The sequence below is a fragment of the Myotis daubentonii genome, chromosome 11 (assembly GCF_963259705.1).
Source record: "Myotis daubentonii chromosome 11, mMyoDau2.1, whole genome shotgun sequence".
NCBI classification, from domain to species: Eukaryota; Metazoa; Chordata; class Mammalia; order Chiroptera; family Vespertilionidae; genus Myotis; species Myotis daubentonii.
In genome coordinates this window covers 76,293,601-76,567,923 of record NC_081850.1, presented here as the reverse complement: position 1 = coordinate 76,567,923, position 274,323 = coordinate 76,293,601, and the positions used below count along the sequence as shown (strand labels likewise).

Below are 274,323 nucleotides of genomic sequence, written 5' to 3'. Positions count from 1 at the left end.
CCCGAGTTGCACAGAGAGTGAGGGCTGTGCTCCCAAGACGGCTTGCCCTGAGTCCTGTTGCCCCTTGTCACAGACCTGGCAGGATGTGGGACAAGCCTTGGTCACATCCTCAAGGCCTTGTGGAGCCAGCAGGGAGCTCCTCACAGAGGCTCTGCTCAGAGGCTTGCATCAGCCAAGGAGACCTAGAGCACGCCTGCTTCTCACACAGTCTCTTCCCTCCGCCTGGAACTGTCTCCCCACTGGCTACTCCTCATTCTGCAGTTGGGTCTGAGCTTGAATGTCACCTCCCTGCAGCCAGTCACCTTCCCTAACTCCCCTCCCCCTCTCCGGGTGACAATGAGTCATCACTGTCAAATGTTGGTCTGTAAGTCCACTGCAGGGCCCAGTCCCTGCCAGGCTTTCCGGGTTCCGTGGCCTATGAACCCAGGTGTGGCTCATGGCTCTGCACTCGGACTGTCCTGGGTTTGAATCCTGCTTTGTCAGTCACTGGGGATGTGATCTGTTGTTGCCTCAGTGCCCTCAGCTGCAGAAGGGGTGGCATAGAGCCTGCCTGCCAAGGTTGCAGTGTTCAGGAGATGCACATCCTGTGCCGACCCTCCACCCTCGGGCCCCAGCCTGGCAAGTCACCCGCACTCCTCAGGTCTGGGGTGTGGCGCGGTCACTTCCTCGCTGTCTGCTGTCCGCTGGGCCACTCCTGTGAGGTGGGATGAGCCTGGAGATAATGTCTCTCCTGCCGGCCCCTCCCTTCCTGCGCACAGGTTCTGCCAGACAGGCTGTGGGGGACGCGGGGATGCTGCACAGGGGTGCAGAGCTCATCTCTTGACATGTGCCGCTGCCGCCGCCCCCAGCTCCTGCCAGGGCCCCCGCAGCAGCTGGGAGAGGCTCAGATGAGCTGCTTCCCCCAACTCCCACTCACTCCCAGGGCACAGAGCGCTTTCCTCTTAAGTGGATTCTGAATTTGGGGCTTGGTCATGCCCCCCAGGCCCGGGAAGAACTCGGGGGTTGCAAGGACAGACCCCAACTTAGTGTCAGGAGAGCTACGGGCCCCGAGTAGTGTCTTAGACCTGGGGTGGTGAGGGTTTAATGTGTGGCACCTGAGCCAGGCTGCTTGGGTTCAAGACCCTGGTCTGCTCTGCCATCTGTGGGCCTGGGGCTAGGGTCTCCGCCCCAGAGTTCTGGTTCCTTTGAATGTGGGATTGGATTAGTGCTGCCCTCTGGGAAGGGCTGGCGTGACCATGGCTGGCTGGCCCTGGTTTGTAAAGCACATGGGACGTGCTGTGGGAGCATTAGCTGCTACTGTTGTTACTGGTGGTGAGGAAGGGGACTCTGGAGCCAGGTGGGCCGGGCTTAGGGCCTGCTGCTTCCTGGCTGGGTGGTACCGGGCAGTTTACCTAGCCTCAGTCTCTTCACCTGTAAAATGGACCGGTAGTCCAGCCTGGGAACACTGCTGGGTTACTTGACATGGCCAGTGGGAGGTAATGGCAGCGGAGGAGTCACCCCAGGCCACAGAACAAGGGGGTGGGCGCACAGCGCTGGGAGCAGAGGGAGGGGGCAGCTGCCCCCAGCCTGACCTCGCCCGCCTTGTGTTTTTCCTTTTTTATGGCATATTTTTGTTTTTACAACACTTACACAAACACATTCTTGTTATGAAACTGCAGTCACTTTGTGATACAAAGTGAAAAGCGAGAGCTCCCCTTCCTTCCTCTTCCCCTCCCGTCATCGCCTCCCTAGAGGTGAGTCCGGTCCCTCCTGGTTTGCTGAGCGTTGACCTGCATCTGTGCTCACCTGTCTGTCTGGCCCGCAGGGAGGAGGTGCAGGAGAACTGCGTGCGGTGGCGGAAGCGGTTCACCTTCGTGTGTAAGATGAGCGCCAACCCGGCCACTGGCCTGCTGGACCCCTGCATCTTCCGGGTGTCGGTACGCAAGGTGAGGCTGGGCTTTGGGCCGGGGCTGGGGGTGTGGGCCACTGCTCTGGTGGCTGTAGGCCCATCCCCTGGCTTGTCCCCCTCAGAGATAATGGGTCGCTCTGCTTCTTTTCTTGTCCTCCTCCACTGGCGGTCACTTTTGGGAGGATTGGGGAACTGGGGAGACATATGAGGTCCCTTGGATTTCCTACTCACCCTGCTGCTTATGTCTGTCTCCCTGTGCAGGAGCTGAAAGGTGGGAAGACTTATTCCAAGGTGAGTGGAACTGTGTGAAGGGCTGGTGGGATGGGATGGGGGGACAGGCATGAAAGAAGCTCCCAGAAGAACCTCCAGCCCCATTTCTGCCCAAACAGGAGACACTCCGCCCTACAGGAGATGTATTGTTTTTTGGAAATGTCCTCTATTGACCGTCTTTACACTTCACAGACACACAGCATGTTTGCTGGCGTCCATAGAGTGCAAAGGCTAGTTTATGTCCCCTTCCTCTCCAGGCCCCTCCCCCATCCCAGCACTGGGATTCCTTAGGACTGTTCCAGGCCTTTTAAGAAAAAAATGTTATGAAATATATCATACACACAGAGCAGTGAGTAAAGTGTTCGATATAGTTTAGAGAACTGTAAAATGAGCACCTTACATGAGTCCTGTGTATGTGCAGGCAGTGTGGCTTTTAACTACACAAAAGGGACCTGTTTTAACTACACTAAGTGGATTCTGCAGCCTGCTGCTTTTCTCGCCAATATGTCACGGGCATGTTTTCATGTCATCACAAATTCCCTTTTGCTTTAAGAGCAGCGGTGTCCCTTTGTGTGGCTGGGGGACGGGTGACTCAGCCAGTCTCCGTGTTGCATGTGTGTAGTTGCTAGGCTCTCACTGCGCCCACAGAGAGCTCAGCCCCCACATTACAACCTTTTCCACTGGGAAAGGCAGGAGAAGACGGGTTACCTCTGGTCTTGAATAAGCTTGCTCTGCCCTTAAAGCCCCTTCCCTATGGGGACTCACAGCCCACCCTCTGGGGCTCCCCAGGGAGGTAGCATGTTGTGGGGGGAGGGGGGAGACTCAGTCAGGTCGGAGGGGAAATGCCTTTGCCTCACCTCACCCTGTGCACAGGGCGTGTTCCTTCCCACCAACCAGAGTTCAGGAAGCTCTGGGCTCTGGGCTGTGCGCTCTGCCCTGGCTGCTCGCTCATGTGCCTCTCCAGGGGCAGAGGGCAGGGTGGCCAGAACCGGCCTGTGGAAGGCATCAGAGTGGAAATTTCTCCTCCTGTTGATTCACGTGGGTGAGGACAGCTGGCCAGCCAGGAAAGAAACTACCAGCAAACAGCTGGAGCATCCTACGTCCACCCGGCAAATGTTTGTCATGTGCTAGCACGCGTCAGACCGGCCAGGCCCTTCCCTTCCTGTTCTCCCATCAGCCGTCCACACTGGCTCAGCACCTGGGCACAGAGGAGGAAACTGAGGCCCAGAGAGGTGGCAAGACGTGAGGCTGGCCAGGCCTCGTTCAGGCTGGTCGTGCTGGTTAAGCCTCCTGGGGCCCTGCCCATGTCACTTCCTCTCTGAACCCGCTTCCTTGTCTGTAAGGTGGGGGTCACGGAGGTGATGGCGGGACTGGAATTTGATTTTAGTCCTTGATTCTGGCACCCGTGCCCCAACGTCTGCAGGAGAGACTTGCACGCAGCAGGTGCTCAGTAAACACCCGCGTTGGTTTGGTTGTCCCCTAAGTTCTAATCCCAGCATCCCCTCACCTGAGCCTCTGTTGCCCCTCCAGGTCTGTCAGAATTGGCTTCCATCTAAAAGGCCTGAACTCACAGACCCTGTTCTCGTACTTTCTCCACTTCCTTCCCCATCCCTGCTCCTCTCTCTGTATCTGAGGACCCTCACTCCAGCCTCCAGGAGGGGCTCCTGCGCACCCTGCAGAGGGCCCCCACCCCCATCCCAACGCCAAGTTCCCACGGGATTTCCCTCCCCCTGCCCACTGTCCTGGCAGCTCCCACAGCGCAGCCTTGTTTCCCAGGGAACAATGTGTCTGTGTCACAGACAACAATGTCCTTTCATCTCAGGCGCTGCCCCGGTGCACTCTGGGACACAGCACAAAGGGCGCTTTGTGTGGCTCAGGGATGTGAGCTCCTGGCTCTGCCCCGGCCCCCAGCCCGGCCTCTGTCCTTGGATGCAGGTTATGCACCAGGCAGTCTGGGCTGTGGTGTGTCCCAGGGGCTTTGCCTGCCTCTCCCCCTTCGCCAAGTTAACCCTTGTGCTGCCAGCCCGGCACCCACACTCCCTGCAGCCACCCACAGTCTCCTCTCCTCTCTCCCTCCCAGCTGGGCTTTGCCGACTTGAACCTGGCTGAGTTTGCAGGCTCAGGCTCCACCGTGCGCTGCTGCCTGCTGGAGGGGTATGACACGAAGAACACCCGCCAGGACAACTCTATCCTCAAGGTACTGGCCCCACCGCCTCTTCTGTCCCCTCTCACCCTGGGACCGGGCAGCCCTGCTCCTCACCAGATTCCCTGGAGGGTTGTTAAAATACAGGTTCTTCCCCTGGACAGCAGTGAGGGAGACTGGGAGGATGTGGGTCCTGGGTCAGGAAACCACCATCCAAGGCCTGGGTCGGCCACGGCCTCAGTGTCCCCATCCATAGTCGGGGGCTAGACCCCAACAGTCTCTCTAAGGGTTCGGTGAGACCAGCCTTGCTGAGTGCTGCCACCTCTTGTCTTGTGATGCCTGACAACAGCCCGTGGGGTTCGGGGTGTATTATTAGTCCCCGTTTTGCACAGGAAGCAGTTGAGGCACAGGTGAGATCACTAGCCCGGGGTCACGGCAGAGCTGGGACTGAGACCAGTCCGGTCCTCCCATTGCCCCACATGACATGAGGCAGCCTGAGGTGAAGCATCGTGACCGGAAGGACCTGCCGCCCCTCCACCTGGCAGGCTGAGGGCGGCTGCTCCAGAGACCCACGTGCAAGTTTCCGGTGGCGGGGCAGCTCCCTCCCCCCGAGCAGCTGCCTCCTTGGCCTCTGGGGACAGAGCTATCTGGGCATCTGCCACCTGCACACCTCTCTTCCTTGTCTCCACGCCTTCCACCTGGCTGAGAAAACAGCCTTGCCCTAACTGCACCTCTGCCGGCCGACCCAGTGGGAGCATGTGGTGCCAGGGCAGAGCTGGGCCAGCAGTGGTGGGCAGAGGCTCTGGGGTCTCCCAGACCCTGTGCAGAGGGACTCGGAGGCACCGAGAAAGTATAGGCTAATTGTGGTGGGAGCTGGGAGCTTTCAGCCTCGCCCCAGTGGGCCCATGCATCTCAGGCCAGATCAAGGGCACCTGAGGGGCAGGTGGCCTTGGCTTCAAGGCCTCAGTCTGTCTCCAGGGTCTTGAGCAGTCGCATCCTCCGAGCCTGGGTCTCTTCCCTCCGCTACAACCTGGCACCGTCACCTCCTTTGTAGGCTGCTATCGTGGCCAAAAAAATAATCCATAAATTTTTTTAAAAAGCTCCTCAACCCAGTCGTCTTCTTCTTTTTGTTGGTGGTGGCTGGGATCTGAGCCTCTTTCCCACCTGTCGTTCCATCTCAGCCCAGATTTGGGAACCCAAACATTGCCTCGTTTGGGCCATTGCCAAAATCTTTGCCCAAGTGGATGTTAAATTCTTAAGTTTCTAACAGGTTTTTGCTTTATTTCACTCAAGAAACTTTCACTAAGCCCCTGCCCTCCGTGTTGGACTATGAACCCCCTTCTCACTGGCCCGGCTTCTCCAGCCTCCTTCCTTCCCGCTCCCACTCGGAGCCCTGGGCACTGAGGGTGGAGAGTGACTGTGCGGTCCTACCGTGACGGCTCCCAGTCTGGCTGTAGTTTTAAGTAGTGGTAGCTGGCTTTTGCTGCTCAGTCGCTCCCAGCCAGGTGCTAAGCCAAGTGACCCTCATCTCCCTGCATCCTCTCCTCTATCCCATGAAGCAGATGTCAGGCTCAGTTCTGCCTTCTGCATAGCTTCCCCAGGGCCAGCAGGGGGCAGAGACGGGATCAGACTCTCAGCCCTGTCTGAAGCCGGAGCAGGGAGGCCCAGGAGTCCAGGCGCCTGGGCTGAGTGAGTGGACGTGGTATGGCTGACTTCTCCTTGTCTCACAGGTCACCATCGGGATGTTCCTGCGCTCTGGAGACCCCTGCTTCAAGACGTGAGTGAGGGTGCAGGGTGGGGGGTGGGGGCTCAGCTGGCCCCAGGACTGGGGCACACAGTCATACCCCTCTCTGCCCTCCCAAGGCCGCCGTCCACTGCCAAGTCCATCTCCATCCCAGGCCAGGATTCCTCCCTGCAGCTGACGTGTAAGGGAGGCGGGACCAGCAGCAGCTGCAGCAGCACCACCAACTCCCTGACAGGGTCCAGGCCCCCCAAGATCCGGCCCACCATTCTCGGCTCAGGTACCGGTCCTTCCTGCCGCCTTACCCTGCGCCTCCCTTTACCTCCGAGGTGTCCATGCTTCCATTAGGCAGACATTGTGCAAGCCCCTCCCGTGTGCCAGCACCGTGCAGTGCCCTGGACAGAGACTGACGTGGTGTCCCTGACCCCGTGGCCCGCCCCATCTAGCAGGAGAGACGGGCGTCAATCAGACAATAACTAAGTCAAGGGCATGTCTACCTACAGAGAAAGAGCTGTGAGAGAGACACGGAAGGCATCTCTCTGGGGCCAGGGAAGTCTCCCTGAAGTGATGGCATTTGTGCTGAATCCGGGGCGTGGGGCACAGTGTTCCTGGCAGAGGGACGTGTGCTGTGAGCTTTTGTTCTCCCCTACCTGCTGCGTAACCTTGACTGGCCATGTTGCCTCTTGGGCCTCAGTGTCCTCCTGTAAAATGGGATCAGCAGTAGTAACCACATCTTGGGTTGCTTGGGGGATGAACTGAGCGAATGTGTGGCCTTGCCTGAACAGAGTATGTACTCTGTGGATGTCTACTCAGTTATCATTATTACTGATGTTATAAAATTTCAGACGAGCCTGCATTCCCAGAGGAGAGGCTTGGCGATTAGGAGAGGGAGTGCCAGCAGGAGAGGAGGCTCTGGCAAGGCGGCACGTGGTGGCCCTAGTTTGTGTCGCAAGAGCAATTAGGGCATGGTGCCCGGGTGGCTCAGCAGATGTTTGCTGGTTTCTGCCCTCGGGGGCTGGCAGCAGGGAGGGACCCCTGATCTCAACGGTCAACTCCCTCCACTCCCACTTTTCCTGGAGACCCAGCCAGTGAGCCCAGAGTGGAGAGCTGGGGTGCTTGCTGGCTCAGCCTGGGCTTGCACTTGGGAATGCAGGCTTCCTAGCATTATTACTTTCTCCAGCTTCTGGGTATGTGTCCCCAGAGCAGAGATCTGGGGAGCAGGCCACCCCAGCACAGATAAGGCTTTTGTGCAGAGTAGCAGAGATGCCTCTCCCAGGCAGCGTGGGGTATGAGCCCCAAATGCCTCTGTGGCTGGCTTTCTCTGCCCCTGACCCCCTCTGCAGAGACCCTGTTGGGGGCTTAAAAAGCCGCTTGACTTTGGGTGGGGACACAGGCCTGGGGTCCAGCTGGTGGCCTGGCTGTGCTCATCTCCAAAGAGGGGCTGGGCAAGCCCTTGCTTCCTGTGTTTACCGCAGGAGGCCTGGTGGGTGGTACCCACGGCCCTGGGTGGATCCCCCTAGCTCCCCTGCACCTCCTGCGGGGGAGTGCTGGGATGTTCGTTTCGAAGTTGGGCCTCTGGGTGACTTGGGACGGGGCTGTCAGCCAGCTCCCCCCCCCCCTGGTTTGCGTTATTTTAGCCGCATTGACCGGAGGCCCTTTGAAGCCTTATCTGCCGTGCTTCCGCCCACGCCTCCTGATGGTCTCACAGTAAGGCCACTGCCGCAGAGAAGCCCTCCCTGATCTCAGGCGGGCTCAGACCCACACTGCTCTGCACCACTCACTGAAATTGTGGGTCATGTTTGTTAAATATTCTTCCTCCCCAGGGGCCTGTGACAGACACCCTGTCTCCTGTTCACAGCACCCAGCAGAGCACCCTGCATGGAGGCGGACCCTGACAGATATTTGTAGAATGAATGACCCTGGGTTCAGATGGTGAACGGTGGCTTGGAGCAAATTGCTGCTCCTACTGACGTCAGTTTACACAGTGTCCCTCCACCCCACACCCCGGCAGACGCAGTGAGGGGATGGGCACCGCTGGTAACCCCTGCCCGCTCCCTGCCTTCCAGGGCTTCCAGAGGAGACAGACCAGAACCTGTCCAGCCCCGAGGAGGTGTTCCACTCTGGCCACTCCCGCAACTCCAGCTACGCCAGCCAGCAGTCCAAGATCTCTGGTGGGTGCCCGCCTGGCCCATGCCCCTGGCCTTCCATATTGCCCGGCTCCCTGGTAATGCACGCCCCTCCCACCCAGGCTACAGCACGGAGCACTCGCGCTCCTCCAGCCTCTCCGACCTGACGCACCGTCGCAACACGTCCACCAGCAGCAGTGCCTCTGGTGGCCTCAGCATGACGGTGGAGGGCCCTGAGGGTGGCGAGCGTGAGCACCGGCCCCCCGAGAAACCACCCCGACCTCCCCGGCCCGCACATCTGTCAGACCGCTCGTTCCGGTGAGTCTCACTGCTCAGCAGTTTGGAGAACAGACCCCGCCCGGTGGCTCCTTGAACCTTTGCTTCTTTGCCTGTAACACGGGACACTAGGGTCCCTGCCTCAGGGTTGGATGCTGATGACTCAACCAGTCGATGTTCATGAGTTAGCCCTGACCTAACTGGCGCGTGCATGCTCGTCAGCGGTGCTGTGTATGACTTAGCGTAGCTTAGGTCCCTGCTAGGCCTCTCAGAGCCGCTGCGTCCTCCTCTGTAAGACCAGGTAACGCGGCACCTGCACAGCAGGGCTGCATGCGGTTACGTGAATACCATGTGAACAAGCTTCATCCTGAGCGATGTAGGTGGCCGCTGCTGTCATCGCTGTGCCCGTTACTCCCCTGACTGTGTGGCTCTGCCCGCCCTGCTCCAGGCGGAAGAAGGACTCGGTGGAGAGCCACCCGACCTGGGTGGATGACACGCGGATCGATGCAGATGACATCGTGGAGAAGATCATGCAGAGCCAGGACTTCACCGACGGCAGCAACACTGAGGGTGAGCGGCCCACGCCGGGCGGGCTGGGGGGCCAGTGCCGCCTGCTCCAGGGGCTCCCGCCCTGCTCAGCCTCTGTCTCTCCTGTGTTCCCGCAGACAGCAACCTCCGGCTGTTTGTGAGCCGCGATGGCTCCACCACGCTGAGCGGCATCCAGCTGGCCAACAGGTAGGGATGAAGGCTCGGGTGGCCATGGGAGCGTGGTGCTGACCTGGCTTGGAATGCCTGCTCTTGCACCACAGTGTGGCCTGGGGCCAGCACCTCTCTCTGAGCCTCAGTTTCTCCATCTCTCGAATGGTGTGGACCTGGGACAATGCTCCGGGGTTGGCACTGAGGGTGTCAGAGGCAGCCTGGAAAGTGCCTCGCACAGAGCTGGGCACAGGGCGGCAGCTTAATAGTCTTTATTTTGGACCCTGCTTTCCCTTCCTCCTGGGTCTGGGAACCCCTCAACAGTGATGATGTATTGGACAGGTGTTTATTGAACACCAGGCACTGAGTGAGGTGCTGGGTATAGTCACAGATGGGGGGTGGTAGGATCAAATGTTGCCTTGAACTCTAGTTTATAGAAGGCCAGTGCCCTTTTAACCATTTATTTATAGTGCGCCTGACTCACTGAACGAACGAGTGGGTGGAGGAGATTCCCACGTGCAGGGTTGTACTGCAGGCTCTTCCCCCTGTTCCTGCGGGCAGGGTGGGAAAGTGCCCATTTAACATCCAGAGCCAGAGCTGGAGGAGAACTTGGCTGGGCTGCCCAGGGCCCCAGACCTGCCCCCTGGTGCTGCTCTGCTGACCCCTGCTGCCACGGCTCAAAATTGCACCTGCCATCTCCCCCTGGCCTCCTGGATGAACTGATCTCTCTCTTCCCACAGGGTCTCCTCTGGGGTCTACGAGCCAGTCGTGATTGAAAGCCATTGAGGAGCCGGTGTCCAGGCTGGGGAAGGGCCCTGCCTTTGCGGGTGTCCAGATCCGTGTCATTCCACGAGGGTCCTTCCCCTTTGGATCACCATCCACTCTGCATCTCATCTGTGCCTCCTCCATTTACTCCGGCCCACTCCTGCCCCAGTGCATCATTCCATTGTCCTCCCATCCCTGCTGGGACCTTCCTGGCCTAGGGCCTGGGCACCACTGTGAATATTCTTCTCTGAACCACTAGAGGGCAGGCCCATGAAGTAGGTGGGCAAGGCCAAGATGGCCAGGACGCCCTGCTGGAGCCCCATCTGGCCCCTCGATGAGGACATGCAGCTGCTCCTGCACACGCGGAGCTGCTTGTGGCCGAGGGGCCTCTTGCCCTGTGTCCCCACTCACTCTAGGAGCACCAGCTCAACCATGCCCTGGCAGGGCTCTGTTCCATTGCCCCCTTGCCCTCGGGGGCCAGTTCACCCCCAGAATCCTGCCACTGTGGCCCTCTGACTGCTTAGTGCTTCAGCTATCCCTTCCTTGTGCCCTGGGGGACCCGCTGGCGGCCTCCTCCTGGGAGCCAAGACCTCAGACCCCTCCCACACTCCAGTTTGAGACTCCCTCCCCCAACGAGTGTCCTCCTGCTGCCTGGGCAGCCTGCACTTTGCACATGCTTGTGTCCAGCACAGCCCCACCGGCCCTCGCCTGCCCTCCCTCTGATCCCTTCCCAAGGATTCCTGGGCACTGCCTGCTGTGCAGCCAGCGGCCCAGCCCTAGCAGCCCGGCTGGAACGTGGCGCCACCTATCCTCCCTCCAGTTCGCTGCCACTCAGGCCTGAGAGCCATGCTGAGAAAGGTCTGAGCCTCGAAGATGGTTCCCCTCTGCCCAGGGCTGGGCCCTGAGCAGCTGGTTTCTTGTAGAAAGCCAGGAAGGTGCCTCCCCAGCCCTTGGAGGTCTGGGGCTTGGCTGGGCTGGGCAAGCACCACCCCTTCTCTCTCCCCTCAGGATCAGCTGGCCCAGCTGAGGCCACTGCTGGAGGGGCAGATGGGCTGGGACTGGACCAGCTGGAGCTGGCTTCCTGGCCCCCAAAGCCTGAGCCCTCTGAAAGCTCCCCCTCTCTGGGCAAGGGGTCCTTTATGGGGGTCTCTGGTGGGGAGCAGTCTGGCCCTGCCCCTGCCCCTCACTGAGCCTCTGCTCTGAGCACTTTCCTCCCTGTCCTCGTTACTTGCTTGAAGGTGGTGCTGGCTGCCAGCCAGGCCCGGACAGATCCCCTGCCGCTCTTAATTTCACCCATTTTTGTATAAACCCAGCAGGCTGGTGTTTACCCTACACTTCTTTTTTTCTCTTTTCGCCCTTCCTTTTTTTGGGTTCGAAGTTAGGTATTTTTCCTCCTCCAGGTGAGGGGAGGTGGTTCTGTTCTCTGCCCCGCCCACTGGCTGGTCCCAGCAGTGCTGGTGATCTGGACGGGGGCGGGTTACTGCTGCTCCCTCTGGTAGGGGTGGGAGTGAGGGTGTCCTCCCCAGGCTGGGAGGGTCCTTGTCCTTCTGCCCCAGCTGGCAAGAGTTGGAGTCTTGGTCTTGGAACGTCCCAGCATTGGGCCAGAACATTTCTAGGATTTTGTTGTTTTTAATCACCTAACCCTTTCAGAAAATGAATGTTAGACGGTGCCTGCCGAGGCAGGATGGAGCGTTTGCTCTGGCTGGAGAAGGCTCTGGTCAGCTCTGTGGGTCCCTTCCTGTCCCGTCGACACCCGGCACTTTAAAAGGGGATTGGCTGCACTGTCTCCACATGTAGTGACCCCCAGAAGATGGGGTACCGCCCTTCCCCCCTGTGTCTGCAGGACCTCAGCCCAGTGGGAAGGTGTATTTGGTGTCTGATTCAGTTCTGGGGCTTTTGGGCATAAAACAGCTGGCTTCGGTGCTGGTGGGGAGACTCCCCAAACTAGGAACCCCAGCCTCACTCCAGATGAGGTCTGAACTTGACAGTCACCCCAGGAGACAGAGCCTGCCACATCCTCCCATGCCGGGCCTTGGGCCAGGGAAATTGGACTGCGAATTTGGCTATAACCAAATTAATGTTGGCTGGAGCTGGAGGCCTAGAGCCCTGGCCCCATCCCCACGTGGGAGCCCTCCGGTCCCCTCAAGCTCAGTGACTTCCCACTAGGCGCCCACAGCTCCTAGACTTAAAATTCTATAGAGAGAGAGAGTGAGAGAGAGAGAGGAATATATTAGAGATATTTTTGGAAAGGAATTGGTCTATGCAATGTCAGTTTGGAATCTTGGAAGACAGTTTAACGTTTTTACTGGGAGATTTAAAGAAAATAAAAATCTACAATATTTTTAGGTTATTATTTTTGGTCACCCCACAAACTGACCACATGGCATGATCTGCCAGGATGGAGAATGTCCACGTTCTTCTCTTGAGGGAGATGGGGGGGGGGGGTGTCTTTTTTTTTTTTTAATTCCCCTCTTTTCTAACAGAATGTTGCCACCACCACACCCTGATTCAGTGGGCTGTGTTTGTATCTCTGTCCCAGCTTCTACTGTAGAACATAACATTGTAAAGGGAAATCAGCCTAGTGTCAGTGTCTTGGTTTGGGGGGATAATTAAATGTTGCAGTTTTGTTTATGGCATATTGGTTCTTATTTATTTGTTTTGTCCACTTGACTTTGGGGTCAAAGACAGCATCAGATGGAAGCCAAGTGTGATGCTTTGGGGGATGGAGAAGAAGTGGCCAGGCTTCCCCAAGTCCTGGCTGAAGTCACGATTATTACCACCTTTATTACACCAGAGTGCAGGGGAGGGAACTGAAGCCCACACGTGTGGTTTCTTGCCAGTCTCAGGTCTAGTAAGTGGCACTCTGACCTCAGAGCCCAGTTCTAACCACTGCTCTACGGGCCTCCCGGCACTCGGCTGTCCTCTAGCAAGTGTGCCCGAAGACAAAAAGCTATCCGTTTCTCAGCTGCAAATGAGGTTGTGGATCAAATGAGAAAGTTGGGTGTACGGCATGACCTATGGGAGGTCCCAAGCATGTCCCCACCCTGTCTAAATTTCCAGGCCTGGGCCCCTCGCTTCCTGCCCCGGTTTAAAGTTACAGAGGAGTCTGCACAAGCCTTGAGAAAGACAAGGCATCCTGGACCTTTAATGAGCTCAGAAGTGGCAGGAAACCTCACTGGCTTTGGACAGGCCAGGAGGAACCGGACTACCAGGCCTCATCCCTGCCACTGCACTATCCCCACCCCTTCTCAGGGCTGATGCCCAGGCGTAGCCCCTGTAAGCTGATTCTCAGTCCCCTTCCTCCATTCAGTGCACACCGGGGGAAGGAAACGCTGGCGCTCAGCTGAGCCCAAAGTCTGTCCTGAGACAGAGAGGGAAGAATTGGGCTCTCGGCCAAAAAGGGTCGCTCCTTTGGAACACAGTTTGCTAAGTGAAAAATGAGATTGCTCCTGCCAGCTTTGGGGGGGCAGTCCCCGTAGTCAGAGATGGGCTCGGACAACCTAAAGAGACAGCTGCTGCTAGAAGGAACATGCCCGGTTCAGGCCATGTCTCTAGGTGCCTCACCCCCACCTCCCCGATGCTGTATTCCAAGGTCCAAACAGCCACAGAATCTTAAAGCCGGTTGGCTGATTCAAAGCTGCTTTGTGCGAAGCCCTTTTCTAGGCACTGGGGATACAGTAGTGACCACAGACTACCCTCAGGGAGCCCAGAGTCAGGGGGGCCAGATCAAGTTAATCGGATAATAAAAATGTGGTGACAGCCCTAGCCGGTTTGGCTCAGTGGGTAGAGTGTCGCCTGCGGACTGAAGGGTCCCCGGTTCGATTTCTGTCAAGGGCACATGCCTAAGTTGCGGGCTCGATCCCCAGTAGGGGGCGTACAGGAGGCAGCCGATCAATGATTCTCTCTCATTGATGTTTCTATCCCTCTCCCTTACTCTCTAAAATCAATAAAAAATATATTTTAAAAAATTTTTAAATGCGGTGACAAGAGTCATCATGGAGACGCATGGGGCTGTGGAGCACAGAGGAGGGAACGAGCCCTGTCCACCTGATGAGTGCGGAGCAGCTAGCCCCCGAGGTGTGGGAAGGCGGAGTTCCAGACCCCAGAACTGGAGGACGCCGCAAAGATCAAGGATGAGGCCCCACCTCCCCCTGCACTCGAGGAAAGGGCCTCCAAGCCTGGGCGGGGGGCTGCAGACGCTGCCGAAGATCTGTCTGGGCTGCTGCTTGGCGGTCACGACACCCAGGAGAGGCGGGCGGTGAGGAGAGGGAGGGTCACCCTGCCTCATCCCTGCAGCGAAGGGAGGATAGGGAAGCCAGGGGGCCTTGATGGGGGTTTCTGGCCGGGAGCAGTCTGGCCCGGCCCCTGCCCCTCACTAAGCCTCTACTCCGAGCACTTCCTCCCGACAGCCAATCGAAACCCTCCCCATCCTCCCGACAGCCAATCGAAACCCTCCCCATCCTCCCGACAGCCAATCGAAACCCTCCCCATCCTCCCGACAGCCAATCGAAGCCCCATCCGCGGGCTCGGGCCAGCCCTTCCTCCTCTGGGGAGTGACCGTTCTCTGTATCCTCCCTTCCACAGACTAGTTAGGGTCCCGGGACCAGGAAGTAGGGCCCTAGGTTCCGGTGTTGGCTTCGCCTCCGACTCGAACTGTGATCTCCTGCAAGACCTCGCCCCTCTCTGAGTCTCATTTTCCCCACCTGAAAAGTGAGACTTCTGCGCGCCCCCCCCTTCCATCCCGCTCAGGCCTTGGGACTTTGGGATCTTTAGAAATGGACTTTTCTTCTGGGGCGGGTTCGACAGGGCTGAGGCCACGAGTACCGGTCAGTCTGGATTCTCAATTCGGTCCCTACCTAGGAAGATTCAAGAACAACTTGTCCCACCACGCTCTTGAGAAACTACATTTCCTGACATGCAAAGGGAAGAGGCGGCGCCTGCCTTTCTTGGACATTGTGGGCCTGGGCCGGCGTAAGGACTACGATTCCCGGCATGCCATGCGGCCGAAGGCCAGAAGGGCCCGGATCCGGAACCGGATGTGGCTCGGTGCTCCGGCGTGGAGCGCGGGGCAATGGTGAGCCTGCGGTGGGATGTCGGGGTTGGGGATCCCAGGTCTGTGATGGAGACGGGGCTTGGGCCATCGAAAGCCGGATTGCTCTCCCGCCGGCCCATTGTACGGATGAAAACGCCGAGGCCCGGCACTCTGTGCCAGCGTAACAGGCTGCGACGCCCCCTCCGTTAGTACACCGAAGTGGAGTCGCTTCGTCAATTGAGCCCTTCCTTTTCTCCAGGCCACGGGGACGGACCAGGTGGTGGGACTCGGCCTCGTCGCCGTTAGCCTCATCATCTTCATCTACTACACCGCCTGGGTGATCCTCTTGGTATGTGTACTTACCGCCCCCTCTCGCCTCCATTCATGGATCTTGCAGCTATTGTGTGTCAGGAACGCCGCGAGGTGCCTTACCCGAATAGCTCATGAAATCTCCAGAGTAGCCCTACAAGGAAGGTGCTAGTGCCGTCCCCGTCTTACAGATGAGGAAGCTGAGGCCAGGGCCATGTCCTTAACTGCTACACCGATCCTGATCACTGATCCTGATTGGCTCTGCCTTTGATGGGAGGGCTAGTCCTGGTTATCCTGCTGGCGCCTGGGCATGATGGGTCCCCATGGATTTTGTGAGGGCCTTAGGATTTGGGGGGGGGGGGGTGTTACTGCTTAAGAAGGGCAGTGCGTTTGGAAGGCAAAGTCTTGCAGAACTTGGTATCCTTTGGAGAAAAATGTTAGTAAAGAAGAGCTTGGAGCCCAGGTTGGGAATCACTCCAGGCTTCCTCATGTACCCTTTTCCCCCGTTAGGCTGTGAGGGCCTGAGAGCAAGCCCTTTATCCTGTTCCCTGCCAGGTCCCCACCACTAACTTAGGGCAAGTGCCCAGTAAACAACTATTAAATAAATGAAGGAAGGAAACGACCCAAGGCACCCAAATGGCCATCGTCTTAAAGAAAAGCAAATGCTGTCCCAGTGGTTAGAGTGCGGTCAGCCCTTGAGATGGGGGAGGTGGATGGTTGGGCTTGGGGGTGCTGGGCAAGGCGGGGAATGCTCACCAGAGCTCTGCCCTGGATGCCAGCCATTCATCGACAGCCAGCATGTCATCCACAAGTATTTCCTGCCCCGAGCCTATGCTGTTGCCATCCCACTAGCTGCTGGCCTCCTGCTGCTCCTGTTTGTGGGTAAGTCATCATTCCTGTGAACAGGGCATTTGGGGGGTGGGATGGTGGGGGGGTCATGATCCTCTCCCACCCCTGACCTTGCTGGACATCTACTTAAGGCTCCTCGCCTTCACTTCACCCTGGGGGTTTTCCCGTCCATCCCTCAGGGCTACAATCACTCTTCCAGATGCCTGGGGCTCACTGGACTCTACTGGGATGTCTCCCCTTTTCCTCCTCCCTCCACTGCCACCATCATTGCACTGCTCACACCTTAATCACCTCTCACCCCCTTGTCACCCTGGCGCGTGATTCCTGCACCTCTCTTGTCTCCCCTGGTTTAGAGTTTGGGCGTGCTAGGACTGTGTCTTCATTATTACTGTGTCCTCAGCTTCTACATAGGCCATGGCACTAAGCTGGTGCTCAAGAAAGTGGTTTAGATGGGTCAACAATCACATGACTGGATGATGGAGTGGGTGGGTGAGTGGAAGCTGGATGTTGAGTGGGTAGGTGGACAGGTGGTCGCTGGTGAGAGGGAGAGTTGGGCGGATCTTGTATCCTGTAGAATCTGAAACACTAAACGCAGCCAATGGCTGGTGGTAAGCACTCAGGGATGTTTGTTGAATGAATGTGGGCGGATGTGTGGTTTGATGGATGACTAGGGAGATGACCAGGTGGCCTGGAGGGTGGTTGGGGAGGTTCTTGACCCCATGTATGGGTCACTCTGCCACGCCGTGCCCTGGATCTTACCTGGCCTTTCTGATCTGTATATTCCAGGGCTGTTCATCACCTATGTGATGCTGAAGAACCAGAAGGTGACCAAAAAGGCTCAGTGAGGGCCCGGCAAGGGTGCAGCGGCCTCCCTATGGTGCATACCAAGGGCGGGCCACACAGGACCTGTGCAGGCACTGCAGCCCCTCAGCATGGCTGCCGTGCAGACACCCTGGGGATGGAGCTGTTCAGGACTCCCCCTGACTGACCAGAACCCCCACTTCTCTTCTGCTCACTCTTCCAGAGCCAGGAGGAAGTACCTGGAACTCCCTCTCTCCCCATTCTGCCTCAGGGCCTGAGAGATACTGGTCCTCCCTACCTCACTTTCAGACCCCCTGTCACTTTTTCTTCTGGGTTCCACCCTCTTGCCTCAGTTTCCCTCCTGTCACAGGCTCATGTTGGAATTGGCACGTTTTAAGGCATCACGTGGCCTCTCCCGCCACATGTCCTTTTTCTCCGCGAAGGCAGCTTTCTCGGGTCTGACACAGCCAGGGGCTCCCCAGGACTTCTTGACCTGGAAAGCTTAGGGGGAGGACCAACAGGCCTTGGGACCACTGGGCACACGGGGTCCCCAGATCTCATAGGGTCCCAGCCCCTCAGCCCTAGCACTGGCCCACTGGGGAGAACGGAACAATAAACATTGATGGTGTGTTTTGCTCTGTGCCATCCCTGACCAGGGGAGCTGGGCCCTGGGGGCTGGAGAGGGGCTGGGAGCTGGTCACTGCATCGGTCTCAGGTCAGGAGACCCTGGTTTGTGCAATGAGTACCTCAGTGCCTCCTGGATCACCCCTGTGCTGGACACACGGTAAAGCTGGAACTGGGACAGGTGTTCCAACCCCTGCAGCTCGCAGCTGGGGAGCCGTGGAGGCATGGCCACCTGCCAGACCCCACAGCAGCCTTCAGCACACCTCCCCTGTGTCAGCCCAGCCAGCACGCACTAGTATTTTAGGGACCCTCAGCCCAGTCCCCTAAAAGCCCAAACCTATTGTCCATCTCTCGTACCAGCAGCCCAACTTAGTGTAGCGCTGAGCCAGGGTAGAGCTGGTTCCCCTGTGTTCAGGTTGATTAATCTGACACAGGCTCTGCCCTAGCTCCCCAGCAATCCCTCTGGACAGCCAGGTCTCCCAGTCACAGTGCCTAACGTAAGCCTCCATCCATCACACCCTGAATGTTCACTCTTCCTCCAGTTAGTGGTGGTGTCGTTTTCAGAACAAAGGCCAGCTGTAGGCTCACCTGTCCTGCCCTCTCCATGTCTCCCAGACCAGGAAGAGCTGCTCACCTGGCCCCTATGTACTGCACATGCACCAGCCACCCACCTAATGTAACCATCAAATGTAGTGGCACCTCAAATTCATCCTGTCATCGGAATTCTCAGACACCCAACCCCAATCTGGCTCTCCCCGCGCCCCCCCCCCCCCATGCCCTGCTCCCTCTCATGACTGTCATCCTGTGTTCCTGACCCCAGCCAGAAGCCTTGGCTTTCCTCCCTGCCTCCATCCACAAGACCCCAAATCCTGTCAATTCTAACACACACCCAGCCACCTTCTGGGTGCAAAGCCACCACTGCCCTAAATCACGGAGGGCTTCCTTGTCCTCTCTACCCCCCCCCCCCCCCAGATTGACTGAATGACAATCAGTGACCTTTTTGAGACACCTGAGCAGCCCTGGGCAGTATGGCTCATTTGGGCATCATTCCATGCACCAGAAAGTCGCCAGTTCGATTCCCAGTCAGGGCACATGCCCAGGTTGTGGGCTCAATCCCTGGTGAGGGGTATGCAGGAAGCAATTGATGTTACCCTCTCACATTGATGTTTCTCTCCCTCTCTCTCAAGATAAAAACTATTCTTAGAAAAAACAACACTAAAAATATTTGAGCATCTTTCTCACTCAATGCTTCTCCGAGCCCCCACCCCTCTCCCTACATGGCCAACAAGAACCTGCATTGCTTGCTCACTCACTCCACCCACTGCCATGCTGGCCTTTTGTTTCCTGGGACTCACCGAGGCCCTTTGCACATCCTACTCACATTGGTTCAACCTAAACTTATCAAACACCATGCCTGGCGCTGGTACCCACTTCTAGGAGGAGATTTAGTAAACAAACGAACAAGACAATCTCTGACAGAAAATAAACAAGGTCATGTGATCAAGAATGAGGAGGGGGCCCAGCCGGTGTTGCTCATTGGTTGAGGGTCACTGTTCAACTCCTGGTCAGGGCACACACCGGGTTGTGGGCTCGATTCCCAGTAGGGGGCACACATGAGGCGGCCAGACAATTATTCTGGTCATTGATGTTTCTGTCTCTCCCTCTCCCTACCTCTCTGAAATCAAATATATATATATATATATATATACATATATATATATATATATACATATAATCTCGACCAAGGTGCAGGAAGGAATACGGAAATGGAAGTCTGAGGAAAAGGATTTCAAGCAGAGGGAACAGCCCCGAGGTGTGGAAGTTTTTGGTGGCCAAGGAAGAGCGGGAATCCCTGTGGCTGTGCAGTGGGTGGAGGGAGAATATATTGGGGTGGGGCTGGAGAGTGGGCAGAAGGGCCTGGGACCACGGGGAGGGGTGATGGCTTTAAGCAAGGGAGTGACATCACCCAATTTTATGCTTTCAAACATCTCGCTGGCAGCTGTGTTCCTCTCATTCACCACTAAACCCCGGGCCTAGCACGGCTCCTGGCCCATAATGTGTGACAAAACACATGCGTTGGATAAAGGCATGCCCCAGGCTCCGTGGGTGACCCCGAGTGCTGGTAGGCATTCTCTCTCTAGGTTGATGGGAATTTCACGCCCGAGTGGGTAGGGGGACTGTATCTAGCTCACCCCCCTCCCCAAGCGGCGCCCGAGTCCTCCACCCCTGGGGAGAAGGGGGGTGTCCTCCCTCCCGGGGACCTGACACCGCGTCGCGGCCCCAACCGCCCTGCACCGCTGGCCGAAGGATGCTGCAGCTCCGGGGGCGGGACCAGCAGGCGACTGCCGGAGACTCCAGCTCCGATTGGGTGCCGCCGTGAACGGCAACGCGCGATTGGTCGATCCAGAAGCAGGGGCGGGGCCTGGCTCCTGCAGCCGGGTGGCGGGGCAGCTGGGGATGCGGCCAGAGCCCGGGAAGCTGCTGCGGGGGCCATGGCCGCCCCGAGCCCGGGGCCCCACGAGGTAGGTGCGGACCCGAGAGAGGAGAGGAGAGGGTTAGTGAGTACGAGCCGGGCCTCCCCTCTCCCGGCGGGGTGGACACACCCCCATCCAAGCTCAGGAGGGGTCCACTGGGCGGCGACCAGGACACGCCCCACGTGGGAACCGCAGGTATGAAGGGAAAGTCTGGCAGGGCTCCCCCGAGAACTTGTTCAGTTTTTTCGCAGGGAAAATGGAGACGATAGTAAAAGCTTCTCCTTCGTAGGGCTGTTAGGAGGTCAAGCTCTCAGCCGGGGCTGGTCACATGGTGGGTGCCCACTACGGACGGGTCAGCGGCTGATCTCAGCTTCGTGCTGATCTTCCGGGCTGGCCTGGAGGGGCTCAGCATCGATGAGTGGAGTACTTGGTGCTTGGCTGAATCCCGTGGCATCACGGCTCCTATCAAGGGTCCCTGTGCACAGAGCTCAAACCCAACAGTAACCGCAGCTAATATCTGCCGCGATGTTATAGTTCTCGTTCTGCAGATGAGAAACCAGGCCCGAAGGTTAGGTGACTTACCTGAGGCCACACAACTGGTGAGAGGATGTCTGGGGCCCGGTCTGGCTGCAGAACTGCCTGCTCTGACCTACGGCTAATGATAACCATCACTCTGTGTTGGATGCTGACTGCACGTCAGGGGCTGCGCGGCCCCGCATAGCACCTAGTGGGCTGGGTACCAGCATTAGCCGTGTTTTACAACCGAGGAAAGTGAGGCAGAGCGAGCTAAGAGGAGGGCTCAAAGTAGTGGAGGTGGCACTCATACCCATGTCTTTCCCCTCTGCGATGCTGCCACATGCTCAATGCTTCTTGTGCCTTCTGCCACCAGGTCCTGGCCCCCTCTCCAGAGGCGGGAGGCAAAGCCGTCACCTCGCGTTCTGGCCGCCGGGGCCTGCTCTGGCGTCTACGAGACAAGCAGCTGCGCCTCGGCCTGTTTGAGATCAGCCCGGGACATGAGCTGCACCGGCTGACGTGTATGATGCAGGCAGGGCTCTGGGCTGCCACACAGGTCTCCATGGACCACCCGCCCAGGGTGAGTGGCCAATCTGCTCTATGCACCGATGGCAAGACCGGACCGCGGCCCTGTTTTGCTACTGAAGAGTTGGGGATCGGAAAGGCTATAGGGGAGGAAATCAGGGGTTTGGTGCAGGGAGGGAGGGACAGTCTAGGCTTGGGGCTGAGGCCAGGAAGCCAGAAAGTGCAGGATGTGTTGGGGATGTGAGGAACACCCTGACCCGGGTAGTAGCTGTGTAACTCTAGGTGGGCCTCTCCTCTCTTTGGGCATCAGGTCCCCATCTGTGTAATGTATAATGACTTTGGGGGAGGGGGTTGTATGCCTTAGTCTCTGAGGCCCCCACCTCTGCCAGGGTGTATGGTTGAAAAGGGACCTCACTCCACCTCACCAGCATGGCCCGTCCTCCCCAGAGCTCAGGCTGGGGCCAGGCTGGCTCAGCAGAAAGCGTTGCCCAACTGCAAGCTCAGCAGCTGGACAGGCCCAGTGAGCATGTGTGTTGTTTGTGTGTGTGCGCACAGTGTGACACATCCCATAGGCACAGGGACCTAGAGGTCCAGGGGGAGTATAGGAGCCAGAGGGCATCTTCTAAATCTCATCCTCTGCTGAAAATCACAATCTGACCTCAGTACCTGCTGAAAATCTCCCACGGCTCCCCAATACTCATCATGGCCTCGGGATCGACTGTCCAGCCTCATTCACCCTCCATCCCTCCCTTACTCAGTTAAGCCGCCCGGGCCCTCCTTCCCTTCCTGGTGACCACCAGCGCAGTTCCCACTGCTAGGAGCACCCTCCTCCTCCTCCTCTCCACTGCCCGTCAGATTTCAGCTTGCAGGTCACCTCTCCCAGGGAGCCCTCTCTGATCCTGCCCCTCCCAGGCTGAGTCAGGCAGGCCCCTGGCCTTCAAGGCCATCACCTTTTATTCGGATGACATGCAGCTGCACTCAGCCAGGGTGTGTGTCTGGGCGAAGGTGCCAGGTGTTGGGGACCCAGCTGTGGAGGAGTCATACCCGGGACCTGCCTCAGTCACTCTCTCATCCTCCTGCAGCCTGAGAGGGTCTGCAGCCCCCACCTGCACAACTCAGGGGGGGGGGGGGCGGCTGGGACTTGCTCTGAGCCTTCTGCCCCTCCCTGCAGGGTCTGCCCACTGAGGACGACTTCTCCGAGGTCCTGACCCAGGTCCACAAGGTAGGAAGCCTCAGGCTGTGCAGGGAGGGGCGGATGCCATCTTAGTTCCCTCTCCTCAGTTCCCCCATGTATGGAGCCTCACGGCCTTCCAGAGGGTGTGGCTCCCTTGACCGTCCCGCACCAGGGCCAACTGCACACACCGGGACCCCGGTGGGCACTCTGGGGCTGCTCTTCCTCTCCTGCAGGGCTTCGAGCTGGGCACCCTGGCTGGCCCTGCCTTCGCCTGGCTGCGCCACTCCCTAGGCCTGGCCGAGGAGGACTATCAGGCCGCCCTGGGGCCCGGGGGCCCCTACCTGCAGTTCCTCAGCACCTCCAAGAGCAGCGCCAGCTTCTTCCTGTCGTGAGCGGGCAGCAGGGGTGGGGCAGGGTGGGAGTGGTGTCCCAGGGTGGAGGGTGGCATTTGGGGAGAGATGGAGGGTGAGGGCCTGGCCCTGGGGAGACAGAGCCACACACGGACAGGAGGGTCAGGGAGCCTGTGGGACCCTCCAGCCTGGCCTAGAGTGACCTCTCCCTGCCCCCGCACCAGCCACGACCAGCGCTTCTTCCTGAAGACCCAGCGGCGCAGGGAGGTGCAGGCGCTGCTCGCCCGCCTGCCCCGCTACCTGCAGCACCTGCAGCGGCACCCGCACTCGCTCCTGGCGCGGTTGCTGGGTAGGACGGGCCAGGGACCTGGCACTGGGGGGGGAGAAGGGGGGAGGCGAGGAGGGAAGGGGTTCAGGGAGTGGGGATGTTCCAGGGGTGTGGGGTACCGGAGCCTAGCCAGGTGGTTGGGCCTGGACTAGAGGCGGATCCGACTGCCCGCAGAGTTTGGTGCAAGGCGGTAGGGACAGGGAGTGGGCAGGTGGGGCGGCGGGCGGGACCCAAAGGGTGGGATTGGGGTTGGGATTGGACAGTCCTGAGCAGGGCATGTGGGCGAGGCCAAGCCAGACCCGGCATCTCTGGGGCTGAGTCTAGAGGTGGATGGAGTCCGCACCACCATCCAAGCTGAGGAAGGGGTCTGGGGGCGCAGCTGGAGGGACGGGCTCGGGATACGACGGCACTGAGGAGGCGTGGCCTGGAGCTGGGACCAGGGCCCCAGGGACCCCGGACGGCAGAGTTTGGGGCCCCTCACCTGGCGCCCTGTCCCCTTCCAGGAGTGCACAGCCTGCGGGTGGCCCGGGGCAAGAAGGTGGGTGAGGCCGAGGCAGGGGCCGGGCCGGAGGGGTGGCTGTGGGGGAGATCCTGTTCTTCCTCACTCCCTACCCCGTCCCCAGAAATACTTCATCATCATGCAGAGCGTCTTCTACCCCGCCGGCCGCATCGCCGAGAGGTGAGTTGGCCTCGCAGGCCTGGGTCCCGTCCTGCTGGGAATGTGCCACCGGAGGCACCCACACTCCCCAGGTAGATGGTGACGCCGAGGCCCAGGGAGAGAGGATGGGGTTGTGCTGCGGATCTGGACAGTCACCAGTGGAAGCTCCTGTCTTGTTATGACCTGGGAGAGTCCCCGTGTGTCCCAAGTCTGTGGAAAGCTGAATTCTATTGTGTCCCCCAAATCCTTGCCTCCAGGTATGACATCAAGGGCTGCGAGGTGAGCCGCTGGGTGGAGCCGGCCCCTGAGGGCAGCCCCCTGGTCTTGGTGCTGAAGGACCTCAACTTTCAGGGCAAGACCATTGACCTGGGTGAGCCATGGAGCCCTCACTGCCTGCTCGTCCTCCGTTCGGGGTGAAGTTGGAGGGTGTCCTTGGCACAGCCCCCTGTCCACGTTGTTAAGAACCCAGATTCGGGTTCAAATCCCGGCTCCACAATTTAGCAGCTAATTGGCCAAGGCAGATTACAGAGGAGTGTCCTCATCGGTGACATGGGGCAGTAATGACACCTACCCTTTGGGGCAGGTGGGTGTGGAGCCTCAGCACTGCCTGGCACACGCCGGGCACTCAGGCGGTGCTGATGCTCCCTCAGGGCCCCAGCGGAGCTGGCTCCTCCGGCAGATGGAGCTGGACACCGCCTTCCTCCGGGACCTCAACCTGCTGGACTACAGCCTCCTGATGGCCTCCCAGCACCTGCAGGAGGACGAGAGGGGCCCAGGCAGCAGCCTCATCTTCCGCACAGCCAGGTGGGCCCCCACAGGGACACCGGCAAGAGTGAGGTGATGGGAGATGGAGAAACAGACAGGCAGTGGGTGAGGTGGGGGACAGAATAGGCAAAGACTTGAAGACTGGGAAGTGCAGTGTGTGTGTGTGTGTGTGTGTGTGTGTGTGGAGGGTGGCGGGTGGAGAAGCCAGGCTGGCAGGTGTGATGGGCACAGGTGGACCACAGCAGGAGAAAGAACAGGTGAGGGTCAGTTGGACAAGGGCTTCAGTCTGGATTCGAAGACTTCGCCCAGTTTTCAGATTTCAGACCAATTTAATCGCCTCAGAGAGAGCGCTTAGCTCTTCACCCAGTCATTCCACTTCTAGGGGCCGAGGTCATCACCATTGGCACCACCATCATGTTGACCTTCCTTTGTAATAGTAACTGTCACTCCTTGCATGCTGACCATGGCCTCATTAAAGTGGGCTTATTGCCATTTTAGAGATGTGAAAACGGAGGCTCAGAGGAGGGAAGTGACGTAGAACGACTTCTGAGGGTTCATATTAGTAATTGGCTATTTTTTTAATTCTTTATTGTTGGAAGTATTACATATGCCCTCTTTTCCCGCCATTGACATCTCCCAGCCCGCCCCCACCCCCTAGCACAGGCCTTCACCATCCTATTGTCTGTGTCCATTGATTATGCTTATATGCGGTACTGGGCTGTGTAATTGGATTTCAATCCAAGACTCACTTCTGCGGTTGAACAGAATTATGTAGGGTTAAGACAGGCACTTTAAGGTAATAAGTTCATTGATCTGGTGGGTGGAAAAGAGGAGTGAGAAAGGACACCCACTCGTCAGCTTCTCATCCCCACCCCTTACCTTCGATGGGTGAGCTTGAGCAGAATCCAGGATAAGGGCTCCCCAGGCCCTTTGGCTGGGCTGGGCACATCTTGACAAGAGTGTGCAATTCCTGCCAGACCCCCCACCCCCCCGCCCCAAAGTCTGCCCATCCAAGCTAGATCAGCTTCTCCCTTGCCCTCTACCTCCAGCTGGTACTTAAATCCCAGCTGTATTCAACCAGTAAGTCCGAGTTTGCATATAATGGTTGTTATATTGAAACATTCTGTGCTGGCTGGTAAATAGCCATTGTCCCAGCCCCAGCCCGCCCAGTTCCCAGCTCCTCATTCAAAATACCTGCCCCCACACGGGCGTGCCGGAGGCAGATGATCAGTGATTCTCTCTCACCATTGATGTTTCCATCTCTCCCTCTCCCTTCCTTTCTTAAATCAATAAAAATATATTTTTAAAAAATACTCCTCCCCCCCCCCCCCCCCCATCTCCATCTCTCCATCATCCCTATTACCTTGGCACCGCAGAAGATAGCGGCGCCCCGACTGGGCTTCTAGACCGCTGAGTTCTGATTGGTCGATGCCTGGGCGGGACTTGCCTCTCATTGGCTTATTTCCCAAGTGGCTACTGATTGGCTAGTGCAACTCTAGCCCATTAACTACATTTTACTCAGTTGATCGGACCTCACGGGCCTGGCGCTCAGAGGTGTGAAAATGAGCAAGGGAAGCGCAGGGTTAGGGCAGAGCGCCACCCACGGGCAGCCTGGCCACGCTTACAGCGTCAGTTGGCTGGAGCCCCTGAAGGAGGTGGTGGCCTCCCCCCTCTGTCGGCCCCTAGGTCTGTGCAAGGGGTACAGAGCCTGGATGAGCCGGGAGCGCAGAACCTTCGGCTGCTGCCTGATGGCCCCAACGCCCTTCACATCTTGGACGGCCCGGAGCAACGCTATTTCCTGGGCCTTGTGGACCTCGCCACCGTCTACGGGCTCCGCAAGCGACTGGAGTACCTGTGGAAGGCGCTGCGCTACCCCAACCGGGCCTTCTCCACCGTCAGCCCGGCTCTCTACGCCCGTCGCCTCTGCCAGTGGGTGGAGGCGCACACCGAGTGACTGGCGCGGGGCCGCGCTCTCCCCATCTGGACAATGGGCACAGGCCCGGAATGCATGTGCCAGCTTGGTCGGTCGGGCTCCCCCAGCCTGCTGTTCCTCCAGCGGGCCTCCAGAGGGCAGCCTTCTCCAACTAATATGACAACCTTATTTAATGGCGATGCTGTGCCTGGCTGGTATTTTGCCAGGGACTCGCCATATTAGCTCATTTTATCCTCAAAAAAAAAAAAAAAAAAAAAAAAAAGCTATTATTCTCTTTTCACAGACCATGAGATGGAGGCTCATGGGGTGAAGGGACTGAGCAAGATCACTCAGCAGTAAATGCTGGAACCAGGACTCGACTGTGCCTTTTGGACTCAGGAGCCTGTATTCTTACCAGCTCCCACAGCCCTGTCCTCATGCTCTCAGAAAGAGGGGAGGCTGAAGGCTCCAGCCCAGGCCCTTTGTCATACAGATGGGGAAACCGAGGCCCAGAGATTTTAAGGGGCGTATGCACGGGTAAGTGGCAAGGCTAGCCCCAGAACTCCAGGCCTCCCTATCCCTTGCCCCTGGCTCAAGGAGGGCCCTTTAAGGATGTAGGTAGGAGAAGGTGGGGTATTGAGGGGCCTGCAGCTCTGGGGAGCACTATGCTGATCTTGAGTAAGTTCTGCCCTCCTCTGATAGTCACTTTCCTCATCTGAGAAATGGGGGTAGGGGTGGTGGGCAGACCAAGGGCCCTTGCCAAACAGACATCACCAGGAGCAGAGAAGCAAAGTGCCTGCATAGCCCCTGACCATTCCTTCTCCCTCCTCCAGGAGACTCCAGCCGGCCTCTGACCTCAGTCCAAGCCGACCATGCCCAAGCCGGCCTTTCCTCTAGTGCTGCTCTGGGGCCTGTGACCAGGGCAAGGTGTTAACCTTCTCTGTGCCTCAGTGGTCTAATCTGTAAGATGGAAGGATGAAAATGGACCTCATTCACGCATTAAATATTTATTGAGCATCTGCTATGTGACAGGCTGGGCTTTGGGGACCTGGGAGGGGAGCACAGATTTCACCTTCACAGAACTCACAGCCTGGGGTGGGGGTGGGAGGTGGGGACAGAAGTGGCCTGGTGTAACAAAGCCTTGTGAAGGACCATGGGGCCATGGGGCTCAGGAAGGGGCCCCCACCTCAGTAGTGGATGGGTGGGGTTGTTTCTAACCTCTAAACTGAGATGAGAAGAGTCAGCTGTCAGGCGCTGGGAGGGTCCCAGGCTAAGGGCACAGCAAAGGGCTGGGGTGAGAGAGTGCCTGACATCCTATGTAATAAAAGGGTAATATGCAAATTGACCAGGAATGATGCGGAACGACCGGTCACTATGATGCGCACTGAACACCGGGGGACAGATGCTCAATGCAGGAGCTACCCCCTGATGGTCGGTGTGCTCCCACCGATCAGCCAGAAGCCAGGATGTCCGACTGGGATATCCACGGGGAGTGGGCCTAAGCCATCAGTCAGACATCCCCCGAGCGCACCCAGGCTGCCAGAGGGATGTCTGACTGCCAGCTTAGGCCTGATCCCCTGAGGAGCAGGCCTAAGCTGGCAGGTAGACATCCTCCAAGGCAGTGGCTCTCAACCTTCTGGCCCTTTAAATACAGTTGCTCATGTTGTGACCCAACCATAAAATTATTTTCATTGCTACTTCCTAACTGTAATGTTGCTACTGTTATGAATCATAATGTAAATATCTGATATGCAGGATGGTCTTAAGCGACCCCTGTGAAAGGGTCGTTCAATCGCCAAAGGGGTCGTTTCCCACAGGTTGAGAACCGCTGCTCCAAGGGGTCCTGGACTATGAGGGGCGCAGGCTGGGCTGAGGGACACCCCGACCCCAGTGCACGAATTTTCATGCACCAGGCCTCTAGTTTGGAATAAAGAAACATTTCCCAGTGGTTGGTGTTGAGAGTGGGTGGGGACAGTATGGTGGGTGGGGAGCTGTGTGGGCCAAGAGCTGGCCCCCAGGACTGGATGACTCGGGGAAGCCGCTCAGCTACACCAAACACTGCCATTCCACTGGCCTTCCGAGAAAAGGAAGAAAAATGGCTGATGGGGGAGGAGGAGGAAAGGGAAAGCGAATGTTGCAGAACTGGAGTGTGGTTCCTGGAGGTATAGACATAGATCTAGATACAGATTCAGATATATCTAGATGTAGCTATAGATAGGTAATTGACATCCCCCCCTAGATACCTGGGTGGCCTTGGGTGACAACCTGCCTGAGCTAGCACAAGCCATGGAGAATTTCTGGTTCTGACTCAGCAGGAAGTTGAGACATTGGGTGTGTGCTGCTCATTGCCCTCCCGGGAGGTGGGCGGGTTGTGGAAACTCCTGGTGGTCGGGCAGCACAGCAGGAAACTGGGCCCACACTCCCCTGGGGTTTGTATCCACATGGCTGAGTCTGAGCCCCAGAGTCCTAGATAAGGATGGTTCAGCCCCTCACTCCCTTTGGGTCTCTGGCAACGAGCTGAAGCAGGGCCTGACGCTAGACAGGGAAATGACTTGTCCCAGATCTCTCAGGGCCCAGACTCTTGACTCCCCTAAGTTGCTCATTCAACAGACACCATAGGTGCTGGGCTCTGTGCAGGTGCTGGAAATGCCCTGAGGACCTGACTGGCCTGAGTGCTCACACAGAGCTGAGAGTATAATAAATAGGTGGGTAGACCATAAGCAAGAAAACCAGTTAACACACAGGATGATTTCAGAGTGTGCCAAGTACTTGAAAAAGATGAATCAAGGTGGGTCAGGAGGGATGGGGGTGCGGCGTTGGGTAGAGTGGTTGCCAAGGAGGCGACGTTTGAACTGAATGAGAAGGAGCTGGCCACGTGAGTAGAGCAGTCCAGGTAGAGGAACAGCAAATGCGAAGTCCCTGAGCTAGAAGAGAGCTCAGTGTGATTGGGGTTGGAAAGGTGACCGAGGTGGGTGGATGGTGATTAAGTGGGAGTCAGGAGTTCAAACTGCAGCGCCTTGGCCGGGTAAGGGGAGTAGGCTTCTGTCAAAAGCAAATTAAAGAGCTTCATCTGAAACTGAGGGACGGGATTCCCAGTGTCCGTCTGTAGATGTCGGGCCCTCACCTGCTCTGGGAGCCCAGGTCGTTTGGGCATGTCCCCGTCTCCACGTGGCCCTAGCGAGGAGGGAGTTGCCTCTTTGGGGGAGGAATTGTCACTTCACCAGCCAATGTGGGTGACGAGGGAACTTCTCACTATCGTCCCCTAGGGGTTGGGTCTATGAAAACAGAAACTGGACAGATGACGACCAGGGAGAGGCTGAAGGGCTCTGGTTTGGGGACTCGCTGTGTGCCTTGCCTTGTGTGAATGACAGGCCACAGAGAGAGACTGAACCTGGACCACTGCCCTAGAGGTGTGCCCAGGGCGAGGATGGGGAGCGACCCAGAGGCCTGGAACACCAGCTTGGAGGACTTGGCTTTGCACCCAGAGCAGGGGAGCCTTGAAAAGTTACTGAGCTGAGTGCAGATACCCAACGTGAATACCCTGGGTTGTGCCCACACCAGAACCTGGAGTTTGAAATGGGGCCAGAGCAAGAGCACAGGCTGGTGCCCAGGCCAGGCCCCGCGGAAGGTGGTGGGTATTGTGGGGATGGTAAGATGAGCTTCCAGGACCATGAAGTATTTTGTAAAAACAACACTTTAAATGGGAAGTATGCTTTCCACTTCACCACAGGCCCTATTGTCCCCTATCTGACCCCTGAAGGCACTTGGGTTTAAAATCTCTAAGGGACCCTGACTGAGCCTTCAGATGGGACACGTTTCAGCACCTGCAGGGGCCTGGACTGAGTTGTGTTGGATTCGGAGGCGCTTTGGGCAGTGAAGGTGGTGGTCAGAGCCCTGGATCTGGAGTGAGACGCCCAGGGGTGATCTGACTGCCACAGGCCGTCCTGCGCTATCTCACTAGGAGGGAGGCAAGTGCTATGACCCCACTCACAGAGCAGTCCTGAGGCTCAGGTGAAGGTCACACCATCAGAGACAGTCCACGTAGGGTTGCCACAGAAAATGCAGGACACCAGTGCCATTGGAATTTCAGATTTTTAACTATTCGTTGTTTATCTGAAATTCCAAAGAAACTGGATGTCCCATATTTTACTGACGACCCTACCAACCTGAAACGCAGGGCTGCCTGACCCCAAGCCCCTGTTTAATTTTCCTACCGACTCCCCAATTTCAGAAATGGAGAAACGCAAGTCCAGACGGCCAGGCAGCCACGATTGAGCGGTTCTGAAAGACTTTCCTCTGTGGGCCGCTCAGCCCGAGCTGGGCAGGAGCTTAGACACATGTGGCAGGACGGAAAGGATGGGGGCGGATGCTGAGCTCAGACACCACGCCGGGTGCCGAGGCCCGGCTCCCTCCCCCGAAGGCCTGGCAACTGGCAGCACAGGTCCCGCCCAAGCAGCGCTGGCCGGGCTCGTAGCCCCGCCCACTCCACCAGGCCCCGCCCCTCCACCAGGCCCCGCCCCAGTCCCCGCTCGAGATTTGCTGACCCCGCCCCCGCCGCTCTGGCCCCGCCCCGCCCCAGTCTCCGCCCAGGAGTCGCTGACCCCGCCCCCGCCGCCGGCAGCGCACTTTCGCCTTCCAGTTGCCAAAGCTGCGGCAGGGGCGCTCCCTGTGCCCCGAGGCCCGGGGTTCCAGCCCGGCTCACCCGGCCCGCGGGCCATGGAGCTCCGAGCAGCGGATCAAGAGCAGCCGGCGGGTCCCAACCTGCCCGCGCGGTTAGCGCTCGGCGGGGGGAGGGAGCGGTGGAAACGGGTAGAGGGGCGGAAATCCTCCTGTCTCTCCCCAGGCCTCTGCATGCCCCGCGGGTAGTGAGGTGGAGGGTGGGTGGGAGTCGGAGCGCCTGGCTTCTGGGTCCATCTGACCCAGATTCGATGGGTGACCTTGAGCCCGGGGTTCCCCGTCTCTGCCTCTCCTTCCTCTTTTGCACAATGGGATTTGGGTTGGTGGAAGTGTTCAGAGGACGGGGACAGCGCTGCCTGGCGTTTGGGGATTTCGATTTTCACAAGATATTTGCCTTGACCCCGGCCAGTACCCTCCCCTGCCTCAGTTTCCCTGGGAAGTTTCCTCTGAGGCCTGGGACCCAGCCCTGAGTTTCTGGGTCTTGACAGGTGCCTGGCTCCCACCCCTTCCCAGCCCTGGAGACAGCAGCCCCCGTGCTGCTGAGCGGCAGCCACAGCATGAAGGCTCGGGTAAGTGGGAAAAAGGAAAGCTCACCGGGACTTGGGGGTGGCCCTGGCACAGCAGCCTCAGTAGCCTCGCACACCCCAGGCCTGACTCACTTCTGACCCACTGAGCTGGGGAGAGGGCAGACTGGCCTCAGGGCTGTGTGGCCCAAACAGGCGGCGTTCTCTCTCTGGTTTCAGTGCCTGGCCCCTCTCCCCTGTGACATGGAGATAAGAGTACTATCTCCTGTGCGCATCCTGGAGCTCACTCAGGATGGGAGTGGGCGATGGTGTGAAAGTTCCGTTTAGCTGGTCCTGACTTGATCCAGGAGCCCCCGGGTGGGAGAGAGCCCTGGATGTTGGGGGGTCAACCAGCACTGCCTGAAAGGAGGTCTCTGGTCCCTCGTGCACAGGGCACCAGATGCCAGGCAGAGCCTGAGGACTCAGGGGCTGGACATTCCCCACCCCATCCCCCAGCTGGCCACACGGAGATTTATTTTTAGAAGCTGATATGGTTTGTGGGCAGAAAAAGTTGTGCTTCATGGAGATAGTCCTGGGGGGGCGGGGGGGGGCTGCTTTCCCACCTCTGGTTTTAAAGAGCACCAGTCAGCTGTTAGGCGATTCCTGACAGGTGGCTGAGGGACCTGGGCCTTGGCAGCCTCGGAGAGTCCAGCGAGACACAGGTGGTGACCATGGTAGCCCAGTACAGGATGGCGGCCCTGGGTCATGACCCCCCCCCCCCCCAACCAAACGGGGCAGCCCCTCCTTGAAGGCTTGGTTGGGGCTTTCACCAATTCTGATGGCAGGGCTAGCCCCCCAGTAGGGCATCTTAGTTCAAGTGGCCTTTGGTACATGGTTTCTGGAGGCAGAGCCCCTGCACAGCAGCTTTCAATTATTGAATCTTTCTTTTTTTAAAAAAAAAAATTAAATCTTTATTGTTCAGATTATTACATTTGTTCCTCTTTTTTTCCCCCCATAACTCCCCTCCACCCAGTTCCCACCCCACCCTCTGCCCTCACTCCCCACCCACTGTCCTCATCTATAGATGCACGATTTTTGTCCAGTCTCTTCCCGCATCCCCCACACCCCTTTCCCCTCCAAGAATAGTCAGTCCATTCCCTTTCTATGCCCCTGATTCTATTATAATCACCAGTTCATTCTGTTCATCAGATTATTTATTCACTTGATTCTTAGATTCACTTGTTGATAGATGCATATTTGTTGTTCATAATTTGTATCTTTACCTTTTTCTTCATCTTCCTCTTCTTAAAGGATACCTTTCAGTATTTCATATAATACTGGTTTGGTGGTGATGAACTCCTTTAGCTTTTCCTTATCTGTGAAGCTCTTTATCTGTCCTTCCGTTCTGAATGATAGCTTTGCTGGATAAAGTAATCTTGGTTGTAGGCTCTTGGCATTCATCACTTTGAATATTTCTTGCCATTCCCTTCTGGCCTGCAAAGTTTCTGTTGAGAAATCAGCTGACAGTCGTATGGGTACTCCCTTGTAGGTAACTGACTGTCTTTCTCTTGCTGCTTTTAAGATTCTCTCTTTGTCTTTTGCTCTTGGCATTTTAATTATGATGTGTCTTGGTGTGGTCCTCTTTGGATTCCTTTTGTTTGGGTTTCTCTGCACTTCCTGGACTTGTAAGTCTATTTCTTTCACCAGGTAGGGGAAGTTTTCCGTCATTATTCCTTCAAATAGGTTTTCAATATCTTGCTCTCTCTCATCTTCTGGCACCCCTATAATTCTGATGTTGGTATGCTTGAAGCTGTCCCAGAGGCTCCTTACACTATCTTCGTATTTTTGGATTCTTTTTTCATTTTGCTTTTCCAGTTGGGTGTTTTTTGCTTCTTCGTATTTCAAATCTTTGACTTGATTCTTGTGCTCCTCTGGTCTGCTGTTGGGAGTCTGTATAATATTCTTTATTTCAGTCAGTGTATGCTTAATTTCTAGTTGATTCTTTATCACAACATCGAGGGTCTCATTAGATTTCTTGAGGATCTCACTACATTTATCGGCGGTCTCACCAGTCTTTTCGAGGGCCTTATTAAATTTATCAGCGGTTTCTAGACAGTTCTTTAAAGACCTTAAAAGTGTGGTTTTGAACTCTATATCCAGTAGTTTGCTTTCCTCCATTTCTGTCATTTGTGTCCTGTTTCTTTGTCTCCACATTTTTTTATGCTTTGCTGTGTTGATAAAGTGGTTTTCTGTGCTAAGTGTCCTCTAGGGCCCAGTGGCTCAGCCTCCCCAATTACCTGAGGAGGACACTCTTGGTGCACCCCCTTGTGGTCTTTGTGCACAGTCTTGTTGTAGTTAAGCCTTGATTGTTGTAGGTATCACTGGGAGGAATTGACCTCCAGGCCAATTGGCTGTGAGAATCAGCTGTGTCTGTAGTGGGAGAGCTTCTGTGCTGGAGACACCCCTCTGGGGCAAGACTTGCTTCAGTGGGGCTTTGGTACTCATTGGGTCTGCACCCTGAGTGTGTCCTTTAAGGGTCCGAGGAGGTGCAAACTGGATGGTCCCACTCTGACCACTGGGCACACTCGCTCCAGGATCTCTAGGGCAGTGCTAATCTAGCCTTTGCCTGAGGCTACCCAGCAAAAGCCTCCCTGCAGGGCTTGGGCGGGGCGGGTCTCATGGGATCAACAGGGCGGGGCTAGCAGTTATGGCTGCTCTCAGTCCTGCCCTCAGGGGCTCTGCTTCTCAGTGTCCCGGTAATCCCTGCAAGCACCTCCGAGAGAAAGCTGCCCTCGAGTTCTGACTGATGCCAGAGAGTCCCGCTTCTCCCGTATGAGTCTGGGTCCCCAAAGACTCGCCTGGAACTGGAGCTCAGAGCCTGAGACTCCCTCCCGATTGAAAACAACAACCGCACCCTCAGCCGCCAGCCCGCTCCGCGTGCGCCTCTGTACCTTAGTATTTTATCCCACACCGCACCTCCTCTGAGTCTCAGTAAGCTTTTCTCTTTCCTTCTAGTTGTAGAATTTCCACTCAGCCAGCCTTCCTGTGGTTCTGGATGATGTCTGTTCCGTCTTTTAGTTGTATTTTTGAAGTTGTTGTGCGAGGCAGCAAACTCTGGTGTTTACCTATGCTGCCATCTTGGTTTCCTCTTCCTTCCTTCCTTCCTTCCTTCCTTCCTTCCTTCCTTCCTTCCTTCCTTCCTTCCTTTCTTTCTTTCTTTTTCTTTCTTCCTTCCTTTCTTCCTTCATTTGTCTTTCTTTCTTACTTTCTTGATTTTTAGAGAGTGATAAAGAGAGAGAGAATGAGAGAGAAACGTTGATTTTTTGTTCCACTTATTTATACATTCATTGATTGATTCTTTTTTTTATATATATATTTTATTGATTTTTTACAGAGAGGAAGGGAGAGAGATAGAGAGCTAGAAACATCGACAAGAGAGAAACATCGATCAGCTGCCTCCTGCACATCTCCCACTGGGGATATGCCCGCAACCCAGGTACATGCCCTTGACCGGAATCGAACCTGGGACCCCTCAGTCCGCAGGCCGACGCTCTATCCACTGAGCCAAACCGGCTTCGGCGATTGATTCTTTTTGTTAAAATATATTTTTATTGATTTCAGAGGGGAAGAAAGAGGGAGAGATAGAAACATCAATGATGCGACAGAATCACTGATTGGCTGCCTCCTGCATGCCCCCTACTGGGGATCGAGCCACAACCCAGGCATGTGCCCTTGACCAGAATCGAACCAGGATCCTTCAGTCCACAGGCCAATGCTCTATCCATTAAGCCAAACCGGCCAGGGCTGATTGATTATTTTTTAAAACATCAATGATGCCCTAGCTACCTTGGCTCAGTGGATAGATCATCGGCCTGTGGACTGAAAGGTCCCAGGTTCAATTCCGGGTCAAGGGCACATGCCTGGGTTGCAGGCTTGATCCCTAGTGTGTGGGGCATGCAGACGGCAGCCGATCAATGATTCTCTCTCATCATTGATGTTTCTATTTATCTCCCTTTCCCTTCCTCTTTGAAATCATATAATATATATATATATATATATATATATATATATATATATATATACATATATATATATTTTAAATCAATGATGAGAGAATTATTGATCGGCTGCCTCCTGCATGGCCCCTACTGGGGATCGAGCCCACAACCTGGGTATGTGCCTTTGACTGGAATCGAACCTGGGACCCTTCAGTCCACAAGCCAAAGCTCTATCCACTGAGCCAAACCAGAGAGGGCATTGATTGATTCTTATATGTGCCCTTTCCGGGGATCGAACCTGCAACCTTGCATATTGGATGATTCTCTAACCAACTGAGCTACCCGGCCAGGGCAACCACTTCCTGAATGACACTTCCCACACATCCCTTCTTGAGCTCCTTACTCACCTAGACTGCTGACCCAGAACATGATCATCAGCCTGGCGGACTGCTACTGCGCAGTGGGTGGAGCGGGTGGAGGATGGCCATCCTGGCAGCCACAGTCCGGGGTCTGAAGGGGGCTGGTTGCACTGCTGACGGGCACTCTCCTGTCCTCACGTGCACAGTACTTCACAGCATACAGAGCACTTCCACCGCTGGAAGTTCACACTCGCCCCTATTTTGTAGAGGCGGAAAGAGGCCCAGAGAGGTGGGGAGACGTACCCCAGGCTGCACAGTGCACCTCGGCTTCTGCTTAAGAGCATGGGCTCTGCAGCCTGGGTTTGAGGTCTCACCACGCCAGCCGTGGGCAAACTACGGCCCGCGGGCCAGATCCGGCCCATTTGAAATGAATAAAACTATTGAAAAAAAGACCGTACCCTTTTATGGAATGATGTTTACTTTGAATTTATATTAGTTCACACAAACACTCCATCCATGCTTTGGTTCCGGCCCTCCGGTCCAGTTTAAGAACCCATTGTGGCCCTCGAGTCAGAAAGTTTGCCCACCCCTGCACTACGCTGTTTTCTTGCTGTATGGATTTGAGTTACACACTTCACTCAAATCCCTTTCATCTAGAACATAAGGCTTATCTCCAGAGCCTCTTGTGCCCTGAGCCTGGCAGCCCAGAAGAAGGCCTGGTTAATGGAGACTTTAGATTCTGCTGATGTTCTAGGAGCTACTGAGCTGGAGTTTGGACCCATGAAGCTGGGTGACAGCCCCCCTATAGAAGCTTCTAGGAACCCCAGGGACCCACATCCCCACCTTATTTATTTATTTATTTAAAAATCTTTATTGTTGAGATTATTATAGATGTCCCTCTCCCCCCCCCCCCCCATTGCCCTCCTCCACCTGGTTCCCACCCCACGTCAGGCCTTCGCCACCCTGTGGTAATACATATATGCATATAAGATCTTTGTTTAATCTCTTTCCGCCCTCCCACCCACCTTCCCTCTGAGAATCCTCAGTCTGTTCCATTTTCCATGCCTCTGATTCTATTTTATTCACCAGTTTATTCTGTTCATTAGATTTCTTATTTGTTTAATTTGATTTTTAGATTCACTTGTTGATAGATATGTATTTGTTGTCACTTTGTTGTTCATAATTTTTATCTTTACATTTTTCTTCTTCTTCCTCTTCTTAAAGAATACCCTTCAACATTTCATATAATACTGGTTTGGTGGTGATGAACCCCTTTAGCTTTTCCTTATCTGTGAAGCTCTTTATCTGACCTTCAATTCTGAATGATAGCTTTGCTGGGTAGAGTAATCTTGGTTGTAGATTCTTGCTATTCATCACTTTGAATATTTCTTGCCACTCCCTTCTGGCCTGCAAAGTTTCTGTTGAGAAATCAGCTGACAGTCGTATGGGTACTCCCTTGTAGGTAACTGACTGTCTTTCTCTTGCTGCTTTTAAGATTCTCTCTTTGTCTTTTGCTCTTGGCATTTTAATTATGATGTGTCTTGGTGTGGTCCTCTTTGGGTTCCTTTTGTTTGGGGTTCTCTGCACTTCCTGGACTTGTAAGTCTATTTCTTTCACCAGGTAGGGGAAGTTTTCTGTCATTATTCCTTCAAATAGGTTTTCAATATCTTGCTCTCTCTCATCTTCTGGCACCCCTATAATTCTGATGTTGGTACGCTTGAAGCTGTCCCAGAGGCTCCTTACACTATCTTCTTATTTTTGGTTTCTTTTTTCTTTTTGCTCTTCTGGTTGGGTGTTTTTTGCTTACTCATATTTCAAATCATTGATTTGATTCTCAGAATCCTCTATGCTATTATTGAATCCTTGTATATTATTCTTTATTTCAGTCAGTGTATGCTTAAATTTTTGCTTTTTTTTTGGAAATGGAAGATATTTGAAGTTTGTAGAAGATTCTTGGATAAACTTGTAACTGTGGTTTTGAATTCTATATTCAGTATTTTGCTTTCTTCCATTTCTTTCATTCATGACATGTTTCTTTGTCTCTGCATTTTGGCTACTTCCCTGTGGTTGTTTCTATGTATTGGGTAGAACTGCTATGTCTCCTTGAGTTGAGAGTGGCTTTGTGTAGTAGGTGTCCTATAGGGCCCAGTGGCTCAGCCTCCCCAGCCACCTGAGCTGGGAGCTCTAGGTGCATCCCTTTGTGGGCTGTGAGCCCAGTCTTGGTGTAGTTGAGACTTGATTGCTGTTGGTGTCACTGGGAGGAATTGACCTCCAGGTCAACTGGCTGTGAGGACCAGCTGTAACTGTGGTGGGAGAGCTGCTATGCAGGAGACACCCCTATGGAGCAGGACTTGCTTCAGTGGGGCTTTGGTGCTGAGTCTGCCCCTTGAGTGTGTTGCTTATGGATGTGTAGAGTTGTAATCTGGTATGGGCTGACACTGACCACTGGGTACACTGGCTCTTGGGTCTCCAGGGAGGTGCAAAGTCAGCCACTGCCTGGGGCCACCCAGCAGGAGCTACAGAGAGATCTGCAGATTCCTTCTCTTTGTATCAGGTTTGGAAGCGCCTGGATGAGGCCCAGCTGTGAAGCAAGGCAGGCTGATGCTGGTGCCAGGTCTTGGGCCTTTTATTAATAAGTTTGGCGCTCCCTGACCCAGCTGCAGCTTGTTTCAGATTTTAGCCTGAACAAGGACAGGCCATTCATATGCAAAAGCTGCTGCTTTCAGCTTGGGTGGGGTTATAAATTGGATGAGACGGGGTCTTAAGGAATCACCAGGGCAGAGGAAACAGAAATGGCTGCCAGTCAGCCCTGTGACGGGGAGGTGCCAATTTAGGAACAATGATCCCTGTGAGCACCTCCGTCTGGGAGAAAGCCGCCTCTGAGTTCCTGCCCCGATGCCAGACAATCCAGTTCCTCCTCGCATGTGTCTGGTTTCCCCAAAGCCTCGCCCTGGTGCTGGAGCTCAGAGGAAGCAGGACCTTGTAAGTTCAGTATGTGTGCCAACCTCTTAAGATGAACAGCTGGGTCTCCAGTAACCTCCGTGTCACTGAGCCCCAATCCACACTGGTTTTTACAGCCCGTAGTTCTCACTGCCTGTAGGGACTTCTTTTCCCAGCTGTGGAATCCTGGGCTGGAGGGCTGGTGCGGGGTTGGGACCCCTTGCTCCTCTGGGCAGCCTCTGCTGAGACAGTCTCTCTTCCAATGAAAAAAGTGGCACACGTGGGTGCCGGACCAGCCTGTTCTGCGCCTCTGCACCTCCTACCAGTCTCAGAGTGCTTTCTTCTTTACTTCTCTAGTTGTAGGACCTCCATTCAGCCAGCTTTCCAGCGGTTCTGGATGATGGTCGTTCTGTATTTTAGTTGTAAGTTTAATGTGGTTGTGGGAGGCGGTGAGTATGGGCGTTGCCTATGCCGCCATCCTCCTACTCTGCCTATATTGCCCACATCCCCACCTATGACCGCTGTCTCCCCAGGGTCGGCTCCTGCTCGTCATCCTGTGCTCTGCGGGCTTCTCCGCTGCCTATATCCTGCTGTGCTGCTGGGCCTGCCTGCCCTTCTGCCTGGCCTCCTGCCTGGGCCCCCACCTCTCCAACTCCAGGCCCACGGCGCCAGGGCCCCTGCACTTCAGTGGATATAGCCGAGTGCCAGATGGGAAGGTGAGTCAGCCAGGCAGCATGTCGGGGGCAGGCCAAGGATGCCGGGGGTAGTGAGACCTGGGCTCCTGCCAGGGCAGCCTGGACCTGGCTGGGCGCCTCTGCTCGCCAGCTGTGTGGTGTTGAACAATCACTTCACCTCTCTGAGCCCCAATTTCTAAGAGGAATGGATTTTAAAAAATTTTTTTTAAATAATTCTTTATTGTTGTATTACATATGTCCCCCTTTTCCCCCCCTGACCACCTCCAGTACCCCCCCTCCCCCAGGCCCTCACCGCCCCATTGTCTGTGGCCATGGGCCATGCATATACACATAGAAAGTTCTTGGTTGATTACTCCCCACGCACCCACCCTCCCCCGCCTTCCCTCCGAGATTCTGCACTCTCCTCCATGCTGAGGAAATGGGTTTTTTAATTCAACACATATCACCTGGCTGCTGTCAGCTGCGTGCTGGGGGTGGCTGGCCTCCTGGAGCTCCTGTTCCAGCGGGGAGACGGCAGACAGCTCAGCGTCCTGCTGAGAGGCGCACTGTGTGCGTCTTCACATTTACCCGTGGACACACAAGCCCCTCGTTCCACAAGTGTGTATTTGGCGCCTAGAATGTGCCTTGCCTTGTGCTGGTTGCTGCTGGGGATAGAGATGCCACAGGGAGAAGTCATGACAACCCAGAGCTGTCCCTCTCACGGACAGACAGGGATGCCGGAGCCCAGGTGTCCAGGTAGCTGTGCGCCTGCCCTAACCGCACCCACCTCCCCAGGCCAGCTCTGCCGGGCGGGGTCAGAGCACTTTCCACCCCTCACCCTGACTTCAGTGCCCCACGTGGTCGGTTTCTCAAAGGCCCATTTCTGAGTTGGAGGCCCTCTCTGAGTGTTGGTCGCAGGGAGGTGCGCTCAGGGACCCCGGCTTGGAGGAGACCTGTTTTGGGTCTTCGTTTCTTTGAGTCTCAGGTGCCTCCTCATCTGTAAAAGATGGTTGTTGCAGCTTCTCTCTCTGTAGGGCTGCTGTGAAGGTTCAGCTGGGTGCCCCTGAGGTTTGGCCAGGTGGGGGAGGGGGGCAAATGCTGGGGTGGCCTGGGGGGACTCTGCCAAGGTGGTGACCAGTGTTCATTTCAGACTCTCAGAGCTCATGGGGATGTGGCCTCAGGGTGGCCAGATCCTCTGGGTTTGTTCAGAGGAGCAGGAAATCCAAGTCTTGACTGTCGAGGGGGCTGGTCTTATAAATTAGGGAATAATTAAACATTTTAAAGACTGTGTGGGACAAGCGGAACACCCCCTGGGGCTGGCTGTGACCTTGGATCTGAACAGACCCCCGCTGTCAGGAGAAGCTAAACTGAGGGCAGAAGGGAGTCTGGCTCTTTAGGGCTGGGTCTGGAAATGGCTCTACGAGTTCTTAAATCAACATGTTAGACATGAATGTCCCTGAGTGGGATATGACAGTGTGTCTTTATCCACTGGAATTAATGTTCCATAGCCTTTACTGGCCTCCGTAAACCGCCTCCCCCAGCAGGGCACGGAGGCCTGGGGCGCGGAACGAGTCCTGCTCTGGGAGACCCCAGCCCTGACCCCACGTGAGTATTTGCAGGCTGATCGGCTCAGCTTCTGCCTCTTGGGGGATAATGAGATGGGGGTTGGGCCCTCATTGTGTCCTAACTCTGTGCCATAACTCTCTAGGCCAGCGGTTCTCAACCTGTGGGTCGCGACCCCTTTGGCGGTCGAACGACCCTTTCACAGGGGTCGCCTGAGACCATCCTACATATCAGATATTTACATTACAATTCATAACAGTAGCAACATTACAGTTAGGAAATAGCAACGAAAATAATTTTATTGTTGGGTCATAACAGGAGGAACTGTATTTAAAGGGCCAGAAGGTTGAGAACCACTGCTCTAGGCTATATATAAATATATATATAATTGTTATTATTAATAATTTCAGAGAAGAAGGGAGAGGGAGAGGGAGAGAGAGATAGAAACATCAATGATGAGAGAGAATCATTGATCGGCCCTGCCCCACACTGGGGATGGAGCCTGCAACCTGGGCATGTGCCCGGACTGGGAATCGAACCGTGATCTCCTGGTTCATATGTGGCTAGTCAACCACTGAGCCATGCCGGCCGGGCTCTCCAGGCATTTTTAATTGAATCCTCAAAACCTGGTCAAGTAGATGCTATTTTTATCCTCATTTTACTGCTAAGGGAATTGAGACTCAGTGAGGCAAAATGACTCGCCTAAGGCCATGCAGCTAGGTACAGGCTGAGCCAGGATTCAGGCTCAGAACCAGAGGTTCCCAACATTGTTGTGGACAATAAAGACTGCTTTAAAAAAATTTATTTTAAATTGACTTTCAGGCAGAGGGGAAGGGAAAGGGAGAGAGAGAGAAACACCGATGTGAGAATAGAACACGAATAGGGTGCTTTCAGCATATCCCCTATGCGGGATTGACCATAACCCAGGCATGTGCCCTGGCTGGGAATCAAACCAGCAACCTTTCAGTGCCTGGGATGGCACCCAACTAACTGCGCCACACCGGCTGGGGCTAAAGACTCTGTTTTACTTACGAAACTGGACACATGAGTGAGGCTCAGCAGAGGAAGGAGTGACTAAGAATGGTTTTGAAGAGTTGGAGTTTATATTTACTTGACAAACACATATATAACACCCAGCCTGTGCCCAGCTAAGTGCTTTATAAATATTTGCTCATATAACCCTACTAACGAATTCACGATGAAGAGCTCGGTGGGGCCTCAGCAGTAGGGACAAGGGCTGTGTGTGGCTAATGAAAAGCATAGGGCTCTGAACCAGAACCTCAGCTCTGCCACTTGCTGTGGGTATGCCCTTGGGAAAATCACTCCACCTGCCCAGCCTCAGTTTCCTCATCTGTAAAATGGGTTGATAAAATAATTTGATACTTTGATACAGAGATCAAGTGAGTTCAGTGGATGTTTCTAGGGGGAGGAAGCAGAGAGTGGAGGTTATGTGCCCTCACCTCTCTCTCTCTCTCTCTCTCTCTCTCTCTCTCTCTCTCTCTCTCCCCCTCCCCCTGCAGCCACTAGTCCGAGGGCCGTGCCACAGCTGTGCCGTGGTGTCCAGCTCCGGCCAGATGCTGGGCTCAGGCCTGGGCACCCAGATCGATGGTGCTGAGTGCGTGCTACGCATGAACCAGGCGCCCACCGTGGGCTTCGAGGCGGACGTGGGCCAGCGCAGCACCCTGCGCGTGATCTCGCACACGACCGTGCCGCTGCTGCTCCGCAACTACTCGCACTACTTCCAGCAGCAGCCCCGCGACACGCTCTACGTGGTGTGGGGCCAGGGGAGGAACATGGACCGCACGCTGGGCGGCCGCACCTACCGCACGCTGCTGCAGCTCACCAAGATGTACCCGGGCCTGCAGGTGTACACCTTCACCGAGCGCATGATGGCCTACTGCGACCAGGTCTTCCAGAACGAGACGGGCAAGAACCGGTGAGCGGGGCCTGCCTGCTGGGGCCTCCGTGGTGGCCGGGGTCAGCAGTGACGGAGGCAGATGTGGCCCTGCCCTCTCAGGGGGAGCCAGGATCAGATAGACGTCATTCATCAGATTATCACACAGCTCGAGGCGGCGGAGAGGGGCACTGACCGGCGTGGGGCAGTCAGGGAGCTCTTCCCTCTCCCCTGGCCGCCTCCTCCACACATCTGCTCCTCTCCCTCAGCCCCCTCCCCAGCTCAGGAAATACAGCTGCAGCGCCCAGGTTTCCACCCAACTCCCCTCCTTCCATCACCTGCCACACACAATGGGGTCTTGAATCTCTCACAGGTGCCACCGTCCCCCCGCCCCCACGCCCTTGCAGCACCTCCTCATTGGTGTTGCTGAATCCTCCAGCCACCCCAGCGAATTCACCCCATCAGTCACCTGCCCTCTACCTCACAGCAGCTTCGATTCCCAGGGAGAATAAAGTCCAGACTCCACCTTCTCCCCTCCCCTGGCCTACGAGCCTTGTATGATTTGGCCCCTGCCTGTCCTGTTCCAGCCATACTGGCCGTCTGCGCTTCCTACGTATCCACCCTGGTTCTCGCCTTCATGCCTTTGCATACGTCGTTCCTTCTGCCTAGAATGTTCTTCCCCCAAATCTCCCATGACTAACCTCTTCCTGCCATTTAGGCCTGTGTGGAATGTCACCTCCTCGGAGAAGCCCTCCCTGATCACCCCATCTGATGATACCTCCCACCTGATACTCTTTATTCCTTTGTTGCCTTGTCTTCTCAGCTGTTCTCTCCCAGCTGCCTCCTCCTTTGAGAGGAGGGTATGGCGGAGTCCAGTTTGAGTGAATGAACCACCTCATAATGCCTCTTAGAGGTGGAGGTGAGTGGCCCTCAGATGGGAGAGAAACCAGTGCTGGTGTCTGAGTGAGTGAAGGTCTTGTTCCGAGTTAGGTGAACTAGTAAAGGCATGGGAGGGCTCCTGGGCTGACAGTGTTCCCTCCCCATAGCCACCTATAATTGTCCCCATTTCACAGATGGGTCACTGAGGCTCAGAGAGGTTCATGAGCAAACCAGACACTCCAGAGCAGGTACAGGATTTGAATCAAAGACCATTTGACTCCAGACCACCCCCTTTCCCACTTTCAACCACTGCTCTGCTGCCTCCTGCTCTCTCCCCAGGCTTCGTCCCTTAGATCCAGAGAGGATGTGGCAGGGCCCCCTCCCATCTTCCGAAGGTTGGCTCACGCCCTGTGTGGGTGGTGAGGGTTGAACAGATCTGGGTTTGTGTCCAGCTCTGCCTGTTGCCCGCTGCAGACCTCGGGCCGGCTCTGTCCCCTCCCCGGCCTCCCCCAGGACCCCTCTGTGGGGGTCAAGGTGGCCTTCAGCTGGGAGGGTAGCCAGGGCTGTGCCTGGAGAGCGCCGAGGCGAGGGCCTCCACCAGCCCCTTGTTCTGACTGAGGGGAGCGGCCGCTGACTGTGCTTTCCCTGCCAGGAGGCAGTCCGGCTCCTTCCTCAGCACCGGCTGGTTCACCATGATCCTCGCCCTGGAGCTATGCGAGGAGATCGTGGTCTATGGGATGGTCAGCGACAGCTACTGCAGGTCAGGCCGGCCAGGCCGGGGCAGGAGGGGCGCTGGGGAGGCCGGGAGGACCGCGGGCCTCGCGCTGGAGGACTGGGAGCTGTGGGGCGCAGGGTGTGTGGGCTTCCGGGTGGGTGGTGGAGGCACGGACGTCCCTGGAGCTGGTGCCCAGGGGGAAGGGGCTCGGCCCCTGGGACTGGCTCGATGCCAGTCTCCACTCTGCCCGTGTGGCCTGAGGCCAGACACGCCACCTCCCAGCACCTCCATTTCCTTATTGTGACAGAGAGAAAACAATCACACCTTCTTCAGAATGTTATGCAAACATTTACAGAGAGAATAACTTCCAGAAGTACTTATTGCAACATTGGGGCCGAGTACATGTACGTGACACATTACGTCCGAGGTTTTACGTTAGATCTCATTCTGTTTCGGTACTATTGTAACTAGCAAGTCCAGAAAAGGCCCCATGCTTTCACCCTCCCTTCTCTTTGGAACTTATTTGTTGAGCACGTGGGTGAGTTGGCAGGAGCCTGTGTGCCCTATGCTGAGGCACCTGGGCAGAACACCTGCGGGCATGATGCCAACGAGTAGGTGGGTGGGTGCCACAGGGCATGAGGGGCTCCTTACCAGGAGCCTAGCACCAGCAAGGCACTTCGTAGTCGTCAACTCTTTTAAAAATATGTTTTTATTGATTTTATTTTATTATTATTTTAAAATATATTTCAGAGAGGAAGGGAGAGGGAGAGAGAGAGATAGAAACATCAATGATGAGAGAATCATGGATCAGCTGCCTCCTGCACACCCCACACTGGGGACTGAGCCCACAACCGGGCATGTGCCCTGACTGGGAATTGAACCGTGACCTCCTGGTACATAGGTCGATGCTCAACCACTGAGCCACGCCAGCTGGGCTGTAGGCTTCGACTTTTTGACCTGTGGACTCAGCAGGCAAGGTGGATATCACCGTTCCCATTTTACAGATGGCTTATGGAGGCTTATGGGGTATGCCTCTGCCCTCTAGCCAACCAGCTTGCAAGAGGCGGAGCTGGGGATCAAACGCTGGCCGTTGGGATGCATAAGCTGCCCTGCTCCTCCGTCTGTCCCGGCCTCCCCCGGGGCAGGAATGGGACCCCGGGAGCCTAGAGTACCTGGTGAGGGTGGCTGAGGTCAGTGCGGGGTCCGGCGGGAGGCCGGAGAGCTCTGGTGCCCACGCCTGTCCCTGTTCCCCACCCACAGGGAGAAGAGCCACCCCTCAGTGCCTTACCACTACTTCGAGAAGGGCCGGCTAGACGAGTGTCAGATGTACCTGGCGCACGAGCAGGCGCCCCGCAGCGCCCACCGCTTCATCACCGAGAAGGCCGTGTTCTCCCGCTGGGCCAAGAAGAGGCCCATCGTGTTCGCCCACCCGTCCTGGCGGGCCCAGTAGCGCCGCTGCCCAGCCGGCCGCGCCGCCTTCGCCAGGCCTCCGTTCCGTTCACTCAACCAGAACCTTTAATTTATGGATCCTGCCTCTGCCACATGCCCGTGGACCGAGGTTTCCTTCCTGCCCTGCCGCGCGGGGACACCTGGAGCCGTCTGGGGCCTCCAGACTTGAAGGGGAGGAGAGGGGGCCATGGTGACCTGTGTACACTCCTCCATCCCCCTCCCTGAATAAGCTGTATCTTTTTTTATTTTTAATATATTTTTATTGATTTCAGAGAGGAAGGGAGAGGGAGAGAGAGAGAGAGAGAGAAACATCAATGATGAGAGAGAATCATTGATCAGCTGCCTCCTGCACGCCCCACACTGGGGATCGAGCCCACAACCCGGGCATAACCATGACCTCCTGGTTCATAGGCCGACGCTCATCCACTGAGCCACGCTGGCTGGGAAATAATCTGAGTCTTAACTTTGGGGTTCATCCCACCGCAGCGTCTGTCCAGTGGCCTTTGCTCCCAGGGCTGATGGCCCCCCACTCACCAGCTTGGTGACCTTCAGCCTTGTACCAGCCCGGGCCCTTCCTCTCTACACGCCCCTCCCCCACCTTTGGTGCCACACTTCCCAAGCTGGTTGCCCCGGTCAGGGCAGCCCAGAGCTTGGTGTTTGTTGGGTGAAGGGGCCTTTGAACTGTGACTTGCCAGGGCCACCTCGAGTGTACGGGTAAACGTGTTTTCTGGAACCCTGTCTGCAGTGTGGTTATGTGTCTGGGGGTAAGAAGTGGGGCTCCTCGCCCTGCCACAATCCCATAACCTGTGGACGAGGGCAGGCCCGGTCCTGGGCCCCTCCCCAAACCCACAGCTGGCTGGGCTTCTGGTTTAATCTGCCTGCGAGTTGCTTCCCCAAGAGCCCGCCCCCTCCCGGCCAGGTCAGAGAGTCTGGCCCCTGGCTGCGCTGGCGTGTTCCGACCCAGAGGCTTCCCTGGGACGCCCGCCTGCGCCCAGTGGGCAGAGGGTGGAGAGTCGGGCCTGGAAGGAATCGACTCAGGGTGGGAAGGAAATTCCTCTACCCCACGCCACGCCCCTGGTCCAGGGTCACATTCCAAGGACGTGGCCAGTTAAATTCCCTATTAACTGGGGTTGGTTACACGGCAAGAAAGGGAGGCTGGGAGGGTGGGAGGGGCAGGCCCGAGGCTTGCCTTCTCCGAGCTTCACTCCCCTCACCTGGGATGTGGCGAGAGCCTGCCCACCAGCAAACAGCTAGCAAAGGCGTGCAGCCACCTGGCAGAGGGGCCCTGGGAGCCACTTCACAGAGCAGGTGAAGCCAGGATGGAGCCCCGGGTCTGAGAACTGAGCCGGACGTCTGGGCCCTGAACCAAGGGGCTGGAAGGGGCCACAGGGCTTCACACCCCTCCCTCCTTCCCTCCCACCTTCCTTCATCGGAGACCGGGAGACTGGCTAATGGAGGACCAGCTGGGATGGAGCCCGGGCTCCAGCTTCAGTTCCAGGAGTCGCCTCCTCATGGGATGTGACCGGAGGGCCCTGCGCTGGTTTAGCTGCCGCTGCCGACCTGAAGTTCCACTGAGTTGTGTGTGTTTTTAACAAGGAGCGGCATGTTTTCGTTTGTACCGGGCCCCACAAATTCTGCAGCTGGTTGTGCGAGGGAGTGTGGGTGACCTTCTCAAGAGAGGCTGCAGGCCTGGCATCTGGCCCTTTGTGCCTGCCTCCCCCTGCCCAGTGCCCGGCAGGCCCAGAAGGCCCTGCAAGCGTGGGAGGAGGGCGGAGGGCAGAGAGCCCTGAGCTGGGGGAGAGGAGGCTCTGTGGTGGGAGGGGCAGGCTGGCAGCTGGACCACAGCTGCTGGCCTGGCAGCGGTGGGGTCTGGGCAGGTGTCGGGCAGCAGGAAGGGGGGTTGTGGCCTGGCAGGCAGGGGGCTGGTGGAGGAACTGGGCGCAGAGGGAGGCCTCTGGAGTCAGACCTACCTCATTCTGGCGCTGCTTCCCGCCGTGGGATCCTGGCGGATTAGTGCCTCTCTCTGGGCCTGTTTCCTCGTCGTACAAAAGCCGCCCTTCCCTCCCAGTATGAATTCAGGGAGGTGGCTGTCCCAGGGCTGACATTTGATATGTGGGGGTCGCCTTGCTCACCCATCGTCCTTGGTGGTGACAGATGGGTGTGAGGACCCCCCCTGCCATCAATCCCCCTGCTCACAGCCTCGTCCTTGGGCTCCAGGGCCCAGGGCCACTGGTCCTGATGGACTCAAACTGACCCCCTCCCAGGCGGTCGCCTCCTCCCACTCCCTCCCCTGGAATACACTGGCTTCACCCTCGGGTGCAGGGACAGAGGCGCCTCTGTCCTGGCTCTGCCCCCAGGCGGGTGTGTACTGCTGGGTTGGTCCAAGTAACATGTATTTCTGGGCTTTGTGACCTGGCAGGAGCCACCCCAGCTACTTCCTCCAGGAACACTTCTTCCCGGTGGCTCCTGGACAGCCTGGTGGCCGCCAGCCTGCAGAGGGCTCGCTGGGGACCCGCTTCCCTCCACTGCAGCTCCTGCAGCTTCCGGGGGTGAGTTGGGGCAGGAGCCTCCCAGCTCTGAGGAGTGTGGTGGGAGCACCCTGGTGTGCAGCCCCTCTTCGGGCCTCTGTCCACATCCTGGCTCCTTTGTCCCCTCAGCAGGCCAGCTGGGACCTCTACTTCCTCCTCCTGGGGCCAGAGGGGAAGCCAGGTGAGCCTCACAGCCTGGAGGTGTCCAGGTAGGAACTTAGGGCCAGGCCAGGAACTCTCACCAAACCTCTCGCCAGGAGCGGAAAGGGACTTGGTTCTCGCAGGTTCTGGTCCGTACCCATGTCCAGGGCACCTGGGCCAGTCTGCCGGCTCCCATCTCTGCCCCTGAAGAACCAGGCACTGCCCTAGGGCTTGGGAACAAGAGCTGTGGAGCAGCTGCTGTGTGCGGGCCCTCGCCCCGCGGCTCTCTCGCGTCTTTGGAGGGAGAGACTGCAGTCCACTGCCTCTGGGCGTCGGGTGGTCTGGGTCCATGGCCATCCTTTCCTTATCCTTCGGGCATAAGCTGAGGGCTGTCTGGAGGTTCCGTGTATGTACAGGCATTGATGCAGGACTTAAAAGCTTAAATTCCCAGTAAAGCAAGAATAGAACCATTTCCTCATACCTCAACCTACTTGATTTTAGTAAGTAAGTTAGCAACCTGAGGAGAGCGGCTCCTCCCCTGGCTCCGCCCAGAACCCAGTGGGGAGTTTGGGGCAAGTCCTGTTCCCTCCATGGGTCCTGGTTTCCGTCTGTGTAAAGTGAGAGCGAGGGTGGCAGCTGAGGTCTCTGAGGACTCTTTCCGGGACCCCGTGGGAGGGGAAAATCCTAACCGCACAGATTGCTGAGTGCCAAGAAGGGAGGTCACGCCTGGGATCCCCACCCTGAGGCAGGAAGGGCTGAAACCGAGGCCATGGGGAGCGGCTCAGGGTGGGGGCACCCCAGGAGTGACCACAGCCACCCATCCGTGAAGTCCCCGGCCTGGGCGAGGGCAGGCCTGGCGCTGCAGAGCGGAACGGCTTGTGGTTAGTCATCCCCGGACCCGTGCACACTCTGAGCCTCGCTTCTCCCGAGAGTGGTGGTACCGGCAGCGCCCAGCTCACAGGCTGCATGAAGGATTCAGGGGGTTTGTTCGCAAAGTGCTGTCACAGGGGAAAGCACGTGACGCGTGGGAGCTGATGTTTTCTGATCCTTGTCGTTATTGAAGTGGTTGTTATTGTTCTTGGGCTGCCGGGCGAACTCAAAAAGAGTTTGGAGGCTTTGGCTAGAAATAAGTGATAAGAATTGGTTATTCAAGAGCCTTAGGGCTTGCAAACTGGGAAGACAGTTAGGCCATAGCCAGAGTGTTCCGAGGAAGGAAGGAAAGCTGAGGGTCCTTCAGTAACAAGTCCACTCCGGAGAGAAAGCACTCCTGCATCTCAGGCTGGCAGTGCCAGGTGTGATCCTCTGTGGCTGGCGCTCACCATGCTGGTCTGGGTCCATGGCATCCTTTCCTTATCCTTCGGGCACAAGCAGACGGCTGTCGGGAGGTTCCGTGTATGTACAGGCATTGATGCAGGACTTAAACGCTTAAATTCCCAGTAAAAGCAAGAATAGAACCATTTCCTCATACCTCAACCTACTTGATTTCAGTAATTTAGCAGCCTGACTAGAGTGGCTCCATTTTATTTCTTCACTCTATTCCTCAAGGCCCGGGAAAGGTGAGCCAGCCCCCACCACAGAGCCTCTTGGCGCGAGCCTGGGTCCCGAGACATGGCAGGCCTGAGGGGGGAGCTCCAGGTCCGGGTTTGGTCCAGGAGCTGGGCTGCTGCACCCTCATTTCCAGAGGCCATTGGTGTGGGTCAGGGAGAAGGGCTGACCACAGGATGCCCCACCCTAGCCAGCCTCCAGCCTGCCGGGTGACCTCTGGCAAGGGGCTCCCCCTTTTCTGAGCCCCAGCAGTCGGTTCATTAGGCTTCCTGCCTGCCAGCCCTGGCCCCTGCTCTGTGGTTTTCCATGCCGGCAGGCAGCCAAGCAGGGCCAGGGATGGGCTGAGGCTCAGGAAGCAGTTGGAAGTGACACCAGAGGGACAGGAAGCCTTGAACCCTTAGCCCTCTCCTCTTGTGCCCACTGCCTAGTGGCCATGTCTCCAGAGCCTGGACTCTGGACCTTGCCCCGCCCCCTTTTGTTTTAATTAAAAACAAAGTGATATTAACTCATCAAATTAGTCCAATGCAAACGACCTGGAAGTTTATAAAGCAGAGAGTGAAGGTAGCACCCACCCATCCCACCCCGAATCCGCTCCCCAGGGGAAACTACGGCCAGTAGTCCTGCTTAGATTGTCCCAGATAGCTTCTATGTGCATTTACAAGCACATGCACATCTCCGGATGTGTTTTGTTTTTTTAAAAAAGGAATCATACTATATATGCAGTTTCTTTTTAATATATTTTTATTGATTTCAGAGAAGAAAGGAGAGGGAGAGATAGAAACATCAATGATGAGAGAGAATCATTGATTGGCTGCCTCCTGCAGGCTCTCCCAACTGGGAATGGAGCCCGCAAGCTGGGCATGTGCCCTGACCGGGAATCGAACCGTGACCTCCTGGTTCATAGGTTGATGCTCAACCCCTGAGCTATGCTGGTTGGGATGCAGTTTATTTTTTATAAATTAAAAAATAAGTTTTCAGTATAACCATTGTGTAACCATTATCTTAAAATTTTTGGAAAATATAGTTAAGCCAAAAGAGAGAGAGAGAGAAAAAAGCAGCTCCTAATCTCACCATTCCAGAAATAACTACTATTAACACCTTCATCACTGTGATAGGCAAAAGGTATTTCCCTATTTTCATTTCTCTTATCTTTCTTTTAAAATACGGCGGTGCACAATGACAGCATTTATCATACCTGTAAGTTATAAAGCATAGTATAATGAACCTCTCGAACCCATGTCCCACTTAAAGACCAGACCTTTATAGAAGTCCACCCCCCAGTGTCTCCTCCCCTCTCCCACATCTCTGCCTCCCCAGCAGACAACTGTGTTCTTGACTTTTGCTTTGAAAACTCTAATCACTCTGATAGGCAAAAGCTCTCTCCTGTCCCTGGCTATGAGGAGTGGCCTGCTGCCGGCTATACGCTCAAACAATATATCGTGGAGCTCATTTGTCTTCGGAGACGTGTCTTTTTCATTCCTTATGTCTCTCAGATTCATCCTTGTAATCGTAGCTCATTCATTTCCCCCTGCTGTTTAATATTCCACACCGTGAAAGTACCGTCAGGTAGGAAAATTCCATTCTGCTGCTGACAGCTATATGGGCTGTTTCCAGTTTAGTATCATTTCAAGCAATGCTGCTAATGAACTTTGTTGTTGACATAGGCAAGAATTTCTCCAGGATATGTTTGTACTCCGTTGTTTTCCAAAGGGGATTATAGAGATGCAGCTCTTTGACTTGCTTTCTTCACTTAAACATCTTCTGCGCATCCTGGCCAACTCTTGTCAGTACCTATTGATCCACATCACTCATTTCAGCAGGCCTGCGCCTCTATCCCATAGGCCCCTATCATGGCTCCTGGCTCTTTTTCACTGTCACGTAAAATGATGGTAATCATAGGAAGTCATCACATTTTTAATCCTGACAACACCCTCGAGGGGGTGGTTCTCCCTGTACCCCAGCGGCAGGCCGGGGAAGGGGGAGTGAAGCGCCAAGGCTAACGCAGAGAGGGCGGCAGAGCTGCACTGGAACCCAAGGTGGACCCTGAGCTCACTCAGGGTGATCACGGGGTGCAGGCCTCCCGAGGCCCTGGGTAAGCGAGCCCAGCGGGAAACGCAGCTGCTCCCAAGCGCAGCGTGCGCTGGGACTCAGTTTCCCCGTTTCGGTCGTGGTGACAATAAAGTGAGATCGCCAAGGCGGGGAGGCTATTTTTATGGCCACTACGCGGCCCGGAGGGGAAAGCGAGGCCTCGCTCGCTTGGCCCGCGCCCCAGGGTCGCCCGCCCCTCACCCTTCGCTCGGGCGCCGCCCGGAGGAGGAGCCAGACCGCCCCCTCGCGGCTCCGTGCGCCTCGCGGGCCTGAGCCGAGCGCGAGCGGCGGCGCTAGGACCCGGCGGGCGAGGCTGCGGCGGGGCCTGGGCGGCCGGAGGAGAGGGGATCCCGGACCCGGCGCTCAGCCCCGGCGCCATGTGAGGGGCTCGGGGGCCGCGGGGGGCCGGGCGCTCCCCGGGGGAGGTGAGCGGGCGCCGCGGGGGCGGGCAGCGGGAGGGGGCACGGCCTGCGCCCGGGGGGAGCCGGAGCCCCGGGGGATGGGGTGATGGTGCGGGGGCCCGGGGGGCCCGAGACCCACTCTCTAGGCACCCGTGCCCGGAGGTCCCGGTCCTGGTGCCCAAGGGCTGTGGCGGGGTTCGCGGGGCCTCCTGCCTCTGTCCACCCCCTGGAGCTCGGGGACCCGGCCGCCCACCTCCCCCAGTCGGGCCTTGGGCTCTGGACCCCCCGGAGTGCGGGAGTTGGTGGGTCAGCGCCAGGGGGTGCAGAGGATGAGTCGCCCCCACCCCAGGTGGACCCGCGGGCACGGAGCTCCCCCGACCGGGAATTAGGTGCCCCTCCCCCTTCTCCTCGGAGCCCTCCTCCCACGCTGCTCGTGGGGGCGCCCCGACCCTGGGGGAGGACTCCCCAAGCTGGGCAGGCAAAGCCCCCAAACAGAGGGCAGGGTGTGGTCCCCGCGCTCACCCTGAGGACGCAGCCCTCCTGCAGGGCCCGCCTTGGGTCTGAGTCCACGCCGGCCCGTGCCCCGGGCGGCCGTCTTCCCAGCCCAGCCAGCGCTCCCCAGCAGGCCTCCCGGTCCAGGCCGGAGCTGGGCACACACTCGGGGGCCTCTGGCCCATTCCAGCCCTGGGTATCCTTGAGGGAGACCCGTCCACCGCAGCCCTGGGCTGCTCCCTGGAGACAGCCCGGCCAGGCACTTTGCCTCTCTGAACCCCAGTCTCCTCTCTGAATTGGGGGGTGAGAGCCCCTGCCATGCAGAGTGAGTAAGTGGGTGACGCTTCGCTGGCTCCTGTATACACCCCTGTTAGAAGAGTGAAGTCGCTGGGCCCGGGGTCAGAGGAGAGGGGATGTTTTGCTGACAAACTCCGTGAGCCAGGCCTCGAACAATGAATCACCGCCGGCCGAACGGCCGCTGGCATGGACCCAGCCCCTGCCAGCCCCGTGCCTCCCTTGCCACTCGGGCTTGAATCCTCCCAACATCCCCTTGAGTTACCTGCTCTTCTGCCTCCCATTTCACAGATGAGGAAACTGAGGCTCAGAGAGGTACATGGCTTGCCCTAAGGCCTCGCAGCCTGTAAGTGGTGGAACCGGGATTCACACTTGAACCTGAGATGCTGTATTGACCATGGCCTCCTCCAGAGCAGGATTGTGACGGGGCTGACCAGGGGACCATGGTCCTGGCCGAGGGCACAGCTCAGGCAAAGGTGGGAAGATTGGGGGGGCGGGGGTGTGCGTCTGGGACCTGGAGTGCTCTAGAGTGTCTGGAGCCAGGGGCATCTGAAGGAAAGGATAGTGAGGGAGGAGGCTCAGCGCAGAGGCCATGAAGGGCCTGGAATGCCAGAGGCGACTGACTGATGGGGGCGACCCTGGAATTCTGGACTCCCACCTTTTGCTCTATCTAATGGGCTCTGAGTCGAAGGACAGGCCACTCTTCCCTTCTGATGAGCCTCCGTTTCCTGATCTGTACCTGGTGAGAGTCCCCGGCCTCCCTGACTGGCTCTGAGGGCCGGCCTGGGAGAAACCCCGAAACCTGAAACCCGGCCCGGAGGCAGGCGGGGGTGGGGGTCAGAGGGGGCGTGGCAGATCGAGGCCGGGTTAGGTCGTGGGCGGAGCCAGGGCTTAGCCAATCAGGAGCATCGTGGTGTGTTTGGCCGGAGGTTCTCTGGCTATTCCTGGTGGCGGTGTAGGAGTAAACAGCAGCTAGGTCAGGGGGCGGAGATGGTGGCGGGAGCTGGGAGGCCGTGGAAGGGAGGACGGAGCTGGGGATCCCCGAGCCCCCAGCTTCTCCCTTTGCACTCTGCCAGCCTCAGAGCCGTCTGGACTTGAATCAGCTGGAGGCGGCTGGACACAAGTACTTGTTTCCGATTGACAGGTGGGGACATTGAGATCTGGGTCCTGCAAGGAGGGGCGGGGTGCCGGCGGGGAAGCGAGGAGCAGACCTGGGCGTGTTCCCTCACAGCAGAGGCCTCTGAGGCGGGGGCAGGAAGGAAGGGCTGCCCAAGGGTGCCTTGTCCCCTGAGGATCCCACACACCCTCAGGGTGGGGCAGTGATTGTCGCCAGTTGACAGATGAGTCTGTGTCCTTAACCCCTAAGATCTTCCCGTTAATGAATGAAATCATACAGCCATCCTCTGGCACCCATCCTCTCAGGGCTCTTGGCCGCACAGCAGAGGATGTGAGTGAGGATCTGTGAGAGCTCTCAGCCTCCTGGGGCGGTGACACTAGGGGAAGTTCCCGGCCCACCTTGGGCTTGGAGGATGAGTGGGCGTGAGCAGGGTGCTGGAGGGTGTTGCAGACAGTTTATGCAAGACCTGGAAGGGTGCAGGTGCAGAGGAGTTTGGGACCCACAAGAAATGTTGCTTTATTCCAAGGCCCCGGGGACCTGAAGCAGGGTTTAGAGTAGGGGTTTCTGCTGGATGGGGGGCAGGCCCCCAGCATGGGAGCCAGCTGCCTAGGAAAGCCAGGGTAAGGAGAGGACCCTGCTGAGAGGGCAGGAAGAGAGTCAGGGTTCTGCCACCACGCGGCCCTGTGACCTCAAGCAGTTTTCTGCCCTTTGGGGCTGTAGTGTCTCCATCTGCAAAATGGATACAGCCCTGAGTCTTGAAGTCAGGGGTAGGTAGGAGAGCTGGCAGGGGTGGTAGGGAAGGTGTAGCCTTTGACCAGCTGGACCTCCGGGAGGGCACTCAGGCCATAACCCTTTCTGTGACTTGCAGGTGTGAGCCCACATCCCTGCCCCCTGGGCCACGTGCAGGACGCTGGCTCCTGCCCCTCAGCAGACGCCGGAGAGAGATGAGTAGCAACAAAGTAAGTCCGTCTTCATTTCTTACTCCATCTGAACCTCTTACTTCTCTCAGTGAGATGGGTTTCTAAGGACCAAGCCACCACAAGTCTCTCTTCCTTGCCTAGATGAGGCTGATGCCCGGGAGGCCCTGGTTTGAGCCCTGCTGGACTACTGATCTGTGTGGCTTTGGGCAAACTCCTGCCTTTCTGGGCCCAGGTCCAAGGTGACTTGGAATGCTGTGCAGGGGTCAGGGGGGAAGGTAGAGGTGAGTGGGAGTCTGGGGGAGGGGGCAGAGGTCAGTCAAAAGTGACAGAATGTTGTGAGCATCCTTCTGAGGGTGTCCCCATCATCCACGCATTCATGCTTTCCTGAGCACCTGCGATATGCCTGGTCCTGCATACCCCCTCCCGAGAATTCACTGCAGCAGAGCCTTGGCAGAGCCTGAGGGTTGGGGGCAGGGTGATGTGGGCGTATCAGTCTGGGTCCAGTCGGCAGAGAGAATCCACATAGTAATTTTAATGTAAAGAGTTATTAACTATAATCGGGCAGGAGTAATGAGGGATTGGAACTCTAAGGAATACAGGAATAGCAGGTACAAGGAGCAGCCACCAGCCCCAGGGCTGAGATCCAGGCCTCCTGGGGAGGGCACAGCTATGGGCCACTGGATAGCAGAGAACCCAGTGTGGTGCCCTACTGGTGACGTTATCACAAGTCCACCCAGGAGGCACCCAGCCTCCATACAGAACTGCTCCAGGGAGGGAGCTGCTGGTCTCTGGATGTTGCAGGTGGTTGGGTGACTGACTGAGCTCCACTCTGGAGAGGTTGTGATCACAGCAGGATCAGAACTGCCTGAGGGCAGGTACGGCAGGTTCTGGAGGAATCTGGTGGCTGCTGGCTTCCTAGCAGGCCTGCTGGTTGGCGCTGGAGATAAGCACGTGCCTAAGAAGGCAGAGCATCAGAAGCAGGAGGTCAAGGCCTTTCTTCCTGCAGTGTCTCTCCAGCGCCCTCTCCCGACAAAGCTTAACATGCAGTGAGCTGGCAAGAAAAAACCAAGAGCCCAGATCCATTCTCACAGAGCTGCCAAAAAGGGTGGGTGAACTTGGAGCTGAGAAACAATACACGATAACCAGCACAGAGGGCTCCACAGGCCCAGCGAGCCTTGCAGACCCGCACAGATGGCTTCCCGTGGGCAGTTTGGATATGACCTTCCTGCCCTGTCATCCCCACGGTGGTGCACTCTCTACCCAGGCAGCCCAGTCCCTGAGCAGATCCCCTCCACGGGTAAAGGAATGATGAACATGTATGGAGAGTTGCTGTGTGGGGAAGGCCTGGGTCCTCTCATTTGACTATCCCATCTGTCTCCCAGCATCCTCCCAGCTGGAGGAAGCCTTCTGACCCCCACATACAGTCCAATCCGGCAGACCCTCCTTCTGAGAACCTTCTATGCTCCGGTCCCCACCCTGACAGCTGGGAAGCAGTGGGGAGCGAGACTGACCCAGTCCCCGCCGCGGAACTCATGGCAGCGTGATCCGTGCTCAGGGGGCTGCGGGAGGCCTTCCTGGAGGAGGTAGTGTTTGGGGTGAGGAGCAGGCGTTAGCCAGGTGTTGCAGGTGATAATGAGGCAGGGCGCCGAGCCTGCACGGTCGCTGGGACCTCACCAGTCCTCTCCCCTCTCAGGAGCAGCGGTCAGCAGTGTTCGTGATCCTCTTTGCTCTCATCACCATCCTCATCCTCTACAGCTCCAACAGTGCCAACGAGGTCTTCCATTATGGCTCCCTGCGCGGCCGCAGTCGCAGGCCTATCAACCTCAAGAAGTGGAGCATCACCGATGGCTATGTCCCCATTCTCGGCAACAAGGTAGGGCCGCCACTTTGGGAAACTCCCCAGGAGCTGGTCCTCCCCGTTGCCTGCCACCCCTGCTCCCTCCTCCTTTTCTCTCCACTCTCGCCATCCCTCCTAAAGGAAAGGGTGGGCCCTGGGAGTCAAGGCTCTGATTCAGAGAGGACGGGAGAGGAAGAGACAGAAACAATGATGAGTGAACATCATGGACCAGCTGCCTCCTCCACACCCCCTACTGGAGATCGAACCCGCAACCTGGATATGTGCCCTGACCGGGAATCAAACCATGACCTCCTGGTTTGTGGGTGGATGCTCAACCACTGAGCCACACCATCCAGGCCAACCATGAGTTCTCGAAGGCAGGAGTGGGGTCTCTTTTGCTGGTTGCTCTGTCCTGCGTACTTGACCATTAGCCAGCTTGCTATGAATGTTTGTTCAATGAATGGGCGTCAGTTTCTCTGTCTTTAAAATGGGCATAATTATTTTGGCCTCCTGGCGGCCTGACTGTACAGAGCCCAGGGCCTGGCGCCGAGAGTGGTTGTGACAAGTGTTGACTTTCCTTGCTCCCCCCAGACACTGCCCTCCCGGTGCCACCAGTGTGTGATTGTCACCAGCTCCAGCCACCTGCTGGGCACCAAGCTGGGTCCTGAGATTGAGCGGGCTGAGTGCACAATCCGCATGAATGACGCGCCCACCACGGGCTACTCAGCAGATGTGGGCAACAAGACCACCTTCCGCGTGGTGGCCCATTCCAGTGTCTACCGTGTCCTGAAGAGGCCCCAGGAGTTTGTCAACCGGACCCCCGAAACCGTGTTCATCTTCTGGGGGCCCCCGAACAAGATGCAGAAGCCCCAGGGCAGCCTTGTGCGCATCATCCAGAGGGCAGGCCTGGTGTTCCCCAACATGGAGGCCTACGCCGTCTCTCCCGGCCGCATGCGCCAATTTGATGACCTCTTCCGGGGTGAGACAGGCAAGGACAGGTACCAGCCTTCTGCCTGCCCCCTCTGGCCAGCCCTCTGCTCTTCGTCAGCATGCTCTGTGCAGAGGGCCTGTCGCTCCCAGCAAGCGCTGCTCTGAGGCTGTGGTCACTTCTCGGCCACCTCTGGTCAGGTTTCCTGGGGGAGTTCTCTTCGTGTTTAGCACGAGTCATTTCCAACATGCTCTGCATGACCCCATCTTCCCAGGAGGGCTTTCTCCCAGCACCCACTGTTCTGAGGGAAGAAGGGTTCCCAGCATGCTCTTCTCTAAGATTGCACAGTCATTTCTAGCATCTTTCTAGGAGAGCTCCCCGGAGCGTGCCTCCTGGAAAGTATTGGCTATTCCTGGCACTTCTTGCTTTAGGCACACCGTTGCTCCCAGCATGCTCTATTCTAAATATCCATCATTTCCAGTCCTGCTTTAGGTAAGCTAGGCTAGTGCCATCCAATAGAAATATAATGCAAGCCACATACATAATTAAAATTTTTATAGTAACCACATTAAAAAGGTAAAAAGAAACAGGTGAAACTATTATTTTTTTTTTTTTGAGCCTCATCAGGATATTTTTTCCATTGATCTTTAGAGAGAGAGAGTGGAAGGGAGGGAGAAAGGGGAGAGAGAGGAAAAAACATCAATATGAGAGAGACACATTGAGTGGTTGCCTCCCACACGCGCCCTGACTGGGTCAGGGATCAAACCCGCAACCGAGATATATACCCTTGACCATGAATCAAACCCGAGACCCTTCAGTCCATGGGCCAACACTCTAACCATTGAGCAAAACCAGCTGTGGCTGAAATTATTTTCAATATATTTTATTTAACTCAATATGTCCAACATATAATATAGATCCTGTACATATTTTGTTTGATTTATACCTAAATATTTAAAATTTTGGAACTAACGTAAATGACATTTTTTAAAATGTTGGTTCCCAATGATTCTTGCTAATATTTAGAAATATGATTTTTGTGTGGTGACCTTATATCCTGTAATCCTGCTAAACTTTACTTATTGGACAGTTTTACTCCTTCCTTTCTAATCTGTGTGCCTCATTTCCTTTTCTTGCCTTATTGCACTGGCTAGGAACTTTCAGTACAACGTTGAAATGTATTGGAAGTGACAAGAGTAGACATCTTGCTTTAGTCCCAGTCTCAGAGGGAAAGCGTTTAGTCTTTCATCATTGAATATGAGGCTGGCTATGGGTTTTTGAACCTATATTCACCTCTTCCAGGGTGAGACAGGCAAGGACAGGTGCCAGCCAAGTATTAGGTTGAGGAAATTCCCTTCGCGTATTAGTTTCCTAAGAGTTTTTTTGTTGTTTTTTTTTAAATCAGTACTGGATATTGAATTTTATCAAACATTTTTCTGCATCAATTAAGACTTTTTTTTAAAAAAGACTGTATTTTTTTTAAGACTTTTAATATGGTGAATTATATTGATTGATTTTTAAATGTTGAGTTAGCCTTGGTTTCTGGAATAAACTCCAGCTGGTAGTGGTGTATTTTTACATATTGCTGGATAGGATTTGCTAATATTTTGTTGAGATTTTTGTATCTGTGTACATGAGAGATATTGGTCTGTGGTTTATTTTGTACTATTCTTTGCCTGATCTTGGTATCAGGGTAGTGCTGGCCTCATAAATGCATTGGGAAATGTTTCCTCTTCTATTTTTCAGAAAAGATGGTGTAGAATTGGTGTCATTGCTTCTTTAAATGTTTGATAGAATTTGCCAGTGAGACTATCTGGGCTTGGAGTGGTGTTTTGTTTTGTTTTTCCCCCAGAAGATTTTAAACTATGAATTCAGTTTCCTTAATAGTTATAGGATATTCAGGTTACTTATTTCATCTTCGGTGAGTTTTGGTTTGTTTTCAAGAAATCATCCCATTTCATCTAAGTCAGCAGTTCTCAACCTGTGGGTCGCAACCCCTGAAAATCCATCCTGCATATCAGATATTTATATTACGTTTCATAACAGTAGCAACATTACAGTTATGAAGAAGCAACGAAAATAATTTTATGGTTGGGGGTCACCACAACATGAGGAGCTGTATTAAAGGGTCGCGGCATTAGGAAGGTTGAGAACCACTGAAAGTTTTCACGTATGTAGTTGTTTTTTGTGGCTTTTTTATTTTAAAGTTTTCAGGGTCTATGATGATGTTATCTTTCATTTTTGATATTGGTAATTTGTGTCTTTTCTCTCTCTCTCTTTTTTTTAAAATATATTTTATTGATTTTTTACAGAGAGGAAGGGAGAGAGATAGAGAGTTAGAAACATCGATCAGCTGCCTCCTGCACATCTCCTACTGGGGATGTGCCCGCAACCCAGGTACATGCCCTTGACCGGAATCAAACCCGGGACCTTTCAGTCCGCAGGCCGACACTCTATCCCCTGAGCCAAACCGGTTTCGGCTCTCTTTTTTTTTTTCAGTCTTGCGAGAGGTTTCTTTTATTTTCAAAGAACCACCTTCAACCAAGTAGATGCAAAATAATTTTTAGCTTCACATGTAATCAGTATAAAACATTATCAGCAACACATTCCACATTCTTTTTTCACACTAAGAAATCCAGTGTGTGTTTTACACTCACAGCACATCTCAACCCCGAGTCAAGTGCTCACACGTGCCCACATGTGGCCACTGTAGTGGACAGCATGGCTCTAGGCCAGCCGTGGGCAAACTACGGCCCGTGGGCCGGATCCGGCCCGTTTGAAATGAATAAAACTAAAAAAAAAAAGACCGTACCCTTTTATGTAATGATGTTTACTTTGAATTTATATTAGTTCACACAAACACTTCATCCATGCTTTTGTTCCGGCCCTCCGGTCCAGTTTAAGAACCCATTGTGGCCCTCGAGTCAAAAAGTTTGCCCACCCCTGCTCTATGCTCTTAGCTACTTCTTCATGCCTTGCTCTGAACTTGTCCCTCCAGCATGACTGTCTGCTTCGTCTCCCCATGGGAGTCTGCTCCTGGCATGGGCACAGCTGCGGCTAGCATGCTCTGTGGTCACGGTCACTCCTGGCCTACCCAGGCCTGACCAGTGTCCTCAGAACTTTATTCCCACTCTGCCTTGTTCCTACTCTTTCCCTCAAAGGAGCTCTCTCCACACCCCTCACCTCTCCCCAGACAGCCCCCCTGCCAGCAAACCCGTGCTCCCCCGGTGGGCTGGATGGGGGTGACTGAAGTAGGGGGACGAGTTCTGTGAAACTGGGCGGTTGGCTGTTCCTCCCTGCCCGCCTCACCCCTGCCTGCCTGCCCCTCATCACGCCCCCTCTCTGCCTCCAGGGAAAAGTCCCACTCGTGGTTGAGCACGGGCTGGTTTACCATGGTGATCGCGGTGGAGTTGTGTGACCATGTGCACGTCTATGGCATGGTCCCCCCCGACTACTGCAGGTGAGCCCCTCCAGGACAGTGCCCAGCCACGGCCATGGGATGGAGCCGGGGGCCCGGAAATCTGGGCTGGGGGGCCTTTGAGATTCTCTGTTTGATGGTAGTCAGGCTGCTCTGCAGAGATGTCTGCTCCTTAGAGCTGCCTCAGCGCCAACCCCCTCGCCCCCCCCACACACACCTCAGCCAGTCCAGAGTTTGTGTATTAATAATAACTATTATTATTATTATTATTACTATATGCAAAGCCCAAGAGGTGACAGCTGTTCTTGATTGATTGCTGACCATGCCCCAAGCATGACCATATTATTCACTCGTCACAGTGATGCTAAGGGATAGGTATGTTCTTCTCCCTATTTCATAGGTGAGGAAAACCGAGGAAAGTTGTTTTGTGAGTGGTCTCAGGTCCCACAAATAGTAAAGGGTGGGGGTCAAGTTCCAGAGCCTTTACCTCTACCCTGCTTTGCCACCCTCTCAGGGACATGAAAAGATCCACAGCATTAAAAATGAAGTTTGGAAGTCAAAAACCTAGTCCACCCTATACCCACTTTACAGATGGGGAAACTGAGGCCCAGGGAAGGGCAGGTATTTCCCCACTAAGGTCCTATGGCAGGTCAGGGGCGGGAAAGGGCAAGGGCCCCGCCAGTGCCCACTCTGCCCTCACAGACACCTCTGCTCTGCCCCAGCCAGCGGTCCCGCCTCCAGCGCATGCCCTACCACTACTATGAGCCTAAGGGGCCAGACGAGTGTGTCACCTACGTGCAGAATGAGCACAGCCACAAGGGCAACCACCACCGCTTCATCACCGAGAAGAGGGTCTTCTCGTCCTGGGCCCAGCTGTACGGGATCACCTTCTCCCACCCCTCCTGGACCTAGGCCGCCCTGCCTGTGGGGCCCTCACACGGGACACCAGAGAAGTGGCTCTTGGCCCAGCCACTCGACCAAGGGCCATCTCCTGGCCGATGAAGGCTGGCTGGAGTGTCTTCTGGCCAATCAGGGCCTTGAAGAGGGTGTATCCTGCAGCCGGTCAGGGCCTGGGAGATCTCTCGGCCATCAGGGATTTGGGCTTCTGTGTGCTTAATCAGGGGTGTCAGGAACTTGTCCAGTCAGGGTCTGAGCACAGTCAATCAGGGTATTTCTGAGTAATATGAGGCCAAGGACATGTCCTTTCCCATGAGGCTTTGGTTCAGAGCCTCAGGATGGTCCCCAAATCATTTCCTATTGGCTGGGACAGTGGGGTCCTGTTCCAAGGACCTGGGAACTTTGTGTTGGCCCCTCACTTCCCAGAGCCAGAAAGAAAGGTTGCATGAGGAGTGGGAAGTGAATGGAGGTCAGGCTGGGGCAACTGGGGGCTGGAGGGTCCCGGAGGTGGGGGGCCGGTGTCAGTCTTGGCTCTGCCCTGAGTGGCCTTGGACAATCCCTTGTCCCCCTCTCTGGCATCCTTCTGCCCGTGTCAGGTTCTAACGTGGAGTCTTCGACCCCCTCCCACCTCTCCCACGACTGCCTTGGGTCCGTCCTCCATAACACTGGGCCCCGCCAGCCACCACCCCTTGCTGGGGGTCTCAGCCCCCTAGGGCCTGGGGTCCCCTTCCCCACCTCTTCCTGGAGATGAGGGTATTTTTGTGCAAACTCTCCCCGGTGAGGCTGTCTACCTGTTGGAGGAGCCTTTGGGGCTGAGACGGGGGGACCCCAGCCCAACTGAGGTTTCAAGCAGCCCCTTTGCCTGCAGCTGCTGGAGCCATCTGAGTCTCCCTCCAGCTGGGCCTGGGAAAGCTCTCCGGGGGGGCCGGGGGCTGTGTCGCCAGGGTCCTGTCCCCCCTCATTCTGTATCAGGCACTTTAGTGCTGGGCCTCAGCGGGGTGGGTTTGCCCCTTGCTCTTCTGAACCTGGAAGGGAAGACCAGAGGGCTTCCTGGAGGAGGTTGCGGAATGGGAGGGGCCAGGTAGAGGAGGAGGAGGCCGGCACAAGCCATTGCACATGGGGTGGGGAGTGGGGGGCTCCCCCAGACTTGGTTTTGTAATGATTTGTACAGGAATAAATGCACTTGAGCTCCAGCTCCAGCTCCCGTGTGTCCCCGTCGAGCGAGGCTCTCTGGCCCTGGGCTCTGGGCCGCCTTGGGACAGGGCCCAGGCCCTCCAGGTGGGGAGCTCACCCACAAGCAGGACAGCCAGCTTTTTCAGCTGGCCAGTGAGTCATGCACTTTGCAGCTTGGGCGGAGAGCTGGCAGCTCAGGGGGATGGGAAGGTGCGGGTTCCCAAGCCAAACCCATCTGGCTTTTCCAGTCCTGCCTCCCCCTGCTTCTGCGACCTTGGGTAAGTCACTTGCCCTCTCCGAGCCCAGCTGCAGGACCACACACTGCTCCCAAGGAGCTCAGGCCCTAGGGAGGTCACCCCGGGAGTCAGGGCTCCAAAGACGAGGATGCAGACGCTGGGAGAGGGCTTGCGGGTGGGTGACATGCTTCTGAGGCCTGGGAGATGAGGAAGAGTCCTGCAGAGTTTGGGGCAAGAGTTTCTGGGGGTGGGGGTGGGGAGGAGAGGAGGCCGGACAGGGTTCAGGAGGAGAGGGCAGGCGATGGGTCAGAGGTTGGCTCAAGGGCCTGGGGATGCTGAGGGCTGGGAGCCCACGTTTCCTGCAGGCCCAGCAGGCAGGAGCCAGGCAGGGCTGCAGCCCTGGGCGGGTGTGGTGAGCAGCAGTTGAGTGAAAGGCCTTGTTTACAACTCCAGGTTGGCAGGAGAAAGGGGGTCCGTGACTCTGGGAGATTACAACCTGTTTAGGCAGATAAGATACCCTTGGGAGCAGAGGCCTAACAAAGGGTGACTGTGAGACAAGGGCAGGCGGCCTGCTGGGGACGGGGAGAGAGCTCTCCCGGGCACCGGGCCAGCCGGGATGGGGGGCCGGGGCGCGGGGAGGAGAGAAGGGCGTGCTGCATTTGTCTCTAATTCACATACACATTCTAGTGAGCAGCCGCGTGCCAGGCGCTCTGTCAGGTGCGATTGAAGAGGGAGGGAGGTCAGGTGGGAAGAATGGCCCGAAGGATGCGCAGTGGGGGGACCCACAGCCTCTCCCGGGAGGCAGGGAGGCGGGAGCAATGGGAGAGGAGCCACTTGGGGCCAGATGGCAAAAGGCCATGAGTGCCAGCCCGAGTGGGCCCGGCTCCATCCCTCTTGCCTGGAGAGGTCATTCTTGCTTGGACGGCAGTGGGACAGGCAGGAGCTGGGACGTCAGGGGCCCACGGCAGTGGTGGCGGTGGGCGTGTGGGAAGTCATTGCATGGGGAGCCTCAGGCCTGCGTGGGGGTGGAGATGTGGAACACGGCGCACTGGCTCTGTGCAGAGGCTTCTGGGAACCTGGCTGCCCTCCGGTGGGCATGGAGGGAGGCCCAGCAGTGCTTCAAGGGAAGGTGGGTTGCTTGGGGTGGGCCCTCCGAAAGTTCGGTTTAGCATCAGGAGGTAGGACTTTGGTGAGGGCAAGAGGTCTGGGGCCTAGTCCTCAACTCCACAAACTCATCCCCTCGGAGCGCCCCCCCGGCCCCCCCAGGCAAGTATACTCATTGTCAGAGTTATCTTCCTGAGCCCACCTCATCACCGTCCTGTTTTGCTCTGAATCCTTCACCTGCTCCCCGCTGTGGCCAAGACAAAGCCGCTTCCACTTCCTCAGCTAAGGTCCAGAGCCCCGCTGCACTCCTGTGTCTCCCCCTCACCCCTGTGGTCCCCTCCGCTCCTTGGCACGTCTCCCACCAGCTGCAAACCCAGCAGGTGCTTCCCGAGGGGCCACTCCTGCTGCTTCCGGCAGATGCTCAGCAGCCCCGCCAGGCCCCCTGCGCCGCCCCTCACCTCCCTGTGACACTCAGAGTGAGGCTGACCCAGCTCTGTCCCCCGGTGCTGGCTCATTTTCTAGCCTGGGAGTTCTCTTTAACCAGAATATTTTAAAAGTGTTTTTAAAAATTGGTTTCATTTTATATGGTTATATTTTTAGGTTTTTTTTTTTTAATGTTATAACTTTAGCCATATAAATGATATAAGGTAAAAACAGAGGGCATCGCCCAGTCCTGTTCCCTGTTAACAGCCTAGGGCAGTGGTTCTCAACCTTCCTAATGCCGCAACCCTTTAATACAGGTCCTCATGTTGCGGTGACCCCCAACCATAAAATTATTTTCGTTGCTACTTCATAACTGTAATTTTTCAGCTGTTATGAATCGTAATGTAAATATCTGATATGCAAGGATGTATTTAGGCGACCCCTGTGAAAGGGCCGTTCGACCGCCAAAGGGGTCGCGACCCACAGGTTGAGAACCGCTGGCCTAGGGCATACCCTCCCAGGTGTTTCCTCCATGCGATTTTTTTCTTTCTCTCCCTCCCCCCCTCCCCTCCCCTCCCCTCCCGTTTTCCCTTCCATCTTCTCCTTTTCTCATTCCCTCTTTCATCCCTCCCTGCCTCTCCTCTCCCACCTTTTTTTCTTTTTTAGTTCAGAGCGGAGAAAAAAATCCTGAAGCTTTAATATTCCAGGATTGATAGGAAATCCAGAAAAAAATCCTGAAGCTTTAATATTCCAGGATTGATAGAAAATCCATAGGTCATATGCAGAAGAAATAATTAAAACAGGTACTTAAAATAGGTTTTTACAATTTTTAAATGTATTTTTTATTGTGGCAAAAAGCACATAAGATTTAGCAGTTAAGCGTTTTTAAGAGTGCATGCATTGTTAGGAAACAGAGCTCCGGACTTCTTCATCCTGCAGATCTGAAGCTCTAGCCATTGAACGCCAACTCCCACTTCCCCTGCCCCTCAGCCGCAGGGGACCATCCTTCCACGTTCTGTTTCTATGAATCTGATGGCGTCAGTACCTCCTGTAAGTGGAGCCATGCAGTGCCTGTCCTGTTGTGACTGGCTTATTTCACTTAGCATAATGTCCTCAAGGTGCGTCTGTGTTTAAAGTGTTTTATACAGAAAATAACAGATGCCCGTCGGATTAAAAAAAAAAAAAAAAAAGGCATGGGGGAGCCTTTAAGAAAGAAGCACAAGTCCCACCTCCCCCTGGGGGGTCATGTGCGCCCGCCCTCCCGGTTATACCTCACTGCACACCCTTCGACCTGCCATCGATGTGATGATAAGAGAGCACATGCCAGAGATGTTAAAGTGCGAAGAAAGGATTTCGAGGAATAGTTCTTACACACATGACCCTGCATGTTTAGATTGTTGACTGACTTCATCAGTTTGCTTTCCCCAAAGGTGGTGCCATTGTGCACAGCCGTCTACGGCTTTGGGAGGGTCTCTGAACAACTTGGAAGGCAGACCCTCCGACCCAGCACCTGCCCCTCCCACAGCTGGGGAAGCTCAGGTCCCAAGGAGCGAAGAGCTTGTCTGATGTCACCGGTGGCAGAGCTGGGACTAGCTCCCAGCCTCCTGGTGTCTAGGTGGCAGTTGTTGCTAAGAAACTACCCATCTAAAACGGTCTCTCTCTCTCTCTCTGGGTAGTTTCACTCTCTTGCTGCAACACCTTTCATGGCTCCCTAGTGCCTACAAGACAAATTCTAAATTTAACCCACCCCGATCTGGGGCTGCTGCTTTCAAGGTTGTGGTGTGGTCCTAGCGGTCGAGTCCCTGAGTTCCGAAGCTGCGTGGTCCTGGGCTCTGCTGGCTTATTGAGCACCTACTGCTCCGTGTCAGTCCCCACGGATACACACATCACCTTCCACCTGGGAACCTCCGGCAAGCTCACCTGCAGTGGGAACGCACTGTCCTCCATGTTTAAGGATTCGCAGACATGGCCCGCGACCGTGCTCTCCCTGCCCAGCACCTGGCCCACAGTGAGTGCTCATTATGGGGCGCTGTTCTTATTCTAGGACCATCGACCCAGGTCCCCCATCGCGGACAGCATTCTGAATGGCCACATCCTCGCGCTCGCCTCGTTGGGAGTCGCCTGGCAGGGCTGGGGTTTTTATTTTTATTTATTTATTTATTTGTTTATTTATTTATTTTAACATATCTTTATCGATTTCAGAGAGGAAGGGAGAGGAAGAGATAGAAACATCAATGATGAGAGAGAATCATTGATTGGCTGCCTCCTGCACGCCCCCTACTGGGGATCAAGCCAGCAATCCGGAATCGAACCCAGGACCCTTCAGTCCGCAGGCTGACGCTCTATCCACTGAGCCAAACCGGCTAGGGCAGGGCTAGGGTTTTTAATAATCTACACAACCACCAGCTGGGAGAGGGTTTTGTGGATGGTCTTTGGGGTCCTGGGGAGTTTGCCTCCCAGAGGAGTTCCTGGAACCCCTTCCATTCCGGGTGGGCCTTCGCCCAGGGGCCTCGGGGCAGGTCTGAGAAGGGGCTGGGGACTGGCGTGGCCAGCGGAGCCCCAGAATCCATGCCTCAGTCCTCCCTCCCTGATCTGGCCTCTCCCTGCTACCAATTTGCTGTGGGATTTTGTGCAAAGAGCCACTCCTCCCTGGGCCTCAGTTTCCCCCGCTGTCACCTGGGAAGCCTAGTCCCACCCCCCGCAGTGATGTGGGCACAGTGGGGTGACACGGGAACGGGAACCCTCGGGAGCAGTCAGTGCGGCGGAGGGCGCCAGTCCCGCTCGGATCTCCCATCAGGGCTCCGCTCTGGTCCAGCCCCCTCCCTGCCCGGCTGCGCTCCCCCCTCCTCCCTCCCTCCTGCGATCACGGAGCTGGCTCCCGGCATGCCGCGCGCTGCTGACAGCCTTATAAATAGTCGCCTCTGCGGGCGGGTGGCTGCGAGGACGGGCAGGGCACGCACTGGCCCCAGCGCCCACCCGCACCCCACCCCCAGGTAGGTGTGTGCCCATGTGTCCGTCTGCGCGCGTGGGGGGACGCGCCTGTGCGGGGGGGGGGGGGGGGGGCGGGGAAGGGAAGCGCAGGCACCTGGGGAATGCGCCTCGGTGCGCGCCAGGGTCTCCTCGGCGTTCGCGGGGCTGTGTGTCCCTGGCTGTGCCCTGTGTGTGTCTGCCTGTCTGCACCCCCAGAGGCTGCTCGGGGGTGTGCGCCGCACTCTGTGCTTCTTTGTGGATGTGTGTGCGTTGCAGCCCTTCCCAGCCTCGCAGACAGTCACCCCTTTGTCCCAGCCCATACCCCTGGGGCTCCAGGTTCCTGTCCTTGGCATGTCCCAACTGGGGCCCTGGAAGGGGGCTGTGACCTGACTCCCCGCCCCAAGGACCTGGGTGAGGCAGCCTTTGTGATTGGTGGACTGTCCTGTCACATCACTGAGTGCTGGGCACAGGAGGCCCTGGGTGCTGGCCCCCTGCCCCAGCGTCTGAAAGGGCAGGGGCCCTGTGGGATCCCTGCAGCAGCACAGGGGCCTGTCCTGCTCAGCCACCCACTCAGGACTCCGCAGCAGCAGGGGACGGGGCCTGGGGTGCAGGCCCAGAGAGGGGACACCGCTGCCCAAGGTCATACAGCTGAGTGATGGGGTTGGGATTTGAACCCCAGTTGGTTGCCAGCCACCAAAATGGCTGCTCTTGGTCAAGAGTCGGGAGACCTTGGTCTTGCCCTGGACTCGCCTCGTAACTGAGGTTAAGTGTCTGTCCCTTTGGCCTCGGCTCTCCAGACCCCTCGGCCGACCACCCGGTTACATACCGAGTCACTGCAGCCCTGATCCAGGGGCCCAGTAAGATCTGGGTGCTGAGCCCGTAACCTAACCCTATCCTGACCCCTGACCTCTGCGAGGCCGCCTCACGACCCAAGTTATTTTGGACCAAGGAGGTGGCAGGTTCCAGCAGGACAGTGGGGCTTAGGTTACTGGGAGCGGGTGGGGCAGGATGGGGTCACTGCAGGCTGTTCCTGGCCTAGGGGACCCCCCCCCCCCACCAGCTGCCGAGCAGTGTTGGCAGCGACTGCTCTTCCTTCAGCATACTCAGCAGGGAAGAGGCTAGCTCATGCCCCCGCAGGCAGCTGCTTAAGGACCTACTGGGTGCTAGGCCCAGAGCAGCAGAAAATGCAGCCCTGGGTTGGAACCTAGCCAGGCCCTGGAGCAAGTCTATCCTCTTCAAGCCTCAGTTCCCCCCAGGAGGGCCCTGGGGACGGAGTAAGGCCCCCGGCCCTCCGACCAGCCCGGGCCCGGCCCAGTCTGGTGGGGAACACAGGCCTGCACTACAACAGAGCCGTCCAATAGAGTGTGGTGTGTGGTGTGTGGCTGCATGATGCCAGGGGAAGTTCAGAGGAGGTACCTGTCAGTGTAGGAGTGGAGGGTAGAGTCCAGGAAGGCTTCCTGAAGGAGGTGACACCTGAAGTGAGTCCTAAACATGAACACCTTAGGGAAGGGCATTCGGGCATTGGGTGCAACATGAGCTGGGCCTGGAGGTGGGACACGGCCACGGTGGGAGAGGGAGCTCGGTTTAAGCAGCAGCTGATAAAGTTGCAGGGAGGGGGGAGGGGGAGAGGCTTTATCTTGGGAGCTGAGTGGCCACACATGGACGGGTTTTAAGCCGGAGAGTGATGTGGTCTTCAGCTTGTGGGGAAATCCTACAGATGGGCTGGTGGGTATGGAGGTTGGGTTGGCCCCTGCTTGGAACAAAGAAGTGGCCGTGAGGACACAGATCAGAGGTTCGGGAGCAAGAGGCTGGGACGGGCTTATGCAGGATGGGGCGGGTGTGAGAGAAGGGCTTCTAGCCGGACACAGCCGGGCTGTCAGTCGGCAGGTCTCCGAAGCTGGCAAGAGCGCCCTGGGCTGGCTGGGCAGGATGGAGGGTCCCAGGAAGCCCATAGTGAGAGGGTGGAGTAGGGGTCGGAGGTGAGGTCCCAGGCAGGAGGAATGGTGGCCAAGGGTCAAGAGTCAAAGGTCAAGGCAAGAGTGGCTGTGATGGTTGCAGGTGGCCTTGGGGACGGCTGGTGGGTGAAGGCCACAGGTGTATAGGCAGCAATCCTGAAGAGACGGACGGGAAGGGGAGGGTGAGGGAGGTCCCTGGGGGCTGTGGAAGTCGTGGGGCCCCAGGAGGGCTTGGGGTTGATTCCATGCTGGGGGGAGAAGGGGGCAATGGAGCCAGGTCCTCCAGGGGTGAGGGGGCAGGGGCCACATGGGGGGGAGTTGGTCCTGTGTGTGGGGGAGCCTGGGAACCACTCATTGGAAAATTGCTGGGCTATTCCTATGTGAACGCAGCTTCCTCCCTCCAGACTTCCCTGTCCCTCTGAGCGTCCTCTTCCAAACCCTTCAGGGATGGAGACACACAGCTCCTGTCCCTCCTCCCCCTGCTGGCAGCTCTCCCCGCCCTCCGCCCTGGGGAGCGTTGTCCAGGTGCCTGGAGAGGACCCGCCCTGTTTTCTGGGACTTGGGAGAGCAGTTCCACAGTGGCTGGTGGGGCAGGAGGGGGCTGCTGCCCTTGACAGGTGAGGCAATGGAAGCACAAGGAAGAAAGATGACTTTCCCAAGGTCACCCAGCCTCCTGGCCCTTCCGGCCCCCACCGGCCCTCTCCGAGGGCAAGCCAGGGCTGGCGCACCTGCGGCTGGACGGCTGTGGCTGCGGCTGGACGGGCGCTCGCTCACCAGCCCCACCCCGCCTTATCTTGCAGAGCTGACTCCGCTCCCGGGACCTCCGCAGGATGGAAGGTACGGAGGCCCCTGTCCCCTGCTGTCTGCCTGCGCCTCAGTCTGCCCACCTGCTAAGGGGGTGCACTTTGGGGAGACACTCTGGGAGGGTTGGAGGCAGCTCTGGGGCTGCCAGACCGGGCTTGCCTGGGAGATCCCACACCCGCCTCGGGCCTCTCATGGGATGTGCCAGCTTCAAGATTAATTTTAGAAGCAACGGGCCTCCTGGGCTCGGGAGGACCCCGCAGCTCACCTCCTGCGCTGGTGTTTTTAGAGCTGAATCCCTGCCTCTTTCTGGAGAGGGCGGGCACTGGTGAGGGGAGGCCTGCCTGCGGAGAGGCCCCAAGGGTGCACATGCCCCTCTCAGGGACGGAGTTTCCCCATTGTCCAGGGGGTGGCTCTTGGGCCCTCCAGGCTCCTATGGGCCCGCCTAGAAGCAGTCATGGGCTGAGAGCCCAGCTGGCCTGTCTCCTGGCAGCACCACCCGTCCCATCCCTGGCATTGAGCCTGGGCCTGGGCAGTTCTTAAAGGAGCCCAGCCGGCCGGCTGCGGCTGCCTGAAACCAGTGGTCACCCGTCCACCCCTGGGGCTCTGAACGTCAGCTGCCACTGGGCTGTGTCCTCCCCCCACACACCCAGGCTTGTGCCCATCACACGGCGGGCGGGCAGGTGGCGGAAGCCACGAGAGAAGTTCTGACAGCTCCTGGCCCAGGGCTGGGAAGCCCTAGGAGCTTTGAGCTCACCTCCCCATTGGACTGGGGCGGGGGGGGGGGGGGGGTGCTGGGCGGGGACCAGAAAGGGGAGGGACCTCCCTCCCGGCCTCTCAGCCAGTCCTGCTCCGGGGAAGGGAAGGCAGCAGCCTGGGAAGGGGCGGCTTCCAGTCGGGGTTTTGGCAGCCCTAGAGCGGGCCCTGCCTCTTCAGGCCTCAGTTTCCCTCTGTGGGTGGGGCTGTGGGGCGGCTGAGTCCTCAGGGTGGTGAGGCAGAGGTTGAAATGGAAGCCGGCCTCCCCCTTTGGGCAAGGGTTCCATATGCCCACCACAGCCCTCTTCCCTGGCAACCATCTCCAGGGCAACATATGTTGTGGTTGCCAACTCCGCACTCATACCGCCCAGGGAAGGCGGGCGATGGGCAGGCCAGGGCCTGGGAGGGGAAGGGCAGGGGACACAGCAGAACGGATCCATGGGTGGCTGCTGCTCCTCGGGAAACCTCCGCAGCGAGGAAGACTCTAAGGCTAGAGGTGACCCGCAGCTGCCGCCCAGCCTCCCACGGGGACGGGGGTGACTCGAGCCCCCCAGGGTCACTCTAACGGCCTCTGCCTGGGGCCTCCAGATCTTTGCCTCTGCTGGTCCCTCTGCCCGGACCGCCCTCTCTCCCCCGACCTGTCCCAGTCTCTGAGCTTCCCTCGCCATCAGCACCCACTCTGGCCTGTGACGAGGGTGAGCTGCCGGTCCCGCTGCCTCAGGCCCAGCTCAGGCCTGGGATCAGAGGTGCCGCCCACGACGTGTCGTGCCAGTGACTGAGCTCTGCCCCCCTTTCTCCCCCACAGAGAAGCTGAAGAAAACCAAGATCATCTTCGTGGTGGGTGAGTCCAGGGCAGGCGGGCGAGGCGCTAGCAGGGGGTCTGTGCAGGCACTGGCGGGAGCCGGGGCCGGGGACTGCGCCCTGGGCTCTGCCCCTCCGATGGGTGACCTGGGCCGACCCTGTCCCCGCGGAGGACCCGTTTCTCAGGGCTCTGAACGGGTGGGCGCTTGCAGGCGGGCCCGGCTCGGGGAAGGGCACCCAGTGTGAGAAGATTGTCCAGAAGTACGGCTACACCCACCTGTCCACCGGGGACCTCCTTCGGGCTGAGGTCAGCTCGGGCTCGGCCAGGGGCAAGATGCTGTCGGAAATCATGGAGAAGGGGCAGCTGGTGCCGCTGGTGAGTGGGCCCCAGCGGGGTGGGGGCGGGGGTGATGGTGGCCCCGAGTGGCCGGCAGCCGGCAAAGCCCATGACACGCTGGCAAGGCTGGCCATGACCTTCCCTGGCTCTGAACCCTTTTGTGAGTGCCCATTGCCCTGGCACAGAATTTCTTCCAGTAGCTCCCAGGAGCCTCCAGGACTCTGACTGCCTGACCCCTCCACCCTCCCACCAGCCCGGCCTTTCTGTCCCCTCAAACGCATCGTACGCCTTCCTGCCTGGATTGGTTTTCCTCCTCAGCTCTCAGACCTTCTGGTTCACCCGATTTGGGCTCAGACCCCCTACCTTGACACTCCAGTAGCCCCTTTCCCTGCCCACAAGCTGAGTCATGCCTGGAAGTTGATAACTGGAGTTTCCTGGGGGCAGGGGAGGCCTGCTGGGTTCACCGCTGTGTCCTCTGGGCCCAGCTGAACGCAGGACCTGAGCCATCCACCGCCTCCCCATGGTTCAGGGAGGCCTGAGGGGGCTGGTTTGGGAGCTGTCCGCACAGGGGGCGTTTCAGCTGTGGGGCAGCGCACCCCAGAGGAGGGTGGGGAAGCGGGGCTCACGGCCGCTCCTCCTTCTGCTGTGCCCGCAGGAGACAGTGTTGGACATGCTCCGAGACGCCATGATGGCCAAGGTGGATACTTCCAAAGGCTTCCTGATCGATGGCTACCCTCGGGAGGTGCAGCAGGGCGAAGAGTTTGAGCAGCGGGTAAGGCACAACCTGGTGGATGGTCTTCAGGATCCGTGACAGGGGCAGCCAGGCAGAGGCTGCTATGATGGAGGGAGGGGGAGAGAGAGAGAGAGAGAGAGAGAGAGAAAGAGAGAGAGAGAGAGAGAGAGAGAGAGAGAGAGAGAGAGAGAGAAAGAGAGAGAGAGAGAGGGATTGTGGGTGATAGGAGCTGGGGAAGGAGGGAACAACCAGGGAAGCACTTTCTGGGATTCTGTCTAGAATCCAGAAGGAAAAGTCTAGAAGGATGGGAAGCACCAGGCTAAGGCGGCCAGGCTCCGGTCCCAGCTCAGCTGCTCGAGGCCTTGGGCTGTCATTCTGCCTCTCTGGACCTCAGTGTTCCCATCTGCAAAATGGGGATAGACAGGGCACAGCTGCCTTGTGGGGCAGCATGAGGATTAGAGAGAATGTACTCTTCAGTGTAAGCACATGGTGGGAGGGGCAGGGAACAGCATGGACAGGGCTGGAAGGGTCAGGCTCGTGTAGAGAGAACAGAGCTGTTGGGAGAGGGCAGCTGGGGATGATGTGGGAGAGGGAGGCTCAGGCCTGGCTGGAGGCTTCGGATGCCCCGGGGGAAGAGTCCAGTCTCCTTCCAGGGGCCAGCGGGAGTCTGGCTGGAGAGAGTGGGCCTTGAGGACGATGCCTTTGAGCTGCCTGGAATGAGTGCCCACCAGGAAAACTTTCCACAGGTCAAGAGCATCTTGCCCAAACACACACATGTACAGGCATGTGCATGCACACACAGGCACACGAACACATAGGCACACATGTGTGCAGGAAGCCATAGGCAAATGCACCCATGCACATAGGCTTGTGTACACGTGCACACATCTGGCAGTGTACACACATGCACCTCAGGCAATGCATATACACAGACTCAGTGCACCTATACACAGAGATGCACACACATGCACACACATGGGCACACACATATACACACATACACCCATATCTCTAGGTGTTATACGCCATATGAGAGAATCAGAGGCGCTGTAAGTGCCAAGGAGGGAGAGGTCATTAAGGGGACCTGGGGGGCCTTCTTGGCAGAGGACTCCTTCCAGGCCTTGCAAGGAGGACTAGGCATCCCAGTGGGCTGGGGGCGGGACCAGACCCTCATCCCCACTCCCCAACTCTGTGAGACAGGGGGCCATCTTTAGGCTTCCATAGCTTTGAGCCACATCCAGAGTTAGGATATTGTATTTCCTGCCCTCTAACTGGCTGCAAGACCTCAGGGAAGTGTCTACCCTGATCTGGGCCTCAGTTTCCCTATCTGTGAAATGGGGGTTGGCTGGGCTTCCTTCATGGACCTAGGCACCAGCTGTGTGACGTCACCTCTGGCCCTCAAAGCCCCGTCCGGAAGATGGGGTTAGTGAAAGTTCTCGTCCCTCCTGGGGCTGTTGTGGGTGTTGGCGTGGGCGCCTGGCCCTGCCCAGCACCTGGTGTTTTTGACTCTGGGCACCAGGGGGCGCCAGGTCCTCACCAAAGGAAGATGGTGAACCTTATTTCTTCTTGCCCTTCCCAGTCTTCCTCTGGCGAAACACTCATCCCAGTGACAGCGACATTGTTCAGAACCTCCCAGAGCTCAGTGGCCCCTCACCCCTTCCCTTAGCCCTGGCTCCTCTGTCAAGTCCTAACCCAGGCCTGCTGGGGTAAGACAGCCCATTGCGCTGGGCCTCGCGCCAGGCCGGGAGAGGGATGTTGAGTAAATAACCAGAGGCCCTCCCGAGGTGCTGAGGGCAGAAGTAAAGGGCCTGGAAGAGCCTGTCCCAGGGGGCGGGGTGGCACCTGGGGAGGCTGCGCCCGAGGAATGAGATTTTAGGTGAAATCTGAAGGTGAGCACTTGGCATGGAGGGAAGAGGTTCCTGGGAGGCTCCTGGCAAGAGCAAAGGCCTGGCACAGGAGAGCCAGGAGGGTGATGAGAGCCGGCTAGACTCCCGTCAGTGGCTGAAGCAGGAGAGCAAAGGGGTGAGAGCACGCGATGAGGAGGGGGCGCAGGGCCCAACGGCGCAGGCCCGCGAGGCCAGGGACGGACTTCGCATTTTCTCCCCAGGGCACTGGGGAGCCACGGACGAGGTTTGGGCAGGGGGGTGGCAGGGCAGATTGGTCTGGGGAGGGTCTGTCAGGCCGTCCTGAATGTCCGAGTGGATCTCAAGTGGGGCCCCCCGAAGTGGGAAGATGGGGAGGAGGTGGCCTCGGGGTGGGCAGGAAAAGGGCCCCTGTGACTGGTGCCCCGCCCACAGATCGGACAGCCCACCCTGCTGCTGTATGTGGACGCAGGCCCTGAGACCATGACCCAGCGGCTCCTGAAGCGCGGAGAGACCAGTGGGCGGGTGGACGACAACGAGGAGACCATCAAGAAGCGGTTGGACACCTACTACAAGGCCACGGAACCCGTCATCGCCTTCTATGAGAAACGTGGCATCGTGCGCAAGGTGCGCCCCCTGCAGGCCGAGGGAGCCCTGGGAAACCTGGGTTGTTTTCCTGGCTGGGCCAGCCTCCCTCCCTGGGCCATGACTTCCCCACTGGTTTGATGAGGGGCTGCTGCCCACGGCGCTGGACTCCCGACCCAGGCCGGGCCTGCCACGGTGGGGCCCGCCCAGCCCACGGCGTCTCCGCTCACCACCGGTCTCCCTGCAGGTCAATGCCGAAGGCTCCGTGGACAGCGTCTTCTCCCAGGTCTGCACCCACCTGGATGCCCTCAAGTAGCAACACCGGCCCGGAGCCCCTTCCCCAGCTCAGAGCCCAGCCCCACCCCTGTCCTGACTCAGGAGTCCTGGCCTGAGCTCAGCGCCTCCACCCCGCCCGCCCCGGCGGGAGCACAGACAGAGGAAGCCACTTTATCCTGTTTTCACGGACAGCTGAGCACTAAAGGAATTTCCGAGGACATTCGGTTTTACTCCTTTTTCTTCGCTTCCACTGGGGTTGATTTATGTGGGATGGCCGCCCGGCCTTGAGTCCCCAGCCCCTCTTCCTCCCCAGCCCCTCGGTCCCCCTCAGCCCCCCTCAGCCAGCCGCCCCCGCCCCCCCCCCCCCCCCAGCTCTGGTAGAAGGCCCAGGACTCTTCTTACGTAGGGCATGCCGGGCCGGGCTGTGCCAGGCCTGGGGGTCCAGGGTGACCGAGGCAGGGTCCTTGCTGTCCGGGACGCGTGGTCAGGCAGAGCTGGGCCCGGGCCTGGGCCCCTCTGCATCCTTGCTATGTGGCCGTGGCCCTGACCCCTCATCTCTCGGAGCCTGTGTTCTGTGTCTAACTCCTGCTGGGGACTGAGCTGTTGCATGCAGCCAGGACATGGGCTGAGGGAGTCTTCCTGGGCAGCGGGAGGGGGGGGCGGTGCTCCCTGGTAGTGGTGGGGACCCAGAGTAGCCGGCCAAGTGGGCAGTGAATTGGCCTCCTTGATGGGAGAAGCCCTGAGGCCTGTGGGCTGGACCTGGGGGTCACGGTCACTAGCGCCTCCCGGAGGAGGTGAGATCTGAAGGGCTCCCACCACGTGGCCCCGGGCAGGTCACAGCCTGTCCTTTCTCAGCTGCTTCAAAATTCAAATTAGGCTCATTGTCCCCCCAACCCCGCCCCAGGTTAGGAAGAGAACACACTGAGCCAAGGGTGTAGACTTAGTGACCAGGCCTGTGGGAGCCGGAGACCAGGGCAGCCTCGGGGACATGCCAGGCCCCGGTGTCTCTCATTCTGACCGCGTCGTGGAGAACGGCTCCACTCGGTGCTCAGGGTCCTTACCGCCTGGCCCAGCCTGGAGGCTCCTGAAAGCGGAGAGAGCCCGCGGCGGGTACACCTGGAGGAGTGAACCCTGTGCGGGCTGGGCTGCCTGTGCCAGCAAGTGTGGCTGGTTTCCCGTTTACATTAGTTATTTAAAGGTTCCTCGAAAATAAACGTATTTAAGTTCTAAAGGTGGGTCTATTGAAAGAAGAACACGAAATAAGTCAGTGGTAATACAGGGGAGAGAAGGCAGGCAGCCTGCGGGGTGAGCTGTCCCGTCTGCGCGGGGTGCGGGTGAGGCCTCCGCAGCTGCTCTCTCTGTTCCCCATGCCGGCCCGGGCATGCGGGAAGCCCCAGCTCGGTAACCTCCCACCTGGGGGGTCCATGTCACATCTGTCAAACTGGGCCCCCCCCACACCCACCCACCGACACACACTCACACATGCTCCCACTCACATGCACGCGCCCCTTCATCCCGGGGCCGTCTGAGTGGAAAACAAGCCAGAGACGATAAGGGGCTAGGGAAATTCACCCTCAAAATCATCATCTTTATGACAGCTTCCTGAACTCAGGGGTGTCCCAATGGATGAAAACCTACGCTGACCCAAATTCTTCACCACAGAATCACTTTGTTCACTTTTAAAAAAGCCTGGAAAACTTAAAGAAAACAAACAAAAACTTTAAAAATTCCAGTAACCGTTACCCAATCATTGCCGTTAACCGTCTTTGGAGGGTTTCCTTCATGGAAGTTCCTTCGGCAGTGATCCGGCACCTGCCCTGGCGGGACGCTGCTGTGACTCCCGGCACCAGGAGGGGACCGTGCTCGCACATGCCATCAGACCTCCGCCATCAGACCTCCGCCATCAGACCTCCGCACCTGCGACCAGCTCTGGGCAGCTCAGTGCCCAGAGCTCAGAGGGGCCCCTGGTGCAGAAGGCTCCTTGACCTGGAGCTCGAGTGGGGCCCTAACAGTACCTAGTAGCTCACTTCACCACGTGACAGAGGGCATGGAAGGGCAGAGGGAACAGCGCTGCAGAGCTGCAGGGGTGGAGAGGACCCACTGAGTGAAGGGAGGCTGAGGCATCAGTGGGGGCTGGAAGGCAGGCTAGAGGGCGTGTCCTAGCTGGAGACAAGCTTGGCGAGTGATAGAAGCCATGCTTGCAGGGCCTTGAATGCCAACCCAGGTATCTAGTCTTTCCCCAAAGGGCAATGGAAGACTCAGAAAGTTTGTTTGTGTTTTTTAAAAAAAATATTTTATTAATTTTTTACAGAGAGGAAGGGAGAAGGATAGAGAGTCAGAAACATCGATGAGAGAGAAACATCGATTAGCTGCCTCCTGCACATCCCCTACTGGGGATGTGCCCACAACCAAGGTATGTGCCCTTGACCAGAATCGAACCTGGGACCCTCAGTCCCCAGGCCGACGCTCTATCCACTGAGCCAAACCGGTTAGGGCAGAAAGTTTTGTTTGTAATAAAAATTTTCAGCCGAAACCAGTTTGGCTCAGTGGATAGAGCGTTGGCCTGTGGACTGAAAGGTCCCAGGTTCGATTCCGGTCAAGGGCATGTACTTGGGTTGCGGGCACATCCCTGGTGGGGGATGTGCAGGAGGCGGCTGGTCGATGTTTCTCTCTCATCGACGTTTCTGACTCTCTATCTCTCTCCCTTCCACTCTGTAAAAAATCAATAAAATATATTTTAAAAAAAATTTTTTTTTCAAACAAAATTTGAGGAAATAATATAATGAACACCCATATACCATCACCCACATTTTTCCATCCTTCCTTCACTGCTGGCTTATTGTTGTCAGACTATTTTAAAGTAAGTTACAGATATGAAAAAAGTTCGTTCCGAAAGTGGGACTTCGGTATGACTAATAAGTGAGGACATTTTGCTGTTTAACCACAACTCAGTTTCGATGACACTCGGTTAACACTAGTATCATAGGTAGTTCCCAGTCCACATGTCATTTCCCCCAGAGTGTGTCTTTGTGAAAACCGGGAGGCAATCCGGGACCACACGTTGCATCTGTGCCGCCCGTCGTACGTTAACCTCTGACTCACGCCCTCTCTTTATGAGAGTGACCTGTGACGGACCGTGGTCCCCCAGAAAATTCCTCCTCCCTGTGCCTGTGGCTCCCCTGTGGTGTCTCTGGACTTGTTCCTCCGCCCCCCGTTTCCTGTACCCTGAAGTTAGTGTACGGGCGTCAGACGTTCAGGATAACCCTTTGGGACAAGAATACCGAATAGCTGAGGCTCACGAAGGGCTTTAAAACCGGGCGGGACGGTCAGAGGGGCCGCACCTGGCTCAACGTGCGCACGAATCCCCGCAGGGTCTCGCTCAAAAGCTGCCTCTGATGCAGGGGGTCGGTTTGGGCGGTGAGGCCTGGCTGGAGGCCCACACTGGGCAGCTCAGAGAGGCGGGAGGGAGCCGGGGAAGGGGAGGAAGGGTGGGGAGGAGGGGGGCGCCTCTAAGGTCAGCGTGTGCTCATCCCCTACTGGTGGGCTGCGAGGTGGGCGTGGTGTCGGATCCGGGACGGGACGGGGCGATGCTGTCATAGTCTTCATGTCTCCAGCGGCACTCCAGGAAATGGCTGTCCCAAGGTGCCGGAACCTTCTAGCCAGCAGAGGGACGGCCGCGCGCGCCTCCGTGACCTCAGGGTCTCAGAGAGAGAGCGTGCTCCTCGGTAGGCCCTCCGGGGTGGTGGCCTCAGATGCCCCCACTGGACTCGGCCCCTAAGCCTCGGCCCCCGGGGGCCCTGAGGGCCTGGCCGGAGGCGCTGAAGTGGGAGAGGAAGGAAGCGGGGAGCAGAAGAGGCCAAGGCTGTCGCCTCCCAGCCTCCAGAGGGGCCTCGAGTAAACAGGAAGGCCTGGCGGCTCCACGGTGGGGGGGCTTCGGAGGGTGGGGCCAGAGCCCTCCTGGACCTGCACAGCCTGCAGCCTAGAGCACGGGCCTCCTTCTGGGGCAGCAGACGCAGAGGGGTGGTGTGGCTCCCCCACCCCCACCCCGTCACACAGCGAGCGGGGGACGGGGTCAGAGCCCCGCCTGCCTCTCCTGCTTCTGCCCCCCTCCTGGGGTTCTGGTGCGGGGTCTCCTGCCATGTTGCCCACCATGGTTCGAGGGTGCTGGACGGGTCTCACCTTTTGGGGCCTCAGTTTCCCTTCTTATGAACTCAGAGCCCTTACAGCTAACTCAGAGTTTTGACTCCTGGCCCAGTGGCCTTCTCCTGCCTCCGAGGTGGCCTTGAGGGTCCCTCGACCTTGGGAGTGGGTTCCCCAGGCAGGCCCACTTCCCCAGGAGGCAGCAGCTGCCGGGCCACCCCCTGGGGAAAGAGAGGGAGACTGTGCAGGGCTTTGCTCCTCTAGAACGGAGTCTGGAGGGACCTCTGACCCCTGTGAGCTCTCTATCCCCGTGGGGAGTCATTCCCCCTCTTCAGAGACCCTGTCCCTGGGCTCAGGGGCCCCCAACACCCACTCCTGGGACTCAGAACCACAGCCTATGTCACCTCAAGCTGTGCAGCCCAGTGGTTAAGGCGTTCATTTATCGCATAAACATATGGAATGCCTACCAGGGGCCAGGCACTATTCCAAGCAATGGGCCTTTGGAACTTCTGAGAGAGAGAGAGAGAGAGAGAGAGAGAGAGAGAGAGAGAGAGAGAGAGAGAGAAAGAGAGAGAGAAAAAATAAACAATATATAGTATGTGAGAGGGTGATCTGGGCCATTTGTGGAGGAGGGAGAGGGCTATTTAAAATTCCGTTTTCATGCCCTAATGGTCGGCAAACTGCGGCTCGCAAGCCACGTGCGGCTCTTTGGCCCCTTGAGTGTGGCTCTTCCTAAGCCTTAGGAGCACCCTAATTAAGTTAATAACAATGCACTTACCTATATAGTTTAAGTTTTAAAAATTTGGCTCTCAAAAGAAATTTCAATCGTTGTACTGTTGATATTTGGCCCTGTTGACTAACGAGTTTGCCGACCACTGCCCTAACCAGTTTGGCTCAGTGGATAGAGAGTCAGCCTGCGGACTGAAGGGTCCCAGGTTCGATTCTGGTCAAGGGCATGTACCTTGGTTGCAGGTACATCCCCAGTAGGGGGTGTGCAGGAGGCAACTGATCGATATTTCTAATTCTCTATCCCTCTCCCTTCCTCTCTGTAAAAAATCAATAAAATATATATAAATAAATAAATAAATAAATAAATAAATAAATAAATAAAATTCCTTACTGACCATGTGACATTTGATCTGCAACTTAAAGGGTGAGGAGCAAGCCCTATGGTTATCTAGGGGGAGAGCATTTCAGGAAAAGGGAACAGCAAGGGCAAAGGCCCCGAGGTGGACGTGTGCTCGGCACATCCAAGGAACAGCAAGGAGGCCGTGGCTGTGGTCCTGGGAGCAAGGGGGTCAGAGCAGAGGGGGAGGTTGGTGAAGGGAGGGGGAGCCTGGCTTCTGTGCGGGGAAGTTGCCCGCACAGGGCGCTGAGTGAGAAGGGACGGGAATTTAGGGGAGCCGCCCACAGGATTTGCTTGTGGGTCAGATGAGGGGTGTGCGAGAGAGAGTCAAGGCCACCTCACCCTCAAGGCTTGCGCCGCGGAGGAGGGAGCTGTCAGTGTCTGAGATGACGGACTGAGGCAGGAGCAGGTGGCGGAGAAGGAGTAGAGCCCAGAGGCCGGTGTTGGACGCGGAGTCTGAGCTGCTCACTAGACATCCCGGAGCCAGGAGCCGGGGGAGTCCTGGCCGGAGCGCTGTATCTGGAATATAAAGTTGGGAGCCGTCAGTAAATAAAGGGAGTTAAAGCCACTTGGACGAGGCACCCCGAGCGGCACTTCTCGGGTTGACGTCCTACCAATGCCCGGGAGATCTGGCTAAGACGCAGGTTCTGGCCCGAGGCCTGGGCGGGCCCGGAGAGACGCTGCCGAGACCACACTTTGAAGACCCCGGTCTCAGGCACTGCCTTGTGCAGCCAGGGCCTAAGGGCGGGTGATGAACTCCACGGAGGGCCTGGTGCTCAGGATGGAGGGAAAACGGAGCAGGTCGGGTCCATGTCACACGGGTATCCATCGGGTCACAAAACCTTGTTTCGGTTATTTGAGCCTGAGTCCTGGGGACGCGATGCTGTCATGGTCACAAAGATTTGAGAAAAACTGACTTGGGGGTGAAGGTAGCAGAGACGGGGGGAGGCCCAGGAGCCAAGCGTGAGAGGATGAAGAGGAACCGGTGAGGAGGCAAATCAGGCGACCCGGGAGGTGGGAGGGAAACCGGGACAGAATGTTCTAGAAGCCAAAGGAGGAAAGAGGCCTGGATTTGAATGATCCCCTGCTTCTCCCCAGCCCTGTTGCCATGCCCATCTGAGCCTCCGTTTCCCCCCTTGTGAAATGGGGACATGCCAGTCTCAGCTCGTTGAGGGGGCTGTGAGGTGGCACTCGGCGTGGGGCTGGGCCAGCGTGTGAGTGGGGGAGGGACTCCCGTTCTGGTCCCGGGCTTTGAGCTCCTCCAGCCCAGCAGGCTGCCCTCCCATTGTGCAGATGAAGAAACTGAGACCCAGACTATGGAGCGGTCTTGCCCGAGGCCACTCGGGGCAGAGCCGGGAGACCCTGACTCCCGGCGATGCTCTTCCCTCGCCCCCACGTTCTGCCCGCCCGTGTGGGTCTGACCCTGCGGTGCTCTCCGGCCCTGGCTCCTGGCCTGTGCTGGAGCCGGACAGCCGCCTGGGGGGGTCCCTGGGGGCCGCCTAAAATTCCTCCCGTGGCCAGTGGCCAGGGTGGACGTGCTCCGCGCCTTCCTGCAGCCCTGGCCTTCCTGGCCAGCGAGGGGGAGGAAGAGGCAAATTAGTGCACCTGCCCGCTGTGGGGTCCAGGCCCAGGGGCCTGGCCACCGGCCACGTGTCTCTCTGGCGTGTGGGCAGGCGGCACCTGAAAGCATCTGATGGCGGGAGCCCCGCAGGAAACAGATGGCACGCTCCACTGGGGTCTGTTTACACAGGTGCGGGCCGGGGCGGGGAAGCCAGGGGGACAGTGCTGAGTCCCCGGCGGGCAGCGGCGGGGCCGTGGCCAGGCTCAGCCGGAGGGGCCACGTGGAGAGGGCTGGTCAGGGCCATGGCCTTCGGTGCCCCTGCAGGGAAGGAGCCAGAGGAATGAATCCTCCTCCCCCACTCCCTCCTTCCCCTCTGATCTGTGCAGGGTGAGGGGGGCTGGGAGAGGTAGATGCGTCCATCTGGGGAGAGAGTGCATCCGGGTGGTAACTTCCTCAAGGTCTGTCCCCAACTGTGAGACCAAGTGACCCTCAAGCTTTCCGGGGACAGGCGGTCCAGGCTGGGAACCGGTCCCTTCACTGGGGAACAGGAGCAAGGCCTACCTCTCGGTGCCTCCGGTTCCCTAGGCCTCCATGGGCCCCAGCTCCGCCTGGCCTTTCAGGACACCGCATGCTTTCGATAACTGTATCTGGAGGGTCGTAGGGTGCTGGGCTCTGTGGTGGGAACACAGCTCTGCAGAGGCATCAAGGCGGAGAGGCTCACAGAGCACGACCCCACCCAGGCCGGGGGGCAGGGGGGGGGGTGCGGGTGGCTTCCTCTCCACCCCTGGGACCCCGATCTTCTCCTTCCTCCTCGGGGTCTCTGGGGGCAGCTCCAGGCTCTCCTGTGGCTCCTGTAGATGTTCTCTCCCTGGCCGTTTCCTACACGTTCGTGGGCATGTCCATCTGCAGCCTCTCCTCCTCCAGAGAGCTCAATGGGCCTTGTTCACAACATGGGTGGGGACGGGCTGTGCAGGGTGGAGGGAAGGGGAGGGCGGAGGTGGGAGAAGAGCTTCCTAGGGGATCCCTGTTTCGGCCCCAGGTGCCCTGACTCCCACTCTGGACAACAATCCCCCTCACCCTGTGACACCCACAGCCCTGGCGACCTCTGTCCTCATGGTCAGCGCAGGGGGTGGTGGCAGAGAAGGAGGTGAGCCTGGAGGAGGCAGACTGGGTCTCTACTCTCCACCCCAGGGGTCCCTCACTTTTCAGGGAGCCGTGGGTTCCTCCTGTGAATGGTGTAATGGCCCCGGCCTGCAGGGTGGCAGTGAGAATTCAGAGCTGATAAGGTGAACGCCTAGGGCGGGCCTGGTGCACTGGGAGCGGTCAGCGCCTGGGGCTGGGTTAACTGTCCCGGTCTGGAGCCTGGGGACACCTCACAGCCACCCTTTGTCCCCCACTGAGACCATCCTCTCTTTGTGGTGCCCCCTCCCCTCCTGCACCCACAGCAAAGGGCAGAGGACCTGCTACATTCAGGTGACGCCCTCCACCCCATGTTGGCCTTCCCGGCCGGCCGGGCATGGCTGGACCTTGGAGCTCCTGTGACCGGGAACTAGCCGGGCGGCTGCAGGGCTGGGCGAGCGAGCCTTCCCCAGCTCCCTACCCGAGGAGCCACACCCGCCCTTCCCAGCCTGGGGCAGCTCCGGGGTGGGGGGTGGGGGGAGGCAGCACACTCCTGCCCGCTCCTCCCAGAGGCCCCCAGGCCTCTGGCCTTCGCTTCCCTCCCTGGCCCTGGATTTCGCCATCTGTGACTCAGGACAGGTATGACGAGAAGGACCCCCTGGCCCCACCCCCTCTATGGGTCCTGCCAGCACACATCAAGGTTTATTTTCTCAAAGCCCAGCCCGGCCAGCACCTTCTGCTCCATGTGTTCCCCTCCCTGACCCCCTGTGGCCTCAGGATAAAGTCCTGGCATTCAAGGCCCCCTCCCAAAGCAGGGCCAGAGTCTGCCTCTCCAGCTTCCTGTCCCCACCACACCCCTGCGTGTCCTCCTCACCTCTTTCTTCCCCCCCACCCCCACTCACCCAGCCTTTCTAAGGCCGGGCCTAAATGCCACCTCCTCCAGGCAGCCCAGGCCTCCTCCTCTGAGCTCCTTGGGGCCTGACCCTAGGTGCTTCCCATAACGAGCACCACGATAGACAGAGTTGGCACTTACTGTTTGCAGAATGAACAAGGGACCGCTCTGGGCTTGTCTCCAGGCTCAGGGAGCACTGCTGAGGAGCACTTCCTGTGTGCCAGGCCCAGGGCTCAGCGGCGAAGTGCCCCCACCTCTGGGAATCTCACAATAGCCTGGCGAGGAAGGCACTATTGCACCCACTTTACAAACAGGGTGAGCTGTTCAGGGTCTCATAGCTCAGGGTAAGCAGGGCAGGATTCTGAACCCAGGGCCATCTGGGTTCAGAAACGCCATTAGAGTGAGTCCTTTCATTTGGGGCTGCCTTTTGTCTCTGAGGGATGTTCCGCCCGTGGAGGGGATGGGCACAAAGTGTGGATCTCTGGGCAGCTCCCCAGTTCTCTCTGGGCCTTAAGACCCAGTCCCAGCAGCCATGCCAGGCCAAGTGCCATGCTGGGCCTCAGTTTCCCGGCCGGATAAACAAGGAAAGGACAGCCGCTGTCATGCTACGCGTTAAGCCAGCTCTGGTGCCTAATGAGATCTGTTCGAATCCCAGCTCCACTGTCTTTCTGGGGCCAAGTATCCGACTTCATGAGGCCTCTGTTTCCTCATCTGCAAAATGGGAACGCTGACTTCACGGGGCTGTGAGCTCCACCTGGAGCGCCCGGGCGAGGGCCTGACTCCTGAGAGGTTCCCTCGGAGGGCTATTAGGGTGATTGTTTCCATCTGCCCCGGGCTGCCCGCCAGCCCAGGACGGGGTGGGATGGGAGGGTGGGGTGCATGGGGAGACAAGCCTGGAGCCTAGGCCCTCCCACCCCACTGCCTCCCCCCTCCCCAGGGCCCCCCACCCAGCGACAAAGCCCAGTGGCACTTCCTCTCCCGCCTGGCCAGCCGCCTGGCCCAGCCCCTTCTCTAAGGAAGCGCATTTCCTGCCTCCCTGGCCTGGCTGGATGAGCCAGGAGCTCCCTACCGCTGCCGGCCAGACCCCAGCCTCCATCGGCAGCCCGGACCGCGGCCGTCCACGGGAGCCCAGCAGCCCCTTCCCACTCGCCCCGCGGCCAGCGACGCCCTGCCCGGCCCTGCGCCCTGCGCCCGCTTCTTCTGACCACCTTGGCCGCCACCTCAGAAGGCTGGAGCAGGGACGCCGTCGCTCCGGCCGCCTGCTCCCTTCGGGTCCCCGCCTGAGCCCACGCCGGCCCCTGCTCCTGCCCGCGGCCCTGCCCCTGGACACCGGATAAGGCCCAGCGAACGGACCCCCGGGCGCACAGCATGGACCGCAGCACGCTCTGCCCGGCCGTGGCCCTGCTGCTGGCCGTCTGCAGCCTCAGCCCCACAAGTAGGTGCCCAGGGACCCGGGGTGGGGAGGCCGTGCTCGTGCGCGGTGGAGCTGGCCTGGGGGTGGACAGCCCAAAGCAGATGCCGTAGGGTGACCACCCCTCCCGGCTTGGCAGGAGCAATAACTTCCAGCCCTGAGAGTCTCGGGCGAACGGAAGTGAGTTCTGTCCCTTACCCCTGGTCTCCGGCCTCCGGCCTCCGGCCTCCCGGCCTCCCGGCCTCTCCCCAGGAAGCCCAGCGCGCTGTACAGCCCCCGGGAGTCTCCTGCCCTCTCTGGGCTGCCGTCTCCCACCGGAGGACCGCGTGGGAAGAAGGGCGAGAGGCCTCATGTTTGGATCGGGCTCTGGGCTGTGGTTAGTTCCTGGTGGGGTGATCTTGGGGAGCTACCTCGGGCCTCTGAGCAAAGTGGGGATGGTAACAGACTCACCGGCTGCCGGGAAGTCGGCGTTGCGTTGCGGCAACGCCTGTAGCGAGATGGCTCAGCAGGCTGGCTGCTCCGTGCTGTTTTATTGCTGCTGTTTTATGATTAGCCTTCAATCCCCCACCCTCGCCTTTCCTGGGGCTGTGAGCCGCCCTCAGACCCCAGGGCTCTCCCGGCCACTACCCCTGCTCTACTTCCCAAGAAGCCTGCAGGTGGGGGTGCAGTCCCAGATGAGGGTTTGAGGGGGGAATCCTTGGCCTGGGGGCTTTCCCAGGGGGTCATGACCTCAGCTGCCTTAAACTCCCCATGAGGAGCCATGGGGAGTCTGCATCCACTTGCTGTGGACACCCCTTCAGCCACCGCGCACCCAGGAACTCCCAAGGATCTGGGGGGGGGTGAGAAGTGGAGCAGCAGTGGCCTCCCCTCCTCGCCTTACCCCATCCACAGCATTTTAGAGCCCCCAGTCCTTGGTCTCTGAAGTTCTTATCGCCGCCCTGGCCAGCGTGGCTCAGTTGGTTGGGCCCTTGTCCCGTGCACAGAAGGGTCATGGGTTTGATTCCCAGTCAGGGCACATGCCCAGGTTGCGGGTTCCATGCCCAGTCTCGGTGCCTACGGGAGGCAACTAATCAACTGATTGATGTCTCTCTCTCTCTCTCTCTCCCTCCCTCCTTTTTCTCTCTCTCTAAAATTAAGAAATATTTCCTCGGGTGAGGATTAAAGTTCTTAGCGATGCCTCACTGAGAGACAGGAACCGGGGAACCGGAGCCTCAGACACTCAGTGACTTAGCAGGGATTTGACCCCAGGCCTGTGGCTCCGTGGAGCTCTTGCTCCTAACCAGGGGGTTACAGCAACCCCTTTGGATACAGCTCCCCGTCGAGATGGCTGCCATTATGGCCCCATTTTACAGGACAGTAAGTGGAGGCTGAGGCCCACCAAGCTCACACAGCTGGATAGGAATCCTACTTGAGCTCTCCGGGAGCTGCCCGCCCTTCTCCCGCAGCCCTCACATTCCTGGCTTCATGACATTCTCTTCCTCTTGGTCATCAGAGAAAGATCCCTGCGGATCCTTAGGGCCTGGTTTTATAGGATCCAAGGCAGTGGTGTGATGGCAAATAATTAACAGGGAGGAGGGGTAGGGGCTAGCACTTGTTAATTTCTGCGGTGTAAATGTTCCCAGTGGCTGATTTCCAGCTACCATCTCACCAGGCTCAGAGTTGGTCCCAGGTGCCCAGAGGACACCCTTATGTCGTATTTCCATCACAAGCGCCAGATGTAGATAACCTCAAAAGCACAGATAATAGTGAAATGGAGTAAAATAATTAGGAAGTAAGACATTTGATATTTATTGCCTTTTAAAAAAGTACAATTTATTTCCTTGTAAGCGTATTAAATTTTAATAATGTTGGACAGCCGATTGGAAAATCTCTTGATAATTTGCCAGTCTGCTCCTGCGAGCAGGTGCTGGTACCCAGAGCCCCAGGGCCCCAGGGCATTCCAAAGCATCCAGCCCAACTCATGGTCTGGGAAACTGAGGCCCGTGGAGGGCAGGTGGGGGTCTGGCCAAGGCATGGAACCCAGATCTCCATCCCATTCAGGCTGGAGGGGGTGCAAATGGGTCCAAACCAGGTCCCGCCTTCTGGGGACACAGCTGGGCAGAATTAACTTGTAATAACAGCCCAACCTTCAGAACTCAGACCTGGAGGGTTCCCTGCCTGGCTCTTTAAGGATGTGTAGTGCCCAGGTAGCTCAACAAAAACTGGAGACGGCCCAAATGTCCAGCCTGGGCCCCATTAAATGATGATTACGCCGTGGAACAGCCTGCAGCCATTGTCAAGGAAAAGCTAGACCTGTGTCGACACTGCTGTGGATAGGTATCTGGGACACATGATTCATTTCCTTAAGAGGAAGACGGCAGTAACGCACAATATACGTAGAGGACCCTGAGGTCCCTGCGATGCTCGCTAGCATCAGGATTTTCACCTTTATGACACACGTTTCTGTTATGTTGGAATGTTTTGTTTCGTTTTGTTTGTTAGTCCTCACCCTAGGGTATTTTTCCATTGATTCTTAGAGAGATGGGAGGGAGGGGGAGAGGCTGAGAGAAACACGTCAATTGGTTGCCTCCTGCACATGCCCTGAGCGGGGCTGAGGATCAAGCCTGCAATCCTGCAACCGAGGTACATACCCTTGACTGGAATCGAACCCGGGACCCTTTAGTCTGTGGGCCGATGCTCTATCCATTGAGCCAAACCGGCTAGAGCTTGATGGAATTTTTTTTAAAGAACACACATGTAGAGATTTTAAAAAGCAATTTAACTATATAGTCACTTCCATTGGCTTCTCAAAGGAAATAGATAACGGGAAAAAAAATGTTAGCATGCTGGTGGGTCGCTGACTAGTTTTTCTCTAGCTTTTAAAGGTAATTTTAATGCAGGCAGATTAACATTCAGGTGCCTTGTGTACCCCTCCCATGTCCCAGAGGTTTCTATGTTGCATGTGGACTCCATAACCATCCCGTTGTGGTCTGGAATCTTCTCTCCCGTAAATGTGCTTCCCACCGTTGACCTAATAAATTCACTGTTGTTGAATATCTAGGTGATTTCCCCTCTGGGGCTAATTATAAATACCACCTCCATGCACATTTTTGGTACAGGCACCTTTTCCTGTATTTGGTAATATTTCACTTGGATAGAGTCCCAGAAGTGAGGGTGCTGGGACTGTTGGCCCGTGTTGGGTGGCTGGGATCAAAGGGTGTTTTTCTAAGTGTGGATGAGTGTTCACTGGAGGACAGGCCAGAGGCTGGACCTGGAGACCCCGGGTGGGGGTCGGGACTCTCGGGAGAGGGGGCTAGTGACACAAGTCAGAGACCACACATATCCATGTCTTAGGGGCTGCATTCTGTGGCAGCTCCCCTTTTTGTTTCTTTCTTTATATTATTATTATTTAATCTTCGCCTGAGAATATTTTTTTAAAAAAATTGATTTTAGAGAGGGAGGAAGGGAGAGGGAGAAAAAAACACATCGGTGTGAGAGAGAAACATGGATCGTTTGCCTCCAGAACAGGTGCGGATGGGGATTGAACCTGCAACCTGGGTATGTGCCCTGAGTGGGAATCGAACCTGTGACCCTTTGGTGCACAGGACGATCCTCCAACCAACGGAGCCACTCTGGCCAGGGTAGGCAACTTTCCTTTTGCCAGGAGGAAAAGGAGGTTGGGACAGGAACTGTGTGAGCCAGGAGAAGTTAGGTCCCTGGAGCCAGTGGGGATATGGCCATTAAGACTCTCCCCTCAGCCAGGCAGATGGTAACACTAAGACCCAGAGGGAAAGAGAGCGCCATCTCTCAGGTCACAGGTGGGTCAGTGCTGGGCCCGCTGAGGACAGGCCTGGTCTATCTGCTCAAGGGCAAGAGGGAGGGAATCACTTCTGTGTCCACAGTGCATCAGGCCGCTCTGTCTGCAGATCCAGTTCACAGATGAGGACACTGAGGCTCGGGGCCAGCGACAGGTTCAGATTTCTTTTTCTTCGTTTTAATATATTTTTATTGATTTCAGGGAGGAAGGGAGAGGAGGAAGGGAGAGGCAGAGAGAGACAGAAACATCAATGATCAGAGAGAATCATTGGTTGGCTGCCTCCTGCACACCCCCTTTTGGGGATCAGGCCCACAACCCAGGCGTGTGCCCTTGACCAGGACCAAACCGGGGACCCTTCAGTCCGCAGGCCGACGCTCTGTCCGCTGAGCCAAACCGGCCAGGGCGACAGGTCCAGATTTCAACCCCAGACTGTCTGCTCCCAAGCCCGGCGTCTTTTCTCTGCATCTTTTTGTTTTTTCTTTTTCCTCTGCATCTTTGGGGGCCTGGTGTGGGGAGAGCTGATTGCCCCGGCGCTGGGCCCTCTCCACCCAGCTCCAGCCCCGGCTCTGGGCATCAGCCCTGGAGGCTGAAGAGGACCCTCATCCAGGCCTGCGCTGACGTCAGTGCCTGGGATAGGATTGCGGGGAAGAGACAAATGTAAGAGCCCGCATGGATTCAGTGCTTCCTGTATGCCAGACGCTACTCTGTTGTGAGTACTATCAGACCTGGTCAAGTTCACGAAAGCCCGATGAAGCAGGCGCTCCTGTCCCCCCCATTTTACAGCAGAGGAGACCGGGGCACAGGCCAGTGGAAGTATTGGCTCCAGTAACACAGCCCAGATATGAGCCGCCGGGGCTTGAGCCCTGGGCCTAACCACCGTCCACGCTGCCTCAGGGAAAGTGGCAAGGATCTCTCTGTTGCCAGGTCTTCTCACCCTGGGCACTCGGTCCCTTTCCTGCACCTACAGTGGCCCTCCCACCAAGAACACAGCTGGGTCAGTTCTGATGAGAAGATTTTCACAGCAGGGTTTTGAAGGATGAGTAGAAGTTGACTAAGTGGTCAAATAAAAGGAGACATTGATTTGGGAAAGGGCATGATGACAAAGGCAAAGAACAAAGTCTGCCTGACGGCAAAGCTCCCATCGACCCACTGACTGGGCATAAATAATTGTGACCCCAACTGCCAGTTCCTGCTTGGCACTGTGCACGTATCCTCTTGACCAACATTCTCACCAACCCCGTGAGAACGGTATTATGATGATCGTGCCCATTTTTATAGACAGTAACACTAAGCCATGGAAAGGAAGCTGGAAGGTGGCGGAATCAGGATTTAAACCTTTGACATTTATCATATCCCTGTACTTTAATAAATATATATATTGATTTCAGAGAGGAAGGGAGAGGGAGAGAGAAAAAAACATCAATGGTGAGAGAGAATCATTGACCGGCTGCCTCCTACATGCCCCACACTGGGGATTGAGCCCGCAACCCAGGCATGTGCCCTGACTGGGAATGGAACCGTGGCCTCCTGGTTCATAGGTCAACACGCAACCACTGAGCCACGCCAGCCCGGCCAGGTCCCTGGAGTTTTTAACTCCACTTTAGGTTGTGGAATGCGGTCCTGCCTCATTGGGGAGTTATGAGAAAGATTGGAGAAAGGTGTGTGGAGGCCTTGCTAGTGGCCAGGCCAGGGGAGCGGCTGAACTAGGAGCTGGGGAATCTGTGAGGGTACAATTGGGTCCTGAAAGGAACAAAGGGTGGCTGGGTGACTGAAGAAGAAAAAGGCAGAAAAGACCTGTCATCAAGGGCCTGCCCTGGTTACTCAATAGCCACAGACCACTTGCTGGGTACAGGCTCTTTACATGGGTCCCTCACCTTGCGGACACACAGCCTGCGAAGTGGGTGCTGGGTGCTGGAGCCGGGCTGTCCGGGTTGGAATACAGGCCCTGCCACTGAGTGGCTGGGTAAGCTGGGGCTCAATCTTGCACCTCCCTGAACGTCAGTTCCCTCGTGTGTCAAATGGCTATGATCACAGTACCCACCGCGTAGGCTGCTGCGAGGATCAAACGAATGAGCTCCTGGGAAGCCTGGGGCGGTGCGTGGCCCGTGCGCATGATGGAAGCTGTTTTGCAGACGGGGAAACCGAGGCTCAGCGAAGTCAGGCTTTTGCTCGGGGTGACCGGCTTGTTAAGAGGCAGAACTGGGATTTGACCCGGGACGTCTGACCATTGTCATCGGTGGCCTCCCGGGGTTCTAGGCGTGGCATCTGGAAAGCCCGTGGGTCAGGGAGCACAAATACCCACGGCTGCCGGTCAGGGAGGAGGAGGAAGGGGACAGAGGTGGGAAGGTAGCGCCCCAGTTTCTCACTCGGCGGGCGGGCGGCCACCCAGGCCCCCAGTGGCGCCTCCTCCGGCGCAGGTCCCGGGAGGCCCAGGAGTTTCCCTTGGTGCCAGGGGATTGTTTTCAGCTCTGTCTGGGCCCGCCTCCAGCTCCAGGAGACAGGCCTGGGCGGCACACTCCCTCCTGTCTCCCCATTCTCGTCTGCGGGGTGGGGGCGGCCAGGATTCGAATAGGCCCCAAAATAAATGGGCCTCTTATCTGATCTCCCGGCCTGGACTGTTATCTGATCATTACATAATGGCCGTGCGCTGACGGCATGGAGGAGGTGGAGCAGGCGGCCCCGCAATCGGGCAATCGGCAATCTGGGAGGAACTGGGGTTCCTGGAAGTCTGGGGAGGGGGCAGGGAAAGTCCGAAGGGAAGGAGGAAGGCGCTGTGCTAATCTGCGGACCAGACCCTGGGTCAAGTGGGGAGAGGTGGGTCCCAGGCCCAGCCTGGTCAGCCACGTGCAGTGCGGCTCCGGCCCCGTTAGCCTCCCGCGCCTCAGTCTCCCCATCTGTACAGAGGTAACAGCCAAGAAGTGCGCTCCGTGATTGGGAAGGGAGAGGGTGGGGAGCTCTGGGAGGCTTGGTGGGTCACGGGGGTGGTGCCAGGGTTGAGGCTCCTGGGATGAGGGAGTTGGCTGGCCTGACTCCCCCATCAGACCCTCCTGGAGTCCCTCACCTGCAGGCCCCCCCTCCGCCGCAACCCCCACCAGAGAGTCGATTCTCCAGGGTGAAGTCACCCAAGTAAATGTGATAGAAGGGCGAGCAGATGCTCTTTCTCCTGGAGTCCTCCCGGCCTCTCGGATCGTGTTTTCTCTTCTTACTGCCCTTTCACAGACAAGGAGACTGGAGCCCTAAGTGGTGAACTCAGTCACCACCGCCCGCGGCTATTGGGCCTGGGATTCACACCCAGGTCAGCCTGGCTCAGGGCCTTGCTTTTAACCAAAATGCCGCGTCCCGCAGGCTCCCTGGCGTCCCTGGCACAGGACAGGCCCCGGCAAGGCCCCCCTGGTGGCCAGCTGTCCTCGTGTGGTCGTCCCCTCCCAAGCCGCTGTGGGCAGGTGGCTGCGCGCCCGGGGGCCACCCATGTCCTCCTCTGACCCCTGGTGGTCCTGAGCGCCCCCCGCGGGCGGAAAGGTGGGGGCGAGGCGGTCGGCCGAGCGGCTGATGCAGAAGCCTCCCCACTCCCTGCTCGGAGCTGGCGTCGGCTGGACGGCTGGACGTGCGACCAGTCCCTCCTCGCCCAACTTTGATCTCCAAGAAAACAGGAAGTGAGCGCGACAAGATGGAGACACAAACTTCCAAACAGTCTCCCCTCCTCTGTCCTCCTTCCCTCCCCCGGAGCCCCCCTTCCCCTGGCACATTCCTCAGGACAAGGTGTAGGGGCCTCATTTCCTCTTCCTCCTCTGCCGGGTAGGGGTGAAATTCCATTCCCGTCCCTCAGGACCCGCGCTTCCGGGCTGCCCCGTGGCAGGCCCTGCGCCTCCCCTACCCACAGCCGCCCCCACTACCCACAGCCGCCCCCACTACCCACAGCCGCCTCCCCTACCCACAGCCGCCCCCCCTACCCACAGCCGCCCCCCTACCCACAGCCGCCCCCCCTACCCACAGCCGCCCCCCTACCCACAGCCGCCGCCCCTACTCACAGCCGCCCCCCTACCCACAGCCGCCCCCCTACCCACAGCCGCCCCCCCTACCCACAGCCGCCTGCAAACCTGGGCCGCCCCCTGCCTCCTCTTCCCCTGGGGCCCGGACACTCTGCTCTCCCTGGCCCCCTCGAGGCAAAGAGGGGAGGTTCTGTGTTCCCATCTCAGCTCTCGCCTTCCTTCGGAGTGAACAGGACTGCAGGCTGGGGTGCCGAACGCGTGCCCCTCCCCCCGCACAATTAGAGTCGCCAGGTGTAGCAAGTAAAATACAGGGTGCCCCGTGACACTTGAGTTTCAGATAAACAGTGGAAAAATTTTAGGGGAAATGCATCCCATGCAATATTTGGGATATGCTCATACTTCAAAAAATTATTCATTTTTGTACTTACTCAACTCTAACTGGGTGTCCTGCATTTTATCTATCGACCTTACACCTAGGAGCACTGTGACTTCAGGCAAGAGACTTTTCCTTTCCGAGCCTCCGTTTCTTCATCTGTGGAATGGGTATAATGATATCCACCTTGCAGGGTAGCTGTGACGATGCAATACAGCCCTTCGCCAACGCCAAGCACCCAGTAGGCGTTCAGAAAGTGGGCGGCATCGCCACCACCGTGTTCTCACCTGGCCCTCTCTCGGCTTCGCTGACAGGTCTTGCAGAAGCAGTCCGTTGTGATCTACAGCCTGTGGACAACGAGGTGACATACATCACAAGCCAGGTTCCTCGGGGCTGCGTGGCACAGGTCCCCAATGCGACCGTGGAAGTTCACATCCTCTCCTTGGAGTTCCCGAGAGTGAGTGCCCGATGGCAGGGCCGGGTGGGGACTTAGAGGCAGGCCCCGGCCGTGGGACGAGGGGGGTCTTCCTCGGGGCTGTCCCTGGAGCAGTGGCCGAGTCCTCATCGGGGAACGGGCCAGGAGGGAGACCCGACCATCTCACAGGGCCTGGAAAGGGGGCATTTCTGGGGCCAGCGTTGGGGCAGTCCTCTGGCCGTCTCCACGAGGCCCAGGTAGGAAGGGCGGGGTTTGGCCGGCGATCGAGTGGAGAAGAGCCAGGTGGGCAGCAGAGGGGACCAGGTGAGTTGTGGTTCATGTGCCCCCAGTGCTGGGAGCTCCTCAGCAGACACAGCCCCGCTCAAGGCAGCGCTGACTTTGAGAAAGTTCTTTCCTCCGTGGAGCCTACATCTCCCTCCCTGGAATGTCCTTCTCCGAACACCTGTGGCCTGGCAAGCAGCCACTCGCAGACTGGCAGCCAGTAATGCCAGCGTCAGAGACTCTCCCCCCGCCCCCACCCGAGAACCCTCCTGAGGCCCACCCCTGAGTTCTTCGCAGTCCCTCCGCATAACTCACGTACTAAGTGTCCACTGTGTTAGGTACCGTTAGGCCTACTCTGCATAGGAAGTGAGTTTCAAACCATGACGTATATCAAATCTCCCACGGGCCCATCTGGCAGGGTCTGTTACATGAACCCCATTTTTCAGAGGAGGAAACTGAGGCAGGCCTAGAGAGGTGAAGCAACACGTCCAAGGCCAGAGTTCACGCTAGATCCCCAGGGACTCCACGCCAGGCCGTCACCTGGCTCCCCAGAGGATCTCAGTGTTCAGGCGTCGTCTGGCCGCCGGGGCTGGTGACCACACCTGGCCGATGCGGCCTCGGGTCCTGATAGCGATTCGATGGTGTCAGCTCAGAGTGAACTTGTGGCCAACTGGCCCCCGAAACTGTTAAGTTGCCCTGCGTTTGTGTGATGATAAGACAGTGCCCAGACCACCAATATCGGGGGGCCTGCTCCCCCCCGCCCTGCCTGCCATGAGGACTGTGGGGCTCGATAATCCCCAAACAGCAGATAGTGCCGAACACACGTTCTGTGGTTTTCATGGCCATTGTAGTTTTTTTTCAAGTTGGTGATGATGTGGGACACGAGGTTGCCCTCTGCAAGTTCCCTGTGCTTGTTCTACTGCTCGGGTCTCCGTGCCTCCTCTGGGTGACGGGACGCCCCCTCCTCCGCCTTCATCAATCCACAGTGAGCCAGAGTCAGCGTCAGAGAAAGGCCACCTGCCAGGCACCCAGGTCTGTAGGAGGCAGACGTGTGGACAGCCAGCCAGGGTCCAGGCGATTGATGCCTCCTTGGTCTGCACAGGGCAGGGGTCCCCCCGGTGCTGTGGGGTTAGGGAGGGCTTCCTGGAGGAAGCAACAACAGTGAAGCAGCCAGAAGCTCACAGGAGAAGGAGGCGGAGGGAAGAGCAGAGGGTGCAGTGAATGCACAGGCAGGGAAGTGGGCCGAGGCTGTGGTCGGCATGTGGTTCGCTGTGGCGGGAGCGGACAGTTCGCCTCGGGGCAGGGCTGGGAGATGGAACAGGCCCTGGCGTCGCATTAAGGAGTTTGGTCTTTATCCTGTGGACAGTGACAGTCCTTGGAGGGTTTGTAGGGGGATGGCCGGGTGCCCCTGTAACTCAGGTCATCCGAGAGCTCACGACAACAGAACCTCCCTGTCACCCCCGGCCTCTTCCAGAGAGCTCAGTGCATGGGACGTCTGGCTTCTGATTCCAGGGGCCGGGCTGCAGGCTCCAGGACTGCCAGGCATGTGCATTGGAGGGGTGGGGAGAGAGCTGGGATTGGAGGGTTCAGGGCTCCAGTCCCGGATCCGTCACTGGCCAGCACCTCGTTTACTGCCTGACTCGTTGAGGGGGTCCTTCTCCCCACTCTCCAATAGATGCACATTTCTTGCGCTCAGGGACTCACCAAAGAGTATCGGGGTATCGGGATCCGGGCCAGGGCCTGGCATGTGCCCAATGGCTGTTGCATGTCTGAGTGAGTGAAGGAATGAAGACATACATGCACTGCCATGTGACCTGATGAAGGGCGTAAGACCATGGGCTCTGGAGCCAGATAGCCTTCGAACTGAACTTTGGCTCCTCCACTTATGACAGCGTGACCTTGGACGGCTTTCCCACGGGGGATCTGGAGACCCTAGTCCCCCCTTCTCAGGGGCCTGTGAGAATCCAGTGGGACAGTGCAGGCGACACACTGAGCGCAGGCCTGCCCGGGGCTGCCCGACACCCGGTGGCCGTGCTTGTTAGTGTACTGGCTCCTCTCTGGGCTCTAGGTCCCCCCTGTAAATACCTCATGCTGCCAGGCCGGCTGCAGAATATCCTCATGGCAAACCAAAAACTCAATGTGATCCCCAAAGTTATTGCTATCAGGCAGCTGAGGCCGGGGCTGTGCATATACTTTCAGAGGGGGGACCTGAGGTCCAGCCTGCTGCAGCCCCCCGCTCCCCGCCCACCCCGTGCTCCTGGCCTCCCTGCCCTGAGGGCCAAGCCCAGCAGTCGGTCTCACAGGATCCCCCTGCTGTGACACCGAAGGGCCTGTGGCTTCCTTGGGCAGCACCTTCCTCCCCAAGCAGCACCCAAGAACGAAGTCCCCAGCTCCATAGCCCCCCTGAACCAGTCCTTGCCAGGCGCCTGCTCCGTGCCTGGCCTGAGCTGGGCACTGATGGTGCCGAGAGAAAGCGGACCTGGGCCCTTCCCTTGGGCCACTTCTAGGCCAAGGTGGGTGTCACAGCCCTGGGACTGAGTGATGGAATCGGCGAGGGGGGACTGCGGCTGGAGGGCTATGGACCCCGGGAGGACAAGCCCTGAACGTGGAGGGGAGGGGACTTCAGGGAAACGGCTACCAGTGTAGCCAGATAGAGAGGGAGGTGAAGGGCATTCCAGGCAGAGGGCACCGCCTGAGCAAAGGCTTAAAGGCAGGAGACACGAACTGGCAGCGGTCGCGTGGGTGGCGGCCATCTCAGCCACCAGCCCACACTCTCCCGCCTACGGTCGCGTTCTGCAGGCGTTGGCACAGCGACTGGCTTTCCCGTCCATCCCGCGTGGCCTCTGAATCCTCAGATTTCCTGTGCGTGGGCGGCACATGAATTGTGGCAGCCAAGAGCCTCAGGGAAGAGAGGTTCAGAGAGAGAGAGAGCGAGTGTTGGGGAGGTTTACCGGCAGACAAGGGGGCCGCTGGGCTGGGGCTCTATCTCGCCGGGTCCCCGAAGGGCAGGCCGGAGCCTGGGTTCCGGGAGGGGGCCCAGGGTCACATCCTGACCCGCGGAGACAGGAAACCAGCCTGGTGTCTCAGAGATTCCCGTCAGGCTGACTGTTCTGATCTGCTGTCCTCCCAACAGACCCCAGGCAGCCAGGCCAGAGCCGGGACAGCCAGTGATTCACCCCACTTCCTGGTAATCTGGGGGAGCAGAGCACGCCCCCCACAAGCCGATGGAACCTGCTGGGCTCTTGCACTGTCTGACTCCTGGCCTGAGGGGCAGGCAAGGCTGCTCAGACAGAGGGAGAGCAGGAGGGGCCCCAGGTTCCCCCAGAATGTCCTGGGAGGTCGTGCCCTCCGACCTGGGCATAGGGGGATCCGCCCGGGCCCCACAATTAGATCCTCTCTGGCCCTCTTCCAGCTGTGGGTACCTAGGACTCCAGAGATCCCTGCTCAAATGCACCGAGCCTGCTCCCAGAGCGGCATGGGGGTGTTTCTCGTCCCATCCTCTAAGCCTTAGCGTCTAAGGGGACACAGCATGGCTGGTTAAGCTCCCCTCGACCTGAAGGCTGCCACGGTGACTATTGCAGGGGTGGGAATGGCAGAGCTGGGGCATCCAAGCTGGGTTTTTCACATGCGAACGTGTGGAGAGAAGGGGGTGGCCTGGTGGCCAGGGCCTGCCATCTGTACTCTTGCCCCAGGCCTTGCAGATATCAGGGGCAGGCTTGGTGGAGGGGCATGGTTTGGGGGTCAGGGAGGCTGGGCAGGGATCGCATCTGCTCTCACTGCTGTATCCCCAGCTCAGGGCCAGTCTGGGAATAAATATTGGGAGGATGGATGGATGGACAGATGGATGGATGGGTGAATAATGGAAGAAAGGAGGGGAAACATACACACATGTAAACATTCGCTGTTGGCCATTCCCGAGGGGTGAGTGGTGTCCCTGTCCTTCACTATGGGTTGTTTGGGAGTGTTCGTCTTGTTCTCTGCCAAGGTCTGAAGGACAGAGCTGTGCCTCCTTTCTGTCCCCCTTTGAGAGCACGGAAGCCCGAGCTGGGCCCAGTGTGGGCCCCTTGGATGGGCAAATGAAGTGGGGGTGGGGGGGCTGACCAGGGGCCCTCAGTAGGGAAGGTAGCATATCTCCCGGGCGGGTTCTGGAAGCCCACTCGATGGCCACTTGGCTAGAGATCCCGACTCCCAGATGTCAAACACTGAACCCCCGGGAGGCAGGATGGAATCCAGGGGCCACCCCGATCCCAGCTCCTCCCTACACAGGTGGGGAGACTGAGGCTCAGAGAGGGGGTGCCACAGTGAGGTGTGACTGAGGCAGGTCCCAGTTCCAGCTACCTGCCGCCCACCTCCGCGCTGACCTCTGCAGGGCGCAAACCAAGGCATCTCTGGACGAATGGGCAAGGAGGGAATGGGCGCGAGTGAAAGCAGCCTGCTGCTCTGTTTAGGTGGGCACTGGACAACTCACTTTGCAGGCAGAACCCCACTGAATCCTCGCAAGTCTAGGAAGCGGGCATACTGTTCAGCCCATTTTCCAGATGAGGAAACCAAGGCCCAGAGAGACATAACTGCCAGGGTCACTGATTTGAATTCAGATCAGCGTGGCTTTGACCCCTTCCCCTGCCAGCCCGCCTGAATGTACCATCTGAGTCTGCTGGGCTGGACAGTGGGACGTCTGGCTCCAATCTGCCCGGCTCCAGTCTGGCCCTAGGAGGGTGGGAGCTGCAGGCAGCCCCGAGGCTCCACTCCTAGAAGAATTGCTGGAAGCAACTTTCTATAAGTGGCTACTAGTACTCAGGGCCTCCTCACCGAAATCCCCCCTTCCCGCCACCGACCGCCCAGCCAACAATGGCATCTGTGGGACACTGGCACAAAAATAGAAACGTGGTCTCCCGCCCACCCATTCAGGGAAGCGGCCGGGGCAGACCCAGGCCGGCCCGGGTTGCAGAGCTGGGGGTCAGGGGTAGCTGGCCACCCCGCCTCGGCTAGGCTCCCGGAATTCCCAGGATGCCTTGGGAAGACTGGGCGCTTGAGGGTGGGGGGCAAGGCAGGCCCCTTTCTCGGCCTCTGGGCTCCGGGCGGGGAGGGAAGGGGGAAGTCGGTGTGCGTGTGAGTGACAGTACCGATGAGTCAGGGCCACGGGCGGGAAATGTTTGCTGTGGAAACCCAGCCTGGGCTTTTCTCGTAACCAGCTGAACTCAGCCAGGCCCAGGAGCTCAGAGACCCCGGGAGCCCCGCTTTCCAGCTTCCCCGAGTGTCCACACTGCTCGCTCGCTGTGTGGCCCTGGCCCATGACTATGTGGCCTCAGACCCCCCCCCCCCCCCGCAAGCCCCCCAGATCCACAGGGTGAGAGCTGAGTGGGGGTTTGGAGTGTGAGCTCTGGGAGAAGAGCTAGCTGAGTGTGATGACAGAGGTTCCACTTTTCTCGTCCCCTCACCCTCAGCATGACCCCACCCTGACCTCCACTTCTCTTTTCTAAAAAAAAATACGTTTTTATTTATTTTTAGAGAGGAAGAGAGAGGGGGAGAGAGAGAGAGAGAGAGAGAGAAAAGCATCGATGAGGGAGAGACACATCACTCGGCTGCCTCCTGAACGCCCCCTACTGGGGACTGAGCCCACAACCTGGGCCTGTGCCCTGACCAGGAGTCGAACCTGGGACCTCTTGGTCCGTGGAACGATGCTCAATCCACTGGGCCACACCAGCTGGGCTCCGCTTCCCTTTTTTATTTCCTTTATCCAGAGCCCCACCTGGTGTTGGCTCCTAACCTCGTCTCACCCCCGTTTCACAAATGGGGAAACTGAGGCACAGAGGAGCAGGGACATTTGCAGGACAGCAGCAAGAAAGAATGTTCAGGAGGCTCTTTCCTCCCAGGCCAGCGGCTGTGCTCCCAGCCGCTCTGTCACCTGCAGCGCTCTCGGCCTGTGGGGTTCACCTAGGGCCAAAGGATGGACCCCCAGACCGTGGGGCCCGTCGGTTTGCCGTGTGTGGGGTCTCGGGGCTCACTCCTCTGGGTGAGGACAGACAGATGGGGCAGATTTGGGAAAGAGCAGACTAGGCGAGCTGCCCAGAGGGCCAGGGGCTGTGGGCCCCACTCTGGCACCAGGCCCACGCACTGGGTGCCCGACTTCGCCCATCTCCGGCAGTTCCCTGAGCCTCACTTGCTGCATCTGTAAAGTGGGAGCACACCCAGCCCTGCTGCGGAGAGGGCGTGTGCATCACGCTCAGTACAGGGCCAGGCACGGATCAGGCTGCCCAGGTGAAATTACTGACATTCAGTGGTTGTGTATTTGAACAGCTTTATTGAGATAAAATTAGTCCGTTTAAAATGTACAGTTGAGTGGCTTTTAGTGTATGCACAGAGTTGTGCAGGCGTTTTCCATTGTTGAAGCTGACAGTACACACGCAGTCAAGGTTAGGAAGCCGGGTGCGCCCATTGTCAAGGTTCTGGCAGCTCGGCTGTGCCGGGCCTTTCTCCCCATGACCAGGTGGGTCTCCCTTCTCTTCCATTAACTTTAAGAGGTGACACGATCCTGGGACAAAATGGCAGTTCTGATATTTATATTTGTATCTCATATGTGACCAAAATATGATATTAAATCCAGTACTTAATTTTTAAAGTCTTTAGAATGCATCATATTTTTGTAAATTGATGAAACAAGAGATTTCAAAAACCAGAAGTTATAAACCCATCAGACAACATTAATTTTAAAAAAATTGTGAACTTATAAACTCATTCTACTATAAATTAGCATAAAAATAATTCTTCAAAAATAAGCTACCTAAATAGCTCCCTAAAATGAAAAAAAAAAACAACCTTATTTGTGAAACACTGAAAATGGAATGTTATTTGCTCTTTTGTTTTAAAGCACAAACGTACAAACAAAGAGTGATTATGGTGTCATGACTGAGGAACGGAAAACATTTCTCGGCAAATTTTCCAGCAGCTAAAACATTCTGTCCAGCTCTGTGACATCATCTGGGGAAATGGCCAGGAGATAATTAGAGGTTAAATAAAAAATTTTCCACTGATCTCTCCATCTTGAAATCTCTCCCTCGTTTTTGATAAGTTTGAGGAGATGTTTGGGGTCAGGCTGTCTTTGCAGAGATTTCCAGCTTTCGAGAGCAGCTGGAGTTAGGCTATCAGTTGACTCTGGGTCAGAAAGTCTTCGAGTTGAGCAGATAGTCCTTCAATGGAAGCTTTGCCTTTGTGGATCGCTGCGTTCTCTTCTCTTCTTGGGAATAGGAAGGCATAGGAAATGTGGCTGGGCAGGGCTGTGGTTGAGAGGAGAGGCCTGCCCGGGACCACATCCTAAGCTCCATGCTTATTTGCTGTGTGTTCCTGGGCAAATGACTTCACCTCTCTGTGCCTGTTCCCTCATCTGTGAGAATAATAATGGTACCTACCTCTTAGGGTTGTTCTGAGGATTAAATGAGTCATTAGATGAAGTACTTCGAACAGTCCTGGCACATAGTAAGCACTATATGTGTTGTTGTTATTATTATGATCTGTTGTTGTTATTTGTTGTTCTGGAAGCATTCTAAATACATACACCATGATCAATTAATAATTTGAATGCAGTACCTATCTCTCAAGATATAAATGATCACAGCTTCACATTCTTAAAAATATCAAAACAGCCCTGACCGGTTTGGCTCAGTGGATAGAGTGTCGGCCTGCGGACTGAAGGGTCCCGGGTTCGATTCCGGTCAGGGGCATGTAGCTTGGTTGCGGGCACATCCCCAGTAGGGGTTGTGCAGGAGGCAGCTGATCGATGTTTCTCTCTCGTCGATGTTTCTGACTCTCTATCCCTCTCCCTTCCTCTCTGTAAAAAATCAATAAAATATATTTTAAAAAATATCAAAACAATGGTAGTATGTTGACAAAAAGATAAGCATTTTAGTACTTTACCATAATAAGGTCAGCCTGGCTTGTGTTGCTCAGTGGATAAGCATCGCCCTATGAACCAGCAGATCACGGTCTGGTTCCTGGTCAGGGCACATGCCCGGGTTGCAGGCTCGATCCCCATCCCCAATAGGAGGCAGCCGATCAATGATTCTCTCTCATTGTTGATGTTTCTATCTCTCTCTCCCTCTCCCTTCCTCTCTGAAATCAATAAAAATATATTTTTTTAAAAAATAAGAAGGCCAACAGGAATATTGTAAACTGGGGAGGAGATGACGCCTGGATACTGCTGCACAGGGACAGCGGGAAGGCACAGGGCAGCCTCTGAGTCACACAGACACTTGCAGGCCTGGGACCCAGCAGGCGCTCACCAGGAATAAACCTTGGTCAGGCTCCTCACAATTTTTTCTTTATGTCTTTGGATTTGCTGAGACGAATCTCCTCCATCTATGCAGCAAGTATTCCCTGAGCGCCTCTGAGGCCAGGCACTGTGCTGGGCCCTGGGAGGCAGGCGGACGGGCCGGGCAGGGAGAGCTGAGGAAGGCCGATGGGACAAGGGTCGTCACTGCTGCTCTGGGGGGCACAGCCTGTGTCCGCCTGATGGCCTGTGTGTGTCTGTGTGTCTTTCCCCTGCCCGCACCCCCAGGCTCTGTCCCAGCTGGATCTGACCGTCCAGGTGTCCGAGCAGAACGGCACCCGGGCCCGAGAGGTGCTCCTGGTCCTCGACCTAGACAAGACGGTCCACCTGCGGCTGCAGGCCCCCGGGATCCCGCTCCAGCTGGCCTACGTGAGTGACCCCAGGCCCTACGCCGAGGCCCTGGCCGCGGGGGCCCTGCCTGGTGAATCCTGTGGGGCCCAAAAGCAGCAGGGTCAGGGGTAAAGAGTTCAAACCTGGAGGTGGGATTCCGGTGGACGGGCAACCCCGGCCAGCTCCATCTTCTCACGTAGCCTCAGTTTTCCCATCTGTCAGGTGGGAGAATTGGACTCGGGGACATCCCATAAAATAATCTTGTCGCTGTCTTGGAAAAAATCCCAAGTCGTATATTTGAAAATATTGAAGTACAGAGAGAAAGGGTCAGGAGGAAACCTAACAATGCATTAACAGTCGCTGTGGCTGGAAAGTGGGAGGGTGAGAGGCATTTATTTTGTCCTTTGCACTCGGTTGAATTTGCAAGACTTGCTCTAATTAACATGGCCTACGTCGGAGAAAAATTATTTTTTAAAGAGAAGCGGTAACTGGCGGGGACGCCCAGCGAGGGGGCTCAGGGCTCCTTCCTCTGCCCCAGGGGCCCTAGGAAGTGACCCCCAGATGTGAGCAGCTGTTGTTTACGGCCAGAGAAAGCGGGGTGGGGATGGGAGGACTGAGGCAGCAAATATAACGGGGGGTGGGGGTGGGCAGAAAGAAAAATGGAAATGGAAAAAGGGCCCGTGAGGGAGGGACAGCCGGGCACCGAGACCAGAGGCAGAGGTGGGGGAGACAGAGACGGGAGGACAGAACCAAATCCAAGGCCCCGAGGCAGCGTGAAGTTGCAGGCGCGGGGAAGAATCCGGGCTGGCAGCAGGGACAGCACGGAGACAGACAGAGGTGGCCAGCATGAAAGATCCGGCGGGAGGAGCACCGGGAGCCACCGGGAGCCACGGGGAGGGTGGAGCGAGACCAACCCCATTTGGTGCACCCCTCTGCTTCCTGTGCCCAATCAGCTGCCTCCCCAAATTACCTCCCGACCTCCTGCTTGGGACAGGGGACCCGGGCCCAGGAACAGCACCCTGAGCCTCCGCGTGTCTCCCCAGAACCACCAGTATGTGATCGCCGACATGCCCCAAGGAGTCAGCGCCGTGCCTCTGACGGCCGTCAAGGACCAGCTCCGCACCTGGGCAGAGTCAAAGGGAGCCATCGCCTCTGTCGCTGAGCTGAACGACCCCAAGGGCGTCCTCCTCCGGCTGGACCCAGGTCAGCTTCCCCAGCAGCCTCTCGGGGCTCCGGGCTCCGGGCTGGGGGGATCGGGATTCCTGGGCCCGTCCCGCAGATGGGGACCCCGAGCCTCCAACAGGGACGTGATTTGCCCCGGCCGCAGAGAGCAGGCCAGTGCTGCACCGGGACAGTTATTACCTCCAGCAAATATGAGTGTGGACCATGGGAAACTGCGACTTGTGCCGATTATTTATTGCGCACCTACTACATGCCAAGCCCTGTGCTAGGCATTTGGGGACTCTCTGGGAACAGACACAGTCCCTGGTGGGGAGATAAATACACAGATAAGTCCATGACGTGGTTTCAGGTCTTGGGCAATGGGGTGCTGCTGGTCGCAGGGCTTCATCCCTACTGTGTGCCATGTTCATCCCTTGTGTGAGCCTGTGTTGACGATAAGGAAACAGAGGCGGGGGACTTGCCATGAGTCTCTGGGCAGTGAGTGGTGGAGCGGAGATTTGAACCCTGGTCCTCCCACGCCCCCCCCCCCCCACTTCCCATGCTCCATCCTGTGGGCCCCAACTTTACAGTGGGAAAGGGGGGGCCTCTGTGTGAGGTGCCTGGCTGCTCCGGAAGGGAACTGAGTGTGCTTGTCTCTGCAGCCCCGAGGTCACCGTCCTCCTGCCGTCCCCAACCCAACATGGACATGGGCCACAGGCTCGAATGGTGGCCGCACACGGAGGGCTTGGTCCGCGGCTGCGCCTTGGAGGGTGTGGCTGGTCACAAGGAGGCGCACATCTTGAGGGTCCTGCCCGGCTCCGAGGCCAGGTAAGGGTGCCGGGCCCGCCCCAGGCCCCGCCCCATGGCACCCCTCCCCTACTAAGCCCCGCCTGTCCAAGTCTCAGTCGTCGTCCCCCCCCCCCCCCCAGGTAAGAGCAGAGTTGCCCCGCCTATCTCTGGGCCCCGCCCCTATGAGCCTAAGCCCCACCCGTTTCCACATCCTTTCCTCACACCCAGGTCCCACCAGGTAAGCCTGGTACCCACTTGGCCTGCCCCCCCCTCCCCACACCCCCCCACCCGTCAGGACCCTCCCATTCCCTTCCCGCCAGCGCTGACGGGCGGTCTGTCTGCCCGCAGGCCCCGGACAGTGACGGTGGAGGTGAAGCTGAGCTGCACTTCAGGGGATCCTGACGCTGTGCTCATCCTGCAGGGCCCACCCTACGTGTCCTGGCTCATCGACGCCAACCACAACATGAAGATCAGGGTGAGTCTTGCTCCCGGACCCAGACAGCCGCGCGCAGCCCTCCCCAAGGCTCCCGAAGGAGAGGACCCAGGTGCCCTGCACCAGCTCCCCAGCCCGGAGCCTTTGCACCTGATGATGACACCTCTGGCCCCACCCTGTTCCTCTGTTCATACCTATCCTTCCTTCAGACCTAGAGGCCACCTCCTCCAGGGAGCTCTCCATCTCCCCTTGGGAGGCCCTGAACCCAACCCACAGGCTCATGCAAAGTTCCTAGAAAAGCGAACCCCATGCTGAATAGAAGGACAAACAGTAGCCAGTAGATGAGGGGAGGGGGCCCAGGCAGAGGAAGCAGCAGGAGCAGAGGAGAGCACTGAGGCCTGGCAGGACCCTGGCGGGGCTGCGGCCCCCGGGCCAGGCTGTGCCCCTGACTCGGACCCCCTGCTCCACCCCTCTCCCTGTCATTAGGCCACTGGTAACTACTCCATCAAGATCTTCCCAGGGAAGAGCTTCAGAGAAGAGCACCTCGTGCTCCCAGACACACCCCAAGGCCTGCTCGAGGAGGCCCAGAGGCTCAACGCCAGCAAGGTGGCGTCCTTCGTGGAGGTCCCTCTGGCCAGTGCCATCTCGCTTCAGGCCAGCAGCTGCGGTGAGCACCGGCTCCTTCCCCTTGCCCTCCCGCCTTCCTCTGCCCTCTCCCTGGATCAGGTGCCACCGTGTGGTGTGCACACCGTTCAGCTGTGTGAGTGGCAGGTCGCATCAGCCTGTGAGAGCCCCATTGTTCTCTCCTGCAACACGGGGACAGTGAGAGTAGCTACCCACAGACACACTTAGTGGCTGCCCCTCAGGGACTGTCCACCTAGCCCGCCTCTGCTGCCCTGCAGGTGGGCCGCAGACCTCACCCACGCCTGTGCAGACCACGCCTCTCAAGGAGACCTGCAACGAGGAGCTGCTCATGACCCTGCTCCAGCCGAACTGCTCCGATGACACCATGACTCTGGAACTCAAGAAAAACCTTATGTGGGTAAGGGAATCCCTGTGCCTCTGGCCTGGCTGACGGGGCAGCTGGTCCCTCCTCTGACCTAAGAACCTTGGGGTCCTAACCCTGGATTTCTCACATCCTTCCCAAGTTTCGGTTTTCCCACTTGTAAATGGTACCTACTGTGTGGTGAGAATTAAATACGGTCTGACATGCTGACCCAGCTGTGGTGCACAGTAAGTGCTCAATAAATAGCTACTTGGTCGTTGTCAGTATTCATTCTAAAAGCAAGCTGAGCTGGGTGCTCACTTAGAATACCTCCACAGTATGAAGAACAAGGATATTTATTTAAAAACTAGAGGCCCAGTGCACGAATTCGTGCACAGGTGCGTCCAGCCAGCCCACCCCTGATCCAGCCAGATCGGGCCTGGCCAGCCAGGGGGGAGGGCCGCAGGCGGTTGGTGGGCCGGCCCCGCCCCCTGGTCAAACTCCTGGTGGAGGGGACAATTTGCATTTTAGCCTTTTATTATATAGGATTATATAGTATAACACAGGCTTTAAACAAATGTGGAAAAAGTAGAAAAGAAGAAAATCTCAATCTCTCCATCCAAAGACAATGGCTACCAACATTTTGGTTTGTTTCTTTCTAGAATGTATTCTCTGTGTGTTTCTTTCATATATATATATATATATATATATATATATATATATATATATATATATATATATATATATATATATTTCAGAGAGGAAGAGAGTGGGGGATATAGAAACATCAGTGATGAAAGAGAATCATTGATCAGCTGCCTCTTACACGCCCCACACTGAGGATCGAGCCCACAACCCAGGCATGTGCCCTTGACCGGAATCGAACCTGGGACCCTTCAGTCCGCAGACCGATGCTCTAGCCACTGAGCCAAACAAGCCAGGGCCTCTGTATGTTTCTTATATGGTGGAATCATATCATATGCACTTGTTTGTCTCCAGCTATAGTCTCTTAACGTGTTTTTAGAACTTTGACATATGCAGTTAATATCACACTTAACGAGCACATGTTATTCCGTCATATTGACAGGCCATCATTAACCCCTCCTCCCGTGTTAGGCATTTAGCCTGTTTCCAGTTCTGCAATATTATAAATATGCAGAAAATGTCACTGTGCAGACTTTTTAACATATGGGATTGTTTTCTTAGGCTGGATTTCCACATTAGTGAGATTGCTGGGTTAAAGTGAGTGAACTTTCTGGGAGTTTTGATACATGTTGACAACCCACTTTCCAAAAGAGGATTCCAATTTTTACTGCTGATTTATGAGAACACCGTGATTCTCTCTCTCTCTTGACTATAATTTTTGTTTAAAAAAACCTTTGCCAATGTGGGAGGTGGAATGCGGTGTTCCAGTCTTATTTTAATTTATACTTCTTTGCTTAGCAGTGAGTCTGGGCATGGCTCCATATGACTGATAACCTAAGGGTCTTTATCTCTATGGCTTGGTATTTTTCTTGATGATTTTATGAGCTTTTTACATACAGGAAAAAAAATGTGGGCCCTTTGTTCTTCATTCTTACCGAAATAATTCCTCCTGGTTTGTTATTTAAATTTTGGCTACAGTTGTTTGTCACATTTTGGATATTTGAAAAAATCGGGCCATTCTAGCTTCCCATCTTCCCTTTTGTGACGTCTTCTGGCTGTTCTGAGGCCAGAAACCTTGCTGCTGGAGCCTTGGAAATCATCCATGTCCTCTGGGACTTGTAGGACATTTAGGTCTGTGGTTAAGTCCGTGTGGGAGTTTGTTTTTTTGGGGGGAGGGGGTATAGGGGCCTATATGAAGCTCCGTCTGTCTGCTGCCTCCTCCCCTGCCTGCACCTGCCCCAGCCGATGGCAGGGAGGTGGGGGAGGGAGGGGGTGCGGTGACCAGCGATAGCTGCCATTACTGTTACCCAGTCCCAACGGGCTTGGAGGCTACGCTGTCACCCATCCACCTTTGGAACATTACACTGCACTAAAAAGAATGTGCTAGATCTATACATGTAGACACAGAGAGATGCATATAATTTATCGTCCAGTAAGAAAACTAAGCCACCGCATAAAGGACAGTATGGTGCCATTTGTTAAAAATGCAAAAAAATAGCCCTGGCTGATTTGGCTCAGTGGATAGAGCGATGGCCTGCGACGGAAGGGTCCCAGGTTCGGTTCCAGTCAAGGGCACATGCCCGGGTTGCGGGCTCGATCCCCAGAAGGGAGCGTGCAGGAGGGAGCCAATCAATGATTCTCTCTCATCACTGATGTTTTTCTCTCTCTCCCTCTCCCTTCCTCTCTGAAATCAAAATAAATAAATAAATAAATCCACACATTTCCTTTGAGTATAGAAGAAAACACAAAGAAAGGGGCCTGAGCAGATTCACCCCCAAACACGGGCAGGCAGCCTCTCATGGGTTTATGGAAAGCGGTCAGCGTGCATGCGGCTTTGAGTCCCAGGCCCGCGGTCACTGGGGCCTCACCGTGCAGAGCCCTTTGTATTTGGTGGGTGATGTCTCCTCAGGTGTCCTGGGCAGCAAGGGGCAGCGGCAGTCAGGGACAGCGTTCTGGGGGTGAGCTGGCTGAACTCAAGGGGGGCCTCTAACCATCCACTCACCTCTAAGACTCTGAGATTCTTTGATGCTAAAAATGCGACTGAGAAATTTTAAGATTTGATTCTTCTAAAACAGGAGCTGGCAAACTAGGGCCCACTGCCTGTTTCCGTGAATAAAGTTTTATTGGCACACAGCCACACCCATGTGTACATAGGGTCTATGGCTGCTTTCAGGCTTTGAAGGCAAAGTTGGGAAATTACAACAGAGACCACCTGGTCTGCAAAGCCTAACGTACTACCTGGCCCTTTAAAGAAAGTTTGCTGAGCACAGGCAGGCCCAGGGGCCCATGGTTCTGGGATTGGATTGTGCTGATGGGGTCTGCATGCCCCTGGGGCTGTGAGCCATCATTGTATGTCGAACTCACATGAATTTTAAAATCCTAATAGTTCTGCATTTACTTTAATATATATTAGAAGGAAAACAGTACATAGTACATCAAACTCACGATGTCGCACATTTTATTGCTTAAGACAAGATTAGCCCTAACTGGTTTGGCTCAGTGGATAGAGCGTTGGCCTGCGGACTGAGAGGTCCCGGGTTCGATTCCAGTCAAAGGCATGTACCTTGGTTGCGGGCACATCCCCAGTAGGAGGTGTGCCTGAGGCAGCTGATCGATGTTTCTCTCTCATCGATGTTTCTAACTCTATTCCTCTCCCTTCCTCTCTGTAAAAAACCAATAAAATATATATTTTTTAAAAAAGACAAGATTAAGTACAAAAGCAAGTCAAATTCAGGAACGGTATCATCTTAAACGGTGCAGGATGACAAAATCTAACAAAAGCGGCGAGGGAAGGAGAGGGCTGTGGCCCTGGGTTTGGATCTGTCCGTGGTGCTGAGGTGGACAGGACCCAGGGAGCCGGGTGCCCCCTGACGGTGTCCCCCAACCCTGGCCTAGTCTCTGAAGTGTGACATCAGCAGCCTGACCTTCTTGGACCACCGCTGCCAGGCTGAGGACAGAGGCGACCAGCTTGTCTTGCACAGCGCCTACTCCAGCTGCGGCATGAAAGTGACAGAAAGTGTGGTCAACAATGAGGTAAGAGCTGGGGCAGGAAAGGGAGCAGCCTACTGGGTGCCCCCCTCAGGCACCTCCTTCATCTTCTGGGCTGAGGGGCTTTGGGGAGAGTGGGCGTGGCACTCAGGTAGCCAGGGTTGGCTCCGCCTCCCCTTCCGTAAACCGGTGAAGTGGGTGGGGTACCCTCAGTCATTTCTGTCTGACCAGCTCGTGGCTCTGTCTCTGTAGGTGATCGTCAGCCTCCTGTCAAGCTCGTCACCGCAGCGGGTGAGATGGATGGTCACCGTGGGAACATCTGGTCCAGGTCCCGGGGCCCCTCCAGGCCTGGGGGGGAGCAGGCAGGCCTCAGGGAACTCGCCCTGACCCTGGCACGCCATGTGTCCTCAGCGGGGCTCAGCCTCCCCTTCTATAGAGCGAAGCAGGACTGTCGAGGGTTATGTTCTCAGCCTCGCGAGTCAGCAGGTTCTAGCATATATTGGCTGTGTGGCCTTGGGCCCCAAGGTCACGGGTGTGAGCCGTGGCATAAGAGAGGACCCCCTGGGGGGTGCCTAGGAGCAGCCACTGAGAGGACACAGGGAGAACATTTCACACAGGCCTGGTGCGGAGCAGATTCTTAATATTAGTTTGGTGTGGGCTTTTTGTTTGTTTTAAATATATTTTTATTGATTTCAGAGAGGAAGGGAGAAGGAGAGAGAGATAGAAACATCAAGGATGAGAGAGAATCATCGATCGGCTGCCTCCTGCACGTCCCACACTGGGGATCAAGCCCACAACCTGGGCATGTGCCCTGACCGGGAATCGAACCGTGACCTCCTGGTTCATAGGTCGATGCTCAACCGCTGAGCCAGCCAGCCAGGCTGGTGTGTTTTTTTAAAGATGAGGGTGAGGGTCAGGCATCTCCTGGACCATGACCCCTGCTCCTATCCCCACCCCCGCCCTCCCTGACCATCTCCCTCGTCTCCCGCAGAAAACAGTGCAGTGCATCGACATGAAGAGCCTCTCCTTCCAGCTGGGCCTCTACCTCACCCCGCAGTTCCTGCAGGCCTCCAACGCTATTGAGCTGGGGCAGCAGGGCTTCGTGCAGGTACTGGACTTGACCGCCCAGGGCTGCCCACTCCTGGGGTTTCTCAGAACCTTTCTTCCCACCGTTAGTACAGAGAAGAAGAGAATTCAACTTTTCAGAGAAAGGAGGGAGCCAGACGGAGCATGACGGAGGGGAGAGATAGGAAAGGCAGAGCTCAGGGACGCCGAGTAGAATGTCACCGCCTCCTCCAGGCAGGCCCACGGCGGTCCCACCATCGGGGCTCAGGGCAGGAACTCTGGAATGAATCTAGCTTATCTCATGAGAGCAGGCAGGGTGAAGCGTTGAGTAACCGCTCATGCCTTGACCCCTGGCCTCCCTACGCAGGTGAGCATGTCCCCGCCGACCCCCGAGATCATGCCCAAACTGGACAGCTGCCAGCTGGACTTGAAGCCTGAGGCGGACACCGTGGAACTCATCCAGAACCAGGCAGCCAAGGGCAGCTGTGTGAGCCTGCTGGACGCCAGCCCCCATGGTGTCATGCGCTTCAGCTTCCTCCTCCGTGGCCACGGGGTGCCCACGCCCAAGGCTGGCACCCTCAGCTGCACCGTAGCCATGCGTCTTCGGACTTCATCCCTGGTGAGTGGGGCCTGGGCCAGGACCAATGTCAAGGGTGGCTTTCAGGTGTGGGGGTTTCAGGAAGGGACACCACAGCCCAGGAGGATGTGGGACCAGGTGGCGAGGGGCAGAGCCAGTCAGGGCGGCTCCTGGCTCTCGGGGGTACTCTTACTGCAACCCCACAGCCTCTGATGACTTTGCTGTGTCTTCAGCATTGGTAGGCTATGTAGCTGCAACCGTCCATTCATCCACCATCCCTCCCAGTCATTCGTCCAGAGTCCTTCCACCATCCCAGTCATCCACCCACCCACCCATGAAGCATGATCGCCAGTGTAATCTCAGGGAACAGGAGGCCTCGGGGGAGAGGGTTCAGAGAGGAGACAACCCTCTGATTTTCTGCATTTACTGGTCACAGCGCTTCACCGTCCAGTGGATCCCTCTCAGGCGCTCGGCCTGGACACGCAGTCCTCCCAGGCCCTTCGCACAGAGGGCCTCTGGTCGTGGGAAACATTCCAGTAGCAGCCAGGGATTGTCCCCCACACACTCCCATAGCCCAGATCTCCCAGGACCGGCTCGAGGGCTCCCCGCTGGAAGTGGTGGGTGGGATGCAAAGCCAGGGCCCAGGGTGGGCTGGGGCTGGGGCTAGGGCCGGGTGCCAGCGAGCAAACCCGGAGGCTCCCTCAGCGGCTGGGCCGCACACCGCTCTCTTCCTCCCCCAGGTCCGCAGGACCGTCTCTATGCGCCTGAACATCGTCAGCCCTGACATGCCTGGTGAGCTCCCCCCAGGTCTCTCTGGGGTTCGTGGCTGAGGTCAGAGTGGGCACAACAGACGGCCCAGAGGGATGGGGGCCTAGGCTCACAGCAGGGAGGACCCGAGAGAGCAGCCCGGGGGCGGGCAGGACCAGGGCTCCCCGGCTGCCCAGTCGGAGCCACAGCTGTGTCTCCGGATGCACAGCCTCCTCTGCTCCTGGCCGCCCTGTGGGACAGGGCTCTTGACCCCATGGTGGCTGGTTGACCTCACTGGGGGGATGGGGCCCTCAGACCCCCAGTGCAGGGGCTGGCCCTCCAGCCCAGCACCCTCCAGCCTCTGTTAGTTCCCTCTGGACCCAGGCCCCCACCAGACAGAAGAGTCCCTGACCCTGGAGGCAGATGTGGGGGTACCCAGGCCAGGCTGGAGCCCCACTCCCAGCCACAACAGGGAGACAAGGGCTGATAACCCCAGTGCATGGACAGGAACTCAGACCCAGGGGGCAGCTGCCTGGCCCGATCACACAGGAGTCAGGGATGTGGAAGGAATGAGGCTTGGAAAACTCAAGAGCAGAGCTAGAGCGGCCTCAGAGCTGGTCTGCCTGTTGCTACTGGGGTATCCGGCTCAGAGGGGGCAGGGCCGGACCCAGGGTTAGCGAGGAGGGACGGGCTCTGGAATCCCCACGTTTTGCTCAGATGATGCCAGCCAGCCTCCCTAAAATGCATCTGCATCAGCACTGGGAGGCAGGGCATGGCCCAAAAGGCCTGGATAGGCCCTCTTGGCAAATGGTCATAGCAACCACAGCTGAGTACCAGGCATGGGTGTGTTGAACCCATTTGCTAGATGAGGAGACTGAGGTTGCTAGAGAAGTCAGGGCAGCGGGTGAGCTGGGACTCACACCAAAACCTGTGCTCCTGGCCAGCACAGGAGCAGGGAGCCAGGGAGGGAGCCAGGGTGGGGGCAGCAGCGCTGACCCAGCTGTCCCTCCCTTGGTTGCACAGGCAAAACCCTCGTCCTGCCCGCTGTGCTGGGCATCACCTTTGGCGCCTTCCTCATCGGGGCCCTGCTCACCGCTGCGCTCTGGTATATCTACTCGCACACACGTGAGTATCCCAGGCCCCCGCCATGAGTGCTCAGGACCCCTCTACCACCACCCGGGGGAGCCCAGCAAAGCGTCTGGGGGAGTGGGGAGCCCAGGCCGGGGCCCTGACTCCGCCCCTGCTCCCAGGTCCCCCCAGCAAGCGGGAGCCCGTGGTGGCAGCGGCCGCCCCGGCCTCCTCAGAGAGCAGTAGCACCAACCACAGCATCGGCAGCACCCAGAGCACCCCCTGCTCCACCAGCAGCATGGCGTAGTGCCCAGCCTGGAGCCCCGGGGGCCACCCGGCCCACCCTTGCCCGGCCGGACAGACTGAGCAGCCACCAGCTGGGAACCACTGATCAGGAACTCACCCCAGGATCCCAACCCTTCCACTCGGCCAAGGATGGACCCTGCCCGCTGCCTCTTTCTCAGAGGCCTGCTGCCAGCGGGGGCACCAGCTTGGAACACCTCGGGGTTCCCCCACCCCACCCTGCAGAACCTTCAAGCTCCGTGGGCCTGGGGTACGGCTGCCCAGGACCACAGAGAGACAGAGCGCTGCCCTATATGTCCACATTGTTGTAGAAACCCAAGTCCCCGTTATCCTGAACGGATCCAGCCCTCGATGACCTGGGCTGGGCAGGAGGTGAGAACTCAAAAGACTCTGCCCAGCCTCCTCCGTGACCAGCCCTAACCACCCGGATCTGATCCCCGCAGCACAGCTTTGGGCCGGCACAACTTTGGGGGGCAGGGGAACTGAAGCCTAGGAGTGCCCAGCCTGGGAACGGGGGAGCCTAGCTCCTTCCTGCAACTGTCACATGGAGACCCCTCCCTCCTTGCCCATCAGGAAGGCAGCAGATAGGAGCGGCCAGGCTGCCTGACCTGGGCCCACCCCGATATACTCATCACCAATAAATCAGACCATGAAACCAGTGCTGGGCTGGGAGAAGGGAAGGGGCCCCTAAAATGATGGGGGGAGGCAGCTCTGGGTTCAAATCCTGAACCTGCCACTTACTGGCTCACTGTGGGCAGTGCCATGGCTTCTGTGCGCGCCACAGTTCCCTGTCTGTAAAGTGGGAATGAGAACTCTGTCACAAGGGCTCCGTGGGGAGGTCTGCAAAGCAGAGGTCGACAAACATCAGGCCACTGAGGCTCAGAAGGGAGCGGCCTGTCCCAGCCACACAGCCAGGCTCCTACCCAATCCATCTTCTGTGCCACCACAGCCCCCATCCCCCTATTGTCTGCTGAGGGAGCTAGAGGACAAAAACTCAATCAAAGTAAAGATTTTCATTTAATCCAGCCACCCTCTGTCCCCACGGGGCCCCAGGCAGGGACCCTCTCCTTTCCCAGAAAGCCACTGAGGGGAGGGAAACTAGCCACCTACACCTGGCAGGACCCTCGGCCGGGCCAGGACGCAGTCTGGTGGGAGCTGGGCTGGACAGCCGGGCCTGCTACCCCAGGAGAACTGCTGCCCCCTCCCCCAGCCCCACCCACACCCGCCCACCCGCGATATCAGCAGGGAGGGAGAGGCCCAGGCACCACAGGCTCAGAGCTCAGAGACAGGAGGTCCGATCTCCACCTCCCACCCACCAGCCATCCATTTCACCGCCCGAGCCCAGGCCCCTGGGCCAGTCTAGACAGACAGACAGAACCAGGAAAGCAGAAAACCAAAGGCACCTGACGTGGGAGTTCACGGAGACGCAGGGCGGGTGTGGGAGGCCCCACCTCCAACCCCAATGCCTCAGCTACTGGGACAGGGAGGGATCCAGCAGCTTCAGGACGCCGCCCACCAGGTGCAGGCTTCCTGTGACCAGCACGTGGACGGCAGCAGCCTCTTGGAGCACGCTGGCCCCGCTGCTGGCCACAGGGTGGGCGAGAAGGTCCCGTGGGGAACTGGGTGTCTGCAAGTCGGGGTCCCGGCCCTGGCTGATCCACTGCAAAGCATGGGAGATGCAGCTGAAGACGAGGGAGCTGGTGCCGTGGGCGTGGGGCAGGCGGGGTGCCAGCAGCAGGGACGCCGACCCACCAGCCTCCGGGCCGGGGGCGCTCCAGAGGTCCAGGCTGGCCGCCTCCTCATCCAGGCGGCTCCAGTGCTGCTGGTGTTCCAAGCAGCGGAGCAAAACCTGGTCCAGGGTCACCATGAAGTTCTGCTGGTCTGCAGGACACAGGGACAGCGCGTCAGCGAGGCGGGTGGGGGAAGGCAAGCACGCTGCGGACACCTGCTTAAGTCAGGGCCTTTCCCAGGCACTGTCCGTCCTCAGAGGGGACACTACGAGGAAACTGAGGTTCAGGGACTTGCCCAGTGGCTCAGAGCTGGTGACGAGCAAAGCCAGGCAGCTGAGCTCCAAAGCTGGGGCTTTGACCATGGAGCACATCTCCCCTCTCCCCACCCTCGCCTCTCTGCCTTCACCGGACAGGGGCCGTCACGGGCGTGTAGGAGCCTTTCCAGAAATGCTGATTCCTGGGCTCTCCAGACTCTCCCCAGGCAGCCTGATGTGGGGCCTGGGGAGCTGTATTTTTTATAATATAATTTCAAAAAAATGTTAATGGGACCCATAGTAAAAAAAAATACACTTTACAATGGCAACCCAGTACTCACATATGTGTATATTAATGTCTGGAGCAGAATCTTCATAAAATAGTACCTGCCCTTACTTTGTGCAAATACATGGATATTTTCCATTCGATTTCATTTAAAGTACAAAATGCTGGTTGAGACCCACTAACTGATTTCAAGGACCATCAGTAGGTTTAACCTGCATTTTGAAAAATGTTTTCCCCGGTAATTTTTTTTTAGTATTGCAGCCACGTGCTGAATGTATCAAAGGGTATCTATACAGTGAGACAAATCCAGCTCCTACCCAGACCTCCCGTTTGGAAGCCCCCACAGTCACCAGCAGAGCAGCCCACCTCAGGGCCCTCCACGCCCTGCCCACCTCAAGGGACCATGCCTGCCACCTCTCACCTGCGTTGCCCGTGGATGACACCTCCGTCAGGTTAGGGCAGAAAACAGCATAGTCAAACTGGCAGGGCTAGAAGGCCAGGGTAACGCTTGGTGTCAGAGTCCTGAGAGGATGCCCACCCCCACCCTGTCTTCCCCGCAGCACAGGGAGTCCCCCCCCCCCACACCCATCCCTGGAGATGCCCTCCGCTGGGGTGATGCTGCATAAACCCAGCCACAGCACTCCAGTGCCACCCCCTCGCCCCCCAGCTACCCCGGTACCCCCTGCCTGGCCCGTGGCCTGGGCAGTACAGCCCGTTGTACAGAGGGGAAACAGAAGCTTGGGGGCGGGTACAGCTAAGGCCACCTGGCTACTAAGCAGGCTCCAGTTCAGGGGTTAGCCCCAGGCTACAACTGAGGAAACGAGGTTCAGGGGGAAGCCACCACCGGATGTGGTGTCACGGCCAGAACAGGCTGGGCTGCCTGCCGCCCAACCCCCCGCCGGCCTCTCACCCGCAACAGCTTCAGCAGGGGCGCCGGGTCGCGGTCACCCGTGGAGTTGAAGAGCAGGACGCGCACCTCAGGCCCACTGCGAGGCAAGGGGGAGACGGGAATAGCCGCACCTCCCATCTTTCCCGCAGAAACTTCCCTCCCTCCACTGGCCCGCCCCGCCCCTCTGGGCCCCGGACACCGCCCCTGCCCCTCCGCCCGGCACTCACCTCTTGTGGCAGCGGTGCAGCGCCTGGCGGAACCAGCGCACGCAGGCCTGCACGCTGCTGGAGGTGTGCGCGCCATCCAGGTACCAGGTGAGGGGCCCGCGGCACAGTATCTGCGTCCGGCCTGGCCACTCCGTGTCCCGAAGCCCTGGGGGACGGGCAAGGCCGCTCTTCAGACTCCCATCTTCAACTCGCACACAACCCGCCCCACAGCACGCACCCCACCCCGGTCTGAGCGCTCCAAGGAGCTGATCAGCCCAGGAGCCAATGACCGGTGCCAGAGGGATCAGCAATTCTGCTGCCTCTTCCAGGCAGCCCTCAGGGGGGCTACTATCACATATTAGCCCTTAGCTCAGAGAGATTAGGTCACAGAGCATGAGTCTTGGGACTGGGATGTGATTCAAGATCCACCTGGCCCCAGAGCTGTTTCATGGCCCGACATGGGGCCTGGCACACAGTGGGGGCACTGGAACCATTTGCTGAAGGGGTTTAAGAGCCATGAGCACCTACTATGTGCTGAAAGCTTTGGGAGAAGAAGCCTGACAAATATCACCGTTCTTAAGAATCTCATGGTCTTGTGATGATGATGACAAGGATGACTGTAACAGCAGCTACCACTGCCTGGGCACTTTATCTCATACTCGACAGGCTCTGGGCTGAGTCCCTTGGTGATGTCACCTCATAGTGGGTCCTATAATCATCTCATCTGGCAGGTGGGGAAACTGAGGCTCATAGAGAGTTCGTGAACTCAAGGTCAAGGAAGCTTACTGACTTCAGAGCCCTTTCTCTTGGGCACCATTATCGAGTGACCCCACCTCTCAAAGAGCGAAGTGAGAAACATCTGAGGGGACCCAGCTGGGCAGGAGGGTCTAACTCACCATGCCGCATGTGGGATGTGGGCTGGAACACGGGTGCCAGAGGCAGCTGACACAGCAGGCTTGGCCTGGAGGCTTTCAGCTCCCCAACGCCTGGGGGCAAGGGATGGTGGTGTGGGACTGAGTGTTCTCAGAACCCTCAGAGGCAGGCTCCACGGGTCCCTGCCCACCAGCCCTCAGAGGCAGGCTCCACGGTCCCTGCCCACTCACCTTGGTGGTCCTTTCGCTGCAGCCAGCAGCGGGCCAGCTGCAAGGCCAACGCGGCATTGGCCCGCTGGTGCTCTCCCTCCAGGCCCAGGGTCAGCGGTGGCTCCCCTTCCTCCAGGGCTTCCAGCGGCGGACACAGGTAGAGGGGACACTGCAGAGGAGTCAGGGGAGCTGCTGCTGCCTCTCTGGACAGGAGGCCCTTCCTGATGTCGTCAGCTCCTCCATCTTTCCCCACCAGCAAGAGCCCAGCCCCGCTCCTAGAACCCAGAGCGCTCCGGCTGGGGGAGCAGCGGCCCAAAAGGATGAAGCAGCTCCCCAGCACTTCCAGTCACTCACTGAGATCTGCTCAGCACGCTCCCTCAGCACTGCCAGGGGCCCATCAGGCTGGGGCACGGTGAAGGCAGGGACGCCATGCTGTGGAGGACGGAGAGAAGGAGACAGGGCGGCTGAGGGTCCTCCACCTTCATCTCCGGCCCCCGCACCCCTGGGTCGGAGCGGCCCATTCAGCCTCCCCCACAGTGCTGATGGGAACCACTTGGTGGGGAGACTAAGATTGGAGATGAGGCTCAACTTGCTCCAGCCACATGCAGAGCTGAGACAAGAACCCAGACCCCACTGATGCCCAAGTCCTCTCCTGAGTCAGGATGGCAAGGACCCTGCCCCACTCCCTCTTCCCTGAGCTCTAAGGGCCAGGCCCATGTACCTCCCCTCCCTGGGGCTGCCCCATCACCTTGAAGATGCCCCCTTTCTGCCATGCGATCTTCTCCATCGTGTCCCCCAGAAGGCTAGTGTGGTCGATGCCAAGAGAGGAGACCCCACATACCACAGGCTCCCTGCAGAAGACCAAAGGGCCATGATGCCCCTGCCCTGGGCCACCTGGGCTAGAGACCATCATCCCTCCCCCCAAGCAGCCGCCCTCACCTGATTATGTTGGTGCAGTCATAAGCCCCACCGATACCCACTTCCACCACTGCCAGGTCCACCTGCAGAGGATCAGAGGGCATGGCATGGGGTACAGGGCACCTGAGCCCCCAGCCTGCTTAAGATTCCCCTCCCCGAGGCCTTAGACACAGGGCTCTAGGGAATGGGCACAGACCTTCTCTTGCAGGAAGACATGGAAGGCCATGAGCGTGAGGAAGCGGAAGTATGCAGGCATGGAGACACAGCTGCTGCTGTCCTGTGGACAGAAACACGCCAGAGCCTCAGGTCCATGCAGCCTCTGCTCTGGGGAGGTGGGGTCCTGAGAGCGCAGTGCCTTCTGGGTCCCTCCCCCTGCTCCAGTGCCCGCTTCTGTCCCCCCACCAGTCCTGCTGTATGGACACCTTGGTCTCCTCCAGCCGATGGTAGAGGCGCCAGAAGTGCTTGGTGAAGTGCTCGGGGCTGATGGGCTGCCCATTGATGCGGATCCGCTCGCGCACCTGCACCAGGTGGGGAGAGCTGCCGGGAGACCTGAGGTCATCAGGACTCCCTGCTGGAGCCCCCCAGGCCTCCCCCCGACCCCCACCAGACCTGTCTGTCAGAAACATGCATCTGATCGTGTCACTGTCCTGCTGAACACCCTCCTGTGGCTTCCCCGCCCTCAAGACAGTCCCAGCCCTTCAGCCGGCTCCCCAGGCCCAGGTGAGGCTGGTGTTACTGGCCGGTGGCTCACTGTTCCTGAGTCCCTCGATATTCCCTGTGCCCCAGCCCCTCTGTGCATCCCTGGGTTGGCCCACAGGTTACACAGGCTCTGGTCAAAGGCTGGGTTTTTATCCAAAAACTTATTTGAGGTGTTGGCTGGTTCTACAGCCCCCCAGAGAGCTGGGAGACAGATACATCCCTCCACACCTCGGTACCTAAAGAATCCCGTCTTCAGGCCATAGTTCCGGAGGATCCGTTCAGTGAAGGCACAGGTGGAGCCCTAGGAAGAGAAGTTCTTGTCTGGGCAGTCCCCACCCCACCCAGTGGATACGCTCCCCCTCCCCCGGATCCCGCCCTTCACCTTCCCCTTTGTCCCAGTAACGTGGATGATGTTCAGCTGGTCCAAGTCCTCCACCTGGAACAGATAGACAAAGTCCTCCACTTAGCAACAGGACTCACAGACAAAGAAAAACGGGGGGTGGTCACAGGCCCTGCCCACGTTACCTGCAGCCCACTCCGTGCCAAGTACAGCTTCATGGTTTCCAGCTGTGTCTGGAGGTCACCCCGCCGGCGCTTCACCTCCTCCAGGTAGCTGGCATTGGTCTGCAGGCTGTTGAGTGTGCGCACAGCATCCTGGCAACAACAGCCCCCGTGGCAGGTTAAGGATCACTTGGGGTCCACAGGGACGGGGCACCCAGTGTACCAATGGCCAGGCCAGGGCACCCGCCTGCCGGACCAGCCCTGTTGCCCAGCTTTGAAGTTAGACACGGGTGAGAGAGAAGTGGCATCATTCCAGCTCTGGCGCCAATGGGAGCCTAAGGCAGCTCAGCCCCACCCAGGGAGTGCCAGACTAACGGGATTAGCCTTGCTTTCGGTTTCAGTTCCCCAGGCCGCACCCCTGAGGCCTTTGCTCTCATTCCCTCCAATGGGGTCCACCACTGTATTGGGCCCCTTCTGGGGTGGGACTAGAACCACAGAAGGCTCTAGAACTGGAGGAATTGGCATAAGGAATTCCTAAAGTCTTCCTTCCATGCCTAACCCTGATGATTGCGGTTCCATATTCTGATCAAAAGTAAAGCTGCCTGAATGTGAGGTAGTTTCTCAACTATTAGTGGAGGGGTGGTATCCCCACTTGAGATAAGGTGATGGCTGTTTAAATTTGTGTGTGTGTGGGGGGGGGTGGCCTGCAGGGCTATTTTGTGTTCATGTGTGCAAACAGAATAAATTGGCATTCTTGTGCTGCTCCCCACCTCTCAAAAAACAAAACAAAACAAAAAAGAAGAGTAGAGCTGCTTGAAGCCACCAGGTGGAGAAGAGGAGGAAGTTGGGAGAGAGCAAGGGTGTGCCCAGGGTCACCCAGCCAGGAAGGCAGGTAGGTGAGCCTCAGGAGGGCCCACACTGGAGGTAAGAGTGGGGGTGCTATTTATTTTCCCTCAGGACCCCAGGACCCTGATGGTTGGTTGGAGACCCCACCCCATCAAACTGGTGCCACCTGTCTGGCTGGCATCAGGCTCTGGTCTCCGGCAACCGGCCCTTGGCATAAAGCCAGGGGAAGTTTTCTGTTTTCCAGATTCTCGCCCCACGCCCGCCCCACTGCCCCCCGATTCCCAACTCCGGAGATTCTGGAACCCCAGGACCCAGCTGAGCCACTGGACCTCTTGGTCCTATCACCGGGCGCCCCTTCCCACTCCACCGTGGGGCACTTCCGCCTCGGAATCTCCAGGCTGGGCGGGGCCGGCCCCCTTCCCGGTCCCAGTCCCCCGGCCCCGACTCCAGGCGGTCCCCGCCCCCCGAGCTCTGCAGTCTCAGGTTCCTGGGTGCCCTCCCCGGCGGGCGGCCGGGAGGCGGCGTAGCCCGGGCCCAGCCCACGTGTCATCTCGGCCGCCGGCCGCCGCCGCCTGCGGGGTACCTGGTATTCCATGCCGGGCTCCTGCGGCGCGGGCCGCGCGCTCAGCTCCCGCCTTCCCGTGACCCTGGTCGTTACCCCGCGCGGGAAAACCGCGGCCAGGAAGAGACTCGCGCGCCGGTGGCTACGCGCCCCCGACATAGTCCCGGGGCGGGGAGCCTCACGCGGAGCCCCGGTAGGAAACGCCCCGCCCCACCCCGGCTTCCTCGCCCCGCCCCGCCCCGCCCCCACCAATCAGCGCCGCTCAAGGAGCCCACCAGGACCAATGAGAACCCGCGGATGCCATCCTTGTGAGGGGCCGTCCCCGAGCCCGGGGCGCCCATGTTTATGAGGGGCAAGTACCCCCGGGCGGCCTCTCCCCTGGTAAACTTGCACCGCTTTTGTCATCCTCGTCCCGAGGCCACATCCCTCAGAAGAGCCATTCGCAGCCAGGAGCCCTCAGCCTCCGCTCCAGGCCAGAACCAGCTCCGAACCAGCTCCGGGCCGGGTGAAATGCCCGGATAGCAGTCACTGCACCACGGCCCCCAGCGTCCCAAACCAACAGAGACCACAGGCAGCGGGGTGCGGTCCCGGCCCTCGCGAATCTGACAGCCCGATTGTGGGCAGCAGAGCAAAAACCAGGCGCCTGCGCTACTGGCGTCCCCAGCCGACCCTGGGCAGCCTGGGGGAGGCCGGGGGTAAGGGGAGTCAGCGCGGGGTCGGGGTGGGAGGCAGGTTTCTGGCAAACGGAGGGAACGATGTGTGAAAGGCACCCAGGAACTGCACTTCCGCCTGGTGGAGCCCCATAGCGCCAGCATGCTACATCCAGCAGCACGTGTAGCCTGATAAGAAATTTGGAGGACAAAAAAATGGGTTTGAAAGAGATGACAAGGTTAGGTTTGCACGTGAAGAGTTGCTGTGTGGGGGAGCGCCTTTCTCCTCCACGGAAACAGTAGTATGGAGAGTCCCTTTTTGACAGCTGAGGTCTAGGAAGGCGGGTAGGGTGGCTGCAAACATCCCTGTAGAGAAGTTCCCACAGATGAAAGGCAATCCGTCAGAAAACGGATGGAATGTCAGGACCTCTCTCCCTTTCCTGCAGGCATGGGGGTAACTATTTATGAGACTGATTTTGAAATAAACAAATGAGGTGTTGGGAAGACTCCTTAGTTAGCTGGCTGGATTTCCGTTCTTCACATCAGGGCCAGGTGGGGGCACCTGGGAAATAAAGAGGTCCTTTCCTCTCTTGGTTTCTTTTTTTTAATAATTGAAACTTCCTCCATACATACACATGTATATAATTTAGTAACTGCATCAAAATTATAAGTTTTAAATTTCTTTTGCTTACCCCTCCCCTCACTTCCTCCTTTGGAAATCATTGACAACTGTGTGTCCCACAGTTTTCTATGCTCATGAAATCAAAGACACACCTAGATATCTATAGGACCTTGTCAATGCAGATGATAATTTTTTGTCAACTTTCTTTTTTTTATTGTCTAAAGTTTTACATATGTCTCCTTTTCCCCCCGATTTGTCAACTTACTCAACAATAGGCGTATAAGGATTCTTCTAAGACATGGACTTAGCAAACAGTTAAGTAGCACTTCTCTGGCCAGGCACTGCTCTAAACACTTTCTACCTAGTTGCTCATTTAATCATCACAATCCTATGAAACAGGTGGTAGTAATGTCTTCTTTGTTTCACAAGTGAGGAAACTGAGGCACAAAGGAATACAGGGACATGCCCAAGGCACAAAATCAAGATATTTACTCTGGCACCGGGAGTCCTTGTTCCTAGCCTCTCTGCCCCGTCCCACTCCAGGTGCCAGCATCCTAACTCCCCTCCCCTCAAAGCTATCAACGTTCTGTTTCCTATGATCTTTCCAGAGAAATTTCGTGTATCTATAAACAAAAACAAATATATAGAGATTTTTCTTTTATAGTCACAGGTAGCAGACGATATAGGCAGGTCTGTGTTGTACTTTCACCACATGCCTTTATATCCTGGACCTGATTCTGAGCCGTGTCAGTACATAAGAGCCGCCGCATTAGCTGCCTGGTGTGGACGTACTACTGTGTATGTGACCAGTCTCCTGTGGAAGGACATTCGGGTTTCCAGGATTTTGGCGTCAAAAGCAGTGCTACAATCGGAAACATTTTATCCTCCTCATTTCTTCATGTGCCAGGGTATCTGATGCATAAATTCCAAGACAAGCAACCGCTGGGTTGAAGGTGATTTGCATTTGATACTCTCATACTTACTGCCACACTGTCCTCCCCACCCCCGCGGGCATGAGCCAGCCCTTTCTTCACCCACACAGACGTTAGCCAACCTTGACCCTTGTCAATATCACATGTGGAAAAATGCATTCTCGGGTTAGTTATCAGTTGCATTTATTTTATTTGGAGGAGGCTGAGCACTTTACCTTATTTTAAAAAACCTTTTGTATTTCCTTTGTAGTCTGCTCACCTCCTTTGTATCATTGCTTTTCATTTGAAAAGTCAGAGGTGTGAACTGTGATATGAGACTATTAAGGGGTCAGACCCGTTGGTGAGACAGCATGGAGAGTGGGATCCCACTTTGGCTAAAATAATAATTTAGAAATAGCCTGGAAGTTATTCCCTAAGTGGGAACGGTGATTAGCTCCAGGTGGCCAGGCTAGAGGTGACTTTTGCCTCCTTTTGCTTCTGTGGATTTTATAAAATTTCCCCTGGAGCAGGCATAATTAGGAAAAAGAACGGACGATTCCTACCACTCTGGGTGGCCGCACCTCGGCGCACCTCTTGTCTGACTTTCTGGTCCCGTAGGTCAGGACACTGCGACCCAGCGAGGGGCCCAAACTGCCCTGGAACCTGGTGTGGCTTCCCAGAAGTTCCTGGGTCCCTACTCATGGCCACGAGGGGCCCTAGGAGGGCACCAGACGTGTGGTGCGGAGCGTGCGATAGCCAGGCCACAGAAAGACTGGCTCAGGCCTGCCTCCTCCCCTCTGAGCCGGGGAAAGCCTTCGCTGCTGGAACCGGAGGGCAGCCGTCTTACTGCTTTCAGAGGGAAAATGCTTTTTTTCAATTTGGTATCTCACCCTCTGTGACCACTGTCTGTGGCCCCTGCTCCCTGGGGGTAAGATTTCTTGAGCCCCCTCCTGGCCAGGCGCTGTGCTGAGCCCATTTTACAGGCGAGGAAGCAGGACCGAGGAGCCACCTGCGAAGGGGACCAGCCAGCAGGTGCAGCTCCTTTGATTCCCGTAACTACTGACTTGGCCCCTCTGATCAAGCTGGGGGATCCCTGGCTAATTTTTTTCATTTGTAACTTGGATTTTCTTAAATAAGAGTTAATGTGAGTGCATTCTAGACACCAGCATGGTGCAGAGGCCCTCCACATGCACCTGTCTTCTTGGAAGGTTCTGTTCCAGGACCCATTTTTCAGAGGAGGCGACAAAGGCCTAAGAGGGGAAGTGACTTAATCATTCACTGGGCACCAGACTCCACCCCCAAGCCACCCCCTGGACGCTGCCCCACTCGCTGCCCTGTGCCCAGTGAGTGACCTGGTCATCCAGTTAACAGAGCTGTGGCCTTGAGCCGGCTCTTACTTCAAAGGGAGGACCTGGGGCTGGTGAGGAGCCCTGTGAGGTGCAACACTCACCAACCCTGGGGGCTTCCCTCAGTTCGTTCTCCCCCAAAAGGACCCACACCATGTGACCTGGGCAGGTCACCTCATCTCCCTAGGGCAGAAGTAGGCAACCCCTGGCACGTGTGCCAAACATGGCACGCCAGTAACTTTTGCTGGCACGCAAAGCCCTCTCTTATAATCTTCCATTTACAATTGTGAATCTTTGTTCTCGTGATGAATTTTGTTAAGTCTCGTAATAGGAGTAGCCTGACGGATGAAAGTAGTAGCTCGTGCATATCTCTGAAGGTCACGAAATATAAACCTGATGTAGAATCTCTGTCATCAGTGATGCAGCAGCAAAAGTCCCACTGATAATATCAAACGGAGTCATAAAGTTTTCTGTCGGACTATCAGTGAACATGTATACATTAAAAAATAAATGTATTTTTCATCATCATATACTGTGTTTTTGTCGCTCGAATGAATTTTATTATTTCTTCAAGGTTCTTCACATACGTACACCTTAAGAGATATCAAGTAGGCGTAACATGTTCTCAAAAAATTAGGATTGGCACGCAGAAGAATTTTGAGTCAGAGATTTTGCTGGTATGGGCACGCACTCACAAAAAGGTTGCCCACCCCTGCCCTAAGGCTGCAGCCTCAAAGTGAGAGGGCCTAGATAACCGTGCAGGAGACAGTTTCCAAACCCTGGCGTCTGTGCCTGCCCCTCCTCTGCTGCTGGGCACAAGGTTCCGTCCAGCGGACTAGGAAGGCGTGCAGCCCCAGGCAATGCCACTGCAGCCTTGCATTCTCGCCTTGGCTTCAGACTGCACAGGGAGGGAGGGAGGCACCTTCTTGTGATACCCATTCAACAGAAGAGGAAAACTAAGGCTTGGCGAGGCTAAGTGGCTTGTCTAGTGTCTATCAGGACATGAACCTAGGTCCACGCTCATCCCTTATAGCCAAGCCCAGGGTTTCCCAACCCCAGCCCTGGCCAGTCTCTGCCCCAGCCAAGCTGGAAGGCTTCCGCTGCTTGGTGAGCCTCCTCACCTCACTGAGCCCTGCTGCTTCATCTGGAAAGTGGGGGTTGCAGTGGTGCCCACCTCAGGGAGCTGGATGAGGCTGAGTGAGAGATGCTGGGCCCAGAGCACAGAGCCAGGGCTCTACCATGTGCCAAGGTTAGAAATCTTTAACAAACTAAGTCCTTAACGGCTCTTAACCACACCTACCAGATCTATAAACTGCAGGCAATAATGGTTTCAGATCTGTAAGATGCAGATAACAGTGGGCACAGGGCCAGTAGGTAGTGAACACTTGATCCATGTTGCCTTTATTGTTATTATTTTTTTTGCAGGTTACTGAGATCATCAGTGGTGGTTTTTTTTTTAATCCTCACAGGAGGATATTTTCCCATTGATTTTTAGGAAGAGTGGAAGAGAGAGGGAAAGACAGAGAAATATCAATGTGAGAGAAGCACATTATTGGTTGCCTCCTGCAGGCGCCCCGACCAAGGCCTGGGCTGGGGAGGAGCCTGCAACCAAGGTCTGTGTGTGCTCTTGACCGGAATTGAACCTGGGACCCTTTGGTCCGTAGGCTGACGCTCTATCCACTGAGCCAAACCGGCCAGGGCTGTTATTATTAAAATGAGACTAGCAGTCCTCTTCACAGAGTAGTCCTGAGAGTTTAATCAGATGAAACCAGCCTACAGACACAGGCCTGGAACACAGGCCCCTGGAGGTAGCTCTGCCAGCAGCCCCGCCTGCCGGTTCTGCTCTGAGACCCTCCACAGCCACACTGGGTGGGGCAAGCCTCAGGGCCCCTGACCACCCTGAGACCAAGGCTTATCAATGACAAGGTTTTCCTTGAAAGCGTGGGCTCATCATTGCTGATGATCTCGGACCCCTGAGGCATATGCACACCAATTTGTACAAAAGAAAGAACAGAGGCTTAGAGAGGCAGGCCCGCTGTGGCCCAAGGTCACAGCGCTCTCCTACCTGGAAAGAGGCAGATGTAGCCGAGAAAGGCCCCCCGGATGGGCTCCGCGGCTCCATGCTTGCTTCACACCACAGCTTCTCAGCCACTGGCCAGGAAGTAGCGAAGGACCTGGCACCTTTCATCCCCGGCCTTCATGCTCCCCACCCAGGCGGGCAGTGACCGCAGGCCACCTCTGCGAGTCCAGGCTTTAGCTGGGCTGGAGACGGGAGGGGGAGTTGAGAGGATACCCAAGATCCGCCTTCTCCCCACCCAGAAGCCCCGGGCCTCCCCTCTGCAGGGAGGAAGGTCTCACCTGATAGGTTCCTGCTCTCATCCTGGGACCTGCCCAGGGACCTCGTGTCCTTCCTGGAGGTTTCCAGAGTGCAGTTCCCACGAGTTAAATAACAACTGGGTGGGGGTTAAAGGTGAGCGGGCGGGCGGGGACGCTGCAGGGAGAGGCACGCGTGGGAGGCTTGCAGCGCTAGGCGCTGGCTTTGTTGGGCCTTTTATCACAGCCTATCTCCCCTTATTGTTAGGGCCCATTTGCCCGGGCCCTGGCCCGCTGGGATCCCTGAGGACGGGGGAGTAGAATTCAGGGGTGAGTCTAAGCCTGCTGGGGGGAGCGGCTGTGGTTCTCCAAATCATTTGGTTAAGAAGCCAGGACACAGACCCATTTCCCAGCCTGCAGGGTGACACGGAGGGCCCGAGGGCCGTCCAAACACAGCCGCTAGTAAGGACCTTTCCTGTTTACACATCTCTTGCTGCCTGACTCACTCACTGCCTTGAGATTCACAAGTGCCAGACACTACTGTGCCTCAGGGTAATGTTCTGGACACATACCTCCCTCCACAGACTGGGATGAATAACAGGGCCCATGCCTGCCACTGGTCCTGACCGCCTCTCTGGGGTGTGCTATGGGGAAGTGGGGTGTGGGGGAGCTTGGAGCCAGAAGCTCCAGGGTTTGGGGCCTGCTTTGGTTGTTTTAAAATATGGTTTGAGTGCACGAATAAAAACATTAATTCAGGGAATACGAGAAAACACGGGGAAAAAGAACAGAACCACTCCAAATAACCACGGGTAGGTCTCATGATTTTTCCTATAAAATGAGCTCAAGTGGCGTGTTTCCCAACTGGAACCACTTCCCGGCACAGTGCACGTACCTGGCCATCCTCTCTCCTCGCCCAGCGTTCAATCCCAGGGCCTGCCCTGTCCTGGCTGCACCGATCCCGACCAGCTGCTAGAAGCACCCTTCCCCACCGAATGGGGTTAGGTTACAGCCGTGGGCAAACTACGGCCCGCCGGGTCGAATAAAACTAAAAAGACAAAGACCGTACCCTTTTATGTAATGATGTTTACTTTGAATTTATATTAGTTCACACAAACACTCCATCCATGCTTTTGTTCCGGCCCTCCGGTCCAGTTTAAGAACCCATTGTGGCCCTCGAGTCAAAAAGTTTGCCCACCCCTGGGTTAGGATGTACACGGGAGTTAAAGCACTGCTCTTATTTAAGCTGATGGAGGTTTATGCTTCCCACGTGCAGGGCTGCCCTGAACAGGGTGGGTGCACTGGGCGGAGGTGGCAGGAACAGGTTAGGGGCGTGGCCACACGGCCCTTCTATGGGACAAGAATCCCACAGCCTTCTCTACCTGGCTCTCGTAGCCTAGGGCAGCAGTTCTCAACCTGTGGGTTGCGACCCCTTTGGCGGTCGAACGACCCTTTCACAGGGGTCGCCTAAGACCATCCTGCAGATCAGATATTTACATGACGATTCATAACAGTAGCAACATGACAGGTATGAAGTAGCAACAAAAATAATGTTATGGCTGGGTCACAACAGGAGGAACTTATTTAAAGGGCCAGAAGGGTGAGAACCAATGGCCCAGGGAGACTCGCTTGTTCCTAATCCCCCTCCTATTCACTGTCCTCCGTCCCTTCCTCCTGTTCTCATGACCCTGCTGCTCCCAGCAGGTCTCGGAGGAAGGGCTCCCCCCGATGGCTCTTGCCGAGGTCACCACTGACCTCACCGCAGGTAAGCCCAACAGTCAGCCCTCACTCTCTGTTGAACCCATCAGAACTTGTGTCAATGATCACTCCCTCCCCCTAAAATCACTGTCCCTTACCTTCTGGAACCCGCTCTCCCTCTTGTCACTTCTCACTTCATCTGTTGCCCTCAATCCCCAGACGACGTCTAACACTGGCGTGCCCCGTGGGCCTTGTCTCGCCTCCTCCAGTGGGGACTCCATGAGAAAACAGACTGGACAACTGCTCCTAAGACATTTCTCTAAGTGGAATCGCTGGGTCCAGGAATAAGAACCTTTTATAGAAACCTGATCCTTCAGAGAAAAAACCCGTACCTTGAACAATTAAACTGGCCCTGTGAGCTTTCCTGCTACAGTCATGTCATTTAACACCTGGCCACCTGGTTGCTGTAGCTGTAGGACACCGTGCTGTTTTGTCCTTTGATGACTAGTTGTACTGAGTTGAATAGCATCCTCCCAAAATTCATGTCCACCCGGAACCTCACAATGTGAGCTTGTTTGAAAAGGCCTTCATAGACAGAACTGGTTCGGATGAGGTCGCACTGGGTCACGGGGAGTCCCAAATCCAGTGGCTGGTGTCATGAGAGCAAGCACGGAGCGTAAGACCCCCACGTGAAACAGAGCAGAGGGATATGTCTACAAGCCCAGGACACCAAGGCCGGGGCAGCCACTGGGAGCGAGGAGGCAGGGAGTGGGGTGCTCCCCTCAGAGCCTCCGAAAGGAACCACAGCCACACCCAGATTCCGGACTTCTGGCCTCCAGAGCCAACAGAACGGAGGTTATTGTAAGCCACCTGTTGGTGGCAACTGGGTATGGCAGCCTCAAGAAACAAATCCTTGCCCTAGCCCAGTGGTTCTCAACCTTCCTAATGCCGCAACCCTTTAATACAGTTCCTCATGTTGTGGGTGACCCCCAATTTCATTGTTACAAATTGAACAGAATTAAAGCATGGTGATTAATCACAAAAACAATATGTAATTATATATGTGTTTTCTGATGGTCTTAGGTGACCCCTGTGAAAGGGTCGTTTGACCCCCAAAGGTGTTGCGACCCACAGGTTGAGAACCGCTGCTCTAGCCGGTTTGGTTAAGTGGATAGAGCATCAATCTGATCGGCCTTCGGACTGAAGGGTCCCAGTTTTGATTGCGGCCAAGTGCACATGCCTGAGTTGCTGGCTCCATCCCCAGTGGGGGGTGTGCAGGAGGCAACTGATCAATGACTCTCTCTCATCACTGATGTTTCTATTTGTCTATCCTTCTCCCTTCCTCTCTGAAATCAATAAAAATATTTAAAAAAAAAAGAAACTAACCCACTAGTCAAGAACCTTTTTACTCCCACTGGTATGAAGCTGTGAGCTGGGCCAATTTTCACAAGGACAGTTCTGGTGAGAGACCTTGCCAACCTTTCTACCTGGGCCCTTCAAGAGGCCTCCACCTGGGAATAGAATAGAGAATTCACCTCAAACACTCCTGCCCCCAACCTGACTCAGGACATGCTGCTCCTCCAAAGGTCCCAGCTCTGAGCCCCAAGATCCAGCCTCCACCTTATCCAAGCCACTGCCCTTCCTCAAGCCCTGCAGACCCTTCAGCTCGCTGGTCATCTCCCCTCCACTGTCTCCCAAGAGCCTGAGGAACTCTGCAAGCTCCAGGTCTAACTGTTATTCCATCAATAGGGCTCAGCCGCCTGTGCTCATGGGTCAAGTTTGAACACGGCTGTCTGTCAGCCACAATGGACTGCGCCAGCTGGTCTCTGCCCACGCAGCTCACCAGACCCTCTCCAGTTCCCTCGCCAAGGAGCCCTCTTCTCACCTGTCTTCCCTCTGACAGAGCGGAGGAGCCGGGGAGCTTCGTGGTACATGCCCTTTGGGAAGCAAGATGGCAAATCTGGAAGGTACCAGATGGGGAAAAAGACAGAAGTCCTGTACCATTATGTCAGGGATGATGAACTGGGACAAAGATGAGTTAAGATCTGACAAATCAAATTTCAACAATGAGGCCCAACCTATTGGCTGCAGGGTAAGAGCTGGGAGCCTGAACACAGAACAAAGCATACAGCCACTTAGTGGAAAAAAAAAAGAAAAAAAAAGCCAACTTTAATTGTAACTGGTCAAACTGTGTCCAGGAATGTCTTTAAACAACCGAATAAAACAAACATGATAAAATTCTCCTACTGAAGAAACCAGGTTTTTGCCAGCCCCAGCGCCTCTGAGGCTCAGGCCAAGAGCAGCCCATATTCCAGCTGGTGTCCCCCATGCAAGTTTCTTAGGCCAAGAGAAGAACCAGGGATGGGTGAGGACCTGTCCCTCCCCCCATCATGCTGGGAACCCAGAAAGTCACTGGTGGGGTGCACCTCTCCCCCACCCCATCCTTGTCCTACAGTAAGTGGAGACGCTCTGACATTCTCCAGAGCCAGGGGACCAGGGAGGCAGCCTCAGTGCCCCTGGACATTGAGCCAAAGCTTTACTCCAGTCCACTCGGATGGCATCCAGTGCCCAGATGGGGATAAGACAAAATATGCACTGGAGAAAAAACTCAAATGCCCCATCATCTCCACAGCGCGAGTCACAGGGCAGAAGAAGACAGAGCCCTAAGGAAAGGCAGCAGCGCCGCCACTCAGAAGACACGCTCGAACTCCGTCTGGTTGGTATTGGTGGGATTGCGGCTCTGGTTAGTGGAAGGCTGGGTGATCTGGCTGCCCTTCCGGCGTGGTGGCGCCAGGTACTCGAACATGGATGTCAGGTGGGTGGAGAGCATGCCCTTGAGGTCCGAGGGCATGGGGTCAGACCAGAAGAAGTCATGGTTGAGGGCATCGTCGCTGTCGATGCGCTGCGCCGGGTCCAGCACCAGCAACTTGTCGATGAGGTCCAGTGCGTAGGGGTCGCGCACATAGGCCTTCAGCCTGTCCTTCACCTTCCGCTTCTGGCCCTTCACTAGCTCCAGTTTCTCAAACAGCTCGTACTTGTCCACATTTGGCCACACCTGGGAGAAGGCATGGAAAGAGGATGAAGTTAGTTCAGGAGACGAGAGGCTGGTTCATGGGTCAAGCACCTGAAGGGACTAAAACTTCTGTTCAGATGCTTCCACACCACCCCTGGAGGGTGAACTCGACCCCTCCAAGGTCAAAGTAGCCATGACCATGTGTTGGCCCCGAGTGCCGGGCCTTTTACATAAATCGCCTGGAGCATGTGCCACAGCCGACACAGGCCGCTGTTTCACAGCAGAGAAACTCGAATCAGGTGAGAAGTCCAAATGCCTTGACAAGGCCACAGGACTGGTGATGGAGCAGCCAGCCTGCGCGGCTCTAAAGAGCAGGTCCTGTCCCTCCACCTGCCCCCTCTCCAGAGAGGAGCTTTCCTTCTGTCCCGCTCCCCATTCCTCCCCTGCCAGGGAGACTTCTGGGCTCTGCCTCCTGCAGGGGCCTGGGCAGCCTGGCCACGCACCTCAGGGGTGATGGAGCCACAGAGCTGGCTGATGAGGGCGAGCTGGTGCTGCTCCGTGTTGCCCTGCATGATAGGGCTGCGGGTCCACATCTCCGCCATGATGCACCCAGCACCCCACAGGTCAATGGGGGGGCCGTAGTCGCGCTCCCCTGGGAAGAAGAGCGCAGCAGGAGGGCCCCTTGAGCCCGAGGGCCGGCGGCTCAAGAAGCCCTGGCAATGGGGGGGCTGAGGCCAGGCTAAGTGCCTAGCCCCTGCCCCCTTTGCCCACTCGGGGGTCCTCACCGAGCAATAGCTCCGGCGGCCGGTACCAGAGTGTCACCACGCGGTTGGTATAGCGGTTGGGCTGGCTGTTCTTGGCCAGACTGAAGGCCCTGGCCAGCCCAAAGTCTGCCAGTTTCAGCACCCCATCCCGGGTGATGAGCACGTTCGCTGCCTTCATGTCCCTGTGCAGGATCTGTGGGATGGGCAAGAGGGCTCCATCAGGTCCCCAGCGGCCCCGGCCACGCCCACCGCAGTGGGAGCAAAGCTCGGACCAGGCCCCGCCCACCTTGTTCCGGCCCCGCCCACCTTGTTCCGGTGGATGTAGTAGAGGCCGTTGAGCAGCATCTGCATGACCTTCTTGATCTCAGACAGCGTGAACTTGACTAGCACGTTGCTCAGCAGCCCGGCAAGGTCATGCTCGCAGAAGTCGAACACCAGGTAGATGCTGCCTTTGCAGCGGTTATAGGGGGAAGCTGAGGCCGGAAGGACGGGAAGGAGGGATGGGGGTAAGAAGAACGTAAGAAATCCCACACGCAACTCATTTCTCCACAACCAGCTCCTAACCCTCCAGCCCACGGACCCCCGGCATCCGTCTGTGCGCCCCTTCACTGGTGAAGCACGTCCTGAGTGCCTCCTCGGGCCGGGCGCCGTGGCAGCCCCGGAGAAGCACCAGCTACGACGAAAGGACCGGGGAAAGCAGTCACGGCAGGTACGCTTGGGTTAAGAAGCAACTGAAGTGTGTCCAGATCCAACTCTGCCAACAAAGCCTGAACTTACTCCCATTTTCAGATGAAGAGCCGAGCAGCTTACCTTTGGTTCGACAGATCTCAATCAAGTTGACCACATTCTCGTGTTTTAGAAGCTGGAGGATCTTGATTTCCCGCAAGGCCGTGATGGGGAACTGTGGGAGAAAGACACAGGAGCGTCCAAAGGGAGGAAGCGCCCTGTAGACCAAGGAGCTGGCCGCAGAGTCTGTACTAAGGGGCACATGCTGGGAGACAGACTGAAATCTTGGGCTCTGAAATCAGCTATCGCAGATGCCCTCTCTGAAAAACAGGTGTAAAGCAGTATGCACTCCTCAAGGAGTTGGTTTGAGACAATGAGTCGAAATAGTGATACTTAATCACTTCACTATTGGTCACTAAACGCTCCATTGCTTCTTTAACCTTTAAATTTTAGCTCTGTGCATGTTTAACTTGCCGGGCACGAACAAAAACAACAAGAAGAACTATCAAGAAATGTCCTTGCTAAGTAAGAAGTAGGTCCCTGGAAACTGGACTAGGCCTAAGTGGGGAGAGGGACCTGCTCCTTTGCAGTTGAGCATTAGACCCTCTTTTAAATCCACTGCATGTACTTTTCATTTGATATTAAGCAAAATTAAACGCTAAAGAAAAAGGGTTTTAAAGACTTCCTAATTTCATAAACCGCTCTGCACTCGGTGCAAGCATGAGCTCCCCCTCCTGGCCCTAACCATAGTTGCCGAAGAATAAAATTTCAAATACTTGAAAACATTTGAACTGGGAAATTTAATTTGGAAGTCAAGTTCCCTGCACCATGGAAATTCCTGAACTACTAAACATCAGTTAGGTCTCCACGTGAGAGTCCTAGAAGCAGCAAGGTGGAAACTCAAGTCGGCCGCCTGCCACTTGGCCCGTACTCACCCCCTCCTTCTCGTTCTCCATCAGGACTTTCTTCAGAGCCACCTTTTGGCCGGTCAGGCGATGCTTTGCCTTAAACACCTCCCTGCAGGTGGAGAGGGGGATCCAAGGCCCATCAGGCCCCTTTCGCGGGGCCGGCCCCTCCCCCACCAGAAGAGGAGCGCAGGAAAAAGGGTCTCCCGGGCGGGGCGGGGCCTGGTCCCGAGGGCACTCGGCCCCCCCGCCACGAGCTCTTTGCGGTCCCTCTCCGAGCCCCGACTTCCTCCCCGCAGTCTCTTCTCACCCAGGCCGCTCTCGGAGAGCTCCTGCCCGCCTCCCCAGCTCCTCTCTGCAACCCCTCCCCACTTCCCATCACGGGCCTCAGGCTCCTCCCCGCCAGCCAGCTCCGTCGGGCCCAGGCGGGATGGAGCGCGGCCTACCGAGACCAGGAGACAAGTCTAGGGCTAGGTGGCCTCCTGACCGCCTCGGGCCCGGCACCGTGCATCCCGCCGTAGGCCCTGAGGAGTGCAGGCCCAAGGCACCCAGCCCCTCCGGGCCCAACCTTACCCAAAAGTGCCTTGGCCGATCTTAGTGAGCTTCTCATATTTGGTCACCTCATCACAAAAGGGGCACTCCACTGAGTCGTATTGCTTTGCCATGGCCGCCTCCAACGCGCCGCCGCCGCCCCCAGCCGCCGCCGCCGCCGCCGCTCCCGCTCCGGGTCCCGCCGCCGTGCTCCAGGCCCCTCCGCGGCCGCGCCACTTCCGCCTCCACGGCCACTTCCGGCCCCGCGGCGCCGACCCCGCCTCTTCCGTTCGTCGGCCGCCGCCAGGCCCCCTGGGACTTGTAGTTCCCGGGAGGCCAGGAGGCACCGGAGCTGCAGAGGCGCCTCCGCCGCCACCGCTGCCCCCGCCTCCGCCGCCGCCACTGCTGGCGGCGACCCCGATCGGGGGCGCGGGGAGCCGAGGCGCCGGGGCTGGGGCTCGGGGCGGTGCGTCCCGCTGCATTGGCCCGGGCCGCCGCTGCTGCCGAAGCCGCTGCCGCTCTGGCGCCCGATCCCGGGCCAGCCGCAGTGCCCTGCTCCTCCTCCTCCGACGGCGCCGCCTCCGCCGGGCTGCGCGGGGCGGCGAGCGGGGGGGGGGGCGGCCCCCAAGCCGAGGCCTGGGGGCTCCCTGGCCGGGGTCGGGCCCGGGGCGGCCGGGAGAGGGGGCGAGACGGGAAGAGCCGACGAAGAGGCAGCCCCAGAGCCCGGGAGGGGGCGCGTTATAAAGGGGGAGGTGCCCAGACCTCGCCCTCCCCTCCCCCTCCACCCGCCCCCTCCCTCCCGCCCTCCGCGGCCGCACCTGCCGCCGTCGCCCGCCCGCCCGCCCGCCGTCCGCCAGCGGCCCTCGGCGCGTCACCGCCCGCGGCTCCTCCTCCGCCTTCGGAGGTGGGGCCCACAGTCGACACCTGGCTGCGGGGCGCCTCGTCGCGTGCCTCAGTTTACCACCGCACTCCAGCTGCCGCGGGGAGCCCCTTCCTCCCCGGCTCGGAGTGTCCCCCCCCACCCCAACCCAACACACACACACACACACACACACACACTGGCAAAGGCGGGAGGTAGCCTGGGAGCGGCCTCAGGTCCTGGGAGGAGAGAACGGCCCCGCCGCCGCCTCCCCAGGCCTCCGCCACCGTTGACATGGCAACGGATGGCCGCCAGGGGGCGCGGCGACACTGGAAGGGGCCCGCGAGCAATGCTCGGGCCTGGCAGCCTTGGACCCCCCTGTTCTCTGGAGACAGAGATGGAACCACAGGACCCTCGGCACCGAGCTGCGCTGGAGCTGGTCCAGCCCTGGGTCAGGAATCACAGAAACAGCGAGCATTCACTCAGCAGCCCTGTGTGCTCCGGAAGTGAATCGACAGCCTCATAGGATCACAAACCCATTTTACAGAAGAGGACATTGAGGTTCAGAGATGAGGTGATTTGCCCAACCAAGTTCACATGGCGACAGAGCTGGGACTCAAGCCTAGTCTGTGTGAAGAGGACCCTCCTGAGCCAGGCTCTTCAGTCTGGCCGGGAACGTAGCCATGGCGCTGTAGGAGGCTACTGTCCTCATGCTAGGCACCAAGCCACCACTCACCCCCCCCCGCACCCCCTCCCAGTCTCCCTCGGACCCTGTGCCCCCTTCCCCTGACCCAATCTTCCCCCAGCACCTTTCTGATATTCCCCTGGCTCCAGCGGCCTCCTGATTCTTCCTCCAGCTCTAGTTACTCAACCACCAGCCCCAGCAAAGCTGTCTTGTACCTCCTCTCCAGTCCCCTGCCCATGGATGGCTGAGTTCTGGCCTCCCGGTCTGGCCTCTCCGTCAGTCCCCCTCACAGCACCCACCAGGTCATTCTGAGATAGCGTCTGCATGCATTTCCCTCCACCATGTTCAGGGAAAACCCAATTATGACATTGGAGGCTCTTTCCAGCTCCCCTCCTAGGCTGTGGCCACGCAGTCTCCTGTTTCCTAACGTCCCAGCCCTTTCTGCTTTAGAGCTGTGCTCCCTGGTTGCACCCCAGAACCCTCCCTACCTGCAGGAAACCCTCCAGGCCTTGGAGCAGCCTCGCAGGAGGAGGCAGGAGTGGGTCTGGTGGCCCTGGTGTTCCAAGAGACCCTGTTCTGGGGGCGGGGGTGGGGCTTCCAGGGAGGGCCTTGAGGGTGGGGTGAGGAGCAGGGAGCCCTCTCCTGAGGGCAGTGTGGAGCCAGCAGTCGAGTGACATAGGGAGTGACCTGGGTCAGCCTCATGGGTACACTGTTAGAAAGGAGACCAGTGCTAAATTGGGGGTGGCGAGGGCAAGAGGGGAGAAAATAATCCTAGTAATTATAATTTATTGAGGGAAAATAAGTGATCCGAGCTGTACACTTAGCGTTTTATGACTATTACCTCAATGCTCACCTAGCCATAGGAAGCGGTACTTCCATCACTTCCATTGTACACGTAGGGCGCTGCAACTCAGAGGTGACATCCCCTGGCCAGAGCCAAACAGCTGCCTGTGGCCACATTGTAGTCGAACCAGGTCCGTCTGGCGCAAACCCCAAGCACGTACCTACGTTAGGACCCTGTCCCTCTGGGCTGGGGATGGAGCTGGGGCGCACCCCCTGGGTGCTGATGGGGGGGTGAGAGGGACAGTAGCAGCCGGGGTCTGCCATGGTTGGGTGGCTTTCACTGTCAGACTCTCAGGCCAGGCCCCTGACTGCTTCCCACCAACCCTCCCACATCCTGTGGGCAGAAAAGCTTAGCAAGAGTTCCGGTGGTGTCATCACCTCCACCCCACCGTCTCTGGCCCAAACCCCAACATTGCCAGTCACTTCCCTTGGGGGCCCTGTGCCCCTAGCCTTTCCCGGGGAAGGAGGGCAGACAGGAGGGGTCAGGAGCCCCCCAGAAGGCCGGGACTCCAGACCACTCAGGCGGAAGAGAGAAGAAGTGAGGTTCTACCTGGAGATGATTTTTCGCTGACTGATTTGTTGGTTTGAGGGAAACCTTTCCTACTTCCATGGGTCAGCTAAGCCAGTGAGCCCAGGCATGTGGCCAGTACTCAGTAAATGTTCGCTGATTGACCAGGCTCGGAGAGAGCCTCTGGTCTTGCTGCCATTTTACAGTTAGGGAAACTGAGGCACGGGATAGGAAAGGGAGCTACCGGCCAGCTGTCAGACCCTGGCCTGGACCCTCTGTTTTCTCCCCATGACCAGGGACAGGGTGGGGAGTGTATGGAGGGAAGGGGAAGACTGGTTCATGGAATGGGTTGCTCTTGGCTGCTGGTATGCCCGGGAGATGAGGGGTCTCTGGATAGGGGGGTACAGGACCGAGAGTGGCCGTGTGATACCCACAGCCCTGAACCACCTTGGACATCCTGCCCCAGCTAGGTGGGCACTGACTTCCCTGGCCCTGTGTTGATATGTGTCGTACCCCTGGGACTTTACAGCACCCCTCTTAGGAGGTTCCTAGTTTGGCCCCCAGTTACAGAAGGGGAAACTGAGGCTCAGAGTGGTGAAGGGGCCTGCCCAAGTCCACACAGCCAGGAAGCTACGGAGCTGCGATTCAAAGCCAGGTCCTCTCAACGGCTGGGGTTATTTACCATCGTCCTACACCAGCGGTGGCGAACCTATGACACGCAAACTCATTTTTTTGGTTGATTTTTCTTTGTTAAATGGCATTTAAATATATAAAATAAATATCAAAAATATAAGCCTTTGTTTTACTATGGTTGCAAATATCAAAACGTTTCTCTATGTGACTCGGCACCAGAGTTAAGTTAGGGTTTTTCAAAATGCTGACACGCCGAGCTCAAAACGTTCGCCCTCACTGTCCTACACTGTCCCCCCAAACCAGACAACTGGGGCCAGCCCGGGACAGGAATCTACTGAGAACTGCAGCAGCAGGCGTGCAGCCAGTATGGATGCAGAAGACCAGTTCCTTTCTGGGAGCCCAAGGTCTGTCCGGAACATGCAAATAAAGACACAAGTAATAAGATGATAGCCTCAGTATAAATGTTTTATTTCATTGCCACAGGATCATGTGAGGGATGTTATATAGGGTGTCCCAAAATTCACGCAAGATTTGCAATTGAATTGAATTGCAAATCTTGTGTGAATTTTGGGACACCCTATATTTGTCCCATTTTAGTAATGGGAAAAATGATGCTCAGAGGTGATTGACATGCCCAAGACCATGAAGGTGCGGTCTGAACTCAGGTTTGCTTGAGTCAAATGTCTTTGACTGTGAAGTTAAAGGCCTAACAGGACCTGGCCAAACTGCAGGCAACTGAGTCACAGACTGGGGCAGGCGGGAGGGGACGGAAATCAGAGCAGGGTTCCTGGGGGCGGTGTGGCTCAATCTCGACCTGCAGGACTCAGTGGAAGCTGCATTCTGGTGTGGGTCCAGCCCGAGGCCGCAGGGAGGAGAGCTTGGTGTGTTCGGGGTGTGGAGCCGAGCGTGGCTGGCCTCCAGCACAGGCTGAGGAGGGCCTGGGGGACAGCCACCCGCCGGCAGGTCCCCAGCCGCACTCCCAACGGCCACTCGAGGCAGCACAAAGGGGGCTCTGAGCTCAGCCCAGCCGCCACACTGAGCCCCATTCATTCTCCCAGGGATGTTGCAATTGCCCTGGCGCCAGGGCCAACGCCAGGGCCCCCAGCACTGACAAGGCAACCCCACCCCCCAACACAGCCTCCAGGTGGCCGGACCCTGGGGTCTCACACCATGTGCCTGATGCTGGGGTTTCCTGGCCTGACCCATTCCCATCCCTCAGCACCAACGGCCAAGGTTTGCTGAAGCCACAGCGTGCTGGCCTGGGCCAACACTTGCTCCTTTCACCCAACTACCCCAGGAAGCCGGAGCCGTGGGACCTGTTTCACAGATGAGGAAACTGAGACCCAAAGCGGTCAAGTCTCTTATGAAGGATCGCACGGTAAGAGTGGGCCTGGCCGGGAAGCCAGCGCTGGCTGATGCCACGGCCTCAGCAGGTAGTCCAAGTCACCGGGATGCCTCCTGGGAGAGAAGCCAGGGTCCCTCAGCTACGGCCAGGCCACAGGCCCCTCTCCTTCTAACAACAACGCAGAAATGGGAGGGGCACCAGCCTGGGAGCTAGGGCACCTGCATGTCTGTCCAGTCTCTGGTCTTCTTTAGCCTCGCTTTCCTCATCTGTGAAGTGGGACAGTACCAGGATATGCCTCACAGTGGAAGCTTCTAGCTCCATGCCTGGCTGGTGCTTTGGCCTCACGGGCTGTGTTCCTTTTCTCACAGCTCTAGCTTAGCCCCGAGGCCTGGGTAATAATCCACACCATGCTGGAGCCTCTGGGGGTTGACTGCTTACCCTGCACTTGTGCCCATTCTAGAGATTAGATGACTGAGGCTTCAGAGCAAGCATGTCAAACTCACAGTCCGTGGCCCACAATGAATATTTTGCAGCCCAGCCAATATAACAGTATGTAAGAAACGTTTTAATAAAAATTTCATAATTTTTACAATATCCTGTTATACATAATTATTAATAACAAACTACAACATTTGCTAATGACTGATTACTAGAATCGTGTTGCATTCATTTTCCTTACGCGCCTCATGCACAGGTGCACCATTTCTCTCCACTGATACTAGCAGCGTGTATTTCAGCAGCTGATTTGCCACGTCACTAGTCTTGGGCTGACTGGTTTGGTGTGCGCAACAGGAAACATTTCACTTTCGGAGAACAAGGAAAATAGGTTTATTTGCATTACGCTTATTGATTTGTGCAGTTATTCAGTGTCTGGTCAGTTAATGTTCAAGAAAAAATATTAATTTTTATTAAAATGTTCTATTATTGTATGTGAGCGATGACTCATTTATTTCAGCCCTTTATATTCAGCATGTCTCTATCGAAATAAACCTACGTTTCTATGAAAATTGAAGCTTTTGTTTTTTTGCGGCCACATAAACGTCAACCTTGTTTATTTGGCCCGTGTTAGCCTTTGAGTCTGTGGCCCCACCCCCATCCTCATCACCTGTTTAGGGGAGGTTTCATTTCCTCATCTCTATCCTGCCCATGTGAGTTTACACACATGCACACACACAGGCTGTACGGTGGACAGCACCAGTTTCACAGATGAGGAAACTGAGACCCAAAGCGGTCAAGTCTCTTATGAAGGATCGCACGGTAAGAGTGGGCCTGGCTGGGAAGCCAGCGCTGGCTGATGCCACGGCCTCAGCAGGTAGTCCAAGTCACCGGGTTGTGAGCTAAGGGACTTGAAAGGGCAAGTTGTAACCCAGTTTGTGCCACCAGCCAGCTGTATGACCTGGGGCAGTCCCTCTGCCTGCCTGGGCCTCAGTCTCCCCATTTCTTACAATCATGGGGTGGACCAAATTACCACTGCGTCCCTGGTAGCCTGGTGGGCACCAATTGAGTGCCAGGCTTTGCACCAAGCCTGGGCACTGTGAGGAGGGCATGGCACATACCCAGCTCACAGGGAGGAAACGCTCAGGGAGGCGAGCGCCTTAGCCCGCTCACACAGTGACACAGTGGCCAGCCAGGACTTGAACTTGGGTCTGGGTCGTCCCAGCGCCCACAGGCCTAACCACTGCTGCCAGTCCATCCCCAGGCGGCTTAGAATAAACTGCCCTCTGCGCAGGCCTGACGCCCTGCACCCTCCCAGCCCAAAGACCAGACCCCCTGACAGCTGTTGGCAGGTCCCCAGCGGTCCCCAGCCCAGTGGGCTCCGTTCCCAGAGCCAGTGGTTTGTTCCCCAGACCTTCCAGTCCCACGGGCTTGTGGTCTGCCCTCCGCACCCCCCCTCCCCCGCCCCGCCTGCTGAGGACAAGGAGGAGGCCCACAGGGGCCTGGACTCAGGGAGGCCCCAGCCCACCCCCCCCCCCCGCCCCCTGCGGAGAGGATAGGGAGGGTAGAGCTGTGGGAGGTTCGCTGGTTTAAAAATACACAGAGGAAGCGGGTGAGAGGGTGAGAAAGGGGAAGGGGAGGTGAGGAGGCAAGTCGATGTCCAGAGCCTCGAGCCGAGTCTTGCCCGCAGGCCAGCAGCACTGCCCGGCTGGACAAGATGACAGAGAAGCCCAAGAGGGCCGGCAAGAAGTTCAGTGAGTGCACTGTCCGCATCCCGCTGCCGGCCTGACATCTCAGCCTCTCTCTGCATCTGCTCTTTATGACTCGGTCTCCTTCCTGTTTCTCTTTTGGTCCATGTCTGTCTCTCTCCGGAGGTCTCTGCTTCTGGGTTTCCATGTCACCCTCTCTCCATCACTCTGGGCCACTGTCTGTCTCTCTCTCTCTCTCTCTCTCTCTCTCTCTCTCTCTCTCTCTCTCTGGCCCGGTTGGCTCTCCATCTCTGTGCTTCTGTGTGTCAGCCTCTCCACTCATCTGCGGGTCCATGGAGCCCGGGAAAACCGCTACACACTCCATCTCTACGCCTGGTCCTCCTGGGGTCTCAGGCGGGGTGTTACTGGGATAGGGCAGGGGTGTGTGTGTGTGCCATGAGAGGCTGTCCCATGTCCCCACCAGCAGGGACACTGGGACCCAGAGCAACTCAAGAAGGGCCACACCCACCCATGGCTGCTTCCCCAAGTCAGTCCCTTCCTGGTCCCAGCAGACTTCTGCCTGCCTGGGCCCTGGTTTCTTTGATCTGACAGCACCGTGTGTGTGTGTGTGTGTGTGTGTGTGTGTGTGTGTGTGTGTGTGTCCAGGGCAAGGCTTACGGCTGCATCCCACGATGAAGAGCCTGAGACCCAGAGAACTGCCTGAGATTGTACGGGGCTATAGACCAGGGCTCAAGCTCATGTGCCTGGACTGGGCCTGTTTCACTCCTCGCCCCACTGCTGTTTCCTCCAGATCCCTGGTGCCCAGGAGACAAAGTGGGGCTGTGAAAGGAGGCCTCCCTCTGGCTGTTGGCACAGTGTCTGCCCCAGGGCAGAGCGCTCTGAGAGCAGAGCTGCGGTGTTTGTCAGGAGGCAGAGGCTAAGGCCAAGTGAGGGGCGGGCAGGGCTGGAAGAAAGCCCCAAAGCACTGACCTTTGTGCAGGCTCAGCCTGGCTGTGTGACCCTGGGCAGGTGCCTTGCCCTCTCTGGGCCTCAGTTTCCACTCTGTTCAACTGGAGGCACCTTACCTATCTGCCAGCGTGCTTGCGAGGACCTGAGGAGGCAGAGGATGCTGAGGAAGTGGAAAATGCTAGAGTTTTTTCCTTTTTGCTTATCTGGGGGCCTAGGGACTCAGATGGTAGTGGCTGTGAGAAGGGGCAGTCCCCCCGCTGGGGACCGGAAGGAGGAATCCACACGCTCCCCTGCAGAAATGAGGAGATGGTATCACCCGAGCCCTGAGCACTGCCGCCTGAGTTAGAACCCAGGACTCAGCTGACAGGAAGGAGAGAACCACAGGGACTGGGACCCTCAGGCTCTTGACAATCCCTTTCTCGTTTCTCCCCCGCCCCAGGTGCATAAACACCCACCCCCTCCATGCCCCAACACACACGTACACACGCCCACACACATGCAACTTCACCTGCAGGCTGTGTAACCCAGGGGATTCATTTCACGTCTCCGAACCTCCGTTTCCTCATCTGGAACATGGGGGATTAACCTGTGCAGGGAGTCGTGCTGAGAATTCGGTGAGGTCATGCGTGCTGCACGTTTGACAAGTGCAGAGGCATTATCGTGATCAGCGTCATCACCATCATGACCGGCACCTCCATTTTTTTTCTCCTTCATTACTTCTTGAGGATATTTGTGTGCCAGGCCCCATGGTAAGCATGTCATTGACATGCTTTCCTTCAATCCTCCCACTGACCAGAGGAGGTGGGTGTTATAATCTCCATTTTGCTGATGTGGAGAATGGAGCTCAGAGAGGTCAAGTGACTCGATGAAGGTTGCACAGCCAGGATGCGGAAGAGCAGGGATTCCAGCCTGGGGCTGCGTGGCTCCAAAGCTGCCAAATTATTACCATAATAATCAGAGGAGGTGTCCGTGAGGCCTGCCCTCCTGAGCCCTCAGTGAGTCAAACAGCATGTACCTAGAATCTATTATCATCGCTGCTGGCATCGTCATTAACCCCTTTCCCTTCTCCGCCCCCTGCCAGAGTTCTTCAAGTTCAAGGGCTTTGGGAGCCTCTCCAATCTCCCCCGGTCCTTCACTCTGAGGCGGTCCTTGGCTCACATCTCTAGCCGACCGAGTCTAAAGCCTGAAATCTTTGAGGCCACGCAGGATGACATGGTGACGGTCCCCAAGAGTCCCCCGGCGTATGCCCGTTCCAGCGACATGTACAGCCACATGGGCACCATGCCTCGGCCCAGCGTCAAGAAGTCTAAGAACCGACAGGCTGCCCCGGAGACCCAAGAGGTGGGCCCTGAGCCCCACCTGGTGCCCCGAGGCCCGCCTGACCCCCCAGGCATGGAGGCAGCCAAAGAGAAGGTGGTGGAGACCGAAGCCCCCCTGGAGGACACAGAGGGGAAACCCAACCCGTCAGCCGAGGAGGCGAGCCCTACGAAGGAGCCTGAGGACCCCAGGGTAGACATAGAAGAGGAGACAGTCCCCAGGAATGTGCCCCCAGAAAGGTAGGTGCCCACCAGGGGAAGGTGAGGGCAGGACCTGCAGGGATGGGGTTTCCAGTCTCCTGCTAATAGAGCCTGGAGAGGACCCCCCGCCCCACACACACACACATATCTAAGTAAACATGCCTTAACCAGTGCCTGCTATAAACCAGGCACTATGCTTAGCCCTTCACTTGCAATTACTTTTCAAGAAAAAAACAAAACAAAACTGGGGAGGAGATACCGTTACGTACATTTGAGGAAACAGATTCAGAGATGGAGTCATCTGCTCCACTCAGGTTGCACATCTAACAAATGACAGCGTCAGGGTTTGAACTAAGACCCATTGACTCTAAAGCCCCAGGCAACCTCCAGCATGGGCTCTGCTGCTGGCTGGACTCCCAGCCTGATCGCTGGACCCCTGCCCAGGGCCCTCACGCAGAAATCAGCACCCTTACTTCTGCTGGACAACACTGCTTCACCTGCTCTAGAAAGTATTTGTCATTGAACTTGGTTATAGGGTGAATTGAGTTCATGCAAAAATACAAAGAGTGATGATATGGTCATAGTTCCCATTTAGTAAGCACCCATTTTACTGGCTGTCAAAGCAAAGGTCATTCACTGAAAACTAAAGAACCTATGATCAGCCCCATTTTACAGATGGGGAAACTGAGACTCAGCCAAGGTTGCAGAGCTGGGATTTGAACAGGAAATGGCTTGCTTCCAGGGGCTGCACACTCATCCAGCCCATTTTACCTACCACTTTCTAAACCCTACAGCCATGTACTTCATGCCCTTGGGAGACCCTCCTCAACCCCAATGAAAGGAATTTTTTCCACTTTAAGAGCCTTTGTGTAATCACAGGGATCAGATGTGCCCATTGCAATAAAGAGAAAAAACAAATAGCTGAGCAAAGGAACTCGGGCTGGTGCTGGGACCTTTCTTGAGTGGCTTTGCCCTGAGACAAAAAAGCACAAAAGACAAAAAAGCTTCTGTGTGCTAAGAGATCAGAACACAGACCCACCCCCTTCAATGGGGGGAGCAAGACTCTGTAAATCTGCAGAGTGAATCCAGTCCAGACTCTGCCTCTGACTGACTGCGTGCTGTTGGACACGCCTGTTCCCTTTTCTGGACCTCAGTTTTCTCATCTGATAAATGGGCATAACGATAGCACCGACCATGTAGCGTTGTGGTGATAATTCAAGAATAATATACTTATTAAATCTTAGCACAGTGCCTGGCACACCACAAACAATAAATGGGAATGCTTACATTTATGATGAATAAAATGAATGCTTTCCACCACCCCTGGCTGCCCCACGTTCCGGGATGCCCTGCCGTTCCCTCCTAAATTCAGCCTCATTCGGGCGTGGAAGAGCAAGGATTGCATGGCGGGGCGGGGCGCCCCAAGTCTGAGATGTACGTTGGAAGTTTGAGGGAGCGGGACTGGCGGGTGGAGGAGCGTGGCCTTTCCACACTGCGCCCGGACAGTTGGGGAAGTGGGGGTTGGAGAGGGGAGGGGCGAGGCGGGGTGTGTGTGTCAGGGGGCGTGGCTTTCCCAGCCCCGGACGCTGACAGATGGGGAGAGGGCGGGGCGAGACAGGAGGCGGAGGGGCGTGTTCTTCCAGCCGGTGGAGCGGCGCCGGCGGGGGGCGGGGCGGGGGCGGGGAGGGGCGTGGTCTGAGCCTCAGGCCCCGCCCCCGAAGTCTTGCTCTGGCTCCGGAGCTCCGTGGCCTGAGAAAGGAGGGAGCCCTGGGGCTGAGGAGGTGCTCAGGCGGCCAGCGGGGAGCCATGACTGCAGTGGGCCGAAGGTGCCCCACGCTGGGACCCAGAGGGTGAGTGGCCAGCGGGGCGCGGGGGGGGACTGGCGGGGGCCGCAGTGGTCTGAGGGGGAAATCCGTGCCCCGGGGGCAACTGACCAACCGGGGCTGGGTTAGCATCAGGGACTTTCGGTGGAACTCCGTCCCGTTCTGTCTGGAAACAAGTTGGGCATTTGCTCCTCAGAACCGCCCCGGGAGAGAGACACTGTTCAGTGATGGCGAACCTATGACACGCGTGTCAGAGGTGACACGCGAACTCATTTTTTTGGTTGATTTTTCTTTGTTAAATGGCATTTAAACATATAAAATAAATATCAAAAAATAAGTCTTTCTTTTACTATGGTTGCAAATATCAAAAAATTTCTGTACGTGACACGGCGCCAGAGTTAAATTAGGGTTTTTCAAAATGCTGACACGCCGAGCTCAAAAGGTTCGCCATCACTGCACTATATCACGCCCATTTTACAGATGAGGAAAGAGAGGGTTACTGTGCCCAGTTTGACACAGCAGCAAAGATCAGAACCAGGGTTTAACGCCACCTTCCTGTCTGTGCCCTTAAAGGGTGGGCAACCCATTCCTCTCCAGCAGGGCTGTTGGGAAACCTTGGGAATGCCAAGTCTAGGACCCAGCCTTCCTCCCCTGAGGCAGGCAGGAGCCTGGTGGTCCTGGCAGTGCCTCTGGCATCAAGCATGGCCTAAAGCTGTCAGAGAAATCGACTCTCCCTCACCCTCTAATCATCTGGAGTGTCCAGGGGGCCAGAGGGGTGGGTTTGCCGGTCAGACTGAGCCCTCCTGTGTCCTGGGACCCAGTGTCCCACGCTGCCTTTCAGCCAAGGAGGAGGCCAGGAGTTGCTGGACGTTTTCAGGAGCCCCTGAAGCCCGGGCCTGTACACCAGAGTCAGGCGCACTGCTCGCCCTGCCCTCCTCTGGGCCTCAGTCTCCCCAGACGCCCAGAAGGGCCTGCGATGGTTTCCGAGGAGCCATCCAACTACGGAGGAAGGCATTTGAGAACTGTCACTGAGCAAGACTGGGGGCCTCGTTCCCATAGGGGGTCCCCAGGGGGTGTTTCCAGTGGCTGCCCAGAGAGCAGCCTAAACTGGTTGTCCCTCCCCCTCCCCTGGGGAGGCAGGGTGCACCTGGAGCAGAAGGAAGGAAGGGGAAGAGGTGAGGCTGCAGGGGTTTCCTGGTGCCCAGTTCCCTGTTGAGATCATGGGATGAGGAGGGAGAAGGGAGGAGGGAGGGGCCAACAACACCGGGTATGCAGCGCCTTTAGGAGAGTGTCAGCCTGGCCTGCCCCGACCCCAGCACCCTCTGCAGGGAGGTAGCCCGACCAGAGACCCCTGACACCCTTCCCTCTCAGTCCATGTTCCAGGAGAAAGCCAAGGGAGGCTCCCAACAACCCACACCCACACAGGAATCATCAGGCCAGGGCACCAGCAGAGTGATGGAGATCTGGCTCATCACTGGCCAGGCCCTGCCTGGAGCTCCCAATGGGCACTGTCTCCCACATGGGCCCTAGGTGTGTGGGGGGGAGGGGGGAGAAGGATGGGGGGCTCCTACTTGCCACATTTATCAGTGAGGAGCCTGAGGTTCAGAGAGGGGAGGGGGTGTTCCTGGGACTGCAGAGATGAACTGTCAGAGCCTAGATTTGACCCCAAGCCCGAGCCCTGAACCACGAGGCCAAGTAAAAGGCTCAAACCCTGTTTCTACCATGATTTCAAGTGACTTCCCATAACCCCCTGGAGAGAGATGTTAGGAGCCCAGTTTACAGACAAGGCATTGAGGCTTTGTAAAGGTAACGACTTGCATGAGATCACACAGTTAGCTGAGTTGGAGTTTTGGTAATTTTAACATTTGCTGAGATGTAACTCTGCCCTAGACACTATTCTAGGTCCTGGGGAGACAGCAGTGGGCACAGCAGGCAAAACCCTGGGCTCCGGAGCCCCCATTCCAGGGTGGGGGAGACAGATGATTAACGAGAAAGCGAGTTATACCGTCAGAGGAGAAAAGCATCAGGAAGAGAGGTTTAAGTCGAGTAAGGGAATTGGTCGTGGGGGGAGTGGCTAGTGGTGGCAATTTAGGGAGGCTAGCTAGGAACACGTCCCTGAGAAAAGGACGCTTAAACAAAGGAGATGAGGTAACAGTCCCTCTTGCTATCTGGGGGAGCGCGTACCAGGCCGAGGGAACACCATGGCCAAAGGTCCCCAGGTGGGGCGTCCTTGGCACATTTAAGAACAAGGCGGGGGGCTGGGGGAGAGGAGTGGGAGGGGGCAGGCTGGAGCGGACATGGGTTCAGGGACCATAAGGCCCGGCTGTGACTGTGCGGCCATTGCTGGCCTTGAGGCAGGAGGGCCCCACGGTGACTTGGGGTGACAAGGACCTCTCCTTTCAGGGGGATCTGAATGCACTTCTACTCATTGTAAAGGTCCCACCCAAGTGCCCTTTTCTCCGGCCCAGGGACCCGACCCCTCCACCCCCGTTCCCAGGGCTGTTCAGAAGGAACCTGAGACTTGGGGAAGGTGGTACCCCATAGGGGACCCTGGCACCCTGTGTTGCCTGGACCCCAGCCTTGATGCCAGGCACTGAGAACAGGCCAGCTCCCCCCTTTCCTCCTGGAATGTTGATTCTGGTCCAAGAATTCCCAGTGCTCCCCAGAGTCCCACGACCCTCTCGGCCCTGCGGAGTGACGTCAGCCGCTGGGCATCTGGTAGTGATTACCCACTGGGGGAGGGGGCGGTGGGGGCCCAGCCCGCTCAGCCTCCTCAGGCTCAGGGCGGCTGGTCCTTGTCTTCCGAAGGGGCCCAGCTGCTCCTGGCTCTCATTTCCTGTGGAGACTTTCTCACAGTCCTCGAGACCCCCGGACGCCTCGGGCTGTGGGAACTGTGCTGGTTCAGGAACATGGACTGCCCCCGCCCCCAGCTGAGACAATCCCCCTAAACCCTCAGGGGGCCTGCTTGCAGCGTGCGCCACCTATGTCGGGGGTGAGGGCTGGGAGGACAGGGGTGGGATGTATCAGCAGCTCAGTGCCCCTGGCTCCACATCCTTGAACTCAACTCCCCTCTCTGAGCCTCAGTTTCCCCATCTATAAACTGGGGAAATTAACAGCAGCTGCTTCACAGGGTGGCTGTGGGGATTGGATGAGAGGTGGCAGGTGGGACATTTACCCTGGGCTTGACCCAAGAAAGTACCAGTACACGGGAGCCGCTCATACCGCCGTGCCCAGGGTGCAGAAGAGGAAACTGAGGCCCGATGAGGGGCTTTGCCCAGGGCCCCAGCCGAGGGCCCTCCCCAGAGCCCCAGCGGGCCTTCCCTCTGCACCCACATGCCCTTTCCTCTTTCTGGGCTCCGGTTTGGATGAAATCTCTTTCTTCGCCATCCCCTCCCCAGCTCCCCCCCTCCCCCCACCAGGAGCAGCCTCTGTTTCCTGGGGGGACCACCTCATGCAAGGGACAGCGCCGAGCCCACCCCGACCCAGTCTGCGCAGCGGTGTGTCCTGGGCCAGGTCCCAGCTTCCTTTCCTCCCCTAGAACATGGGGCTTCCGGGTCCCGGGCCTTCGGTCAGCATCCAGCGCATGCCTTCCCGTCTGCTCTTCTCCTGCACATTCTGCAGCCTCGGAACTCAGAGTCCCTGGCTCTGCCTCTTCTTACAAGGCCGCCGCCCTCTCTGAGCCCCTGCTGGGAGCTCACCCCTGCCAAGGAGTCTGAGGGCGCAGAATGGCGGAGAAGGAGCAGGCTTGCCTCCAGGACAGTGGCGGCCCGTCTTAGAGGTGGAGGGGCAGGGCGGGCGCTAAAGCCAAGGGCCTTCCTGGCAGGAGACCCCAAAGGCCCACAGCAGGGTGTCCCTGGAGAGCCGGGCGTTCTGCCCCAGATCGCTCTCTGCCCGGGGCCCTTAAAGCGTGAGGAGCACAGAGCAGGGCTGCTTCTGGGCCAGGGCTGAGTGAAGGTCAAGGTGAAGGCCGGAAAGAATCGCTGCCCCAGGGCAGGATGGGAGATCTGGGGAGGGGGGCTGGGGCAGAGAGAGGAGCCACCGGGGCTGGGGAACCTCGCACCCTTCCCTCTCACAGGATCCCTGTGGCCCCTCTGGGAAGACAGTTCTAATGAGTCACTTTCACAGATGAGGACGTTGACCCTCAGCGAGGGGAAGGCAATGGGAAAGCCAAGAAGCAGGAGGCAGCGGCCGCGGAAGTCTCCACTCAGGGCCCTCTGAGCAGGCCTCCAGGCCCAAGGGGACCAGCGAGGGGACAGGCAGAGGGCAAAGCTGCCCGTGGGGAGGGGAGGGAGGGCCCGGGTGGGGCAGGATGGCGGCCCCTCCACTGCCTGTCCTCGGGGAGCCCGGGGGAGCCGGAGCCGTGCCCTTTCCTCTGGGCCAGGATGGAGGTCCTGAAGGTCATGTGACACTCAGACTTAAACCTGCATCAGGGGAATAAAAGGTAATTGGCTTTAATTACTGTTCATTAATCCAATTAACTAAGTTAAAATATGCACCGAGTGGTATCAGTTATCAGAACAAATCAGTTAATATGAGCAATTAAAGGGGCTGGTTATTTAAATAATTAATGCAGCTGATTAATGGGACTGATTTAGCTCAATTGTCACTGTTATTTATTAATTGATTTCACCACCAATATTAGAGGGGATGTGCCTTTTAAATCCATAAAATACGGAATAAGTTAATTAATGAATGGAGCCGAGTGTTTAGACATGAAAGCTTTGATTCCTGGTTTGCTCGTTACGACAAGAGGGAGAACGTTCTAGAAATCTCCAAGCAAACTGAGAACTGAAGTCTATGTAGGAATTTCCCTGGCCCTGAGGCAAAGAGGAGGCTCCAGGCAGAGGAAACAGCGTGGACGAAGGCCCTGAGGCTGGAGGGAGATGACTCTTGGGAGGGTGTGAGCGGTGGGCAGAGAGCAAGGAAGCGTTAGAGGAGAGAGGATGGGGGCTGGCAGAGGGCCCTCCCAGGGCACGGAGCCACCGTGAGGACGAGACTTTACCCTTAGGTTGCAGGGGCTGCTGTGACCTTCATTCTTTCATGAACATCCTTAGGGGGTGCCCGGCGCTGCTGTGGGCAGGTCTCAATCCCTGCCCTCGGGGAGCTGAGGGTATAGTGAGAAGAGACAGTCAGCGCTTGAGTCAGGCCCACGGTCAGTCAGATGTGCTCTGGGAGAGCTGGGCAGGGCAGGGAGGTGGGAGCCTGGAGAAGGACACAGGTTTAGGTGGGTGGCCAGGGAAGGCCTCACTGAGAAGGGGGGTTTTAGTAAAGACCTGCAGGTGGGAGGGGGAGCTCAGTGGAAATGGGGGGAGAAAGTATTCCAGCAGAGGGAACAGAATGTGCAAAGGCCTGAGGTGGGGGTGAACTCCAGCAAGAAGCCCAGCTTGGCCGGAGCAGGGTGGTCAGACTTGGGGGGCGGGGGAGGCGGGGAGGCTGTGAACGCTGTCATGAGAACTTTGGCTCTTACTCTCAGTGAAACCGGGGGCCACTCCTGTGGGTTGGAGCAGAGAAAAGCCATGATCTGACTGTTATTTTAACGGGACTGCTTGGGCTGCTTGGGGTGAGAACAAGCCACAGGCACAGACGGAGGCCTGTGAGGAGGTGGCGGCCACACTCTGAACAAGTGGCGGCAGTGGGTGTAAGCAGACATGGCCACCTTCTGTCTTGGAAATCCTGGAGTGCTATAGAGTATGGCGGGGGGGGGGGGGGGGGGGGGACGGGCAGGCAGGCAATGGGGGCTGACTGCTGCCCAGGCCCTTAGCTTCCCTGGCCTCTGCCCTGAGCACCCCCATTGCCCTGGGCACCCCATCCCACCTGACCCCTCCTGCAGCCTTCCCTCCCCAAGGCTCCTCTCCCGCCCACAGCCTGAGGGGAAGCAGACAGGAAGCTGGAGGAAGTGCTGGGGTGATCCCAGTGTCCTGGCCAATCTGTTCCCACCAGTCAAAGGATTTCCGGGCTTGAATGGCCGGAAACACTGGAATGGGATGCCTCACCCGGGAAGAGCAGTGGATGTAAGCAGGGCAGGGGGCCCCCGTCATTGGACAGAGAGGACCCGAGAAGCCGGCTATGGCCGGGCTGCAGCCTGAGGGACTATAGTTAAAGGAAGGACCTTACAGGAGGGAAGGTGAGCAACAGAGACTATAGAACAGCGGTTCTCAACCTGTGGGTCGCGACCCCTTTGGGGGTCGAACGACCCTTTCACAGGGGTCGCCTAAGACCATCCTGCATATCAGATATTTACATTATGATTCATCACAGTAGCAAAATTACAGTTATGAAGTAGCATCGAAAATAATTTTATGGTTGGGTCACCACAACATGAGGAACTGTATTAAAGGGCTGCGGCATGAGGAAGGTTGAGAACCACTGCTATAGGATGCTGCAAAAAGGGGGGCTGTCAGGCTGCTGCACAGCGAGGAGCCCCCTGGCCTCAGGAATTCTGCCCTGGGAACACAAACCTTAACCACTATTGTTTTTGTAAAGCTCAGATTTTTTGGTTTTGTTATGTTTTAAATCTATTTTATTAAAATTACTACATTTAAATTTAAATATTGCACTTCTGTATGTGAGGAAGCAGTTCCCCAATGTTCAAACTTCCTCCCTATTCTGCAGCTGGGAATCGACGCTGAGGACTGTGTCAGCTACAGAAGCAGGGCCCCCCCTGGCAGAATTCATAATCATGATAGTGGTTAACATTGCTTGAGAGTTAGTATTCATGCATTCCTTTAAGCAATAAAGATTCCTTGAGCTCCTACTGAATGCAGGGCACTCGGCTGAGGGCTGGGATCTCAACAATGAATAAGACAAAGTGGAGGTGTCAGGTAATTGACAGTCAACAAGTAACTGTCAAGTGGTCCTTTCGGCAGGGGTTGATGTGGGGAAACATAAAGCTGGGCAGAAGGGACAGCAAGTGCAAAGGCCCTGTGGCAAGAATGAGCTTGGCGGGGAGGCCAATGTGCTGGGGTGGGAGGAGGGTCAGAATGAGTGAGGAGGCATGTGGGGCGGGGTTGGCAAGATGGGTGGTTGGGCACCTCCAGGCCACACAGGGCCCTAGAGATTGGGGAGCATAAACCCAGTTTATGCCTATTTTTCGAGCATGATAATGGCATTCTACTCTCACAGGGGGAGAAGCATTCTGGATGATAAATGACGTGGCCAGCCATCTGCAGGCCATGGAGGAGGGTTTAGATTTTGTTCTGAGAGATGGGAGGGTCGGGGTGGTGTGTGTTCCTGATCTGCTTAGGTTTTCAGCCTAGTGCCGGCTGGTGGTGGAGGGAAGCTGACCGAGGGGTGTGAGAGCCAGCCAGTGAGAAGGCTCAGGTGGGGCAGGGCTGACACATGGAGAGACATGGTCAGGATCTATTCTGGAAGGAGACCGCAGGATTTCCTGGTGGCTGGGTGTGGAGTGTGAGTGAGAGAGGAGGCACAGATGACCGGAGGTTCTTGGCCAAACAAAGCAACGAGAAGAATGAAGCTGACACTAACTGATCTGGGAAGTGGGCGTGGGCACAGGGCGCGGCGCAGGGGGACCCAGCGGGCCTGGTTCGGATGTGGCGAGGTCAGGATGACAGCAGACATCCAGGAGGAGATGCCACCGGCAGCTGGGTTTACGAGTCCCGTGTCGCAGGGACAGGTCCGGGCTGTATCAGAGGAGGGATGTCATTGCAGGCCAGGGCCTGGGGGAGCGACTCACCGTGGCCCTCATGAGGAAGGAGATGTTTGTTTAGCACCAGGAAAAACAGACACCCTGGTCTCTGGCCCCCTCAGGCCCCCTCAGGCCCCATCCTGGCCCCATCCTGGCCCCATCCTGGCCACCCTGGAGACAGAGGGATCAATTCCGCAGTGACTGTTCCAGCAGTGGCACCAGAGTCCTAGGCAGCCGCTGGGGGTGGGGAGCGGGGGTCACTCCGCACTGGGGACCAGTGCAGGGCAGGGGGAGAAGAGGCTGAGGCCCAGCCAGGGCCGGGTGGAGGGAGAGCAGGGGGGTGGGCGGGTGGGGTAGGCAGTGGTCTACAGCGGGATGAAGACAGTGACCAGGAACAGGCCTGTGTCAAGCACCAAACATTCATCAGCTTCTTAAGTCCTCACGACAACATGATGAGGCAGCGGCCCCATTCACAGGAAGCCAGGCTCAGAGAGGTGCAGGGGTTTGCCCAGGGCCCCACAGCTAGAGAGCGAGGAGCAGCCAGGCCAGCAGATTCCAGGAAGCACTCTCGGCTGCAGTGCCCCTCGGCCTTCAGGATGAGTCCTCCGGAGAACTGAGGGCCGGTGCTGGCACCAGGCAGGCAGCTGGGGAGCCAGGAAGGGCTGAGGACACTCACCTCTCTTCTTTCCCTCCAGGGCTGCTGGAGAGCCGGAGGCTGGCGGGGACTACGTGAAGGTAGGAGGGGCTGGGCAGGGGACACTGGAGGGAGGGCTCAGAGCTGGTCCACGAAGGGCAAAATCATTTCCTGAGCCTTTTTAGGAGCCAGATCTCACTGTCTGTCCCCAGGAGGAAGGGGCCTAGGGGGTGGGGCAACATCTGGGTTCTGGTTTCCCTCCCAGCATCTTCTTCCCGCGGGTGCCATCATTCTGTCCGGGCCCCCCACTCAGGACATCCCAATGCTTGTGACCAGCAGACTCACCCACTGCCGGCTGGACAGCACCCCAAGGGTGCCTCTATGCAAAGGCCATACTCCAGTCCCGCCCAGTTTCTGCGCATGTGCTGGTGCTGGGAGGTGGGAGCAGGGAAGAATGACTCTTCATCATTACAGACACGTTGATCACAAGCTGAATATGTTCTGGGAGCTGGGAATGTTGAAAATGCAGTTTTGAAATGATGGTAACAACAATAATCCGACATAACATTTTGAGTGCCTACTGTGCGCAGAGCCCTGTGCTGGCTGCTGGCACTGGAAGGAGACAGTTTTGAGCTCTTCGCATGAATGAGGTCTAACTTCTTCCTCATCACTGGGCAGTGAGGGCTTCCTGTGGCCACTTACGGATGGGAAACTTGAGACCCAGAGAAGTGCAGTGACTTGCTCATAGCCACACAGCTACTGGGCGGGAAAGGGGGGGGGGGGGGGCAACGGATGGGTCTAGGATTGCCATCCAAGTTTACCTAATGCCAAGAGCATGGACAAAGCCCTTGACCTTCCACCTCAGGAGCACCCACCCTCGTCCAGGGCTCCTGCTGAGACAGAACCACAGCAGAGGGCGAGGAGCACCAGGCCCTGTGCTCAGAGGGCTCCTGGTCCGTGTTGGGACCAGGCAGAACCACACAATGGTTCAGGCTTGTGTTTTGTGATCTGGCAGCTTCTAATTTTAGTCCCAGATCTGCCCCTTGTTTGCCACATGACGGGGTGTGTGCATGCGACTTCTCTGAGCCTCGGTGTTCACCTCTGTGAAATGGGATAACAGTGGCACCTCCAACCCAGAGTTGCTATGGGGTCAATGAAGGAGCCGGGCCTGAAACAGAGCAGGCTGGCCTGGCTCCTGGCCCCAGGGACACCCATCACCTGAGACGCTGCCTGTACAGTTCTGTGTAAGTGACGAGGGATGAGGCAGTACTGAGCATGCTCGGATTGCTGTCCCCCACCCTCACCAGAAGGCTCATGTAAGAAGCATTGGCGCTCCAGAAGTAGGGGATGACTTTCAGCTCAGAAGCTGGGAGGGGGGATCAAGGAAGGCTCCCTGGAGGAGGCGACATTGAATCCACGCCATTGCAGTTGACCAGGACATTCACTAACATCCTCTCCCCGAAAGAAAGGCTGGAAAGGAGAGAATGGTCAGCAGAGATGGGCGGCAGAGAGGTCCAGGCAGAGGCAAGAGTGTGGACAAGGTCGGAGAGAAGCTGGGCGAGCCCGGGAAGGGCAGCTCAAGGCTGCAGCAAGGCGAGCAGGCGCTGCTCCTGGGACTGCACCCCGGCTCCTCACCCAGAGCGTTACCCCTCAGGGGACAGAAGCCCCGGGAGAATCAGCACAAAGCCATTTGGCAGCACACGGGGGCGTAGTTCAGCACCCCGCAAGCCCAGCTTCTGGAAAGACAGTGAGATCCCATCGCTGACGGTGGCGAGATCCCTGTGAGGATGATGAGCTTTGTACTTTTCTTATCGTTTATGGTGCTAAAAAATTAATTAAAATATTACAAAAGAAATTACAGCTGTGCGCTGAAACTGACCCAGTGGTTCTCAACCTTCTGGCCCTTTAAATACAGTTCCTCATGTTGTGACCCAACCATAAAATTATTTTTGTTGCTACTTCATAACTGTCATGTTGCTACTGTTATGAATCGTCACGTAAATATCTGAGATGCAGGATGGTCTTAGGCGACCCCTGTGAAAGGGCCGTTCGACCGCCAAAGGGGTCGCGACCCACAGGTTGAGAACCGCTGGATTAAACTGTCTCCTTAAGGATGAAGTCAGAGGGATGTTAGCTTTAGCCTCAGACGAGGGTGGAATCAATAGTTTCCAAAAGCCCGTTTCTGCCCCGAGGTTCTCAGCTTCCAGGACCCCGGATTCTCAGACCAGGGAGTGGGTACTTCATCGAAGGCAAGGATTCTAGCGTTCCAAGGCCGCACAACCCCAAGTTCCACACTCAGAGCGGCCGATGTGTTCACAGAAAACACTCACATACAAGGGAGGCCCAGAGAGGTGGCTGAGGTCGCCCGGCCTGTCCAAAGGGTGTGAACCCAGAAATGACTCCCTTTGCACCGAAGACCCTGTAATTCTAGGACAGAAAGTCCGGATTCTGACACGGGCATGGGAAATAATCGCCTGCATTTATTGAGTACTTACTTTAGGCCTGGTGCTCACAAGAGTTCTGTGAGGTCAGCACAGGTATGTTTTGCAGACGACTACCTCTGGGCTCCAAGAGAAGGGACTGGTGGGCTGGGGGCGGGACTACAGCTAGTTGAACCCAGGTGGGTGCCCTAACCATTGAGCTTACTGGCTCTCTGCACCCCAGCGGCTGCTGTCAGCCGACCATCCTGTGATTCTCAGCAGAGTCCTTGATTCCAAATCAGAGATGAGAACTCCTGGGCTCTGGGAGGTTTTCTTCTGAGGCCACAAAGGATTTCGTTAACCACATACAGGAATTTTTCCAGCTTTGGATAGGATTTAATTCAAAGTCTCTGCCTGCTCGGGGTCGGTGAGGGGTGCAGCGAGTGCGGGAGGCAGGAGCGCCCTCGCCGGCCCAGGGGCCCCCACCCCATCCCACTATCCCTCGTGATGGCCCCTTGTCAGGTCCTCTGCGGCGCATCCCCCTCTCCAGGCAGCCCGGGCGCTCGGGGCTGGAGCGCGTGGGGGCGAGAGGGGGGGCGAGGGGCGGGCGGAGGGAGGAACAATGGCCCCCTCCCCTCCCGGCCGGCTGGAGGGTGGGGTCTCCCCGCCCCGCCTCCCTGCTCCTCCCCCGACAAGGCGATGAGGTAATCGCGCCGCTGAGAAGCACGCTCAGCCGGTGCCCAGCCCGGTCAGTCCCGCGCCCCTGCCCCGCCGGCCGCCGCCCCCCGCACCGTCCGGGTCCCGGCTGCCCGGCCCCACCATGACCGAGCGCTGCAGCCTGTGGAGCGCCCTGTCGGCCGCCGCTTGCTGCTTCTACCGAGGCTCCTTCGTGCAGGTGCAGGTGAGGGGCGGCTTGGCCCCGCCAGGCGCTCGGGGCAGGGACGCCAGCCTCTCCGTCCCGCCCGGGAGCCGCAGCCCCGCGATGCCGCGCCGGCCGGCCGGGCAGGGTCGAGGGCTGGAGGAGGGAGCGGGGTCATCCCCGCGTCACCTCTGGGAGCTCCTAGGGGGTGAGCGTCCAGCTGCCACCCCCGGGACTCGGGACTGTGGGGGCTGCCGTTCCGGCCCTGCCTTCTCCGCAGGAGGGAGCTGGCGGGGGCACGGGGTGTCAGGAGTTGGGGTCCCGGTGTCCTGCTGGTCCTCCGCGCGCACTCGGGTCCCTGAGGCTGACCCGGCAGCCTGGCTCCCCATTGTACCGGGCGCTGGGCTGGGGTCAGGAGCGCTGTGAGGGGCGGGAGGCGGAGAGGGTGCTGCGGTGCCGGGAGCTGGGGCCTGGGTGCCCGCCGCCCCCTGCACTCTGCGTGGGCTGGGCGCGCTCCGGGCGCGGGGCTCTCGGCTCAGCTGGCCGGGCAGTGCGGGAGGACCTGGTGGCGCTGAAAGGGTTAAACGGAAGGGGGTGGAGGGGAGGACCCGGACCCCGCCTCTCTGCGGAGCATCCTCTGGGATGGCTTTGCTCGGGGTTAAGAGACTAGGGGAACTAGAAGGGCCTGGTGGGCGCCGGCTGGTGGGAAGAGGCTCTGAACCGGGGTCTCCGCGCTTTTGCCTCCCGGGTCCCTGGGGGACGCCGGGCTCATCACCCCTGCGCTCCCCGGGCTCACACACGCTCCGAGCCCGCCTGAACGACGGCCGCGGCTGAGCGCAGCATCCCGGCGCCGGCCAATCAGGCACGCGCAGGCCGGGAGGCGGTGAGATCATCTCCAGCCAATAGCAGGGCGCTGAGCATCGGGGATGCTGCATTCGCGCCCCAGCCCTCCCCCTCCCGGGAGCTGGGGACCCCCGGGTGGAGGGTGAGGTGGAGGGCACAGGGGCCTTAGGGCTCCCCACCTTCGGGTGTGCGGGAGGTCCCCCCAGGTTCTCCCAGACTATTGGTTATGGCTGGAAAAGTGGAGCCCGGTCTTCCACCCCCATTGACGGAGGAGGCTACCCAGGCCCAGAGAGGGAAAGTAATTGACTCAAGGTCACACAGTGGCAGGCAGAGTCTTGGGGCCAGGGTCTTTCGCACACAGCCCCCTCCCCTTTGCCCCATGTTCCTCTTGCTCCAGATGTGGTACTGGGGCTAGTTCTCAGTTGGATGCTCTTTGTCAAGGAGAAGGACCCCGAAAGGCCTGTGTCCGCTTCCCTCCTCAGGGTGTGGTGTGGTATAAGGAGTAGGTGTTCCTGGGGGAGACTGCCCCCTGGGCCAAAGCCAGGCCCTTTAGTGCCTGCATCTGGCCAGTTCTGGGCTAGATCTATCAGTCCTGGAGCAGTCATTGTTAGAGCCTGGAGTTGGGGGAAGGAGGAGGAAGCAATGTCACATGTCCTCACAGTGAGGAGGACGTCTGTGGTCTAGCCACAGTACTCTGGAGCAGGGGTCACCAACTGGTGGTCCATGGACCACTGGTGGTCAGTGAGATCCGAAAGGTTGGCGACCGCTGCTCTGGAGTATTGTCTCCTTTCACCCTTGCTACTTGGTGAGGCAGATTTTATCATCATACCCATCAAACGAGGCCCAGAGAACTCACATGGCACAGCGAGGATTGGGCTGGGCTCTGTGGTGGGGGTGCACCTGACAGAAAGGCTCCCCTCCCATTTCCCTTAGGTCTCCAGCCCCAGTCACAGTCACCAGGGAACCAGGACTCTCCCCCTTCGGGCAGGTGGAAGGGGAGAGTCCTGGGCATTATCTCCAGTGAGTGACCTTGGGCTTCCCTGCCGGGGTGCCGTTTCCCCTTCGGGCAAGAATTGCTTGAGATGGAGAGGAGGAAAGGGCCTTGGGGATCCTAAAGGACAACACAGATTTGTGTGGGGGGGCCCTCGGCTCCCCTATTTACAGCCGCCTCTTTTGCCATTCTACTGTATAATTCACCATCCCAGAATGTTTCTTTGTCCATCCAGCCCTGTTTCGGTCCATGCCTTTGCCAGGGCACCTGCTGCCTTACCTCCCAGATCTACGCGTAGCACTCCTCCCTCCCCGCACTTCAGGATCAGCTGGTTGTCCTTGGTGCATAACGAGCGTTCTGTTATTGCCATCTCGCCCATGAAGGCTTCCTAGACCTCCCCACCTCGCCCAGACTTCATCTTCCTTCTGAAAACCTGCGCGCTCTTTGCCGCTGTCCAGTACTGTGGTGCTGACCGCAGTCTATTCAAATGCTCCCGTGGCTTTTTCTCTCCTCTTAGACTAGGGGCTTCCTGAGGACATAGCCTGGGTTGCTTATTGCCTCACTTACTTACCCATGGCACATAGCACAGGGCATGCAACACAGTAGGCACGGTTTGGTGGAATTAACTGTGATTTCTTTACTTCTGCCAGGACAGGGACTCCTGGGTGAGGACCTTGCTGGCACCAGTGCCTAAGAGCTCCCAGGGTCCCAGGATGAAAGGGTTCACCTGGTGTAGGATTGGGAGGGGGAGAAGACACGGGGCTTTGGATTGGTTGCCAATTCTTGCTGTCTCCGCCCAGTTTTCCAAGGAGAAGTATATCCTGGACTCATCGCCTGAGAAACTTCACAAGGAGTTGGAGGAAGAACTCAAACTCAGCAGTACAGATCTCCGCAGCCACGCCTGGTACCATGGCCGCATCCCCCGAGAGGTGAGTGGGCTCGGAGCTGGGGCCTCATCTCTAGACCCTTCCCCCACTGCTCAGCCAGCCCCAGCCCAGAGAGGCTCTGACTTAGCGCGTGGTGGGTTCAATCACAGGGGGCTACTGGGATGGGGTCTAACTATGCCATTTACTGACTGTGCAACCTTGAACACGTCACTTGACCTCTCTGAGCCTGAGTTTCTTCATCTATAAAATGGAGGATAATAAGAGTACCTACCTCACAGGGCTGTTGTGAGAATTAGATTAAATAATTCAGGTAAAGTGCTTAGCATGATGTCTGACATTCAGCGAGCTCAATGGACATTGTCCATTGTTGTTGTTGTTTTTTAATGTTATAGGGTTTGTACATCAGCCTCCTGTGTGTTCGGTTAGCGAGTATCAGTCCGTAGGCGACTCAGTTTTGGCAAAGCTGAGCTTCTAGGCCAGCAGTCGCCAACCGGTAGTCTGCGGACCATGGGTAGTCCGTGGCTTCCGAAAGGCTGGCGACCACTGGTTTAAAGAAACCTTTGGAGCAGTGGTCGCCAACTGGTGGTCTGCAGACCACTGGTGGTCCGTGAGTTCCGAAAGGTTGGCGACCGCTGTTCTGAGCTGAGGCCCAGACTGGGGCAGATGGTCCCCTGTTTCCTCTCTCAGTCGCACTGTAAATCTTTGTCAAGAATCAACTCTGCCAGGCCCTGTGCTGGGCTCCAAGGAGGCAGAGGAAGCAGGGGCTGGTGGTCCAGGGCAGGCGCTGACAGGAGGCAGTCAGAGCCCGGAGGGAGAAGTGCAAGAATGAAGTGCCTAGCGGGGAATGTGGGGGAGCCTCGAGGAGGGGCCATTGTGAGATGGATAGGAGTTCGCCAGGTGGGCAGGGTGGGCAGGATGGTCCAGGCAGAGAAAGCAGTGGGAGGGTACCCAGATATGCCAGGGCCCGGACTGTGTGGAGGAGCGAGGATTGGGAGTTCACTCTGCCCAGCGTGAGCCCTGAGGAGGCGTAGGTGTGAGACCTGAGTTCCCCAGACCCCCTGTTCCTGTGACTTCATCCAGGGTCTTATGGCCTGCCTCTGTGCCTCTGGGCCCCTGTGCCCCTGTGGCCCTGTGCCTCTGTGCCTCTGTGCCTCTGTGCCTCTGGGCCCCTGTGGCCCCCTCTGCATCCACATCATTGTGTCCCCTCCCAAGAGTCAAATATCTCTGTCCACTATGTCCCCAAGACCCCAGGTCTGACCCTCTCCCCTTGCTCTGCCCTGCCTGCCCCTGCCCCCTTGCCCTCCTGCCTCCTTGCCCCTTTGCCCCCTGCCCCTGCCCCTGAACCCTGACCCCCTGACCCCTGACCCTGACCCTCCTGACCATCCACCCTGCAGGTGTCCGAGACCCTGGTGCAGCGCAATGGCGACTTTCTCATCCGGGACTCGCTCACCAGCCTGGGCGACTACGTGCTCACCTGCCGTTGGCGCAACCAGGCCTTGCACTTCAAGATCAACAAGGTGGTGGTGAAGGCGGGCGAGAGCTACACCCACATCCAGTACCTGTTCGAGCAGGAAAGCTTCGACCATGTGCCCGCCCTGGTGCGGTACCACGTGGGCAGCCGCAAGGCTGTGTCGGAGCAGAGCGGCGCCATCATCTACTGCCCCGTCAACCGCACCTTCCCGCTGCGCTACCTGGAGGCCTGCTATGGGCTGGGCCAGGGCGGGGGCAAGGCTGCCGGGCCCGCCAGCCCCGCGGGCCCCAAGGGCAGCCACATGAAGCGGCGCAGCGTCACCATGACCGATGGGCTCACCGCCGACAAGGTCACCCGCAGCGATGGCTGCCCCACCAGGTAAGCAAGGACCCTAATTCTGCCTCAGTCTCCCCGTTTGTCAAGTGGGCGTGTCAGTCATGAGCGCGCTGGTGAGAAAGGGGAGGCCGGGCACACTGACCTGGGGAATGACTGCCCTGGAGCCTTAGTGTGGCACACGGCTCACTCAGCCCCCTGGGGGGCAGGCCTGGTTCCTGCCCCTCCCTCCCACCTGCCCCCTTCCCCACCTCCCCCCCTCCCCCCCTACCTCTCCCTCCCCACCTGCCCTCCCGCCCCACCTCGCTAGGCCAAGGCAGGCATCAGAGTGGAGGGCTTTGCTGTGCAAAGCACCACACAGGGAATGGAATCTGGATGAGACGCCATGGCCCCTGGGGCTGGGTGAGACCAGGCCTGGTCCCAGGAGCAGCCACAGCAGCGAACCATCCCCGGGGCCTCCTGGGCACCCAGCCTGTGCCGAGCGCTCTCCCTGCTCATATCTTCAACTCCGGTCGCCCTGGGTGGTGGCTCCTGTCCATCCCCCACTTGATGGAGGAGGAAATAGGCCCAGAATGTGGCAGCAGCTCGCTAGTGAGTGGTGAGACAGATTCAAACCCAGGTCTGCGCGTCCAGTCAGTGCTCCCAATTCCTGTGGCTTCGCTGGCTGTTTGCAGAGAGACCAGCTGTTCTGAGCCACTAGCACTTGGACGGGTCTCATCTCCCTGGGCCGGGCTGGGTGCTGCCCGCCAAGGAATTGGCGGTTGGATACCCTGCGGCGGCAGCCACTTGGCCGGTGGTTTGGCAGCGGTGACTGTAACGGTGCCAAGAGCCACAGGCCCTGTGTGCCCAGGCGTCTAGCAGAGTGGGGGGGGGAGGGCCCCGCTCCGTCGGCCTGACTCCCCTGGGCTCCTCATGCTTCCCTCCAGCCCCCCCCCCCACAGTTGTCCGAGCTGGGGGCAAGGTCCCCAGAAAAGAGAGCACGTGCGCAGAAGCCGCCGGCTCCTCAGGGCTGTTTTTGTACCTGCTCATTGGGAGGTTGGGCTTGATCATCTCCAAGCCCTCTCTGCCTCTGAAGTTCAGTAGTTCTGGGATGGAAGCGGAGGTGGGGTCCTAAGGTTGGCTGTTCACGAAGATGTCTGCTCCACAGCACAGCGCTGCCCCACCCCCGGGAATCCATCCGCAACTGTGCGCTCAGCATGGACCAGATCCCAGACCTGCACTCGCCTATGTCCCCCATCTCTGAGAGCCCCAGCTCCCCCGCCTACAGTACCGGTATGGCCCGCGGCGGGCAGAGGGGCCAGTGGGGGGATCTGGTGACAATGATTGTGTGTGTGCACGTGCTTTTGATGAGTTCTGTTACTGTGTGTGATTATGTGTTTTTCTACCTCTTTTCTGAGAGCTAGGCCCTGTAAAAATTTACTCTAAGAACCCGCTAGCAGAGCTATTTTTTAAAAATACATTTCTTTATTGATTTCAGAGAGGAAGGAAGAGAGAGATAGAAACATCAGTGATGAGAGAGAATCATCAATCGGCTGCCTCCTGCACACCCCCTACTGGGGATCGAGCCCGCAACCCAGGCATGTGCCCTTGGCCGGAATCGAACCTGGGACCCTTCAGTCCGAAGACTGAAGCTCTATCCACTGAGCCAAGCCGGCTAGAGCAGAGCTATTGATGTTGACATACAAACAGTTCCACAGCTTGCTCATTGCAGTGGTTTGAGTCCCTAAACACGGGCCAGAAACTTTGTCATAACTACCCCCCTTCAAATCAACAGGCCTGAGTGTGAAAGTTAAAATCCCTTGTCAGAAATGATCAATTGGACAATTTCTAAGCAACATGGTGGACGCAAGTACCCAGGAGCCAGGTTCTACCCAGCTCTCCCGCTTGCTGGCTGGGCGACCTGGGACAGGTCAGCTCACCTCTCTGAGCCTCAGTTTTCTCACCTGCAGAACGAGGATCATAAAAGTACTTACTTCGCAGGATACTGAGGAGGTTAAATGGACCAATGTGCCAAGAAGGATCTCGCAGGCAGCAAGGGCTCAATTAGCATCACCTGTAACTTTGATGATGGTTTTACTGTTGTTGACCAGTGTACCTCCAACATGTCGCCAGCTCCTGGCACACAGGAACTCACTAAACCATCATTACTAATCCACCGAGAAATAATTCCACGTGGCTCCCTGAACTCCAGCAAGTGCTTAGCTTCCCTGAGTCGCTGAAATCCCCCCCCCCACCTCCCCCCTCCCAGCCCCATGCTTCCCCAAGGCTGCGGCAGCTTAGGGTGGGCGTGTGCAGACCCCTGGGGGCAGTGATGGCCAAGCCTCGCTGAGGGCTGTGCCTTTTGCTGGCGCCCGCTGGGCCTGGGCTGTGTTGGAAGCAGGGTGTCCCCTGTAGGGTAGATGGAGGCTGTCCTTCGGGAAGGGGGTGGGGGCACGGCCCTGGGTGGAGCCATGGTAACCAGTCCTCTCCTTTTCTCTTCCTGCAGTGACCCGTGTTCATGCCGCCCCCGCAGCCCCCTCAGCCACAGTGCTGCCCGCCTCCCCGGTCACCCGCCGCTCCAGCGAACCCCAGCTGTGTCCCGGAAGTGCCCCAAAGCCCCCTGGGGAGTTGGACAAGGGCCCTTACGCCAGCCCCTCCCACACCCTCTGCAAGGCCTCCCCCTCACCATCGCTCAGCAGCTACAGCGACCCGGACTCTGGCCATTACTGCCAGCTCCAGCCTCCTGTCCGCGGCAGCCGTGAGTGGGCAGCAGCTGAGGCCTCCAGCCGGCAGGGCAAGAGCTACGGAGAGAGGCTAAAGGAACTGTCAGAAAATGGGGCCCCCGACGGGGACTGGGGCAGGGCCTTCACAGTCCCCATCATAGAAGCCACCTCTTCCTTCAACCCAGCCACCTTCCAGTCACTACTGATCCCCAAGGATAACCGGCCCCTGGAGGTGGGCCTCCTGCGCAGGGTCAAGGAGCTGCTGACAGAGGTGGACGCCCGGACGTTGGCTCAGCATGTCACCAAGGTTGACTGCCTGGTAGGTGCTCGGTGCACCTGGGACAGGGGCAGCACCCCGGCCCCTGGCTTTAGGACTGGGATCAGGGTAGTGAGGACCTGGCCCCTAAATTCCCCAAACATGGCCAGTGGGCCTGGATTCTGGCTTCATGGCTGTCCTTTACTTGCTGTGTGACTCTGGGCTGATCACTTTGCCTCTCTGGGCCTCCCTTTTCCCCTTTTAAAAAAGTTGGCCTGGCCTGTGGGGCTCAGTTGGTTGGGTGTCATTCTGTGCACCAAGGAGTTGCAGGTTTGAAGGGTTGATTCCCGGTCAGAGCCCATGCCCAGGTTTTGTGTTTGGTCCCGATGGGGGGCGTGAAGGAGGCAGCTGATCGGTGGTTCACTCGCACATGCATGCTTCTCTCTCTCCTCTCCCTTCCTCTCTCTCTTAAAAAAACAACAACAACAAACAAAACCAATAGAAATGTTAAAAAATAAATTTATAGAGACTTAAAAAAAGCAAAAAGCAAGATATTGCTTCCTCCAGATGTCAGCTTGGCACTGGAACTGGGCAGTCCTGAAACCCAGTGGTGTCTGACTTCACTGTTTGAGTCTGGCTAAAGTCCGGGGCTGGTCCAGGGTATGTAAATGACCCGATTCCCCGCCCCCACACCCCCTGGTGGACAAAATAAGCAAAACTCATTACCTGAGCCCAGAGTGTTTGCTGTGAATGAATCTTCGCTCATCTCAGAACCCCAGCTATCTCTGCACCTCACTTTCTCCCTCTGAAGTTTGGGGTGCACTGGTTACTGGGTCGCACTGGGCTCCAAGCTCAGGAAGCAAGAAGAGAGAGTGCAGGGATGTTCTATGAAGAGCACTAAGGTGTGAAGGGAGCAGCCCTGGGTTCTAGGCCCTGTGTGTGACATTGGACTGACCCTTTCTCTCCTTGGGACTCAGGTTGGCCTTCTGGAATAAGGCAGTCCTTGGTCCTTAACCTTAACTGAGTATTTAACACGTCAGGCACCTCTGGGCATTTTCCCATTTATCCCTCATCTCGCAGATGAGGAAAAGAAGGCGCATTTGCTCCACCGCAGAGGGTTAGCAGTAGAGCTGGAATTCAAATCCGGCCTCCCAGCCAGGCTGCCCTCCTAGATAAAGCTTTCTGACTCCCAGATGGCTTGGGCCAGCCAAGACAGGAAATTAATCAGCCCTCTGGGCGTCCTTGCAGGTTGCTAGGATACTGGGCGTTACCAAGGAGATGCAGACCCTAATGGGAGTCCGCTGGGGCATGGAGCTGCTCACCCTCCCCCATGGCCGGCAGCTACGTCTAGACCTGCTGGAAAGGTAAGGGAAACACCCCCCCACCCCCACCCCCAACACACACACCCCGCCCCCATGCTGGGGGACTCTCGTCCTTTTGCTTTGCCAGCTGGCCAATCACAGTCTCTCAGCCTGGCTCCCAGGGGTTGTGGCCACGCCCCCATCCCACTGACCAAGTGCAACTTGTCATTCTTTGGCTCCAAGCAATTCTGGTTTCTCAAAGAACCAGTCCTTTAGGGATTCACCTTTGCATCCTCCTGACCAATCATAGTCCATGAATCTTTGCTCCGCCCACCAGCTCTTTCACTCTGGCCACGCCCCCTGACCTCGTGGACTCTACCACCTGCCAGTTTGGGCTTTGCTCTCCACCCACTCGGTGCCTAACCCCTGGCAGTGGCAGGAACCCTGCCCCCACCCCTGGTCCCGCCCTTGGTCCCGCCCCCCTGACCCGGCCTCTGCGACAGGTTCCACACCATGTCCATCATGCTGGCTGTGGACATCCTGGGCTGCACCGGCTCTGCTGAGGAGCGAGCAGCGCTTCTGCACAAGACCATCCAGCTGGCCGCCGAGCTTCGGGGGACCATGGGCAACATGTTCAGCTTCGCTGCGGTCATGGGCGCCCTGGATATGGCCCAGGTACGAGGGGCCCTGGCAGAGCGGGGTCAGGGGGACTGTTGCCCTGGGCTGTGTAGTGATTCCGGAGGAACTCAGCAGCACTGGGGAAAGGGCACCTGGAAGAGAGGGTTCTCTAAGTGCTGACCTGCTCCGACACCAAGTCTGCCCACCTGTAAAATGCATGAGGTGCATATCGGAGTATCAGTCATTTAGTGAGCACTTACTGTATGCTGGGCGCTAGTGCAACACTAAGTATTTTACAAGCACGGATCCCCCAAAACAATCTCGAGGTAAATGTCTTTATTGTCCCCATTTTACTGATGGAGAAATTGAGGCAGAGCAGTACTTGCCTACGGTCACACAGTCAGAGGCTGAAAAAGTTGGGATTAGAACCAGGTCTGTCTTAATTTCATAGCCCAAACCTCATCCACACTGCACTTCCTCTCCTATGCCTAATAAATAGTAACAATGGGGTCCTGCAGGCCGTGGTTCAGCTCCCAGCTCTACCACTTATTTTTGGAATGACCTTGGGCAAGTCATTCCTTTCTCTGAGCCTTAGTTTGCTCATCTGTAAAATGGGTTGTGGGAGGGCTTCATGAGGACTTAGCACCGTCCCTGATACATGAATGGTGATCATAATAACCGCACATCTGGGCATCCACTCAGCAGGGCGGCCTGTGGCCCTTGCTGGCCGCTTTCCTGGCTGGTCGCTCACAGTCTGGTCTCTCCAGATTGCCCGGCTGGAGCAGACATGGATGACTCTGCGACAGCGACACACGGAGGGTGCCATCCTCTACGAGAAGAAGCTCAAGCCGTTTCTCAAGAGCCTCAATGAGGGCAAAGGTACCCCCCCACACCCCCACCATGTTGCTGTGTGACCTTGCACAGGTTTCAACCTTCTCTGGGCTGGGCAAGACCTTCCGGTGTGGAAGATGATGAGAACTTGACTGAGCTCTATGCGAGCTATTCCTGCACTCACTCTGCACCTGGCAACTGTCAGCCCCATCCAGGCTGGGGCCGGGCCAAGGGTGTGATAGATTTAGTTGAAAGAATCTGAAAGGAAGGTCTGTCCAGGAGTCAGGAGCCCTGGGGGTTTTCTGGGACCTCAGGCAGGCCCCACCCTTTCCCCTTCTGTGTCTCAGTTTCTGGGGCCACAGTGGGCAGTGGGCCCCTCCAGGGTCTCTAAGAGCCTGCTGTCTCCCTCCTTGCAGAAGGCCTGCCGCTGAGCAACACCACATTTCCTCATGTCCTGCCGCTCATCACTCTGCTGGAGTGTGACACGGCCCCGGCCGAGGGTCCGGAGCCCTGGGGCAGCACGGAGCACGGGGTGGAGGTGGTGCTGGCCCACCTGGAGGCTGCCCGCACGGTGGCACACCACGGAGGCCTGTACCACACCAACGCCGAGGTCAAGCTGCAGGGTGAGTCCTCCGGGCCTGGGCCTCCCTCCACTTGCTCTGCTCTCCCCTTCCCTCCAGATGTTCATTCTCATTTTCCACTCCTCCTTCCTGCCCTGTCTCCCTGACTCATTTTTCTCATCCCTTTTCTTCCTCACTCATCATTTCAACAAGCAATTGTTAGTGGCAGGCACCAGGTAGACACAGATGATTCAAAGAGCATCAGAGCTGTGTGTCTTAGCTTCTCTGAGCCTCAGTTTTCTCATCTGTGAAGTGGGTGTCCTAACAGGCCCACTTTACAGGGTTGTTTGCAAAGTGTTATGCCTGGGGGCCTGGGGTTGAGACAGACCTGCCCTGCCTTCCAGGAGCTCTTAGCCCAGTCTAAAGGTAGAACTTTCACGAAAGGAGCAGAGAAAGTGTCTTCAGACGATCCATCTTTTACTGCTTTAGGCATTATTTAGTCATACAAGTTTACTATAGACAAATTGGAAATGAAAGCCGAGCAAAAACAAGCTAAAAAAGTCACCCACAATTACCCAGAGGTAAATGCCGTGAGCATTCCGGTGCATGTCTTTCCTTTTTCTTCTTCAGAAAGAAACCCCCCCCCCTCCCCCACAAAAACACGTTTTTTGCACTGACTTACAAAATGTATACACGTTTCTTAGGAAAAATTTTGGAACTTGCAGAAAAACACAAAAAGGAAAAGAAAAGGCACTCAACCCCCCCCCATTAACATTAATATTTTATCTTCCAGTCATTTTAAAATTATATGTTGTAAATAGTAGGGCAAAGACTAGGCACTAAACTGTGAGGCCATGTCCATCAGTAAACCTTGCTGAATCCCTGGCAGAGCTGGGGGAGGTGTCCCTTGGAGGGGGCCCTGAGGGATGTGGTGGCTCCTGCCAGAGCCCCAGCCTCCCTAGCTGGGTGTGGTCCCCTAACCCCTGTGCCCCGCCCTGCAGGGTTTCAGGCCCAGCCCGAGCTCCTGGAGGTGTTCAGCACCGAGTTCCAAATGCGCCTCCTCTGGGGCAGTCAGGGCGCCGGCAGCAGCCAGGCCCGGCGCTATGAGAAGTTTGACAAGGTTCTCACCGCCCTGTCCCACAAACTGGAGCCTGCCGTCCGCTCCAGCGAGCTGTGACCCCCGTGGACCCTTCCCCTCTGCAGCTGCGGGCAGCATCCGGGACAGAGGGGCACAGACCTTTCTCCAGAGCACCCCAGGGACACTGTGACCAGCCCAAGAATGTACCGGACTCCACGCCAAGATCTCCCTTGCGCCCCCGGGGTCCTGCGTGGATTCTGGGCTCCGTCCCACCTGCTACATGCTCACCACGTCTCCCTTCAGGAAGAACCAGGATCCCTGTTCCTCCCTCCAGCTCTGCCTCTCCCCGTCCTGCTCAGGTGCCCTGTGTTTGAGCCATGGGAGGCTCCTCACGCCTCTTTCCTCTCCTCCAGGCATCTGCTCCCCACCGACACCAAGGCCTCCATCTGGCTGTAAATAAGTCTCCGTTCTGTAAATAGATGTACAGAAGCCATGCTCTTTCTTTCATATAATAAACTTTTATGTCTCTTTTTTCTGTCTCTCAGGAGGCCCTGAGGTAGAAGGAAGCATCTTTTCTCAGGCGAAAGGGGAAAAAGTCCATTTCACAAATATTTATTTAGCACCTGGGACATTCCAGATTGTACCAGGAGCCGGAGTTACTGATAATGCTGAACCCCAGTCCCTGCCTGGAGGAGATCACAGCCAATGGGGGAGATAAACAGCCGATTTCAACCAGTGGGAGAAATTCTGACCTGCCCCCCTCCTCCTCCACTCCCTGCCCCCAGGAAGCCATAGCAAAGGTTCCCCAAATGCACCGTGAGGGATCCCAGATGTGTGGGATGGAAGGGCTTTTGGAAATCTAGGAATCTACCTCTCTGGGAACCCTAGAACTGTGACCTGGGTCACAGCAGTGGAATGAGGGAGGCTGGAACTTGGGTGTCCTGACTGGAGTTGTCTTCTCTCCTCAATAACGGGAATACGAAGCTTCAGGCTTTGAAACGTGGCCTCAGAAGTGGTGTGTGTGTGTGTGTGTGTGTGTGTGTGTGTGTGTGTGTGTGTGCGTGTGTGTGGAGTGGGGTAGATAATCTTTGAAAAGGGACATGAACACGGCTGTCTTGATTCTATAGGTGGGAGGGGTAGACCATGTGGACCAGGCAGAGCCCTGCCAGGATGGAACTCTGGGGAGCCCATTCACTGAGTGTGAAGCATATGGGGTCCTTTCTGTTCTGAATCCCTTGACAGAGAGGCTGGGTAACACAGTGCATTAGATCTTTGGCGGCAGCCAGACTTGGGTTCAGTTCTATTGTTTACTAGCTGACTAACCATGGACATCAGGCTTAACCTCTCAGGTTCCCATTTCTACCTCAATAAAATGGGAACGATAACAGAATCAATCTCTCAGGATTGGTGTTGAGGCAGTTAGCGCATAGTAGTTGCTAGGTAAGGAACCACTATGTTTTATGCATGATGGATTGTCAATGGTCATTTATTGATTACTTTAATCCAAAACACTTTATGTGCCTGTACCTCATTGAAATATCACCATTTTTCTGTATGATAGGTACTGTTATCACACAGGATATATAAGGTACCTAATACTAATGGCACACAGTAGGTGCTCACCAAAAGCTATTAGTATTCTTAAACATGAAAGGCCCAGCTGTAGTGGTTCAGTGGTTGAGCGTCGACCTATGAACCAAGAGGTCACAGTTTGATTCCCAGGTTGTGGGCTCGATCCCCAGTGTGGGGCTTGCAGGAGGCAGCTGATCAATAATTCCCTCTCATCATTGATGTTTCTCTCTCCCTCTCCCCTCCTTTCTGCAATCAATAAACACATATTTTTTAAAAAGTATAAAAAAGGGGCTTTACAAGGTGTAAGGTGCCACACAAGTTTTCACTACAATTGTTACATTACCCTTGTGGTCATAATTCCTTATTTTTTTGGAACTACTACTATGGTCCCCTAGTTACCATGGTTATGGAAACGCGGCCCTCCATCCCGAATTGGACAGCTCGCGGGCTCCCCCTGGAGGCCACCTTCCGGTCCTGCAGCGGGACGACTGGGAGGGCCTCTGAGAGGGGCGAGAGGGGCGCCGGGAGTTGTAGGCCAAGGGAGGTGGCTGCCGCGGAGCGATGCACGCCGGGAGCTGTAGTTCTCGGGAGAGGCGGTTGGCGGCCCCAGACCTAGCTCGGGCCTCGCCCGGATGGCGGCTGAGACGCGTGGCCGCCGGTCGTGGGGCTCGCGCCTCCTCGGGCTGCTCGGGCTGGTTTCGGTCTCGGTCTCGGTCGCGGCCGCCGCCTGGGACTTGACGTCATTGCGCTGCAGCCTCGGCACCTTCTGCGAATGTGACTTCCAGCCCGACTTCCAGGGTGAGGAGCGGGAGAGTGGAGGGCGGGCCGACCGGAGACCCCACGGACTCCGGGACTGGACCTGAGGGTGGAACCGAGGGGCGGACGGACCCCAGACTCCTGGACGGCCGGGCCGGAAGTGGGTCCTGTGTGGAGAGCCTGGGGCTCGGGACCTGGGGCCAAGGTTAGGGGATGCTTGTCTGGGTCCAGGCAGAGCCCTGCCAGGATGGAGAGGCCTTTGACAGCGGGGCCGCGGGGCAGAGCTAGGCCTCCCCAGGGGAATGGCCGCCGAGGGAGAGGCTGACCTTGGGAATAGGCAGAGGGGTCTGGGGCAGACCCTGTTGACAGCTGCACCCACTTAGGGCTGAGCGCAATTCAGAGGGAGGCCTGGAGGGGGCGCTGCCAAGCTGAATTAGGCCGGAGGGTGACTCCTGCAGCCGGCGATCCCTTGTGAAAGCGTCCCGGGCCATAGGGATCTCTAGACCCGGTTCCAGACATCACTTCCCCCTTGAACCTCTCCCGGCGGGAGCGTGCCCTCAACTCTGACACTGTCCTTCTTGTGGCCCTAGGTCTGGAGTGTGACCTGGCCCAGCACCTGGCCGGCCAGCACTTGGCCAAGGCGCTGGTGGTGAAGGCGCTGAAGGCCTTCGTGCGGGACCCGGCCCCCACCAAGCCGCTGGTCCTCTCCCTGCACGGCTGGACAGGCACTGGCAAGTCCTATGTCAGCGCCCTGCTGGCACACTACCTCTTCCGGGGCGGCCTCCGCAGCCCCTACGTGCACCACTTTTCCCCTGTCATCCACTTCCCCCATCCCGGCCACATGGAGCGCTACAAGGTAGGCTGGCTGCATCCTGGACCATCCTCCCCCTGCATCAGGGATGCCCTGCGCTAGGAAGGGAGGCAGTCCTACGCCCAGAGAGGGGGTTCACTTGCTGTAGGCCACACAGTCGGTGGGAGCCAGCCCTCAGGACCCATCCCGAACAGAGCTCGGGACGATGCCGTTCCACCTGGCAGGGAGTTCTCGCTTTAATTCTTGGGGGTGAGGCATTAATGGTGTCTACTTGCCAGGGTTGTTCTGAAGAACATGAGATTATAGAATTACAGGTATTAATTATTGAGCACTTACCTTTGCCAGTCTGCATTACCTTCTCTCTGAAAAGCACGTAGCCCCAACGTGAGGCTCAGAGTAAGTACTTAGTAACTACAAGCTGTTATTGCTACTATTATTATTATTTTCACTACTACTGTTGTTGTTGTTATTGATGGCAAGGCACTTTCCAGGCTGAACTAACTGTCACAACTGCCGGGAGCCCTGTCGGGTGTGGCTTAGTTGGTTGAACTCCTCCCTTGCACCAAAAAGTCACTGGTTAAATTCCCTGACATGGCACACGCCGCCGTATGCGGCGTGATCCCCAGTAGGGGTCGTGCAGGAGGCAGCCAATCGATGTTTCTCTCTCTCTTTCCCTCTCCCTTCCTCTCTCTCTAAAATCAGTTTTAAAAAACCAACAAAACATTGCCCTGGCCGGTTTGGCTCAGTGGATAGAGCGTGGGCCTGTGAACTGAAAGGTCCCAGGTTCTATTCTGGTCAGGGGCACATGCCGGGGTTTCGGGCTCGATTCCCAGTGGGGGACTTGCAGGAGGCAGCGACCCATGATTCCCTCTCATCATGGATGTTTCTCTCTCTCTCCTTCTTCCTTCCTCTCTGAAATCAATAAAAATATATTTAAAAATAAGAAAAAAAAAACACCCAACAAAACTGCTGAGAAAGTTCACGGGGCAGGAAGGAGCCTTCCCTTTTATAGAAGGCAGTAGGTGTCGGGGAGGGAGCCCCTTTTATAGAAGGCAGTAGGTGTCGGGGAGGGAGCCCCGAAGGCAGGTGCCGGGCCTGGGTTTGAGTCCCTGTTCTCCTGCTCACTTGCTGTTTGAACTTGGACAAGTCTCTGCCCCTCTCAGGGCCACAGTTTTGCCATCAGTCCCATGAAGGGATGGTGCTCGCTCTGCGCCCATATCTTCCAGGGAAGGGGGTTAATTCTTGCTTGGGAAGAAGTCTGGGGCTGGGGGAGTGTCTCCAGTCCCCCTCAAACTCCTGCCTCTCTCCTGCAGAAGGACCTGAAGAGCTGGATCCAGGGGAACCTCACTGTTTGTGGCCGCTCCCTCTTCCTCTTTGATGAGATGGACAAGCTGACCCCAGGCCTGATGGAGGTCCTACAACCTTTCCTGGGCTCCTCCTGGGTTGTGTATGGGACCAACTATCGCAAAGCCATCTTCATCTTCATCAGGTGGGTGCTGCTGTGGCGGGGATACTTAGAGGCCTCAGCTCTCCAGTCTTGGTGTGTGCTCCCCCAGCAGAATACCGTCCCCCAGGGCCCCATCAAATTTTCCCAAAGCCCCTCACCCCCTGATGGTGTTGTTCAAGGTGGCTGGCTTCCCCTTTGACAGTCTCGAAGCCCATTCTGGGCTCAGGCTTTCTGGTCCTCATTTCTTTGTGGAAGCCCTGCTGCCAGCTCAAGAGTTTTCCCTCTTTTGTGGCCAGGAGGACACGGGCCCGGGAGAAACAGACTGGCTTCTAGTATCACCTCCAAGAGTCCTTGCTATGTTTCCTCAGGCAAATTACTTCACCTCTCTGAGCTCCCATCTCCTCTCTCAACAGCAGGGCCAAATGAATGCCCCACAGTCCTAGAAGCTGGGCGAGGGGAAGTCAGTTTACGGGACTTAAAAGTGTTTTGTAAACTGTAAGGTGCATGGCATTTACCGGTGAATTTCTAGGGGTCCTGGTTGTGGACTTTCTGGAAAGGGGAAGTGGTTCCTGTGGAATGTGTTGGTGGGTTTGGCTCCTGCTGGCACTGAGCTGGGCCCCCAGGCTCCGGTTGTGTTAGGTGGCATGTGGGAAGCAGGGCCAAATCCACTGTCTGAGTCTCGGCCCGGGTCCCCCTGGTTTTAGCAACACTGGTGGTGAGCAGATCAACCAGGTGGTACTGGAGGCATGGCGCAGCCGCCGGGACCGCGAGGAGATCTGCCTGCAGGAGCTCGAGCCAGTCATCGCCCAGGCTGTGCTGGACAACCCCCACCGTGAGTGCTCAGGGGCCCCCCGTGGGATGGCTTCACACCCAGGTCCATCGGGCTGGGATCCGATGCTCTGCCCACTGACCCAGGACTTCCCAGCCCAGGCTCCAGGCTCCTGGCTGTCCCAGGACCTGCCTGAGCCCTTCGCCCGGAAGGTGGCTGAGGACAGTGTACCTACACTGGCCTTTGAGGGGTAGAAACCCGGCTCCGTGAAGCTCAGCTGCTTTTCCCTGTGATCCCCTCCGGCAGACGGCTTCTGGCGCTCGGGCATCATGGAAGAGCACCTCCTGGATGCCCTGGTGCCCTTCCTACCGCTCCAGCGGCACCACGTGCGGCACTGCGTGCTCAACGAGCTGGCCCAGCTGGGCCTGGAGCCAAGGGACGAGGTTATCCAGGCTGTGCTGGACAGCACCACCTTCTTCCCTGAGGACGAGCAGCTCTTTTCCTCCAATGGCTGCAAGACTGTGGCTTCCCGAATCGCCTTCTTCCTCTGACTCTCTGGCATCCTGTCCTCCCCACCTGGCCATGCCCTGCAGGAGAGCCCTGGGGCCTTTGCCAGAGGGATCCTTGTCTGGCCTCCTGGAGAGTGGGACCTAGAGCACAAACTGAAGAGGAGGAGAAGTGTTGGCTATGCCATTGGACAGAGGGTCAGGTAGGCCTCTTAGCTGGTCTGCGGACATCTTGGCCTTGGCTTCCTGCCCCGGGGGAAAGTGCTGGTCACCCCAGAACCTCAGTGAGTCTTGACCTCACCCTGCAGCCTGAGCCTTCTTAAATGCGAATTGTAACTCAGGGACTGTGGCTCCTGGCTGCTCCCTCCCTCCTCAGCCTTTTCCCCTTAGCCCCTTGCCCTGCTACCGTATCCCACACCCTGTCCCAGTATTGTAAGCCAGGCTGAGACTTCTCAGTCCCCAAGGGTGAAGGGACTCAAGCTGCCACTTGGGCCTGGTTTTTAATGTTTTTAATTTTGTAAAAGAAGAGAACAAATACAATAAACTTAGCCATGGGACCAGAGTAATGTTGGCTGAGGTTTCTAATCGCTGAATGCCAATGTGGTAGGATATCTCCCATCTCCAGCAAGAAGTGAGGGGCTCAGTGGCCCCTTCGGAGAGCAGTGACACTGCCAAGGCTGGGGTTCTGGCTCCGGTCCTGGATGACATCAGTCTTGCTGGATTCTGGGCTTGGGCTCTGGTTCCAGTTCTCAAGCACCTTGGCCATGACGAGCCACTGGCCCTCGCCCTGGGTGTCCTCCGTGTTGCTGGGGCTCCAGCTTGGGTCATCATCATTCTTGGTCTTGCTGGAACTTCGGAGCAGTCCCCGGGTCCGGCCCCGGGTGCCCTCAGCCTTGATGGGGCTCCGCCTGTGAACCACCTTGGTCTTTCTGAGCCTCCGCCTTGGGCCCTCGGTGGCCTCGGTCTTGGTGAGCCTCCGCCTTGGGCCCTGGGTGGCCTCGGTCTTGGTGGGCCTCTGCCTTGGGCCCTGGGTGGCCTCGGTCTTTCTGAGCCTCCGCCTTGGGCCCTGGGTGGCCTCGGTCTTGGTGGGCTTCTGGCTCTGGCTCCTCGTGACCTCGGTCTTGCTGAACAGCTGGCTCTGGCCCCTGTCCGTGGGGCTGAGGTTCAGGCTTGAGTCTTCCCTGTCTTTTCCCAGGTCTGAGGATTGCGTCCTCAGCAGCGAGGAATCAGAGGTGAGGGGCACAGGGGTGGCCGAGGTGCTCCTGTATTCCTGACAGGTAGTGGACGTCTCCGTTTCAGAGACAGACAGGGTCCTGACTGGGAAGAGCATGCCAAGAGCACCCATCAGGCCACCTTCCTAGGCAGTTCCAGGAAAAGGAGGCTCCTAGGCCTCCCCCTTGCCTGTATCCCAGAGGCCTTGCATGGCCAAGGGCAAGGCCTGCCAGCCCAGCCCAGCCCTACTCAGCAACCTGCGCTCTGAAGGTGGGCCAGGGCTGTAAGATAAGGGGGAGATACTGAGGGTCCTACTTGCCTATCTCTGGCTTCCATGGTGCTGGCTGCTCCTTGTCCTCTGCATTCCAGCCACAACCAACAGCCTGTAGTTCGCCCTGCCCCACCCTCCCCTACCCTCCTTCAGGTCCTGGAAGTCCCCACTGGTCCCCCAAAGGCGGCTAAGTGCACCCACAGCCCTCCAGTGCACATCTACACTGTCCTGGTTATCTGTCTGTCTGCACGCCTTCTTCCCTTCAGGACCAAGAGCTCCCGGGGCGGGACTGGGCTGTTCATGCCTGTGACCAGTGTGTGGCCAAGCCCAGCCCTGGGACTCGAGGGCTTGTTGAGCTGCACTGAATGGAAGGCCAGGGCTGGCCGCCGCCATTTCTATCCCGACCCCGGACTGCTCACACCTGCCCTCAGGACTCTGTTAGGAGTGGCATTCCTGGGTGTTTGAATCTTGTCCCCTCCATGCCGGTGCTCGGCAGAATCGGGGGTGAAAGCCCTTTGGACATGCACATGTGAGCTTATTTTAGAGAGAGGCAAGAGGGCAGAGAGAGAAAGGGCCTGAGGGGGCGTGAGGCTGGAGCAGGCAGCAGCTGTGAAGTGCCCATAGTCAACGCCACTCCCAGGCCTGTGCGGGCATCGCCTCCCCGAGGGCTCAGCATGCCCCCTGCAAAGTTGGGATTATACTCCTGCTTTGGCCGCACAGCTGTAGGCAGCAGGGCCCACATTCTCACCCAGGCCAGGGAGTCTCTGACCCGGACCTTGGCTCACTCTGCTGCTCTGGCTCACTCAGGACTAGAAGGGACACCAGGGACTTACAGCCCAACATGGAGACTGACGAGGTCTGGTCGGGGTAGCTGTCGGACAGGGACTTCTCCGGCTTCTCCTAGGGCAAGAGACGAGCTAGGCAGTGGGGCTGCAGGACACCCCGGCCAGCGGCTGAGCTCCGGAAGGCCAGCAGGCATTGGGGCCTTCAGTGACTGTTCCCTTAAGCTGGGAGCTGCTCAGAGGTCCCAGGTTAGGGCTGGGTAGGGACATGCAGAGGCTAAGATTGGACAGGAGGGGGAGTGGCCAGCCTAGAGAGGCTTGCTGCTGTGAGCAAGGCAGTGTTCAAGAGGCTGCATGGGCCCTGGCTGGTTTTGCTCAGTGGTTTGAGTGTCAGTCTGTGGACTAAAGGGTCTTGGGTTCAATTCCAGTCAAGGGCATGTACCTAGGTTGCAGGCTCCATCCCAGGCCCTCGGGGCATGTGCGGGAGGCAACCACTTGATGTGTTTCTCTCATATTGATGTTTCTCTCTCTCTGTCTCTCCCCTTCCCTCCCACTCTCTAAAAATCAATGCAAAAAAATATCCTCAGGTGAGGATTAACAACAACAATAAAAAAAGAGGTTGCGTGGGCCTCAGTTTCCCCATCTGCAACATGTAAATTAGTTCAGGTATGCCACAGGCGTCTGTAAACTGCCAGGTGCGGTACCCTGGGCAGTGGCCAGTGAGGGACTGAGGAGCTTCGCCTGCTTTGCATGTCATATCCCACTTCCTCCCCCCACACACCTGGGAGGACACTGCCACTAATACCATTTCACTGACTAGGAAACAGGCCCTGAGCACCCAAGCAGCCTGCCCAGGGCATCCGCCGAGAGAAGCTGCGGTCGGGGGGCTGGGCAGGGTACGGAGCACGAACAGCACTAACGTACAGGCGCCAGCTCACAGCTCCGAGGGAGGGAGCCCACAGCGACTCCAGGGTCACGGGGACCAACGTTTTGTATTTTGTATCCTAATGGGACCTGGAAGAAGGGCGAGCTGGCCTTTTCCATTTATGGGAAGGGATTCAGGGAGCCCATTCACTTCCCCGTGTGGGGTTTCCTGGGGACGCTATTGCCGTGCTGTCCAACAGCAGTCGGGGGGTAGGTACATTGTGGGGTAGATGGGCCTCGCCGTGGCAGTGAGAGTGAGCATCGGCCCGGTGCATCTCACCGGTGCGGTTCAGTGAAGGGAGCAGGGACCGGAGGGTGCACGGATCTGTCCCTGAACACTAGGCTCATCTTCCGTGTGAGGGGTGTGAGCGATCCAGACAGCCTGGGGTGGGCTGGGCTGAGGGAGGGGCCTTGAAGGGGGCTCCTGGGACTTCTGGGGAGCTGGGAGTGTTCTTTCTTGATCTGGGTAATGATGCCATGGGTGCATTCAGTTTGTGAAAATTCATCAAACAGTTCCTTTATGATTTGAACCCTTTTCTATGTTACACTCAATACAAGTTTAATATATGTATTTCAGAGAGGAAGGGAAAGGGAGATAGAAACATCAATGATGAGAAAGAATCATTGATCAGCTGCCTCCTGCATGCCCCACGCTGGGGATCGAGCCTGCAATGCAGGCATGTGCCCTGACCAGGAATCGAACCATGACTTCCTGGTTCAACACTCAACCACCGAGCCATGCCAGCCAGGCTCAGTACAAGTTTTTAGAAAGGAATCGGAGAATTAAGAAAACTCTGGCCTGAGTGGCCGGTGCACACATCAGCATGCAGGAAGGTGAGTGTGGGCAAGGTTTGAGGAGGCCTCCCTGTGAGGGGCCCATGTCCTCCTGTGCACTCCCTCCGGGGGTCCCCTGACTGGTACCACCCGCATCTCACAGCAGCAAGTCCCCAGCCCCAGTGACACAGCTGAGTGGGGCAGAGCCGGGCCTGCGGTGCACTTCACCAGACCTCCAGGGCTCCAGGTCCTGCTTGCTGGCTTACTCACCTCCTTCTTGGCGTCCACGGCCTCTTCTGCGTGTTCTGGCTCTTCCTGCAGGATCGGGGACGTGGAGTCCAGCCTCTGAGGTTTGGTCTCCCGCAAAACCCGTTCCTCCTTCCACGAAAGCTGCAGGGCCCGGGCCTTCTGGCGCTCCAGTTCTTGCTTATAGAGCTGCCTGCCCAGCCAGGGCCCCAGAGCACGGGGTAAGTCTCCCTGCCCCACCCACCATCCCCGGGACTGGACATGGCTTGAGGAGGCAGCCAGGGCCAGAGGAGCCTTGAGCCCAGCCATCCCACTCCTGGCCTGTGGCTCCTGCTCGAGGAGCTTACCTCATGATGCCTTGAGAGACGTTATCCTTCCCCCTGCTCTCTACCACCCGACTCAGCTGCATCTTGGCCAGGAGGCCCACCTGGCTGCCAAGCACCTCCTTCGCTGACATGCCCGGGAAGAGGTGGGTTATCAGCGAGAGCAGCTGCAGGAAAGGGGTGACCAGAGTGAGGTGTGGGCCAGGGCAGGGGCCGGTGGTATGATGCTGCCCTGCCCTTGCAAAGTCCCTTTGCTGGGCTGAAGAGGGGAGAATTTACAAATTGTTGTCTTTAAAGGGCTGTTTTGCCCCAGAACTGTGAGGAGACCATGAAAAAGGAACTATTCAGAGAGGAAACACTGACAGGGTGCGTCTAGCCGAGGGCTCTGGAGCCAGACAGATCAGGGTCTAAGCTCTAAGCTGTGTGACCTAGGACAAGAGGACTGGCTTCTCTGAGCCTTACCCTCTTGGTCTATAAATTGGCGGGTGATAACGTTACCTGTCTCCTAGGGGCTGAAGAGGGTTAGAGTGATGCGAGCTGGAGAGGTTAGAACAGTGCCTGGCACACAGTAAATGCTCTGGCATTAGCAGCTTATAAGAGTTGCTAGGAAACCACATTTCTTTTCAGGGCAGGGAGAATCGTTAGGAGGCCAGGAGTATTGACTCTGCAGACGCCCTCCAGGCCACCAGGAGGAACCCACCTTCGGTTGCTTAGGGTCAAGGATCAGGGCAGTTGCAACGTCCTGGCGGGCCCCAAAAATGTTCTGTATGAACTGCCGGCTTCTGGCACGGTGCAGGTAGTACTGAGCCATCTGGGGATTGTGCTGGATGGCCAGTGTGAAATGGCTCTCTGCCTTCTGGAATTGTCTACAAAACAGCGGCCACAGGCTGCAGTGAGTGAAGCCACCTGGGTGGGAAATAGCAGCTTCCGGCCCCACGGAGGAGTGTGGGGAAAACCAGGCTGGTATCTGCTCCCCGCCACCATGCCCCACCACTCTCCTTCTACCGGCTACGCTCTTGATGAACCCAACACTCAAATGCTAGTATACAACCCCAACATAAGTAGACACTCTTTTTATCTTAGATTATGGAAGTCCTTTCTGAGAATGTCATACACCCAGCAGCTAAAAGTAAAAAAAATTAATTTGACTGTGATTAAATCCTAAGTTACTGAGTAGCAAAAACACCACAAAGAAGCCCTGGCTGGGTAGCTCAGTTGGTTAGCGCATCGTCTTGCTATGTCAAGATTGCTGGTTCAATCCCTGATCCGGGCACATACAAGAATCAACCAATGAATGCATAAATGAGTGGGACAACAAATCACTGTCTCTCTCAAATCAATAAATTAAGCGTGCACACACACACACACACATGCCACGACCACCACAAAGGAAAGCAATAAATAGCATATATATTTTGCTACATAAGGCAGATGATAAGCTAATTTTCCTAACCTACACAAAAACTCTTTTTAATGTTTTTTTTAAATTAATTTATTGGCACAAAGAACCCTTTAACAAAAAAAATTTTAAATGAGCAATTTAGTAGGTAAATGGGCAAAAGATTTGGGCAGGCCATAACGACCAATAAACACATAGAAGATGCTGCACAACTGCGCTAGCGACTTAAACATGCAAGATCAAGTGCAAAAGAGTTTGTTGTTTTTTTGCCTATTAGGTTAGCAGAGTTGAAAAATAGTCTTACTACCTCACACTAGGGAGGTCTGGGAAACCAAGACTCTTTTCCTGGGAGAAAAGTTTATATTAGTTCACTGTTTTTGGAGAACATTTGGACATTATTTAAAATGCTAAATTTTCACACTCTTTTATCGGACAATTTAACTTCCAGCAATCTAACTATAGTGTTCCTGGTATGAGTGCATGAAAACATATGTGTGGTGCTCATTACTGCATTATTTATAGTAAAAAAACCTGAAAGCAGCCTAAATGTTCAGCAGCAGTGTAGTAGCTAAATGAATAAAAGGCGATCCTCTATGGTTCCTTCACAGAATGGAGCCCTAGGCAAGCAGAGCAAGAGAATGAGATGTCCCATCGTAATGCCATGGGAAGTGAAAAAGCACAATTTAGCATGAAAACACTTCTGTAAAATGATCATAACTGTTAATGCATGCATAGGAAACGATCTGGAGGAATCTTGACCAAACTTATGGGGGTGGGGAGGCATTGGGAGGTAGATATTATAAGGAACTTCCATGTTCTGAGTTATAAATCATCAAACCCTTAAGTTTTTTATAAAAAGCACAATTACCATAATATTTAGAAAACAGTGAGGGATTTTTTGCAAAAACGTGGACATTAAAACCTATATTTAGGGGACATCACTGGGAGAACTTTTTGACCCGAGGATCCCAGCTGGCGGCTTCCGGCCCCTGGCCCCGCCCCCAGCACCTGACCCCGCCCCGCCCCGCCGCGGCCCCGCCCCCAGCCCGGCGCACCTGCTCCTGTGCTCGCAGCAGCCCATCTTCTCCTGCAGCAGGCTCATGCGCAGGTTGGCGCCCTCGTCCGACGGGCTCAGCGCCAGCGCCTCCTGGTAGTCCGCCTCAGCAAAGTTCAGGTAGCCCAACTGGAAGAAGCAATCTGGGGCCCCCCACCCCAGTGTCCAGGAGCCTAGCTCAGCCTTCTCCACCCCCCAGAGGGCGGGGCCTGAAACTGGGGGCTGGTCCACCTCTCCCAGCTGCCTGGTTTCTGAGCAGGCCCTAGGCTGTAGCCAGGTTCTTGAAGGCAGTGTTTCCCCACGTGTGTCCGTGGGACACTGACACTCTTAACCGTTTCCTCTTTCCCTTCCCCCTCCCTCCCTCCCTCCCTCCCCGGGAGCCTCAGGCGCCCACCCGCTGCCCCCCTCACCGCCGCGGTTGATGTAGAGGCCTTTCTCCCGCTGCTCGTCCTTGAGGACCTTGTTGAGCAGCAGCACGCCCTCCTGGTAGGCGCCCTGCATGTAGCAGTGCAGGGCGAAGTCGTTGTAGGCCAGCAGGAGCTGGCGCTGCGCCTGCCGCACCATGTCCTCCTGGTGCTCGCTCATCATGTCCAGCGCCTTCAGGAAGTCCTCCACCGCCCCATCAAAATCCCGGAGCCGGCGGTACATGGTGCCCCTGCGGGGAGGGGACATGAGGGCCGGGGAAGGGCGCGGACGGGTGGCTGGGCAAGCCGCTGCTGCTCTGGGCCTTTTGCCCCCTGGAGGTGGTGGGGGCGGCTCCCCCAACCCTCAGGAGGTTTGGCCTATGGGTCATGGATTGCTACTCGGGTAACCTGCTAGTCACTAGTCGTTTTTTCTCAAAGGCAGCTTCCCTCTCTCTTTTTGGGAGCCAAGGGCACGTCAGCCTCTATGCACAGGCAGACCATGCACAGGTGTTTCACCTCCACTGCTCATGTGGGAAGGCCCGGGCTCAAGGAAGTTAAATGGTCCTGAATCCTGTGGTGAGTCCGTGTTGGGGTCAGATTCACACCCAAGCCTTGTCCACTGAGCCAGGCTGATTCTCCCAGCATGACCTGCTCCACAGGCCTGGGGGTCCAGGATTCCTGCTTAACTGAGGCTGCTGCCTGCGGAGACCACCTCCCATGCTGCCTTGATCCCAATGGGGAGGAGGGAAAGATTAATATCAGATGCGGAACTGAGGCCTACATAGATTCAAGAGCTCTCCTGGGACCCACAGTTGGACCTTATCCTGGCACCTCCCCACCCAGTACCTGAAGAGGAAGAAGCTGGGGTCCAGAGGGTTGTTATCGATGGCAGAGTTCACACACTGCACTGCATGCTGCAGCTTGCCCTGCACGGCTAGGATCCTGGCATCTCGGTATGACTTCTGGGACTGCTCTACCATCGTCTTGAGCAGCACCTTTGCCTGTGTGTGCTTGGGATCCAATACCAAGGCGCTGTGCAGGTCTTGATAGCAGAGGTGGGGCTGCAGGGACCAGGGGTAGCATCAGGGGCACAGCCAAGCTGAGCCTTACCCTGTCCAGTGGGGGGAGGCCAACTTCCTGGCTATAGGGGCCTTTCTCAGGGTAGGCTGGCACCATGCCACCCATCCTCAGTGCCCCCGCTTTGCTGTTCCATCTGTTCTGCCTCTTGAAGGAGGCAGGGAACCTTGTGGGAAAATCTCATCCCTACTGGCCCCTCCAGATGTGACCTCAGGTGAGCGAGGGTCGCCCTTGCTGGTTTCTGCCATGGAAGGGGATTTGGAGGACGGCCTCCTTGGAGGACTTCTGTGAAACTCACTTGAGGTGGGAGGAGGGTGTGGCCTCCTGATTGTGACGCTTGTGCCTTCTTATCCTTTCCTCCCTGGCTCCCTTGACCTTGAAGCCCAACATAGCTCTGGCCAAGAACAGATTCAGGCCTGGGCATGAGCAGAAAACATTCCCAGGCAAATACCTTCTACCGGATGAGCATGTCTGTCAGTCAGTCACAGTTTGGGGAGGCACCCCATGTCCTATAGGTAATTGGTGGAAGGGTGAGCAGAGCAAACAGTGGACACCAGGAAGTTGAGAGGGGAAAGATGGGAAAGGCTAGGGGAAGGACTTCCAAGTAGGCCGACTTGGGTTCAAGGGCATAGCTACTGAGAACTGGCTGTGTGACCCTGAGCAAGTCACCCAGCCCCTCTGGACCTGTATCTTCACCTGTAAAAAGAGGACAAGGGGGGTTGCATCTACTGAAACAGTTATTGTGAGCCTTTAAGATAAACACGAGTAGGTACTGGCGGGGTAGATCAGTTGGTCAGGGCATAGTCCTGATACGCCAAGCTTGTGGGTTTGATCCCCAATCAGGGCACATACAAGAAACAACCAATGAATGCACAAGTAAGTGGAACAACAAATCTCTCTCTCTCTCTCTCTCTCTCTCTCTCTCTCTCTCTCTCTCTCTATCAATTTTTAAAAAGATGAAAATGAGTAAAGTGCTTAGCATGTGCATTGCAAGGGCTGAAGTGATGGGAGCGGCTAAAATCCCAACAGTCAACAACCATCATCAATAATTGCTAGTCTCCTGCCTTTGAAGGAGACTCTCCCACTGACTCACTGCTGATCACAGAAGCCACAGTACAGGGCGGCTCACATTTCCCACCCCCCCCAGGATGCCCCACCCACCCCTTCCTTCCCCTCCTGAGTGTCCCAGCTCCCAGGCACCAGGCCAAGCCAGAACACCGGCCATTGTTCTGGATCCTTCCTTCCCTCTTGCACTCCCCCAGTCTCTGGTCCTGACTTCCAAGGATGGTGGAACTGCTGCCTACTTGCCCATCCTTCCCCTGGCCCCCTTCTCTTCTGCTGGATGGCACCTAGCCTCTTCTCCAGGCCCCTGGTCTCCTGACTTGCCCCCTGCAGCCCACACTCCCTCTGGCAGCCAGAAGGATCTTTCCAAAGCCCACTGCCCCAGGAACACCCTTTTGAGGCTCCTACTGTCCTCAGGAAGAAGTCGAGGTCGTCCTGAGTTCACAAGTCCCTGCTTGATACCCTCACATACCTGAATTCCCCTCCTCCCTTGTGACTCGTCTCCCTGGCCCCTAAGTTGTTCCCTCGACTGTCTGTCCCTGTGCCCAGCCTGTGCGTCCAGCAGCTGGGGTGCTTAGAAAATGTTCCTGAGACAAATAAGGAAAGGAAGGAAGGAGGAAGGGCCTCTTTATCTAGTGGATCTCTGATGGTTTCATAGACTCACGAAGTCATTCTTCACCTAATTATCTGCTTAGGGATGTCTCTCTGGGCTGTGAGTTCTGTGATGGCGGTGATGGCATAAGTCTCTTGTGGTTTCCGGGGGCCAATCCAGGCCTGGCACAGAGCCAGGGCTTAGTAACAATGGTACAGTACTTGACTGGGCATCTGCCCAGGGAGGACCATATCCTCTCTGCACTGAGGGGATGTGGCTGCTGGCTGCTGGCAGCCTCCTATAATCTTGGGATGTGCTGGGGGAAGGGCCACCCCTCCCCACCCTCCCTATTTTACCTTCCCCATGGAGTTATAGAGCCTGGCTCGGAGGATGTAGATGTCAGCGTTGGTTGCGTCATGCTCCACCTCCTTGGTGACAAGTGAGAGGCAGTCCTGATATCGTCTGAGGGCCAGGAGACAGGCCATGCTGAGGGCAAAGGGCAGAGGTGCTGTCTACCAGAGAAGCGATTTTCAACCCTTTCCAGCTCATGGCACACATAAACTAATGACCAAAACTCTGCAGCACACCAAATGATATATTTTGATTTGTTCTCACTGGAAGGCTATTATTTTATTTTTAATATATTTTTATTTTTTATTTCAGAGAGGAAGGGAGAGGGAGATAGAAACATCAATGAGGAGAGAGAATTATTGATTGGCTGCCTCCTGCACCCCATACTGGGGATGAAGCCCGCAACCCAGGCATGTGCCCTGACCTGGAATCCAACCGTGACCTCCTGGTTCATAGGTTGACACTCAACCACTGAGCCACGCCAGCCAGGCTGGAAGGCTATTTTTGTGTTGGCTGTTGTCATTTTTTAAATTTGATAACCTAAGGGAAAGAGGTCAGTGCTCCTGACTAAATACTCAGGTATTGCATGTTTCAGATTCTTGCGGCACACCGGCTGCAAATCGCTGTGCTAGGGGCCCAGGAAGGGACTACTGGAGAACCAGGACTGGCAGAGACACAAATGGGCCACTCACCATCGGTAACGGAAGCTGGGTTTCTCAGGCTGGAGCTCGAAGGCTTGCGAGAAGACATTCAGGGCATCCGCAAAAGCACACTGTTCAAACAGGCACTGGCCCTGGGGACACGAGGGACAGTCCCTTCTGCGTGCATCCCCAGCCCAGCAGCACTCATGAGAGGGGTGGGCAACGTTGGGGTGGGAGAGAAGAGAGACAAGAGACAGGCTCAGAGCTCTCTAGATCTGGAGAGCCTTTAAGAGTCAGAGACACAGCCCTAACCGGTTTGGCTCAGTGGATAGAGCGTCAGCCTGCGGACTGAAAGGTCCCAGGTTGGATTCCGGTCAAGGGCAGGTACCTTGGTTGCGGGCACATCCCCAGTAGGAGGTGTGCAGGAGGCAGCTGATTGATGTTTCTCTCTCATCGATGTTTCTAACTCTCTATCCCTCTCCCTTCCTCTCTGTAAAAAATCAATAAAATTTATAAAAAAAAAAAAAGAGTCAGAGACACAGAGATGGAAAGAGATACAGAGCTAGGGAGAGAGCCAGCACTACAGACACAGGAACAAAGAGAAACAGAGAAAGCGTGGGAGGTGAGCCAGAACAGCAGAGCCCACAGTAGCAGGCTCCAGCCTGGCCCACGGCTCCAGGTGCTGAGCCCTGTGTTAAGAACCCGAACTGCCGAAACCGGTTTGGCTCAGTGGATAGAGCGTCGGCCTGCGGACTGAAAGGTCCCAGGTTCGATTCCGGTCAAGGGCATGTACCTGGGTTGCGGGCACATCTCCAGTAGACGTGCAGGAGGCAGCTGATCGATGTTTCTCTCTCATCGATGTTTCTAGCTCTCTATCTCTCTCCCTTCCTCTCTTTAAAAAAAAAATCAATAAAATATATTAAAAAAAAAAAAAAAAAGAACCCGAACTTACAGTCTCACTGGTACTAACGAGCACCCCCCTTTCAGATGAAAGAACAGAGGCTCAGAGAGGTGAAGTAACTTCCCCAAGGTGGCACAGGAAGTGTTAGTACTGGACTCGGGACCCTAACAGACAGATTAAGTATGTGGTTTGGATATCCCAGCTGTTTCAAGAATTGAATAACTGCTTAAAAGATATCGAAGTTGTCAAAATGGAAAAAAAATAAGACTTTGTTGGTATTTATGGTTTAATATTGGTGTGTGTTTTTTTTTTAAAAATGCAAATGGGGCTGGTATTCCCTTTTAAGTGCTTAGAGTCTCTAGATTCTACGTCTGTACTGTCCAGTACTATAGCCACCAGCTTCATGTGGCTATATGAATTTCATTGAAAAGAAACACAACTTAAAAATTAGTTTCTCAGTCACAATTGCCACACGTCGAGGGCTCAAGAGTTCCCCGTGGCCAATGGCTACCAGATTGTACAGTGCCGAGCAGGTCATTGTCATTATTGCAGAAAGTTCTATTGGACGACGTTACTAAACTTGACCAGCCCTAGCGGGAAGCCCACTTGGGAGGTGGGAGAGGTCATGAGAGGGGCAGCAGGTGGGGAACAGACACAGGGCCAAGGAACTCCCCGGGAAGTGAGGACTAGTCCCAGGAGCAAGGAGAGCCCCCAGAGCTGGGGGGAGGCCCAGGGGCCTGGGTGTGAGGTGTGCGCCTGGCGTGGGCCTGGGCGGCCCCAGCACCTGCAGGTAAAGCACCAAGGTGAGGCGCTTCAGGAACTGGGTGTTCTCCGGCTGGAAGGAGTGCGCCCTCCGCAGGTTCTGGACAGCCGACGAGTAGTCGCAGAGCTGGATGTAGGCTTCGGCTCTTAAGGCGTAGAACTCGACCTGCGGGAGAGGGGACTGAGTTACCAGCAGGGACTTGGTGGCCCTGAGACCAGGGACCTGGAAGGCATGACAGTGAGGGGGAAGTGTGTGCTACAGACTGGGTGGGCCCCCCAAAACCCTCCCCTCACCAGCTGGGGGTCCAGGTGGATGGCACGGGAGAAGAACACCACAGCTGTCTCCCAGTCTTCTCGCTCCAAGCACCAGTGGCCTCGGTGGTAGCTGTGGGGGCAAGGGGCACAGGCGGAGAGGTGGCCCTGACTTGGACTGGCCCAAGGGCATACAGCTGGGACTGTGCAAGTGGGTGGGAGGCACTTGGGTGGAGAGAACAGAAGAGTAGACAGAGATTCTTGGAGCTCATCCAGGCCAGCAGCAGCCTTTGACTCACTGAGGCAGATGAGCCCTATTATACAGTTGAGTTCACTGGAGCCCAGGGCAGGAGAGTAACTGGCCCAAAGCTGCACAGCATGTCAATTACTGTGCAGAATAGAAACCAGGGACCTTGGGACAAGATAGTCACTCACTACTCCCTGACTTTGAGAGGAACTGTTATTTCAGAGAGTGTCGGTCTTATTTCATCAAAGCTCTGGAACGCCTGGCTGGTCCCGAAGATGCGCTGTATGGTCTCCTTTGGGAGTGGAGTCGCCCATGGCTTTAGCTCTGGCGAATCCTAGAACCAATGGACAGCAAGCTGGAGCAGGCCTCGCGGATGACCCCCACTCCACTTATCCAGGCTTATCCGGCATTTTACAGGAAGGAGGAGCGGTGGGAATGAGGCCTGGTGGGAGGCACAGCCTGGTCTGGTGGCACCCCAGCCCCATTCCCCTGAGGGATGTTCTAACCCAGAGGTTCTCAACCTGTGGGTCGCGACCCCTTTGGCGGTCGAACGACCCTTTCACAGGGGTCGCCTAAGACCATCCTGCATATCAGATATTTACATTACGATTCATAACAGTAGCTGTGGGGGGCAAGGGGCACAGGCAGAGAAGTATAACTTCATATTACAGTTATGAAGTAGCAACAAAAATAATTTTATGGTTGGGTCACAACATGAAGAACTGTATTTAAAGGGCCAGAAGGTTGAGAACCATAACCTCTCTCTCCAGTCCTGCCTCTCCCTTTCCTATGGTCAAGGCCAGGGTTTAGGATTCTCATACTCACACTGTCCTCAGCTCTCCTCCTGGTACCCCTCAGCACTCACCTCCAGCCACACCCAAAACTCTAATGCCTCCAGCTCAGGCCCCCCCCCCCACGCCCCGCACCCCCGCCGGCCTGCAGCTCCTAGCATATCCTGTGTGATCCTCGTGCCCAGCAGGACCAACTGAGCACTGCACCTGACTTCTGCTCTAGCTCTGCCGCCTCGGGAAGTCCACCCTCTCTGAAGCCAGAGACCTATGTCCCATCATCAGTCCTCAAGTCCTGTCTGTCCCACTTCCTCACGACCTCTTAGTTCCCTCCTTTTTCTCGCCCTCCCCTCTGGGCCCATGCCATCGCGGCCAGGACGCCAGCATCGGCTACCCCTCGGACCTTCCACCGGCCACACGTCCCAACGCCTGTTCCCCGCTCTGCGACCTGGCACTTTATTCAACTGCACAACTGATCCTGCCTCTCCCGTCCTCTTCCCTGCGAACTCAGCCTTGGTCACTTCTCTCCCGACCCCCTGCCCTGGCGGTAGCCTTCTCCCGCACCTGCTTGGGGTCGGTCATGAGGTCCCTCCCTGGGTGACCTGTGGAACTGAGTTGGCTCCCTCTATGCCCTCCCTCCACGTTGCTAGGCACCATCTCCACGACGCCCACAGGCTCCGCCCCTCTGGCCACGCCTCCAGATTCCAAGGGCTGTTGGAGCCAGAAAAAGGGCAACAAACTTTTATTAGCGGGGGCGGCTGAGACGACAGCGAGGCGGGACCACAGCGGGGGCAGAGCAAGCTCCCTGCTTCGATTCGGAGACCAAACAAGGGCTCTGCGAGGCCCGCCACGCCCCCGGGGGGACGCGGTAACGCCGGCCCGCGGGAGGCGCCGGGGCGCCCCGGAGCGGCCACTGCCCCGCCCCTTCCGCCCCTCAGAAGCGTGGCGACCCCGTGGCCCGCCTATTGGACGCTGGCGGCAGGTGGCGACCACGATTGGCCGCGGGGTGGTGACGTCAGGGGCGGGGCTGTTTCGGGGTGGGAGCGCGCCGCGCGCCGCCGGGCCTCTGCCGGGCCGGGCTGCTGCCGAGTCGGGCCATGAGCGGGTGCGTTTTGGAACCCCGGCCCCCGGGGAAGCGGTGGCTGGTGAGTGGAGTTAGGGGGGCGACGTAGGGGGTCCCGGGACCGAGCTCCAGTTTTGCCACTGTCTCCCCGACAGAGTCCCCGGATTCTTTGCCTCTGTTGTTGTTTTAAATCTAGAAATGGGTCCTCTACTCCGACGGGCTCCAAACTCCCAGGAACTCCGCCCGGCGCCTCGCGCCCTGCCGGTCCGGCCCGCCCAGCCTTCTGGAGGCTCCCGGGTCTCCGGGCCCCCCCTTCGCGCCCCGTCCCCGCTCCGCTCCTGCTCGGCGTTACCCTCCTCCTGCTTCGGGTTCCAGGGGGCATTGTGAGACGGAGGGGTCGGGAGCTGTCGGCCTCAGTGTCCCTGGTGCCGCCCGCAGGTGGCCGGCCTGGGGAACCCCAGGCTGCCCGGCACGCGGCACAGCGTGGGGCTGGCGGTGCTGGGGCAGCTGGCGCGGCGGCTGGGCGTGGCGGAGAGCTGGGCCCGGGACCGCCGCTGCGCCGCCGACCTCGCCCTGGCCGCGCTCGGGGATGCCCAGCTGGTCCTGCTTCGGCCGCGGCGGCTCATGAATGCCAACGGGCGCAGCGTGGCCCGGGCCGGTGAGTGGAGGGCACCGGGGGAGCCGGCCTGGAGGGCGGAGGGGCCAGGGGGGACTCGGGGCTGCGGCCACGGTTCCCCTCCAGAGTTCCGGTTGCCGCCTGGCCTCGGGGACTGTGGGAGCCTCAGTTTCTTTAAATTGTGGCCTCTCACGGGAGGTGGGAGTTGGGAAACGCCCCCGGGCAGATCAGCGGTAACGGGGCCACCGTTTCCCTGTGCCAAGCGGAGCTGTTGGGGCTGACTGCCGAGGAGGTCTACCTGGTGCACGACGACCTGGACAAGCCCCTGGGGAGACTGGCTCTGAAGCTGGGCGGAAGCGCCAGGTGAGGTCCCGGGCCCGTCGGGATGGGACAGGAAGTTGGCCTCCCATTTGGAGTGGGGTGGGGGTGCTGACCCCAGCCGAGCTGGGAGAGGGAAGGGGGCTGACCCAGGGAAGCACTGACTGCCCCTCTCCTATCCCTTGAAGGGGCCACAATGGAGTTCGTTCCTGCATTTGCTGCCTCAACTCCAATGTGAGTCCGCCCCCTTGGTCCTGCTCTGTGTCGGGTGGCTGGGCATGGGGCCCAACACTCCTCACCAAAGCTGCCTGGGCCCCTCCGCTCCTCCACAGGCAATGCCACGGCTGCGAGTGGGCATCGGGCGCCCGACGCACCCTGACGCCGTGCAGGCACACGTGCTGGGCTGCTTCTCCCCATCGGAGCAGGAACTGCTGCTGCCAGTGCTGGAGCGGGCCACAGACCTGCTCCTGGACCACATCCGTGAGCGAAGCCAGGGGCCCTTGTCAGGCACCTGACGCCAGTGGCCACAGCGGCCTGCTCACCTGCCATGCCCAGATTCCCAGCCACACCCACAGAGGTGCCACGCCAACCTGTGGTATCCACTTTTTATAGAACTCTTCTCTGGACTACTCCAGGCTTCCTGGGATTAAAAGGGACTGTGGCTGGATTGGTCTATTTTGGGGATGAGGGTTGGTCGTCTCTCTGTGTCTTACTTGGAAAACAGGGAAACTTCAGGAAGACTAAGCTTTTTTATCTTTTTGGAAGACTCCGAGGTCTGGATCTGTAAGATTAAAGATGCCTGCTTGGAAGCCGAAGTTCCTCTGGGGGTTCCTACCCTCCTCCTGCCTGTGGAGGAGGGACCCAGCAAGCCCTCCGCCCAGGGGCTGTGTGGGCATGCCTTAGGCCACTGAGACCTTGTCACACCTTCCTTCAGCCCATTTCACAGATGGGGAAATGGAGGCTTAGAGAAGTCTGGCCACATCCCCAAGGCCACACAGCTGCAGTGTGACTGAGCCATGATCGCACCCAGGGCTGGCTGTCATCGAGGTCCCAGGCACTCTCACCTCAGTGCTGCTGAGTGTCTGGAATGATCTCATCCGAGTGAAGTGTGAGAGCAGCCTGAGGTCCTCAGGGTTGGGTGAGATGCGGACCTGTCGAGGCACCAGGCCCAGGTCTGCCAGCTGGGAGGTCTGGAGGTCGGACAGCCGTTGGAGCATTGACCCAGTCTTAGGTAGCGAGATGCTGGACTGGCTGCGGGGAGGGGGTGGTGTCATCACCTCTATTTCAGAGATGAGGAGGCTGAGGTTCAGAAAGGCTTTGGGGAGCCCAAATTCTGGCCCAGGGTCTCTGAGACAGCCCTTGGCAAGTCCTATAGCTGCTGCTTCTGAGGTCACACAAGGTCACTCACCTGTCTGGGTGGCTATGTTGTTGGTGGGGACCCACAATCATCGGGGGGCTTAGGACCACGCCTGAGCTGAGCATGGCCAGCAGCTGCCGCAGAATCTCCTTGCAGTGCAACTGGAACACTATCTCGTAGTTGCCGTCCTCTTCCTCTGGTTGCAGGTGCTGGTAGGAGTGGGGGTGGCCCATGGGGATCAGGCCCATAGTGGCCCCAACACCCACCTCTGGGAAACTCCAACCCCAGTGCCTGTTTTAAAAAGTGTTCCCTGGCTGTGGTGGGATACCCATTCTCCAAATGGGAAGACTGAGGCCCCAAGGCCTTCCAGGGCCTCAGAGAAGGACTCCATCCAGTTTCTTCAAGACCTTGAAGGGATCTTTGAATTGCAGACTCAGAAAAGGGCAGACTTGCCAGGAGTCTCTCAGGGAAAAGTTGGGGCGTCTGGCCCCGGCTTGGCTTTCTCCGCGGGCCCAGTTACCTCTGGGCCGACCCCCCCCCTTTCACCCACTTGTTCACCTGCAGAATGTTCTGTAGGAAGTTGGTGGTGTGGGTCAGGGTCGTCGCCAGGCTCGCCCGCATCTTCTGCTCTTTGGCCAGCTCCTGCTGCAGCCGCTTCGCCTCCCTGTGCTGATGCGCCAGCTGCTGGTTCAGCTGGACTTTCTGGCTCCTGGCCGGGGGACCCTGAGTCAGCCACCTCCCTACTCCAGGGTGTTGGGCCCTGCCATTGCTCGTTAGCCCACAGGGTCCCTCATCCAGCCCCGGGCCTCAGGCCGTTTGACAGGAAGCCTCCAGGCCCTTCTAGAGAGAGGAGGTCACTGGCCTGCGTCATGTGGCCATAGGAGAGGGGCTCCTGCCTACTCCCACTGTCCGCCCACCGCAGGCCCCACCTCAGCGCCTCCTTCTCCTTCTGCAGCTGCAGGACTTTCTGCTCCAGTTCGCCCAGCAGGAAGCGCAGCTGATCAGCCTCCTCTCTGCCCTCCTGCTGCTTGTGGCACTTCTCCGTCAGCATGAGGATGATCTGCGGGTGCGAGCAGGTGGCCATGCCCCAGCCCACACCCCAGCTCTAGGTTCAGCCAGGGCTCGCCCCATTGCACAGAGAGGTCACATCCCTGAAGAGCAGCTGAGCAGAGCCCCCAGCTCTCCGGGAGTGGGTTCCACTTCAACAAGTTATAGGGGCTTTAAATCAAATAAAGAAAAATGAGCTGCCCTAGCCGGTTTGGCTCAGTGGATAGAGCATCGGCCTGCGGACTGAAGGGTCCCTGGTTCGATTCCCGCCGAGGGCACATGCCCGAGTTACGGCTCGATCCCCAGTAGGGGGCATGCAGGAGGCAGCCAGTCAATGATTCTCATCATTGTTGTTTCTATCTCTCTTCCTCTGAAATCAATAAAAATATATTTAAGAAGAAAAAAAAAATGAGCTGGGGCCAGCACCCTAGAGCCCCCACAAGTAGGGCTGGTCCCCTCACAGCTGCTCCCTCAGGACTTGGCTCCAGGCCAGGTACACCCCGCCAAGCATGTGTTTGCCCTCAGGGCAGGGCCCCTAGGATTCCCTCCAGCTTAGGTGCCAAACACCCTGTGATGAGGGCCTGGCAGGCGCACCTTACGGTGGTTTCTGCTGTGCTTGGCCATGGCCTGCTTGGCGTTCTGCAGCAGCTCCAGCTCTTTGCACAGCTTGTCTTGGTTGCTCTTGAGCTGGTCGTTCTCCCGCAGCAGCTGCACGCCATGCTGGGAGACCCGGGACAGCTGCAGGGTCACAGTGTTGTTCTCCAGGATGGCCTGCTTCGTTGTGTCCCACATCTGGCTCGTGGCCATCTTGTGGAAGTCAGTGGCCACCTGGTTCACACGCTGAATGATTTCCTTCTTCACTCTACTCGGGATGGGTGGGAATGAAGGGGTCAGGCAGAGTGGGCACAGACCTCAGGCACCCATTCCTATGTGGAGGTGCCCAGAGTGCCTAGGGCCACCTCTCTGCTCGTCCCTCCAGGAGGGGTGGGCGGTGGGCAGGAGGCTTCTCACTGTAGACCCTTTGTACCTTTTAAAAAACATATATTTATTGATTTCAGAGAGGAAGGGAGAGGGAGAGAGAGAAACATCAATGAGGAGAGAGAATCACTGATCGGATGCCTCCTGCACACCCCCTACTGGGAATTGAGCCCACAACCCAGGCATGTGCCTTTAACTGGAATCGAACCTGGGACCCTTCTGTCGACAGGCCGATGCTCTATCCACTGAGCCAACCTGCTATGGCACCCTTTGTACCTTGAATTATGAACCAAATCAGTGTATTAGCTATGAAAGAAACATGACTTAAGTCACAAAACGTGGCAAAAGGAAGTTCAGGGATTCTCCAATGCCAGTGTGAGGAACAGCTGGGGAGCTTGGTTACTTTCTCACACCCTCCATAACCCTGCTGGGATCCCAGGGAGCTCAGGATGGGGAGTCAATGAGCTAGCACAGGCTCCCCAATCAGAATTCTGTGAGGCAAACAGAGGTCTGAGGACTGGGCTGTGCCTGGCCTCCCCCTCCCCCCTCCATGAAGGCTCCCGCACCCGGCCTGCCCACCTGTCCCTGTGCAGCTCCCGCACCCGGCCTGCCCACCTGTCCCTTCCAGCTCCCGCACCCGGCCTGCCCACCTGTCCCTTCCAGCTCCCGCACCCGGCCTGCCCACCTGTCCCTGTCCAGCACCGACTTCTTCTCCAGGTTGTACATGTAGTCCTTGTACTCGTACTCCTGCTTCTGCAGCTGGTCCTCCAGCAACGTGAACTTCTCCGAAAGATCCTCTTTCTGCTGCCGGAACTCCTCCAGGGCTGCCAGCTTCCCCCCTGCCCCCTCCCAGGGCACAGCCTGGTGAGGGGCCGCCTGGGAGGGCAGGTCCCAGGGGCAGCAAGGGCCTGGAGTGATGCCCCCCCCCCACTTCCTCTTGCCTGCCTTATGGTTCCTGATCCAGGAGGGCCAGACCCCTGCCCCTACACCCAGTCCTGCCCACCTTTATTGCTTTAGTCTGGAAAGCTCTCTCTTCCCCTCCACTAATCTTATCAAGACTCGTTCAGGTTTCACCTCTGAGAAGCTGTCCTTGACACTCCACTCCTGTCTCATGAAGGCAATGGTGACAACCACCACTCATTTGAACACCTTCTCTGGGCCAGGCATTCATGCTGTCATTAAGCCTCAAAACAAGCCCTGCCACCTGGGTGACCTTGGCCAAGACACTTCACCTTCTTAAGGTGCTCCCTTCCCTACAAATGGGGAGACAGCACTTCCTGCCTCACAGGATTGCTGGGACATTAACGATGGGAGATAATGAATGTGTGGGAAGCAGCACATCACTATCATTCAAGGTAGACATATCCCCGTTTCCCAGGTGGGAAAGCAGGGTCAGAGAGAAGTGCTTGCCCAAGGCCGCAGAGACAGTGGTAGAGCTAGGGCTTGAGCCCACAGAGCCAGAGTCTGGGATTCCCTTCTCCATGGCAGGTGCACCCAGGCCCCCTCACCAATGATGATGTTCTCCGTGGTGAGCTGGTCCTTGGTCTCCTGGAACTCATGGCGCACCTGGGCTAACTGGGCTTCAAAGGCGTCCTTCTCCATCTCCTTGGCCAGCTGCAGGCTTTGCAGCTGCTCGTTGAGGTCGGCGATCTCATCCACCCGCTGGTTGAGCGTCCGCTTGAGGAAGGCCACAATCTCCTTCTTATTGCTGGCCAGCTGCTCATACTCCTGGCGGAACAGCTTCTCCTGCACGGCCAGCTCATCCCACTTGTGCTGGTACCTGAGGCGAGGGCGGGGCAGAGCTCCAGGGGTCTGGGCACGCCAGGCCTGCAACTGGGCCAACCTCCTCAAGACCCTCTCACAGAGGGGCATTTGAGGTTCCTCATGGTCAGAATCCGGCCTCATCTCCCCCTGACCTGCACTCATGACCATAGCCAGTGTCTGCTCAGTGCATTACCTTCATCACATCATTAGCATGTAAGTTCCCTGAGGGCAGAGCCTTTCTCTCTTGTGTTCACAGCTGTGTCCCCAACACCTAGGACTGTGCCTGGTACATAGCAGGTACTCTGTGTATTTGTTGAATCCTCACAACAGCCCATAAGGAAGTGGGTACTATGATGATTATGCCCATTTGACAGATGAGAAAACGGAGGCTCAGAGGGATAAACTCCTAGTAAGTGGCAAAACCAGAACTTGAACTCACGTCAATCTGACCTCAAAGTCAAGGCTCAACTACAACACTTAACTGCCCAAGTCGACCAGCTCTGTGCCCTCCCTAGCCTTTGCACCTGCTATCTTCCTTACCTTCATCCACCGAGTTATCTACCTCCTCACTGGAGCCTTCTTGGCTCTGAGCCATATTTGTGACCCTCTCTGGGGTGCCCTTTAGTAGGTTAGCCCTGGTCTCACTGGGCAGTCAAGACCTGACGTGTCTGTTTTCTCCACCTGGCCGACCTCTTACCTCCTTCACCATGATATTCTTGGGGCCTGGCAGAGGAGCTTAGCAAATAGTAAGCACCCAATACTGTCTCCCAAACACATTTCCCCCAAAGACATTCGATCCAGTGTCTCAGCTTGAAGGAAGCTCGTGAATTTTTAAGAATGTCATATGATTGATCTATTGGTTTCCTAGGGAATAATTGGTGAAGTTATTTGGAAAGATGTTTTACTTCATAATTTACCCAACCAACATCTTTTGAACGGCTACTGCATACAGGGCCCTGCAGGGTGCAGAACCGAATGACCTGCTTTGTGGAGCAAGGAAGCAGCCTGGTGGAGGGAAGTCAGGGGGCCAGAGCTCCCATTCTGCCCTCTCTGCCTCCCGAGGTGACTTCCCCTCCCTGAGCCTCAGACCTTCCGTCTGTGCAATAGGGATGCCATGAAGACCTCTCTGCTGGCTCTGTTTCAGGGACACAGTGAGCACAGCACAGGACCCGCCTGGCACACATGAAGGAGTCAACGTTAGCTTATCTGCAACATGTGGGGTTCTTGCTCATCACCAAAGGGTCTTCTAAGGGTGACCCTGAGACTGAGCCAGTGCATCCTAACTGGGAGGAAAATTGGTTTGAAAATAAGAAAAATGGCCAGGTGAACATGTCTTGGAAGAGTTACACACACGCACACGCACACACACACACACACACACACACACACACACACACACCCATCCCCAGCTGAGCCTGCGCAGTGGCCAGCTCTGGGCGGAGCTTCTGACCCACCGGGCCAGCCTGTCCTCCAGGTCTCGGATCTGGATGTGGTAGAACTCCCGTAGCTCCTCGGCCAAAACCATATCCATGGCCACGTTGGGCTCCTTCTTGGCACCTTTCTTCTTGGCCTCGGGCTCCTTGGCCCCCTTCTTTGCCTTCTTTTTGGGAGCCATGGCTGGTAGCCACCGCGACCTCAGGACTCCTTTAAAGACCAGGTGGTTGCCAAGGAAGTTGGTCTCATACATAGCAACAAACTGAAGGAATGAAACAAGGCTTAAAGGGGCCCTGCCCTATTTTGGGCAAGGCGGGCACTGGCGAATGGTCTCCACCTCCAAGGCTGACAGCACCTCCATAGAGGCTCTAGGTTGGGGTTTCCTAGGCCCTGGTGTCTCCAGACCAGGATGCCAGGCTCTCAGGGCACTCTTGGGCTCTGGGGAGACCCCTTCTCCCCCAGGTGGCAATAAGTGATGTAGAAATATTACAGTGGTTCTGAGCCCTCGAAGTCACGACCCTGCCCCTTGGTGCTGATCAGAGGGGACAACTGCCCCAGAGCTCCCCAGGACCAGAAGCTGGTCACCAGGCCCCAGGCCAAGAAACCCCTCCACTGAGGCCTGAGACCAGCTTAATTCTTTGGTGATGCCGCTACATAGCAGAATCCTCCTCTTGGTTCACCCAAGCAGGTGGGGAGGCGGTACGGTAAGGATAGGTATTTTAGTGAGCATCGACCTAGGAAGCGGGAGGTCACGGTTCGATTCCGGTCGGGCCAGATGCCTGGGTTGTGGGCTCGATCTCCGGTGTGGGGCACAGGAGGCAGCTGATTAATGATTCTTTCTCATCATTGATGTTTCTATCTCTCCCTCTCCCTTCCTTTCTGAAATCAATTAAAAAATATATATATATTTTAAAAAGAAATAGATGTTTCATATAGGAGGCTCCCATACGGGGTCCCAGGACGTCCCTGTCCAGAGGCTGGCTCAGTTTTCCACCCGGCTCGGGGAAAGTGCCCCTTTGTCCCACGCTGACCCCGGCAAATAAAGGTGTACTCTGTCGCTTTGCCTTGGGTGGCAGCATCCTGGACTGGGGGGAGGGGGAGAAGAGGGCACGGTAGGTGTCCAGCTGGCTGATGCCCTGGCTGGCCCCTCATGCCCCATCTCCTCCCTTCTCCCGGAGACCATGCCTGTAGGCCTGTGGTATTCACCCAGTGCTTGTGGCCCAGGCACTCCTGAGACAGGGGCAGGTCCTCTTCCTCCCTGTTGTCCTAGGGCTTGGCACTTAGCAAGAGGTGACATAGTCCCTCCTGGAAGTCTGAAGGCTAGACAAGGTGAAGCTCTATTACTGCAGCCTTAGGGGTTGGTTTGAGTGGCTGGATCCTTGCAGTGGGTGCCAGGGGATAGGGAGGTTCAGAAACAGGGAGGTGGGTGTTTATTTTTGGCAATGAGGCAGGTTGGAGCAGTGGTTGGTTAAAGGTGGGCTTGAGTTTGTCTGCCCTGGACTGCAAACAGGGCAATACAGGTCCCAGAGGGGAGAGAGGCCTGACCCAGTGCCCAAAACTTGGGGCCAGGAGAGGGACTGGCCCTCCAGCCTGAAGCCATGGCCATCCCCCCCAGCTGGAGATTGGTGCCTCACTGATGTGGGAGGCTCCCCCACAGAGCCCCGCCCAGGCAAAGGATCCCCATGGTGCCTGAATCCCCAGCTGCCTTCTCCCTCCTCATGCCTCCCGGGTTGCTGCCCTTTTACCTGAGGCCCATCTCAGGGGTAGTTCTGAACCCCCAGGCTGATGGGCTGCCTAGACCCACAGAAGGTATCAGCTCTTGGGCCGGTACTTCCTCCGGGGGTCAGGGCCAGGTTTACAAAAGCAGCTGCAGTCACACAGCAGGTGACCAGCTGGACTTTCCGGCCAGACTTCAGGGTGGTGGGGGTGGGGAAGGGAATGCTACAGGTTGAAGGATACTCCTTTCCGGAGTTTGCCTGGAGAGTCTCTGTTCATCACCTTTCCCAGTGACACCATCTCATTGCTGCTTCTTAACCTGTGTCCACACTGGAGACTGGTGGTGGTGGGCCCAGGGCCCCCTGACTTTGTGATCTGGGTCTTCTGAGAGGAGCAGGGGCAGTGCACACAGCCCAGTAGGCGGCAGCATCAGTCCAGGGCGGTGGCCGGTGGGCTGGGGCACTGCCACCTCTGGAAGGTTCTGGAGGGAAGGGGGGGGGGGCAGGCATCATTAAACATGCCTGACATCTTGCCAACCTCTATGGAACACATGACATGAGAGATTTGTTCATCCAGGGTGTGTGTGTGTGATATAGTACTACCGCCCACTAGTGTGAGCTCATGAGGACCCAGTCTGCCTTGTTTGTGGCTGCATTCCTAGAGCCTAGGATGGAAGCTGGCACACAGTAGGCACTCATAAACATCTGCTTACTGTCAGATCACACGTGGAGGGGTTTCCCGAATAGCATAGTAAGGAGCTCGATCCACCTTCCCTTCAGCAAGACAAGTTAATTGAACATTTAAAAAAAAGAAACAATTATTTAAAGTGTCTAGAAATTGTTCTAAGGGCGTACAGAAAATGGGAAAACATTCATTTAAGAAACTCTGCCCACTGGTGTGGCTCAATGGTTGAGCATCCACCTATGAATCAGAAGGTCATGGTTCAATTCCCAGTCAGGACACATGCCTGGGTTGCGCGCTCAATCCCTAGTTGGGGATGTGCAGGAGGCAGCCAATTGATGATTCTCTCTCCTCATTGATGTTTCTATCTCTATCTCCCTCTCCCTTCCTCTCTAAAATGAGTAATATTTTTTTTAATTAAAAAAAGAAAATCTAAGTTTCCACACAGGCAGTAGAATGAGAAAGTGCTGAAAGAAAAAAACAGTCAACCAAGAATTCTATATCCAGCAAAATTATCCTTCAGCTCAGCATTACTCTTCCACAGGCATCACTCACAGGAGGGGACAAAGTTCCTCATCAAGGTCATGTGGATTTGAGCCAAGCCTGCTTGATGCTCCTAGTCACTGCCATTCTGCCTCCCAGGAACAAAAGCCTGGTGTAACACCAACATGGCTGTACAGGCACCTGAGCAGGGTCTGGTGGAGACCTCCAGCCTGCAGGCCCTGAGATGGAGACATTCTAGACACAGAGAAATAGGGCGATGGAAGGACCATATCATCTACAGGTAGCTTGCTGTTGCGGCTAGGGGCCAAGACAAGCTTCACAGATTGTCCTCAAATGTGCAACAGCTACAGATCTTAATGCAAGTAACGGAGACCTGGATCCAGGAGACTCCAAGCCGTGGTTGGGGTGGCTGGACTCCTCTGCCATGGACCATTGCAGAAGCCTTCCTTTCCACTTCCCACAGTGAAACCAGCCCAGAGTCACCTTGGACACCATGAATGGGCGCCGAATTATTCATTTATTAGACTCAAGTACTTTAGTACAGAACAGTACAGAGATGATACATGTTTGTGCTTCAATACTTTCAAACACTGAGATTCTGATAATTTCAAGGTAAACAAGTTTCAAGACAGACTAGATTTTTAAAATATCCTTTTGATAAATTATGTTTCTATAAATAACAGAGAAAGGAAAACCAACATGTTCAACAAACAAGGTCCTGAAGCATGAGCATTGGTCACAGGGAGGGGACAAAACAAGCAGTAACAGTAAGAAACCAACCAATGCAAGTACCTACAGCTCTGTCCTAAGGAAATAAGATGTCTTAAGGGGAGAGGGGAGACAGACCTGCAAACTAATCTGAGTGCAAAGGAGAGAGAGGTTTCCAAGCCGTGAGGAGAGGACACCACAGGCATCTACCGGGTGGGCGAGGAACATGTTCTGAAAGGAGAGCGGGCGAGTTAAACTAGCACACACCACGTTTGCAACGACATCACAAGACAGGAATATACACGCGGTCTGCAGGAGTAAAAGGGTGGCGGGGGCTGGACAGGGGACATTTTTGTGACTTCCACTGTCATTATATTTCATGACAACAGCAGCAGAACAAACGGTGTGCTCACTCCCAGGAACGAGAACTGCTGAGTCTTGAGGATGACGAGACATCCTGCCTGCATTTGCTTCTTTAAGTTTTGCATTAGAGCTAAGTTTTATACAGCTAGGTTTTTATACAGGGAATAAAATGATCATTTTCTCTACAAGCACAACAACATATGACCCTGCACTACAAAAAATAAAATATCAGGAAGTATCTTCCACTGAGGGTCATCTGAGTGGGCAACGGTCTGTATACATCCCTTGGGCTATGATCCTGGCCATTGGACGTCTTAGGGGACGGGCCCTCTCTACAGGGAAGGCCCTCTGACAGCGTCCTGCAGAGCCCACTCTGTTCTAGTCCCTTCCTGACCCCTGAGCTCTCCCAGGCTGACTCCACTAAGGAAGAACTTCTCTGGTCAAAAGATCAGGCCTAACCCCTTCTCCAGGAGACCATGGTCTCCAGGGGGAGCTTGCTCCTCACTGGTTTGGGCAGAGTGACTTAGACCGCAGAGCGACTTCCCTCAGGGTCACAGGGCTGTGGACGCAGCCGGGGAGGGCGCGGTGACAAGCTGAACACCAGCCCCCACCCACAGCCACAGCCACAGCCCTGGGGATATGGGCCACTGAGGAAAGCAAAGAGGTGGGTTCCAGCTCCAGCCTCCGAGATGCTACCTGGGCCTCACTGCCCAGACTACCCGATGAGAGCAGGCCCTGGGGCGTGGGAACCAGAGTGGACAGAGAGAGCCTCAGTTTGAAATACTCCCAGAACAGACATCTGAGTCCCAATAAGAACAGAAACAACCCAGACAGGTTCTTAAAAAACACTCAAGCATCCGCCTTCCCACACTCAGGCAATCTGCACGTGTCGCACCAGGTTATGTACAAGGTCACGGAATCGTAACGAATGGGGAGGAGGTGTCCATTCATCTGAACAGTCCCAGAACTTCTCCAGCAGCGCGCCACTTACACACGAACCTCTCCTCTCAGGGCACATATAGAAGACAGTCTTTTTAAAAAACACAATGCATTATTTTCTTTTGTTTCAAAGAGAAGAGGGCATCATTAAACACGAGAACGCAGCGGCAACAGCGCCGACTAGGGCGTGCAGAGCTGGGGGGCAGGGAGGGACAGAGGGTCAGCAAAGGAACCACTGCGGGCAGCGGGCAGCGGGCAGCGGGCAGCGGCAGGGCTGTGGAGCATGGGGGGGAAGAGGGTTCACTTTTTGGAGGGGCAGCTTATTGTTTTAAGTGCTTATTTCTTCATCTGTTTTATTCAGTTTCTTCAGCGTGTCCAGCAGTTTTTGTGGGGTGAGAATCTGCGTGGATCCTGAGGGAGGCAGAGAAGACAGTGAGCTCGCCGGGACGCTTCCTCGTTCCCTGCTCCTCGAGGTTCCCAGACCTGCACCCAGTCCCCTGCCCCACCCTGGTGTGGTCAGTGGAGGCAGGGAGGGGGTTGGGGGTTGGGCTTTGGGGCCAAGTCACATTTGGGGCTGGGAGACATTTGGGGACTGGGGATAAACAAAACATCCTCTGGTTGCCCTAGCTGGCTTGGCTCAGTGGATAGAGCGTCAGCCTGCGGACTGAAGGGTCACGGGTTCAATTCCAGTCAAGGGCATATGCCTGGGTGGTGGGCTCGATCCCCAGTGGGGGGCATGTAGGAGGCAGCCGATCAATGATTCTCTCTCATCATTGATGTTTCTATCTCTCTCTCCCTCTCCCTTCCTCTCTGAAATCAATAAAAAAATATATATTTTTAAAATCCTCTGGCTCAGGCAGGGTCCCAGGCCTCCCCCTCAGGGCTCAGCGCCATCTGCAGGACATGAGGCAGCTGCATTTTGAACTCAAGGTGAAGCAGGGAGAGGAATTCCAAACCACATGGCAGGGAAAGGTTGGGAATGGGGCGGGGGCTATGCGGGGCCTGTGTGTGGAAAGAATGGTGCCTGGTAGGGAGGCAGTTGGTGGGCAGAACACCCTGGGGGAAGCCACTGACCTCTGGGAGCAGATGCTTGGAACTGCCGTGGTGGGCGGACCTCAGGTGTGAAAGGGAGAGGGCGGGGACCTGAGGCCTTACCTTATAGAGACCGTGCATTGTAAGAGATTAGAAATGCTTGCAAAAATTTAAGCTAATGGAATTAGGTATAACTTCTACCACAAAATAATAAATAAATAAAAGTAAATGAAGTCCTTTTCATAAGGAGAGAGATCTAGTAAGTGCAGTGAAAAAAGATGCATGGATCGTGTGGTTTGGACATGGACATACTCAAACAGAACAGAAGTGGCTGGTGTGTGAGCATGAGGCCTGCACGCATGCAGCAGTGGCCGTCAAAGAAAGATCCTGGTGGGAGAGAAGAACTGAACAAAAGAGACCTGTACTTGAAAATGTGCCTCCCTGGAGATGCGGGTGCAGGCATGGCCTTCATGGGACGAGGGGAGCAGAAACCTCAGGATGCCAGATCCCCGCCCGAGCGCGGGCAGGCACAGAAGGCTCAGGCTGGCTTGCTGGGCGGGATCCCACACACCAGGGTCCCTGTGCCTCTGACCACTACTTGCTCAGCTGACCTGTGACTGCTGGAGCTGCAGGCCTTGGACCTTCCTGGTCAGTCAAACCAGCAGCAAACTCGTAAAGCCTTCCCTGGTGTGAGGGGTTCCTCCCGACACCCCATTCCCTGCAGTGCAAGTCCCAGGCACCTGTCACTGCTCAGAGCAGCTACTGCCATCGTGCCGAGTGATGCCCAGGCCGCAGGCCCCAGGCCCCAGGCCCCAGCTCTAAAGCCGACTCATTATCCTGCACACGGAGGCTCCTTCTGCAAACGTGACAGAAGCTTCAGCAGCATGTCCCCCAGAGTACACATTTCTGTGGCTCTACCCATCTTACCACGAGTCCTAAAGAAAGTCAAAGACTGTCTACGAATGGGGAAGCAGGACTTAAATGTTACAAATTCCTAACAGTGAACAGCTGTGAGAATGAGGGCTTTCCAATTTCAATCCACACGGACTGTGTGTCCACACCCTGGAAGACAGCCCTGGGCTCTGGGTGCAGGGGTAGCTCAAGGGCATCCTAGGTTGAGACAACAGCAGCACACTCGTTCCAGAGAAAACCATCCCTAACCCTTCCCAAAGTGCTCCCCCTGCCCTTGCTTCCTTGCCAATTCAGGATTTGTGGGAGGCCAAAAAGAGGTTAAGGAACCCATCAGCTCTAGAATTTTCTGATATTATCTGATCACTGACCATCTGGTGTTCCCAGTCTTTGACTGAAAGAAGAAAACCCAGGACCAAGAGTATTGGGCAACGAGAGAGGCCTGTAGGACTCTGTGCCAGGCACGGTGCTGGGCCCTCGCTCACTGGTCTCTTTAAAGGGCCCAGAGCAGCTGAGTGCCCATTCTCGCCACCCAGTCATCTGTATGGCTTTAATACTTGGTTAGGCTTTCTACCACCACAAATATTGCTAATTGAGTGGGGTGGGTTTAAACCACAATTTGCAAATGATCTCACTTTGAACTCACAGGTAGCTGACCACATAGGCCCTTTAGATCAGCAAGAGGGTCCCACTGCTCTGAGGGTCCCTCTTAGTCTACATAACTGGAAGGTTGAGAAATGTGAATGGGGTCTCCAAGAACAGAGTCATCCGAAAGACTGAGCGCTGTGGGCAGACAGATGTCTGCTGGGACAAAACCCTTCTTTCACTGGCTGGGTACTCAGTTGGTTAGAGCATCGTTTTGATATGACAAGGTTACAGGTTCTACCCCCAGTGAGGGCACGTACAAGAATCAACTGATGAATGCAAAAGTGGAGCAACAAATCCATCTCTCTCTCTCTGTCTCAAAATCAATTAAAAAAAACACACCTTGCAGTAAATGCCATCCACCCGCCTGCCACCTGCACACAGAACTAGAAGCTCTGATTCTGATTACCCACCTCCCAAAATGCTTCGAAACAATGACTGTTTATTCAGTGCCCACAGGTTTGGCTTCCCTTGGGAAGGAGCCTGGGCAGAATGGGAGGTACTCAGGCCATAGCCAGCCCCAGTGTCCTGGCTCATAGCCCCCTGCTATTTCTCACCTTCATATCAACCTTCCAGGTTTCCTAGCCCAGGTGCTGATGGCTTTCCCCTGAGGTCAACAGGGAGCCGAGAATGGGTAGGGCTGCATGGCTTGAGTCACCAATCTGAGGAGGAGCCTTGGGACCCTATGGTCCAGCCTCCCTGTGGTCCATACACTGTGGCCCAGGAAGTGGGAATGACCTAGTCATAGGTCCTTGTGGCAGAGCTGGGGCTGGAGTCCAGGCCTCCCCACTGCTCAAGGTGACTCACATCCTGAAGACTCACTGGGCCACAGCTCAGCCCAGGGGGAGGGGACATTTTCAGGGCCCATGTCAATGGAGTCTATGCAGCCAGGTACACAAACTGTGGCCTCATCACAGAACGGGCAGTGAAGCTAAGGCCTGAGTAACGTTCCAGTGGAGTTCTGGATCCGTCTGCCATTTAAACGCATCCGAGGAGGTTCCCAGCACGTAGGGAGAACGGAAGGAGAGAGGAGGGGACGAGGACAAGAATAAAATCTGGATCATCTACCGAACAGAAGCAGGTTCCTGGGGGACTGAGAGCAGGTGCAGTGCGGTGGGAGAGCGATTTCTACCCAAAGGCTCTCAGCACGAGGGGCTTCAGTGGGTGAGGGGGGTGATTACTCAACTCTCGGAAGGATCACAGGAGGTTAAAATGAAAGCAGTTACTGAAAGAGCAAATGGCTGATAAGTGCCCTTTCCCCAGAGGAACACGAGACAGGAGCTCTTCCGTGGCTGGCGGGAGCTCACCAAGTACATGGTGGCCTGTGAGCCCTTGTTCCCCGGGCTAAGTGCTGTCCGGGAAAGCGGCATTTACATGTCTCACTACCACTGACTCGGAGTCCACTCTGACGCTCTCCGCAGAGCCTCCCCCACAACCGGGCACCCAGGGCTGTCCCTGGGAGCCTGCTGGCCTCGTGCTCAGGTCCCCACCCCACGCCCCAGCCTGGACAAGGTGCTCTCTTCCTGGTGCCCACAAACGCATCCCTGAGCACCAGGCGTGGGCGCGCCCCTCTGGCATCCCTCAACCCCGCTGCAGGGCTGCTCACAGCATTATTCTCATTCTCAGGTTAAAACCCCGGGGCTGTGCTGTGGGCTGAGCAGCAGGGGACCCAGGGCAGGAGAGAGCCTGCAGGCCGGCCCGGAGGCTCTGTGGCCAGTGGGTGAAGGCAGCATCGGACACATTTTCAATCGGTGTTAAGAACTGCAAGCATTTTCTTGTTAAAGGAAAATCAAATAAATAATAAACTAAAAACAGAAAAAATAAAAAGAGTGACGGAATAATCAAAGAAAGCCCTTCAGAGAGGAAGAGTTTCTTTTCTGTAATAAGCTGCTTTTACTTTGTTTCTTTGGCTCTCACTCCATTGTTGGAGCCTGATCCTCAAAAGATACCCTAGAGGACTCCCTGAAGTCGGGGTGTCTCAGGTCCATGAGAAATTTGGTGGGAGTAAGAATATGAGTAGAACCTGCGGGAGAACAGAGGCCAGCTGACTGCTTGAACAAAGGTACGGACAGGAGCATGCCAACTTAGGCCTACGTTTTATGCAGCCAGTGAGATATGAGAAAGCAAGACACACGCGCACGCGCACGCACGCAGGCACGCACACAGCACACGCACTGCAAGGATGGCTGGCATGCACAAAAGCAGGTGAGGCCACACAGTGGACATCGGCTGTCTGAGCGAGACCCCTCCAAAAATCTGTGGGTCACTTCATCTCCCCAGGTTATACCACCTCCCAATGGGGAACCTCAGGTCAGGGCCAAAGCCGAAGATGGAGATTTACCCCCAAGCCCGGCTCTGACAGCTTCTGCCCAGGAAAACTGTGTTTGAGCTAAGAATTATCCAACACACGCATGCAACACATATGCAAGCAGGGAGCAGAGAGCTTTATCACAGGGGGTGGGGGGGGGCCCTACGTAACAAACAGGAAGGAACAATACAGGGAGAAATGGTGACCACACGGGGGGAGCTCCAGGGAGCGGGGACGGGAGGAAGAATGTCCAATCTCCCCACTGAATGGTGCTTCTGGGTCCATCTTGAGACACCAGGGACACCATGTGACTGGTGTGTAGAACCTGCTCCTCTGAGAGCCTGGGGGCACCGTGATTGGCCACTCCAAAGGAGAGGCACGAAGCTGACTCGTCTTGTCGAGATAAGGGGAGAGGGCAGGGCCCGGCCAGGTAGTGTGTGCTGATAGCCTCTTGCCAATTACTGTCAAGAGGCATCCGGGCAAGTGCCACTCCATTTTGTTAAGGGAAAGGAGGGACTGAGGAAAACGTGGAGAAAGCAAGATTGTTCTCAGCTCCCTCTTTCTCTTCCAACCCTAGAACTGTGGGCGTGCCTACACGCATGATAAGGAGAAACACCGCCGCTGCATTAAGTCAGCTCCTGTGAGTTGCTGCCTTTCTTCTGGAAAACCATCAGGAAATCACAGACAGGGTATGAGAGACCGGAAGTAGTGGGGCCGGAGGGGAACCCTGGGCAGAGGCCAGCACGCCTCGGGCAGCATCTGCTCACACGCGTCTGGTCTGTCCATCTCTGACGGAGAGGTAAGGGGGGTCAGTTTACCTTCTTTTTACCGAGCACCTCGGTGTGAGGCCCAATGCCAGGACACGGACAAGTCCCACCTTAGGTCTAGTTTGGGCTGTAAGTGGGTGTTCTTAGCCTGTTTGGTTGGATAAGGAGACGGCAGCCTGGAGAGGTGGGGCGCATGCCCAGGTGACCCACAGGCAGGGGCAGAGCAGAAAGTGGGCCTGGGCTGCTGGAGTCTGTCAGGCCCCTCCCACCACACGCAGACATGAGGAACCTCGCCCCTTAGCTTTTGCCGACCATGAACAGCTCTAGAGATGACGTCTGGCAGGGGCAGTGGAGTCGAGGACAGAATGAGACACCAAAGCGTGGAATGGAGCCCAGTGCGGAGAAGCAGCCCCGCCCCCCGGGAAACAGGCCCACTCACCTATCAGCACTTCCCACTTGCCGTTGGCCTGGGTCACCTCGTAGGCGCAGCGCATCTCGCTCAGACTCACGCCTCCCAGGATGAAGATGATGAGGCGGGGACCACTGCGGTACTCGCCCGGGGCCTTGTTCTTATGCCAGTGCCCATAGCGGGCGCTGCGGGGGGCAGGGGAGAGATTAATAATGTTCACCCGCACTCAAGTACCTGCACTTCATACCTGCGTGCCACGTGTACATGTTCGTCCGCACACAGTGACACAGAGAGGCTGCGTAGTGAGTGTTGTGAATGAACCGCAGTGGGGCCGGGAGCAGAATTGTTACGAGCACCCTGCTGCCACCTGTCAGTCTCTTAGAAACATGTAGGCAGCAGCCAGGCTCAGGTCGGCTTTACTGTTTGACATGCTAAGTTCAGCAGCTCCTCCGGCGTGCTGCTCGTCCAGGAGTCTACCCCCGGGGGTACACGTTCCTAGCCATGAATGGGCACTCTGCTGGCAGTGAGCAGGAACAGCAGAGCCAAAGGAACAGCAAATGTGCACAGATGCCTCACTGGGCCGGGGCCTCCTGCACTGAGAGGAAGGGCCGTGTGGGCGGGTGGCGCGGTCAGGGCCGGCCTGCACCTGGCTGCGATGAGCACAGCGGGAGGGGCTCACAGCCACACGGTATCACAACGGGACTGCTGTGCAGCTGACATGCCACCAGGGCCAGTCCCCTCACTGCCGCCTGCCTGCTCGAGCGTCTCACCTGACAGCAGTGGTGCTGAAGGAGGCAGAGGAGCGGGTAGAGATGTAAGGGTAGTGCTTGGTATCGAGCTTGTCCTCAATGGTGTCCTGGAAAGAAAAGAGACTGATGTTGCCCAGCCTGTGTGGCTCAGTGGTTGTGCATCGACCCATAAACCAGGAGGTCATGGTTTGTTTCGGGTCAGGGCACATGCCTGGGTTGTGGGCTCGATCCCCAGTGCGGGGCCTGCAAGAGGCAGCCGAGCAACGATTCTCTCTTATCACTGATGTTTCTATCTCTCTCCCCTCTCGCCCCCTCTGAAATCAATACAAATATATAAAAAGAGAAGAGACCGATGTTAGGTCTGCCACCTGCTAGAAAAGGGCTGACGGAAGCCAGGTGAGAATTCGAACAAGTCACTTAGTGAAAACCATGGCAGGTTTGCAGCATCCAGACCCCTCCCTGCTCCCGCTGCTGCTGCCGCTGCCCAAGGCATTGCCCGTGTGGAGGATGCTCCAGAAGCAGCCGACGTGCTGAGATTAGTCTGTAGGTCTGCTCGTTAAGAGAAATTTTTTAAAATTGCATTGATTTTTCTTGCTTTGCTTCCAATTAATTCTTTTTTCTCCCCCTTTTACATTCTATGTGAGACTGCGCTGTATCCTGTCCCATAAATTCCTGACACCATCAGTCTTGTAGACACTAGGCACAGGCAGTCTCTCAGGCAGGAGAAAGCCTTCCACCCTCAGTTGCCCAAGGGGCTAATTATCTGGTGGGTGGCTCCCAGCTCCCCACCTCCTGCTGCCTAGAAACCTACACTCCCTACCAGTTACCACGCAAAGCGTACACATCTCCCTGGAGGTCCGGGAAGGAGGGGCAGAAAAGGGAGCAGAGAACAAAGGAGGGATGAGACAGGGGCTGGCTTTATCTCTGCAGCAAGCCAACAATTGTCTTTGGTTTCTAGATGTCTCATGTTCACCCAGCCTTTTGGTTCGTGAGTTTTAAAAACAGGAAGCTGACTCACTGTATATATTTAAAATACATTTATTTGAACGTACAATTCAGTACGAACACCTGCTCTGCTATGAGTCAACAAAGGGATCCTGAGCAAGTCTCTTCATTCTCTGACCCCAGTCCCACCTGCCTGTCAAGTGAGGAATTGGACAGATTAGCTCTAATCCCGCCCCCAACATCTAGCAGGTGGCATTCCATGCAGGCTTCCCTGACCTACAAGAAGAGATGGGAAGGACAGGCGTCTAACAAACGTGAAACACCTACTATGCACAAAGCATGGGGCCAGAGGACGCAGCAGTTGAGGGCATAGAACCAAGGTATAAAAAGATGAGGCAAACAACAAGCGGCATACGTGCTCAAAGGACCCCCTAACATAGGCTCCTGGAGTCCAGGCGGCCTCTGTGGGCGGGTTGGCCAGGTGGGGTGGTGGGTGGCACAGTGAGACGGATGGGGGCTTTGAAGGAAGAGGCTTCTCTGGTTGGCATGGAGGACGGAGGTGCGGGCTAAGCGGGAGAAGGGAGGCAGGCTGGGCTCACATTCCAGAGGCCCACCCACACCTCCGTATGGAACTCGCTACTCATGGGACCTTCTGGTGCTGTGATCCCCTGGGTTCCTCTGGGTGCGGTACCACTGAGGGGTCTCTGCCTCCTGCTTCCTAGAAATCACGTGGTCTTGGGACCTGCGCCTGGCCGTCTGTTGGGCCTGCTCTTCACCAGCCCCAGGACAAGACGTGCTATGAGGCCTGAGAGAGCTCCGGAAGCCAGTCCTTTGGGTGTCACTGCCCCTGCTAGGCGGTGGAGCTGGAAGCATCAGGCCTTTACGTGAAGAGCCCTGGGCCTGGAGTCTGTCTCCACCCCACCCACCCCACATCACTGACCTCCATGATGTCTTTAATAATCGGGGTCCATCGTGACAGCTGGTAGGTCTGCTCGCTGATGCGCTCCTTCCGCTCTGGCTTGCTCCTGCGACGCAACGTAGACTGAATGCAAACATAAAGATTAGCCTGTCAGGCCACGTGGACCCCGGGGTCCCTGCTGGCCTCTGGAAACCCTCTCCCAAGGCCTCCTTTCAGAACGGCAGCACGGCAAACTCTAACAAGTGGGAGTATTTTCCCTGGAAAAGCCAAAAACATGCCCTTCTAGGAACTGGAGCAAAGTTGGTTCTTTCTTTTCTTTTTTAATATATATATTTTTTTATTCTTATTTTTTATTTTTTTGTCAGTCCTCACCTGAGGATATCTTCCCATTGATTTTTAGGGAGAGTGGAGGAGAGCGGGAAAGACAAAGAGAAACATCGATGTGAGAGAGACACATCGATTGGTTGCCTCCTGTACCAGGGCCCAGGCCAGGGAGGAGCCTGCAATCAAGGTACGTGCCCTTGACCTGAATCGAACCTGGGGCCTTTTGGTCCACAGGCCGACACTCTATCCGCTTAGCCAAACTGGCTAGGGCTTATTTTTTAATATTTTAAATTGATTTCTAGAGAGAGGAAGGAAGAGGGAGAGAGAGGAGAAACACTGATGTGAGAGCAAAACATTTATCAGTTGCCTCCTGTGTGCCCCATACCAGGGATCAAGCCTGCATATGCCCTGAATGGAAATCGAACTGGCAACCTTTTGGTGCATAGGACAATGCCCAACCAACTGAGCCACACCAGCCAGGGCCAAACTTGGCTCTTTAAAGTCATGGCAAATGCAGGTCAAATTAAAAAAAAAAATCTAGGTAGTTAAAAAGAATACTTTGCTGTCGACTGACACCAGGAGAAAACACTACTTTGGGTTTGACTTACTCTTTGATTTTGTTTCAACAGCACAGGATGTACTGAAGGAATCGTCTCCATTCTCACTGTGGTCCCTCTTGTGAACATGGGTCTAAAAATGCCAGTTACAGGCCTCTGGTCTGGTGGCTCGGAAGGAACCCCCACTGGGTCCCTGCCTGGGGCTCCTAGCAGGGTGCTGTGAAGAGTGCTCAGGGCTCTTCCTCATCCTGGGCCCCCCACCCCAGCCTCTCCTAGAGCCCACTGGGGGCTGGGCCTCCCGGACAAGCTGCCCTGACTTGGTCCTGGGTCAGTGGCAGTGTTCATTCTCACGGAAGAAGCTGCGTCTGGTGTCCAAAGGCCGAGCCAGGCCGACCTGCAGGCGCGGCTCCTGCTGTGGGCTGGTCCACAGCACGGCTCAGCTTTGGCGCTGTGCTCCACGCCTGCCTGTGGACGTCGCGGCTCCTGGCGCTAACCCTGTTACTCATCTTGGATCTTTATTCCTCTGATTTTACCTGCTCTCTCTTTCTCAGTGTTGAGTGTGTGCCTCATAAGCTGCCTAAGTAAGTAGCTAGGGGAGAAAAGACCCACCAGTCCTACCCGCCCTCTCCCTGGCCGCGCAAGGCTGGCCCTTACGTCGGTGACGATGGGCACGCCCAGGTGCGCCATGTTGGTGATGATCTCGCTGTCCTCCGGGGGGATCTGGGCGTGCTGGATCAGTTTGTTCAGGTTTTCCTCAGTGATGCCTGAGAGAGCAAAACCCGTCACCACGTCCGCCACTGCACAGCACTCTCAGAGGCCCAGCCCACTGCCTGGCGGGAGGGGGACAGTGCCCCTTCTCCTCAGCATTGCTGGAAATTAACCTGCTCATTGCAGCAACTTTACCGTCAGGCGAGGACAAGATCAGGACTCCTGTTCCACGCTAACCACCCATCCCGGGCTGCGGCCATCGGCAATTGCCCCTCAGGGTCTATGTTTCCCTCGTCTCCTGCTCCTCAGCCACCCCGGCCACCATGGGCCCACATCAAGGTCAACATGGACAGGAGTCTCTGTGCCCATCTTTTTGCACAATGGACACACATGGGCAACTATGATGGGGTAAAAATCAGTTATTTAAAGGCACAGACTACAAGAGTGGTGCAAGTTCAAGGTGTCTGGCAGACACGCTCCCTGCTTTAAGGGCCCCCCCACTGGCCCTAGGCCCTCGGTTATGAGTCCCAGACCACGGGTTAACCCTAGAACTACTGGGGCACAGCCTCCAGTGGAAACTGATTTGCCTGTGTTACATTTCCCCAAACGTAAAAAGCCCCTGGGATCTTCCTGTCAAATACCCTTCCACTCCTTTGACACCACTCTTCCGCCTGCTTGGTCCCCCCAGCTGCCCTCCTCGTGCCCACCACTCCTACCATTCTTGAGAAAGATGTAGAGGAGGATGATGCGGATTTTGTCGTAAGTGCTGACATTTGCGTCCAGCAGAATGGGGACGATGGCTCTCATGGGGTCCTTGATCTTCTCGCCTTCAGCATCCGTGCCCATGGCCAGGTCCTGCAGAAACACGCCACGCTGGCCCCACTTCTGGTGACAGTCTGGATAGGCGGTAACTATTGGGAAACTGTGGGTCCGTAATGTCTGGGACTGTGGCTGGGTTGGGGAGGGTCCTGAGCAGGTACTTCCACTCTCACGACGCCAGCTAGCACCCGGGCAACTAGCACCGCTTTCTAGACCATCCAGGTTTCACTTTCGATGATTTGCCACCTTGTTTACAGGTCGCTGTTCCCTTCCGGAGGTGCCAGTGAACCTGTGCCAGCCTCAGGGGAAGCTTCGAGCCAGGGCAGCAGGCTCAGCCCATCAAGAACTATTGGTCCCATTGTGGCTGCAACTTCCTCTGTGGTTCCCTTTTTTCCCTCAAGATCCCAGGAGTTCATAACAATTATGACCTCAAGTTCATGGCCTCTTCCCAGTCTGGGTGAGAGGAAGGCAGGGCACCTCTCCTAGGCCCCTTCACCTCTCAGTCCCACCACCAGCCTCACGGATGTTTGTTCAGCAGGACCTGATTCTAACACTTTCCAAAAGGCAGATTAAATGTAACTAGTTCACCAAATACTACTGCGCACTCTGCAACAACTTAATTCCGAGGGCTGATCCCGACTGCGCTGTTACCGATGCAGAGATAGCCCACCCTCTGGCGGTGAAGGCCTTTCGGAGAGGATGCCTGTGTCGGCCAAGGTCCCCTGGGAAACTGACAGGTTCAGCCGGGCTGCGTCCATTCGAAGAGGCAATGCATCGGGGCAGGTCTCTCAAACCTAAGCTGAGCCCATCATATCAAACCAGAAGATGTAATCTCAGCATCTCACTGAGAACTTGAGCTGCTTTTACTGTGAAGCGGGCCTTCTGCTGAGGCCTCAGGATGGCTGAGTGCTCTCTCCCCGCCAGAAGCTGCCCCTGGCTGGGTCATGGTATTACAATGGAAGAACTAAGTGCTAGCTTACTGACCCCACACCACACCACACCACACTCCCAGAAGTCATGGCAGCATTGCATTTCCCTCTGCAGATGAGGAAAATACAGAGAGAAACGGGCACAGCAAACATATCCGTGACAGAGACACAACTCAAATCCCAAACTCTGACCCTTCCAGCCCTAACTGCGATCGGTGAGGCGGGGGCGAATTCCCCACCTGCTACTGCACTACCCGAGGCCTCCAAAGCTGCTGTGGCTGCAGCAGGAGGAAAGGCATTCGGATATAAATCAGCCGGCCCCGCCTGTAGGGCTCAGAACCTCTGGAAAGCCAGACATGCAAAATCCACACGGCACGGCCTTCCAGACCATCCAGTCCCTACCCTTGAGAGTGTGCGGCACTGGCTCGCGAGGTGAGACCACACGATCCCATAGGCCTTCCCATCTCTATTTCCTATGATTCTGCAGGATGTTCAAGGTCAGAGGTTAAACTTCTGCTGGGTAAGTGGTCATGGCAGGAAGAGAAGGAAAGGGTCCTACCTGCTCCACCCGGCAGAGCTTGTCCACGGTGCCTTGATAATGCTTCATGCAGTCCTCGGCAAGATGCAGGTGGGTGGAATACTAGGAAAAAGCAGTTTGTGATCAAGAATTACTCACTGATATGTGTGCCACCTACCTAGGATGCATAAACATTGGGCCAGACACCAAGGAATCACCAGCCTCATGCAGGCCAGCACACAACCACCGCAAGGCAGGGCATTATGTGTCAAGAGAGAGGGACAAACCACATTCAGAGGGTCAACAGGAAGGAGGAATCCTTCGTGGGTGGGATGGGGTGGGCTGATGGCTGCACAACATGCCCACAAATTCTTCGACATTACTCCCTCTGGGAGGAGGAGCTTAGTTCCCCCTCCTTGAGTGTGGGCTGGATTTAGTGACTCGCTTCTAAGGGACAGTGCGGAGGAAGTGATGTGTGATGTCCCGCATCAGGACCGGGAGGGCATGTGACTTCTTTCCAGCTCTCTCTCCCGGCTCACTCACTCCGGGGAAGCCAGCTGCCATGTTGTGATGACACTCAGGCAGCCCCGTGGCGAGGTTGATGGAAGAGGAATAGGAAGAATAAAGAGAAAAAGATGAAGAGGAGAAAAGTCCTAGGAAAGAAGCTGTCTACCCCAGCCTCCCATTTTTGATGACTGAGTATCCGTGGATGTCAATGGACCGGTCAGTGTGCCAGGACTCTGAGACGCCTTTCTGAAGCTAATTACACTCAGGGTCCCACTCGGTCACTTTGGATCGCCATACCTTGCTGAGCTCTTTCTGGTACTGGGGCATTTTCTTCAGCATCTGGGACAGGTCCCGCATGGTGGTCTGTAAGGAAAGGAAAGCAGAGGGTCTCACGCCCGTGGCCCTGACCTAGGAGGCTGAGCAAGTGTGGTGGGCGCAGGACAGGACAGCAGCCAGCACCAAAGCCCCAAGTGTGTTCTGTAACTCTCAAAAGGAATCCATTACACACAAGATCACGTGTGTTCAGACTGCCAAGCTTCTGCTCAAATAATTATTGACCCAAATAGCATGACTGTCTTATGGGTGGTGAGCTGAACTCCGGAGCCCAGCCGTTATGTTTTATTTGTTGGACTAGACAGTTACTGAGAGCATAACTCTTGCCAGGAAAGAACATGTTTTTGTCCATCCACTGCCTCTCTGCATCCCAGCTTAAGCTCTCTTGGCATCACGTTCATGTTGAAAGGCTGCAGCTGAGTAGACAGGGGGCAGTAGGGAGAAGGTGAAAGGCTGGAATCTGCATCCTGACAGGTGAAAGGGGTCTGCTTACCCTCTAACTGTGCGACCCACCTAATCCCACTCATTTATCCAGCAAGAATTTATTGAATTACTACTACATTCCAGACACTTTTAGGTGCTGGACATACAAGGACAAAAAAAAAAAAAAAAAGGACGTCAAGTACTTTTGCCTTGAAGAGCTCACGTTTGGCGGGGCCTGTACCTTTGCGTGGCCTGGCGCTCTCTGAGGGTGTCAGTGTGGTGTACAGAGCAGAGGCACGTCACCAGTCTAGGGAGGAGTAGGGAAGGTTCCTGCTCCTCCCCCAGAAACAACACCCGACCTGGCTGGTGTGGTTCAGTGGATGGAGTGTGTCACATTCACCAAGAGCTCACCAGTTCAATTCCCAGTCAGGGCACATACCCAGGTTGCAGGCTCAATCCCCAGTAGGGGGTCCTGTAGGAGGCAGTCGATCAATGTTTCTCTCTCATTGATGTTTCTCTCTCTCCCTCTTTCTTTAATCAATAAGAACATTTTATTTTATTTTTAAAAATATATTTTATTGATTTTTTACAGAGAGGAAGGGAGAGGGATAGAGTTAGAAACATCGACGAGAGAGAAACATTGATCAGCTGCCTCCTGCACACCCCCTACTGGAGCTATGCCCGCAACCCAGGTACATGCCCTTGACCGGAATCGAACCCGGACCCTTTAGTCTGCAGGTGGACGCTCTATCCACTGAGCCAAACCAATTAGGACTAAAAACATTTTAAAAACAAAAAAACACGACACCTGAGCAAAGGACTGGGACTTCACAAGGCAAGGCCCAGACAAGGAGCTCAGGTGTGGCTGGAGGAAGGCGGTGGGAAAAGAAGGAGGGAGACAGAGATGTCCGAGACCAGAGAGTCTCTGGAGCCTGATGACCCAGGTTCCATAGATGTGTCAGCAGGTGGGGCTTGATTCTCCTGGGAACGGGAAGTCGATAAATGGTTTTAAGCCAGGGAGTGACACAATCAGAGCTCATCTCCCTCTGCTGATGGGTAAGCACCTCTGTAAACAGCAGGATAAGGAGAGGCCCAGGAAAGTTAGGTCATGAATTCTAATTCCTTCACAAGCTAAAAAAGGCTTCACAGTTCTTCCAGCTTAAAATGAATCAGGATCCAAAACAGCAAATATGGATCCGCAGAGTAACAGAAAGAAGCTCTCTATAAATATCAGAAGACGGGGTCTGGATCTCAGTCTTGAATGCAGAAGTAAGACAAAACGATCACGGATGAAGGGAGGACTATGGCCCCCAGCTCCCCAGCTCCCCAGCCTGATGCCGGGGAGGCATCCTCCCTGCTCCTGGGGAGAAAGCAGGGTGGGCTCACCTTCTCCCCCGTGTTCATTCTCTTGCTGGAAGAAAAATCTTTCAGAGAACGGGTGACTTCCCTGGAAGACAGAAGAAGGCAGCTAAGTCTCAAAGCAACACTAAGTGCCTCTGTATGAGTGATATTGGATAATGCAAGAGTCTTCCTTTAGGAAAATGTGGTGACTTCTCCTGTCATAAGGGACACATTTCAAGTGACTTTCTGAGACAGACAGACAGTGTTTTTCTAGCTAACATTTTAAACCAGGGTTCTCCAGTGTGGGGTGCATGAGATGATTCCAGAAGAGAAAAGAAAATATTAGGACATCTACTTATGCTTATTTTACTTCATCCTTTTCAAATTTATGTTTTTGTATATGCTGTAAAATATACACATTAGTACAACAAAGCATATATTTTACTTCACAGATAAATTTAATTAAATGTAAATACTGGAAATGTGAACCAACATTTTCTAAAGTTGAGTGATCCCCAAAGTGTGGAGACCACTTCTCAATAGCAGAGCTAGCCAAGACTATTATTTTCTCACTCTTGCCTGTGAATTTCCTGAGGATATCACCAACTCAATGTGGCAGAATGTGTCTTTTTCCAAAAGCAGAATTGTTTAAAGGTCTTATAACATTTACATATTGGAAACATTTTGAAACATTTTCAGAGCAAAGTCTGTTCTGTGTGTGGAGACAGTTCTTGCTCAGAAATTTTAGGTATGACCACAGAAGAGGAAGATCACACACCAGCTACGTAAGAGAGAACTGCATGGTGGGGTCTGGACCTTTAAATGGAACAAACTCATTTTACATACTTAGTGTTTATAAAGCACTAGAGGCCCAGTGCACAGATTCGTGCACTAGTGGGGTCCCTCAGCCTGGCCTGCAGGGATTGGGCTGAAACTGGCTCTCCGACATCCCCCCGACATCCCCCCAGGGGTCCCGGATTGTGAGAGGTCACAGGCTAGGCCGAGGGACCCCACTGGTGCATGATCGGGGCTGGGGAGGGACCACAGGAGGGCTCCATGGTGTGTCCAGCCTGTCTTGCCTGGCCAGACCCCAGCAGCAAGCTAACCTACCGGTTGGAGCGTCTGCCCCCTGGTGATCAGTGTACAGCATAGCGACTGGTTGAATGGTCGGACACTTCGCATATTAGGCTTTTATTATATAGGATTTTGCTGAGAGGTACAAATGCTTTCCAAAATCCTAAAGTCCCCCTAACACAGAATGAATTTTCTAACTTCCTGAAGCTGGTGGAGCCCTAGCCAGGGATCAGAAGGGATTTATCATCAGAGATTAGCATGTTGGCCACTTTGCTGAGGCAGCGAGTTCATCGCTGATGCGCTCCACCCCAGCTGCCCAGAACGCACACTGGAAACACCTTAGGGAGAGAGAAACGCCTCGCCCTGGAGGAGGGCGGGAGGGCTCTTACTGGGACACCTCTGCGATGTGCTTGTGGCGCAGCGTTATCCAGAGGTCGTCGTCCTCGTCCAGAAGCACTTCCTTCACCCGCGCCTCTCCGATGCCGCTCGTCTCATACCTAGAGAGGGGAGGGCCCACAAAATCCATCCAAGTCCCCTCTGGTCTGCAACAGACAAGAGCTCACAGTCCTCAGCAGACAGATGTCCCCAGGAATGACTTTACAAGCTCCATGACCATCTGGTGTCTGCGGAATGGGCACTAATGGCTGCAATTCCTCGGGCAGAGAGCTCCAATCAAGGTCAACTGACACGGAGTTCCGTTTTAGATGCTTCAGGGTCAGCTGACGTGAGCGCCACCTGAGCCATGTGGCTCGGGGTGTGAAGTCAGGTTATAGGTGAGTTACAAGGGAAAGACAAAGGCCACCCTTGGTCCCTCTCTCAGAAAGGCCTGAGCACCATCCAATGCGGGGTGCCTGACACCTTCAGCAGTGACCTGCACAGGCCCTCAGCCTAGGACGCCTGTGAAAGCATGAACATCGAAGGAAGGCAAGAACCACAGGTGCCAAAGGGAGAAGAGCAGAGATCCACTCAGAGTTCCAGAACCTTCATTCACTACCCTTATAATCAATGTAAATGACATGAGAGCAGTGCAGTCTGTTTCCATAAAAATAAAGATTAGTTTTTAGAAACTGAATTTCTAATGATTGCTACCAAGAAAAATGTTTATAATGAAGGAAACGGCTCCTCTGCAAATGAGTTCGGTAAGAAACTCCTGTGGATATATCTGTCATCATATCTGATGATCTGCAAGTAAGATTCAACTCTGAAAAAGATACGCACACATGCCCAAATCGACGACATACTGACACGAGAGCAGACTACAGATCTGGAAACTAAAGTCTTTGTTCTCCCCAAAAGGCGCCTGGGTTCCTGGCTAGAAGTGCCATGAGGATTTTGGGAACTCACAGACAAGCTTGCAGGCTAACTGACAAGACTATGGAAACACCCACTTCTCCTAGGATTGATGACGCCCTTTCCCTAAGTCAGAGGTTGTATCTGGTTCGTTTGCAAAGCTGCAGTCCCTCCGGGCGGTATACTTACTTGTACACATCATTCTCGATAGGCAGCAGATCGTAACTCATAGCCTGAAAGGTCAGCTCATGAAGAACAGGGGAACTGGGGTCGAAACCGCGGTCCAGGATCAGGAGCTGGGAGCGAGCCTTGTCTGGGCCCTAGAAGGAAGGACACGGGGGACTTTCACAAGCCACTCCATACAGTGCTGGCTCTGCACCACGCATGGCCCTCCTGTAAAAGGGGCAGCAGGAAGTGAACTCGGAGACAAAACCTACTGAAATAGCACGGAACACAGTCCCTTTACTGCTTGACCAGAATACCAGTCCACACCATGTGAGAGAGAACCCAGGGTGTCTGTTTCATAGCGAGTGTCCTTTGAAGCAGATCTGAAACGGTGGCTGGTCCAAGGTGAGCTCACAAAGAAGAGCACCACTGGGTTCAGCTACGAACAGGTGGCCCACCAGGCATCTGCCCGGGCCGACGGGTTCCAGGCCCTGGGACTTGTGGCTGTAAACCCGAGATGACAAGAACTCTGTGCCTTGACTGCAGTGGGCTTACAGGAATCTATACATGTGATATAATTAAATAGAACTCACACACACACACACACACACACACACACACACACACACACGAATACGTGTGCAAACTAGTGAGATCTGCACAAGGTCGGTTTTCTGGGGTTGACATTGTTCTGCGGAGGGGGTTCCCAGGACGCAGGGCTTTCAGTGCTAAATCTGGGGTCATCCCGGAGAACAGAAATGAGTCGTCGCCCTGGCTACACTGACCAGAGTCTCAATCGGCCTGCCCAAGGGGCTGAGCATGTCACCAGAGGCCAGGAGCAGGGACAGCGGCACTCACATGACCCGGTGAGAGAATCCCATGGCCCACGGCCACTTACCTCGCCCATGGTGGGGTCATCGGCTTTGTAGGCGTCGAGCTTGTCCTGGATTAGCTGGGCCAGCAGAGCATTGTCCTTGTACTCCCTGCCGAGGAGGAGAGACACGGTGACGGGCCTCGGGGGAGAGGCAGGGCAGTGCAGGCAGGTCAGGGGGCACGCGAGTTTCACCTGCATTGCTCTTTTACAATGAGGACATAGGCACATATGCGTGTATCATTAAAAAGGACAAACAGAATTAAATATTTAGCTCTGTTCCTGGAACAGAAATGAGTGAAAAGCAGCTTCCCATGAGCAGCCCCACATCAGCAGAGGGTCCTGACCATCCGTCCTTTCCCCGGGATCGGCCATCTGAGCCTGACCCACCTGAGTCTCACTTCCCTTGACTCAAATCCCCCTGGGTCTTGTTTGCTAGCAAGTGAGAACCTCTGAACCTTACCCTGGGCTCAGCCTGACAGCGTTTCCGGGGCCCCACCCGCTGTACACACTGTGTTGTGCTGCCACCCACCTGGCCAGGCTCAGGCTGAAGCGCCTCTGCTCCCAGCCCAGCCCTCCCACGCATGAACTCCAATCTGCCACTCCTGTCAGGGGAGAGGGCCTCGGCCCCATCTCCAGCTTTTGTCAGGGAGCACCAACAACAGAGGGGTCAGACGCTGGGGCAGACCAAGGGAGGCGTCATTCTACGGTTACACGTCCAGCAGACAAAGGCAACAGGCTGGGTGGAACACTGACCCGCGCACTCCAGGTTCAGGCCCTCAGCTCCTCTGGCTCCAGTTTCTCCTCCCCTGACTCCTGCGTTCACTCCCCCGTCAACCCCCCAAAAGTTTCCCAGGGACAGCCACTGAAAGACCTAATCCCAAAGCTGGCACTGGAGGCCTCCAGAAATGGCCCCATCTCGCCCTGCCCTACACACCGTGCTAGACTGCCCATCCTCCTCAAACTTGCCCTTGGTTTCCCCAGCTCCACGCTTTTGCTCATTCCAATGGCAAAGCCAACTGTCCACAGAAAAGGCCCTCTGGTCCTCATTGGTCTTTTGAAATCCAAACCTGTCCTTCAAGACCTAGTTCAAACGACCCCTCTAGTCTGAGCTGTTCTTGATCCTCTCAGCTCGAAGGGCCGAAGGGCCCTTGGCTGGTCTGCCCTTAGTCATATCTTGCAGGGCTTACACTGCAGGTGTGCACAGCTATGGCCCATCTGCTGGGATGTTCCCTGCCCGCCCGGATCAGGGCTGTGTCCTCAGGTGGAGTCTCCCCAGCACTTCGCACACAGCAGGTAAGTGATGCATGGATGACTTTATAAAACCTGACTGTGTCCTTTAAAGAATTATTTTACCTTACTCTGAAACATCTTCTGCAAAGATGATGTTTGTTTTTAAAGGTTAGGAAGAGATGAAAAACTACAGGGAGCTTGGGTGGCCACTACATAGGGGTTCATATTTTAGTTACTCATAACTGAACATATATGTATATTTCATGCTCTTTTCTGTATGTATTACTATATTTCACAAAATTTAAAAAATGACAAAACCGTTGGAAGAATAATTATAAATGCGAGACACTCAAATCTTGACCCTGAGACAATTGGCAAAGGAATGTTCAGGCCAGAGGAGTCGGGACAGTTTCTCCCGAGCGCGCTCTTACCCACGATACCGCACGGCGGGGTACTCCTTCAGCGTGGCACACAGAGTGGCGATCTGCTCTGCCAGGCGCTCTAGTATAGGATTCTTCATCTGAGCCTTGTGGGGGCTGTAGAAGCTCTGGAAGGAGTCAGCCGAGTCCAGAGAATACACCTGAGGAGGAGGCAAAAATATACGCATATAGAGTGTTTGCATCCAGGATGCTGAACGTCAGAATTTTCTCCAAACCTGATAGCGAGTCTACAGAGAATGTTTTCATTTATCCTTCAGATCTGGGCTGGGTGTCTGCTGGGCCAGGCACTGTGCTAAACACATGGGAACTATTCGTGACCAAAACCTGATCATCCTCGTGGAGTGCGTGAAGGGAAGGCAGGAAGTAAACAAACAAACATAATGAAAGTAAGTTGTATGGCATGTGAGAAACTGGTGTATGAGAAAACCATAAAGCAGGGAAAGAATGCCCGGGTGGGCCTGACAGGCAGGACAAGGCCTCCTGGAGAAGGTGACGTTTGAACAGGGCTTGAGGAGGTGCAGAGTCTCTCACCAGCAGGGACTTCCCCACGGAGGGATGGCTGTGCGAGGGATGGCTGTGCCAAAACCTGAGGCAAGTGTGTCTGATGAACAATGAGGAGCCCGGGAGGAGAGCAGGAGAGGAGGCTAGTGTCAGACCTCACAGGCCATTAGAGGTTTAAGTAAATAAGGGATAAGCTAGAAATTGTGCTGTGATTGTGTGCAAATGGTGCTTTTTGATTGAATAATTTTGTATCCTCAGGGGTATGTTCTAACTACTTTTCTTTTTCTTTGGAGAGTTCGAAGTTTAAAGTTTTCTCTTACACTACCTAGCCTACCAGCTAAGTATTTTCTCAGAATCTCATTGATGTGAACCGCCCTGATCATCTAGAAAAGCGAAGGGCTGTGTTTGAAGTGTATTGCTTTTTAAAATCTATGCACTATGGTGTGCTGGAACATGCTAAAGGTGGATTGCATTCAATCCAGGTGGTGACAGGGCTCACAGAGAGGAAAAAACGTGCTGCCCTCAGGGAATGGGCTTTGGGCCAAGTGAGCTGGGAAGGAGACCGTGTTTAAATGTTCACGCTGTACTTTTTCCATCCCTCCTTAGCTAAGAACAGGTGATTCCATATGCAAAAATAAAAAAAGATTCCATATGCTAGCGGTCGCCAGCCGGTGCTCCGCAGACCACTGGTGGGCCGTGAGGTCCGAAAGGTTGGCGACCACTGCCATATGCCACAATCATTTTTTATCTCTACAAAAGGCATAAATGTCCTGTTATCTCATTTCTTTGTTTGCCAGAAGATTTTTAAAAATCTTAAAAGACTAAGACATTCATTCTGTGCCCTCTCACAATCAGCTTCTCCTTTACTGGTTTAACAACTCTGTGTTTTCCAAGGAGGCGGCTTGCTGCCGCCCTCCTGGCACTGGCAGTGTTAAGGCTAATGACGAAGGCTGCCATCTGTTCACTCAGCACATGACAGGCTGAGGTTATCTCTACATAGAAACAGTCTCCTTCACAGCAGATGGGCGTTGTCTGATCCTTTCCCACCTCTCCTTCCATGCTCTTTTTGGATTGACCACCTTTTGGTTATTCGGGACTCAGCCAGTTGGGGTGAACGCTGGGAGCATGGAGAAGGGCACACAAAGGCTTTAAAAAGGTCAGAAATAAATACAGAGTAAGATGAAGGCCGGGCAGACCCCTCAGGAATACCGCCTCTTTCCATAAACATCCACTCACAACCCCTCATTGTCTTCCAGAATATGACACCTTCCCTCCCCACTCTGTGTACTGCACCCCTACCCCACCCTCTCAGAGCTCCTGACAGAATAACAAGGATGCAGAGTTCCATGCGCTCCCTACCAGCCTCACCTGGGACTCGTAGGGGAGAAACGCAATGTTGATTTCCGTCAGAGTCTTGATGACTTTGGCTGCTCGAGATTTTACCAGCTCGTTAAACAAGGCATCTGGACAAGCTGCAGGAATGACAAAAGACACTAGGTTTTCCTGTTCGTTTGCTGGTTGATTTCAATAGTCACACGTGTCTGGTAGATTCTTCATTTATTAGCATTTTAACAAAGGAAATAAAAAGTTAATTCCTTCCTAAAATATCCACTACCTCTAGGCTATAAAAGTAGAATAAAAACACCCACAAGGCCCTCAACAGAGAAACAATGGGCAATAAAGACTGAGATTCTGACAGCTAATAAAAAACAACAACTGTTTTTCATATATATTTTTTTTATATTGCAGGAAAAGACCTGCAATATACACAACATCATGCATCCGACATGCTCATGAAAAAGAAAATAACGAAAAATCAAACCACTGGGCAATGTGGTGCTGGTGTTTCTTGGACCCTCGAAGGAACTCCGCCGCTCAGGAGACCCACTTGGTGGGGAACCACAGTTCACGCAGCTCTCCTGGGCCAAACAGTGCAGGGTCCCAGAAATGCACTCTTGTTTCATATTACTCATGCTGCCTACCTGCTCTCTCTTGTCACCCACATTCAAATGGTATAAAAGTATTTTTTGCCAGAACCTTTCCCCACTTTCTCAGGGGTAAGTTCTGCCGGTTTTCCTTCGAAGAACACTAGGGAACCTGTTAGGGTTGTGCGCTCTTTAGCTAGCCCGCCTCACTCAGCTCTCTGCTGTTAACGAAGATTGACCAGGATGTTGGCACACGGGCTCCTTGCGCACGAATAACAGAACGGACTCCAGGACAACGATGCCAGTCTAGCTGAGATAAAGTCCAGGGGAAACCTTTGAGCTTGGAAAGCGGATGGACATACACTATGCTTTAGTGACATCTGGAAGTCCACACGGTGAAACAGCGAGGCTGGCACCGGGACGTTCCGCTCAGTCCTAGGAAGAGGGGCTATTGTCATCAGAAAGGTCTGCACTGGCTACAGGGCTTGCATGTGGGTGTGCTTATTTTTGTCTCTAATGCAATTTTTCTTCTGAAAGACAAGACAAGATCAGGACAATCACGGCAACAACCCATTTCTTCCCTGTTGCCCTGGCTCGGCTCTGGCTCAGCCGTGCCGTGCAGAAAGGCTACCCTGGAGGGTGGGGCAGCATCTGGCAGCTGTACTCACAGTCAGTGAAGAAGACATGGGCAGCCCGGTACTTAGCAGTCGGTGGGTCCTTAAAGTCATTCATGAGGGAGCGGATAGACTGTGAAGAGGGATAAAAAAGGGAACTGAATCCACTTCTAGAAGCAAATGGAGCCTCTATCTGGTCAAAATTAAATCCAAGAGGGCGTTCAAGCTACTTGCACAAAAATAGCAGGGCATTTTTAATGTATAATTCTAACTCATGTTTGGGGATTTGCAACTAGGATTATTTGGGAGTTTAGATGAACAAAAGCCTTCTTAGATCATTCCAGAATGACAGTGTCAGTTCTTTGATGCCACCATAACATGGGTTCCTAAGAAGAGACCCACAAAAGAGGAAACTGGTCAGAAACCTTCTAGGAGATTCACACCGATGAAGTTCTAGCAGTGTAGTTGCATCTTCAGAAACTCATTCATAAGCCAACTTTTACAAGTGAAAAGAAAGTGTGAAAACTGGGGGCAATTTATGGACTGAGAGACAAGCCTAAGACAACTGTTAGCCCAAAGCAAGGAGGTGGACCTTGTCTGGATGCTGATTTGAACCAAGCCTCCAGCACGATAAGATAGGCAATTCCGAACACTACTGGGCTGTTGATGCATTCCGCCTGAAAGTATAAAATACCTAAGCTCGGAAGGCTGGTCCCTAACTAGATAAAGCGGGTTCCTACCGAGAGGGAGTGCAAGGGGGAAGCTGAATGGCCTGGTACTGGCTTTCTGGCCAGCGGTGAATTTCAGAAAGCGTAAGGCTCTCTCCACTCCTCTCTGCCTCTCCCACCCCCGATTGTGAATTGCATGGTTAAGCAGAGCAGTGTGTTACATGTGTGCTTAACCCAGAAACTGCAGACACGGCTGCGCAGACGCCACGCCAGCACGTGGGACCTTAGCCAAAGCTCTTCTGGGGGGAGGACTTACCTTCTCTGACGGAGTGATGAGGTACACAGCCTCCAGGCTGGGCAGTGGCTCCCTGCACTTGTTGATGTCTTCCACAACTAGACACAAAACAGCAGCCCACCGTGAGTGAGAAAACTCAACTGGGCATCACAAGACTGGAAGTGACAGGCACAGGCTACCTTCAGACAAGCAGATAAAAACCTGGGAGCGGCGGTGTCACTGCCCCTTCCTGATAGTCACCACTTTCCGCCGTCCCACCGTGCTGAGATTTTAGAAGACCTGAAACCTATCACACTAAATATTTCCCACTCCCCATTTCGGTTTCAGTAAATTCCTTGAGCTGCTCTGATTGAAAATGGAAAATTTGCCTCTTCCTTCAGGTTTTGTTGCTGTTGCTGTTCATTTGTACCCCAAATTCCAAGTTCCTTTAGAATTCCCATGCTTTGATAGAGAAAAATGTAGTTTTAAAAAATTAATGAAAATAAGTTTGTAAGCTCAACTGACCATAGGACACTTCAACTCTCCTAGACACTGCCAAAGTAGCTGTACCAACTGACACTCTGTCATATAGGAGTTCCCATTTTTCTACATCCTCTCTGTCACTTGGCAGTATCAGAGTTTAAATATTCCAGTCTGGTGAGTGTACAGCCATATTTCACTCTGGTTTCAATTGTAGTTCCCTGACCCTTAAAGTGGGCAAGTAATTTTTCATGTATTTATTGGCCATTTTGGATTTATTCTTTTTTTTTAAGTGCCTGTTCAGGTCTTTTGCCCATTTTTTTCCCTAGTGGATGGCCTGCCTTTTCCCTTGATTTAGCCTTCCTTTTGGCATCCTTTAACACAGCGGTTCTCAACCTGTGGGTCGCGACCCCTTTGGCGGTTGAACGGCCCTTTCACAGGGGTCGCCTAAGACCATCCTGCATATCAGATATTTACATTACGATTCATAACAGTAGCAACATTACAGTTAGGAAGTAGCAACGAAAATAATTTTATGGTTGGGTCACAACATGAGGAACTGTATTTAAAGGGCCGGAAGGTTGAGAACCACTGCTTGAACAGATATTTAATGAGCATCTAGCAGTGGCTTAGGGATTCAGTGATGAACAAGAAGCCTTGGGTCTCTCTCAGGAACTTACAGTCTTACCACCCAGGTCAGTGGAAGAATCTAAAGTCCAGTAGGTAATACTGAACAGGGAGGAGGAAAGCTGGCACCAGGGGAAGGCCTGAGCGTCACTAAAGGGAGGAGAGAATGGGGCGCTCACTTGTTATCCCCTCGGTCATGATGTCCGTCATCTTACAGCAGGAGGAGAGCATCCTCATGCTCAGCTGATCGACCACCAGCACCTGGAAGCAGAGAGACCATCTTACAGCCCGTGTGGCACCTTCTGCTCTTCTCAGCGGCTCACCGCGTCAGACCTCAACATGAGCCCCGAAGGCAGAACACTGAGATTCAGTATTTCCTGGGGCCAGCAGAAATTAGCTGAAATGCATGCTAGCTTTTTTCCCCACACGCTAACCTAACTTGGGAGTTAAGAGCTTGCTCTTACTGACTTGACTTAATTTTATAAGTTTAAAAATATTAAACTTTTGATTTTTCATGATAAAGAGATCAATTACTCATAAAAATGCAAAGAAAGAGATAAAAATACTCTATAGCACCCACACTCAGAAGCTACGCTGGAGAGTCTTTTCTCAGGGCAGAGCTTTTTCCTAAAGGGAGGGGGAGCACTCGTGCCACAAGGATAGTCTGGAAGGTGAGGACTGTTACAATGTCATCAGGACGCACCCCCACCAGCACACACATCATCCGGGAGCCGACTGTGCTTCAGGAAGACGTGCCATCGGGTCTAAACGTTTCACGCCTGCAATTCTTCAGCTAACCTTTCCTAGCTCCAGTCGGTACGGTGGACAGGGGAATGCAGTTAAAACAAGGCTAGTTCTCCTCTCCCCCTTTAATGATATAAACGGAGGTGACAGAGGCCAGACACGAGGTGGCCCAGAAAGCACGCTGCTGCAGCATGAGGGCCAGGTTTCAGCCTACGCAGCAGCTTCCTCGAGACCCTTTAAAACTCCCAGGTCCACAAAGACGGGCAGAGAGAGTTCCCACCACATGGCCTCCCGCTCTGGTGGTGAGGGGGATGTGCTGCTAACACAGTCTCCCAAGTCCAGGGGAGACTTCAAAACCCACTTGGGCCGTCACCTCTGCTGCTACCAGCCGATGGACTTGCAAACTTGCAGGCAAGAGTGGTTGGAATAAACTTCAATAGGGCCCGGGAAGTTCAAACGAAACTGCATGCTCTCCTGGCCAGTGTAAGGCCCTGCCCCAGACAACCAAGTGACCCTTAAAACGCCGACTTCCTGAATGGAGGGCAGCACGCTGTCCGCTCCTCACGTCACCCGCTCCAGGAACTGAGGCCACAATCAGTTTGATTGACTTAAATACTTGTTTCATGTACATTACATGTGAAACAACCAGCGTTGTTCTCAAAGTTACACGAATAAACATGTAGTTACTGACAGATGGGGACAGGCCAAAAGAGGGCTTTCCACACTGTCGTGTGGGTTCCATGGAGATGCTTTAAAGCTGCCAGAGAGGCCAAAGGGCCTTGCCTTTCTCTCCCACAGTGGGCAGAATTCCACCCTCTCCTGCTAATATACGGGTTTCAGGTAAGATTTTGTTTGAATAAGAGTTCCACTGAGAACCTGCCCCAGCAGGTGCTCTCTTTCAGATAAGCTCTATGACCAAGAGATTTCATAACCAGGATCCTATCAAATGAGAGGCATAAGCAGATTACCTTTTTAAAATTTTATTCTCTGGACACAACAAAGGTCTTCACTCTCTGCCTCTACACTTTCCCCACCGTAGTTCTTCCCACATGAACTCGCCTTCAAGGCCTTTAATTATACTGTCTGCTTACCTTCCACTCCCCCTTCTTCTTGACTTTCTTTATCACATCATGCATGATCTCTAAAAAAGGACAAAAGAGAGGGAGGAAGAAAAGGAGAAAGGAAACTTTAATGTAATTTCAAGGACTTCAACTCCTGCCTACTAGACTCTCCCCACAGGCTTTGTTCTCGTTGTTCAATGTCTATTCACTGAGCCAGACTCAACCCACCGTAAAGAGTTTTCTCCCTACCCTGGCTGGTGTGGCTCAGTGGTACAGCTCTGGCCTGTGAACCAAAGGGTCACAAGTTCAATTGCCAGTCAAGGGCACCTGGGATACAGGTTTGGTCCCCGGCCACATGTGTGGGAGGCAACCAATCAATGTGTCCCTCTCACATCAACGTTTCATCTCTCGCTCTCCCACTCCCTCCGTTCCACTCTCTCCAACAATCAGTGAGGATTAACAACAACAACAAAAAAGAGTTCTCTTCCTGTTTTCTTAATTTGGTGGTTCTCAAACTTTTTGGTCTCAGGACTACTTTACACTTTTAAAAATTGAGGCCGAAACCGGTTTGGCTCAGTGGATAGAGCGTCGGCCTGCGGACTGAAAGGTCCCAGGTTCGATTCCGGTCGAGGGCATGTACCTGGGTTACGGGCACATCCCCGGTGGGGGATGTGCAGGAGGCGGCTGATCGATGTTTCTCTCTCATCGATGTTTCTAACTCTCTCTCTCTCTCCCTTCCTCTCTGTAAAAAATCAATAAAAATATATTTAAAAAAAAAAATTGAGGTTCCCAAAGAGTGTTTGCTTAGTCTCTATCATTCCCCTTTCCACCTGAGTGTCCCCAGCCGTGCAGGTCTCATAGGAAATGCCACTTTTACCACCTTTTCTAAACCCAGGGGGTGAGCAGGCCTGTTAGCAAGTGTGTTTCAAACACGTAGGTCATTCTCTAGAGCACAGTGGTTCCTAACTCTGCTTTTGACTACTCGCAATAATCTGATGTGCAGTAAATGTGTTCTGAAATGTTTAGAACTGTCTTCCTGATTATTGCAGTACTCATTGCAGTACTCTTGGAAAACAGAAAATATCGTGTGTTACATGTTTACTTAAAAAAAAGAAAAAAGAAAAATAATCTGTAATCCTGTCAACTTGAAATGCTTAATGAACATTTTAGTTACTTCCTACTAGCTTTTTCTCTGCACGTTTACAGTTAAAATCATGATATATATATAAAATTTTAATTATGCTTTTTTCAGTCACCAAACTCATTTCCCCAGGTTAATAAAAATGCCTCCTAGGATTTAAAATGCAACCATAATAGTCCAATAGCCATTTAGATTATTTCCCATGTTTCAGTGGAATGAAAAATTTGAAACAAATATATAAAGTAATAGAGCAGTGGTAAGTCATTTAGGTTACATTTGTACAATGGAATACTATGTACTCATTAGGAATAATGATATAGGAACTATATATATGCATTCATTCACTCATTCAGTAACATTTGTTGCGTAGCCACTGTTGGCCAGTCATTAAGCACCAGGCGTGAACAAGGGCAGGTACCACATGGCCCCAGTGGGAAGCAGGGAGGAGACCTTGAAGATCTGGTGGCAGAGGTGAGGGTCTCCTTGCTGGAGATGAGTCCTGGCTAAGAGGGGGCAGAGTGGTCTCATATATAGAAAGTTTGAAGAAAGAGGGTATCCAATATCTCCCTGAAGTCTGGGAAAGTGAATTTAGAGATGTTTTAGCATTTCTGGACAGTATTAAGGGCTAATTTGAGGTTCATGGCCATGAATTTAATGTGAAACCAGGCAGCTCAATTGTGTTTTGTGTATGTGTGTTTTCAAACAATGTTCGCCTATCAAGGTATAGGCCAGGAAGAAAAGAAGAGTTGGTTTCAACTAGTTTAGGGTTAGGGTTTCCCCAGGTGAGTACAACAGAGGGAGAAATTGCTCAAAATATATGGCTAAGAGCGGGGGGAAAGGACATGTTACAACTATTTTTTAAAAGTATACAAAAATAGGAAAAATTAGAGAAAGTTATACCAAAATGTTATTTTTGTACAGTAAGATTATGATTAATCTGTGATTGCTAATTTGTCTTCCTATGTTCTCCCCAGCTTTCTGCATTGAGTATATATTATTTTTTGTAACAGGAAAAATGGTCTAAAAATAATGTAAGTGATCCTGTTAGGAGAGCTTTCTGGGTATGGAATGAACAGGCAGAGTACAAATATTCTGGGCTCTTGATAAATTCTTCTGAATTATTTTGCAAAAGCACAATTTACACCCTCAGCAGTACGTTACACCCTCACCAGTACTTTCCAAATTAACATACTGATAAAGTAATAACTTGAGGTGTGCTTATTTTTAATCTTTGCTAAAGTATCAGCAGAAAATGGTATATTTCACTGTTTTTATTTGACTTTATTTTATTACTGAGGATTAATACTTTTTTCTTTGCTACACAAAATTAATTTTCATTCACTGGCTTTAAATTCAAGTCACTTTTTGATAAGGGAAGATAGAGGTAGAATCAAAAAAATTAAAACAAGTATCACAAGTAGTGAAGACGGACTGACAGCTGCCACACCCACCCTTCCAACCATTTCTGAGCTTCTCGGGGCATAACTTGTCGTGGGCATTGTCATCAGCCAATTCCAACCCTGCCCTACATTTTCTGATCCAAGACCAAAAAGGAAACAAGGATTAGAGCCCATCTGAGTATTAAGAGAGTCAAGTCGCTTGGGCTATTTCCTCACAAATAATCCGCTGCCGATCACAGTCTATCTCCCTGTAAGTTCTCTTGTGTGAAAAGAAAGAATAAAGCCTCTGACTCTGGTCCAGCCAGCTGGTCTCCTGTCTGTGTGCCAAGTCACGTGTTCCTACAGCCAAACATCACTCCACCACGCACCTGGTCAAAGGAGACGGGACAAAAGAGACCAGGGAGCTGCAACTTCTCCAGAAGTACGAGGCCATGGGCCTGGTGGACTCTGCTTCCCTCACTGCCAAAGCGGTAAGGAAGTGGGTTCCTTCAACCACACCCTGGTCAGAGGTTCTCAACCTGTGGGTCGCAACCCCTTTGGCGGTCGAATAACCCTTTCACAGGGGTCGCCTAAGACCATCCTGCATATCAGATATTTACATTATGATTCATAACAGTAGCAACATTACAGTTATGAAGTAGCAACGAAAATAATTTTATGGTTGGGTCACAACGTGAGGAACTGTATTTAAAGGGCCAGAAGGTTGAGAACCACTGCCCTAGATCCTAGCTGACTCCCAAACTCAACAAGTCCTGAGAAAAACAGCAGGTGCTCAGATTATCTGGGACCTCTTCAGGTGCACCTGATATACCAGCTGGAGTCCCAAAGCTCAGACTCTAGCGACAGTTGCAAATCCTACCCACCTGGTGAAGCCCTGTCCTTAGCCTTGGCAATGACCGCCCTCCGCAGTGACCCGTATCAGGACACCTGAGCCCAGGGCACTCCACGACACCAGAAAAAGCAGGACTAATATCAGATGAACCGGAAGCTGGAGGGGAATGTGAGCATCACCAAGTCCTCAAAACCACAGGGATTCAAATATTCTCCGCTCTGTGGCCCCAGAGCTCCTCGCTGCCCTGCACAGGTGCACCAGGAGCCGGGGGCCTCAGGCTGGGAGGAGAAGCGCCTCCCTTCGCTGGACTCAGCTCACAGCTGCTCTCCTCTTACCGGCCCGAAGCACAGAGACTGCAGTTATCCCAGCCCCGATGGCAGCTCCTGGGAAAGGCACCCTCCTGAACAGACCGTGGTGGTGTGAGGGTGAACGCTAACTACTCGGGCAGAGGTCCTCCCCACCCTCACGATTAAGAAAGAACGCCAAGGGAAGCACTACAGTTAGACTAGGGCAGTGGTCGGCAAACTCATTCGTCAACAGAGCCCAATATCAACAGTACAACGATTGAAATTTCTTTTGAGAGCCAAATTTTTTAAACTTAAACTATATAGGTAGGTACATTGTTATTAACTTAATTAGGGTGCTCCTAAGCTGGCCTTTGCTAAAGAAGTCCTCAATCTGATTGAGGTACGTTCGCTGAGGTCGACCCCTTCCAATTCTCCCATCTACACTCGTCTTGTATACTTGTTTTGTCTATCTCCTTTCCAAAAACCGACTTCTGCGCATGGGCCACGAAGTTTCAATCGCACTGTACGTGTGTGCCCGCACGTGGTATTTTGTGGAAGAGCCACACTCAAGGGGCCAAAGAGCCGCATGTGGCTCGAGAGCCACGGTTTGCTGACCACTGGACTAGGGAAAATCCAGGTTCAGGCATTTGCTGGCACATGCCCTGGTTATAGGCTCGATTCCCCAGTAGGGGGTGTGCAGGTGGCAGCCAATCAATGATTCTCTCTCATCATTGATGTTTCTATCTCTCTCTCCCTCTTCCTTCCTCTCTGAAACCAATACAAATATTTTTTTAAAAAATTATAATACTCTAATGACCTGTTGTGAAGACTAATGAGATAAAATACCTATTACAGGCACATAGGAGGCATTCAACAAAAGGCACCGATTACAATATCACTAAAACATGTTGTTCATACAGACAAGAAAACTGTGACATATCACTTCCACCAATCAAAAATTTTCATATAATGTAAAAACCCTATTAAAAGGAAGTAAATACTAAAAATACAGCTTTAAAATAATCACAAAAGCATCTAAAAGCAAACTCTGGGTATTTCACCAAAAACTTTAAAACTTCTCTGACCCACAATACATATGTGGACACACGTTGAAATAACGGTGCCAATGCACCAATGCACATAAACCGTACATGTAATACAAAATTGAACAGGAGAATCCTTACCCCTGTGGAGCAGACAGTGACCTCCGTTTATTTAGGAACAGATGTATCAATGTGAATCACGGGCAGGGCCCACAGGACTATATTTTTAATTCACTCTCACTTAACATTGTTCTGAAATTTCACTACGACAGGCAAACAAAATGAGATAGAATAATGGTAAGAAAGATGCAGACTATCTGCCTTAGAAAATCATGGGAATCAACTGAAAAACTATTAGAAACAGAAAAGCATTTAGGGAGGTGGCAGATACAAAATAACGACAAATAAACCAAGCGGACTTTGATAAGGCAACAGAGTTTCTAGGAAGACGGCTGCACTGGTTACCAGTGTGTGCCGGGCTGGGACCCTGGAACCCCACCCCCTGTCAATTAATTATGGCCAAAAAGTGTACCCCAAATGCTCATCAACTGGTGAAGGGATAAATAAATGAAGTATATCCATGTAATGAAATGCTATTCAGCCATAAAAAGGAATGAAGTACTTACACATGCTACATACGAACGAACCTTTAAAAATGCTAAGCCAAAGAAGCCAACCACAAAGGACCACATGTTGTGTGATTCTTTTTTATTATTATTATTATTTAAGGTATTACAAATAGTAATACATATGTACCCTTCCCCCCCATTGACCTCCCCCCGAGCCTCCCCCCCCCCGTGTGATTCCATTATTATGAAATGTCCAGAATAGGCAAAGCCATAGCGATAGAGAGTAGATTAGTAGTTGCCTGGGGCCGGGGGAGGGTTGGGGGTGATATCTAAGGAGTACAGAGTTTCTCTGGGGTAATGAAAGTATTCTAAAATTATGACGGGTGCACAATTCTGTGACTACACTAAAATTGTATACTTTAAATGGATGAATGGTATGGTGTGTGATTCGTATCTCAAGAAAGCTGTTTGGTTTTTTTAAAAGTCATCAGAGAATTTTAGACGAAACCTTCAAGCTCAAAAAACCAATGCAGTTTTGCTTGATATAAAACTGTTCCATCGTGTCTTCATCTGAAGACAGGTAGCCTCACCTACTCCTATAAAATATCATTATCTAAAATTATAATTTCCTATAAACTTCGATCTAAAGTATGACTTTGTGGAAGTCAGAAAGACCAAAATAGAGACCACAAATTGCCAGCCACAGGGCAAGAACAGGGCCCCACTCTGCATACTGTTGAATGGCAACTGGCAAAGCTCCTATTCAGGGTTACCTTTCGGGAATGGGGAGTGGGAGAGGAAGCAGGAGGCCCACTGTCTGGAATGGTCACAGCTTTAGACTGTGCAGGGATGGGTGAACGATGACTTGATGCCCCTGCCCTTGTAAGCACACCGAGACTGTATAAGACTCAAATGTCCAACGTTGTACACCAGCCTTGGGCTGCTGCCAGGATTTGAGAGGAGTGCGCGATGATAAACAAATGCCTGATCTCCGAGAAACCAAATCCTAACCTCAGACTCATAAAGATGCTGGATAGAGTTACTGAAATGACTCCTCATTTTCTATCTAATTTTCCCTATTCTGCTTCCTAAGGTTTAGAGCAGCGGTTCTCAACCTGTGGGTCTCGACCCCTTTGGCGGTCGAACGACCCTTTCACAGGGGTCGCCTAAGACCATCCTGCAGATCAGATATTTACATTACGATTCATCACAGTAGCAACATGACAGTTATGAAGTAGCAACGAAAATAGTTTTATGGTTGGGTCACCACATGAGGAACTGTATTTAAAGGGCCAGAAGGTTCAGAACTACTGGTTTAGAGGCAAAGGTTAAGGAGCTAGGAAGTCTAAAGCAAAGCCCATGGACCTTGGAACTCTGATCATAAAGGAAAGCTTAAACTGGGGGCAAGAGGAGATTAGAAATAGGACTTCCCAGCTGCACTTTAGATGCAGCAGCACCAAAGCAACTATTTTCTTCTCCAGAGGTTGCCTACAACACAATGTTCCATGGGTAACAGGAGCTGTGAAGTTACCAAAAATACGCAAATGGAAACATCAATCAAAAAAAACCAAAACATCTATACCTTCTTAAAATCAATAGCTTATGGTAGTAAATACTATTGAGTTATATTAATACTTTGAAACAAAGAGACCAAACAAAACCAAAAAATGCTAAAATGGCAATTAGTGTTCCAGGGCAGAAAGCACTATTATTGCAAATAAGCCTTTTTTTTTAAAGGCCTCACTAATGAGGCCCATTTTCATACCAGATAGGCAGGCGTTTGGGAAGCTTTTACAGTTACTAAAGGAACAAGCACATGGCCCTACACATTAGGGCTCAGCTGCGAATGGCCCATTTGGTTGTCAGCCTGTACCTGTTCCTCTGCAGAAAGCTCGGCCTCCTAAGCACACTCACTCTATGATGACCACAGTTATTCCGCCTTGAACTGTAGGGACCAAGAATCAGTATCTACCATGATCTTGGCAGGAACCCAAGCTGTGGCCAGCATCTTAAATTGGCAGATGTGGCATTTAATGGCTCCAAATGACATTTCTTGAGTTACGTGTGAATTTCCCTAAGGACTAAAGGGTTAGGAAAACTACACTTTGAAAAGCGGGGGAAAGAATGGAATGTTTCATGCAATCCCCAAAACCCAGATCAGACAGGGGACTTAGGATCATCTAGCTTAGTGGTTCTCTATAGGGAGTGACCTTACCCCGCCCACAAGGGCACACTCGGCCATGTCTGGAGACGTTTTTGATTGTCACAATTGGAGGGTGCTATGGGCATGTTCGGGGGGGGGGGGGGGGCAGGGATGCTGCTACACATCTCACAGTGCACAGGCTCAAAATGTCCATCGTGCCGAGGCTGGGAAGCCCTGACCTCATCAACTTTATAAAGCAAGTGAATCTGAGCGAGATCAAGTGCCTTGTCCATGACAGTGCTGGTAGGAACCCTCTTATGTTGAAATCCAAGATTCTGACCAGCCCAATCTGCTCTGCTCTAAGAGTAAACCTGCTTCAGGTCTGAGATATTAAGAAAGGTTTAGTCTCACAAAGCATGACAAGGCTCAAGCCCCACCTGGAACCTTCAGTACAGCCAGTCTAGAGGTGTCGCACTGACGTGACACCTCAGGGGAACTTCCACAGGCCCCCACCCACATACCCCAACACACACAAAGGTGTGGTTTGAGGAGGGCCGCTTCCTTTCCCCAAACCCATGTAACTGGTTACAACGAGATACCAGGAAAAGGAAACATCCGGTTGGGTTTGTCAGGATAACGCACCGGGGAAGAAGGCGGAGCTCTGAGAAGAGGAGAACCACCAGAAAATCCAAAAGAAATAGCTGAGATTGCAGGAACTTTCACTGGATATGCAGACCGGGTTTCCTCATCAGCCTCCCATACTCTAAAGGATATATTCTGCTTCGCATGTTTTAAAATTGGTTTGTTACTTCTGCCATGCTATCACTTTTTGTTTTCTATTTCGTTGGCCTGGCTGGCCCATTTTCCACTTCATTCTGATTTTTCACATTACCTGACATGTGAGCTCTCGGACTGTCATGTTTATGTTTGAGAGTGACTTAAAAAACAAATTCTTTACCTGAGCCTTTATGCCATGTTTCTGTTGTTTTTCCTTATCAAACTTTTACAAAATGCCGTGTAGATTTTTTTTTCTTTTCTGCTCAAATCACCTAGACCAGAGGCAATTCTCTCTGGTCATTCTTTGTGGGACAATGTATAGATGGGACTTCTTTGTCCCTCCCCCATTTACCTGGGATCATTTGAATATTGCCCTCTGAATGTGTGCTGGCACAATGGTTTTGCTCTGCCTTCTGCTAGGGGACGGGTGGGTGGTGGAGAACTGACTGGGGAAGCCTCTCTCCAAATGATATAATTTAGTGAAGAGTTCTATGCCCAGGACCACTCCACTGGGGATGTATATGCCTTTAGGCTGCACTTGATTCCCTGCTTCCCAGTGAGCTAGTGAGCCCATTCAGAATGAAGTTCCTGGACTTGGGCTGTCCCAAGTATTTTCCAAGCTGTCTCTGTTTACTTGGACTTTTGCTTGCTGCCCAGACAATTGGCCCTAGAGCTCCAGCAGCCTGTTTCCACTCTCCTGTCAGCGGGAAGGGAACACTGTGGCCAAAAGAACCAGTCATTTTGCTGTTAAGGAACCAGGGTGTGGTGGTCCCCGCCTCTGGCTGGCAGCCACTCCCCTCCTTCCTTCCGGGAACACAGTTCTTATCAATGATAAGGCCTTATTTTAAAATTCCAAGTCTGGTCTTCTTTCCTGTAACAATGTGTGGTAACTGACCTCGCAGGCCCAGGAAAGCAGGAGCCAGCTGAAGTGGAGTCCTAAGCCAGGGCCACGAAAACCAACCAAACGTGCACAGAAAATCCCTCACCAGCTTGGGGAACTGGCAGTGCCAGGTGCCCCTGGGACTTAAAAGAACAGGAGGGGGCACAGGCATGTTGCTAGAAAGGTACTTGAGAAACAGTCACATTCTAGGGCCACTCTACCACTTCCCCTCCCTGGGTGATCACCCTTCCAACATAGCAGAACACCAACCCTTCCTCTTGAGTCCAGAGGGTCCCTGGCCTGGGGACCGAGGCACAGCTGAGAGCATGAGTCTAATACTGAAAACAGGGCCTGCGTGACCATATGTGGGGACTGTGAGAGCTACCCTCCGTCCCGGACCCTCTTCATCCACTCAGCTCCCAGAATTGGGGCAGCTTGACCTTTATCCCCCAGGCAGGAGCCGGAAAGAGACTTCTCTGGGGACTCAAGCCCAAGAAGAAAATCTAAAGATACTGACATTGGAGATTCCCCACAAACGGCCCACCCAGATCAGAGCCACCCACCAGGTCAGCACTCCCAACCAGCCTATGTCTCTCATTCCTAATCACAAGCAGCCAGCCAGGTGTGGGTCACGTTCGAGGAAAGTTCCTACATGGAAAGTAGAGATGAAAGTAAAACCTGGAGGAAACAGACCAGGCAGAAATTTTTCAAGAGAGAGAGCGAGAGAGAGAGCGAGAGATCAAAGAAGACACCGCACCCATGAAACAAGAATAGGGGCTATAAAAAAGAAAATTAAAAAGAGCTATTAGAATGTTTACACAACCTGACAGCAGAAACTTAAAATTAAATAGAAGGGCTGGAAGATAAAGCTGAGGCAAAGAGCCAAAGAGATAAATAACTGAAGAGAAAAGATAACATTAGAGGACAAGTCCAAGAGGTATAACATCTGAATAGTAGGAATTGCATAAAGAGAAACTCAAGAGAAATTAGTGAAATTATTGAAGAAGTGCCAGGTGCCGGACGGCAGAGGGCCACTGCATGTCTAACAGACTACGGCCCATGGGCCAAATGCAGCCTGCAGACTGGTTTTGTACACTATAAGCTAAGAATGGCTTTTATACTTTAAAAGGGTAGGACCAAAAAAAAAAAAAAAGAATGTGTGGCAAAGATCATACCTGGACCACAGAAGCTCAAGTATTTACTACATGGCCCTTTGCAAAAAATAAAAAAGTTCTGACCCTGGTCTAACACAATGGATGAGAACAGGCAAATACCAAGGCAAATTGCTATGAAAGTCAGAACTCTGGGGATAGATCGAAGGTTTCAGAGGGGAAGGCATGGGCCACATACAAAGGCACTGCAATCAAATGTCTTCCAACTTCTCAAAGGCAACACTGGAAACAAGAGACAGTGGGGCAAAGTCATCACACCATCTGCCCCTCAGGGCCTCATCCCGATGTATCACCACCGCTTGTCTAACTCCCACTAGGACCAGGTCTGCTTATAAGCTTTGTATCTGCTGCCTCAGCCCAGCTCCTGGCATGCAGGAAAGGCTGCATGAATACTGGTCAAATGAAGGAAAGTTTGGTCCCAGAACCCTCCCAGGCATGCTCATATGGAAACGAGCCGTGATACACGAGCCTGGGTTTCTCTGTCAGAGAAGTCCTCCCGACAAGAAGTGGCTGCTGGGGACGCTGACTCAAATCCATTAACTTCACAGCCACGCTCCACTGATTTTTTAAAAATTTGTTTTCCTCTACTTTTCTCCACCTCTATTTCCACCCTCAAGAATAAAATAGGCTTTCCTAGTGTGATACTTAATATCTCATTCACTTCTTACAAGGTCAGCTCTTAGACCAAATAATTCGTTAGTTGACATTTACAGCAAAATGTCAGTGGCATACAAAAAACAGAAAGGAAGGACGACTGGAAGTCTGCCTGTGAGAGCTTACAATCTCAGCTATCAGTAGTTATTCTTGCTTCGGAGCCCCAGAGGCGTATATTAAGATCAGATCAGTGTGCATCAGAATAAATTACTTTGTTTTAACCAATGCAAACCTTCCCAAAGGGCATCAGAGTAGCCAATAGCTGGCTGTTGTTAAGCGATTATTAGATTATGTGTCTATCAAAAAAGTAACTAATTGCCTTGATTCTTCTAACAATTTATTCAGTAATTTTGAGCAGGTATACTAATCTCTGTAATTATATCTGTAAAATAATAATAACCCCTTATAGGGACTCTTTCTTGTTTCCCAAGCAATGTTTTTGCATATTATTTTATGTGAATCTTTAAAGAATTCTGCGATACTGGGATTAGACTCCTCAATTTAAAAAGAGGTTAAATAATACATCCAGCCATAGCCGGTTTGGATAGAGCGTCGGCCTGTGGTCTGAAGGGTCCCAGGTTCGATTCCAGGCTGCAGGCGCCATCCCCAGTGGGGGGCATGCAGGAGGCAGCCAATCAATGATTCTCTCTCATCATTGATGTTTCTATTTCTCTCTCCCTCTTCCTTCCTCTCTGAAATCAATAAAAATGTATTTTTAAAAATAATACATCCAGGTCATCCAGCCACTAAAACCGGGACTGTTAGCTGGAATCTGACTTCTAGTCTAGAACTTTTCTCAATATCCAACACTGCTTCTTGCTAACTTAAGAAAAAAAGTTTTAAATGAGCATGGGGGAAATATGTAAGTAAAACTCATACTTGCTGAAATTAAAACGAAGTCATAGATACCTTGCCCTATCTAGCAACAGCAATGGCCCTGCACAGAAGCAACTGACTGAGGCAATCAAAGAATAGGACCCAGCACTTCCCATACAGGCAACCACAGGAGTAGGGTTCAAAATTTATGGCTGTTGAGTTGCCAGTGATAACTATAAAGTTTGGCCTGGCTACTCCACTAAGGAAAAGATACTTCATTAGCTGCCAAATACCTGTTTGCCTAGGAGGTGCTGTGTGCCAAAAAAAGCCAGAGGGGAAATATTTCAGTGCATATTCAATAAGCCCTTTTTGGATTCTGTGGCAGATCTTTGCTCTCTTATATCTGATGGTTAGCACATGAATGATACCTGAGTCCCAAATCACCTCTTACAGAAATTTTGCCCCAACTTAAATTACTATTACCCCATATGAGTAACATCTAGTTCAAAACAAAGAAAGACTATATTTAGAAATAAATGGCAAGAATATGGCATATTAAAAACTATGGGAGAGGGTTGGGAATAAAACCTATGGGATTTAACCACGGCTATACTCAGCCTTTGATGTTTTTATTTTATTTATTTATTGTTTTTTCAATTAAATCTTTATTGTTCAGATTATTACATTACTCTTTTTTTCCCACCGTAACTCCCCTCCACCCAGTTCCCACCCCACCCTCCGCCCTCACTCCCCACCCACTGTCCTCATCCATAGGTGCACGATTATTGTCCAATCTCTTCCCTCACCACCACACCCCTTCCCCCCCCCCCAAGAATAGTCAGTCCATTCCCTTTCTATGTCCCTGATTCTATTACAATCACCAGTTCATACTGTTCATCAGATTATTTATTCACTTGATTTTTAGATTCACTTGTTGATAGATATGTATTTGTTGTTCATAATTTGTATCTTTACCTTTTTCTTCTTCTTCCTCTTCTTAAAGGAAACCTTTCAGCATTTCATATAATCCTGGTTTGGTGGTGATGAACTCCTTTAGCTTTTCCTTATCTGTGAAGCTCTTTATCTGACCTTCAATTCTGAATGATAGCTTTGCTGGATAAAGTAGTCTTGGTTGTAGGTTCTTGCTATTCATCACTTTGAATATTTCTTGCCACTCCCTTCTGGCCTGCAAAGTTTCTGTTGAGAAATCAGCTGACAGTCGTATGGGTACTCCCTTGTAGGTAGCTGATTTTCTTTCTCTTGCTGCTTTTAGGATTCTCTTTGTCTTTTGCCCTTGGCATTTTAATTGTGATGTGTCTTGGTGTGGTCCTCTTTGGATTCCTTTTGTTTGGGGTTCTCTGCGCTTCCTGGACTTGGAAGTCTCTTTCACCAGGTAGGGGAAGTTTTCTGTCATTATTTCTTCAAATAGGTTTTCAATATCTTGGTCTCTCTCATCTTCTGGCACCCCTATAATTCGGATGTTGGTACGCTTGAAGCTATCCCAGAGGCTCCTTACACTATCTTCGTATTTTTGGATTCTTTTTTCATTTTGCTTTTCCGGTTGGGTGTTTTTTGCTTCTTCGCATTTCAAATCTTTGACTTGATTCTTGCGCTCCTCTGGTCTGCTGTTGGGAGTCTGTATAATATTCTTTATTTCAATCAGTGTATGCTTAATTTCTAGTTGATTCTTTATCACAACATCAAGGGTCTCATTAGATTTCTTGAGGATCTCACTACATTTATCGGCGGTCTCACCAGTCTTTTCGAGGGCCTTATTAAATTTATTGGCGGCTTCTAGACAGTTCTTTAAAGACCTTAAAAGTGTGGTTTTGGAACTCTATATCCAACAGTTTGCTTTCCTCCAGGTCTGTTGTTTGTGTCCTGTTTCTTTGTCTCGGCATTTTTTATGCTTCGCTGTGTCGATAGAGTGCCTTTCTGTGCTAAGTGTCCCAATTACCTGAGGTAGACCTCTCGGTGCACCCCCTTGTGGTCTTTGTGCACAGTCTAGTTGTAGTTAAGCCTTGATTGTTGTAGGTATCACTGTGAGGAATTGACCTCCAGGCCAATTGGCTGTGAGAATCAGCTGTGTCTGCAGTGGGAGAACTTCTGTGCTGGAGACACCCCTCTGGGGCTAGACTTGCTTCGATGGGGCTTTGGTGCTCACTGAGTCTGCCCCCTGAGTGTGTCTTTTATGGTTCCACGGAGCTGCAAACTGGATGGTCCCACTCTCTGATGTTTTTATTACAAGAAAAAAATTAACCAAATATTTAGAATTTAATTAAGAACACATACCCACAACATAGGTGGAAGAAACTGGTTTTTTTAAAAAACAACAACATGCCCTGACCCGTTTGGCTCAGTGGATAGAGCGTCGGCCTGCGGACTGAAGGGTCCCGGGTTCGATTCTGATCAAGGGCGTGTACCTTGGTTGTGGGCACATCCCCAGTCGGGGGTGTGCAGGAGGCAGCTGATTGATGTTTCTCTCTTGTCGATGTTTCTAACTCTCTATCCCTCTCCCTTCCTCTCTGTAAAAAATCAATAAAAGATATTAAAAAAATAATAATAAAATAAAAAATAAAAAACAACAACAACAATTAAACAAGTCTCTAGCAAATATTTTCATAAAAAAATAACAAGTAGGGTAGCTGAGAAAGGAGATCACAACTACTGATGCAGAATATTCTTTTTAAATCCTACAAATTTAATTTAGTCAATACGTTTGAAATTTTTAAGCTGAAAGGCCTTCTTTCTAAGGAAATATAAATTGCCAAAACTGACTCAAGGAGAAGTAGAAAGCCTAAAAAAACAAATCATAATAAAACAGATGTAAAAGGCTGCCCAATATTTATCCTCTTCCCCCCCAAGAGCAACAAATTCAAACAGTTTTATGGATAAATCATTTCTAACATTCAAAGAAGGGATTTCCATGTTATCTGATCTATTCTGGAAGATGTAAAGAGATGGGGACCTTCCCAATCAGTTTAAGGAGAAATTCTGATGCTGAAGATTTAAAACAGATTTAAAAGAGAGAGAGAAATATTATGTATAATACCGAGCTCAACTGTCCACTCCACGTATTTAGTGAGGCCCGCTATTACCAGCACTGTTCCAGGTGCAGGGGACACAGTGTGAACAAAACAGTCTAAGCTCTCACGGAGCTTACATTTGGCCGGTGGAGGCGGGATCGACAAACAAACCAGTGAGAATGACATGTGAGATTTGACGATTCAGCATGGGAAGGGGATAGGAAATTCTGGGGGAAATCAAGGAAAGTTGCCATTTTATATAAAGTACTCAAGCCCTACCCAGTTTGGCTCAGTCAGCAGAGCGTCGGCCTGCGGACGGAAGGGTCTAGTTCCATTCTGGGGTCCATTCCGTTTAAGGGCACGTACCTCGATTGCAGGCTCCATCCCGGCCCGGGTCCTGGTCAGGGCACTTGCAGGAGGCAACCAATCAATGTGTTTCTCTCACATGGATATTTCTCTCTGTCTTTCCCTCGCTCTTCCATTCTCTCTAAAAATCAATGGAAAATATCCTCAGGCGAGGATTAAAAAAATAAAATAAAGTACTCAAAAAAGACCTCATTGGTGAGGTGGTGTTTGATCAGAGACCTACAGGAATTAAGGAAACAAGCATGCAGATATCTGAAGGAAGAACATTTCAGACACAAGGACCAGCAAAGACAAAGCCCTGAGATGGGACCATCCTTGGAATGCTCAAAGAACAAGAAGACTCAAATGTTAATGAATATAGATGCAAAAACAAAGAGTAAAATTTAATGATCCAGAAAAAGAACAATATATAACTGTCAAGTAAAGTTTATTTAAAAAGTGTAATGGCCCTAACTGGTTTGGTTCAGTGGATAGAGCGTCGGCCTGTGGACTGAAGGGTCCCGGGTTCGATTCCGGTCAGGGGCATGTACCTTGGTTGCGGGCACATCCCCAGTGGGGGGTGTGCAGGAGGTAGCTGATCCGTGTTTCTCTCTCATCGATGTTTCTAACTCTCTATCCCTCTCCCTTCCTCTCTGTAAAAAAAATCAATAAAATATATTTAAAATAAAAAATAAAAAGTGTAATGATTGATCAATATTAGAATTAATTCTATTCCATTGTTATATTAAATTTTTAAAACTATAGGATCTATAAAGAAACTGAAAAAGTAGTTGATTCTGATTTTAAAAACAAAAACTCAGCAAACTGGAACTAAAAGCAAGTAGCTTAAATGTCACTTCCATAGGGAAGCTTTCTCTAATCTCCTCAGTCTTATGCCAGGCCTCCCTTTATATGTAATCATATAGTGCTCTGTGTCATTCCTCTGTAATTCCTTCCCCCCCCCCCCCCCCCCAGTTAATCCTTACCCGAGAACATTTTTTCCATTAATTTTAAGAGAGTGGAATGAAGGGGGAGAGACAGAGAGAGAGAAACATCGATGTGAGAGACATGCCCCTATGGGGGCTGGGGATTGAGGTACATGCCCTAAACCAGAATCGAACCTGAGACCCTTCAGTCTGCGTGCTGACACTCTAACCACTGAGCAACTGACTAGGGCTCAGATCCATTCTTGATGGCAATGTGGATGGGTTTCTGCCATGTGCCTGGTGATGCCCAGACAGACATGTGTCAGCTTCGAGATGTGTAGACAGCAGTCTGTCCTCGGGTTCTCCACTCTGTGTTCTTGGTCGCCTATGGTGGTGGTTACATGCGTGTGTAATGACTGAAATGTGAAGAACTGTTCACTAAAAGGGGTGAATTTTACTGTGTGTAAATTATACCTTAATTTTTAAAATGGAAAAATGCAACATATGCTTAATATAGTTTAAAATATACTTGCTGTTTCTTTAAAAAAAAAAAAGTATAAGAAATGAATGAAGACTGCTTCTATCGAGGTGTCTTCTCAACTTGTGACACATCCTATGCATCATGGCCCCATCTGAAAAAGGTGTGGGTTTAATGTACACATGGCAACTACATTCTTTTCCAAAAAAATATGATTCTGATAAGCAAATATGAGGGGAAATTGCTAACAGCTAGGAAATGACAAGAAAAACAAACAGGCCCTAGCCGGTTTGGCTCAGTGGATAGAGCATCGGCCTGAGGACTGACGGGTCCTGGGTTTGATTCTGGTCAAGGGCACATGCCTGGGTTGTGGACTCAATCCCCAGTGGGAGGCGTGCAGGAGGCAGCCAATCAATGATTCCCACTCTTCATTGATGTTTCTATCTCTCTCTCCCTCTACCTTCCTCTCTGAAATAAATAAAAAAATATTTTTTTTAAAGTAAAATGATTTAAAAAAGAAAAAGAAAAACGAACAGTACATTTTGTAATCCTTGCATCTTTGTGACACACTGACAAAACTTCAGGGAACAGGAATAAGCTCTGGATTATACAACATGGATTTATATAATTGAAACATAATCTATTAACATAAAAAAATACATAAATTCCACAAAAGATGTCACTGTCCTTTCTTGTACAATCTCTTTGTAGCGAGCAGAAGAAAACACATTTAGGGGGGGGAGGGATGTAAATAAATTAATAGGACGGGAAAAGAAATTGGCTCAGATTACAAATCGTCCATATGTTCTTCAGGCCCATTCTTCCATTTTCCAGTTCGTTTGTACCTTTTCAAGAAGTATATTCGAGACTCTACTTCCTCCCCCAAAACTCTGGCCCCACAGGATAGAGGCAGTCTGTCTCTTCTCAAAATCCCGTAACACTCCTACTGACCTTCTTTGTGGATATTTTCATAATGATAATATTTACTGAATTTACTGTATGCCAAGAACTATGTTAAATGCTGTACCTGCATTATATCATTTTATACTATAGAACCCACAATGTAGATGCTATTATTACCCATTTTGTAGATAAAGAAATTGAGGCACAAAAATGTTCCATTATTTGCAAAAGTCACACAGCTAATAAGTGATAGATCAGAATTTTATCCCAGGTAGTCTCTTTCCAGAGCCCATTCTCTGAACTGCTATACATAAGATTAAGTCATTCATTCAATATTGACTGAGTACCAAGACCTAATAAACAACACTAAAGATAGACACAAAAATAAGGCAAGGTCATGCCCTAGCCGTTTTGGCTCACAGAATAGAACGTTAGCCTCCCAAGGACTGAAGGGTCCCAGGTTCAATTCCAGTCAAGGGCACATACCTTGGTTGCAGGCCCTGGCCCTGGTCCATCCCAGGCCCTGGTAGGTCCCTGGTTGGCGCTTGCGGGAAGCAGCCAATCGATGTGTCTCTCTCACATCAATGTTTCTCTCTCTCTATCTCTCTCTCTCCCCCCCTCCCTTCCACTCTCTCTAAAAATCAATGGGAAAATATCCTCAGATGAGGATTAACCAAAAGAAAAAAAAAGAAACTTGTGGTCTAGGGCAAGACCAACCCAAAGAAGTGCAATACACAGAGTATACCTACATGTGTTGGGAAGTGACAGGGAAAACTTGGGGCAGGGAAAGCACCTCAGAATTCAGGACTGTCTAAGTCTGCCGCACAGTAAGGCAGCGCCCCATGTTAGTCACCTTTCATTCCCCTATAATTCCCAACAGGCTCTGAACAAACATTTATGGAATGAACAACTAAAGTCGGCCCATCTCCTCTACTTTTATTGTGCCTGTACCTACCCGCATTCCAAAACTCAACTCAGAAAGATGTGACAAGAAGCCAAACCTACATTTATTTTGCCCTCCATCATATCCTTCATTCATTCATTCATTCATTCATTCAGTAAGCATTCACTGCCTGCCGACTATGAGCCAGCCACCAATCCTGGCAGGGGACACAGTGGTGAACATGTCAGATGGAGACCTTCCTCTACTGGACATTCCAAGTGGATGAAACAACCAAACAAAACACTGAAGAAGATCATTCCAGATCATTTTAAGTCCTATGAAGAAAATGAATGAGGAAATATGATAAACAGTGACTATGAGTTTTTAATTTATATTGGAAGGCCAAGCTTGACAATGGCATTTAAAGTGGTGCATTCTAACCTAGCTGGTTTGGCTCAGTGGACAGAGCGTCAGTCTGGGGACTGAAGGGTCCGGGGTTTGATTCCATTCAAGGGCACATGCCCAGGTTGTGGGCTCCATCCCCAGTAGAGGGCGTGCAGGAGGCAGCCAATCAATGATTCTCTCTCATCATTGATGTTTCTCTCTCTCTTCCTCTCTGGAATCAATAAAAATACATTTTAAAAATAAAGTGGTGCATTTTGGTATTAAAAAAAACTTTATTTCACTTTTATTTTTAGAGGAAAAAGGGGAAGCTAGAAACCTCATCCAAAATTAGGAGCCAGCATTAACCTGTGGTATTGCCAAAGGATTACAATAATACTTATTTCCAAAAAGTATACCAAACTCAATTGTTAAAGGAATAAAACACTGTTCACACATTCCCAACTATATGTAAAATTAGTTTGGTTTTATTTTCATAAAAGGTGGCTTTGCTTTATTTCAGAAAAGAAATTTTGGCCATATTACATAGTGATTCATTTTTACCTTTATGCTTGCTTCTAAAAAAGAAGGGGAGGGGAGGACTAAGGAGCCACCTGCATGAACAAGGTCTTGGCCAGTGGCAAGGAGGCAAAACCCTGATTTCTATAATACTTAAGGATTTTGTTTTAAAAACACCGTATTCAAAACATTTGAAAGAAGTAATGTAACATTCACATTCTTCCTATTCCATAACACTTATTTATTTATTTTATCTACTGATTTTAGAGAAAGGAAGGGGGGGATGGGGGGGGGGAGAAACATCAATTTGTTGTTGCACTGGTTTATGCATTCATCAGTTGATTCTAGGTTAGAATGTGCCCTGGCTAGGGCTTGAACCCATAACCTTGGTTTGTTGGGACAATGCTATAACCAACTGAGCTACCCGGCCAGGGCCCCGTAGCACTTTATAAAGGAACTGGAAGTAAATGGTAGATCTGGAATTAGGAAGAACGTTATTTATTTATTTTATTTTTTACCAATGTTGCAAGGAAATAGACACCAGGTTTTAAAAATTAATTAACACTGATTTTGGCAAGTCACTTAACAACTCAGCCTCCATGCCCCCCGCCCCCAACAGTTACAGTGAGGGTGTTAGCATTACAGGATCCCTATGCCCCTTTCAGCCCTAAACACCTTGAGTCACCTTAGAAAACAGAAGGTGCACTGTGATTCAGAACCTTACTGCAAGGGGAAGGCAGGGATCATAGTGGGCACTTTAAAAGCTTGCTCATTTGGGGTTCAGTTTTTATAACCATTTTCTTCTGGCGTAGAAGAGAATGTGTGCTACAACAGGAGAATCATTGGAAGGGAAACGAATCTCCACCATTTTCCTTCTATGTCCTTTCTTATCCTCTCCTCCAGAGAAAAGCCCGGTTTTGATTTTCTCTTAATTCCAAAAGAGGCAGCAAACCCCACAGCGATCCTTACACAGTGTTTGTTAAAAGAAACAGCCCGAATCCCGAGGAGGCACTGTTTGTCTACACAGCACCAATCGTAGCCCCAGGACTCCGTTTTCCAAATATAACCGACATCAGACCTCGCTCCGCACTCGCCGCCACCCGTTTTCAAACACCCCTGTACGTGGAGCCTTTCCTCCAAACGCATAAACAACCGTTTCCTCCCGCATCGGTGGCTGGAACAGCCCGGAGCGTGCAGCCAAGCAGGGGCTGAGCCTGCAGACTGCGGTGCGGAGAGGGCCGCCCCTCCCGCCGCGGGTGGGATTCCGGAGGGTCCGGACCCTGAGACCCTCCCGCCCTCGAAACCAAGACCCGGGGAGCGGAGGAGGAGAGAGGTGGCCGCGGCCCCGCAGAGCCAGGCCTCGGGGAAACGGGCTTGTCTCCAGCTCCCCGCAGTGGCCGGGCTGGGCGCGCGGAGCCGCTCCCAGGTGGGTCTCTGCGGCGGGGACCGCGGCTCCGGCGCCCCGGGAAGGAGGAGGAAGCGGGGGGAGAGGGGGGTTGGGGGGGGGAGGACACAGGCTGGGATTTCGCTCGTCACGATTCACGAAGGAGGGTGGGAGAGAGGGAGGGACTGGAGCAAGAAAAAGGAGTGGAATCAGGGGGATTGGGGATAAAGAAAGCAAGGAAGGGGAGTAGGGAAATGGGGGGGGTGATGGGGTGAAGAATGGGGTGCAAGGGAGGGTGATGAGGTGCCGAAGGGGAGGGTGATGAAGAGCAGAGGGTAAAGGCGAGGCGAAGGGGGAGGGATGGGGGCCGGGGGTGAAGAGGGAGGAGAAAGGAATGGAGGAGTGAAGAGGAGAAATGGGGGTGAAGGGAGAGATGGGGTAAAGGGGTGGAGGCAAGAGAGGGATGGGGATGAAGGGAAGGGAAGGGATGGGGATAAAGGGGAGGGATGGGCGGAGGGGAGCAGAGGGGAGGGAGGGGAGGGTGTGGAAGTGGGGATGGGGAGAGCGGGGGAAGCGGGGCAGCAGGCGCGGCCGCAGGAGGCCGGAGGGACTGCCCTCGGAGGGCGGTGCCGGAATAACGGAGCCCTCCCTGCCGCAAGCCCCCGGCCGGGCCGGGCCGCAGGCCCGGGGCGCTGGGCAGGTACGGCGCCCGGCTCCGCCAGGGCAGCCGCAGCCCCGCCCGCGGAGAAGACCCCGACTCCACTTACTCTCTCCGACCACGGCTTTGAGGCCGATGGGTGCCATGGCGCTGCGCGAGTCGTCGGGCTGCGCGCCTCCTCACGCGACGCCCGCCGACACCGCCGGCTCCCCGGGTCGGCGCGCACCGCTGGCCGCAGCCTGCCGCCCCGAAGCCGCTCTCGGGACCGACTGATGCTCGGACTCCGCGCGGGGGCGCCGCTCCAGTCAGAGCGAGGCTGCCGACCCGCCGGCGTGAGCGCGCGGGGGCGGGGCCGGCCGGGGGCGGGGCTTCGCGCCAGCCGTCAGCGTCACCCACGCGGCTGCGCCAATCGCACTGCGGCCCGAGGGCTCGGCCCCGCCCTCCGAGATGCGGCTGGGCGCGAGGCGTCCTCTGGCTGGAGCGGGAGCCGCGCCCACCGCCTGGCCTCACGCGCCGCGCGCCCCCGGCTCGCGCGCGCTCCCGGAGCTCCGGGTCCTAGAGTCCCCTCGGCTGCCTCTGCACCTGGATCCCTGGCCACAGGCTGCTGACGCTCTCCATCTTCCGGAGATGCAGCTATGGTCCGGTCTTCCCTCTTCTTGGTAGCATTTCATTCTTCCCCTGCCCATCAAAGGAACTCGGAGGCTAGATCTCTTAGTAAAAGTGCCCACTCCCAGCCACAACCAAAGCATGCGGTTGGTTTCATGACACCCTCTCTCTCTGGGTATCTATTCATACATCCACCATTCACTGACCTGGTAGGTGTCCAGCTCCAAGCTAAGCCCCTGACACGCATCATCTCATTAAACTCTCATAATAACTGGCATTGTTTTTAATCTCCCCTTTCAGATGAAAACACAAACTGAGGCTCAGAGATCTGAGCACGCGACGTGGCTATCAGGCTGTATATTATTCATTAGCAAATATTTATTGTTATCTCGCTACTGTTAGCCGCTATTCCAGACATTGGAGCTACAGCCGTGTACAAGGCCGACTCAGATCCTAGTTTGGGGGCACTCAAAGTTAAAAAAATTTAAATCCCAACTCTGATAAGAATATGCTGTGGGGTTACTCTGAGTCTTAGTATCTCCTTCTTGAAGTCCACCTTTATCTAAGTCAGTGGTTCTCAACCTGTGGGTCGCGACCCCTTTGGCGGTTGAATGACCCTTTCACAGTGGTCGCCTAAGACCATCCTGCATATCAGATGTTTACATTATGATTCATAACAGTAGCAGCATTACAGTTATGAAGTAGCAACGAAAATAATGTTATGGCTGGGTCACAACATGAGGAACTGTATTTAAAGGGCCAGACGGTTGAGAACCACTGAATTCTAAGTGGTCCCCAGCCAGTGTTTTTGCTGCAATGTTTTTGTTAGTGGGGGCTATTATTTTTGAAATATGTGACAGGGCTCACCTTTGGCTTTAAACAACAACAAATAGAGTAGAGCCCAATTGAAAATAAAAAAGGACAGGACTGTGCTAGTTGTTGTAAATTGAATAAGTACTCATTCATTAAGTTTTTGAAACAGCTCTGTGAGCTGGGTCTTTTTCATAATAATATTAAGAAACCCTAGCTGAGTGTGGGAGGCAACCAGTCGATGTGTCTCTCTCACATCGATGTTTCTCTCTGTCTCTCTCTCTCCCTTCCACTTTCCCTAAAAATCACTGGAAAAATATTCTCAGGTGAGGATTAACAAAACACACACACACACACACACCCCAAAAAAGAAATGTAATGTTTCACAAATGAGAAAACTGAAATTCAGAGAAGGTAAGTACTTTGTGTAAGTGACAAAGGAAAGATCCAATTCTAAAATCTGAATTCTGAACTCTTATTTTATATGAGCCACAAGTAAAGAAGCCGGGGCCTAAAGGAACACTTTCCCGTGGTCATGCAGTGAACAGTGAGGACAAGAGGCCACATGTCCTAGTTCAACCACCAGCCCCAGGGCAAGAAGGATTGACCGTCTTCTCATTCCCGCCCCAGAATACCCCAACAGAACCTGCATAAGGCTTCTCGGGGAAAGCATTCACCTGTCACCTCTTTATGTCTGGGCTCAGAGGGGATAGTCTGCAAATGAGAGGGGACTTAAGATGCATCTGTAATGCCACATGCGCCCTTCTTGGCCAGATGGCACAAGTCAGCAGAGATGGCCCTCAAGGAGCTGGGGTTCTAGCTGGGGAGGCGGACAGGAATCAAGAAGTCACATGCAGCACTGAGTCACTATTCTAGTTAGTGCTGGAGCAGAAGGACAGGGGCTGTGAGAGTGAAGGACAGGGCACCTGACCCAGTGGGGGAGGGGGGGTACAGTCCTCACAGGCTCTCTGAGATGAGTAAAAGGTAGCAAGAGGGGACTGGGAGAGTGTCCTAGGCAGATTATACGGAAGGCACAAAGACCAAGAGCCAGAAAGGAGTTTGGTTTTTCCAGGAACAGAGAGGGGGCCAGAGAGCCTAAGGGGCAGGGTGAAAGGACAGCCCCCAGGGGCAGACCTGGCTGCAGAGCTCCAGGACTAGTGGGTGGATCTGCATGAGACCGCCTCAAAGTCAGAGCAAATAAAATACAGCAGCTCCTTAGTTTCTACAGAAGGAGAGACAAAAAAGAAATCTCTTCCTGCGATGTGTACCTGAAATGTTCGCTGGGAATGGCAGTACTTGGAATGGATGTTATTTTAAATAGGATGGTTGAGAGGGCAAGGGGGGGAAAGACTGTGAGCTCACTCCGGGACCCCTGACCGAGGTGGCGGGTTGGAGTTTCTCTGGTTGTGGAATCCGAGACCGGATCGGAGATCTCCGACATCCCCCAGCCTTGGTCTCTCCATCTCTGAAACACAGACAACAAAGCTCAGGGCCTCTCTCTCCCAGGAGCCAGCAGGATGACCTACCCAATAAGGTAAAATCCTCCCTCAGCCATCGCACAGCGAGTGCCCTTCGCTCTGAGTCTTTGTTTGCATATACATTTGATTCAAGCCACACACCTCACAAAGGACTCTCATGAGTTTTCACTGAATTCTCACTATGGCTATTATTACCCCATTTTCCTGGGGCGCAGGGAGGTGCGTCACTTGCCCAAGGTCACACGGCTGTAAGTGCAGACCCCGGTCTCCCGCTCAGACGTCCTGATGCTCAGGGGACCACGTCCAGCGCCCAGGCGCAGCCCCAGGGCCTTGGCCTCAGGAGAGGTTTGGCTGCGTGAACAGCTGGCTGGCAGCGCATCAGCAAGGAGAGCCAGAATCCCTCGGGAGTCCGGACCCAAGCGGGTCCGCAACCGCAGCCCGGCCCAGCCCAGCCCGGGAGTGGGACAGGAGGGCTGCGTTCTCGTTCGCGGGATGCTCAGGGCTGGTCCACCGCCCCGCCTGGCCGGCTTGCAGGTGCGCCTGCTGCTGCGCATGCGCATGCGCGGGCTGCTGCCTCTGCAGAGCCGGGTGCTGGCCAGTTGCTGGGGGTGGGAAGAGTCCTGTGATGCACGCACCGGTCACGTGAAGGGCTGGCCACTGCGCCAGAAGCCACGCAGGTGGGAAGACGGATGCGGAAAGGAGCAGGAAGAAGCTGGGCTCAGACCAGAGAAGCAGGGAGCAGCCTGGAAGGTCAGAGAATGGAGAGAGAGGAACAAGCGAGCCAGAATAGGCAGTGGGTAGACCCTAGTGACAGGGCGCAGTTGCCTCCATCAGACCTACTGATCCCGCGGACCCACTGGCTTGGCTCCCCCCACACACACCCAGGGCCTGTTGGAGGGCCTGGGTGCAGAGTCTGGGCCTCTTCTCTGACAGTCTGGGGCTTGCACCGCCCTCTCTTCTTCTCTTAAGTAGCAGCAGCGGTTGCATTTTTCCGTGTTCATCGTGATTCACCCCTCTTCCTGGCTGCTGGGTCTTGAGATTCTGCTACCTTCTTTTAGGAGCAGTTTTTAAAGAATTCAACAAGATAATATTTATAAAGGTCTTTAATACTGAGAACCCAGTAAGGAGCCAATTACTGTTAGCTGTGAACAGGGTCAAAATGACAGGACATGAGGCTCCAAATACAGTGACAGAGATTTCAGCCCGTGTCCTGCCCCTTTTGCTGCTGTAGACTCATTAGAAGAGAACGGAGAGTAATTGCCTCGCAGCAGCCACCCCTGCTGCCCCGCACCCTGTCCCAAGGGCAGCTGGGCCCGGAGAACTCGTTTGGTACATCCTTGTCCCCCAGAGTGAGTCAGCCGTTTTTTGTGTTTTTCATCGGAATATATTATCAAAAAGGCTTTGTTTTCAAAACCCTAGGCCAGGTTCTCAAACCCAAAAGGACTGTAGGGGCCAGGCAGTCAGGATAACACCTCTGGTCCTCAGATTGTCCAACTGCAGGGCACACGCCTGGCTCAGAGGGGCAGCGCTTACTCAGCCCCAACCAGTGATGACGAAGGGTCTTGATTGTAGAAATCGTGACGTCTTCCAGTGTTTAAGTGTTCCAACAGGTTGTTAAAGATGTAAGAACACCACGCTGGCCAAACGAAACGCATTTCCAGCCTCCAGGCTACCTGAATGCAAACGGTGGACTAATACCTCTTCCCGAAGGGAGAGGTTGGATTCTCCCAAGCGGCAGATTCCTGGAGAGGCACTGACTTCTACCCCACTCACATAGAGGGGCGCGGTGGGTGAGGCTTCAGACAGGGGTAGTGGTGGGCACCAAGAACCAGGGCCTGGCCCCTCAGCCTGGAGAGGCAGGAGCAAGTACCTCTGCTCAGCCTGGCTCTGGCTCTGGGGTGGCAGGCTGGAGCCAGCCACCTTTTTCTTTTTTTTAATTTTTATTAATTTCAGGGGAGAAGGGAGAGGGGGAGAGACATAGAAACATCAGGGAGAAAGAATCATTGATTGGCTGCCTCCTGCACGCCCCCTACTGGGCATGGAGCCCGCAACCTGGGCATGTGCTCTTGACCTAAATCGAACCTGGGACCCTTCCCTCCACAGGCCCATGCTCTATCCACTTAGACACACCGGCCAGGGCGGCCAGCCGCTTTTGAATGGACTGAAGAGCAACTGCAGTGGGAGCCTCGGAGGACAGCTGATGCGGGCAGCTTGGTCTTGCTGGGACATGCCCTAGACCAGTGATGGCGAACCTATGACACGCGTGTCAGAGGTGACACGCGAACTCATTTTTTTTGTTTGATTTTTCTTTGTTAAATGGCATTTAAATATATAAAATAAATATCAAAAATATAAGCCTTTGTTTTACAATGGTTGCAAAGATCAAAAAATTTCTATATGTGACACGGCACCAGAGTTCAGTTAGGGTTTTTCAAAATGCTGACACGCCGAGCTCAAAAGGTTCGCCATCACTGCCCTAGACCAAGGAAGGAGTCACCCTCAAATGCCAGATAGGACAAGTCTCAGAGACCTCAGACAGTGGGGACTTAACGCTGGTTTTATTTAATTTTGAAAAAAATCAAATAGAGAAATATGGCCTTTTTCTATATGTTGGATATCAGAGAACAATTCATGCCTTTCACGTGTTAAATTGTTGTGGAATCCCAGGGGGGCTTTTTCTTCCAACTGGGGAAATAGTTTTGATCAGATGTGTTCTGTTTCCGGACAGCTTGGCCAGAAAGCTTCATGGAAGACGGGGCATTTGAGCTGAGCCCAGGGGCCGAGAAGAAAGAGAAGATCAAATCCAATCAAAGACGAGAGCACAGGCTCTTGTGAACATGTGCTGTCTGATGTGCTTCCAAGGTCTGAGACGGTGTCCACATCCCATTAGTCAGCAATGGTGATTCATTAAGAATTATAGTTAACATTTTTTTCAATCTGTGGGTATTATTTTTTTCAAATGGTTACTAAGCTGTTAGGTCCTAACTACTTCATAAGCAGAGCTGTTAGGTTTTCATTTGGGTCAAGGACTGTGAAAAAATTACCGAGAAAGGCTGCCGTGTTTGGGAACCTCTGGCATAGGCAAAGTGCGGTGGCATTCATCAACTCAGCAATATTCATTAAACACCTACTATGTGCCAGGAGCTGGAGACCCAGCAATGAACAAAAGAGAAAATTCCCTGTGGGTATGAAGCTGACATTGTAGAGGGGGAAAGACAATAAGTAAATGCTAAATTATATCGTATGTTAGAAGGTGTTAAGTGCTGTGGTAATGATAGGTAAGGTCAGGACTAGGAGGTGGGACAACTTGTATGTTAAAGGGGGTAGGCTGGGCTTCATTAAGAAGTGGTTGGATAGGAGTTCAAAGTCAGTAGCCAGCTCTGGGCATTCCTGCCAGCACTTAGGAGATGGATGACACCAGGAAGAGGGACTGAGATGACCTGGGAGTTGAGGGTCATGTGAAGGGCCCTGAGAAGCACTCCAGCTTAAGGCTGAGCAGAGGGAGCAGAGCCCAGAAGGAGATAGAAGGGAAATGGACAGCCCGGCCACGTGGTTCAGTGGTTAAGCGTCGACCTATGAACCAGGAGATCATGGTTCGATTCCTGGTCAGGGCACATGCAGGGCCAGTGTGGGGCATGCGGGAGGCAGCCAATCACTGATTCTCTCTCATCATTGATGTTTCTATCTCTCTCTCCCTCCCTCTCAGAAATCAATAAAAATATCTTTTTTAAAATAATTTTAAATATGGTGTGTGCATGTGTATTTGATCTAGAGAAGCAGGGCCACTGTGAGTGATATAAGATACGGGGTTGGTAACAGGGACTAGACCCCATGCAGTTGTGGGTGCTGGTGGAACAGACTGTGCAAGGCCTCTACACCGGCCGGTAGTTGGAAAGGAGAGATGGACGTGCGGGGGGAGAGCAAGGACACCTCTGTCTCTCACTCTCTCCAACCTCAATGACACAGGTGACCTGCAGGAGAACTGGTGTCCGTTACTGCAGAGCTGTACACAGGCCGGGCCCAGGGCTCAGAGAAGCCGAAGGAGGAGACCTAGCAGGAGCCGGAGCAGACATATGCCCAGGTGTTGCTCCGAACCAATAATAAGGCAGGTTAACCGCTCAGGGACAACCATGTGCCAGGCACAGGAGCGCCTGAGGCCCTCTTCCAAAGCACAGAGCATAGGAGATAGCTGCTCCTTCCAAATCGTGAGCCAGTTTATTTTGTGGCCAACCTGACCTGGAGCCACACAGGGAGGAGAATTCTGGGAGACGTGGTTCCAGCTAAGTTGACACAGTACAAAGGAGAGGGAGAGAGAGAGAGAGAGAAGGAGGGAGAGAGAAGGAGAGAGAGAGAGAGAGAGAGAGCACTCACAAATGTGACAAAATGTTAACAATTGGTCAATCTAGCTGAAGAGCATTCAACTTTTCTGTAGATTTTAAATTTTTTTAAAATATATTTTTATTGATTTTTTACAGAGAGGAAGGGAGAGAGATAGAGAGCTAGAAACATCGATGAGAGAGAAACATCGATCAGCTGCCTCCTGCACATCACCCACTGGGGATGTGCCCGCAACCCAGGTACATGCCCTTGACCGGAATCAAACCTGGGACCCTTGAGTCCGCAGGCCGACGCTCTATCCACTGAGCCAAACCGGTTTCGGCTAGATTTTAAATTTTTAATAAAAAGTTAGAGGTGGAAAAGGCACTGGGCCTAGATGGTTTTACAGCTGAGTACTGAGTTTTACTTTGCCTTTTTTTTTTTTTTTTAAGATTTTAAAATTGATTTTTAGAGTGAGAGGAAGGGAGAGGGAGAGAGAGAAACATCGATGTGAGAGGGAAACATCTATCAGTTGCCTCCTGCGTGGCCCCCTCTGGGGATTGAGCCCAAACCCTCAGGCATGTGCCCTGACCAGGAATTGAACCGGCAACACCTCAGTGCCCAGGACAATGCCCAACCAACTGAACCACACCAACCAGGGCTTATCTAGTCTTTAAACAGATTAATAGTTTGCATAACAGATTATTTCTGTTACACAAACTGTTCTAGATTATACAAACATATAGAAAGCTCCAATCCGACTCTCATAGCCAGTTAGCCTGGAGGTCAAATCACCCCCGGTATTGCCGACAACAATCAAGGCTTAACTACAACAAGACTGCACACAAAGACCACTAGGGGTGCACCAAGAAAGCATAAAAAATGCGGAGACAAAGAAACAGGACAATTGTCCATGGAGGACATAGAGTTCAGAACCACACTTTTAAGGTCTCTCAAGAACTGTCTAGAAGCCGCCGATAAATGTAGTGAGATCCTCAAGAAATCTAATGAGACCCTCGATGTTGTGATAAAGAACCAACTAGAAATTAAGCATACACTGACTGAAATAAAGAGTATTATACAGACACCCAACAGCAGACCAGAGGAGCGCAAGAATCAAGTCAAAGATTCGAAATGCGAAGAAGCAAAAAACACCCAACCGGAAAAGCAAAATGAAAAAAGAATCCGAAAATATGAAGATAGTGTAAGGAGCCTCTGGGACAGCTTCAAGCGTACCAACATCCGAATTATAGGGGTGCCAGAAGATGAGAGAGAGCAAGATATTGAAAACCTATTTGAAGAAATAATGACAGAAAACTTCCCCCACCTGGTGAAAGAAATAGACTTACAGGTCCAGGAAGCGCAGAGAACCCCAAACAAAAGGAATCCAAAGAGGACCACACCAAGACACATCATCATTAAAATGCCAAGAGCAAAAGACAAAGAGAGGATCCTAAAAGCAGCAAGAGAAAGAAAGGCAGTTACCTACAAGGGAGTACCCATACGACTGTCAGCTGATTTCTCAACAGAAACTTTGCAGGCCAGAAGGGAATGGCAAGAAATATTCAAAGTGATGAATACCAAGAACCTACAGCCAAGATTACTTTATCCAGCAAAGCTATCATTCAGAACTGAAGGCCAGATAAAGAGCTTCACAGATAAGGAAAAGCTAAAGGAGTTCATCACCACCAAATCAGTATTATATGAAATGCTGAAAGGTATCCTTTAAGAAGAGGAAGAAGAAGAAAAAGGTAAAGATACAAATTATGAACAACAAATACGCATCTATCAACAAGTGAATCTAAGAATCAAGTGAATAAATAATCTGGTGATCATAATAGAATCAGGGACATAGAAAGGGAATGGACTGACTATTCTTGCGGGGGAAAGGGGTGTGGGAGATGCGGGAAGAGACTGGACAAAAATCGTGCACCTATGGATGAGGACAGTGGGTGGGGAGTGAGGGCGGAGGGTGGGGCGGGAAGTGGGAGGAGGGGAGATATGGGGGGGAAAAAGAGGAACAAATGTAATAATCTGAACAATAAAGATTTAAATTAAAAGAAAAGAAAAAAAAAAAGAAACAAACAAAATAAAAGAAAGTTCCAATCCATTTTAGTGCCATATATATATATATGTATATATATATATTTTTTAAGTAAAACCATAGACTATTTTCACTTTGGGATCCCCTCCCTCACCCCCATAAAAATATCTCATCACTAGAAAGACAGTCAATTTATTACATAAACCAATGAAAGAAGGAAAACCATGAATAACTTTTTGAGCGGAAAATATATTGAGGCTGGGTGACCTGTGCCACGCCAGACACGCCGGGTTTGTACCTGGAGCTCGTGCCCTGCAGAAACTCACAGGTTGCTTGTAATCGAGTGTCCAGTCAATCAGATGATGGTGTATGAGAAACAGTGATCGGTGCTAAATTGAAAACAATTACATTCCCAGTGGGGGGCATGAAGCGTGAGGATGAATGAGAAGTCAGGGCTGAGCTGTTTGAGCTGGAAATTAAATGTGAGCTCCTGGCCCTTTACAGATAGGAAAACGGAGGCCGGGAGACGAGAGGGGGACTTATCCAAGATCAGAGATGCCCACCCAGCCGGCCAGCATCTGCTTTTAAGTAATCCCGTGGATCTAGAGAATTTAGGCCAAGCAGAGACAACTTTCCAAAACCAGGCTGTGCCCGCCCCCTGCCGGTAGTCAGGAGGAACAGCAGGTCCCTGAGGCCAGGACTAGGGTAATGGCTTCCAGATTTATTCCTTTTGCCCAGGCTCAGTGGTTGAGTTTAGCCTAACCAGCCTGGCTCAGTGGTTGAGTGTTGACCTATGAACCAGGAGGTCATGGTTCAATTCCAAGTCAGGGCACATGCCTGGGTTGTGGGCTCGATCCCTGGTCTGGGGCGTGCAGGAGAATCAATGATTCTCTCTCATCATTGATGTTTCTCTCTCTCCCTCTCTCCCTCTCCCTTCCTCTCTGAAATAAATAAAAATATTAATTAAAATAATAGTGCTCTTGCCAAAGCCGGTTTGGCTCAGTGGATAGAGCGTCGGCCTGCGGACTGAAGGGTCCCAGGTTCGATCCCGGTCAAGGGCATGTACCTGGGTTGCGGGCACATCCCCAATAGGAGATGTGCAGGAGGCAGCTGATCGATGTTCCTAACTCTCTCTATCTCTCTCCCTTCCTCTCTGTAAAAAATCAATAAAATATATTAAAAAAATAAAATAAAATAAATAAATAAAATGAAACTGTCTTAAAATGCAAAAAAAAATAATAGTGCTCTTTGTACTATTCTTATTCTTGCAACTCTTCTGTAAGTTAGAAATTATTTCCAAATTAAAAGGTTAAAAGACCACTCTTCTCTCTACATGCCTGGGGGCCTGTGAGTCGGTACAGCCACTTCGGAAAGCTCTGCAGCGGCACCTACTGAAGCCAATGCCCCGCCTCCCTGTGACCCGGCGGCTCCACCTCTGGGCATGTCCCTAATGGAAACCCGTTGTATCGAGGAGAGACCTGTACCAGAAGGCACCTGGCAGTGTATTCCTAACAGCCCCAAAACTGGAGGCAGCCCCAGCGTCCCTCAGTAGCAGAACTGACACATGGAGGTAGCTCACTCACACACAGAATCTGCCCAACAATAAAAAGGACAACGTGCAAATACACACACGACACCACGGCTAAATCTAAAAAACATGGTGCTGAGTGTGGTGCGCCGGACACCAAAGACAGCACATTACATGGTAACTTCATTTCTTTGCAGTTCAACAACGGGCCGACCTGACCTAATAGGGTGATAGAAATGAGATACTGGTTACCTTTGGGGGGAGGGGAGCGGGTGGGCTCCTGGGGCTGGAAATGTTCTGCATCTTGATGTGGGTGGGTGCTCCAGGGATGATTACGTGCACAGAAGTGTATCAAGCCGTGCACTTAAGATTCGTGCAATCTGCTGTGTGTCACAGAAGTAAATAATAACAACGAAGGATCGCCCTGGCTTCTGTGGAGAGACTAGAGTAGTGGTCCAGAGACAGCAGAGAAACCAGCTGGGAGGCTGTGACAAAGGTTGGGGGACAGAAGGGAGAGAGCATCAGCCTGTAGCAGCCGCAGGATGGGACATGGCAGCGGTGGAATGAAATGAGAGAAAGAGGGGGCTGGAGGGGGAGCCCTGGTTAACAGCTGGGAGGGTGGTAGTGCTGGTGACTGAGATGGGAGGCCTGGGGGAGGAGCGGACCTGAGGACCCCTGCCTGCCCTGCCCTTATTCCCCCAATTTCTGCCCATGTTGGATTTCCCCCTGGTCACCACCAGGGGGCAGTGGGTTCCTTCCTGGCGGACCAGGCAGCCTGAATCCTGCTCTGAGGCATCTGGCCCAGGGGACAGCTGTGGAGCCTCCTGCCTGAGTGGCCTCTTGGTCACCCGCAGACACTGTGCTCCTTGCAGCGGAATCCTGTAGGATGGAGAGAAAAAGAAATTAAATCCTAAAATCTAGGAATCTGAAAATTGTGGCTCCAGCCCTTCCAGATTTCCTCTTTATGCTCAGGATGGAGCCAGGCTCCTTAAGATGGTCACAAGGGCCTGGCTGGCGTGGCTCAGTGGTTGAGCTTCGACCTATGCACCAGGAGGTCACGGTTCGATTCCCAGTCAGGGCATATACCCGGGCTGTGGGCTCGATCCCTGGTCTGGGGCATGCAGGAGGCGGCCGATCAATGATTCTCTCTCATCATTGATGTTTCTGTCTCTCCCTCTTCCTTCCTCTCTGAAATCAATAAATACATATTTTTAAAAAGATGGTCACAAGGTCTTGCTGCCAGCACCGTCCACTTCACCTGCCCCCACTGGACCCCAGCCCTGCCTCAGGGAAGAGATGGGCTTCCTGCAAGTGCACCCTCTCATACACATGCTGTTTCTGCAGCCTGACTCCCTTTTCTCTTCACACCTTTCCTCACCCCAAATGTGGGTCATCCTTGCCCCCCTAGTTCTCCCATCATAGCCTTTTCTCCCTAAATGATATTAGTCAGTCCCCCTGTCTGACTCCTCAGCTCATCTGTGGCTCTGAAAGGCAGGGCAGGGCCTGGCGTCAGCTCCAAGAATATTTGTTGAATGAATGAAAAAACGAATGAATGAGTGAGTGAATCTGAGGTTGTAAGAGGACAGCATCTCAGTTAACCGACCTGGGCTTTCAAAGTCAGAGACCTGGGTTAAGTGCTGCCATTTATGAGCTGTGTGACCATGGCAACTGTCTTAACCTCTCTGGGTCTCAGTATCATCTACTTATCACAGTTGTCCAGATTCAGTGATATGATGCATGTCAGTCCTGTAGCCTAAAATCTACACATAGTACTTTCAATCAAAACAAGAGGATTTTTTTCTGATTAAAAAATATAAATATGCCGAAACCGGTTTGGCTCAGTGGATAGAGCGTCGGCCTGCGGACTGAAAGGTCCCAGGTTCGATTCCGGTCAAGGGCATGTACCTAGGTTGCCGGCATATTCCCAGTGGGAAATGTGCAGGAGGCAGCTGATCGATGTTTCTCTCTCATCGATGTTTCTAACTCTCTATCTCTCTCCCTTCCTCTCTGTAAAAAATCAATAAAATATATTTTAAAAAATATATATAAATATGACCCGGCTTGTATGGCTCAGTGGTTGAGTGTTGACCTATGAACCAGGAGATCATGGTTCAATTCCCAATCAGGGCACATGACTGGGTTGTGGGCTCAATCCCCAGTGGGGGCATGCAGGAGGCAGCCAATAAATGATTCTCTTTCATCATTGATGTTCCTATCTCTTCCTCCTCTTCCTCTCTGAAATCAATAAAAATATACATTTTTAAAAATGTAAATTTGTGTGTGTTCAATTTTATCTGTTTGCACTATACAATAAACTGTTAGCTAATGCCAGGGAGTAAAATTGGGAGAATAAGGTAAAATCTTTCATTCTACTTTATGTACTTCTGCAGTTGAATGTGTTATCTTACATGTGTTTTACTTTTGTAATAACACAAAGTTTAAAGGAAAAATAAAATCCAATAAAATACAAAAGAATGCTAAACACGATGAGTCAGTAGTCAGGAGAGAAATGCAAAACAAAACCACATGAAATGCCACTGCTCATCCCCAGAAAGGCTAAAATTAAAGGATCGACGATAACAAACCTGGCAAGAATGTGGACCAACTGGTGGAGGAGGCACTGTTTGTGGGAGTGTAAAATCTCGGACATTGTTGGTAGGAGTGTAAAATGACGCAACCATTTTGAAAAAATGTTTGACAGTTTGAAGTAATAAGCCACACTTCCCCTATGAACCAGAAATTCCACTCTTAGCCATGACCCAGGCACCAGGAGAAATGAAAATGTATGTTTACAGAAAGACTTGTAATGAATACTTGCAGCATCTTTATTTACAATAGCCCCAAGCTGGGAGCAGCAGGAGAATGGATAAATATTTTGTGGCATATCTCTACAGTGGAATACTACACAGCAATACAAGGGGGTACTTTACTGATACAGGCAAAAACACGGGCTACTCTTGGAGACATAATATTGAGCAAAAGAAGCCAGACACAAAAGAAAATGAATTGCATTATTTCATTTCATGTATATGACATTCTAGAACAAACAAAATGATTTATGGCTCAGCCAGCATGGCTCAGTGGTTGAGCATTGACCTATGAACCAGGAGGTCAAGTTTCGATTCCCAGTCAGGGCACATGCCTGGGTTGAGGGCTCAATCCCCAGTGTGGGGCATGCAGAAGGCAGCCGATTGGTGATTCTCTCTCATCATGGATATTTCTATCACTCTCTCCTCTCCCTTCCTCTCTGAAATCAATAAAAAAAATATGTATTTTAAAAAGAGTTTTACTGCCCTAGCTGGTTTGGCTCAATGGATAGAGTGTCGGCCTGTGGACTAAAGGGTCCCGGGTTTGATTCCGGTCAAGGGCACATGCCTGGGTTGTGGGCTTGATCCCCTGTGTGGGGCATGCAGGAGGTTCATGGTTCTCTGTCATCATTGATGTTTCTATCTCTCTCTCCCTCTTTGAAATCAATAAAAAATATTTATTTTTTAAAAAAGAGTAAATGATTCACTTGTATAAAATTCTAGAAAATGCAAACGAATCTACAGTGATAGAAATCAGATCAGCTGTTGCCTGGGATGCACGTCCGGTGGACGAGGGAGGGAGAAGTAACCAAGGACCAGGGGAACTTTGGGGGTGGTGTTGCTAGTTTATCTTTATTTTATGGTTTGCAGATGTCTTCAGATGCCAAAAAAAATCATCAAATTTTACACTTTAAATATGTGCAGCTTACTCTGCGTTAATTCTATCTCAGTAAAGCTGCAAAAAGCATGTTTTAGTAGCTCATTGTGAACTGTGCCTTTGACATATGTAAATGAGGCTTCAACAAATAAAAGACAAGAAAAGGAAGAAGTTCTCCGCCTGACTCTGTTTTCCAGAGCCACACTTCCGGCCTCATCCGGGTCTCACAGGACCCTTCTTTCTCACCTGGAGCACCCCCACCCCCGAGAATTCCTACAAATCCAGGCTCTACGGCTCAGGGATATGTGGCTTCTTTCCAGCAAATCTGTTCCATGTCTTGTGGCCCAGCTCAAACAGAGCCTCCTCCACCAGGAAGCCCTCCGGCCACACCCTCCCAGCTCAGGGCTCCCAGGGCCCTTGGCTCAGACCTCTATCTTGGCTCTGGCCATGGTGATCAGAGTTAGGATGCTTTGTAGACCCACATGTCTTCCACTCTAAATTCTGACAATCACTAGAGCAGCTACCATTTGATGAGCCCGCCAGGCTCTGGCCAAGTGCTGTACGTGCCTGATTTCATGGCCTCCCTACAACTGGAGATTGTTAGCTCCACTTTTTGAAGACTGAGGCCAGGATGGTGAGAGCCGGTCGGAGCCGGTCCGTGGCCACAGGAAGGTTGGATTACATCCAGACTCCACTCCTGCTCACCTCAAGGGCAGCTAGGGGCTTTCCCCGCAGCAGGGCATTGTTGGAGTCCTGCAAAGTTACAGCATGAGCCATCGCCTGTGCTCTCAGTGGTTAGAGCATTGACCCACACAGCAAAGGGTCACGGGTTCAATTCCCGGTCAAGGGCACGTACCTTGGGTTGCAAGTTTGATCCCCGGCCCTGGTTGGGATGTGTGCAGGATGTGTCTCTCTCACATGGATGTTTCTCTCTCTCTCTCTCTCTCTCTCTCTCTCTCTCTCTCTCTCTCTCTCTCTCTCCTTCTCTCCTTCCCTCCCTCCCTCCCTCCCTCCCTTCACTCTATCTAAAATCAACAGGAAAATATCCTAGGGTGAAGATTAACAACAACAAATAGTTACAGGATGACACCTTACAGAAGGAAAATGGAAGATTACTCAGACACCTCGGTTCCGCCTGGCCCTGCCGGTGGCTACTTGGGGAGCAGTGAGAGGGTCTGTGTGTCAGTTTCCCCATCTGTCCTACCAGTGGCGAGTAGGGCTTTGGTGTGAAGTAGACCCAGGTTGTAAAACGGGCTTCCCGACTTCCCACCCTCGTGACTCCCCTCCCCTCTCTGAGCGTGAATTTCATCGTATGCAAAGTGGGGACAATAACAGTGACAGGGCCACGGGGTTGTCATGAAGATAACATGTCCAAAGCCTGGCCACATGCCTGGCATGGCAGGCAGGGGGCACTGGGTGTTACAGTCACGTCCTCGCCCTCAAGATTACTAAGTGAGGAATGAAAACATCAGCTGCACCCCGAGACCAGTGAGGCAATGCATCTTTTTTTAAATGAAATATTTTTAAAAAATATGTTTTTATTGATTTCAGAGAGGGAGGGAGAGGGAGAGAGATAGAAGCATCAATGCTGAGAGAGAATATTAATGGGCTGTCTCCTGCACGTGTGCTGCCCCTGCCCACCCCCCAACCAGGGATAGAGACAACAACCCAGGCATGCGCCCTGATTGACAATTGAACCAGCAACCTTTTGGTGCACAGGACGACGCCCAACCAACTGAGCCACACCAGCCAGGATGAGACAGTGTATCTTTTTAAAATGAAATGTATTGGGGTGATTATCCTATATAATAAAAGCTTAATATGCAAATTGACCAAAAGGTGGAACGACCGGTGGCTATGACACACACTGACCACCAGAGGGAAGATGCTAATGCAGGAGCTGCCCTTAGCCTGCAGGCCCCAGGCCAGCCAAGGCGGGTGCCAGTGGGGGCCCCGATCGCCCTGCCAGTTGCCCCACAGATCGGCCCTGATTGCCTGAATTTCATGCAGTGGGCCTCTAGTAGGTTAATAAATGATTTAGGTGTCTAGTGTACAATTCTATAACACATCATCTGTATATTGCATTGTCTGTTCACCACCCAAAGTCAGATCTCCTCCCATCACCATATATTTGACCTCTTTTGCCCTTTACTACCTCCCCCTCAACCCCTTGTCCTCTAGTAACCACCATACTATTGTCTGAGTTTTTGTTTGTTCGTCGTTTGTCCATTTGTTGCTCTCAGTTTTTTTATATCCCACATGGGTGAAATCACATGGTTCTTGACTTTTTCCGCCTCACATTTTGCTTAGCATGATACAAACCTCAGTTCATGAACGTCTCCCATCTCGAAGAATTCGCTTCTCAACCCAACAACTCTTTAATGCTGATGCTTGTATGACCAGTCACACGTCTCTCCAGCAACAAATCAAGGAAAGAATGCTTGAGTATGAGTCAGTTTGCTGCTGTTAACATCTCAGGAAATTGTGCTGTGAATATTTTCATGTTGTTGTTGTTACTGTTTATTATTGCTATTATTTTAAAGTATTTTTTTTATTGATTAAAGAGAGGAAGGGAGAGGGAGAGAGATAGAAACATCAATGATGAGAGAGAATAATCGATTGGCTGCCTTCTGCACAACCCACACTTGGCAATGAGCCCACAACTCGGGCATATGCCCTGACCAGGAAAGGAACCATGACCTCCTGGTTCATAGGTCGACACTCAACCACTGAGCTATGCTTATTATTGTTGCTTATTATTATTACATTTTCATTTTTTACTGTACATTTCATTTCCTTTTTGTTAAATTCCCATTTACATTTCATGTCCTTTTTGTTTTAAAGTGTTTATTTATAGATTAAGTAGTACATTAGACATGTACTGTACGTAAGAAAGGTTAAAAAAGGGAGTCATTTGGGGGTCTGGAATAGATTAATGCAATTTACATTATTTCTAATGGGAAAAATGCTTCAGGTTTTGAACAGCCTTCTAGAATGAATTAAGTTCGAAAACCAAGGTCTCACTGTGTTCTCAAGATCCACCCATGTATTATCTTTCCTTGTGGCTGAGTAGCATTCCATTGTATATACAGACCACAAATTCTTTATCCAATCATACACTGAAGTACACTTTGGTTGTTTCTATCTTAGCCACCCTGAATAATGCTGTGGTGAACATAGGGGTACGTATATCTTTATGAAGGAATGTGTTCTAATTTTCCGGTAGATACCCAGCAGAGAGGTCGCTGCACCATACAGTAGCTCTGTTCTTAATTTTCTGAGGACCCTTCATACTGTTTTCCACAGTAGCTGTACCAGTTTACATTCCCACTAGCAGTGCACGAGGGTTCCTATTTAACCACAACTTCTCCAGCACTTATCCCCTGTCTTGTGGATGACAGCATTGTAACGGACGTGAGGTGGATCTCATTGTAGTTTCAATTTGCATTTCCGTAACAGCTGGTGAAGCTGGGCATCTTTTCCTATATCGGTTGGTCATCTGTACATCTTCTTGGGAGAAGGAGACAGTGTAACTTAAGACCACTTGGAATCTTGGGAGGTGCTTCTAAAGTCAGCACGATCCTCTTCACAGGGTTACTGGGCAGCAGAGGGGTCTCAGCCTGGATTTGGGGGTTGGGGAGAGGATTGTGTCCCTGGGCAGGACTGGCCACCTCTGCAGAATGCTCAGCATCTCTGACCTTCAGGTACTAAATGCCACTAGCCATCCTCCACCACCCCCACAGACACCAGGCATAGTGATAATTAAAAACAACTCCTACACACATTTCCAAATGCCCCCCGGGGGGGTGCACCACCCCTGCGGCTGCCCCTCGCTCAGGCTCAGGGCTCCATGTGTAAGCACACAGGTCAACCCCCTGCAGAGCTGTCGGATGGACGGGGTGCCGGGCAGAATCCAGCCGGTGCTGCCATTGCCAAGCCAGCTGGGGCGCTGCCTCAAGGCTGTTGTCATTGACTTTGCCAGTTCTCACGGAGGGAGGCACCCTGTGGGGTAGGGCAGCCCAGTCCTCGCAAGCTCCCTGTCCTGGGCCCCTGATCAGTCCATACTCACATAGTGGCCACCCTGGGCACTCCTCACGCCTCTCCCCCCACCTTCCTCTTGGACTTTTTCTCTGTTCCTCTCAGGGCAAAGGCTTCTGTCCTCCAGGCTCTGCCCCCGAGGAGGGTGGGGACCAAGTCTGTCACCTCTGGCACACTCACGCATTCAGAAACCAGGATGATACTCATTCTATCTGGAAGGCCCCGAGGACAGAAATCGGCTTAAGGGAGAGAGGAAGGAGGGCCAGGCTGGGGCGGAGGTGGCCCCACCCCAACAGGCCCAGCCCAGCCTCACCACAGGCTTAGTCACTGGCAGGGCTGGGTAGGCTAGCGCTGCCACCCTGGCCAGGCTCTGAATCACCAGCTGGTGAGGGGTAGCGTCAGCCAGCAGGAAACCAGCCTGACATGGAAGAAATGGGTGGTGGTTGGTGAGGCCTGAAACTCCTGGCTGGCCCTAGAGGAACTGGGAGTGACTGTTAGCACTGGCTCAGCAGCAAACATCTCCAGGACTTGCCAGGAAGTCGGGAGGGAGCAGGGCCAGGCTCAGGGTCCCTGCTTGTGGGGCTCTCACTCTGGAGGGTGGGGTGAGATGGGAGACAAGGCTTATGCACAAGTCAGCAGGACACAAGGGTTTCTTTTTTCTTTCCTTCCCTTTCCTTTCCTTTTCTTTCTTTTCCTTCCTTTCCTTTGTGTGTGTATGTTAGTAAAATTGACATTTATTTGAAATTATATATATATATATTTTTTATTATTTACTTTCCTGTTACTTAAATGCAATTATTTAAACAAAGCAATAATAAGATTAGTTAACGGTGGCAATTAGTAGTAATTACTAGTAGGACAAGGGACATATGACAGGCACATGGCTAGCGCCAGGAGAACGCTGGCCTCTATAATCATTCCAGTGGGGCAGTTTGTCACATGTGTCAAAAACCTCAAAAGGAGGTGCATGCCAGTAATTCCACTTCTAGAAATGTATCTAATTAAGGAAATAAGCATCTGGTCACAGGTACATAGTTTAATGGGCCCTACAAGGGAGTACAATGCAGCCCTTAAAAATTAGCAGAGCCTGGCCGGCGTGGGTCAGTGGTTGAGCGTCAATCTATGAACCAGGAGGTCACGGTTCGATTCCCGGTCAGGGCACATGCCCAGGTTGTGGGCTCGATCCCCAGTGTGGGATGTGCAGGAGGCAGCCGATCCATGATTCTCTCTCATCATTGATGTTTCTATCTCTCTAGCCCTCTCCCTTCCTCTCTGAGATCAATGAAAATATACATATATTTTAAAAACTAGCAGAATTAAACATCCACAGGCATAGGAAGATGTTCATATAACATCGCTACGTGAAAACCAAAAACGGGTGAGTCAGTAGCGGCCACAGCCGAGAATCCCGCTTCACATATGAGAACCAGAGAAGCGCAGGTGCTGTGTGGTTCGGTGTGCTCAGCTCTGGAGCAGGCAGAGCTGTGTGGGGGTCTTATCTTCGTCTCCTAGGAGATGAGTGCCCCCCCCCCCAAAAAGGGCCTCTTTCACAGAGCTGTGGTGAAGAGTAAAGAGGCAGAGGGTGGTGGCCCAGAGCTGGGTGCCTCCTGAGCCCGCGATGGATGCAGCTCTGGCTGTTTTCATCAACCCTTTGTGGTTATTTTCACTCCCTGCTGGCCCTCTGACACCCCCGTGCCTGACTTTGGTGCTGTTGGATCCAACTTGGAGTCCGTGACGTGGGAAGGTGGTGAGCACCCCCTTCTTGGAGGTATGCAAGCAGAGGCTCTCACCTGGGGAGTCAAATGAGTGTGGCCACCACAGGCATGAGCCAGGGCCAGGCAGGTGCCCGCCGCCACATCCCCCTCCAGCGCCCAGGACAGCATTCTGCACATCGCAGGTGCTCACCTCACCTCCCATGACACCTGACGCTAGGAATGTCATGTTGAATGAGGACGGTCCTTGTCATCAGAGAGGGAGAGCTACTGAAGCAATCCCCACACAGGACAAAAGAATTATAAATGTGCTGATTGCCATGACGACGCCGGGGGAGGCGGGGACAGGAAAGACCTCTGTGAAGGGCGGTTTTAGCTGAGGTCTGAAGGATGAATGGCGCCTGGTGGGGCAAAATGGGGCAAGGGAGTCAGCATGCGTAAGCCCTGACGCAGGAGGGAGCGCGGCTGTATGAGGATGTGAAAGGTCGGAGAAGGGCAAGGGGAAGAGGGGCAATGGAGAGGCTGGCAGGAGCCCTAATGCCATGTTTAGGGTCTGGGTCTGACTTTCTCTTGAGGACAGTGGGAGCCAGCCGGTCTGAAGCGGGGGAACGACCTGGTCACATATGTGTTTTAGAACAACGCAGGTGGCTTCCAGTGAAGAGCCAATGGGAGGCTGGAGGCAGGAGGCCAGCCCAGGGCTGGGCAGTAGTCAGCCAGGGTGGCGGCCATGGGGCCTGGCCTTGGCTGTGGGGTGGAGCTGGCCACCCGGAGGAGCAAGAAGGGAGTTTAGCAGCCCAAGGCCAGGTGACAGATGGAGCAGGCTGAGCTGAGGCTCCGTCCACCTCCACCCAACAGTTAATAAAGAGGGGAGGTCCGGGCGGGGTGCCAGGGTCCCTTCTGCACAACGGGCCATGCCAACTGGGTAAACAGCAGCGGACACATGATATTTCTTAAAAACAAAATCCTGATTCATTCACACTCCCTGTTGTTTACCTGAGGTGTTTGTTTTTTTCCTCCTGGGCTATTTCAGGTCTGACAGGTTTGAGGGGAGAGCAGAGCTGGAGCTCAGAGCCAACTGGGAGGGAGAGGGACCACGGGGTCAAGGCAGGTCTTTCTCCTTCCAAGGAGACTGGGAGGGGTCCTGGCAGGGGACCCTCCTGGATGTTCTGGGGCAGATCCCT

The 274,323-nt window shown here is 54.8% G+C and overlaps 15 protein-coding genes across 37 annotated transcripts in view; 10 read left to right on the top strand and 5 right to left on the bottom strand.

Moving 5' to 3' along the window:
* EEIG1 (estrogen-induced osteoclastogenesis regulator 1) overlaps positions 1-12,541 on the top strand; it is a 34,998-nt gene extending 22,457 nt beyond the window's left edge. Inside the window, exons 2-11 of the mRNA XM_059658142.1 lie at positions 1,805-1,925; positions 2,150-2,179; positions 4,239-4,355; positions 6,032-6,078; positions 6,165-6,322; positions 8,109-8,213; positions 8,291-8,486; positions 8,893-9,014; positions 9,110-9,179; positions 9,881-12,541. Of these exons, the coding sequence (XP_059514125.1) occupies positions 1,805-1,925; positions 2,150-2,179; positions 4,239-4,355; positions 6,032-6,078; positions 6,165-6,322; positions 8,109-8,213; positions 8,291-8,486; positions 8,893-9,014; positions 9,110-9,179; positions 9,881-9,926 (1,012 nt within the window). The 3' untranslated portion in view covers positions 9,927-12,541. The remainder of the gene's footprint in view (positions 1-1,804; positions 1,926-2,149; positions 2,180-4,238; positions 4,356-6,031; positions 6,079-6,164; positions 6,323-8,108; positions 8,214-8,290; positions 8,487-8,892; positions 9,015-9,109; positions 9,180-9,880) is intronic.
* A 2,285-nt stretch (positions 12,542-14,826) lies between these two features.
* On the top strand, positions 14,827-17,528 carry DPM2 (dolichyl-phosphate mannosyltransferase subunit 2, regulatory). Its single transcript, XM_059658143.1, has 4 exons — positions 14,827-14,979; positions 15,197-15,286; positions 16,026-16,128; positions 16,882-17,528. Exons 1-4 carry the CDS (start codon positions 14,977-14,979, stop codon positions 16,938-16,940), a joined length of 255 nt encoding a protein of 84 aa, XP_059514126.1. The 5' UTR covers positions 14,827-14,976; the 3' UTR covers positions 16,941-17,528.
* A 2,216-nt stretch (positions 17,529-19,744) lies between these two features.
* PIP5KL1 (phosphatidylinositol-4-phosphate 5-kinase like 1) lies at positions 19,745-27,938 on the top strand. The gene is made up of 11 exons (XM_059658141.1): positions 19,745-20,042; positions 20,884-21,087; positions 22,204-22,254; positions 22,440-22,594; positions 22,781-22,905; positions 23,388-23,422; positions 23,508-23,563; positions 23,800-23,912; positions 24,193-24,346; positions 25,994-26,756; positions 27,053-27,938. The coding sequence occupies exons 1-10, from the start codon at positions 20,013-20,015 to the stop codon at positions 26,259-26,261; spliced, it is 1,191 nt and encodes a 396-aa protein (XP_059514124.1). The 5' UTR covers positions 19,745-20,012; the 3' UTR covers positions 26,262-26,756; positions 27,053-27,938.
* A 2,882-nt stretch (positions 27,939-30,820) lies between these two features.
* ST6GALNAC4 (ST6 N-acetylgalactosaminide alpha-2,6-sialyltransferase 4) lies at positions 30,821-46,603 on the top strand. 2 transcript variants are annotated; one of them, XM_059658140.1, is made up of 6 exons: positions 30,821-30,991; positions 31,385-31,465; positions 39,230-39,412; positions 42,454-42,869; positions 44,359-44,466; positions 45,682-46,603. In XM_059658140.1, the coding sequence occupies exons 2-6, from the start codon at positions 31,454-31,456 to the stop codon at positions 45,869-45,871; spliced, it is 909 nt and encodes a 302-aa protein (XP_059514123.1). In that variant the 5' UTR covers positions 30,821-30,991; positions 31,385-31,453; the 3' UTR covers positions 45,872-46,603. The 2 variants fall into 2 exon arrangements, with proteins under 2 accessions (XP_059514123.1, XP_059514122.1); XM_059658139.1 differs by lacking the exon at positions 39,230-39,412 and having other exon boundaries at positions 30,861-30,991.
* Positions 46,604-48,269: 1,666 nt separating this feature from the next.
* ST6GALNAC6 (ST6 N-acetylgalactosaminide alpha-2,6-sialyltransferase 6) lies at positions 48,270-63,669 on the top strand. Of its 12 annotated transcripts, XM_059658128.1 has the most exons (9): positions 48,271-48,419; positions 48,528-48,579; positions 53,651-53,835; positions 54,442-54,503; positions 55,345-55,435; positions 57,090-57,269; positions 57,825-58,231; positions 61,514-61,621; positions 62,306-63,669. In XM_059658128.1, the coding sequence occupies exons 3-9, from the start codon at positions 53,803-53,805 to the stop codon at positions 62,694-62,696; spliced, it is 1,272 nt and encodes a 423-aa protein (XP_059514111.1). In that variant the 5' UTR covers positions 48,271-48,419; positions 48,528-48,579; positions 53,651-53,802; the 3' UTR covers positions 62,697-63,669. The 12 variants fall into 12 exon arrangements, with proteins under 12 accessions (XP_059514119.1, XP_059514111.1, XP_059514112.1 ...); XM_059658129.1 differs by lacking the exon at positions 48,271-48,419 and having other exon boundaries at positions 48,453-48,579; XM_059658130.1 differs by lacking the exons at positions 48,271-48,419; positions 48,528-48,579 and adding an exon at positions 52,429-52,551.
* Positions 63,670-68,298: 4,629 nt separating this feature from the next.
* Positions 68,299-76,706, top strand: AK1 (adenylate kinase 1). Of its 3 annotated transcripts, XM_059658124.1 has the most exons (7): positions 68,299-68,405; positions 71,138-71,174; positions 72,700-72,735; positions 72,908-73,071; positions 73,688-73,804; positions 76,063-76,254; positions 76,460-76,706. In XM_059658124.1, the coding sequence occupies exons 2-7, from the start codon at positions 71,168-71,170 to the stop codon at positions 76,526-76,528; spliced, it is 585 nt and encodes a 194-aa protein (XP_059514107.1). In that variant the 5' UTR covers positions 68,299-68,405; positions 71,138-71,167; the 3' UTR covers positions 76,529-76,706. The 3 variants fall into 3 exon arrangements, with proteins under 3 accessions (XP_059514107.1, XP_059514108.1, XP_059514106.1); XM_059658125.1 differs by lacking the exons at positions 68,299-68,405; positions 71,138-71,174 and adding an exon at positions 70,312-70,318; XM_059658123.1 differs by lacking the exons at positions 68,299-68,405; positions 71,138-71,174 and adding an exon at positions 72,318-72,390.
* Positions 76,707-86,344: 9,638 nt separating this feature from the next.
* Positions 86,345-115,664, top strand: ENG (endoglin). Its single transcript, XM_059658108.1, has 15 exons — positions 86,345-86,761; positions 95,210-95,352; positions 104,144-104,284; positions 105,289-105,448; positions 106,069-106,234; positions 106,544-106,670; positions 107,115-107,295; positions 107,531-107,670; positions 111,154-111,291; positions 111,499-111,537; positions 112,238-112,354; positions 112,679-112,930; positions 113,629-113,680; positions 114,659-114,760; positions 114,886-115,664. Exons 1-15 carry the CDS (start codon positions 86,695-86,697, stop codon positions 115,008-115,010), a joined length of 1,950 nt encoding a protein of 649 aa, XP_059514091.1. The 5' UTR covers positions 86,345-86,694; the 3' UTR covers positions 115,011-115,664.
* Positions 115,665-116,000: 336 nt separating this feature from the next.
* On the bottom strand, positions 116,001-128,945 carry FPGS (folylpolyglutamate synthase). Of its 3 annotated transcripts, none has more exons than XM_059658113.1 (15): positions 128,574-128,945; positions 121,596-121,724; positions 121,453-121,506; positions 121,307-121,371; positions 120,794-120,920; positions 120,568-120,648; positions 120,393-120,454; positions 120,202-120,304; positions 119,808-119,885; positions 119,475-119,622; positions 119,268-119,357; positions 118,393-118,537; positions 118,187-118,262; positions 117,698-117,764; positions 116,001-116,887 (listed from the first exon to the last, which is right to left on the bottom strand). In XM_059658113.1, exons 1-15 carry the CDS (start codon positions 128,694-128,696, stop codon positions 116,478-116,480), a joined length of 1,758 nt encoding a protein of 585 aa, XP_059514096.1. In that variant the 5' UTR covers positions 128,697-128,945; the 3' UTR covers positions 116,001-116,477. The 3 variants fall into 3 exon arrangements, with proteins under 3 accessions (XP_059514096.1, XP_059514094.1, XP_059514095.1); XM_059658111.1 differs by lacking the exon at positions 128,574-128,945 and adding an exon at positions 123,001-123,199; XM_059658112.1 differs by lacking the exon at positions 128,574-128,945 and adding an exon at positions 123,001-123,198 and having other exon boundaries at positions 120,794-120,908.
* A 3,706-nt stretch (positions 128,946-132,651) lies between these two features.
* Positions 132,652-137,244, bottom strand: CDK9 (cyclin dependent kinase 9). Its single transcript, XM_059658115.1, has 7 exons — positions 136,498-137,244; positions 135,955-136,036; positions 135,104-135,194; positions 134,600-134,766; positions 134,315-134,486; positions 134,033-134,181; positions 132,652-133,571 (listed from the first exon to the last, which is right to left on the bottom strand). The coding sequence occupies exons 1-7, from the start codon at positions 136,935-136,937 to the stop codon at positions 133,206-133,208; spliced, it is 1,467 nt and encodes a 488-aa protein (XP_059514098.1). The 5' UTR covers positions 136,938-137,244; the 3' UTR covers positions 132,652-133,205.
* Positions 137,245-143,367: 6,123 nt separating this feature from the next.
* Positions 143,368-171,720, top strand: SH2D3C (SH2 domain containing 3C). Of its 3 annotated transcripts, XM_059658104.1 has the most exons (12): positions 143,368-143,517; positions 145,502-145,976; positions 156,101-156,140; positions 161,953-162,081; positions 163,434-163,888; positions 164,991-165,115; positions 166,329-166,864; positions 168,050-168,165; positions 168,606-168,777; positions 169,488-169,599; positions 169,968-170,174; positions 171,113-171,720. In XM_059658104.1, exons 1-12 carry the CDS (start codon positions 143,481-143,483, stop codon positions 171,286-171,288), a joined length of 2,580 nt encoding a protein of 859 aa, XP_059514087.1. In that variant the 5' UTR covers positions 143,368-143,480; the 3' UTR covers positions 171,289-171,720. The 3 variants fall into 3 exon arrangements, with proteins under 3 accessions (XP_059514087.1, XP_059514089.1, XP_059514090.1); XM_059658106.1 differs by lacking the exons at positions 143,368-143,517; positions 145,502-145,976 and adding an exon at positions 147,679-147,787; XM_059658107.1 differs by lacking the exons at positions 143,368-143,517; positions 145,502-145,976; positions 156,101-156,140 and adding an exon at positions 159,090-159,360.
* A 1,598-nt stretch (positions 171,721-173,318) lies between these two features.
* TOR2A (torsin family 2 member A) lies at positions 173,319-177,612 on the top strand. 3 transcript variants are annotated; one of them, XM_059658116.1, is made up of 5 exons: positions 173,329-173,559; positions 174,108-174,373; positions 175,642-175,817; positions 176,480-176,607; positions 176,851-177,612. In XM_059658116.1, the coding sequence occupies exons 1-5, from the start codon at positions 173,394-173,396 to the stop codon at positions 177,093-177,095; spliced, it is 981 nt and encodes a 326-aa protein (XP_059514099.1). In that variant the 5' UTR covers positions 173,329-173,393; the 3' UTR covers positions 177,096-177,612. The 3 variants fall into 3 exon arrangements, 2 of the variants coding, with proteins under 2 accessions (XP_059514099.1, XP_059514100.1); XM_059658117.1 differs by lacking the exon at positions 174,108-174,373 and having other exon boundaries at positions 173,419-173,559; XR_009447733.1 differs by lacking the exons at positions 174,108-174,373; positions 176,851-177,612 and having other exon boundaries at positions 173,319-173,559.
* Positions 177,613-177,690: 78 nt separating this feature from the next.
* TTC16 (tetratricopeptide repeat domain 16) lies at positions 177,691-192,123 on the bottom strand. The gene is made up of 14 exons (XM_059658120.1): positions 191,677-192,123; positions 190,513-190,658; positions 190,120-190,210; positions 189,848-189,991; positions 188,214-188,314; positions 187,527-187,656; positions 185,286-185,500; positions 184,446-184,690; positions 184,037-184,178; positions 182,283-182,448; positions 181,607-181,749; positions 181,284-181,452; positions 179,367-179,433; positions 177,691-178,367 (listed from the first exon to the last, which is right to left on the bottom strand). The coding sequence occupies exons 1-14, from the start codon at positions 191,767-191,769 to the stop codon at positions 177,691-177,693; spliced, it is 2,529 nt and encodes an 842-aa protein (XP_059514103.1). The 5' UTR covers positions 191,770-192,123.
* Positions 192,119-193,869, top strand: PTRH1 (peptidyl-tRNA hydrolase 1 homolog). Of its 2 annotated transcripts, none has more exons than XM_059658118.1 (5): positions 192,119-192,257; positions 192,614-192,833; positions 193,055-193,154; positions 193,298-193,343; positions 193,442-193,869. In XM_059658118.1, exons 1-5 carry the CDS (start codon positions 192,210-192,212, stop codon positions 193,622-193,624), a joined length of 597 nt encoding a protein of 198 aa, XP_059514101.1. In that variant the 5' UTR covers positions 192,119-192,209; the 3' UTR covers positions 193,625-193,869. The 2 variants fall into 2 exon arrangements, with proteins under 2 accessions (XP_059514101.1, XP_059514102.1); XM_059658119.1 differs by having other exon boundaries at positions 193,414-193,869.
* CFAP157 (cilia and flagella associated protein 157) lies at positions 193,819-199,870 on the bottom strand. Its single transcript, XM_059658121.1, is given in 9 exon segments — positions 193,819-193,884; positions 194,168-194,386; positions 194,514-194,660; positions 195,013-195,175; positions 195,396-195,526; positions 196,108-196,375; positions 197,177-197,330; positions 198,000-198,271; positions 199,710-199,870. Coding segments are annotated over 9 exon segments (1,581 nt in total).
* A 3,218-nt stretch (positions 199,871-203,088) lies between these two features.
* On the bottom strand, positions 203,089-253,271 carry STXBP1 (syntaxin binding protein 1). 2 transcript variants are annotated; one of them, XM_059658109.1, is made up of 20 exons: positions 253,035-253,271; positions 231,739-231,788; positions 230,083-230,164; positions 228,839-228,915; positions 227,909-227,987; positions 226,684-226,787; positions 224,806-224,954; positions 223,169-223,253; positions 222,295-222,425; positions 221,205-221,312; positions 219,787-219,847; positions 217,942-218,007; positions 217,180-217,260; positions 215,589-215,727; positions 214,819-214,928; positions 213,305-213,406; positions 211,441-211,526; positions 210,701-210,855; positions 209,084-209,209; positions 203,089-205,011 (listed from the first exon to the last, which is right to left on the bottom strand). In XM_059658109.1, the coding sequence occupies exons 1-19, from the start codon at positions 253,069-253,071 to the stop codon at positions 209,100-209,102; spliced, it is 1,812 nt and encodes a 603-aa protein (XP_059514092.1). In that variant the 5' UTR covers positions 253,072-253,271; the 3' UTR covers positions 203,089-205,011; positions 209,084-209,099. The 2 variants fall into 2 exon arrangements, with proteins under 2 accessions (XP_059514092.1, XP_059514093.1); XM_059658110.1 differs by lacking the exon at positions 209,084-209,209.
* Positions 253,272-274,323: the final 21,052 nt, after the last annotated feature.

Coding starts and splice junctions, on each gene's coding strand:
- DPM2 (XM_059658143.1), top strand. Junction 15,287..16,025: donor CCGCCTGGGTGATCCTCTTG/GTATGTGTACTT, acceptor CCTGGATGCCAG/CCATTCATCGACAGCCAGCA. Junction 16,129..16,881: donor CCTGCTGCTCCTGTTTGTGG/GTAAGTCATCAT, acceptor TGTATATTCCAG/GGCTGTTCATCACCTATGTG.
- PIP5KL1 (XM_059658141.1), top strand. CDS start 20,013: ATGGCCGCCCCGAGCCCGGGGCCCCACGAG. Junction 22,255..22,439: donor TCCTGACCCAGGTCCACAAG/GTAGGAAGCCTC, acceptor CCTCTCCTGCAG/GGCTTCGAGCTGGGCACCCT. Junction 23,423..23,507: donor GGGTGGCCCGGGGCAAGAAG/GTGGGTGAGGCC, acceptor CCCCGTCCCCAG/AAATACTTCATCATCATGCA.
- ST6GALNAC4 (XM_059658140.1), top strand. Junction 39,413..42,453: donor GCCGAGTGCCAGATGGGAAG/GTGAGTCAGCCA, acceptor CTCCCCCTGCAG/CCACTAGTCCGAGGGCCGTG. Junction 42,870..44,358: donor AACGAGACGGGCAAGAACCG/GTGAGCGGGGCC, acceptor TTTCCCTGCCAG/GAGGCAGTCCGGCTCCTTCC.
- ST6GALNAC6 (XM_059658126.1), top strand. CDS start 53,952: ATGAAGGGCCTGGAATGCCAGAGGCGACTGACTGATGGGGGCGACCCT. Junction 54,102..54,441: donor CGTTTCCTGATCTGTACCTG/GTGAGAGTCCCC, acceptor TGCCAGCCTCAG/AGCCGTCTGGACTTGAATCA. Junction 61,622..62,305: donor GTCCCCCCCGACTACTGCAG/GTGAGCCCCTCC, acceptor TGCCCCAGCCAG/CGGTCCCGCCTCCAGCGCAT.
- AK1 (XM_059658123.1), top strand. CDS start 72,333: ATGGGTGGCTGCTGCTCCTCGGGAAACCTCCGCAGCGAGGAAGACTCT. Junction 72,736..72,907: donor CAAGATCATCTTCGTGGTGG/GTGAGTCCAGGG, acceptor GGGCGCTTGCAG/GCGGGCCCGGCTCGGGGAAG. Junction 73,805..76,062: donor GCGAAGAGTTTGAGCAGCGG/GTAAGGCACAAC, acceptor CCCCGCCCACAG/ATCGGACAGCCCACCCTGCT.
- ENG (XM_059658108.1), top strand. CDS start 86,695: ATGGACCGCAGCACGCTCTGCCCGGCCGTGGCCCTGCTGCTGGCCGTC. Junction 104,285..105,288: donor TCCCGCTCCAGCTGGCCTAC/GTGAGTGACCCC, acceptor GTGTCTCCCCAG/AACCACCAGTATGTGATCGC. Junction 111,292..111,498: donor AAAGTGTGGTCAACAATGAG/GTAAGAGCTGGG, acceptor CTGTCTCTGTAG/GTGATCGTCAGCCTCCTGTC.
- FPGS (XM_059658111.1), bottom strand. CDS start 123,138: ATGTCGGGGGCGCGTAGCCACCGGCGCGCGAGTCTCTTCCTGGCCGCG. Junction 121,372..121,452: donor TTACTGGGACAAAGGGGAAG/GTGAAGGGCGGG, acceptor TTCTCTTCCTAG/GGCTCCACCTGTGCCTTCAC. Junction 118,538..119,267: donor CACATCCCACATGCGGCATG/GTGAGTTAGACC, acceptor CCCGTCCCCCAG/GGCTTCGGGACACGGAGTGG.
- CDK9 (XM_059658115.1), bottom strand. CDS start 136,937: ATGCAGCGGGACGCACCGCCCCGAGCCCCAGCCCCGGCGCCTCGGCTC. Junction 135,195..135,954: donor TGGAGAACGAGAAGGAGGGG/GTGAGTACGGGC, acceptor TTTCTCCCACAG/TTCCCCATCACGGCCTTGCG. Junction 133,572..134,032: donor GTGGCTCCATCACCCCTGAG/GTGCGTGGCCAG, acceptor GCCTTCTCCCAG/GTGTGGCCAAATGTGGACAA.
- SH2D3C (XM_059658104.1), top strand. CDS start 143,481: ATGACAGAGAAGCCCAAGAGGGCCGGCAAGAAGTTCA. Junction 156,141..161,952: donor CTGGCGGGGACTACGTGAAG/GTAGGAGGGGCT, acceptor GTCTCCGCCCAG/TTTTCCAAGGAGAAGTATAT. Junction 169,600..169,967: donor GAGCCTCAATGAGGGCAAAG/GTACCCCCCCAC, acceptor CCCTCCTTGCAG/AAGGCCTGCCGCTGAGCAAC.
- TOR2A (XM_059658116.1), top strand. CDS start 173,394: ATGGCGGCTGAGACGCGTGGCCGCCGGTCGTGGGGCTCGCGCCTCCTC. Junction 174,374..175,641: donor GCCACATGGAGCGCTACAAG/GTAGGCTGGCTG, acceptor TCTCTCCTGCAG/AAGGACCTGAAGAGCTGGAT. Junction 175,818..176,479: donor GCCATCTTCATCTTCATCAG/GTGGGTGCTGCT, acceptor CCCTGGTTTTAG/CAACACTGGTGGTGAGCAGA.
- TTC16 (XM_059658120.1), bottom strand. CDS start 191,769: ATGGTGCCTAGCAACGTGGAGGGAGGGCATAGAGGGAGCCAACTCAGT. Junction 190,211..190,512: donor CCTCTCAAAGTCAGGGAGTA/GTGAGTGACTAT, acceptor TTGCCCCCACAG/CTACCACCGAGGCCACTGGT. Junction 187,657..188,213: donor CCCAGCTTCCGTTACCGATG/GTGAGTGGCCCA, acceptor CTTTGCCCTCAG/CATGGCCTGTCTCCTGGCCC.
- PTRH1 (XM_059658118.1), top strand. CDS start 192,210: ATGAGCGGGTGCGTTTTGGAACCCCGGCCCCCGGGGAAGCGGTGGCTG. Junction 193,155..193,297: donor AAGCTGGGCGGAAGCGCCAG/GTGAGGTCCCGG, acceptor TATCCCTTGAAG/GGGCCACAATGGAGTTCGTT. Junction 193,344..193,441: donor TTTGCTGCCTCAACTCCAAT/GTGAGTCCGCCC, acceptor GCTCCTCCACAG/GCAATGCCACGGCTGCGAGT.
- STXBP1 (XM_059658109.1), bottom strand. CDS start 253,071: ATGGCACCCATCGGCCTCAAAGCCGTGGTCGGAGAGA. Junction 230,165..231,738: donor AGAAGAAGGGGGAGTGGAAG/GTAAGCAGACAG, acceptor CTCTGCTTCCAG/GTGCTGGTGGTCGATCAGCT. Junction 213,407..214,818: donor GCGTGCCCATCGTCACCGAC/GTAAGGGCCAGC, acceptor GTTTGCATTCAG/TCTACGTTGCGTCGCAGGAG.